This window comes from Notamacropus eugenii, chromosome 1 (genome assembly GCF_028372415.1).
Source record: "Notamacropus eugenii isolate mMacEug1 chromosome 1, mMacEug1.pri_v2, whole genome shotgun sequence".
Classification (NCBI taxonomy): Eukaryota; Metazoa; Chordata; class Mammalia; order Diprotodontia; family Macropodidae; genus Notamacropus; species Notamacropus eugenii.
Genome location: NC_092872.1, coordinates 8,662,310 through 8,881,283, shown reverse-complemented (window position 1 = coordinate 8,881,283; position 218,974 = coordinate 8,662,310). Strand labels below are relative to the sequence as shown.

The following is a 218,974-nucleotide window of genomic DNA, read 5'->3' as shown; positions in this document are numbered from 1 at the left end:
AAGTGCCCTTTGTACTTTGTTTAAGACCTCTCTGTCTCTGTTAATCTGATTCCTTAACTTCAACCATTGTATCAGCTGGTAGAAAGTTCATTGGTCAGGGGTATCCTTATCAACTCCATAAGAACAATCACACAGACATAATTCTGTTTTGGCAGGTTCCCTGCCCTGATAGCATTGCTGTGGAGAAGAGACTCATAAAGAACTATTCTTGTGGTGATCACTTGATGACGTCTGGATATCTGCTTCTGCCTCTGACACTTGCTAACCTCTCAGAGCCTCAGTTTCCTCAGCCGTAAAATGAAAATAACAACTGTTGACAGTTTTGTTGAAAATAACAACTACCTCACCAACCTATTGTGAGGATCAAACAAGGAATGTAAGCTATACAGAGCACGTTGCTAACCCTAAAGCATTATGATAGTGTGAGCTATTTATTTATACATTTATTTTCCGGGAAAACTTTTTATTGTAGGAGTGATGGGACAGCTGGACACAGTTTAGATGATTCCAATTTTGTTGGCAACATCCAAGGCCTCATAGTCTGGAGCAAGCTGGACATAGGCTTTCTTCTCTCCATCAGGCTGGACCAGTGTGTTGATGTTGGCCATGTCGATGTCATGCAGTTTCTTTACCGCCTGCTTGATCTGATGCTCGTTGGCCTTGATGTCCACAATGTAGACCAGGCTGTTGTTGTCTTCAATCTTCTTCACGGCAGACTCAGTGGTCAAGGGAAACTTAAGGATGGTCTAGTGATCAAGCTTGTTTCTCTGAGGGGCACTTTTCCGAGGGTATTTGGGCTGCCTCCAAAGTCTTAGTGTCTTGGGTAGCTGGAAGGTGGGGGATGTTTGGATCTTCTTCTTTTTGTGGCTATAGACACCTTTTAGCACTACCTTCTTGGCCTTCAAGGCCTTGGACTTGGCTTCTCTCTTGGGAGAGACAACGGCTTCCTTTGCCTTCAGTGCCGTCTTGGGGAAAAGGTAGTGTGAGCTATTTATTAATCCCTCATTTTGCAAAGAGAAAATGAACCTGGAAAGAGAAATAAGTTGCCTAAGGCCACAGAACTAGTGACAGAGCTGGATCTTGAATCCAGGTCTTCTACTTCCTTATCCCATGCTTTTTCCAAATCCCATTAAGAGGAGCTAAGACCATTACATTTCCTTTCAGCAGCCTTGTCTAATAGAATTAGCTCCATGCAAAAGCTACCATCTTATAAAATCTCCTTCTTCACGATACGTAGAAACTCTCCCCCCCACATCTCTCCCCTTCTTATCATCTCTCCAAAAGAATAGGAGCCATAGGTACCTTCAGATCCAGGGCCCTCATCTGCGAACCTGTACATCCTGCCTCTTCTCACCTTTTTCCTTTCCCTTGCACCAAGAAATTCACCCAGTAACATCAACCAACAAAATAGAAATCGGTTCAGCTATTCCTTGCATGTCCTTTGTTCACAAAATAAGGAGCTCCCTGAGGCAGGAGACTAGACAAAGACCCGGAGAGAAACATTATCCCTACCTTCTCTTGGCCCTAGCCAGAACTTTGGTAACTTCTGAGCAGGGAGAGGAGGATGGGGGCATATCCGCTATTACCAGAAGCTCAGTCTCAGCCTCAATGCCAACTCTCCCTCCAGTTACAAACCCCACCCCAGAACCAATTATCCACATGTTTTTCTCTGATCCCAAAAGGCATATGGGTGACTGTGTGTCATGGGTCAGCATCAAGTTTCCTGTGATTACAAAGAGGCTCAATGAGTTAGAGGGTATATCAAATGTTTGTGTGCAAAGAGACAGGAAGAATCCTTAGTTCAGGGAAGGGGAAACAACCTATCCCAGCTGAACATATTCCGAGAAATCACAGGCCTGAACTGCACCATGAAGACCTAAGGTTAGAGGGGATAGCCTACAGCCAGATTTGGAATCAGAAGCCCTGGGTTGGAATCTTACATCTATTATCACCATAAAAATGTATTTAGAGCTGATAAAGAAAGGCCTTTAACATCATTGAATCTAGCTGCTTTGTTTGGTTTTCGGAGTTTTGTTTGGCAAGATTGGAACACAGGAAGGCCAGGTACAGTGAGTCTGTTTTCTCTCCGTTTGGCAAGTTCCCCAGGAAACCCCATTATTCAGGAGTCCATGTGCCAGACCAAGGCTGGGCTCCTCTTGAAATGCTGGATGTAGTTATTGCTTTCTGTTCCAGATTGAATCTACCTCACTACTTCCAGGGCTCTAAAAATAATTGTATAACCAAGGGCATAGCTGGCATTCGCATAGTGCCTTAGGTTTTCAAAGTGTTTTACCTGGTATCCCATTTGTTTCTCGTAACAAAGTTAGGGGGTATGTGCTATTATTAGCCCCCCTCCCCCATTTTACAGCTCAGAAAACTGAGGCTAAGAGATGATAAGTGACCTGAACAAGATCACATAACTAGTAAAGATTTGAACTCAGGTTTCCTGAATCTAAGTCCAGGCTTCTATTCACTGTGCCATCTTGCTTCTGTATTAAATCTAGGTATGAGCCCTCTTCAGGGCTGCTCATCCACCTTGGGTATCTACTTGATTCCCCCAACCCTTGCCTGTGGCTCCAGGAAGCTGTAGCATGTGCAGCAGCCACACCCTGGTAAACTATCTTGGCAGACAGGCTGAGCCAGGATGAAAGTAAGTGACAAGCCTCAAACCCGTCAGTGAGTTAGGGGGATGTCTACCCCAAGCATGTGAAGACTTTCCTTGTCTGAATGAGCAGATGAGAATGATTTGCTCCAATAGCCGGGAAGATGGCTGAAGCACTTAGAGCCTGTTCAGACACGGTAGACACAAAGGTCATCGGTTGCATCCTGGGCCAACAGCAGTCATCCTGACTTGTCCTGCCACTGAGCTTCAGTGACTTAGGAAGAGAGAGTGAGGCTGATGACTTTTTTGAACTCTGCCTCCCTTAAATCCTATTCATACACAAGTCTAGACATCACCCATGAAGTCACTGGTTCTCTCAGAAAATGAAGGTCAAACAATAGGTATCCGAAATGAATTGGAACAGAACGGGGGGGCATGAACAGAACACTCGAAAGAGAAAGGCAGTAATCAGCAGAACACAGACAGTGGAAACAGAACAGTCAGTGGTTTTCTGATGGCAGGAAGCAGATAGGGCCTTGCTGCTTAGATACTAGAAAGGTAGCCCATTAATCAGTGCCTTCTCTTAGCTCAGACCTTCAAGGATGGCTCTGAGGGGAGTCATCTCATCCAAACATACCAAACACTGTTTGTCTGTCTGTCCGTCTATCTGTCTATCTCTCTCCATCTCTCCAGATTGTGTTGCCCTATCTTACCCAACCTGGAAGTGCAGCAGCTACTCATGAACTCAGTCCCACTACTGCTACAAGCAAGAGCTTGCAACACTCCTTTTCTCATCTGGACTGTCCAGCCCCTCCTCAGGCAAGCTGGACACTTTTGCTCCACCATATTAAGTCTACTCCCCATCTTAAGGGCTCTACCAGCTGCAGACTGTAGAGTAGCAGCAGTTATAGGCCTGTGCCACCACACCCAGCTTAGAATTCTCCTTTAAATTCCTCTTACTTCTGAAGCACTCTCACAGCCTGAATAGCAAAAGTTTCCGATGCTGTAGCTCTTTAAGGCTTACCTGTGAGGTAGACAGAGCCAAGAAACTGAGGCTCAGGGAGGTGAGGACTCACTTTGGGTTACATAGGCAGTAAATGGCATGATTGGGGTTCCCAGAGACCTCTATTTCCACTCTATTACACTGACTCTTGACTTGGGTGACCCTGCTTAAGTTACTCCCTCTTTCTGGGCCTTAGTGTCCTCCTCTGAGAAATGGGGAATGTTAATACCTACACCACCGACCTCCTAGCATCATGATAAAGCTTAAATGAGGCAACAGGGCAAAGGATTTAGAATCAGGAGTTGCAGGTTCAGATCCTAGCCCTGATACTTATTGGCAATGTGAGCAATTCACTTAATCTCCCTGAGACTCAGTTTTTCCACCTGTAAGATGGGGAAATAGTTCTTTTATTATTTCTTCCTGAGGAGTATTTTGAGGAAAATGCTCTGCAACCCTAAAGGTGATATGGGAAATGTACACTGTGATTGAAGAGTTGGTGGAAGTGAACTGTCAAGTGGTCTAGAAACAGGAGATTTTTTTGTAAGTAGGTCAGAGAGAAGGGAGTACATCTTGACTGATAAAAGAAGGGGAGTTAGAAAATCTTCCCTAGAAGGCCATAAAACTAAGGGTGCTCCACTTTGGCCTGCAAAGCCTGTAGCTGAAGAAGCTCAGCAATGATATTTTGGTCCTCCTCTGAACTGCAGGGTGGGGACTTGGAAAAAATGAACTCTTTTCTTTCCTAACATGTATCTTCAAAAGTAACATTAGAGATACCCTGCATTGGCTGTTGTCACATGAGTCTGAACTTCTGGCATCTTCCTATGAAGTGTTGCGTTGGAGATCCTTTGAGACTCTAGATCATTGGAGTTGGAAGAGACCTTATAACTATAGTCATAACCAGACCATACTAGAATCAACATGGGGTGAGGCACTTCCCCCTCCTAATGACTACCCTCTCTGGGCCTCATCTCAATTGTTTTCAGTTGTGTTCGAGTATTTGTGACTCGTTTTGTGGTTTTTTTGGGCAAAGATACTGGAGTGGTTTGCCATTTCCTTCTCCAGTTCATTTGACAGATGAGGAAAGTGAGGCAAACAGAGTGAAGTGACTTGCTCAGAGTCATACAGCTAGTAAGTGTCTGAAGCCAGATTTGAACTCAGGAAGATGAGTGTTCCTGACTCCAGGCCTGGCATTCTGTCCATTGTGCTGCCTAACTGCCCTGCCTCACCTCTCTCAGGCCTGAACCATTGGAGATCACTCCTCACTAGGACATTCATTCTGTCCTATGTATTCTAAGGTCTCAGACCCTCTGTAGTTTTTACCATAGTATCCCTCTCCTAGGGCTTGCCTTTACCCTAATCCCGATGAGGCTCATTCCAAACTTTATGGCCGCACCCTCTCTGATTGCATCTGTATTTGGACTGTCCTCTTGAACATCATCTTCCTCCTGCTTCCTGACAAATGAATTTGTCGCAGGCACAGGAATTCATAGTCACAGCTCTGATTAGAACATAAAGTGTTGTAGCTAGAACATCAGAGCTGGAAGGATGGTTAAAACATAGAACAAGAGAATGCCAGATCTGGGAGGAACCTCAGAACACTGAAAGCAGAACAACAGAACAGAACTGGGAGGAGCCTTAGAACAGAGCACATAGAACGTCAGAACTGGAGGGGACCTGGACTGGCATTCTATCAGCTACCCCATTTCTCCTGCAAGATGTTGAGGTCTTGATGTGAAATGATTTGTCCAAGGTAACGCAGTGCCTCAGTAGCAAACGCACATTTGGAATCACTCTAACACTTCTTCTCCTGAGACTTTTTAAACAGTCTTTTCAGGGTCAAATCTGTCAACATATAAAGTACATTCATTACGTCCAATGTCCTACAGAAAGAAGAGGGCCTTATCCTTGCCTTTGAATCACTCACCACTGGGCTGGGCTGGGAAGACTAACACGATGAGTGACTGAATGAACGTACTCTGTCGACCTTCAGGCTTTATAAGACAGAATTTTTTTTTACTATTGGAGGAATAAGAGAGGCATAGAAGGTCTGTGCCATAGGAGCTGAAAGGCAGGAAGAGGTCCCTATGGATTTGGTGGGGAGGGAATCAGGGAGGACTTCCTGAAGGAGGTGGCATTTGAAACAGAAAGAAGGGAGAACTATATATGAAAGGAAAATAACAGAAATAGTGGCAGTTGGGGTCTAATGGACAGAACTGAAGGAAGTAAAGTCAAGTCAAGGGTTCAAGACTGCTGTTTAATAGCTGTATAACCTTCTCTGCACCTTCATTTTACTCATATGTAAAACAAGATGTTTGCACTAGATTGACCTTCAAGGTCCCTTTCTGTTCTGACATTTATATGACGTGTTCTAAGGTCCTTCCCAGCTTTCAAGTTCTACATTCTGAGGTCCTTTCCAGAGCATATGTTGTATGTTCTAAGATTCCTTTCAACTCGACAAACTTTTTTTAAATGGCCTATGAGTCTTGCCAGCTCTGCTTTTCTATATCCAAAGATCCCTCCCCATCAGGGTGTTCATTCTATGCCATGCACTCTAAGGTCTCAGACCTTCTACAGTTCTACAATTTGCCACACAATACCTGTCGAGTAAGTGAATATAGCTAAATTGCCAGCCACATGGCAATTTGTGACTTGCATTAGTAGCATCTGGAGCAGGTACTAGCCAGACAGCAGGCACTGGACTGCAGAGGAAGTGACACCCCCCTTCAGGTGTGCCTGCTTCAGGTTCTGTGAAATATTGGAGGCTGAGACTTTCCTGGTCTCTTGTTGACTTCTAAAGTTATTCTCTATCCTCAAGTTATCCTCTTGAGGCCGTGACCTCAAGAAGGGTGGAGACTGAGTCTTAATCATCTGTTTTCCCCGTAGTGTATTTGAACACAGGGTTTCGCAAGCTGGAAGCTTTTCCAATATTTCGGCCCAAGTACTTTGGGCCAGTGAGTGACAGTACAAATGTTAAAATTTCATGAAAAGGGGAGTGATCTTGCCCAGGTTCATTTGGCCCAAGATGCTGCAGACTGGGTAGATCCCATTTACACCCATAGGAAGGAGACTTGAGCTGCTCCTTCAGTGCCTGACTTGTGGTGGGAAAAGACCAGGAAAGAGTTTTATGATTCTCCTTCTGCATTCCAGGGGTAGAGGGAGGGAAAGGAGGTGCCTGAAATAAGGGAACTAAGACTGAGGGAGAAAATTTTTATTACAGGCTTTGGGCAGGATTAACGGGGACAACATCTGAAAGTCAGACCCATGAAGTAGTAGGGAGCTTATAGCCAATGTCATGGGACTCCAGTAATAGATGTCTGTAAATGTACTCTTGGTTGGCTATTTGATTTTTCTGTAGTTAAAAATCATGGCTTATCAGAGCTGGAAGAAATCTCAGAGACACCTAGTACAATCCCTGATGGTCACCCAGTCTCTGCCTCCTTCACTAATGGGGTGTGGTCTCATTAACTCTTAAAGCCCCCATTCTACAACTTAGGCTGTTCTCATTGTTAGAAAGGTTTTCCTTATATCACACCCATATCTACTCCACTACAATTCCTCTCCCTTCCCTCATTATTCCTGGCTCTACCATCTAGGGTCAACCAAAGCAAATCGAATCCATCTTCTATTTGACAACCTTCCTGGAACTGAAAAGTGTCTATTGGCTAGTGTAGCACCAATGTGATATTCACAGCATCTACAGTGGCCACGAGTATCCCAGCACAATTCTCAATTGCAAAATACCATAGACTCTCCATGTGGAAGACAGAACCAAAACATTTATTCAGTCGCCAGAAAGCCAAATCCATCATAGTAACAAAAATCTACACACAATAACAGTGTAGGGCAACACCATCCCCAAGCCTTTCTCCTGCTAGGCTTCCCACAAACCAGCTCCCTTAAGCAAATCACAAGAAGGCTCCCTTAAACAAAACCACGAACGAGCTCCCTCCCTCACACTAGCCAGCTGCCTGCTTGCCTGCATCCTTCCTAGCCCTGACTGCTCTTTTGACCAAGTTTCCTCTTAGCTCCACTCTAACTTCACTGTAGCTCTGCCTCTTCCTGTTCCACCAGTTCAGCAAACTCTTCCCATCACAGGCTTCATGTGACTCAGACTTCCAAGTGACCCAGGCAAGTCACATGGGCCTATTAATGAATGGAAAAGATCTTCCCATTTAAATTACCATTAGAGTTAGGTAGTACAATGGATAGATGGTTGGACCTAGAGTCAGGAAGACCTGAGCTCAAATCTGTTCTCAAATACTTTCTAGCTGTGTGACCCTGGACAAGTCACTTAACCCAGTTTGCCTCAGTTTCCTCATCTGTAAAATAAGCCAGAGAAGGAAATGGCAAAACACTCTAGTATCTTTTGCCAAGAAAGCCCCAAATTGGTTCATGAAGAGTTGAACACAACTGAGAAACAGTGATAACATCAGAAGGGCATCTCCTCAAGGAAGAATTTTTGTTTTTGTTTTTGTCAGTGCCTTGCACACAGCAAATGATTAATAAATATTTGTTGAGTTGAACCTGTGCCTTGAACTAAATTGCTTTTGAAAATTGTACCAGGTAGCAAAGAACTGGAAATTGTGGACATACCTGTCAACTGGGGCATGGCTGAACAAGTTGTGGGATATGAATGTAATAGAATACTAATGTACTATAAGAAATGAAGAACAGGTGAATTTCAGAAAAACCTGGAAAGACATACATGAACTGATGCTGAGTGAAGAGAGTAGAACCAGGAGAACACCGTACACAGTAACGGCAACATTGTGGGATGATTGACTTTGTTAGATTTAACTCTCCTCAACAACACAAAGATCTAAGACAACTCCAAAAGACTGATGATAGGAAATGCTGTCCACATTCCAAGAAAGAACTATGGAGTCTGAATGCGGATTGAAGTACACCATTTTCACTTTTTTGTTTTTTTCTTTCTCATGGTTTTCCCCTTTTGTTCTGATTCTTCTTTCACAACATGACTAATGTGAACATATGTTTAACAGAATGATAGATGTACAACCTATATCAGATTGCATCTGTCTTAGGAAGGCAAAAGAGGGAGAAAAAAATTTAGAACTCATAATCTTGTAAAAGTGAATGTTGAAAACTATCTTTGCATGTAATTGGAAAAAAATATGATTAAGTGAAAAAAAAAACCTATTAACCAGAAAAAAAGAAATAAAATTGTGTCCGGGTTCTGAGCAATGTGGGGAATTTCTGTGTGACAGAAATCAAGTTTCACAGGCAGAAAACTGTTGGGACTGGAAGCTCAATTCCGTGTGGACAGTCTCGGGCAGGTAAAAGTGGGACTTCTAAATCTTAGAGTCTTACGAGGCCCTCCATGAACAGCGGGGGTTCGAGAAGGTCAGACCGAGCTAGCTCGGCTAGCTCGGGTATTTCCGCCTCTCCCCCGGAGATACCTGATGGGTGGAGTCTCCCTGCCCTCGAGGTCGTCCCGGATTGGAGCACACCTAGTTACCTAACAGCACGGTATTGAGATGCAAACTGTGTGGCTGAAGATTAAGTAGGATTGAGGAAGCCTAAAAGCTCTCTTAGCACGTGTGGAGCCAAAGAGAAAAGTAGGGCTCCGCTTCTTTTCTTTCCTCTCTCCCCTCCCCCTCTCTCCCCACTTGTACTTCTACTTCCATTCCCTTAAGCTTAGCCTTCTTAGGAAATCTCCCCCTCTTCGTCCTAAGAAAGAAGACCCCCTGCACTTGTAACCGAAACCCTGTAATAAAGCTCAACCCCTGTTTGACTCTGGAACGTCCTTTCTCTCATACGTGCATCCGGCGTGGCCAGCCGAAGACCTGGACAGGTAAGAAAGACTCGGGTAGCCCAATACAGGCCTCTAGGCTTGGCAGAAAACCTTTCTTTCTTTTCTTTTTTTACAGAATCCTTTTAAAAATTATTTTATTTGTTTTCAGGGTTCTACAATCACTTCCATATTTCTTAGATTTCCCCCCCTCCCCTTTCTTCCCCTCTCCCTCCCCAAGATAGCGTGCCATCTTATTTATGTTCTACACATATATTCCTATTAAATACATTTTCACCTTAGTCATAATGAAGCGAAGAATTAAAATGAATGGGAGAAACCATAAAACGAAACAAAACATAATACATAAATAAATGGTCTGCTTCATTCTGCGATCCAATTCCATAGTTCTTTCTGGGAATGTGCCCAGCATTTTCCATCATAAGTCTGGATGTGGAAGGCATTTTCCTGAAGGACTAAGTCTACCAGAAAAATTCCTCACACACTGTGGTTGTTACTGTGTACAGAGTTCTCCTGGTTCTGCTCCTTTCACTCAGCATCAGTTCATATAATTCTTTCCAGGCCTCTCTGAAGTCTTCCTGTTCATCATTTCTTACAGCACAATAGTATTCCATTACATTCATATACCACAACTTGTTCAATTGATGGGCATCCCCTTGATTTCCAGTTTTTGGCCCCCACAAAGAGTGCTGCTATAAATATTTTTGTACATGTGAGACCCTTTCCCATTTTTATGATCTCTTGGTGATACAGTCCTAGTAGCGATATTGCTGGGTCAAAGGGTATGCACATTTTTGTAGCCCTTTGGGCATAGTTCCAAATTGCTCTCCAGAATGGTTGGATCAGCTCACAGCTCCACCAACAGGCAGAAAACCTTTTGGATCTATGTAGTACTGCCTCATATTTTCCTTGAGATTTAATATCCAATGGGAGACATATATACACACAGAAAGATACACATGTAGGAATACTCCCAAGTATAAATATATATATATGTATGTATACACACCCACACACATATATGCACATGAATCTAGACCCATGAAGAAGCATGTACCTGGACACACATACTTGTAGACAAATACAAGGACACAAATTTTTGGTTGTAACTTGTGGCCTAGAACTGAAGTTTGGGGTTTCTTGTGTTTAGTCTTGGGTGGTATCTCAACAATCATACTCTTTAGCTCATGTCCTACCCAAGGTTTCTCCTGAAAACATCAAAAATTGACTCATTTTGTCCCTACCCAGAGTTTCTCCTGGGGACATCAGAATAGAGCTCTCTATGAGAAAGACAAAAGGGCTTCATCCTCCATGTAAGCACTCAGACTAACAAAGCATTAAATAGGTAAAGGTTTTATTTATACCCCACTCTCCAAAAAAAACCAAACACAAAACTGAGAGAATTTGTACCTTGAACTCATAAACAATCAAGTCATCCTTTCTCTGATGTGCCTCAGCTTTCGCCAGGACCTAGATAGTCCTCCAGACTTTTTATAGTACTGAATCTAGGGAGGGAAGCACTTCTAGAGAGAGTTGACCCCTTTTTCTCCTTCCCAGGGAGCTCTGTATAGTTGAGGTTCACTCCTCCTCCCCAGTAGGGTAAAGAACTTGAAGTTAACAGTATCTATCAGCCTTTTTTCTACATCTTCCAGTGACCTGTACAGTCACCCTAACAAACTACTATCGTATCGCCGTTTTCCACACCCTTCACTCTGCCCCAGAAAATAATATGAGATATATATACTAAGGGAGATAACCTCTTCCAGCTACCCTACCCCAACCCTTACGTTACCAGTGAAGGAAAGGTGTGGGTTAAGGTCCAGATTTCCTTCTCAAATGTCCATTAATTATTGGCAGAAAACAAAATCCAGAACTGAAATAATTTAGAAAGAAGTTTATTGTCCAGCAGAGGGGAGATCTAAAAAAAGGACTGTCCCCTCTAGTGCCTGTAATTTTTACATTGTATAGTGTTCTAGCCAAGGAACAAGGACACCGCAGTTGATTGGCCAACACAGAGGCAGTGTCCAGATAAGACTTGTGGGTTGCTTGAGATTTATGGCAGAATCTGGTTCTCCTGGAAAGTTTCTTTAGGATCAGCATAACTTGGAGTCCTGAGTCACGCATTAAACAAATTTGGTCTCTAAACAGTAGGTCTGACTTCTCAATCACGCAGCATTAGCAGCTCCATAAAGTTTTCCCACACAGGCTAGGCAGGCTTTCCTCCAACAAACTAGAGTCAATGCGTACCTAATGGGCTTCTCTTTGACCTTAAACTCTCCCTGACTGTTTTCCATATCACCACCAGGTGGCACCAGCAAGCAAGGCAGGCTGAGCTGTCACTCATTCCCTAAGCCCAGGACCTTTGTGAGCACACCCAGAACCACTTGCACAGACCAGTGGTTTTCCTCGCCTCGTGTTTCCCTTCCCCTTCTACTCCCATCTCCCTGCTAGAAGGCGTCTGGCATAGTTAGATCTGGGGCCTGGCACCTAGCCATCCCGGTGACTGGGTCCCATTTAGCCCTCAGGGTTTGAGGACCCTCTGAAAGGGTGTATGAACAGAAGGCACACAGAGCTCCTCAGCCCTCCACCCAATCCACCTGCCCTCGGTGAACTGTCTTTGTGTCTTTTCCAAACCTGACCACTAGGGGAAGCTGCTGCATAACTGGTGTTGGTCACTTCCCCAATCACAGCAGAGATGGTGGACATTTCATGGCAGAGGACAGGACTAAACCCCCAAATGGTAGAGTTTAGAGACCACAGCCAATCTCCTACCATCATTCTCCCGCATCTTCACTTACTGGCTCCCCTAAAAGAGATCTCACCAAATGTCCCAACAACATCAAAAATCTAAGAAGTAGGAGAGACCAATGAAAGAGCATTGACTTTGAGCGTTGGAACATAGAACTTCCCAGGATGGTGGGCTTTGGAGCTACAAGGGGCCTCACCAGCGAAGCAGTCTAACCCACTGATTTTACACATGAGGAAACAGAGGCACAGAGAAATGGTGACTAAGTTAAATACAATTCAACACATTTACTAATGTAGGATGACCCCCTTAATAAAATTAGAGTTTTGACCAAAGGAGTAAAAAGGAAAGATATTTTTTCAACTTTCTCAAGAAAGGGTACTCCCACCTGCGCTCAAGATGGTGATGGCTGAGGAGGGTAAGGGTGCGCCCTGCACAGCAGATTTTTTAGACCCTGAGCACAATACCCCCAACCCTAACCCCCTCCCTCTTAGCTCATTGGCTGGGCTTTGAGGGTACAATCTATCCACTGCAAATCTACACCAGCAACAAAGAATAAGTGTGCAAGGGTAGTTTTTAGAAAAAGGGGAGGATAGGAGTGAGCAACTCCTGTTCAAGGATTGTCACATAACATGGAGTAATTGTCTGGGAAAGGAGATAAGGGAATGAGCAAAGGCAAAAAGCAGTTAAGGACTATCTCCTAGCACAAAATGAATTTTAACAAAAACAGGATCTCTGTTGTTTGGTTTCCCAGGGCTGAGTGAGCCAAACAGGCTGGCACAAGGGGCCCCTGAGGGGTCTTCACTAAATATACCTGTTCCACTCATTAAGCATCTACTATGTGGAAGTTCAAAGAGCAACAGCTCTCAAGGGTTGACTCCCTTGTCTCATGTTCTACTGAAGGGGTACAGCATGTACACAGATTAGTAAATACGAAGTGATTTCAAGAGGGAAAAAGCACTAGCATCACAAAGTGGGATTTGGACCAAATTCACCACGCTGTGCTGTTGGAACTGGAGGTGGGAAACCTAGGAGCATTAATAATACCAAGAGTTATTATTATGATATAATAATATATTAATATAAACATTATATATTATATAATATATAAAATATACCGTACATTATATAATAATATACTACATGTAATTAATATGAGTATAAGTAATAATTTCTGATATTATGTTAATATAATGATATTACTAATAATATCAAGAGTTGCAAAGGATATTTAAGTTCATGTCAACCTATACTCATTTTAGAGGGAAACTAAGACTCAGAGGCAGCAAATGACTTGTCCAAGGTGACACAGCCAGATCATCAGATTCCAGATTCAATGCTCTTTCCAGGACACCATTGCCGTTTCTATCCTCTGGGAGGAAGCCTTTCATACAAGATGAATTTTTGTGTTTTCCCAGAGTGTCACTGAGCTGCCTTCACCCATCTTAAATCAGTATCTGATGGTGGTTTGGGGGTTTTTGTTTGTTTGTTTTCAGAATGGCAATAAATAAATAAAATCAGAGTTTATTTCAATTCTTTACAAATGTTCTTTTGAAATTTACTATAAATAAATAGCTTACTATATTTTTAGTAAATAGAAATTGACTATAAATAAATTAAAATGGTTTAATATAAAATAATCTTAATTGGACGTTTTTAAATGGTAATAGTAGCTTTACTTCTTGTCCCCCAGGCTTGGGGACTCTCTGAAGAACAGCCCTGTGTTGCTGTGAGCCCAGACAGCTGTGACTCCTTGATGGGGGGGAGACTTCTAGGACAAAGAAGCAGAGATGAGAAAGGAGAGAGACAAGGGCTTGCTGTTTGCTTGGATTTCCTTGAATTTCCTTCCTATTCACTCTTTCCGATGGTCATTTGTATAGCCAGTGTTTGGCTAGAAAAGAGGTCAAACCAAAGGGTATAGACTTGGTATAACTTCCTTCCCTTAAGATATAGCAGCTGGTGGGACAGGGAAAGCTAGGTGGCTCAGTGGATAGAGTGCCAGGCTGTCAGGAGGACATGAGTTCAAATATGACCTCTGAGACTTACTAGCTGTGTAGCCTTGGCCAAGTCATTTAACCCCAATTACCTCCAAAAAACAAAGCAAAAATTAAAGAGATAGTAGCTTTTTGTTCTGAATCAGTTGTATCCATATAACAGCAATTTGGGGGGGGGGGGGTCAGAAAAATGTAATTCCAGTCTAGTATCCTCTTTCAGAGGAAAACAGAGCAGCTGGCTTCCTTGTCTCTTCTCCAGCCCCATCAAAGCTGGAATCACAATCTCTTTTGGAGTTGAGAGGACCAGAGATGTTACTCCTCAAGTTGCTTGTCTATACATTTAAGTTTTCCTCTGCTCATCATTTCTTATATACAATAGTATTCCATTACATTCATATATACCTTACATGAGAAACAAACTTCTTAAATATAAGTGATGCTGAACAAAAAAAAAAATGCCAAGTGGAAAAGATCTGGCATTTTTACAGTAATCCACTCTTGTTGACAGCAATATTTACTACCCCTCACTTTAAACTGAAGAAACCAAGGCTCAGTACAGGGAAACACCTGAGCCACAGTCACACAGATAATAAATAACTGAGCCAGGGTTTGATCCCAGGTTCTCGGACTTATCCCCAGTGTTAGAATGTAACTTTGTCGAGTGCAGGGACTTTTTTTTGCCTTTATTTGTGTACTCAGTCCTTAGCATAGGGTCAGATCACATAATAAATGCTTAATAAACGTTTATTGACAATTGGCTGTTCTTGATTTGCCCAAGGTAACTGTAGATGATTGTCTCCGTCTCTTAGTATATCTTTGAAACGTTCTAATTCCCATTTCTACAGTGCCTTAGGGTTACAAAGCACTTTACTTCCAACAGCTCTGTAGAGTAGTCATTGAACATGTTAGGAACCATTGTAATGCCATCAGTCATCAACAAGCCCACGTTAAGCCCCGACTATGTGCCAGGCATCATATTAAGTGCTGAGGATACAAAGAAAAGTTGAAAAAGAACTAATGGGAGGTGCTGTTGTCCAGGACCTCACAATCTAACAGGAGGGAGACAATATGCAAACAGCTATGTACAGACAAGCTATATACAGGATAAATAGGAAATAATCAACACAGAGGACACTAGAATGAACTCTCTTAGGGGAAGTTTGATTTTGGGATAAAATGAGGCACTGTGGAGTTATTGAACAGTTCACAAAAGGAGGTTCACTTTGCCCTGACACACAGTTACAGGGCACTCAGCTACTCTGGATGCAGCCCCCTTCTCTTCCATATGGAGACGTGTCTGGTTATTAGGGTAAGATATAATGAAGAGTATGGCAACTTCCCTGATTTTCAGAAATCCAAGTCTAAAAGACCTAAACTGTGTGGTTGGGAATTTAAATACCGTTAGATAACCAGGAAACTGCATTAGGGAAGCCAGGGACAATCAACTCCCAGAAGAAATTCTAGTCCTATCAGAGCAGGTGTTATTTCCACTTCATAGTTAAGGAAACTGAGGTTCAGAGAAGGAAAGCAGCTTATTTGCCTTTGTCACGTAGCTTGTCAGTGAAATGCTGGAGTGATCATTTGCCAACTCAGTAATATTGTCAGATGAAGAATTTGTAGGGGAAACGTTTACAGCAGAAGGTGAGGTTCTCCCAAGTGCTTCTGGGAGCGGCGAGAGGGAAGTGAGAGTTTGCTGGGTTAGTCACATACACATTTCAAATAGGATGCCAGTCCCCAAGAAGCTCACAGTAGCCTTGCTACTGACAATGAGTCTGTCACAGATTCAGCTCTTGAACTCAGGAGAACATAAGAATAATACAAAGAACCCTGGCTTAGGAGTCAGGAGATCTGGGTTTGAGTCCTGCTTCCAACATTTACCAGCTGTGTCCTGAGCAGGAGCACGTCACTTCACCTCTCAGAACTCTGTTTCCTCACCTTGGAACAGTAATATGGGTATTCCTTACCTCCTAAGGCTGTCAGGAGCCCTTCACTTGGATACAGAAGACCCCACTGCTCTGTCTATTAGCTCTAGGATCAAGGGCACATCACTCACCTTCATGCATTTCAGTTTCCTCTTTCATGAAGGGAAACATATTAGACTTATACTTCTAACCTAGAAAGCAAAGACTATATTATTTAAACAACCAACCTAGTCCTAGCACAGTGCTCTGAACAGAAAAGGTTTTTATTCTGAGTTTATCCTATTGAGGTGAATCTCTGTGACTTACTGGAATCAAGAAGGCTTCCTGAGCCAGGTGGACCTAGACTTGTGCACTGGGTGAAGGGATGGAGATGATCCAAAGGGGTGGAGAAGACAATAGGGGGAGAAAAGGACAAGCTTAAGTGAATCAGACTTATGTGAAGGTGTGTAAATGAGATAAGCTTTCTTCAGCACTTCCCAGACTAACTGGGGTGTGTTCCTGCTATAACCCTAAGGCATTTCTTCTACTTAGTCCCTACCTGGTTTATTGTTTTATTTAAGGAAAAGGTGAACACAGACGTGGTAGATAGCTATCCAGCCTTCTACCAGGCGTCGTCCTTGGCTCCATTGCATAAAAATGAAATATTGGCCATCAATTGGTAGGGTTGGGTGCTTAGGCAAACTGGCATATATGAATGTAATGCAATACTGCTGTCATTTAAGAATGATAAATACGAAGAATAAATTTCTCTGTTTAACATGTAAAGCTCTTCAGAATGTGATTTCTTTCTGTTGTTGAAAGAAAATTCTTTCTTATCTTCACCCTAAAGAAATCAGACTAGGTCAGGGAAGATACAGTAAAAGGAATTTATTTCAAACCAAGCACATGAGTTGAGTGGGCATGGCTCTGAACTCATCCTGTTCTTGACTTTTTAAAGATAAATTTGTGTAGAAAAAAAGAGTTAATTCTCATGGATTAAAGTAGAAAAAGGGACAGGTTAACATTATATCAATGTCCAATTTACCATTCAGGTAGGTAACTGATTTCTAAGGGGGATCAAGGCAATTATATTTAGAAGCATTACTGAACTCAAGATAGTTTTTGGTTATCACGAAATTTCTTAATCAATGCAAAGATAGTATTGAAGAATTTATCCACTACCCCACGTAAATCTGAGCGGAGCTGTGATTTTTCATTTCCTTTAGAGATATAAGTAATCAGGGCCTGCAGAGGCAAACATGACCAATCTCTCCTGCTCTCTGTCTGGCATCTGGCACGTAGGACTGCTTCCCTACGAGAGGGTGGTCATGTTTACATCTGTAGCCCTGCCTCCTGTCACGTACTCAGCCTGAGATATGAAAGGGTGTTCACACTTGCCTCTGCAGTCCCCTGTTGCTTAGGTCTCTAAAAGAAATGGAGATCACAAGCACGTTCAGATTTACATGGTGGTAAATTCTTTAATACTTTATGCATTTTAATAACATTTACATGAATCAGTTTTGCTTTATTTTTAGAAAAAAAATACTGCAGCAGTTGTGGAGGATGGATTGTGAAGGGGAAAGAGGAGGCAGGTAGAGCAGTGAAGAATTTAGTGCAATAGTCCAGATGAGTAGGATGGAAATCCTGGGCATGGAGAGAGGAGAAGGAAAGCAAGTGATGTTGTGAAGGCAGAATATTGAATATGTGATGGAAAAGCAAGAGAAGAGATAAGAATGATTCTAGGGTTGTGAATCTGGATGATTGGAAGAATGGTGATAACGTCAACAAAAACAGGAAAGATCAGAAATGGAAAATTGTAAAATCTCAGTAGAATTTTACAGATGAGTTCATATTCCAAACTTGTGCTGTCTCTGGCTCTCCTATCTCTCTACTTGGCAAATAAATATTTGGTAAATAAGGAGCTTTTGAAGGCTCTTTTGGGCCTTTTGTTATGGCAATTGTTATATGAAAATATATAATCAGCTTCTATCTCAAAATCAGCATGTCAGAAATACAACTCATTATCCTTCCCTCCAAGCCCATACCTCTTTTGAGTTTCCCTGTTTCTTCTGGCAGAGAATAAAGTGAAACATCATTATATTTGGCCTGATTGATATAAGGGGCCACATGAGGCACTCATACATCAGGGCAGGAATCTGGAGTTTAAAGGATTAAGTCTTCCAGGTCAAGGTCTCTGGTCTGAACGGAATGACTTCTGGTCACAGGAAATGGTCAGTTAGTATAGATTTAGCTATGAAACTGGAGGGAGTCTGCTCTCCTCACCCTCCTCTCCTAAAGGCAAAAGAAAGAGGCAGAGACAAAATCCTCAGAGACCAAGACTCCTGAGAAATGGGACTTAGAAATGAGACTTTACCCTCTAATCTCACCTAGCTCTCCCCTCCCATCAGATAAAAGGACTGGAGTTAGATTCCCAGACTTATACTCACAACCTCAGTGGCATCAAGACTTCAATCAGCTCAGCTTTCCAGGGGAATTCTAAAGAGCCTCCATTCAAGTTTTAAGATCATGCCTAGAAGAATTATATGATAATTCATAAAACGAAACTGTAACTCAATAGTTACTGCATCTTCTGAGATACCAAACTGTTTGAAGTTGTTCCTCTATGCCAAAATCAAATAATCAAATGCCTTCAGACAATGGAATAAAATTCATTCTTGAAATGAGAATCATACATAGACAATGCCATCAGCAGCAATGGAGAGAAAAATAGGACTAAGTTTGGGAAAAGAAGGAGGATTCCTCTCAGTTAGCTGCTCTAGGCTTCACAGTGCAAGTGGGGAGAGTCCTCAATGGGTCAAGCTCTTCCTTCTATATGGCTGTTCCAGTCCTGTCTGCCTAATGTGGACAGACACTGGCCTCCCTAGGGAGTGACCAATTGCTTTCTACTCTGTAGAACAGCCTGCCCTGCTTCTTACTTTCTGCTAGCTATGGTTCCTCTTTCTCTCTTGACTATACTTCACTGACTTTAAGATGTCACCTTTGTTCCACACAAGCTGTGGCAATGGCAGGTGTCATCCTCTAGTCCTAAACCCAGCCTAGGCTCTCTTGTGAACTCCTCCCTCCAAGAAGCTGTCTTGAGTCCCTGGGTGCTTGCAGGAGAGGCTAGATTATTAGCAAGAAACATTGGTTGAAACAGGAAGCTACAAGGTGGCCTCATTTCCTCATCCCAGATGAACTCCTGCTTGTCTTCCCCCACTGATTTGAGTGTGCCTTTTCTAGATTGGTTTAGAGCTTCTCTGAGTTTTGCCGTTAGTACTTCTGGTCCCTGCTCCTCTCTGTTTATCGTGTGACTTTCCAATTCAGAAATCCTGAGACCTGTTCAGGGATATTCATGTGCCCTCTGACTCTCTTCCTAGAAATTCATTTGGGAGAGGAAACATCCCAGAACTACTCAGGTTCTGTTGGGAACTCAAAAGTTCTTTCTTCAAATGCTCATTCCAGAGCTTTAGTGATTGTTGTACAGACTAATGTAGTAGAAACAGCATTGAATTTGGAGTTAGACCAGTTGAAATTTCATTTCTGCCTCTTACTACCTGTGGGAATTTAGGAGAGTCTCTTTACCACTCTGGGTCTCAGTGTCCTCATCTACAAAATGAGGAGATAGTTTTTAGGCAGGTAGGTAGGCCAGCAGATAAGTTACTGAGCCTAGAGTTAGAAAGGCCTGAGTTCAAATCCATCCTCAGACACTTACTAGCTTTGTGACCCTACACAAGTCACTTAACACTATTTGCCTTAGTTTCCTCATCTGAAAATGAACTGGAGAAGGAAATGGTAAACCATTCCAGTATTTCTGCCAAGAAAACCCCAAATAGGGTCACCAAGAGGCAGACATGACTGAACAACAAAAACAGTTTCTAAGTTCTCCTGCTCAGAGTTCATCAAGTCCAATATTGATCCTGCAGAGTAAAACAGAAGGTAATAATAATTGGCTTACAAAGTACTTTCCCCACAGTAACCCTATAAATAAGTCTAGTGTAAGTTATCCCTGTTGTATCACTATTCCCATTTTATAGATGGGAATACAGAGGCCCAGAAGATAGGAGCGATTTATATAAATACATATATTTATTTAGGACTTGGATGTTTTCCTTACAACTATGCTGGGAGGGAGGTGACAAAGTTTTACCTCTATTTTACAAATGAGGAAACTGAGGTTGAGGGAAATGATGTGACTTGTCTGAGGTCATATAGCTAGTAAAGGGCAGCACTGGGTTTCAAACTCTAGTCCTCTGGTTATTGGTCAAGGAGATCTCTTACTTGTCTTCCCCCCACCCACTCCCACCCCAATGATTGCCTATAAATACTTTGCTGACATTCAGTCATTTTCAGTCCTGTCTGAATCTTCATAATCCTATTTGGAGTTTTCTTGGCAAAGATGCTGAAGTGTTTTGCCATGTCCTTCCCTAGCTCATTTTACAGATGAGAAAACTGATGCAAATGGGATGAAGTGACTTGCACAGGGTCACACTGCTACTAAGTGTTTGAGGCTGGATTGGAACTCCTGAGGTCTTCCTGACTCCTGGCTTCCTGACCCCAGACCCAGTTCTCTATCCGCTGCACCCCTATAAACACTAAGCTCAGCTAATTGCTGCACGTAAGCACAGATTAATCCAGTGGCCCCAATTACGGTAAAGTGAGTTGTTTACGTAATTGATTTTTCCCTAGAACAAACCTTGCTTTCAGCTAGAGTAGGAAACTAATTATCCATCCATCAGCACTTATCAAGGGCTCCTAGCAATTTCTATCTAATTTAGACATCTTCTTCTTTTATGAGGCTGCAATTCATTAGTCTCACAAGATAAACAGCTGCTTTGCAGAAGTCCATTGGCCTGGAGCTGAGCAATACCAAACTGCACGTTTTGTGTCAGAAAAGAGAATAAACCACCATCTGGAGACAAAGATGGACCTGAATAATTCAGAAAAGAAGCTTGGTTAATCACTATCCTCCTCCTGTCCTCAGTTTCTCCCTCCGTAAAACAAAGGCATCGATCAGATGAGCTTATAAGCTTCCTTCTAGCTTTAACAGTCTATGACCTAAGATAGTTTAATTCATTTAAAATGAATTCATGGAGCCATGGCCTTGCAGGGCTGGAAGAAACATCGGAGATCACTGTCCAACTATCTCATTTTATAGGTAGGAAACTGATGCCCAGAGAGAGGAAATGCCTTAGACCAACTAGTTAGTGTAGTAACAGAGGTTCACCCAAACCTTCTCATTTCCATTCAGTGTTCTTTTTTCCCCTTTAAAAAAATAAATTAATAGAGACCTCCTTTGTGGCACAGAAATACAGTCAAGCAAGACAAACCACCTTTCTGACCGTGTTTGACAACATATGCTTCCTTCCGCACCACGGTCTCCTCTCTTGTAAAGAGGGAAGTGTGTTTCACTGACAGTCCTCTGGCCCAGTCACTGCACTGATCAGTTTCAGAAGTCTTTTGGTATTTTAGCGTTTATGTGGTTTTTGTTTAAATTATCCTCTCGGTTCTGCTCCTTTGTTTCTTCCAATGACCTTTCCACTATACCTTACTCCCTGGGACTATAACATCCTGCAAACAAACATAGACAAAGTGTTTGTTAATAGCAATGGCTACCATTTTGATAAGCCTTTAAGACACACTCAGTTCTTTCTTTCAACAGCCATATGAAATAAAAAGGATGTGTCTTTATGCCTATTTGGGAAATAAAATAAGTTCATGTTCCTACAGCTACTAGGTATTGAAGTCCGAATTCAAACCTAGGTCTCCTGGATGATGGGGTCTGCCAGCATCACTCATAGATCACCTGCCAGCCTGCTGCCTGACTCCTTCTCATCTTTGATCTAAGGTAATTCAAGGCTTATGTTTACATATTTTTTTATTAATTAATGCATTTTTGATATCTTTCATTCATCTGACCTCACTCCCCATCAATTTGTCAATTATTATTTATTTAATAAAACTGCAGAAAACTTTCTCAATAGGAGTCATTTCTACATATTAAATCCCTTAATCTCTTAGGATTAAATAAACATTAAAGTTATCAAATATACAATGTATTAATAATTGAAAAATAATTCCTCCAGAAGGGAGGTGGCTCTAGAAATGTTGAAAGAAAAAGTCATGTCCCAAGAGAGGACTGAATTCTGGGGTAGTCAGTTCTTAAAATGAAGGAATAACCTGACTGACATCATTCTGCAGGCATCATATAATCGAATCTAATTCCATTAAGCAAACATATTAAGCATCTACTGTATACAAGGTCTAATGCTGGGAACTATGGTTACAGAGACAGCTATGACACAGACTTGGCCCAAATGACAAGTACCCATATAACTAAGATAAAAGGTACAATATGATCATGTTCGTCCTTTGTTGCCGAAGAAGACCGCGCCATCAGAGAAATGATGACATGACTTGTACTTGACTTTGTGTTGAGTGAGGGAGGGCTGTGCACATCACCAGCCTCACTTCTCCTCCAGAGCCATCGGAATCCAGAGACCTAATATTCCTCAGGATGACTGGAGATGACCCAGGATGCACTGGGAGACATAGAGACAGAGGCTAGAGATCTAGACAAAGGGCTATGAGAGATCTGGGGAGGGAGAAATCTCTGTGAGCCAGTAGTGGGCTTTAGCCGGCACAGCAAGTTTCCCGGGTCACAGAGGAAATAGCACCTGACCAGCTGGGGATGAATAGGGGCATTGAGGACAGTGCATGCAAAACTTGGAGAAAGGGGAGGGAAGGATGACAAGAATGGGGCAGTGAAGGTCTGGAGCGTAGATGAGAGGATCAAATCCTGCCTTTTGGGCGGGATCTCAAGTTAATCTTGTTTGTTTTCTGTTTTGTGTTTTTGTGGACAGGCGGATAGGTGAGGTCATAGGTTTTACCAGCTGACCCTTTCTGAGATTCTATCTCCTGTGAGTAAATTCCAGGCACAGCGAGAGCAAAGTAATACGTAAAATTGATTATTTTGTAAATCATTTTCTACAGCAGGAAAAAGTGCGGCATAAGTTACATATTTCAACTTTGGGTGAATTTTCCATGCATATATCTGAGCTTTTGTTGTGGGGGAGAGTTGTTTTGCAGTTCAAAGGACATTGTGCTAGCTTCAACCCATAATAAGAATAGTAAATTAATATTTATGAAGCATGCCTGGAAGCAGGGGGCTGGTCTTCCTGCTTCTAGCCTTCTATCTGGAGCCAAGCAGAACAGGTCTAATCCAGTCTTCTAGGATACAACAGTTCAGATACCTGAAGACAGGTGAGTAAGGGACAGATTGTGGAGGGTCTTGACTATGAAGATAAAAGTATTTTGACTTTATTCTGTAAGACCATGAAGAACCAATGAAGATATTTTTAAGCAGGAGGTTATGAGCGCAGTAGACTTTTTACAAATCTAATCTTGGTAGCAGAGTAAAAGGTTGGTTGGATGTAGGGGAGACGGACAGGGCATGGGTACTCAATAACTTGGTCAAGTTGCTTAACCTGGCCTCAATTTCCTTATTTGTAAAATGTAGGTACTGGACCATATAGTTTCTAAAGTCTCTTTTACTTCTAACCCTACAGTCAGCCTAGGTAAGTGCAGAGATGGTAGGCCATAGCAACTCAGAAAGACTCTCTTCTGTCAAGAATCCGTCACCCGTCTTGGTAGACAGAACCATGCTCATGTCCACACTTAAAGAAGTTACCAGTCTGTGTTAATATGCTGTAAACTTAGCCAATCTGTGGTCATTCTGAGCAGACTTTTGTCCCTTTTCACCAGATGAGGAAGGAATAGGTAAGTCAAACTGCTTACATCCCTTCAAAGTAAATCGATCAGCTTAGACATCAGAGCAGTTAGATTTAGGAAAGCCGTGCCCCTACTTCAGTCTGTTAAATTCCTTGTATTTGATTGCTTCTGGCAGCCAAAGGGACTAGGGGACAATTGTGGTCTTTCTATCCTCCTTTGTCTTTAAAAGACTTCAGAGTTTTTTTCCAGAGATTGTCATTTTGGGCAACTTTGCAGTCTTCAAGAATCTGCCTATTTTGAACTGAAATGTAAACTGTTATGAAGTTTGTGGATTATTTATAACATCTACCTGTCTGTTTGTTTGCTAAAACCTACAAATACAGACTGAGTAATATCTGGGCCTTTTGGTAATTCATTCAACCCGGTGTGATGCATAAATTCGTTAGGACATTCTGATCTCCCTCAATATGCCTGCAGTCTGACTCGAACTAATCTTATTCTTAGCCCGATGTTGAAGGACTGTCTACGATGTCTACTACTGGGGAGGGGGGGCCACCCCTTCTGGAATCAGACCCTCCTAAACAGAAATGCTCACAAGGATGTTTTGAGAATAGCTCCTTCTCCACAGGTCAGGCATTTAATTGGCAAAATGCCTTCTTGGTTAGAAGGAACTACTAAAGGCAAGTCGTCCTGAGTCATCTTTGGGGAGTCTCCCCTCTGGTATATGGCCACGTAACCCAGGACCTTACTGTTGGGACTCTGGAGGTTGACCCAGGGCTCCCCAACTGCCTTATCCAAAAGCAGAAAACTCCCTGTCGATGCTGATCAGTTGTGGCAATGTTAGATAACTATTGAGACTTACTGATTGTGATATAACTATTAGGACTTACTGATTGAGACCATACTAATTATTATTATTAAAATAAATATTAGTACTATATGTGTGTATGTATGATATATGTGTGTACATACATACATACATACATACATACATATATATAATATATGTATAACTTGAGACTGTGTCATTTCTGAACCAATCCGAACTGAAACCAAATTAAGCTGCAGCAAATAAGGCTGCTTCGCGACACACCTGGGTGTATCAGATCCCCATATTCCTTTGTGTGTGACATCCTACAATGCTATTATTTACTTTCAATTATTAACTTGTCTTTGTTCGATCTTTGATTTTTCATTAGGATGATCCTGTTACCTCATTCACAAAGTGAGATTTGACTAAATGGTCCCTAAGTTTCCTTTCAGCTCTAAATTTATGACCCCATAATGATGATGGTGACATATTGAACAAGTCAGAGGAAAGGAAGTGGTAGATAAGTGTCTGAGGTTTCGAAGAAGATCTCAGTAACCACCCAACTCTACTGAGCTGAGTCCAGAGCATCAGGAAATAGCCTTAGGGATTGCATGAGTTGTCTTGGAGACTGGAAACTGGCCAAGCTGTGGCAGAGGAAGGAGTGTGGTCCAGAAAGCTTGTGTTGTGGTAGAGTAAGTCTGAAAAACTTGGAGGCTAAGGGAACATTTATGTTGAGTGCTTTGAAGTTCAAGATATGGGCCACAGTGTAAGGAATAAATTTAGGAGGAGTGGGCCAATTTGGAACTGGAAGGAATGGCTAGAGAGTGACTGAATACAGAGTACAGCAGTATAAGGAGAAGTTGGTTCAGAAAAAGATTCAACAGGAGAAGGGGTGAGTTGTAGGGAAGCATGGTGCTAGACATGTCCCATTTATACAATGAGCCCTGCCTGATCTGAGAAGGAAGATGCACATATGTCTGGGTTCTAGTACTTCCACTATACAGGTTTCATACCAACTCAGAAGCACAGTGATAAGAAGTGATCAGGTTTAGTCTTATACTATCTATTCAAATTGGGCATTTTCTGAGCACTTCATGAACTATTTTGTGAAGAGGGCACACAAAGGAAGGAAGGAAGGAAGGAAGGAAGGAAGGAAGAGAGAGAGAAATAAGCATTAAGTGCCTACTACTGTGCTAAGCACTTTACAAATGCATTTGATCCTCACAACAACCCCAGCAGACAGGTGCTATTACTATCCCTATTTTCCAGTTGAGGAAACTGAGGCAAACAGAAGTTGTGACTTGCCTAGGGTCACATAGCTAGTAAGTGTCTGAGGCTGATTTTGAACTTTGTTCTTTCTGACTCCAAACCTAATATCCTAATCCCAGAACCACTTTGCTGTCTTAGAAAGAGACCTAGAATGCTGAGTATGAATGACATAAGGCAAGAATGCGATAGGTTGGTAACTACATGGTCTTTAAGAGACGTCAGAAAGGGACTACAGATACCAGCAACCAATCAACAAGCATTTAGCACGTGCTATATATGTGCTTAAACATTATGTGTGTGTGTGTGTGTGTGTGTGTGTGTGTGTGTGTGTGTGTGTGTGTGTGTGTGAAGGGGACATAGGCCTAGCCCTTAAGGAGGTTAAATTCTATAAAAATCACACACGATAAGGCACCTAGTAAATTATTTATTGACTGTTGGCTAGAATGTACCAGGACTGAATCCACAGCTCTGGAACAGTTTCTTTACTATGTAAAGCTCATCATCCTGAGCTCGTTAGCACCATTCTGTTGGTGCCTTCAACCTCTAACAGGCACATCCAGGAGAGTAGAATCTTAAGGTATTGTCAAAGGCAGTTGTTGATGTTGTGCCACAGTCATCATTACCCAGCTCTCTGTTGGTCTTCTTGTCTTGGGCCCTGAGGGATGAGACCCACCCAAGACTGGAATGTGATTCTGGATGTCTACAAGTCATTCAAAGGACACAGGATTCCTAAAAGTGGAGCATGTTGTATATCTGTTGAGTGAATCTGAAGAAAGTATTTTATTCACCCAAGTCCAGGGGAGGAAGGAGATAGGGCACAGGGCAGTGTGATGGAGGGCATGTTGGTGAAGATGAAAGGAGGAACAAAAATAATTTGGTATTTAACAGTGGATTATAGACCACCTGACCAGAAAAAGAAAGTAAATGTGGAATTTAGGAAATAGATCAGAAGCCCGGCAGAAACAGGATTCGATTATCCAGACATCTGCTGAAGCTCTTGCTCTCTTTTTGCCAGAAGTATATTAGTTAATAACTTCCTGATTTGCTTTGACAATAATTTTATCTTTTTAATGGGGAAAGATTCAACAATGGGAAATTCTATCCGTCTGATTCTAACCAATAGGAAAGAAGTGGTTGCTGGGGTGGAAATGATGGAAATCTTGCAGGGGAAATAGTGACTTTTGTTGCAATAGAGAAAATGAAGAAAGGAAGAAAGGAAGAAAGAAAGAAAGGAAGAAAGGAAGGAAGGAAGGAAGGAAGGAAGGAAGGAAGGAAGGAAGGAAGGAAGGAAAGAAGGAAAGAAAGGAAGAAAGAAAGAAGGAAGGAAGGAAAGAAAGGAAGGAAGGAAGAAAGAAAGAAAGAAGGAAAGAAGGAAGGAAGGAAGGAAGAACAGAGCTCAAAAAGAGAGAGGGGAAAAGTAAGTATTGAAAGAAGGACAGACTTGAGATCCCATAGACTAAGATTTCATAGGGCAGGTCATTCTAGAAAGGATGGAAAATTCTAAAGAATGAAATTCTGACGATACAAGAGGAAATGATCCCAGTGAGGAGGCAGGAAAAAAATTGAGTTGTCTAAAGAGATCAGTGCAAATGCTCAGAGAGAGAACTCAACAACCAACTTAGATTTTAAGAAAAGATTTGTACAGAAGATGAAAACAAGAGAGGGTAATAGAAGATGAATTTTAAAAGCATTCTCCTGTAAGAGGAGCACTGAGTTTGCTAAAAAAAAATTTTTGAATTTTCTGAGACTAGTGAGGAAAACCAAGGACAAGAAGAGAGGGTTTCTTTTGGGTATGTTGTGGAAAGAGAAGGTAAAAGAAGGGAAAGGACTGCTGCTGTAGGGGGATGTCACAATGACAATGGAGCAAAGGTCGTCTAATTTATGTTTTGCTTCTGTTTTCTCCACCAAGGAAAGAAAATAATAGGCTGATAGGGAGTCAAGGTATGATGACAATAAGAGAACACCAAATTCCCTTTTACATGTGCCAGTCACCTAACATCCACTGGTCCTAAAAGAACTAGCAGATGTAATTTCTCAACCACCACCATCAGTGGTGAGGAGAAGGAGAGGGGATAAGCATTTACCTGGTGCCCCACTACGTGCCAAGTGTTGAACTAAGAGTTTTTAACAAATATTATCTCATGGGATCCTCACAAACAACCCCGAGAGGTAGGTGCTATTATGATCCTCATTTTACAGTTGAGGAAACTGTAGAACCCTAGGCAAGTCACAACTTCTGTCTGCCTCAGTTTCCTCAACTGGAAAATGGGAATAGTAATAGCACCTCTCTCCTAGGGTTGTAGTGATGATCAAACGAAATACTATTTGTAAAGTGCCTAGCATAGCACCTGCTTGTTTCTCCCTTCCTCCCTCCCTCCCTTCCTCCCTTCTTCCCTTCCTTCCTTCCTTTCTGTGTCCTCTTCACAAAATAGTCCATAAAGTGCTCAGAAAATGCCCAATTTGAACTGTAGAAAGAGGAAGAACTTAAGTGACTTCTCTAGGGTCACACAGCTAAGAAATGTCTGAGGCTGAACCCAGGCCAAGCCCCGCTTAGTTTTTTGTTTGGGCCTTGATTAGCTCCAAGTGAATGTAAAGAAGCAATTATTTCTGTTTTGGTCAGAAACCCCAAGGCTTGTCCCCTCCCAGATTGATTTTTTTTTCTTTTTTCTTTATTGACTAGATAAAGGAAGCCATTCTATGCCTCATTTCTTACCTAGCCTTAATCACTAAATGGGAGTGCCTCAGTCAAACTGAAACCTTTAAAAAGTAAAAGGCCTCCCACTGCATCCAGCACCCTCTCCAGTTGCCCTGATCTGTATCTTGTCCCTGGACCCAGATGGCTCTGGAAGAGAAAGTGAGGCTGGTGACTTTGCACAGCTCTCTCTCACTTAAATTCATCACTTTCATGTCATGGCATCACCTCCCTGATGTCATGGTCCTCTTCCAGAGTGTCTGAGTATCTGAGGCTATATTTGAATGCAAGCCTTCCAGGCCCAGTTCTCTATAGAGCCAACAGCAGCCTGCTGATAGCTGCAAGATCATGGAGATTCCCCAAATGACAAGTGGTTGAAGGACATGAGCAAACAGTTCCCAAAAGAAGAATTCAATATATAACAACCATATGAAAGAATGTTACGAATGACTCATGATGAAAGAAATGAAAAGCAAACCCACCTTAACATTTTAAAATGATATCACCTACCCTGTAGGATTATTGCAAAGATCCAATGAGATATTTGTAAAAAGCACCTAGCACACTGCCTGACGCAGAGGAGGCACTAAAGAAATGCTTATTCCCTTCCCTTCCCTTCCCCCACTGTTACACGTGTACCCCAAGGAGGTCAGCGGCAAAAATGCAGAGTTCACTAAAATACTTAAAAAACTTAGAGTTTTTTTGGGGGTAGCGAAAAACTAGAAACAAAGTAGATAGATGTTCATCCCTTGGGGAATGGCTGAACAAATTATGGTACATGAATGTAATGGAATATTGTGCTATAAAAACCAACAAATACGATGAACCCATAGAAATATGGAAAGAAGTACGTGAACTAATGCATTGTGAAGTAAGCAGAGCAAGGTAAACCACAGACATTATGACTACAACAAAGTGAATGAACAACAATTCAAATGCAATTCTGTGGAATTATGATGAACAAGAAGACTTCCAGAGAAGAGCTTTGAGAAGGCACCGCCCAGAACTCCTTTGCAGTGGTGGGGGTGGGATCCACACATATAGAATATTGCAAATAAAGTCAGATCTTTTCTTTCTACTGATCACTTTTATGGAATTTTTTTCCCTTCCTTTTCCCTATCCTCCTCACTTCCATAAGTCTTACATTTTCTACCCCTCCTTACCCCCTCCCTCCCCAAGACAGCATGCAATCTTTTTTTTAATGTTTATTTATTTATTTTTAGTTTTCAACATTCATTTCCACAAAATTTTGAGTTTCAAATTTTCTCCCCATTTCTCCCCTTCCCCCACCCCAAAACACCATGCTTTCTGATTACTCCTTCCCCCACTCTGCCTTCCCTTCTATCACAACCTTCCCTTCCCCCATCCTCATCTTCTCTCTTCTCTTGCAGGGCAAGATAAACTGCTATACCCCATTACCTGTATTTCTTATTTCCCAGTTGTATGCAAAAACAATTCTCAACATTCTTTCCTAAAATTTTGAGTTCCAACTTCTCTCCCTTCCTCCCTCCCCACCCATCCCCTCTGAGAAGGCAAGCAATTCAGGCTGTATATGTGTAGTTTTGCAAAAGACTTCCATAATAGTCATGTTGTGTAAGACTAACTATATTTCCCTCCATCCTATCCTGTCCCCCATTTATTCCATTCTCTCTTTTGACCTTGTCCCTCCCCAAAAGTGTTTACTTCTAATTACTCCCCTTGCAATAGACCTTTCTTGTCAGCCTTCCAGGCTACCTTAGGCTGGAAATCTCTTTCATTCTGTTGTTTTGTGACTTCTGCTGCTCCAGAATTTGTTTAGAGTCATTTTTTACAGGTATTTTATGGGCTGTGGAGAAGAGCTAGAGTAGGTGTGTCTTTCTACTCTGTCATCTTGGCTCCACCCTGACAGCATGCAATCTTATGTGGGTTCTACACATTCATTCTTATTAAACATATTTTCAAATTAGTCATGTTGCATAGAAGAATTAAGATGAATGGGAGAAATCATGGGAAAAAAAACATAACACAAGAGAAAATATTCTCCTTCATTCTGCAATGCAATTCTATAGTTCTTTCTCTGAATGTGGATGGTATTTTACCTCAAGAGTCCTTTGGGAATGTTTTAGGTCCTTGCATTGCTGTGAAGGGCTAAGTCTACCAGAAAAATTCCTCACACACTGTGGTTGTTGCTGTGTACTAAGTTCTCCTGGTTCTGCTCCTTTCACTCAGCATCAGTTCATATAAGTTCTTCCAGGCCTCTCTGAAGTCTTCCTGTTCACCATTTCTCGTAGCACAATAGTATTCCATTACATTCATATACCATAACTTGTTTAGCCATTCCTCAGTTGATGGGCATCCCCTCACTTTCCAGCTTTTGGCCACCACAAAGAGAGCTGCTATAAATGTCTTTGTACATGTGGGACCCTTTCCCATTTTTAGGATCTGTTTGGGGATACAGTCCTAGAAGTGATAATACTGGGTCAAAGGGGATGCATATTTTTGTAGCCCTTTGGGCATGGTAACAAATTGCTCTCCAGAATGGTTGGATCAGCTCACAGCTCCACCAACAATGTATTAGTGTTCCAACTCTCCCACATTTATCATCTTCCTGTTTTGTCATGTTAGCCAATCTGATAGGTGTGATGTGGTACCTCAGAGGTGTTTTGATTTGCATCTCTCTAATCAATAGTGATTTAGAGCATTTTTTCATATGACTATAGAGAGCTTTAATTTCTTCCTCTGAAAACTGCCTGTTAATATCCTTTGACTGTTTATCAGTTGAGGAAAGACTTGTATTCTTGTACACCCTCCTCTTTTAACAAAACAAAAATTATTTCTCATGGGGATAGCTCTCTGGAAAGAATGAGGAGGATGGGGAAATCTCAACAATGTAAAAATAAAATGCAGTAATAAAAATTCACTTTTTTAAAAAGGAAAAGATCTTAGAGAATGAGAGAGATTCTACGTGACTAGAGAAAGTAAAATCTTGCCCTGATTTTTAAAAAAGGAAAAGAAAACCATAGGCCAGTAAGCTTAACTGATTCCTGGCAAATTCTAGAATTTAGATCGTTAAGTAATACCTTTTGTGACTCAACACAACCATAATCACGAACACAGAGGTATTTATGTTAATTATCCAGAGAAGCAAATTTAATTAGCTGGATGTATTATGCAAAATCAGCCACCGATTGAACTTGTCTTGAGCTACCAGTGTAGGCCACTTCATAATTTTCTGGAACATTATGAGTTTTGAGGAAATAAACCCAAGCACAATTAGTTTGGAAAAATAACTACTCCTTAGAAAAGTAACCTTTGAGAACAAGGAAATAGAGCTACAGGGGTGTGTCGATAGCAACAAAACCTCCAGTTCTATTATTTCTCCTTCTCATTAGCAAGAACAGAATAAGCCTGACAGATTCCACCTTGCAGGAGGCCTCCACTGTCTTAGAGATTTCATGCCAATATAGGGAATTCTGATAAGATTAACTACAGAGAAAACATCTGTTGCAACAAAACTCATCTTTGGCAATTCCTGAGATCCCCAAGGTTAACACATTTTCCCTATTTCCATGTTTGCCTGTGTACCCTAAGCAAATCTATCTATAAGGCTGTAAAAATCCAATCTGAAGGTGCTCTGAGCCCCAGCAGTCTTTCTTAGCACTAATATAATCTCTTTACCTTTAATCTGGCCTCCTAGCTTTTACCCCCAGTCATTGGCCTTTCATCGATGGGTATGCCTATCCCAAAATGAGAGAGCTACTTTTTAATGGGCTGCTTTCCTTTCTCAACCAACCACAACTTCATCTGTCTCTGCTACTTCCTGACTTGGCTCAGAAGGGGCTTTTATGTTCATCCCTTGCTGACTGAGTTCCAATTTAATCTAGAAAATGAAATGGAGTATTGATCAAAACATTAAAACATGAAATATGATCTCTACATATAATAGCCCTCAACAAGAGGAGAAACCATTGTGGACAAGCGGCTAGATATCCCCACAACTGTCACCTACAGGACAGGCCAACCAACCTAGTTGAAGCAGCAAGGCACCCTGGATGACCAACAGGAAACAACGTATCAGGTGACTCAAACCCCCATTGCTCCCTTGACCATCACCTCTTTTCAAATCCCAATGGAATCAGGCTAGGACCTGATCTCAAGAGCTCTAGAAAAATCAGGGCCTTCCAATCCACCAGTTCTAATTCCAAATCAGTATCCCTGAGGGGAGCAATCCCTGTGGAGAAGGGAGCCAGTTTTCTCACCACCATTAATACCAGCTTCTGGCCAATGGCCACCAAAGGGCAGATAAGAGCTCCAGAAATAGCAAGACCCCTCAGACCTCTGGTCGTACTTCTAGACTAGCCCTCACAGGCATCATTTTGGGAAGTAACCCTTGTAGAGGTTTGCCCTGGTTCTTGCTTCTTCAGATATTGTACTATCTGCACCAGAAAAGGCTTTGGCATTGCCAGTGACTCAACATCAGAAGCAGAATTTATCAGTGGAAATGACATTAAAAAAGATACATTGCCATCTGCCTGGCTGCTGCATTCTTTCCATGGAACCTCTGTCTGACACGAAGCTGGAACTTCATCTATTAGAATGTGAACTTCTTGAGAGTAGAAACTGTCTTTGATGGTCTGTTTGTATCCCAAGCACTTAGCACTGTTCTTTGCACATCATAAGCATTCTGGAATGCCTGTTGCACAGGCAACAAACTTCCCTTTAGTCTTAAATCTATTCTTCTCCCACTTCTTCCACCTACGAGTTCTTCCTGAAGCTTGGATTTCCCCTGATGACACAGCCTTTCTGTCCACCCTTTCCAGGACTGCTGCATCTTCACTCAATCTCCTCTGTTCACTGGTCAAGGTGAGGTTTGAAATATTTCTTGCTCCCCATTCTACTTCCAAGTTCTCCCCCTTCTGTTAGTAACTTCTCTTCTTCCATTTTCACATCTCTGACTTTTGGACACATGAAACTGGATGTCCTATAGATATCTTAAACGCCATATGCCCCAAACTGAACTCATTATCTTTCCCCCCAAAACCCTTCCCTCTTCTTGACTTCTATATTACTGTAAAGGAGACCAGTCTCTTATCAAAGCCCCAGGCTACCAATCTAGGTGTCATCTTGGACTCCTTTACTCTCTGGCAGTCCCCGTATCTAATCAATTGTAAAGCTCTGTTTCTACCTTCTGGTAAACGCCCTCTTCTTTACTCTGACATTGCCACCACCCTGGTACACTTTCATTACCTCACACTTGTACTATTGCAGCAGGTTTCTGGTTGGTTTTCCTGCCTCTAGTCTCTCCCCAATCCAACCTATCCTCTACTTGGCAACCACGGTGGTATTTCCAAAGCACCAGCCTATCTGATCATGCTACCTCCCTTCTCCACCCCCCAACTCAATAGACTACTATTAGACTCCAAGTTAAAATATAAACTCCTTTGTTTAAAATCCTTCAGAATTTGACCTTTTCCTACCTTTCCAGTCTTTTTACACCTTCTCCCCCCCAACTCCTACCATGCTCTTCAGTTTAGTACATATGTACATAATACAATTTTGTTTGCATGTTTTCTGCATCATTAGACAGTGAGCTCCCTGAGCATGGGACTCCTTTTCACCTTTCTTTGTATTGCTAAAGTTTAACACAGTGCCAAGCACATGATGGGCACATGCATGTTGACTTGATTCTGCCACTAGTTCATCTTTGTGCTTGCTCCACACCCTCTTATATCATTGTATATGAGATCATAAGTCTAGATCTAGACCTTAAAGGTGGCTTTTTTTAGTCCATTTTATTTTACAGATGAGGAAACTAAAGCCCAGAGAGGTTATCACTTGTCCAAGTCACACAGTGGCAGAGCAAAGACCCAACCCAGATTCTCTCTGACTCCAAATCCAGGGCTCTATGCCACATGACTCTCTGTTTTATACTTTATGGCCCTTGAATTCCCTGAGTGTAAAACGTTGGTCATATAATATTCATCTCTGCAGCCTCTTCAATCTTCACCTTTCCACCTCTGCAGCTTTTGCCCTGGAAGCCCTCCAGACTGGTGACTGACCACCTCATCTGACCCCCTATTTCAAGCAGGTCCCAGCTATGCCTCATTTTACTCCCTCTTCCCTTGTCATCTTTTCAGTAATCCCACCAACCACCTTACAACATGTACCTTTGCCCTCCCTGGTTCTGGAACCATTATCAAATCACTCACATTGTCCCTGGAGAGGGATATGTCAGTCTACTCCCCTGTGGCACTGTTGAGATTTGGGGTGCTAGGGATCCTGAAATACCAACACACCAGGTCCTGCACAAATGAATTCGACTCAAGACTTCTTTAAACCAAAGGAAAAAAAGTTTATTAAAGATTCGCCATATTGGGTTGACTCTTAAGGAGCCTAAGCATTTGTAATGCTTGTATTCACAAGCAGGCCAGATAGAATCCCAGCTACACAGAGTCTGAGCTGGATTGAATCTGAGCGTCTTCATGGAGGTGAGATAGAACTTAAATACGGAAAAAGACTGAGGGAAGAATCCAGGTGTTGCCAAGTAGTGTGGGGCCCCAGGGATGGTCTTGATAGGAGCAGTCAACCTGGAATGTTCAGAGATCTTGATGGGAATGACCAGTATCCTGGGGTGAATACAGATTGAATCTAGGGAGGATCTTGATGGGAGTGGCCAGCAGCCTGGGGATTGAGATTTAGTTAGGATCAAGGGTGGGGAGTATGACAGAGACTTGGGCACAGTGATAATGAAAAGCCCATGGGCCTCTGGAGACTGCAGGATCAAAAGGGAAGATTCAAGGAGAATTCAAGGAGGTTCCCAGAGTCTGAACCCTATCAGCACCACTCACTATTCCTGAAACTTTCCAGGCTAAAGCACCCCTCCTTGACCACTACTCCGGATGGAGTTCAGACTCTGGGAACCTCCCTGAACTCCCCTTGAATCTCCCCACTTAACCTGGCTTTTCATACTCAGATTTGCAGACAGGTTCCCCCAGAATCTTGCCATTTAACCTGGACTTTCATACTCAAATTTGTAGCCAGGTCCTCTTGAATCTTCCAGCTTAAACTGACCTTTCATGCTCAAATTCATTTCATACTCAAATCTGTTGCCCTTGTCCTAGCCTGGTCTTCCATTGTCCGTTACCTTGTCATTGCCTCACCTACATCCCATCCAATCCCTGCACTGTCTGTTTCCCACTGTTCCACCCCCTCCCCCCCACTCTGGATTACATTACTAATTACCCCAATCCCATCAAGATCCTCTTTAGACCCTCTTCCCAGACCACTAGACCACCTCTACATCTTTACTACGGACTTTCTGTATATAAGTTCCATCTCGCCTCCATGAAGGTGTTCATATTCAATCCAGCTCAGACTCTGTCTAGCTGAGATTCTATCTGGCCTGCTTGTGAATACAAGTGTTACAGATGCTGAGGCTCCTTAAGAGCCAACCCAATTTGGTGAATCTTTAATAAACTTTATTTTACTTCGGCTTTAAGAAGGCTTAAGTTGAATTCATTTGAACAGGACCTGGTGTGTCGATATTTCAGGGTCCCCAGCACCCCTAAACCTCAACAGAGACACTGTTTCTTTTTAAATATCCGTATTCCCAGTACTTAGCATAATGTCTGGCACATAGTAGGTGCTTAATAAATGTTTATTTAACTGAATTAAATTGAACCTACTATGATACAAGGATAGATATGAATGAATGAAGCATTAATTAAGCACTTACTGTATTCCAAACATGGTGTTACATACTGGGGATACAAATACTGAAACAGTTTGTTCTCAAGGAACTTTCATTCTAATAGAGGGACACCACACACATCCAGGAGTGTTGAGGTTCAGAGGTGCTGGGGACCCCAAAATACAGACACAGCAGGTCCTGCTTGAATGAATTGGATTCAAGCCTTCTTAAAGTCAAAGAAAGACAAAGTTTATTAAAGATTCACCACACTGAGTTGACTCTTAAGGAGCCTCAGCATTTGTAACACTTGTATTCACAAGCAGGCTAGATAGAATCTCAGCTAGACAGAGTCTGAGCTGGATTGAATCTGAGTGCCTTCATGGAGACAAGATGGAACTTAAATACAGAAAAGACTGTAGGAGGGATCTAGGAGTGGTCTGGTAGTCTAGGGTGATGGGAGGAGGTGTTTAGGGAGGGTCTTGAGGAGAAGTCCAAGGAGGACCTCAGTGGGGCTGGGGTGACTGGTCAAGGGTTGGAAACAGCTGGAGGCAATCAGAAGATATCAGACAATGGAGGGCCTGGGCTGGAAGCAGGTGTCTCCAGGTAGTCTGGGATCCCAGGGATGGTCTTGATAGAAGTGGTCCTGATGGAAGTGGCTGGTAATAGGATCAAAGGGTGTTGAGTGCAACAGAGACCTGGGCACAGAATAATGAAAAGCCCATGAGCTTCTGGAGATTGCCAGATCAAATGGGAAGATTAGATTTGAGTAAGAAAGGTCTGATCAAATGGGAAGACCCAAGGGGAGCTCAAGGAGGCCCCCAGAGTCTGAACCCCATCAAGGCCAACAATTAAGAAGGAATCAGGAGACAGGTCTTGTTACACTCAGAATATGGCATTCTCTACCACCAGTTCATGAGGAATGTGCCATTCACAATTCAGCAAGCAATTTTTATATGTTAAATGAAACAAAAAATAAGAAAGATAAGTCTTCATTTACTAACAGGAAGTAGATAAGAGAATTATCTTTTTAGTACAGCTAGTTTCACTAAATCAAAGAGAAGTATCAGGTCAAAAAATGGAGGAGGGCATTCCAAGGACTCTGGAATTTTCTACCTTCAGCAACTAAGTCTTTTTGTACCAAGAAGATGAGGAAAGAAGACACTGAAACGAGACCAGCTGCAACTAGTCTGACAGTTGGTGAGTCACATACAGCAAAATGACTGATAATAGAACAAGATAGAATTGATTGTGTTCCCCCCCATAAAAAATTCACTTTTAACAGGAACTTCAGCCTTCAGCACAGTGTTTGGCACATGGCAAGGGTTAATATGCTTTTTCATCCAATTAGAATGTAAGCGCCTTGAAAGCCAGGACAATGTCATCTTTTCTGTTTTCATACCCAGCCCTTAGTAGCATTTGACACAGTGTTGTTTAGTCATTTCAGTTGTGTCTGATTCCTCACGACCCATTTGGGGTTTTTTGGCAAAGATATTACAGTGGTTCGCCATTTCCTTCTCCAACTCATTTTACAGATGAGAAAACCAAGAAAAACAGGTTTAAGTGACTTGCCCAGGGTCACACAGCTAGTAAATGTCTGAGGCCAGATTTGAACTCAGGAAGATGAATTTTCTTGATTCCAGGCTCAGCATTCTATCCACTGGGCTACCTAGCTGCCCATGACACTTAATAAATGCTTTATCATTCATGAATTTCATTCAAAAGAAATTGTCTGAGAACCCAGATCTTTTTTTAAAAATGTGTTTATTTTTAGTTTACAACATTCAGTTCCACAAGCTTTTGAGTTTTAAATTTTCTCCCCCTCTCTTCTTTCCCCCTCCCCAAGATGGCATGCAATCTGATATACGTTCTACATATACATTCATATTAAACATATTTTCACATCAGTTATGTTGTGAAGAAGAATTATGACCAATGGAATGAACCACAAGAAAGAAAAAACAAAAGAAAAAAGAGAGAGCAGATAGTATGCTTCGATCTGTATTCAGACTGTAATTCTCTGGATGTGGATGGCATTTTCCATCATGAGCCTCCTGGAGTTGTCTTAGAACTTTGCATTGCTGAGAAGAGCCAAGTCCATCAAAGTTAGTCATAGCACAATGTGGCTGTAACTGTGTACAATTGAGCACCCAAAATCTTAAGAAACAGGTTCAAGGAAGGTCTGAGAATCCAGCCAAATCTGGAAGCTAACCCAGACAGGACTGAGGTGAGAAAAAGGAACTGGGGCCAAGAGCCTTGTAAATTCTGTCTGCCAAATCAATTTCATGGTTAAAATGAAGACTAGAATCTCATTGCCAGAAAAGACCTCTGAAGCCTCTAGTCCTGAGCTAAAATATTCTCTGTAGTTAATCTAAGTGATTATGGAACCTGTTTAAAGCCTTGCAGGATTGGGGAGTGATTTCCAGAGGCTGCCCATTCCACCTTTGGTCAACTCTCATTGTTAGGAAATTTAATTTCATTTGAAGTTCCTCCAACTTTCTCCCACACCCTATGACTGTCCTCTGGGAATAAATCATCCCTTTTCATTAGGACAGTTCTTCAAACACCAGGAGTTGGGGATCATGGAGTTCCTCCCAGTCTTCTGCAGTTTAAACATTCCTCATTCCTTAAACCAGTTTCTAAGTGATGGTCAATTTACGATGGAAAAAATAGGCTAAATAAAGCTCTGGTTTATTTGTATTTTTCATTACCTTATAAGGCTGATTTTGAAGCAAGGACCAAAAGCTGAGTCAGTGAAAAGAGCAGAAAAGTCAGGTGTTCCTCAGTATTTCAAGTCTTAAAAGGCAGTGCAGTACAGTGGGAACAGACCAGATCTGAAGTTTGACCCCGGCAAAGACTCTCAATGCTTCCGGGCCTCAGAGGAAACGCATGAGGAAATGAGGGGTTAGTTAGACTAGATTGAGGTATCAAACAAGAGACACACTGGCAGCTTAAAATGTCACTGGGAAATGTTTAACAAAAGAAGTAAAAATACAATAAGACAAAGATGACATTATGTTTTAAACCTAAGTCAAATTGTGGTCTGCAGGGAAATCCTCTGTACACATTAGTGCTCCTTCCTGCACCCCCTTTCCACTGTCTTTTTAATTCTACTGGACTGGATGATCTCTGAGGTCCCTTCCAGCTGTAGATCGATCATCTTAAAAAGTCTAACAACTTAGAAAATCTAGAGTAGGATGGGACATTAATCTTCCTGAATATTTATTTCAGCAGTTCTAAGATTTGTTTCAACTTTGTAACTTTCCTTTTTTAGTTTATTTTAAACGAAGCTTTAAGCATCAGACTCCTTAAAATATCTGAGAGCCAGAGGAGAGGGAAAGTGGAACTGGCTGTCTGTTTCAGCAGGGGACTTGGATTGAAAACCCTCAGGGGATAGAAGGGGGAGGACAAGTGACCCCAAGGAGCCACTGTGTCCAATCTTGGGACCACGCAGGAACAGGGGAGCCAGTGTGCTTCTGGGAGAGGTTTAAGAATCTGGAGCTGGTTCTCTGAGGGTCCCTGGGTCTCCTGGAGGGAGACTGTCTGTGGAAGGGCAGAGAGGTGTAGAGGAGGGCTTCGTGGGGCTGGAGGAATAAGGATTCTCGTTATTAAGTAGTTTCAGTTGCATCCCACTCTCCGTGACCCCATTTGGGGTTTTCTTAGCAAAGTTACTGGACTGGTTTTGCCATTTTCTTCTCCGACTCATTTTACAGATGGGGAAACTGAGGCCAGTTGTTTGAGGCTGGATTTGAACTCAGGTCCTCCTGACTTCAGGGCGAGCATTCTATACACCTAGCTGCCCTAATAGGGTTTGCCTAGAAGGGGACACAATTATCATGCCCACTTTACGGACCAGGAGAGGGAGCCCTCCTCGCTCGGGTGCACCCAGCCCGAGTCTGGGGGAGGATTTGAACTCACGTCTTCCTGCTTTCCACCCACTGGAGGCAGGACGGCCTCCAGGCGCAGCTGTGAGCTCGGGGGATCTCGGTTCCGGCCTCAGTTTCCCGCCCCGTAGAGCAGGGGTGCCAAGCCCCGCCATTTCCACCTCCCGGCCCGCGCCCCCTCCGCCCGCGGGTGGGTACGAGTGCCCAGGACACGGTGCTCCCGCCCAGCCGCGGGGACCGGGTGTGACGAATGACGTAGCCGGGACAGTGCGAGGCTGCCCAGGTGACCTTGACAGCCGGGCTTGCCCCTTAGAAGTATCTTGTTTCCGGGTCGGGCCGGAGGGGCCGGAGGGAGAATGCCGGCTCGGGGCGGGAGCCAGGCGGCCAGGCGCCGGGTTCACCGCTGCGGAGGGAGGAAGGGCGAGCGGCCTCCACTGCGCCTGCGCAGGGCCGGCAGGCTCACCCTGGGGCTCCCCTTCCACCCCGCCCACATTCTCCAGCCCCGCCCCTCCCGTCCTTCCCTATTGGCTGCTTCAGCCCCACGGGGTGGGGGCGGGGATTCCTGAGGAGGGAGCTCCGACCGGATGCCCCGCCCCCTCAGTTTGAGCCTCCTCCTGAGCGCGTGAGGTCGGGGGCAGCGGCCGGCGAGGGCTAGTGGCGGAGCCGAAGCCGGTGGCGGCTTGTGCGAGGTGGATTTGCTTCGTGTCGTTCTGTGAGTCGGGGTTTGCGGCCGGCTGGGTGGAGGAGAGATACCCCGGGGAAGGGGGCCCGAGCGGGGGAAGGGGCGCTTGACGGCGCGCTGGGGGGAGGGGAGGGCGGTTGGAGGGCCTGCGGGGCCCGGAGCTAAGGGAGGGGGGCCCGGCGCGGCGAGGGGCGCGTGGCTGGAATACCGACGATGTCGGGGCTAGCGAGCACGGACGCGGAGCCGGGGTGAGGGCATGAGGGGAGCGTTCGTGGTGACTGGACGGTCGTGAGGAGGGGGATCCCGGCCACCGGGGCGGAATGAAGTGTGCTTTGGGCCACCTGTCAGGGACTCGGGCTGGGGCAGGGCTCTTTCTGGCCTGGGCAGCCCGGCAGGCCCAGAGCAGGGGGAGGCCTGGGGTTTTTTTTTAGGGGGTACGAGGAACCGTGGGACACTCCCTGAGGATGGCTGGAAATTGAGAGGGCCCCAGAAGCAGGTTGGAAAGCTGGACAAGGTCATCGGAGCTGGGGAAAGGGGAGGGAAGGCCGTGGATAGGCCTGAGGGACCAGGCTGGGGCTGAAGGGGAAATCTCCCCCCCACCGATTTCTCTTCGCCGTCTATCCATTTCGTCCATCTTTTCCTCAGGTTCACGCAGGCACCCGGATCTCGGCTCCCACCCCACCAGGGACTAAACAGTCCTCTGAAGCTGGGAGGGACCCGCATGAGTCAGCACCGGCTCGGGGCTCGGGGTCTCCTGCAGTTACTGTTTGGTTCCTGGGAGGCTTTTTTCTGTGCAGCTCTTAGCTCTGGCCATGATGGTGGCATCTTAGAGGTGGCCAAGGCAGGAATCTGTCATTCAAACCGCAGACTGTTGCAACTAGCTTGCTACATTGTGATCCTAAATGGAATGAAAAGATGGGGGCTGAGAAGCCTCCAAGCTGGCCAGACAGCCCAGGGCTGGGCGGGCCATCTTTTGTTCCCTGAATGGTAGCTCTGGCTGGGCTACGGTTGGGGTTGGGGCCTGTGAAAGATGGCTTGTGGTCCCAGCTATTTCAGCCCCTTTTTCTTTGGTGCTGAGTAACAGCCCTTCTTCCTTCCTCTGAGAGTCAGTTCAGGAATAGGGGATCTCTAAGTTTTTTTCTCCCCAACTGATGGATTAGAAAGCAAAAATGAAAGATCATGAAGTCATCCAGCTTTACATCCGAGTCTTATGTTGTTCAGTCATGTTGGACTCTTCCGTGACCTTATTTGGGGTTTTGCTGGCAGAGACACTGAAGTGGTTTGCCACTTCCTTCTCCATCTCATTTTACACATGAGGAAGTGACTCGGCGAGAGTCACACAGGTAGTAACTGTCTGAGGTATAATTTGAACTCAGGTCCACATGACTCCCGGGCTGGTGCCACTTAGCTGCCCTGGGACGATTTACATCTAGGCAAGAAAAAACTGGGCTCCATTTTCTCTATCCGTGATATCCTTTTTTGGTTCATGGGTGTGTGAGGTAGGGAAGGTGTTGGTATCACTTTATGTGTTCTCACAGATGACATTTTAAAGTAAGTGGCATGTTTTGATAGTTTTTGAAATTATTTTTGTACCTACATCAGGAAATCAATTTTTTTGCCTTGTGATTTTAAAGAATACTGAAGTAGGAGTTTGGAAACTTGAATTCTGGTTCGTATTCTGCTAATTAGCATTGGGCAAATAAATTTATCTTTGGGTCACAGTTTCTGAAATGAGGGATTTGATTTAGGATTGTAGGATTTAGAGCAGGAAGGGAACCTTAGAGATCCTCAAGTCCATAGGCAGCCCACCTGTACAGCTGGAACAAAATTAAAGTAATTGGAAAAATTGAACAAAGTAAACAAAAGTATCATAGAACATAGAAAATGTTAATATGTGGTTTTTCTGTCAAATATGTGGCCACAGGGATCCTTATGTAATTCGATTTCAATTTAAAAGCACTCATTTAGTTCAACTCCTTGCAGATAAGGAAATTGAAACCTAGAGAATTTCATGTTGAGGGTCACACAGATCCGTTCTTTATACCACACTCACCATAGTTAATTCCAAAGATTTTCTCCTGGGCTCTTTGTCATCAATATCCAAGGGTTCAGTTATCTCATACTGATAATTCTCAGATCTATATATTAAATCCTGGTTTCTCTCCTGAACTATAGTCCTTAATCACACTTACCTAGGCATCTCAGACTCAGCATGTCTAAAACAGAACTTAATCATCTTTCCTCAAATCCACTCATTTTCCCCATTGTTGAAAGCACTTCTCTCTAATCACAGTCTTGGTTGAGATCCTTACCTCACTCTTACTCCATGTATCTGGTCCATTGACTCAGTTTCCTCATTTCTATCTTCACATCATCTTTCATTATTCTTTTCCCTCAACTCCTCCTCTCCTGTCTGCCTCCCCCTCCCCTTCCTTCTTTCCAAAGGACCGGTAAATTTGGGTGGCCAAAAGATGTCCAGTTGACTTGCGTTTTACTGGCTCCTTCTCTTCCCTTCCCTTCCCCTGTCCTCTCCTTCTTCAAAAGCTAAAACTTACTGCACTTTGAAGCTGGGACACCAATGGGCCCCTGCCCAAGGGCTCCCTGGGCCCTCCTAGCCTTATAGTCATTATCAATAGTAACTGTTGCTGTTTCCCTCACAGCCTGATGTCTTTTCCTTTTCTTGACCTCATTAAAGGGGCCATGCCCTGGCTACTTCTTAAACAGGCCTGTTCAATCCTAAGTGAGTATCTGCAAAGACCTTGGCCTAAAGGTCCCAAGGTCTCCCAGTGCATCCTGGGTCATCTCCAGTCATCCTGATGAATATCTGGTCACTGGATTCAGATGGCTCTGGAGGAGAAGTGAGGCTGGTGACCTGCACAGCCCTCCCTCACTCAAAACAAAGCCAAGTGCAAGTCATGTCATTATTTCTCTGATGGCGTGGTCTTCTTCGGCAACGAAGGATGAACACAGTCCTTATAGTTACACAGCTACCACCCTGGCTCAGGTTCCTCATCACTTCTGGTAAACAGAAGGCAGAGTAAGACTAAATACAGAAAGTGAGTAATGTTCACTTGTATTGTGGAATTGTGTAACTTTAGGCAAGTTCCATCTTTTGTCAGATCTAACTTTTCTGTGAAGCCAGGAGTTTAGGGTAGATGACAGATGGTCTTAGCTAACTCTAGGCTTCTGTGAATCTGAGGGCAATAAGAGTGCTCCGTAATGGTAGGATCACATTGTGAGGACCTTGAATTTCAAGCTGAGGAAGTTGAATTATATCCTTGAGCAGAGAGAATCCATTAGAACAGGCAAATATAAAAACACTGTTTTTAGGACGTTTGTGTTAGTCTCCTTTCCGAATTCTGCGCTTCCTCCAGGAATTAGCCACTGCCTGATCTTGTCAGTTGACCTGTATGTGACCCTATGTTCTCCTGTTCTGTGCATTTGAATAGGCCATATTTCCCAGAAGCAGCAAGTAGCTCCAGGACCCAGACATTTTCTTTCTTGTCTGGGGATGGAATTCAGTGCAAAGGCTATTTATATTTAGGACCTGGATCATAAGTGAACTCGTTCTCATCCTTGCACAGTTCAGCATCTTATAGCAGCTCATCTGATTGCTTTGTAAAGTAGGATGAGACTAAATGACTAGAAAGATTTAGGGAGTGGGTATCCGTGAGAGCAGGTTGAGGAACGTGAAATACTATTCTGGCAGACCGTGGAAGAGAGAAGGAAAGCTGGAAAGGAGTTAAGAAGTGGTACAGAGGGGCGGGGGCATCTGAGAAAAGGTAGAAATGAGGCAGGGTAGTATAAAGTGCCAATAAGTACTCAGCTGAAAAAATGTAGGGGGTGATTGGATTGCAGAGGAGGTTTCTAAGTTCAGGTTATCATTTTTTCAAAGGCCCTCAATTAAGGAAAAGGGAATGCTTACTGACAGGATTTCACTAACAAAGGTTCGTTCATTTAAAACACATGTTTTAACATTTTTTTTATTTGAGAGTGGAACACATGATCAGAAACTTGTGTGCAATCTGCAATTCTTTTTTTACAATTAGTAATTAATCCAACTGTACTAGCGTGAAGTCTGGAGGTCCTCAGTTATACAGCAGTAGCAGCCAACAGATGGTCAGGCCCTACCTGCCAGTGCATGGATGTGAGCTATTTAGGTCTTAAAATGAACTAAATTTCAGGCAGGGCACATTGGACTTATGTATGTGGCATGCTGAAAACCCACTTTTTTTCATGTTACTCTCTGCCCCCTCCCAGTTTTAGTGTATTTGGCTAATCTTTATTTGGAAATGAACCTTTCCTTAAGTAGATTCTCCAAAAGCCATTTTTTTTAGCAACTAATTAATTTTGTTGTTTTTTTTTGAAAGAAGCAAATTTGTAACATTCATAACAAGCACTCTTTCCTCAGCATGTTTGAATGATAGGTGTAGTTTAGTTTCCAAGTTTTAAGTTCAAGGACTGTGAACTTTTCTCTTTGCCATTGGCCTTTTTTTATGTGTAAGAAAAAAGTGAACATTCTCACTGACGTACTAAAAACTGAACTTCATGTGTTAGGAATTTTAGCCTGACATTAGGCAAATGTGGTTCAAGAAGAGTTAGAAAAAATTAATGAGAGATCAAAATTAGAGACACTTTGGAGTGTGTATCCTTTTGTATTTTAAGGTACTTTTTGAAATGTAAAATCTTCTAAAATCTCTTTTAGGAAGGCTCTTGAACCAGCTACAATGTCAGCAGACAACGATGTTTCCCTCTCCACTTTCGATGAGACTTCTGGATCAAAACTTGCCCGAAAAGCTAAAGAGGCACCATTTGTCCCAATCGGTAAGTCTTCCTGTGACAAAACAATAATTTATCAGTAAAATGGTATCCATTGAAACATCAATTCTATTCAAAGATGCCTTTCTTTTTAGGTATCATGTTGTTTATTTGAAATGCAGTGAAAATAAAAGTTGTACAGATTTGCTGACTAGAATTCTTATGTGCCAGAATTTTGTTGTCTGTTACTCCAGTATACCATGTACCCCAGAAAGCAGCATGATAGAGTGGAAAGTGGAAAGAGCTGTGAACAGTTTCCATCAGGAAAGGAGCCTTGATTTTAGGGTCCCACCTTTGCTGTGTGGCTTAGGCAGGTCACCAAGCTTCACTGGGTGCCACTTTTCTCATCTATCATGTCTCTAAAAGTTCTTTTTAGGTTTTGTGCGGAAATCCAGGAACTTGGGAATCTTTGTAAGGAGACTTTGCTGTTACCAGGGCGATAGCTTGAGGGGACCATGTCTGGCAGTGGCACCGCACATTATAGTTAAGTTGATTGATTTCATTTACCTGGCACCTACTTGTGTGCAGTGCAGGGCACCATGATAGGCCAAGTGCAAAGTTTAGGCAAATCCTTCCCTCATGGAACTCACAGCCTAGTGGCAGTATGAGACACAAAACATATAGATAATGCCCGTCCATTGGTGAAATGTAGTTATTTGTTTATAGATCTTTGTTAAGCATGTGGCTTGCATGTTACCAGTTGACTCTTTGCCTTACAGGAATAGCAGGCTTTGCCGCTATTGTTGCGTATGGATTATACAAACTGAAGAGCAGAGGGGACACTAAAATGTCTGTCCACCTGATCCACATGCGCGTGGGAGCCCAAGGCTTTGTAGTGGGAGCCATGACCGTTGGTAGGTCCTCCATAGCAAACATTCCATTCTCCAGTAAAGTTCCTTACTGATGCATTTCTCTGAAAAAAAACAAAGTGAGGTATATATTTAGTAAGATTCCTGCAGTTATTTGTTAGTATCTTTTGCATCCAAAAGCTAATTGACTTTTAATCAATTGATCATTCAACACAAGTTCCCAAACTTATTTGGCCTACTTCCCCTTTTTAAAAAAAATTTACTCAGCACCTTCTGGAAATCTTAACAAACTAGGACAGAAGTCTCAGACTGAGTGTACAACTGCACCTGAGGCAACTACCACCTCTCTGGTTTATCACCCACTTTGGAAACCACTGTTAAATTTTAATACAATACAGAGTAATTTTTGTTTTACGTTCATGATTATTACTACGTGTAGAATTCTGGATGTCAGTTACCCTGTCTGGGCTTCAGTTTTCTGATTTATAAAATGAAGGGCTTGAACCATGATGCTTAAGGTCTCTTCCAGCTCTAAATCTCATGTTCTTAATAGTCTTTGAAGGGTCTCCAATCTTGGGTTTACAGAGTGATCTTTAAACCAATTAAAATGGTAAGGATTATTTTTCCTGATTGTGATATGTGTACAGTAATCATGACATCTTCAAGTTAAGGAAAATTACGTTGTTAAATTACTGTCCTTTATTCTTTTTCAGTCTCACTGCTTGCTACTGCCCTAGTGTAGGCTTTTATTACTTAACCCTTGAATGGCTGAATTAAGTACTTGGTCTCTTTTAACAGATTTCACTGTTATACTAGGAGCAACAAAGCATTAAACAGGAAGGGGAGAAAAATAAAAGTCGTTTCCCTTAGTGATATTATGCTCTAATGCAAGAGACTGAGCAAATATCTATAAGCATAAATATCAGAAATACCGTTCTCTGTTACCATTCTTTTCTGATGAATCTTCTTTGGGCGAAGAAGTGACTGGCTTCTCAAAGGCTGTGCCAAGGAAGCAAAAGCTTTAGAGTTTTTACACATCTGGAAAGCTTTCCATACTAGCCTGGCCATAGAGCGTGGCCTTTTTCTGAGGGACCAGCCTCTGCGTTTGGGGAAGACAATAAACATGGAGTTGGTTATCAGGTGATAAAAAATCTTTTTGGCTGCAACAGCTGATGAAGCTTTGGAGGTGGAGAAGGCCTGCAATTTACATTGACAGGGTTCATCCATGTAGATGAAATTCCACATTTTTAACCTATTGGAAATACGTTAGCAGCAGTGATAACAGTCACGGAACAAATATCGTTAGCATCATATATGAGTATATGGTAGGAGAGATGGATTAAGAATTAGATGACAGAGGTGCCTTTTGTCACTTGCTTCCTTCACAAAAAGTCCTGGACTTGGAGTCGGGATACTTGGGTTGTGCATCCTAGGATCAGTCACTTCTTTAATCTCAGTTTCCTCATTTATAAAATGATGCTAAGATCTCTTCCAGAGGTGAAGATTGGCAGCTAACAAATCATTTTATCCTTATGATCTAGATGTAGCCTCATGGACTAGTTAGGGAATTATGAACAGAGTGTAATTTATAATTATTAAGATAATAAAGGAAAATGAAAATGGTGCTCAGTGTCCTGATTCCTTGCATAAACTTTTCTTCGTGGTGTTTCCTGTCATGGACAATTTTAAAAGTGTCTTTGTTTATGTCATATAGAAAACCATATTGAAAATCTAATTACTTTGTCTTTTTCTTTAGGTATGTTGTACTCCATGTATCGGGAATACTGGGCAAAACCCAAACATTAGAGGAAAGATGCTGCCTTCGTGCTGATGTTTTAGAGCTAGATACCTCACATTGAGGTTACATGTTTAAAAAAAAATCATTTAGGGATATGTGGTTCTAAAAAGCGGCATGTGTCAGACAACCAATCATGGAATCGTAAAGATTGGCTTTTTCCATGGAAGCTTTCGTTTTCCAGGTGATTCAAGGTGTACTATTGGAATCCAAGAATTAATTAGGGGAGTTAACTTAATACAAAAGGAACAGGTTATACTTGGGTAATAAATTATATTCATATTTCTCAAATCTCAAAAAATGACTGAAAAATTAGAGGGCCAAGACTCATGAATCTCCGATTGCTTTAAGATGGGGCACATTTTGGGATATGATATAGGAAGCTGCTTTAACAATTCAGGAAGCACTTTCTTCCTTATTTTGTAGCATGGTGGACACTTCAGTGTCTAGGGCTGCCTGGCTTTGATGAGGGCCCAAAGAACATCTGTAAGAAAACCATGAAATAAAACATTATAGCAAGAGTCTTATTTATGCTCTCCCTTCACTGTAGACACTTGTTTGTATTTAAGATGAGCCTTGAACAGTTGTTAACCAGGCTACTTAACACAGTAGTATTTATTATAAAGTTAGTAAAAGACAAGAATAACAAATTGTATGGCTTAGTTATATTTTTGCTGCTACCATATTGAACTTGTTTTTTAAATGTCATCTGTTTTATATATATTTGAAGTGCTTATTCAACAGTAAAGAGAGAGAACTTTGAAAATGTGTGCAGTATTGTGTTTTCTCTAAGAGTCATGTCCAACTGAAAAATATTACTGTCCTTTCGATTTGATGGGCAGACTCATGTGAGCATTCTCCTTAAACAAATGTTGACATTTAAGTAACGCTTTGTTAACTTGTGGAATTCTGATGTTGAAGATAAATTTACATTCCATGGTAATAACATGGTACGGATATTATTAAATAAAATGAACACATCACGTGTCTTGTACCTTATTTCAGGTTAATATAACACAAAACAATGTACGCTCCCAGAAAGCAAATATGTTTTGGGGTTTTTTCTGCTTTAAGTCTAGGAATAAGGTAAGCTGAAGCAGCCAAATCAGAGATTCTGATTTTGTAGCTGTTCAGTGTTAGAAATTAGTAATTTAACACATTTATGAGGTGCCAACCACGTGCAAGGCGCATAGGTTAACCCAATGATCCTTGCCCTCCAAGACGGTCTTATTTAGGTGATCATGATAAGCTACAAAGACAGCTTATGGGAATTAAAATAGTTCAGACATATAGTTGCTCTGAAGAAGAAGAGATGAAGTTCTGTAAGAGATCCTCTAAGTTAGGTTCTGATTTTCATTGACTTCAAAGCAAAAGGTAGGTAGGAAAAGTGAAGATGGTGAAAAACCATGGCTCAGAAACTGCACACCTTGAGACCTGAGAAAGTAAGTGCTAGACAGGGCAAGCACCAAATCAAAAGAAAATAGATTGTTAGTAATGTTAGTGATGAAGCTGGTAGGCCTTGTGATGGGGCAGAGACCAGAGTCAATACATGCAACAGAGAAAAGGATGGCATATGACTGGAACAACTTGAATTATTGAAACAAGAAATTAGCCAGAAAAGTGGGAAATGGTCAACAACTGCCATGGAGACCAATTATAGTTTTGTACAGAAATTGAACCACAGTAGATGACAGGTGGTCCTAGATGCTAGATGTGTGACCCTCAGCAAGTCACCCTGTTTGCCCCTATTTGTAAAATGAGCTGGAGAAGGAAATGACAAACTGCTCCAATGTTTTTGCCAAGAAAACCCCCAAAAAGGTCAGTCAGACATGACTGAAAACAGCTGGCCAACAGCTGGAAGGGGGCCATCTAGTTCAACCCTCTTATTTTATAGATAAGGAACTGAGGCTAGAAGTGAAAGGTCTTACCCAACATCACAGCTATTAAATATCAGAGGATTTGAGCCCAGGTTGCCTGGCAAAGGTTCAGCATTAGTAGCTCCATTTGTCATAAGAGCCAGAGTTCTGAAAGCACCTTTGAACTTGTCAAGCAGAAGGATGGATGATGTAAGCCGCTATCACGTCATAAAGTGGAGTATGGAGACAATTTAAAGAAAGCTTGGCAAGAGGTTCAACTAAGCAAAGTTCTCCCAAAGACACGTAAAGAAAAAAAGGATGACAAAAAATTGGTAAAATAGCTCTAAAATTTACCAAAACGTCAAGGATGGTGGGACATTTGGATCTTAACAGTCCCAGGTGTGGCTGAGGGGAGATAAAAATGACACTAAAGATAAGGGAAAAGCATCTAATTGGACCTAGGGTATGTAAACAAGTCAATAAACATTTGTCTTTGTGTTGAGTAAAGCAGCTAGATGGCTCAGTGGCAAGAATGTTGGGTCACAGGAGACCTGAGTTCAAATTTGACTTCAGCTGTGTGATCTTCCCAAGTCATTTAACCACTGTTTGCCTCAATACACTGGAGAAGGAAATGGCAAACCACTCCATGATGCTTGCCAAGAACCCCTGAATGGTATTGGTGTGCTATGGGCCACTGAATCATGAAGAGCTGTATATGAGTGAACAGATATGTCAGGCATTGTGGTACGCCCTGGGGGATCCCAAGAAGGGGAAGAGATAGTCCTTGCCTTCCAGGAGCTCGTCATCTAAGCGTCAACATGCAAATAACTTAGGTGTAAACGATACCAAGGAATGAACGAGAGCACAGCCACAGTCTTCCTCTACGAGGTGGAATTTTAGCTGGTATGCATTCCAGGCATAGGAGATAGCTGTTAAAATGATGGACTTGGGAGATGGGATATCTTGTTCAAGAAATAGCAAGGTGGCCAATCTCACTGCATCAAAGAGGTGGGTTGTTTGTCTCCTCCAGAGCCATCTGGGTCCAGTGACAACTGGAGATGGCCCAGGATGTAGTGAGAGACCTAGACTTTTTTAGTCTTTAACAGGTCTCTAGCCCCAAAAAACCCAAAAAACAATTTAGGAAGGAAAGATCAGGCTTCCTGGCTGAAACAGAATTGCTATTCACTCTGAACCAATCAGGGGCCAAACAATGCCCACTAAGTGGGGCTTGGTCTGGTACCTGTTGTTGACCAATCAATGAAAGCCAGAGTGATTTGAGTTTAAGGCATGGTCCTTAAGGGGGAAAAAAAGGTGAAGTGTAACATTTAAGAAGACTAGAGAGGGGTGGAGGTGGGAGATGCACTAAGTTATGGAGGGTTTTGAATGCCAAATAGAGGGGTTTTTATTTAATTCTGGAGGTCATAAGGAGCCAGTGGAATTTATCCAGTAGGAGTTGACATGGTTAGACCTGTGAATTAAGAGAATTACTTTGGTGGCTAAATGGAGGATGGATGTGGCAAACAGGCTAAGCAGCAAGGTACTACAGGCATGAGGTGATGAGGGTCTGCACCACAGTAGGGGCAGTACCAGAGGAGAGAAGATGTATCTGAGATGTTGTAAAAGTAAAATTAATAAACTGAATGTTTACAACAGGAAATATTGGGGGTGGGGGAGATGTAGGAGTTCCTTGGGTTGGGAATCTGGGTAATTGAGAAGAGGGTGCTGCCCTTGATAGTATAAGGAAGTCTGGAACAAGGGAAGATTTAGGGGGAAAGAGTTCAGTTTGGGATATGTTGAGTTTGAAATGTTTCCTGGACATACAGTTGGAGATATCTAACAAATAGTTGGAGTTAGAGACTATAGTTGGAGCTACAGAGATGATAGTTGAATCCATGAAAACTGATGTGATCAGAAGTTGTAAGGAGTAAGAAGACAATAGGGTCCAGGACAGAGTCCTGTGGAACAAATCCTGCATATGGTGGGAATGATCCAAGACTGAAGCCTGGCAGGGCACAATCAGCAATGTGAAAGGGGGCAAAAGACTTGAGAAGGGTACAGTACAGAGTTCAACTGGTTCATCAACGGGTCAGTAAGGGAAAAAGAGAGTGGTTGGTGCAGGAGTGATGGCATGGGAGAAAATTGAGGTCAAGGGAATGGAGATCATGATGAGGATGAAGAGCAGGGTTTGATGTTGAAAGGCAGAGAACGAGGGAGAAAGCATCTTAGGTGAATGGTGATCAGATGAACATGGAGGTGGCGCATTTGTGTGAGGGATGGCAAGATGAAGAACATGACCATTTTGGGGTGTGGCTAAGGTGGGGGTAGAGTAGGTCCTGGGAAATGAAGAGGCTGATGAATTGGAAGGGTAAGGTGTTTGAAGGAGAGTCAGTATATGTTGAAGTCCACTAGTAGGAGGGCAGTATTTGGAGAGGAAAGATTGTGAACCATGTATCTAACTCATTTGTCAGGCCTAGAGGCCTAAGGGCTACCCGAGTCTTTCCTTACCTGTTGCAGGTCTTCGGCTGGCCAAACCGCATAAATGTATGAGAGAAGAGACTTTCCAGAGTCGAACAAGGGTTAGGCTTTATTCAGGGTCTTGGTTACATGTGCAGGGTGAATTCTTCCTTAGGAGAGAGGAATCATCTTCCCAAGGAGGCAAAGATCTTACAGTAAGAGAATGGAAGTGGAAGTGGGAGGGGGAGAGGGGAGAGGGAAGAGGTGAGAGGGAAGAGGGGCCTTCTGTCCTCTAAGGGCCCCTCAGCGCTAAGAGCGCCTTCAGGCTTTCCTGACCCTACTTAAGCTCTCCCGCCGCATAGTTTGCACCTGAATACCATGCCTGTTCTCAGCCCTTAGACAACAATAGGTGTGCTCAGACCATGGATTAATCTCGAGGGCGGGATGCTCTCCCCAGCAAGTTTCCCACAGGGAAAAGGTGGAAATGCATGAGATAGCCCGGGTCTCACACCTCAATTCCCAGCTGTTCCCTGGGGGGCCTCATGAGAACTCTAAGGTTTAGAAGTCCTCACCTTTACCTGCCCGAGACTGTCCACATGGAACTGAGCTTACACCCCCAACACTCATTGAAGAAGAAAGGGCAGTGTTTGAAAGCTCTGTAGACAACAGTTACCAGAATTTTGATTGGGTAGATGTGGATTGTATGAACCTCAAAGGAGGAGACATTACTGAGTGATGATGGTAGGGGGAGAACTTAGAAGCTGCAGTGGGGAGCAAGAGTATTCCAACTTCCCCACCCTGATCCACAGTGAATTGAAAGGAATGAGTGAAAGTCCAGCCATTGCTGGAAAGGGAGGCTATAGAGGCTGTGCCATGAGAAGGGAGACAGGTCAGGGAGAGCCAGAAGATGGAAGCAGTGGAAAAGGAAAAGATTTAAGATAAAAGCAAAGTGTTGCCTATGGAGAAGACATTCCAAGTACACAGTGGAAAGGGTGGTTATCATTTGTTTGGGGGAGAAGGGGTGATGAATGTGTATTGAGAAGAATGGGAATAAGGAATCAGATAGTGGGGGATGGAAAATGGAGTTTGGATGATGATCTATAGGGATTCAGAATCAGTGGGATGTAGAAGGTATGACCAGATGTGAGCTTGTTAATCCTTAAGTGAAAACTTGAGAGAGTCTTTTCAGAGCGTTGGACAGTTCAGGCAAGGGAGCTAGAACTTAGAGCAGAAGGAGTGTTGATACTCTTTCCCCAGGGCAGAAGACCAGTCTGGAAGCTTGATGGAATGATCCTCTTCCCTACACCTCAGCAATAAGGGACTGGGAAGATAGAATAGTGCTTCTTTCCTCAAAGGCTGGAGAACAGGCAGATTTGCAGGGTATGAAGGTAAGCTTGAATCTCCACAGTCTTATGAGAAGCCAGAGATTAGGCAAGAGACTCGTGAAGGCACCCACCTCCTCTTTCTGCTTTTTCTCTTTCTCTTCTGCCTTCCTCTCCTCTTCCCTCAGGGGGGTATTGATCAGGCAGGGGACCAATTAGGAAGGCACTAAGGTCATTTTCCGTGAAATATAAAGTACCTGGTGTAGGAAAAGAGGACAAAGGGGGTAGAAAAATTTCAGACCTCTCTAATACTAAAAAATGGTGACCAAAACCAACTAGTTACTGACCAATATGCTTATTCTCCCACACATGCAAAAATCTTGATTTTTGAGTCATTTGTACATGAATCAAGGGCATCCTTGATGAGAGTATTCGGTAACAAGGAAACTTTTGCAAGCAATGCTTCGGAGTGGGCCATATCTTTACCATTTTACAATTTATTAAAAGGTATAAGATCCTAATATGTATATGATTATTTTCTAAAAAGCATTTGATTTTTACCCTGCCTACCCATGAACATTTAGTGTTTCTTCAATTATTTAAATCTGATTTTATTTGTATAAAGTTTCTTTTATTGCCAGGTATACTCCCAGGTATTTTATGCTGTCTAGTTATTTTAAATGGGGTACCTTTCACTATCTTTTCTTGGAGAGTTTTGTTTGTGATATATAAGAATGCTGATGATTTATATGGATTTACTCTATATCCTGTTACTCTTGGTAGGACATGTTAAAGCCTTTTCCAACAAGGTATAGCCTATACATATATCAAAATCATTCAAGATTCCTTGAAAGATATAAATACCAGATGAACCATGAAACAGAGAGGTGCATGCTTACTGAGGGTATTCACTGCTGTGATGAGAGAGATTCAAGGCAGAACCCAAGTGGAAGAGGGCTTCCCAGATGGGGAGGTCCTCCAGATGCTCCTGTTTGCTGATAAATGTTGTGCTGGTTCCATCAAACCCTGGAATGTTGCATAGTTTCCTAGAAGAGAGCTGTAACCACTGAAAAGATCTTGGTCTGATCATCTATTGGGGAAATACCAAGTGGATAAAAATATTGCCCGGATTATGAGATGCATTTTAATGAACAGCCTACAGAACTTGTACAATATGTGTATCTGGGACAGACAGTACAGATGGGCTACAAGTTGGACCTGTAGCTGAGTAGGAGTTGGAGAGTGGTCTAGATTGCCTTCAGGAAATTGCAAAGGTCCTTTAGCAATCCCCTGTTTTCCACAGAAACAAAGGCTGATCTTTTTAATACCAGTATTCTACTTGTTTTGCCAAAGGGCAGTTGAGTCATAGAATGCAATAATCTCTAAAGAATTAAAAGTAAGTGTCATAGAGGACAATGGAAAGATATATGGTGGGTGTGACCAGGTTGCAACATATAACAAATGAATAACTTCATGGATTAGTAGTGAAATTTGTCATCAAAGAATTGTATGGTAGGAGGAGAAGATGGGCTGGTCAAGTAGCAAGTATGTAATCCACCTTGCCTCTGCAATGCCAGGAGAAAGTAAGGAAAGCCTCTAGGACATTGACTGGAGTCCCCTGTGGCCAACTTATGGGAAGATAAGGCCAAGATTTTCTTGAGAGGAGTTGGCACTGGGGTCTGTTTTATTGGTGGCAATTTCCAAACTGATGGGTTCACAGATCCATTTGAGTAATTAAAAAAATGTCCATTATCCTTCTTGTAGTTTCAACTTTAAACGCCCTTGGCTTAATTGAATCTCACACCAAGTTTTTTGCAAACTGTTCCCTACACTCCTTTTATGAGGTGACACTACCCACAATTTCTTCATCCTTCGCAGGTACGTGCCTAACAAATTTGTGCCAGCCACTGTGTTAAGTGTTTCACAATTGTTATCTCATTTGATTCCCACAACAACCCTGGGAGGTAGGTGCTACCTCCCCATTTTACAGATGAGGAAATTGAGGTATACGCATCGGTGATACTTTGTTGGAAAAGGCTTTAATATGCTCTCCAAAAGTAACAAGATGTAAAGTAAACAGAAGTTAAGTGACTTGCCCAGGGTAGCACAGCTAGTGTCTGAGGTTGGATTTGAATTTAGGTCTTCCAGTCCCAGCCCTCTATCCACCACGCCATGTAACTGCCTCCAGCCTAAGTCTACCCTCCTATAAATGGTAGTTACCAGGGAAGTCTAAGCACACAAAGCCAAAGGATCTCAGGAATGTTGGTCCTCAAGACCCACTACAGGAAATCTTTAAACATTTTGGCAGGTTCGAGTCTCAGAGAGGGTGGAATGAAAGTTGTTTGCTTGTTTTTAATGCCAGGACTCTATTTCTTCAGGCTATTTTTGGTGGCTTCTCCGAAGTTTGAATTTTCTGAATCTTAGTTTTACTGTAATCTTTTGTTTTATCAGCATTTTCTCTCTTTTGGTTTTGTCTATATTCCCCCTGTCATCACCTTTCATCCCTTTTAACAGAGAGGGAAAGAAAAGCAGTTGAATAAAAACACTCAATGCACCCATTCATTCTAACAATAAATTCCACAACCAAAATCGTCCATCTGTCATCCGAGCAAAGAGTGCCCCAGCCTGGGGTACGGGTTCTCACCCCTTCTCTGGGCGTAGGCCTGCTCATTATAATTATGGTGTTCAGGTTTCTTTTTTGCTTACATGGTTTACATTGTTTTCTGGTTCAGCTTACTTTATCCTGCATGGGTTCGGAACTGCCCACGCTAAATTATCTTTGCTCTGTTCAAACATTGACTAGGGAGTTGACTGACTAACCCTTATTCTCAGTGAAGGGCATTTAATCCACAGGACTCATGGATGTGGGTTGGACGCTGATTAAAAACCAACACTTCTGTAAGTAGGCTTAGGTATTATTTGCACGATATACTTAGTATATAAGATAGGTCCTTATGATCTTAGCTCAAATGTACATCCATCTTCCTTATTACAGTTCCGTGTTCCCTATGACTTAGTCCTTAAATGTTATTCTGTGCAAATATTTGATCACTGGAAGTTTTCATTGAACTTTGAAATGCCATTCTGAGTAATTTATTTCAAAACTTCTACTTTCTGTTGGTGATATTTTAAACAAGATATTTACTCTGCTATCTTGGATAATTTTTACTCTTGGCAGGGGAGTCAGATTTAAGATTATAAAATTGGAAGGGATATCATCATCCAGCCATTTTATTTTACAGGGGAGAAAATTAAGACCTAACGTGTTTGGGAGGACTGATCTTCTGAACTGTCAAAGCATAGAGGGGTAGGAAAGGGGGAGATGGAACATTAAGGATGACTATCAAGTACTTAGGGACTGTAACATGGAAAAGATAAGACGCATTCAGTTTGGCCCCTAGATTAGGAGATGAAGGGCAGGGGGAGCTCGGGGCGCACTGTTTAGTGTCACCAGATCACCTGATTCGGAGTCTATGACTCTTTTCACAGAAGTAACTCTGTCTCTCTTTTTACAGGTCTAGTAAGTGACATGGCCTGATTTTCAGCCCAGGTTTTTTGAAACCAAATCCACTGCCTTTTGTATTATATCACACTGTTTCTCCAAGTTAAGATCCCTACAACAGAAGCGGCAACTGCCAACGGATCAACTTAAATGTTTTAGAAACTTGAATAAAAGGAATCACAGAAGTTCAGAGCTGGAAAGGACCTCAAGCGTACATGACAATCTTGAAAATTTGATTCGGCCCCAGTCAGGAACGTTATTCCCACTTACAACGTACCTACAAGTTATCTAGCTTCTGCTTAAAGACCTCCAAGAAGAGAACCAGCCACTTCTCAAGGCAACCTGTTCCCTTTGGGGACAACTCTTTCGGTTAGGAAGTTGTTTTTTTCTGCTAAAACCCAGCCTAACTTTGTCTCTACAGCTTCTCCCCATTGCTCCTAGTGGAGGGGCCAAGCTGAACACGTCTAATCTCTTTCCTGTCACAGTCCTTTAATACTTGAAGATATTCATCATGTTCCACCCCCATCACATCCCCTATCCCTTTAAGCTTTGACAGTTCAGGAAGATCATAATGATGAGGGCTGGAAAGGGGGTGTGAGACCCCCATGAACACCAGGGTACCAGGGGCAGGTTGTCTGGGGAAGAATTCACAGACTCAAGCATGGTTGAGGTCAAGGTAAAGATTTACTACACTTTTCAGCAGGCAAGAGTTCTTAGGGAACCTGCAACCTTAGAGGGGCACAGGGAAAGTTTATATAGGATATTCTATAGTATCACTTGTGCCAAACATGCTAACTAGGTGTCTTGGGGTAGGATTAGGGAGTGGCTAAGGAGCGGTTAGTTCTTAAAAGAACATGCACTTTTGGTATCTATTGCACAAGTATTTACCCAAAATTCATCAGGAAAGAGCCCAAGGAGGGGTTACCTGGAGGTGTAGTTTTAGAACTGAAACATCACTAAGTCATCCAACCATCAGGGCTGACCAGGAAAAACCAGGCTTCTCTCGTCAAGGTCTTGTTAGACAAGATTAATGTAAGGGAGTATAGGTTGTCCAAGTCTAGGATACATGTGACTGGTCAGTGAGCAGGAAATGTCGTTATGACCCAGTGCACAGCCTGATAGGCCAGTCCACAGCTGGTTCAAACTAAGGAGTTCTAGAGGTGCAGCCGGCTACTACAGCAGGGAAGGGAGATAACGTTATTGCTAGGGCAGGCTGTGTCCTTGGGCTGGGGAGAAACTGCCTGAGATAGTGTTTTGAGGCTAGGAAGAAATGTGATTTTTGAACAGAAATGTGATTTTTAAAGAGAAATGTGATTTTAGAATTGGGGCCCAAGTGCATGCACCCAAGCACCCCATCAATAATGGTGCTTGCTATTCCAAAGCACTTGCAATAACCACTCCCATTTTCCCTTTTGCTGAAGGAAATAGATGCCCAAAGTAGCTTTAGCTTTCGAGCTTAATTCCATAGTACTCCCTTAGACACATTTTTATAGTCCAACCACGCTGTCATTCTCTCTATTTTCCCATTCTATTACATCTCCCATCTCTATCCCATTGAAAAAGTTGTACCCCATTCCTGTACCTTCTCCCTCTGCCTCTTAGAAGCCTTCATTTCCTTTCACGCTTAATCAGAATACTACCTTCTACAAGACCCTTCCTCATCTCCCTCACTGCTGGCGTTTCCCCACTGCCCACCAAATCACCTTGTCTTTATTTTGCCTGTAGGTACATGCATTGTCTCTCCCCCTAGAATATAAGCTCCTTCAGAGCAGGGACTATTTTACTCGTGTCTTTGTGTCCCCAGCAGCTACCACAGATGCATAGTAAACACTGGGTATTTACATATGCTAGTTGGTGGAGTTATTGACTTAGAGTCTGGGTAGCAACTTCTATTTGGAAATGTTTTGTAATCATATCCAAGGGGAGGATTGTAAGAATCTCAAACTCAACATAGCCCAAACTAATCTTAGGTTCTCTCATGGATTTCTGTTCCTCCCAAAATTATTCTGAGAAGTATCTGAAGGACTGACATAGAAGGGTAACAAAGAAAAAAGGTTAAGAACTCCCTAGCCGGAGGCTTCCTTCACAGACTCAAATAGGGTAGTAGTCCTCTATAAGTAGACTGAGCATCCCTGAGGACACAGCCTAAAGTCAGAGGAGGTCTGTGGGCAGCTGCAGGTTTAGTAATGACCTGGTCGAACAGCTGTGGTATCTGTGTAATTCGGCCTAGAGTTAGGGGACATTTCTTTAGCGGGGTGCTGAGTGTCTTTTTTGTTCATCCTGTTTCCCCATAAAGTTGTCCTCAAATTCCCTCTTACACAAGGAAAGGAATTTGTCTTTCATCATGGAGGCACCAGAAACTTCTGATGGTTTTTGAGAAAGGGAATGCCATGGTCTGACTGGTTAAGAGAGGACTTTTTAATACCAATGCCAGGTGATGGGAAAGAGTACGATGTCCATTTCCCAGAGGAGGAAACTGTACTTCAGTCTCCCTCCCAGGGTTGAAAAGCTAGATGGGAGCTGGGATATGAACTACATTCCTTGATTTCAGGTCTAGCACTCATTCTCTTATATCACGCTTATTTATTTTCTTTCTTTCTTTAGTCATGTCTGACTTTGTGACAACTTTTGGGGGGTTTTCTTGACAAGGATATTGGAGTGGTTTGTCATTTCCTTCTGCTCATTTTACAGATGAGGGAACTGAAGCAGATAGGGTTAAGTGACTTGCCCAGGGTCACGCGGCTCACAAGTGTCTGAGGTCAGATTTGAACTCAAGAAGATGGGTCTTCCTGCCTGCAAGCCCAGTGCTCTATGCACTGTACCACTTGGCTGCCCTATCTTTTAGACATAATCAAACGCTAAATTGCTTGGTGCAGCTCATGAAATGCTACAAGACTTCAAAGTAATATTGGAGATTTGCATAAACTGGCGTGATCGGTACTACTTAAAGCCTGAATTACAAATCAATCAATTAATAAGCATTTATTAAGAAATTACTGTGGCAGACAGAGTGCTGAAGGAGTCAGGGGATACAAAGAAAAACAAAATCAGTCAATTTCCTCAAGCAACTTGCAGCCTAAAGGCGGAAACAACGGACACAAATCGGGAGGAAAGCTAGCTTGTGAGGGGAAGGCACTAGAATCTGGGCTGGGGGTGGGGGCACTGGAAAAGACCTCCGGAGGATGATTCCACTTGGAGGATGGTGTGGGAGGCAGGGAGGGCAAAGCCCGGGACCATGGAATTCAGAGACTATGGACCACAGGATTTATAGATGTTACAGGCCTTCCAGACCACCTAGTCCAATTTTCTGATTTTACAAATAAAGGAATCAAGGCCCAGAAAAACGGAACAATGAACACAAAGTCACCCAGCTGGTAACAAACCACAGAACTAAGGCTCACAATTTACTTCTTTGACTCCAAACCTAGTGTTCTTTGTTCTGTTCGTATGCAAATTAAATGGAGAGACTTTTTTTTCCCTGGGCTATTGGTGAATACTAGCTAGCTTCCTGGCCTAATGTCCAGCATCAGACTGTTTCTGCATTCAAATAGAAATAAAATTTCCATTCACAGCTGGACATTTTCAAGTTCCTATGCAGATTGGGCATGGTCCTGATTCCTGCTAGTGGGCAACAGTGCCACCTGGTGGTCAGAGCCAGAGTTCATTAAGTACTGGTGAGACTCCCTATTTCTGTGAATACGTTATGAATTTCAAGGGTTTTCCAGTTTTCTTGTTTTGGAACTGCAAAACATTATTGAGGCAGCTGAGACTGTTTGAGAGATCTGAAGGAAGTCAGGCAAAGCTCTCTCAATGCACTCTGTCCCCTTTTCAGCAGCTTCCTCTCAGCCCATTTTGATTAGCTGTAGGATTTACATCAAAGTAACAGACCACATTTCTACGTTGCTTGAAGGTTTAAACAGTGTTTTCCTCACAACAGCTAAACACTAAACACTGGAGATACAAAGAAAGGCAATAGCAATTGTGCTCACAGTCTAATGCACTGTTCATGCATTCCAACCCTGTTCCTAGACAAGGAGATCATGGACTCTTTTAGCTACTGAAACACACTGAAGAAAAAGCTAGAAATGTATACACAGGCAAAGACAGAAGTAAAAAAAAATTTCTAACCTTGAAATTGAGAAGAAATGGTTATAAATGGTTGTCTATAGCATTTGTGCTTAATCAAAAATAGCTTACTGGCTAATTTTGGAAACTGGAGGCTTCTACTTGATATGGTTTTATTGCTGGAGTCAGAGGACCTGAGTTCAAATTCCAGTTCTGTTATTTGGCAGCTAGGTGACTTCTTCTGGGCCTATTTAAAGGGAATGAATGTGTTTGCTTTGGCAGCAAATATACTAAAGGGAGGGGTGCAATGGATACAGGGCTGGACCTGGAGTCAGGAAAAGCAGAGTTCAAATCCCACCTCAGATACCAATTAGCTGGTAACACTGGGCAAGTCTCACCTTTGACTGAATTCATTTGGACTCAGTCAAAAGGCTGCACTCTAGGACCTAGAGGGCCACATGTGCCTTCAGGGACATGGGTTCCGCCACCCCTGCTCTAGAGGCAATGGATGGACATTACAAAGAGGAAAATTGAGGCTTGAGCTAAGGAAAGAATTCCTAATAATTCTAGGCATCCAAAAGTGAAATGTGTTGCCACAGGAGGTACGGGGTTCCCCCTTCCTTTAGAGTTTCCTATAAAGGCTAGAAGACCATTTTATCAGGTCCGTTGTGGGGAGGGGAGGGCAATTCTTCCTCACACATGAGTTGGACTACACAGCCTCTATGATCCCTTGATGCCCCTCACATGTGAAATCAGCAAAAATGCAAACCCAGCTCTTCTGACTCCAGATCTAGGGCTCCTTCTAACCAGCAAAAAATTCCATTTCTACGGCACGCTCAAGTTTTAAAAATGAGATTCATCACTTTCCTAAATTTGAGCATAGACTCAACTGGATTCTCCTCTTGAGTGCACTCAGAAGCTCATTCAAAGTCCTAGCCAAGTCACACCTGGTCCCCTTCAAGTGTGTACTTTTGGTACCAAGCCTGAACCTGTAGTCAGGTCTGTACCTGAGTGGATTCCTTTGGGACATGAAGCTGATGACCACAGGACAGCTGGTACACTGTCCTCTCTCATTTCCCCCCTCCCCACCGCTATTTTACACCCTTCCCCCCCCCCCCCCCCAAGAAGGAAGCAGCAGTTGGTAGATTTTTTACAAGCCAACTTCATCAAAACCCATCTGTTATCACTGGTCATTCATTTCAGTCATGTCTTACTTTTCGTGATGGCATTTGGAGTTTTCTAGGCAAAGATACTGGAGCAGTTTGTCATTTCCTTCTCCAGTTCATTTTACAGATGAAGAAACTGAGGCCAACAGGGTTAAGTGACTTGCCCAGGGTCGCACAGCTGGGAAGTGTCTGAGGCCTAATTTGAACTCACACCTTCCAGTCTCTAGCCTCCGTGCTCTACCTAGTTACCTATAATAATCCACAGATACCTCAGAATGGCAGTTTTCTGTGAGGGTCCAAAGACATGCTGTCTACCAGCCCATTAGTAACAAGACAGACACAGAAGTCATTCACAATCCTCCAAAACACACAACTGTACAAGGCTTCCGTTTCCCTTGGTGTTCACAAGGGAGCTATCTGGATTTGGCTACTGCTATTGCAAATGTTTAAAATATACAATTGCCATTGCCTATGCTAAAACACAAAACTACCTGTCTAAATACCTACCTATCTTTATGTCTATATGGATATATCTCCATCTAAATAAAGATTTATCCATAAATCTATCATTTCCTCCCCCCATGCCCAAAGGTGACCCTTGTGTTAGACTGATGGGCTTCTCCCGAACCTGAAGGGCCAGTATAATTTTATGGGACCTCTCTCTCCCTTAGTTGGTTCGCTGCCTCCACCCATTTAGACCTGGGGACCATATTTCCTTCCAAGGGAAGTGCCAGTTTCTTACTCATGTTCCTTTTTTTTACGGCTGAGAAAGCTTCAAACATTAATGAATACATTAAAAGGTACAGAAAGGGCTCCCATTGAAGAAAAGAACCCCTTCCTCCCACAGCACCTGTAGACCCCCCTAACTCCAGTGCACCCAGTGCCGGGCTCCAGCAAGGGGAACTGTGCCACTGCCATAATGTCCTGTTTTGCTACTCCAGCCCCTTCTCTTTCTTGGTACCTCTGCTCCTGGGTCTCGCCCCTCTGGGGGCCCGTTCTGGGGCCAAAGGGGATGACCTTCGCTCATCCCACAGACAAGGGGCAGTCAGCTCAGTCCCCATTCGCCCAGAAGTGTTGCCTGTATTAGGGGACTCCCCAGTTACTTACCGTTCCTATTTTGCAGCCTTTACAAAGGCCCAGAAAAATAACAGGTGGGGTCACAGACACCCCCTAGGGGTGTGACCCCGGGCAAGTCCCTTAACCTCTTGTCTGCCTCAGTTTCCTCCTCTGTCAGCACCTTCCTCCTACGGTTGTTGTCAGGGTGAGATGAGGCAATCATGACGAAGGGTTTAAGCGCACACAGTGGGTGCTTAATGAATGCTTATTCCTACCTGTCCTCCACATACACGCACTCTACAGACTAGAAAACTGAGGGCCACAAAGGAGGAAAGTGACTTGCTCAAGGTGTCCCGGCAGGCCCAGGTCTACAGCCCCCGCTGTGCGCTGGGGCAAGGTAGGGAGAACACAGCGGAGGGAACCGGGGCTGGGGCGAAGTCAGATCGGCTTTCCGTAGGAGGGGGCAGAGGCTGGACCTTGAAGCTCCCGGGACCGGAGCACAAGAAGGGAGAAGCCCGGGCCACCGCCCCTCCCACTTCGGCTTCCGTAGGGGCGCGATGACGTCACGCGCGGGGGCAGTTGCCGTGGTGACCGTTGCTCTGGGCAGCGCGTCCCCGGCATCCCTGGGTGAGTGACGCCAGAGGCGCCTTGGTGCTCAGCGAGTCCAAGACAGTGAAACCGGTCCAGCCCCAGCCCGGCCCAGGCTGGGCGCCTTCGCTTGGGTGAGTGCCTAACCGGGTCGAGCCCGCAGACCCGCCCTGAGCTCGGTCCGGCAGACAGACAGACGGACGGACGCGTGGACAGACGGGCCAGGCCCCCCTCTGGCAGCGCAGCAGAGACGTTCCCCCGGGAGTGCCCAGCCTGGAGTCAGGAGACAGCGGTTTGAACCCTGCCCCTGAGCTGCGACTCCTTCCACCGCTCCGGGCCTCAGTCTCCTTAGCTGTAACATGCTTTTTGAACCCCTTCTCCCCCTCCCCAAACACAGACAGATACAGACCGACTCCACCTGCTAGGCAAACAGACCTGTGGACACAGTCCCCGCCCCGACAGACTGACCGGAGGGACTACCGGCTTGGCCAGACCCATTCTGGAAACCTGCCTGACCCTCAGGGACTGTGCTCTCTTACTCCTAGGACACCCAGGCAGGCGGCCAGTTCACACAGGTACCATCCCAGGCATACAGGGCCCGGGGCAACAAAAAAGTGAGCCTCTCACAGACACGCGCGAGCTGCCACTGCCACAGGGACAAATCCTCTTCCCCCTCAGTACCCAAACCCCTTTTCTCCCCTCCGCTCTACATCACCTAGTGCTGTTTACAGCCTAGCTTATTATGTGCATCAAGAGACTCCTCCACCCCACCCCACCCCCATCCCACACACTTCCTAAGAGAACTGCCCAGCACAGACTGAGAGCTGGAAGGGACCTCAAAGGACATTAAGTCACCCTGTACCCGAAAAATAGATTTCTTCTCTACACGTCCTGGACAAAGTCAGCTAGCTGATGCTTTTTTGAAGATCTCCACTGATGGAGAACTTACTGCCCCGGAATTTACAGCAGCGTTTTGGGACAGCTCTCATGGTTAGGAAATTGTTTTTTATAGGAAACAGAACTTTGTCTCCTTTTACTATTCCCCTATTACTGCTAGTTCTTTGCTCTCAGGCTACACAGAGGAAGTCGTATCCCCCTTCTCTATAGGAGCCCTTTGGAAACTCGGAGATAACACTCACGTTCCTCTTAAATTTTCTTTTCCAGGTGACACATGTCCATATTCCTTTACCATCCAAGTCCTGCTCACCTTAATTTCCTTATGTTCCTATAAAATGAGGTGGCTGGACTAGAAAAACTCTAGGATCTTCTCTGTGTTCAAATCCTTCTTTCCATCCTCTGATTCTCTGGACACACTGCAATTTGTTTGTGTATAATTTGCCTAAAACATGAAACCCAGAACTGGGAAATGTCTTACAGATATGGTCTTATGAGCACAGAGTACAGGTGAGACCCTCACTTACCTTGCTCCGGACACTAGGTTTTCATTAATGAAGTCCAAGATCATATTAGCAGGTTTGGCTGCTTAATACGTTGTTGATTCATGTGGACATTCCTGGTCCTATCCCTAGCCCAAACCTCCCACGTTATTATTCTCTTGAACTAGTGTCTAGGTATCTTTCTCCTGTCCTCTACTTGTGAGGTTGATTGTTTGAACCCTAGTGCATTTATTATATTTATCACTATTTCATTTCAGTTATATATCACTATATTTATATTTATCACTCTTAGATTTCAGCAAGATTTCATTTTAGCCTTTTTAGATCCTGTTGTCTAACGCATTAGTGATCCCTCCTTACTTGCAACATCTGAAAATTTTCCATCCATTTCTTCCTCCAAGTCACTGACCAAAGTACTGAACCACACTGGTTGTTTCCAGATCCCTTGGGAGTACCTCTTTCAGTATGATAGGAATCATTTATCATTGCACCTGAGTATTTAGTTCTGAAGTCAACAAACTCTACTATTTTTCCATCTCACTTCTTTCATTCTGGTTACTCCTGCCTCCCCTCTGTGGTCTCTAAAAACAGTGTCTGAAATTTGGACCCATGACATATATCTGATAGCTTGCTTCCATGTAGCCTTCAAGTACTTCTTCCTAGACTGCCCCCTCCCATATATACTAAATGTGGGATACCCCCCAACTGTGTTCAACAAACAGGTATCAGTGGATGAATCAATGAACTCCTTAAAAGCACCCAATATGTGTAGGGCTATGTGTTTGGGTTGGTAACTATGATGTATTGGGAAGGGGCTTTGGATCTGAAGTCAAGAGACCTGGGTTCAAACCTTAGGGCTGCTACATACTAGCTTTGTTTTAATTTGGGCAACTCTCTGAGGCTCAGTCTCCCTATCTGTAAAGTGGGGAATGTTACTTGTACCACCTGCTTCATTGGGATATTATTCTAGACATTCTCTGTAAACTTTAAAATTCTATAGAAATGAGATATTATTATTATCTATAAAATGAGCATACCTATTCTGTTTACCTCTTAGGGTTGTCATGAGGATTAGTGGCTAGCACTCTGTGCAGTACTTTGTAATTGTCAGCCATTTGGCATTATTAATTACACATTCATTAAGCACCTACTATATACAGAGCCCTGTGCTAGACTTTGGGGGATATTATTTAGTTAAGGTACAGCCTTGCTCTAAGAGAGCTTATACTATACCTTGTGTTAAGAGGATTTATTCTGTGGAATTTGGATTCAGTCAAAGGGCCACACTTGAGGATGTAGAGGGCCACCTGTGGCCTCAAGTTTGCAGGTTCCCCATCCCTGGCTTATAAACTAGTAGGGCAGCACCAACACAAATAATTATAGTAAGTTAGTTGTTGTCCTTCATTTTCAAAGAGGATCAAAATGACATCACCATGATAACGTGAAGTTTCATTGTGTCACATTGTGGCTGATCAGACCAATAGGAGCTCGGAATACTCTACCACAGGTTGGGCACAGATAGTCCATATGAATTTTGGGGGTGGATACTCCAAAGTTGTGCATCCTACATTTTCTTTGTGCTGTCTCAATTCTGCTTTGCTCAAAGAGCACAGCACCCTTTCTGATGTGGGCACACCATGCTGAGCAGTCCTGTGCCAGTGTCTCCTATGTTGTACAGTCAAATTCAAAGTTCTTGAAAGAGACCTTGAGACTGTCCTTGTATTGCTTCTTCTGACCACCATGTGATCGCCTGCCCCATGGGAATTCTCCATAAAATAGTCTTTTTGCAAGTGTATATTTTGCATTTGAACAATGTGGCCATCCCATTGGAGTTGCACTCTCTGAAGCATAGTTGGAATACTTGGCAGTTCAGCTCGAGCAGGGACTTCAGTGTCTGGTACCTTATCCTGCCAGGTGATCCTCGAAGCTTCCTGAGACAGTTCAGATGGAAGCGATTCAGTTTCCTGGCATGGTGCTGGTAGACTGTCTATGTTTCACAGGCATACAACAACGAGGTCAACACAACACAGCAGCTCTGTAGACCTTCAGTTTGGTAGTCAGTCTAATACCTCTTCTCTCCCAAACCTTTTTTTTGGAACTAGCTCTGGCAATGTGTGCATCAACCTCATTGTCAATGTGTACATCCCTGAAAAGTACATTACCAAGGTAAGTGAACTTATCCACAGCATTCAAAACTTCTCCATTTGTTGTAACCGATGGTTCCACGTATGGATGGTGTGGTGGTGGCTGATGGAGGAGCACCTGTGTTTTTTTGGTGCTAATTATTAGGCCAAAATGAGCACAGGGAGCAGAGAATTCATCCATACTTTGTGGCATCTCAGCTTCAGAGGCTGCATTGAGTGCACAATCATCTGCAAACAGAAAATCATGCACTAACACTCCCTCCACTTTGGTCTTGGCTTGTAGCCTTTTCAAGGTGAGGAACTTACTATGAGGACAGTAGTTGACCTTGATGCCGTATTCATCCTCATTGAAAGCATTTGTCAACATGATGGCAAACATCATGCTCAAAAGCATGGGAGCTGAGAAGCGTTCCAGGTGGAGGAACCAATGGAGCATTTTTCACAGGCCTTGCTTGGGGGGAGGCATTTTCTCAGAGGAGAATGAATGCAGAGCATGTTTAGAGATCAGAGAACAGTCCAGTTTGATTAGACCATGTAGTACATGGAAGGCAATCATATGAGATAAGGCTGCATCAGGTGGTGTGGGGCCTGCAAATGATACGCTAAGAGGCTTCAGCGTTGGGCTCTTTAGGCAATAGGGAATCACTTATTTTTTTTTTAAAATATATTAGTCAATGAATTAATTTTTAATTTTCAACATTCACCTCCGTAAGATTTTGAGTTTCAAATTTTCTTCCCCTCCCTATCTTCTCCCCTCCCCAAGATGGCATGCAGTCTTATACAGGCTCCATATATATATATATATTCATATTAAACATTTTCATATTAGTCATGTTATAAAGAAGAATTAGAACTAATGGGAAGAACTACGAGAAAGAAGAAACCAGAGAGAGAGAGAGAGAGAGAGAGAGAGAGAGAGAGAGAGAGAGAGAGAGAGAGAGAGAGAGAGAGAGCAAACAGTCTGCTTTGGTCTGCATTCAGAGTCCAAAGTTCTTTATTTGGATGTGGATTCACTTATTTTTTTTTTCTGAGGCGAAAAGTGACATCACTAAGTTTACCCATTTTTAATGGTCCAATCTGTGATTTCACTGGTGCAGGGAACACCTCTGAGGAAACTTCCTCTCCCCATGGAGACCAGTGACTCTTTTGCAATGTACAGTTTAGCTGCCTAAGGCCCTCAAGGGGTAAATCTGATTTGAGGACCCTCTGTGGGCTTTCTCTGTGTCACCATTGATGCCCCTCAACTTTGTGCATGACAAAGACTGTTCTTGCAGAGTTCTGAAGGGTAGATTGGAGAGAGAATGGAATTCAGGAAGGTGAAAAAGGGGGCCTGTATGAGGCGGGTGGTAAGAGGGGACAGATGTGAGATATTTTAGGAGGTGAAATTCACAGGATTCTGTCACTGACTGGATATGAGAACTGAAGGAAGGTGGAGAGTCCAAGATACTCAAAGAGTCACAAATACAGGAGAGAGCGTGAGGGTGAACCATGGGGCTGCAGATAGAAATAATGACAGCAGGAGGAGGATTTTGTGGGGAAAGATTTGTGGGAAACGAAAATTGGTTTGGGACATGCTGAGAAGCAGTTGTCAATCTGGCATTCTCATGTGGAGGATGCAGGTCTGAAACTCAGAAGGAAGAGGTCAGGACTATAAATGTAGGTTTGCGAGTTACTTGCTTGGAGTAAATAGTTGAAGCTTTGAGGGTGAATAAAATTCCCAGAGGAAAGAGTGTAGACAGAGAAAGAGACTAGGGCCAAACCTTTGGGAAAACACTCAACTCAAGGGACTGGAAAAAGAATAAGGAACCAGAAAATGAGACAGAGAAGTGGTTAGAGATACAGGAGTTAGAACCAAGAGAATACTGAGTCTCTAAAACCAAAGGAGAAGAGAATATATAGGAGGAGAGAGAGAGATGATGAGACTAAATAAAAGATATTGCATTTGGCCTTGGTGACCTTAGAGAAAATTCAAGAGAGTGGAGAGAATCAAAATCAAATTACTACGGGATAGTGGTAGTATCTACTATCTATGGGATAAGGCTTAAAGTGCCCTAAACAAGTGACTAGTCACATTGTCCATTAAGCCATCCTCTGTCAAATTTCAGATGTCAAGAGTTCTGCTTTTTGAAAATGATGGTTCACCACCAATTCATGATTTCAATAGGGTATATACATCAGAGAGATGAGAGCCAGGTGAGCAGCAAGGTATTAAGTGCTGGAGTAAGGGTTCATTGTGGCTGGATCCATCAGTGTCATGGAGACATGAGGGTTTGAGCTGGGTCCTGAGGCAGATCTATGTAGCGTTTACATAGACAAGGGACAGTGGTAGGATATTCTAAACAGAAACCAGCAAGAAGGCAAAACCAAAAATGTTGAAATCTGCATTCATAAATCATCTTTGCATCTATAAAACAAGAGAGATAGGCCAGGTGATCTATAAGGTTCATTTCAGTTATAACTCCTATCACTCTAAAGTCCTTCTTCATTGCCTCATTGAGGTATGGCGATCACTCTGGGTCCTTGAAGGTTAGACCAGTGGTTTATCTGCAAATGCTACCAAGTTGATGAGGTTTTTAAATGACCAGTTTGTAAACAGACTCTGTGGTTGTCCTTTGCCAGAGGATGAATCATTTTGGACACAGTAAGCCAAGAAAACTAAGGCTGGGAGAGCCAGCAATGGGCATTGCTAGAGGGAATTCACTCATGCTGATGAACAAATGAATCTTTGAATTAGTGAAATATACATAAACCTTACTGTGTTCACTGTGTTCTGTAGTGGCATTGATTTCCACGCATACTGCAAATGCAGATGCTAATTCTGATCTGGGGAAGAAAGAATATTGTTGCTTTTATAATCTGTACTGGATCAACCACCTTCTATTGACCTTTTCATCTGTCCAGCTCTAATTTTGTTTGTGTGCTCCTTTAATTGTCACTAAATTATGCTTGTTTAAGCACGATAAATCAGCTCAGATGACTCCTAATGTTGCTCACTCATCTGAGTAGCACTTAACCTCACTGTTGGCCAGGATATTGACAAAAGATGATATTGGAGCAACAGTTGTTTATCTTTTCAAGTATATCAAGCACTTAGGAAAAATGTAAATATTTGATGAACTCAGGAAGAGCTAAAAATTGTACCGTAACCAAATAATAAAATTGTGCTTACGGCATACCTCTCTGTAACTGTGCAGACTGATTCTGCAGGGAATAGATAGCTCATAATAAAAGTGGCAAGTTCTGAAGTGCTGTAAGGTTGACAAAGTGCTGTAGAGATATTATATCATTTGATCCTCCCAGCAACCCAGGGGGGTAGGTGCTATCATTATCCCCATTTCAGAGATGAGGACACTGAGGCAAACACAGTTAAGGGACTTTTCCAGGGTCACAAAACTAATGTCTGAGGTCAGATTTGATTCAGGGCACCACCTGCCTATCTCTTGTGAAGTTCAGGGTCCTTGCCCTCAAGGAAACTCCAGTTGAATTGGGGATATGACAGGCATTTTAAAAAATTAAATAATAGTCCAAGATAACAAGTAGAGAGGTGATATTTTTGGAATTTTTTTTGCAATTTTGAAAAAAATAAAAGAAATCATTGGCCAATTTTTTTTTTTTTAAAGAAAGAAGTCAAAGAGAATATATTGATTAGGCGTCACATGAGGGGCACAGGCAGGTGACTAAGAGGAACTCAGAGGAAGGAGAGATTGTTTCCAGTGTATGTAGTAAGATATGGCTCTGTGCAGACCTTAAAAGGCAAAGAAAGATTATGGTACCATAGGATTTAGATCCTGAAGGAACCTCAGAAATCAGCATTTTACATTTGGGAGAACCGAGGCTCAGAGGAGGAAGTGACTGCTAAAGTCCATACTGGTAATAAGGAACACATCTGATACCAAGTTCATTCTTTAAAAAAAAATATTGCTGCCTTTTGTTTTTAGATCCCACCCATATCTAGATATAACTTCTAATTCCACCCTGAAATTCCATCATCCTTTGTAACGGGGGAAAAAACAGTTATATAAAAAGCAATTGATTCGGTGGTTAAGTCTTATAATGTGTGCGACATTCTATCCTGGTACCTCTCTACCTCTCAAGAGTATTTTAGGAGCACAAGGTTAGAGATGGAAGGGACCTCAAACATCATGGGATCATAGATTTAGAGATGGAAAGGACTTCAGAGATAATTTTAAAGATGAGGAAACTGAAGCCTTGTCCTCTGATTTCAAATCTAACCCTCGAAATTCTTTCCACTGAGCCATGATATATGTGAATGTGCGTATTATAACATAAAATGTATATTACATATATACATATTGTGTATGTGCACACAATTATATGTGTGTACCACATCATTATCTGCTGTCCAGAATTGGGAGTGATATTACAATTTCTCAGTCCAGCTTCCTTTATATTCTCTGTCATTGTTCTCCTGGTCCTGCTTTTCTCTCTCTGCCTCTGCTCTTAGGAATTTTACATCATAACATATCTTTGTGATATTTATTATTAGCTAAATTGTTATTAGCTAAAATCTAATCTAAAATTAGCTAAAATTCGCCTTTGTGATCGCTATTTATCGTTATTAGCTAAACCTCTCTATTACACATTCAAGTTTGTAAAAGCACTTTCTTTATAATAACTTTGGGAGAATTATCTTCATTTTATAGTAGAGGAAAATTAGGCCCAGCCAGGTGCAGGCTTCCTCCGCTCCCACGAGGTTGGCAGTCAGTGGTAGAGTCGAAGCGCTCTTTCTTCCTCCGCGCCCAGAGCTCTGGGCTGGGGCTCTGGCGGCGGATGTGCCTGGAGCCCTTTCAGACGCTTGCTGATCGGGAGGTGTTGCCCTTGTCGAAGACTCGATTTCCTTTCTCATTAAGTGGGCACAGTAATACTCACGCTGCCCCCACCTTCACAGGGTTGTTGGGAAGAAAAACCTTTGCAAACTCAAAGGTGAGATGTCCTGGAGCTTGTTTTTATTCCCTCCAGGCTGTAAGCAGCCTTCTGGAGGAGACGTTTTGAGGATCGCACCAGTAAATTGGGGCTTGGCCAGGTATACGTTTGGGCTTCTTCAAAAGTTCAGGGGATGGAGAAACACTTGCAAATAAAGTCACTTAATTAAGGAGAAAGTTGCTCCTATACCTCTAACTTAATTGTAACAAGCATTTACAGAACGCTTTAAAGTTTACAAAGTATTTTGCATACATTGTATCATTTTCTTAAAACAACCGTGGGAGGCAGGTACTTAACTCTTTTTTTTTTTTTTTACAGACAAAGAAAGTGAAGTTTAGAAAGGGTAAGTGACTTGTTCTTTGTCACTTAGCTACTAAGTGTCAGTGCCAGGATTTGAACCTAACTTTAGCAGGACATACGTAATGTAACGCTGCTTCTCGTCCCCGGTTAAACCTAATGAAAATTAAATGTTATCATCTCAGAAAGCCATTCTAATTAGCATTGGGGGAAATACATACACTTATTTTTTGCACTGAATGAAAGAAAAAAGATATGCATATTTAATGAAAGTGAAATCCATTTTCCAGTATTTTGAATACCCTTCTGTTGTTCTGGAGATGGTTTAGCAGAGCTGGAAAAGCCTGGGGGCTGAATTTAGAAATGTCTGCCCCTTGGGAGCTGGGTAACCTTACACAAGGCTCAAGTCCTCACTTGGACTTTGTGTCAGCACCGACATTCTATGATTCTGTAGTTAGGGGAGAATAATAATACATGTTCTAGGAAGAGAGACACTGTATTTATTATGCACATGAGAGTGTGGTTTCACCCACCTCCCCTTTTGCCTGCTTTTAATTCATCTTACATAAATCTTCCTTACACACAGATTTATTCTTCTGTTCAAACATCTTCAATTGTTCCCCATTACCTACTTTGTCACTGTTCATTCATTTCAATCCTATCCAGCTTTTCATGACACCATTTGGGGTTTTCTTGGCAAAGATATTGAAATGGGTTGCCATTTCCTTCTGCAACTCATTCACAGGTGAGGAAAGAGGCAAACAGGGTAAAGTGACTTGCTGAGGGTCACACAGACTGTCTGAGGCAGAATTTGAACTCAGGTCTTCCTGACTCCAAACTTGGAGCTCTATCTACTGTACCACATAGCTGCTCACCTCACCTACTTAATAAAATTTAAATTCCTTTAACTGAAGGCCTTCCACAATCTGGCATGACCTTATCTTTCCAGTCTTATCTCCTACTACTGTCCTCCATGTAGTGAAGTTCCATTCCAACTGAACAACATTCTGTCCTCTGAATATGCCTTGCTTGGGGGCTGTGGCTTACCTAAACTACATTTCAGACCTCTTTCCTTTCTTCTAGAATGGAGCACAATAAGTCAATATTTAATGTTTGGTGAATTGAATTGAACATGGAACGTGAGAAATAGAAGATACTTTAAGAGATTAATTGGGGAGAGTGGGAAGGGCTCGCTCAGCCTGTGCCTCTCCTCCAAATATCAGGATAGCAGGGATTGTGCTGAATTTATTTTTTGCATCTCCCCTAACACCTGGTGCAGTGTTTTGTGTGTGGTAGGTGTCTGTTAATGAATGAATGACACAACAAAATTAGGACAAATCAAATTTCTTTAAGGTTTATAAAGTACTTTCTCAAAGTAAGCCAGTGAGACTAGGTAGCATTATTGTCCCCAACTTACAGGTGAAGAGCTAAGGCTTAGTAAGACTAAGTGACATAAGAGACAGGGTAAGAATTGAAGCCAGATCTTCTGATGTTTAACCCAAAGCTCTTTCTGCTTAAACACACTTCTTGCCTAGTTCATATTAGACACTTAATACATATTTGCTGGTTGATTGTAAATGAATCTCTTCTGATGAGGTGCTATATGATGGATTTTGGGGATCGTTTTGTTGAGGTTTTCAAAAAGTTTTTAATTTATCAGAATAAGAGCTATTTTCTAATTGATAAATGGTCAAAGGATATGAAATGACAGTTTTCAAAAGAAGAAATCCAAGCCATCAACAATCATAGGAATAAACATCCCAAATCACTAATAACTAAAGAAATATACATTAAAGAAACTTTTAGATTCTGTTTCCCAGCCATCAGATTGGCAAACTTGACAGAAAATTACAATTGTTGGAGGTTATATGAGAAAGCAAGCACATTTATAACCTCTTGATGGAGCTGTGAATTAGTCAGCTGTACTCCAAAAGTCAATAAATTGTGCATATCTATTGACTCAGCTATAGATACCCATGCTAAGTTTATGCCCTAAAGAAATCAAAGAAAGGGAAGAGGACCCCTCATCTCAACTGGAAACTAAGGGATGGAAGCCCATCCACTGGGGAATAGTTAATAAATTATGACATGCATAAATAGAATATTATTATGTTATAAGAAATGACAAAAGTGCTTAATAATAGGTTTAATAAGATTTAATGATAATAAGTATAGCTGGCACTTATATAGCTTTTACTTAAGAACTTTTCCATTATTATCTCATTTGGATCTCATAACTACTCTGAGAAGTAGGTGCTATTACAGTCTTTGTTTATAGTTGAGGAAATTGAGACAAACAGAGATTAAGTGACCTGCCCAAGGACACATAGCTAGTAAGCATCTGAGGCTGGATTTGAACTCAGGTTTATTTGAACTCAGGTTTATTGAACTCCAGGCCTAGGACTCTACCCACTGCACCACCTAGCCTATTGTTTCAAGGAAACCTGGAAAGATTTGTATGAAGTGATAGAGAGTGAGGTGAAGAGAACCAGGAGAGCAAGTTATGCAACTACAACAATGACAACTTGAATGCTGACAACTTTGAAAAACTTAGGACACAATGACCAACCATAATTCCAGAGTATCCATGATGAAACATGCCATGCCCAGAGAGATGATGGACTTAGGGTGCCATTTGAGATACGTTTTTGAACATGACCAATTCATGGATTTCTTTTGCTTTGCTGTGTATAAAGGATTTTATCTTCCTTTTCTTTTTCTTTTTTTTTTTCAGTGAGGTAGATAAAAGTGGAATGGAGAGAAATTAGATTTTTTTAAACTAAAAAAATATAAAATAAAATCTTTAAAAATCGATTAAAGAAGTTTTCAGAAAGTATCATCCGAATTCTCTGATGCGCTTACTAATCACCTTTCTGCTTGTGGGTTTTTGCACAGAATGGAATCTGAAGAAGGGATGCATGAGAATTTACGGCTTCAGTTTAAGGCTCTCCAGGAACAGCAGCAGAAGAGGTTACAAAGACAACTGGAGAAGAAAAGGGAAAAACACATGAGCCTCCAAGGAGGTGGAAATGACCCAAAGGCGACATTTGGAATCCAGAATGAGCTCAATTTGCTTCTAGAGGGAGGGCAGCCAGCCACGGATACCTTCAGCCAAAGGTAAATGGGGGCATGCCCAGCAAATCTGCACTAGGAGAAGTATGGAGTGAGGGAAGAAAGGGGGAAGAGGAGAAATGATGGAAGATAATGGTGCCGAAGTCATAATGTTTAGATGGTTTTTTAAGTATGAGAGATTGATTTCAATGTAGTCTTTGCTTTCATTGTTTGTACATTTGATCGAAGGCCTGAGCTCTGTTTACATAATTTTATACAAATGTATTTGCGGAGCATTTAAAGTCAGATTGAAATGAATGCTCGTTATGATTTGGTTTATTCACTTGATTTCCTCTTCAGAAAGAAGAGAGTGTTTTGCATTAAGAAATATGTTTAGCATGATGCTAGTGGGTTTCCCAGGAGCTGACTGGTTTTCATATGATGGTATGCTTCTGAGACGTCTTTAAAGCTCATCCTCTATCATTTTCTCTTTTGCCCTTTGCCCTTTCCTTTTGGCCTCAATCTTCCCAGGATATCACCACACACAATCAGGAATGAACTCTGGCTTCTAAACCGAGTTCAATGGAGGCCCTTTTTGTTTTCTTGGTATGCTGAGATTGAGCTTCTTAACAGCAGAAGGGACACCTAGCTTTGCCATTTTTCCTAAATGCCTCTCAAGGTCTCGTTGCATCCATTCAACACTTGAATGATCAGTGATCCCTTTGGTTGGGGCACTCCCTTCATGTCTTCTAGCTCTTTCAGTGTTGTGTCTAAGAGCAGTCATTTATTACCTGCTGGCCAACCCTGGTGGTGAGCTTCTCTGAGTTTAACGAGACTGACAGACACACAGTCCATTTGGAGCCTTTTCAATTTGGGAGGAACTGTGTGTTGTTTTGAGATGATTTGACAACAAAGGGCCCTTTCCACCTCAGGGGGATTCACTGAAGGAGAATGTTAATGGAGGGAACATTGAATGAAATAATGACTGGTTTGACTTGTAGGTTGCTTGAAGAAGAGATTGAACAGCTCCATGAACAACTCAGGGAAATTGTAGATGAAAATGGAAGATTGTATAAACTGGTGAAAGAAAAGGACTTTGAAATAAAGCACCTCAAGAAGAAAATAGAAGAAGACCGATGGGCTTTCACAGGTAGGGCTGCAGAACTCGGGAAAATCACTTCTCTGGGACTCTGTTTTCTCATCTGTGAGATGAAGAAGTTGTACTACATGGTCTCTCTCCAAGGTCCTTTCTAGCACTAATGGACCCTAACCCCATGAGTCTACAGGGATCTTTAGCAGAGATCTTCTCCATCGCTTTTCTAGACCATGAGACTGACGTTCTACTGCATACCTTTGCTGCAAGAGACAATCATTGAGACAGTTTATCTCTGAAGCAATGATAGTTCAAGTTATAATTTCCCCTGCTCTCCTTATTGCAGGGAAGCATCCCTCCTAGTCTCTCTGTCTCTGTCTGTCTGTCTGTCTCTCTTTCTGTCTCTGTCTCTGTCTGTCTGTCTCTCTCTCTTTCTCTGTCTCTCTCTCTCTCTTTCTGTCTCTGTCTCTGTCTGTCTGTCTGTCTCTCTTTCTCTGTCTCTCTTTCTCACTCTCACACACACACACCAACACACATACTATGTAGTCTCTGGTAAAGAACCCTGGGCAGGGTGTCAGGAACTAGGGTCTTAATCCTGGTTCTACCGCCACCACTGAGCTATGTGGCCCATGGCATACATGATCTATGGACCTGCAGTGTTGACTCATGCGGTCCATTAGTGCTAGAAAGGACCTTCCTCAAGGGAAGCCCAGTTTACCCCAGTGTTTCCTTGACATTGCAGAGCCATCAGGGACAAAGGGTCTTAGGGCTGGAAAGGACTTCAGTCATAATTTAGTCCAACTCCTTCATTTTACAGATGAGAGAACTGAGACCCAGAGAGAGACCAAGTACAAAGTTTTTCAAATGCTGCATAGTAAATCCTTTCAGCTAACTCCCTGAAGGGGAATTAGGACATGTAGTATAGGGGAAAGAATGCTGGATTCTGAGTCTGAAGACCTACTTTTTAGTCTTGGTTTTCTTCCTTTTACTTGCTGTATGACCTTGGAGAAATCCCCTCCCCTCCCTGAAGCCTCAGTTTCCTCATCTGTAGAATGAGAAATCTGTATTAGATGATCTCTAAGCCTGAAATTTGGTGTTTTATATTCCAAAGGACCTTCTAACCCTAATATCCTGGGAAATGTGTGCAGGAGTGGCCCAGCCAGAAAGGCTTCATGGTCCACAGTGTCCTCTCCTCTCTCCCTCTTTATAGGCTTCATTTCTTCCTGGACTTTAGAGCTGTTTCTGCCTACTGTACTTTCACAGCTTCCCCAGCTTCTTAGGACACAATGAACTTCCTCTTTGACTAGACCAGATTGTAGAAATCTCTTCCTCTTAGACCAGTGGAAACAAAGTTAGCCCTCACCCTAGACTAGACCTAGGGTAAGGGGAGAAGTAAGAATAGAGGGTTAGAATTGAAGCCAATAGCAGAGTCTCTATGAGGGGGAAGAGAAGAGAACCCCATTGTTGGGGGGAGAAGGACGGAGGGTTTCTGTGGTCACCCAGGTAGGCTGAAGGAATGGACACTTGTGGTTTACACTTGTCAACCAGGGATTGCAGTATATGGTTTAGAAAGTTTTATTCTCAGGATTTCAGAGTACTGATAGAATGAAACCCTTGTAACATTCATGTAAATGACAGAGGGATCATTGCAGACATTTAGGATTTTAAGGTTAATGCTCCAAGATCCCCAAACAAATCTGGAAATGGAAAATGTATCTCAGTACTGGTCACATGCAAATTTTTAGGCGAGTTGAACCCTTCACAAGTAAGGGGATGATGGCCGGTTGTTGTTCTTCCAGCTTAAAGAGGACCCAAATGACCTCACTACGTTGGGGGGAAGGCACAGCGTGTCCATCTGTGTCTGATCAGACCAGCGCAAGCTCAGAAAGCTCTGGCATAGTTCAGGTACACATAGTGCATAGGAACCTTTGGATTGGAGATGTCTCTAAATTTGGGCAGCCCACATTCTTTTGAAAAGTATGACCAGACTGAGCGAAGGTAGCAGTGAGCTGGCATGTGTAAAGGCAGTCATGATGGCTGATGGAAGAGCTCTTCACTTAGGGCATTTCCTCATACTTGGCAAGTAAGGGAGGCGTTGTGGTGTGCTGTGCTGCTCCTGGAGTCAGGCAACCTAAATTCAAATCCTGCTTCTGAACTTACTAGTTGTGTGCTTATGGGGGAGGTGTGTAACTTTTCAGATCCTCGCTGTCTTTGCCTCATACTACCTCCCTCAGGGTTATTGGGAAGAAAACTTGAAACGTTAAAGTGCCCTGTCATTGAGAGCTATTATTGTTAATTCAGTAAAAAAAGAACCTTTGAAAAGTCTCTCCAAATGTATCATTGCTGTTCAGAAAACTTCTGTCCACTCATGTAGTATTTAGCTGGAAGGAGCCTATGGGCCAGGCCATACAGAAGGCAAGATGAGACCGACATCCATCACTTAGCACCACTCTTGGATCAACCCAGACAGATGCTTCACAGTGACTGATGATTGGAACCACAGGCTGGATATGATGCTGGACAGCACTGAGAGTCTGTCAGCAAGACCGAAGTGACTGAAAACATTTCCCATTCCAATACTGCCCTCTGGAATTCCCTCTCCATAGTGAACAAGCTTCCCATAATCCTGGGTGGCTTTCCTTCATACTCTACCACTTTCAACTCTCCCTTTATCCCTGTCACTCAGCAACTTCCTTGAAGTTCACACAATTAACATTTTCCATTCAATGGAGATCACTGCAGCTATTGTATATTGCCTCAACATGATTCTCCCTTCCTCAAGGAGTCTAGCGACTGGCTTGCCGTCTTCCTCTTCTCCCCACTTGCTCTCTTTATACTAGGAGATTGATATGACATTGATGCTCCCTCAGGTTCCCTGACTTCCCAATTCCTCCGTCTACTTCAATTCCATGTCCTATTCTTTTACTTTATCTCAGCCATAGATTGGAATGATTATATTCTGGATCTCATTATCACTCACAGCTGTTACATTTTTAAAACTAAACACCCCCCCTCCCCCAAATGCTCCGGTATTCTTCTTTCTGACCATATGTATCATTCCCTCTCTTTCAAGGCCTCACTCTCATTAAATCTATTCTTTTCCTGATTCCTCTTAAACTTGACATATCCAAAACAGAACTTATTTTTGTCTTTGTCAAAGGGACCACCATTTTTTAGTCTCCCAAGTTTAAAGCCTTTGCTCATTTTCTGCTTTTGACTCACTCTCTGGTCTGCTCCACCACTGACTGTTTGTTACCCCCCACCCCCCACTCCCAGGGACAATTCTACCCTGAAGCCAACTCAGTGAATGGTGAGCTCCTGCTTGGAACTGACTGACATATATCATGAGAAAACCCTGCCCTATCACTCACTTTCCACTTCTAGCTCACCCTCCACTTTGTTCTACCTCCACCACAGCTGCCAGGTCTTCATATGGGGACCCCTCCTTCTCCCTTTCAGAATGTAAGCTCCTTGAGAGTATAGAACACTTTGTTTTCTTGCTTTTGTATCCCCAATCTTAGCAATGTCTGGTACATAATAAATCCTTTCTTCCTCCCTTCCTCCCTCCCTCCCTCCTTCCTTCCTTCCTTCCATCTACCTACCTATCATCTATCTACCTATTTATCTCTGTCTATCTATTCATCTGTCTACATTTTCCTTGACTCACATGTCCAGTTGCCAAGTCTTGCTGTTTTTTTTTTCCTCTACTACATGTGTGGTATTCATCTTCTCTCTACTCACATAGCTACTACCTTTCATCACTTCTCTCTTGGGTTAATTCAACAGCCTTAATTGTTTTTCCTACTTCAAGTCTCTCTCCACTCCAGTCCACCTTCCACACTGCTGCCTCACTGATTTTCTTTAATTGCAGATGTGACCATGTCTCCCCACTCCCCAGTCTAGTACAATAGATCCCTGTTGTCTCTAGGATAGATTTTTCTTTAAAAAACAACCAACAAACTTTAAAGACCTTCACAATGTGACCAAAATTGTATTTTCAGTCTCATTTTGTATTACTTCCCCTCCCACACTCTGGAATCCAGTCACACTAACATCTCTTTGTTCCTTGTATGGTATACTTTGCACAACTGTGTCCTCCATATTATTATACTATTCCAGGAGACAGAAACTTAAAGCCATGAAAACAAAGCATTTGTGAGACTGCTTAACTGGCATTTCACATTTCACCTCAGGTCTGCACTGTCCACCCACAATTACCTCTACTCTGTCTTCTGGCAAGCCTGGCCAGGGACGGAGCTCTTCCCCCTGATATCAGTCCTCTTTGTTCAAGGGACCTTTGACTTCTGGATCTTTCAGATTCACAAGGTGGCCTCCAGGGCTGGAAATGTCCATCTCAGGGCTGCTGCTCAGTCACCTATAATCAGGCAAAGAAACATAAAGCAGAAGAGGACATTGAGGTTCTGAGATCCAGCCTCTGACTTGCTCTGGTAGGACATACTCTTTAACTACTCTGGGCTTCCAGAGAAAGGCAGCCCCTTCCCTTATTCCACAAGTACAGAGGCTTGAGTGAGTAGTCCTGATCTGCATCTGGGCAGAGAAGAGAGGAACAATGGGCAAGCCACTGAGCTGTGTTTTTTTTTGTCCTGGAATTCCTAGAAGTTCCCAGGGGTGTTCTGGTGCACATTCTCTGAAATGGTTCCAGTGTGCCTGTTCCCATACATGTTTCCATAGCCCACTATACTAAGGAAGCCGCCTTTACTGCTGTGACTGGTAGCGGGGAGAGGGAAGGCCCTGTGTAGGAGGAAGCACTGGACCTGAGCTTTGAAGTAAGGTGAAGAGGGAGGATATGGGGAACAGCCTGGGCAAAGGTGCAGAGATGTTAGATGGAATATCAAGTATAAGGAATAACAAGATCAGTTTGACTGGATTGGATAGTGTGTGGAGGGAATTAGTATCTAATAAGCTTGGACAGGGACAGGTTGGAGTAGTTGTGAATGGCTTTAAATACCAAACAGAGGAGTTGGTATTTGATCCTAAAGGTGATGGGGAGCCATTGAAGTTTATTGAACAGGGAAGTGGCACAGCAGCTGTGAAAGACACCTTCTAGAGGTATATAGAAAAGATACCTCCTCTCTAGAGGAGGCTTGAAACAGAGAGATCATTTAGGAGACAATCGTAGCAGAGAAGCAGGGGGTGACGAGTGCCTGAACTAGGGGAGTGACCTTGTGAATGGAGAGAAGTGACAGATGTAGGAGCTGGTGGGGAGGCATAATAGACAACATTTGGTAAGAATTGAGGATGACTCAGATTATCAACTCAGGTGATAAGAGGTATCTGGACAAAAATAAGGAAATGGGAAGTGGTCAAGGACACATATGGGGACCTTAACCTTAGCAAAGAATGAGACATATTAATGCACCTATAATAACAGAGGGAAATGGTGGAAAGAATATTGCATCTGGATTCAGGAGATCAGATTGGAATCATGGTTCTGATGTCACTCTGGAAGAGCCACTTACCACCCACCAGGGCATCAGTTTCCTCATATGTGAAACAGAGCTTGGGCTAGATGAGGGGGTTCCAATCTTTTTTCAGTCCCTATGCTCCTTGGCTTTCAGTAACTTTCTCCCCCCCTCCTTTTTTTTAAAATACAAAAGCAATTAAATTTTAAAGTTTACCATGAACCTGCACATAGGAAATTTTTGAAAAAAGATTTATTTTCATAAAGAAAACTATATTTGGTATATAGAAATATGTTTGGCTATTATAAAGTTATTAAATATTTATCAGAACAGTCAAACAATTAGTGGGACCCTTAATTCTTTTTCTTATCAATCAATAGCTTTCTTCTTGATATCCTTTGTGAAGGCGATCCCTATATACCATGTTTTGTTTCCTATTTGTTTCTTGCCTTGAATTTGACTGAGAACAGGACTGAGAATCCTTATTCACAGAGATAAGTTTTTATAAACAGAATTAAACCTCCGTAAGCATGTTTAGTAAGAATAGTGTATGCTTCTCTAAGAGCATACCTCAAATTGTGTAGGTTCATAGAAACGAATTCACTAGAAACCAGTTAAGGATTTCTTTTTAACTGGGTTATTGTTATTGATTTTTTCTTCTGGATCTACAGGCAAAGGTTTTCATATCCAAACACTCTTTTGCTTTTGTCAATGGGAATTATTCCTTCAACTATCTTCCAAATTTTTTAGATGCTGCATAATCTGCTTTCCTACCTCTATCCACCTCCTTGTTGCTCTTTCTCCAGTCCCTTGTTTTAAACAATATTACTTTTGGGATATTTCAATAGGATAATATTCCTATTTGCCTCATTTTCCCCATACCTCCTCGACATGCTTCTTGTATCCCTGGTGGTAGCTGTTGGACTAGATCATGTATGAGGTTACTTTCAGCTCTAAATCCTATGAAATCTGTGCTGTGGTTGAGTGAAACCCTCTTCCAGCACCAGGTGGCACTCTCAGTCTGTACAGCAATTGTAAAGGCACCCTGAAAAGAATCTTGCCGAGTCTCAGGAGCTAGCTATGATGGAACTGTCAGAACTGGAAAGATCCTGGGAGATCCCCTAGACCAACACCCATATTATGCAGATAAAGAAGCTGAGGATCACCCGTGACGTGGCATTTGTCTGAGGTTTCACAAGTGAGAGAATCAGAGGACTGGAATCCAGAGTTCCAGTTCAGTTTCCCCACTATGCTAAGTGTCTTTCCAAAGCTGAAACTTTGATTTCTAACATCACAGGTGCTGTGGTATAGTAGGAAGAACCTAGGATTTAAGAGTTCCCATCCTGGCCCTGCTATTACTTAGATAGATAGAGCATTTTTTAAGTTCTTGCTACGTGCCAGACACTGTACTAAGCACCGAGGATACAAATACAAACAAGCTAGAAGGTTCTTACCCCCAAGAAGCTTACATTCTAACACGGGAAGCAATATCTATAGCTAGGAGCTTGGGATGGCTTGGGGAAAATGTTGCAGAGGAGGAGGAGATTACTGGAGAGTGCAGGCATCAGTGAGCGGAGGCAGGCATGGCTGAGGGCCTTCCTAAAATAGGGGTCACAGAACTATTACCAGCTCCTAGAGTTGTGACCTGGAATAACTCCGTTAACATCTCAGGACTTCAATTTTCTCATCTCCAGAATGAAAGGGTCAGACTAGATAGTTTCTGAATCTTCTAGCACTGAATTTTCTGACCTATTACCTTTCTGTTTTAAAGTTTGAGTCTGTGGGATCCCAAAGCAGCCACATTTACATTCAAAGGATGCCACACTCAGGTTTCATTGACATGATAGTCAGTGAGTGGGTGGAAAGGGTAGAAGAAGTCTTATAACCAGAAGGACCTTGGAACCTGTACTTGAGTCTGGGCTCCAAGACTTAGCTGCTCAAGTCACTTCATGAAGATTCAATTTCCTCCCCTATAAAGTGAGGATAATAGTCTTTGCCCTCCTTAATATATCGAGTCCTTAGGGGAAGGATGCTTCTCCTAAGAAATGGCAACTCTTGGATTGCCATGAATTGCCTGACGAGCTCTGACCTCTGCCTATTTTGTGGGGAGAAAAGCTCTGGGGTTTGGTGTCTGAGCGGGCTCAGCTTTAATTGGCCTTGTCCTTGTTCTCTTTCTTTATCCAGGGACAGCTGGTATGGCCGGAGATGTAATCGCGACCAAGATTGTGGAACTGTCTAAGAAGAACCGGGAATTGACGGCTGAGACAGAAAGTGAAAAAACCAGAGTGAAACAACTGAACAACCGAGTCCGAGATCTGGAAAGAGAAGTGAGGTGTTTTGATCATTTCAGTGCCTTGAAATCATTCCGGTGCTGCTGGAGGACTTTCTGGGTCTGAGTTCAAGTTTCCTTTGCGGTTCTTGAGCTTGCTGTAAGCCAGCTGGGGCAGCAGCAGAGCCCTTTCTCTCTCCAGAGAGGACCAGAAGGGAGCCATGAAACAAGGCGAACGGCAGGCCAGTCGTTCTAATTGCTAATTTGCTTCAGAAAATGCAAGTGTGATTTCTTGAGTTGCCATTCACTTTACTCTACCTTTTGGTTTTTCATGTTACCTGCTCATCAGAATCTAACGTGAAACTCTCTTATTATGAGCAAAGGCACATCCAGTGAATTGTCTTCCCTTAGTTCATAAGGAAAATGAGCTGAGCCAAGCAGGGCTCTCGAGTCCATTTGGACTTGGGTTTAATTCTGGGATTCTGGTTTTCTTCAACTGCCTATGATACAAATGTATTAAACACTGACTGTGTGCTGAGTTCTGTGCTCAGTGCTAGGTCAGATTAAAAAAAAAAGCAAACACAATTCCTGGCCTCAAGTAGCTTATAATCTAGTAGAGAGACTAAATAGATAACTACATAATATCAAGTGGAAATTTCATTAGAAAGTCACAAAGTGCTATGTGAAGCCTGAGAACAAAGATTATTAGCAAGGGCTAGAGTGAGTAGGAGAGAATCAGGAAAAGCTTCAAGTTCAACAATGAACTTGTATTGAATACCCACAATTTTCCAGCCACCATGCTAAGTGCTAGGGATACCAAGAGGAAAACAAAACAGGAAAAAGAGGTGACTTTGGAATTGTGTTTTAAAGGATGGGTAGGAATTAAATGGGCAGCTAGGTGGTACAGTGGACAGACCTCTGTGCAGTCATGAACACTTGGGTTCAAATCCAGCCATAGACATTTGCCTCAGTTTCTTCATCTGTAAAATGAGCTAGAGAAAGAAATGTCAAATTGCTCTAGTGTCTTTGCCAAGAAAACCCTAAATGGAATGAAGGAAGAATATTTTAGGGCAGCTAGGTGGTGCAGTGGATAGAGCTCTGTGCCTAGGGTCATAAAGACCTGGGTTCAGATCCAGCCTCAGACCCTTACTAGCTGTGTGACCCTGGGCAAGAAACTTAACCCCTGGTTGCCTTGGTTTCTCATCTATCAAATTAGCTGGAGAAGGAAATGGCAAACCACAGAATTTGAATCCAGCCAGCACAGGATTTGATTGCTTTTATCCTGACCTGCTTTTAAGCAGGTGGGCCATCGAACACCTCATGATCCCTATCTATTTGGCATTCTAGCCCCCCAGGTACCACCTCAGACATCATCCAAATGCAGGGTATCAGCTAGGAGAAGTAGCAGGGAGGTAAACTATGGTCCAGAAAGAGAAAAGGGTGTATCCAGGTGGAAGCAGGCATAGAGTTTTAGAAGTAAAATTCTACCTGGCCCGGTAAAAAGAGCCAAATGTCTGGATGGCTGGAGTTGCAACCCTAAAGGGGAGGTTTATGAGTCTGGGATAACTACTACTGGTAGCAGCAAAGCTCTGAGCGGTGAGCTGAGCAAGCCTCCTCAAAGGACAGTGGTCCAGCAGGCCCCACACACAGATGGACTGCTCTGGGCTGCCACTGGGAGTACAACCTAGAGAAGGAGAGCAGAGCCCTGCGGTTATGGTGCCTTGTAATAATGGAAGCTGACTTTTATGTAATGCTTCATATATGTTATTTCATTTGAACCTCACAACTACCCTGTGAAGTTGACGTTTTATATTACTTTCCCTATTTTATAAAAGAGGAAACTGCAGCCAAGTGTTACCCATGGTCACTGTTTGACCAGTTCTCTCTATAGTAGTTTTAGTTCCTTTCCAAGAGTCAGTCTGGCCCCTGGCATCATCTGATGTCTTGGTGAGGCCATGGACTGCTTCTGCTATGCCCTGTCCTGACCTCAATGCACTACTGAGGCTTGGGATGCCAGACTAGAATTCAGGCCATAGGTTTGTAGAGCCTGGAGGGACCTCTGGGATTATCGAGTCCAACCGACTTGTTCTTGTGGTTCTTCAGTCATTTTTCAGTCGTGTCCGACTTTTCATGACCCATTTGGGGTTTTCTTGGCAGAGATACTGGAGTGGTTTGGCATTTCCTTCTCCAGCTCATTTTACAGATAAGGAACTGAGGTAATGAGGGTTAAGTGACTTGTCCAGGGTCACACAGTTAGGAAGTATCTGAGTCTGAATTTGAATTCATGAAGATTCCAAGCCCAGTGCTCTACCGCTGTATCACCCAGCTGCCCCGTCTCATTTTACGGTGGTGGGAAACTGATGTCCAGAAGAGGAAAAGGCCTTGTGAAACCTCATAAAAGCAGAGCTGGATTTCAGCCCAGGGTTTCTGTCTCTAATTCTGCCACACTATCTCCTGACTCCCAGTCCAGAACTCTTTGCTCTACAGTGTGGAAGCCCCCCCAGGAGCATTACCATCAGCTTGTTTTGTTTGGTGGCTGTTAGGAGACTAGATCTCTGGTGTCTTTGACCAAAGACAGGGATTGTGGTTCAAACAGCTAAGACATGAGGCAAGAACATGCCCTTTGATGGGCCCCGGGAAACACCACTCTGCGACCCTTGTCCTATAAAATCTTCACTGTTGGCAAGAATATTAGTGGGGGAAATAAGAAAGAAACCTTTGCTCTCTTTCGGTGGTCCCACTTCAAGCTGTACTCATAGACCTATCCTGTGGCTAAATGGAGGATTCTTGTCAATCTGATGCTTTTCAGCTGCATTACAATTAACCTCCAAATCACCATGTCCTTGGCCTGGAGGGAGCCTTGGGAGGCTCCTCAGTCTGAGCTGCATCTAAGCCATTTGGGAAAAATCATCATTCTATTCTAAAACAAAAACAAAAACAAAGCCTCCTGGGAAATCCTACAACCTTCCCTGCACACGTGTAGTAAGGAAATTCCATAGGCACACCTAAATTTTAGCTTGAGTGCACTCTATTAAAGTGAGTGCTTTCCTGTCAAATAGCTCTGAACTGATAGGTTTATCTGTCTTGGTTTCAATCTGGGCTTGCCACTTTCAAGGTATGTGACCTTGGGCAAGTCACTTGACCTCTCTATGTATCAAGCTGTGAAATAAGGAAGATGATATCTGTATTACCTACTTCACACGTCCATTGATGAGGTTCAGGCTGCATGCTCAGTGAGGCAAAAAATAAAATAAAATAAAAAATAAAAAAAATAAAAATGATCTAGCAGGCAAAGCAAGTGAATAGGATGTTCACAAAGAGAGGAGATAGCCTCACTGTCCTCTGCCCTGGCCAGACCACACTGAAGGTGTTGTGAGCTGTTCTGGTCATGCATTTTAGAAGGATAGTTGAGAAGGAGCACAGAGGAAGCCAACCAGAATGATGAGAGCTCTGGAACCCTGCTATAGGAGAATCCGCTGAAGAAATGGTAATATTTAGCCCAGAGAAGAGTGCTTGACTACGTCATAACCTACTCAAATGCCTGTGAGATCAGGGTTGGTTTTTTTTAGATCTGATGTCTGGAAAATCTTCCTAGCATTTAGAGCTGTCCAAAAATGGGGTGAGCAGCCTCAAGGGGTGATGAACATTAAAGCTGTAAAAGTAAAAATCACTTGTGGGGTACGCCATATTGAGGACTGGATGATCATGAAAGTCTTTTACAACTCTGAAAAACTGTGAAATGAGGATGTCTCCAGAGTGCTTTCTAAACTTTAAAATGTTATCTAAACCTCAGCTCTCACCATCATTTCCACTTCCATCACTCCGTAGCCTTAGATCTGTGTCCATTTACATGAGTTGGTGGGGCGATGCAGTTCCTGTCTGGCAGCTGACCCTCTGGTGATGAGCTCCATTCGGAGCCGGGCTGATGCTTGGATGACATTCAGTCTATTTCTGGACCTACACTTGAAGTCTTTCCAGCTTGGTCGGAACAGTGAAAGCTTGAGCTTTATTAGCATCTCTCTGGAAAGCCCCGAGTCCCCTCCTCACCCCAAGGACATATCAAGAGGGACTATTAGGGCAAGGCTAAAGAATACATTTTTTATTTTTAATCATTTAGTGTTGCTTGGAGTTTATTCTGAAACAAGTTCCTGGTATGACATACAAAAAAATTTGAGAGACATAGTTTCTGGGAAATTGGTAATTTTATTAATTACTTATAGCAGATAATTAATAAAAGGGGTGAGTAGCACTCTCAAATGCCGAAGACCTAGCATGGTGGCTTCTGATGTTTATATGCCCTTGGAAGAGGCATATAAGAAAGGCAGCAGTCAACTGACTGGTTAACAATTAATGAGAAAAATGAATATTGGAATGGGGGGCTGGGAGACATGACTGATCACCCAGCTCCAACGGGCTGGATGTCACCCACATGACATTTTCTTTCTAAAGTTTTTCTCATTGTGTGGGGCAACAATTCCCCCTGAATAGGAAGGACTAAGTGGGATAAGTGTTGGGGCAAGATCAGAGATCTCCTAGGAAGACTGGACTTTGAAATAGGGAAAAAAACCTCTGGAGCCCCCCAATAATTAGTTATTTAATATAAGAAAGAAATAATTATTTCTCTACCTGGGAGGTGCTACCAGTTTCATAGGCTGTGCTGCTTAGAGTATTGAGATAGGAAGTCATTTTGAACACTTGTATTGAAGGATGTTAGAGCTGGTAGGGACCTTAGAGATCACCTAGTCTGAAGTGCTTATTTTTTGGAGAAGAAAACTGAGGCCTAGATGGACAGCTAACTTGTCTAAACTGGCATAACTGGGAAGTGGTAGAAATGAGGCTGCAGCTGAGAGTGCTCCTCTGCCTGTATCACCATGTGATTTCAGTCCTTCAGGGTACTTGAAAATCAAGGTGTGGAGGAAAGAGGGCTGGCCTCTGAGTTAAAATCTCCAACACTAGCTTTGTGACTTTGGGCCTTGCTTTATCTGGGGGAGTCCCACCTTCCCCAGCTGTAGAGTGTGAAGAACTATTTGGTAATGTGCTTTGCAAACTTTCAAGTGTTATGGAAATAGGAGTTAAGTCTAAGGAGGTTTCCCATTCTGCTTAGTAAGCCCCCTCCAAACCCAGAGGACCTTGCCTCCTTCTTGACTGAGATCTGATGTCATCTAACAGGAGTCCTTTCCACTTCTCAAAACTTCTGTGTCCTCAGCCATCCTCTCCTCTCCTTCACTGTCTGAGGAAGTTGCTTACATTAAGGTGAGGCTAACTGCTGCACCTGTGTCTTTGACCTTTGCCCCTCTCCTCTCCTCCAGGACCTCTTTTCATCAATCATTCTCTCTCTCCCTTACATGTTAAATCTCTTCCTCTCCACTGGTCCCTCTTTCTCCTCTTCCAGAAAACATGCTCAGTTTTCTCATGCTAAAACAGAACAACAAAAACACCTTTCCTCATTCTGCTGCTCTCTTGGATTACTGATCATCTACTTCCTTTCACCAACAGGTTTCCTGAATAAATAGTGTCCCCTTCCACCTTCTTATTCCTCACCACTCTTCATCCCATACAATTTTCCAATGCCATCCCTCCTCTGTGTGGTCACTGCCCTGCAATGGCAAAGTTGGCGAGGGTCAATCCAGCTCTCTTGCTTCGCCACCTCTCCTCACAACAGGGCATCAGTCCTTCAGCTCTCAAACAACTCTCTCCTGAGGACCCTCTTTCTTTAAGCATGTCATTGAAGAAGTCTCCTTCCTCTGGGAAGCTAGTGCCTGAACTCTCAAATTCAGGAACTCTAGATCTCTTGAGGACTCTAGAACTTGCATGGAAAGGCCAGCCTCAGGAACTGCTGTGGTGTTTGACCTAAGCTCAGAAAAGGAGACAGGAAGGCACCCAAATACTGGAGATCCAGGGACTCCCTTCACATACTATCCTAGGCAAGCAGAGGCCATTTGTCACCCACTTCTCATGAAAATTAACTGTTTTCTGCTCCTAGGCAATAGGAGGGAGAAATCATGCCTTCCCATCCCCCTTTGCTGTGCTTGAGTCTGAAAATCCAAAGAAGGGACAGTGCAGAAGAAAGGGGTGAGCCATTCCCAGAGCTTACTTTTATAAACTATGGGGGTAGGAGGACTCCTTGGACAAACATCCATCTCCCCTGGCTCTCAGTCGCCAATCAGTCTAGCTTGGACATAGCTCAGTGACTAGGACCAATTGGAGGAGCTCTCTAAGTCCCCCCAACAAATTTTTCCCTTACCCATCCCTTTAGTTACCAAGTAAATAGGGGAAGTATCCGCTCTATTAACAAAATATCTTTTTTAACTGTTCTCATCCTTCTTGTTTCCACGGCCATCATTCCAGATAAGGCCCTCACTCTCCTTTGCCTAGAATCTTACAGTAACATCTTTATGACTCTCCATTTTCTTCCCACTCCCTAATATACTTCATGTCACAGCTTGAAGCATTTTCCTGAATCATATATCACATCACACCATTCCCCAGCTCAAAAACTGTGCTTGCTTACCAAATAAGAAGTCCAAACTCCATAACTTGGTATTTAAAACCCTCCACATTCTGGCTTCAACTTAACTTTTAAGCTACTTCTTTTCATATATTCCTTGCTTCAGTGAGACCAGACTGTTGTTTACCCCACATGCATTGCTTTAATAAATATGTATCTTTGCTTTTCATTCTCTCCTGGGCTCCATCTGAAATATTCCCTATCATCAGATAGAGACAATTTGCCCACCTATTAAAACCCAGTCAAACAGCACCACTTCCATGGAATGGAAGAAATCTCTCCCTTAACTGGTCTGAAAAATGCTTTCTTTCTCCTCCTATGCCCTTGACATTCTAATTTGTTTTATGTTTATCTATGGGCTTATTTTATCACCCCTACTGGATACCAAACCTTTGAAGGCAGGGACTACGTCTTATTCGCCTTTGTATCTCCCTTGATGACTGCCATAGTTGTTTTGTCCATAGCAGGCACTTAAAAAAGGTTTGTTTGAATGAATGTTGTCCAGTGTGTCTGGCTTCAAGTAGTTTAAACTCCTCTTGGTTTTTCTGACCACTTACCTCTCTTATCACCAGTCTCTCTTCCCATTCCTCTGTCCCCTTTTCTGTTTCCTCCTGCGTCCTAATGTAGGTGCTCTTGCCCAACCTCTCTTTTTGTCGTTTTCTGAAAAATAATAACACAACAATTATAAATATTCTGAAACCATAAAGTCAAAATTTAAATGTTCAATTGTAAACCCCCCTCCTTCCCCTCTCCCCCAGCATCAAAGTGCTTTACTTTAGCTGGGGAATTGCTGAATAGAAGCAAATATTAAGCTGAATCATTTGCTTTTTCAGCTACAGACAGCTTTGACAAAGATCCAGGCACAAGGAGGCCGAGATTCAGTCACCAAGCAGTTCAATCCCAGGACAACAGAAGGAAACGTGGTAAGAATGAGGTTTTAACCTGAAGACTGTGTCTGTTAATTTATATCTTTTCATTGTTGTGTTGTCTGCTCCATTTGGGTGAAACAATTTATCCTTGTATTGGCCTTAAATAACTGCCTATCATCTGAAATCTCTAAGAGAATTTGAGCAGATGTGTAGTCGTAGGTTTATAGATACTGGCATGTTAAGGGTCCTTCGGAACCATCTAATTGACTCCATCCCTGACCAGCTGTATGACCATGTCATAACTTCTTAGAGCTTGTTTCCTCATGTGTAGAACTGGGGTGAGGATACTTGTATTGCCTCACTCAGAGGATTGTTCCAAAAACAAACTCTGCTTCCTGCTCCTTAACGTTTTCCCTAAATATGCATTATCTTTATTCTCATCTCACTCCCTCAGTTTATAGGCAAGGAAACCAGGAGAGTTTAGGTTAGTGCTCAAGGTAACATGGGCCACAAGGCTGTTAAATACCTGAGTTGGGATTTGAAACAAGTTCTCCGATTCTTTCCACTATATTAGAGGCTCCTCATTGTTGAGGAATTGGTAACCATTCATACTTTAATGTGAAAATGTCCCTTGTTCAATTACATCCGATTCTTCATGACCCCATTTGGGGTTTTCTTGGCAAAGATACTGGAGTGGTTGGCTGTTTCCTTCTCCAGTGTGATTAAGGCAAACAGAGGTTAAGTGACTTGTGCAAAGTCTCACAGTTAGTGAGTGTCTAAGGCCCGATTTGAGGTCAGATCTTCCTGACTTCAGGTCTAATGCTCTATCCACTGAGCTGTCTAGCTGCCTCTAGTAGAAGAGGGTGCCCCAGGGTTATTTTGACAGGATATGTTGGAGTTACTATTCTTATTATAGTACATTCAGAGGATACTCCAGAACCTAGGAATTGTAGGCAGGTTCTGGGGATTTGGCCCATGAATGGAAATACAACTTGGAGTTAACACTAGAGGGGCTTCATCTAGGACATACTTGGGTTGCCCATGCATTTCTAGGGTCCCATAGGAGTAATTCTCCACCTGGGACTTTCCTTATTGGGTAACCTAGTTTTTCAGGGATCCACTAGAGCAAAATTAGCATGTTTTTCCTTTTGTTTCAAGCTCTAATTATATCACCCGTTTTCCAAGGTGCTTCCTTTACAAGCCGGATCAGTCTCTCTGAGATAACACTTGGGTGGTTGTATGCTCTGGTACTAATATCTGTTTATTACTCTACCCATTATGAATGTGGGGACTAATAGGAACAGTATGAATTTTGTATCCTTCAAATTCTGACGATAATGGTTAGTCATTTTTCAGTCATGTCCAACTCTTCGTGACCCCACCTGGAATTTTCTTGGCAAAGATACTGGAGTGGTTTGCCATTTCCTTCTCCAGCTCATTTGACAGATGAGGAAATTGAGGTAAATAGGGTTAAGTGACTTGCTCAGGGTCACATAGCTAGTAATTATCTCAGACTGGATTTGAACTCTTGAAGATGAGCCTTCCTGAATCCAGGCCTGGCACTCTATCCATTGTACCATGTAGCTGTCCAATTTGCAATTTGCCTAGAGTGTACCAAGAGAACTATTCATGCTCATTTTTATAAATCAATTTTTATTAATGTCTTTTTTTTAACATTGCCAACATATTCCCTTCTCCTTTCTTTCCAAGAGAGCCACTGCTTAACAAATAATATTTTTAAAGGCAAAGTAAAAAAGAACAAAACGTATCAGCAAAACTGATCAATACATAGGAAAAAATCTGAAAATGTGTGCGATGTATTATACTCATAGACTTCCCATATCTGCAGAAGGCTGGGATAGGAGTGTCTTCTCATATATTGTTTTTTTTGAGTCATGAATGTTCTTTGTAATTTTGCAAATTCCCTTTTTGCATTTGTGTGTGTGTGTGTGTGTATGTGTGTGTGTGTGTGTGTGTATATGTGTGTGTGTGTGTGTTCTTTCAGTTTACAAGACTGGTCATTGTGCATATTGTTTTCTTGGTCCTGCTTACTTCACTTTGCATTAGTTCATATCTTTCCGTGCTTCTCTGTAGTCACCATATTTGTTATTTCTCATAACACGGTAATATACCATTACATTCATGGACTACAGTTTCTTTAACCATTTCCCAGCTGATGGGCATCTACTTGGTTTGCATTTTTTTGCTCTTACAAAAAGTACTGCTATGAATATTTTGGTGTACATGGGAACTTTCTTGTTAGCAGTAGTCTCCTTAGGATATAAGCTTGGTAGTGGAGACTCTGGGTCAAAAAGTGTGGACATTTTAGTCATTTCATTTGCCTGATTCCAAAATGATTATACTGATTCACAGATCCACCAAAAATGTGCGAGTGTACTTGCTTGTCTTCACATAACCCCTCCAGCATGGACTATCCCCACCTTTTGTCGTCTTTGCTAATTTATAGGATCAGGGGAAACCTCAAGTTTGTTCTGATTTGCATTTCTCTTATTATGAGTGATTTGGAGCATTCTTTCATATGGGTTGTTAATAGTTTGAAAATTCTTATTCAGAGAACTGTTTAGATACTTTGACCACTTATCTCTTGGGGAATGACTTTTGGTTTTATATATCTGTTAATTGGTTATATTTTTTGGATACTAAACCCTTAACAGGGAACTTGGGGAATGACTTTTGGTTTTATCTATCTGTTAATTGGTTATGTCTCTTGGATACCAAACCTTGAACATGGAAATCTGACATAAAGTTGCTTTTTTCCATTCAGTTGCTCCCCTTCTTATTCTAGCTACATTAATTATGTTTGTGCAGAAGGTGTCCAGTTAAGGTCCATAGCTGTAGGTATATGGTCAGTTTCTCTTCTAATTTTTTATTGCATAATCTTTAATATGAAGGTCATGTGGCTATTTAGAATGCATTACAAAATATGGTGTAAGGTATTAATCTAAACCTAATTTCTCCCAGGCTGTTTTTCACTTTTACTGGCAGTATTTTTAAAAAATCGTGCCATGAGTCCATATCAGTTTATCTGAGATTCTTATGGACTCTTTTTTCATAGGATAACATTTGCCTGCTGGCCTAGAAATCCTGAGTAATCAACTCCAAATGCTTAATTCCTTTTTGTGAGCTGCACACTCCTTTGAGGCTTTTCTGAATTTATTTAAATTATAAAATAACAAAGTTGTTCCCATGACGCATGAATTTAGACATTCGGCTGGATATTTCCCTTGGGTTGAAAGAGGATCCCAGGAAATATTATAGGTAATCTATACATTGCAAGAATCCAGAGAAATTTTTGCCCTCGGATTAAATTTGGTCTTTGAATGTGGGTCTGAAGTAGAATAGATCCTTTAATGGGAAGGGGAAAGGATGAGAGCCTTAGCCCCTTCTAGGTCCAGCAGGCCTGTGTTATTACACAAGAACTAAGACAAAATGATTTGGTTTCTCACCTAAAGGGGAAGGAGTGACTTCTAGTCAGCTGTGGGTACTTTAATCACTGTGGAGAGCCTCATGTTTTCTGGCAGCTTTCTAAGGATCAGACTTTCTCTTTAAAGGGGAAGTTTGATTTCCCTTTTTCTTTTTCTTCCTGTATTTTGGGTGGGGCAGGCCTTTGTAAACATGGAGACAGGTGATATATTTCATAAAACCGTGTCTGCTTTGCTAAAATTTGGAAGTGAATGTGATTACAGGGCCCACTAATCATGGTGAAAGAATGCTTATTTCTGGATTGTTTGTAAACCGTGCTTCATGGACTTTGCCAAAAAGCATCTATACTGATTTTCTGGGGACAGCAAACTTTTAGCTGGGGGAAAGATGTGTTAAAGAGTTTTCCTCCAACCCTACAACAACGTGTGAAGACATTCCTTAATCAACCTGAAAGGATTATAGAGTCTTTTTTTTAAATTGAATTACTTTATTTGTTTTCAGTGTTCAGCAATCACTTCTATATATCTTAGATTTTTTTCCAGTCCCTCCTCCTCATTCCCCCCTCCATCCTCACTCCCTCCCTGAGACGGTGTACAATCTTATATAGGTTCTGCACGTACATTCCTATTAAATGCATGTTGCATAGAAGAATTAAAATGAATGGGAGAAACCATAAAACAAAATAAAACATAATACAAAAGAAAATGGTCTGTTCCTATTTGGAGTCCAATTCCATAGTTCTTTCAGTGGATGGGGAAGGCATTTTGCCTCAAGAGTCCTTTGGAAATTTTTTGAGTCCATGCATTTCAATGAAGTACTAAGTCTACCAGAAAAATTCCTCCCACACTGTGGTTGTTGCTGTGTACAAAGTTCTACTGGTTCTGCTCCTTTCACTCAGCATCAGGTCATATAAGTCCTTCCAGGCCTCTCTGAAGTCTTCCTGTTCATCATTTCTTATAGCACAATAATATTCCATTACATTCATATACCACAACTTGTTCAGCTATTCCCCAGTTGATGGGCATCCCCTTGATTTCCAGTTCTTGGCCACCACAAAGAGAGCTGCTTAAACATTTTTGTACATGTGGTACCCTTTCCCATTTCTACGATCTCTTTGGAATACAGTCCCAGAAACAATATTGCTGGGTCAAAGGGTATGCACATTTTTGTGACCCTTTGCACATAGTGAGGATTCTAGAGTCTTGGCCTTTGAGCACAGCTGATTCCACATAGTAAATACCTAGTAACTAACTGAAAGAATCAGTCATACCCCTTGGGCCTATACAATAAAAAGGTCAGGGGAATCTAGCTGAGAGCCCAGAAGTGGAGGAGGAGCCTGGCCTCTGAGAAGAAACCACTTCTGGGAGGAGAGGCTTTCTCTGCCCTTACCCCTTCACCTCCATCCAACATGTTGCTACTAGAACAGTAGGAGATACTGAATCTGTTGGGAAGCAGAGATACACACTGCAGATGGACACAATTAGAAAGGGGTCATTTCTGGAGCAAGGAAACCATGTCCAGGAGGGGAAACCCTCACACCAGAGAAGGGTCCTCGCTGTGCACTCGAAAGAGTTAGCCTTGGCAACCAAGAGTTAGAGCTGTGTGAGAACTCTACAAAGGAAAGAGAGAATTTTCAGATATTGAAGTGTTGGAGCTATGGGTTACTTCAGTGCACGTGTGTTCCCTGTGTGTGCCTTACCATCAATGCACTCTTTGTGTCTGTTCTTCCATTAGATGCTATATTAGTGGGGGTACACACCCCAAGATTGCTTTGTGGTTGCTGTTCTTACCATGCCACCTTGGTAAATGCCTTCCTTGAAAGGTAATTGTGTGAATTGGCCCAACACACCAATAGAAGCTTGTGAGCTATAGGGTTAGAAGTGCATGCCCACAGGGCACACTCTAAAATCTAGGACTAGCCACCTTCAGAAGACTCAACCTTTGAGTGCACGTGCCAGTATGAGTGCAACATAGGGGAGAATCCCAGAAAGGATGCGAAATAAGTGTTCTGAAAGAGAGGGTACACAGCATGATGTTCAAAGAATTCGATCGACACTGAGCTTTTCTAGTGGAGTGTGTGTGATATAGTGGGGAGAATATTGGATTGGAAGTGAAGATCTTGCACATGTCGTTGTAGAGTTAAGACAAAGACTTTTGAGATAATCTAGTCCATTCCTGGAAGTTCAGAGATGAGAAAACTGAGGCTAAGAGAAAGGAAATGATCTGTCCCAAATCTCATAACTGACTAGTCAATAGCAGATAGTTTTCAGTGGCCTGACGGTTAGACTCATGGAATATATGTATGGGAGGGAGTGAGGGGGGAGCAGGTAATTGGGGGGGAGATAGAACCAATTGCTTTTTCTTTGCCTTTCTCCCGACTGTCCCTTCCCCCACTGGGGCTCTTTTAGGAGTCAGAAGCTCAGAGAAATGTCCCTGTAGCTCATCTATAACTGTATGTCCAACAAAAAGTTGGTAGAAGTCCAATTCCCACCTGCATGTGAACCAATCTCCCTTTCCTTTGAGGGAGTGAGTAAACAAGGATGTGTCATGTGACATGCCACTTTGGGGAAATGGACGACCTTGTAAGCTCCATGAGAACAAAGAACCACATCTTATCTAAGCTCTGTATCCTACTTGGTGTCTAGTATAGGCAGCTGTTGGTTCTATGGACATAGTGGTGGGCCTAGAGTCAGGAAGCCATGAATTTAGATCCAGCCTCAGATGCTGACTAGCTATGTGACCCTGGACAAGTCACTTACCCATGGTCTACCTCAGTTTCCTCAACTGTAAACTGAAGATAATAACCATGCCTACCTCAGGGTTGTTGTGAGGATCAAATGACATAGCATTTGTATAGTACTTAGTGCAGTGCCTGGCACATAGTAGGCACCTTCCCTTCTCTCTTCCCCAGAACAGGGCTCAGCATATAGCAGTCTTTAAATGAGTATTTGTTGAATAACTTAATAAAGATCCTCAAAGGGTACAAATAGATGCATGTATGTAATATATGTGTGTATATATTACATACACATGTGTACATGTATATATGTATGTATCTATAGCTCTTAGAAGCTCTGAAGATCCTTAACTTTCATTTTCACTGATGAGCTGGGAGCTGAAACAAGGCTGTATCTAGCGCTCAGGGTCCTGGGACAATTATCTTCTAGCCCCGACTCTGATGAGAACACTCCCCTATATCACTTACCAGTAATTAGCACCCCATTTAATGTAACCAATTAAGATGGACATTAATTAGCTTCTTGAGAAGAAATAACAAGTATAAGAAGCATAAACGTCACTCCTTAACACCTAGGGGCGCACTCTCCCCTCTACCACCTCATCCATCCTCAGGGAGAATGGGCTTAAACAGGAAACGTTTGTTTTTTTAAAATTATTTCATTTTTAATTTATAGAATAAAACAAAAGCATTTCTGTAACATAGTGCAATTTTTAAAAAAGATAACTGAAGCAGTTTCTACAAAGCATGCATTTTCCTAAGTTCAATTCTGAAGGCAGCATTGCCCTTGGACAAGCCTTTTCTTCTTAGATGACCCTACACATGGGTGTGCTCTGAGCTGGGGAGCCTGGCCCTTCCCTTACATGACTTTTTGGGCACAAGCTGCTTTCTCAGGGTGGGCTCAGCAGGCAGAGTGAATCCAGTGAGCTCTGGGGATGGGGCTCCCATTAGCCAGGCAGACTGTGTCATGTCCATAACCTCGATTTCTTTGTTCACCTCAGCCTAAGGCTGCCTTATCCTGGAAGGTCAAGTCAAGTCAACAATAATTTGTAGAGTGCTTTGTTGTTGTTATTAGGGAGTCGTGTCTGACTCTTCATGACCCCAAATGGAATTTTCTTGGCAAAGATACTGGAGCAGTTTGTCATTTCCTTCTCCAGCTCATTTTACAAATAAGGAAACTGAGGCAAGCAGCGTTCAGTGACTTGCCCAGGGTCACACAGCTAGTAAGTGTCTGAGGCTAGATTTGAACTCAGGAAGATGAGTCTTCCTCCGTCCAGGCCCATCTGGAGTCTAACCACTCTACCACCTAGCTGCCCCTACTACAATATACTAGAGCCCCTGCTATAATGAAACAGCTCTCATTTCTATAGTGTTTTAAGACTTTCAAGACACTTTCCCCATAATAATTATATGAGGCAGGTGGAGCAAATAAGGTCCCCTTTAAACTCCAACAAAATATCAAACCAGCAAAATAATCTGGAGGATCCAAGAGGTAGTGTGATTTCACATAGGTAGTAAATGCTGGAACCAGGATAGGAAAGTAGCACTTTACTGCTGATGCCAAACCCAGAGCCCTGTCCACTCTACCTTTCTCTGGGCCTAGCAGCCCTGCTGCCACAGGTCATTGCTAAGTGGGAAGAAGCTCGGGGCTGAAGGAGAGAGCCTTAATTACTTGGCTCAGAAGTGTATTTTCCATCGATAAGTATTTGATCAAAGGCTTTGATCAGACCTCTACAGACCAAGGAACACAACGGTCCTTAGGAGAACTGCTAGTATCACATTTAGGATCAGCTGAGTTGGGATCTCAACTTCAGAGGCTTAGAAAACTCAGATAAACATTCGAGAATCGAGAACTCCCTCCTGAGGCCAACCAGTTCCAAACTTACTGAATTTCCACTTGCATTCTCCACTAAGGGCTTTGGGTGATCTTGTTGCACAATTGTCCATTGTATCTTTGCCACGTAGAGATGTCTATTTCATGTCTTATCAGAGAAGTGACTGAACTGGGCGTTTCTCTTATCCAACTGTTCCTTTCTCATTATATAACCGTGTGAACACTAGGGGGAATTTGTCCTTTTTACTTTTCAGTCCCCCTGGCTTGCTCGCTGTTTCTTGATTCGGCTTCTTTGTCCCCCCTTTCCCCTTCCCTTCCTTCTGTGCATTACGTGCTGTTGAGTCAATAGCATGCCAAAATGTTAAGATTAGGAAAATATGGTTTCCCCAGTTGTAGAATGCTAACGTCCCTTCTGGCTTTCAAACCGATAGTCCATAAGTATTGAAATATAGTGACCCCGAGTCATCCCGTAAAGATTAACTGATACTCAGCACCCTCCATTTAAAAAGGTGGGACTATGCATTATACCTTTTAGAAAGATTTCCATCCAAAATGCTGAGCATTTCTTAAAAATGGCACTTAAAGGGGCAAATCCTCAGCTGTCTGGAAAGCTTAACCATCCCTCAAGACCACTGGAGAGATGAATGGAAAGATAACCAGTGGATTAATCTTCCTCATTAATCATATATAAAAGCAGTGACAGAAAAGGGGGGACAAGGCTTAGATTTCGGAGCCTCAGTACTGCCAGAGACCCAATTCCTATCCAGATTTTCCATTCTCTAGGGACTGAGGAGTTGCATTTCGGATTTGGAAGTTACCTCTGCAATGAATCTTTTTAGAGCTTTAAGTCTTATGTTAGAGGAGCAATTTCCTTTTTCTTTTCGTTGTCAATGAAATTGGAAAGGATAATAGGATAAGATAGGATAATAACTCATATGTAGAACAGAAACTCATATTCTCATATTTTTATAGCACTTGGAGCCTTGCAAACCACTTTATTCCCAAAAATGCTGTGAGGGGGAATAATGAGCTTCTAGAACAGGAAGGGACCTTAGAAATCATTAGACAATACAGTGGTTTTCCAAGGTTGTGAAGTTTTTGCAAAGGGTCCATACCCAGTCATGAATTTGTTTTTCAAATCAATAGCTACTAATAGTATAACTCCTATCATTTCAAAGTCTGTTAAAAAATTATTTTAAAAAACAGCCTTTATTCTTGAAAAGGCTGGGAATTACTGCTTGAGTCTCACCTCATTTTACAGGTAAGGAAATACAACGTAGTGGGGAAAATGCTGGGTTTGGAGTAAAAGAATCTGATTGGATACTTGCCACCTGTGGGAATGTGGCCAACTCATTTGATGTTTCTCAGCCTCGGTTTCCTCATCCATAAAAGTGAGAGAAGATTCCTTTCAGCTCTAAATCCAATGACCCAAGTGACAGAAGTAGGACTCAAACCCAGGTCTTTTGAATCTAATAAGACCAGCTCTTTTTACAGTTATGGTACTGCTTTTCCACTAATAATGGAGGGGGAATATATGTCTGCATATATGTGACTATACATATTGTGAATAGGTCTACACATGGGCATCTATAATATGTGTGCATATGTCTACACACTATACCCATGTCTGCACATGTGTGCAGACACATGTCCATATAGTTTTGTCATTTAGTCATATCATTACTTTAGAATTCTTCATGACCCCATTTGGGGTTTTCTTGACAAAGATACTGGAGTAGTTTGCCATTTCCTTCTCCATCTTGTTTTATGATATTGTGCATGCATGAATATATGTATACACATACATGTTAGGACATGCACCATGATATATGTTTCATGGCATCCCAGAAATCAACATATATGGCTCTACATACACATACATATGCACACACATGTATATACATACATACATGTATACACACATATACAGTCATACGTACATACATATACACACATTTCCATACCATAGATGTTAAAAAAGCACTGGACTTGGAATCTCAATACCTGAGCCCCAGTCCTAGCTCTCCTCTTACAAGCTATGCCAAGTTGTTTGAGGTTCTCAAGGCTTTAATTTCATCATCTTTAAAATCAAGGGATTGAATTTGGTCACTTCTAACTAGAAATTCTTTTTTAAAGGGTTATTACTGCTCCCAATGAAAGTGTATTACAATTTTGAGATGTTAAAAAAATTGATAGAGGTGGTGTGGGGTGGTATTGGATTTGGAGCCAGAGGGACCGGGATTTGAGACCCAGCTGTGTCCCATGGGATGAGTCACTTTCAGCTGGCTCATCTATAAAATGGGGTGGTGGGACCAGATGACAAGAGGAAGCTCCCAGCTCTAAACTTTGTGTTGATCCTATTCTGGCAAACTTTTTTCTTTATTAGGACTGTCTGGACTTCTTTCTGTTACCCCTGGGTGCTCAACATGCTGAATTTGAAAACAAGTTCCTTTTCTGTTTCTTTTTTTCTTCTTAAGGCCGAAAATCCAGAGATGAAAACTTTGCAAGACAAACTGGCTTCAGCAAACTTTAAGATAGTAGAATATCGAAACCAGATCCAGACCATCAAACAGGAGCTCAAAGTTGCACAAAAGGTATCTCTGAGCTTCCTCTCGTCATCATAGGCCTCACCTTGGCCTCGAGAAGGGCAAACCAGAGATGGCTCTTTTTTTCCCCCTGTATTTTAGCCAAGTTCAGCTGAATTCCTAGGAGAACAAGATTCAAGGGAGAGAGACCAGAACAATAGGTTGTATTTAGAAGTAGAAAATATTCAGTCACATGAAAATCAGGCAGTTCTTGCTGGGCATGTCTCAAGATGCACTGACCTATTTTCCACAATCTCTATTGACTCATTAAGTTTGATGCCTGAGGTATCGAGTGTCTCTCCCTAGTCCACACCTTCGTGGTCTCTCAGGCTCTGAGCACACGTTCACTGTCCATGCCTCCACCCCAAGTCCCATTGTGTCTTTTACTTAAAACGTGCTAATCATTGTCAAATAAATGTCTGAATTTGTTGTAGCAAACTAACTTTGGCATGGCGAATAGCCCCAGAAATGTGAGATTTGGATACGTCATTGAGCCTGTTTGATTTATTTTGTCGACCTCTTGGTATCTTTTACTTAATAACAGTGACTGTGCAACAATAATTGTGATAAAACCTTCATTTCCACAACACCTTACAAGTACAAAGGACTTTCTTCATAACAACCCTGTGTGCCCCTATTTTTATCTCAGTTTTATAGAAATGAGAAACTGAGGCCCAGAGAAGGGCAGATTTGCCTGAGGTCACATGGCTACTCAGTGGCCAAGTGGGTGCTCTGACTAAATCCAGGTCACTTTCCATTACGCTGAAAGGTTCCTTTCTAAAGAAAGTGTGCAGAGTTGGAATTAGGTCCCAATTGGTTTGTTATTTATTTTCATTTAAATAGTGATTGCAACTAGAATTCTTTAGAGTCTTTCCTCTCTGCTGGAGCCTTTTATATTAGCCAAGATTTCTGAAACAGTCTTCTATTGTGGAAACAAGCTGAAAAAGCTTTGTATACATGGCTCAGTTTCAGTTGACAGGCATTAAAGAGGCCAAGTTTATAAATCGAAGCATACTTTTTCAGATTTGAAACCTCAAGTCAGTTCTGGGCACAGACCTTCACCGATGTTGCTGTTTGATCCCCCTGAAAAGCACCCAACAATTTCACCCTAATGTACCACATTGACATGTTCTGATCCTTCTTCATTTGCCACTGCATGGAGGGGGCCATCCATTTGTCTTTGCCTGATTCTATATTCTGTGACAGAGGGGGTGTGGGGCCAAAGCTTTGCAAACACACCATGTGGAATGTACTTCCTGTAATTATCCAGAATTAGCCAAGGTTGAGGCAAAATGGGAAACAGGTTGAAAGAAACACAAGCGTTTGCCATGGCCAAGTTTATGTTTCATCTGTCATGTATTGGGGAAAATGAGTTGGAGTTGGAAAGAAAACTTTCTTCTGTATCTGGGGTTTAAGGTTATTTCTTCTGAGCCTTGGCAGTTTTGCGGGGGGAATGCCTAGGCATTCTGGGTATCCATCAGGTGGGTGACCATCTCCTCTACTCTCACCCTCTGTTAGCCCTGTCCCTGAATCCGATGGAACAGTGACACAAAAGGGGGTCAGCAGGGGTGTCATGCAGCATTGGACACTAATTCCACTGGCCCCTGATTTGTAGGTTTTAGCAAGTGAAGTTGGGGAGGACGTCAATATTCAGCAGCTGTTCTCCTCCCCTGGGACTTGGCGTGGTCGGGCCCAGCAGATTCTCATTTTACAGAGCAAGGTGAGTAATGGCTCTGTGTTCTCTTGTTCCTAACTTGTAGATAATCTTTTAAAAAGCTTATTAGAATGTTCCTGGTGTATTCCCATTGGGTTGATTGTCCTAGCTAGAATGTTAGAAGTAGAATAACTCCCATTTCCCCAGTGTTGTACCTCACAAAGTGCTCCAGTCCTCACAACAGTCCTGGGAAGTAGGCAGTCACAGTGCCCTCCTGCCATATTCATAACACTTTGAGCTCCCCTTTCACAATGGTTCCGAGAGGTAGGTGACAGAAATATTTTTCAGGTGAGAAAGTGAAGTGGTACCTGGAGTCAGTCACCCAACTAGCAGAGCTGGGGCTCAAATCCTCCAAGTCCAGTGCCCTCCTGGCCCCAGACAGTCAACATCAGAGGCCCTATGAGTTGTGCTGTGGATGATATTCATAAGTTTTTGTTAAGCATTAGATATTCCTATTTGTTTGTGAAATCAAACATTTCTTTCCAAAGAGGCTGCATTGTACAATGGAGAGAATGCTGAAATTGGATTCTGATAACCTGGGTTCAGCTCCTGGATCTTCCAGGTGTGCTCTCAGATGAGTCGCTTCTCTCTGAGCTGTAGTTTCCTTCTCTGTAAAATGAGAAGGCCGGACCAGATGACTTCCAAGGTTCTTGCCAGCTCCAAATACTATTCGATTTAAATCAACAAGTATTTCTGAGGGCCGACTATGTGCCTAGTGGCATTAGGGATGCAGAGACAAAGTGAAGCAGCTGTTGGGACAAACATGTACAAATGTAAGTTAATACATGACCAGTGAAAAGTAATTTTCAGGAGAAAGACAGTTTTCAGCTATGGTCCAATGGTTTGAAAAAAGTGGTTTAGAACATCTTAGGGATGGGGTTGACATGCCTGAGTGTGGTTGACAGGGACCCTCTGTCTTAAGCAGAGCCTAGCACACCAGCTTTCTAAGGGGAGCTTTGGGGTCCCTTGTGTACTGGAGGGCCTCACAGCCTCCACAGGAGTAAAAGCCTTTGTTAATTCGATCCTCAGTTTCTTGGGGAGGCACAATGCTGCCAGGGGTTGGTGGAGTCCTGGGGCCAGATGAGTTGCAGGAGGGTTAGGCATATTTGAGGTACTTCTCAGCACATTAACTCTCCTTTAAGACTCACTCTAGAGTCTATCCTAGGACCTTGGGTCTTAGACCCAAGCTCACTTCCCTCAGTCTTTGAAAAAATGATTACAGCTAATAGCTTCAGGCCAAATTCTTGGTCTCAGGATATCTACAGGGGTCCAAAGACCTCAACTATATATGTATGTATGTACATATATATACACACAAATACATGCACATATATACATGCACACAAATATGTATAGTAACAGTGGGTCTTTCTAAATAATTTGCTCAGATTTCCCGTAGCTGGTTGGTTTTAATTGCCCAGTACAATAAACTCAATCTTTTTATTTTGGGGCATAGCTTGTTTTTCTTTGAGGACAGATCTGTAGGGTCTGTGGAGTATACAATGTCTGAGTTGGAAGGAAGCTTACAATGAGCTAAAAGAGACCTTAGAACACAGATCATAGAATGTTTTAGCCAGGAAGGAGATCTTCTAGCTCATCTGTCCCACATTATGGATGAGGAAACTCACCCTTCAGATAGAAGACTTGCTTGCTTAGAGTCACACGAAATGAGTGTGTTACAGAGAGTTTGGCTTGATCTTCAGTCCTTGGGGTTCTTTCCTTTACCTTCTCATTTGTGAGCAGTTGCACACATGGCAGTCTGGGCTCCAGGACAGACCTCTCTGACCTTGGAGTGGCCCGAGTTGCATGTGGCTCCTCAGAGCTCCTTTGGATTTTATCCATGCTGTGAGTCAAGCTAACATGCCTTTGAAAGACTTAAAATGACATTATAGAGACCTATGAAGTGGCTGTAACCTGAGTAACAGGGAAAAAAACCCTTTTCTTAGTCACATATGAAAAATAAGAGGTGGGATGGGATTTCCCCACTGTCCTTTGTCAGTGATACTGGTGAATTTGGGTTCCCACCTTTCTTGGTCAAGCCTGTTCAATTTGCATATTGGACAGGCACCCTGGTAGCACACTAAGCCATTTCTCTGCTATTGTGTCAGGTTAGTCTGCTCAGGGGTGGGTCTTTCAGCTCAGACCTGTACCTGTGGAACTTTATTTTTATATTCTTCCGTAGATTCGAGAGCTTGAGAATCAATTAGGTTCAATCCGGAACCGTTCCATTAATAATGAGGAGGAGATGCCAAACCACTCAGAAACAAAGAAATTTTCAGCCCAAGAGAAAAACCTATTAAAGATTCGTATTTTGGAGAAAGAAAAAAAGGATGCACTGGAGGTAAAGAGGAGCTTTTGTGGCTGGGATTCCAAGGGTCTAACCTAGATATCTCCAGAGACACTGCAAGCTAGCCCTCAGGATGCTCAAGACATTCCAGGTTTTGTAATATAATAATAGCAATTAAACATTTATTAAAAGCCTACTTATGTACAAAACTTTGTGCTGGGTGTTGTGGGAAACACAAATCTTAGAGAAGACATGGTTCTTGCCCATGTGGAGCTAATACTCTAGTTTAGGCATAAACTATGAATGCAGGTAACTATAATACGCAATAGGGCAGCTGTGTGGTACAGTGGATAGAGTGTTGGACTTGAAGTCAGGAACACTCCATCTTCTTGAGTTCAGTCTAGCCTCAGACAATTACTAGCCATGTGACCCTCAGTTTCCTCATCTGTAAAATGAACTGGAGAAGGAAATGGCAAACCACTCCAGTATCATTGCCAAGAAGATGCAGATGGGGTCACCAAAAGAGTCAGGCACGACAACAACAAGAAGTAACATTATACATAAATCAGATTATTGGGTGGAGGGATTTAGGGTTAGAAGGGCCCTTAGAAATTATTTTACAGAGGAGGAAACTGAGGTCCAGAGTGGGGAAGGCACTTACTTGTACCAGTTCACTCACAGGATAAGTGACGGAGCTGGGATCCAAACCCAAAGTCCAACACAAGCCTGACAGAAACAGTTGTCTTCCTGCTGCAGTAGGTACTCACTTCTCAGGTGTGTGCTTGCACTTGACCAGCAGCTATTTGTCAGACTCAGAGGGCTGGCCTGAGTCCTTTGCCCAAGTACTATTTAGTGGTTAGAAAGTATGTTTTATGTGGCTGAGTTCTAAGGCTACACAGATAACTACTTGAAATCACCAGTCCAAAGAAGGCCACTGCCGATCTTCCCCACATGAGGTGCAAATGTTGATTTAACTGAGGTCTGCCTGAGGTGATCGTTGGCCTAAGACAAGGTATTGGGCACATTCCCCCCAAGGAGAAAAAGGGTTTTGTTCTGTTTTTGGCGTCACGTTAGGTTCTGCCATCTGACGGGTGACCGCGTAGTCATATCTTACTTGCTACGGAAATTCATCCATTTGAAAAACACTCAGCATCTGTGGTTGACTGCTAAGCAAGATTTAGATCCTCCCCCCCACCCCGTCTCTGCCCACGTGAACTCACAATTCATTTGGGGGACAAGATGAACAAGAGGGCATTGTACTCACACATCAGCACAGACATCCATAGCATGCAATATGACATGGTGTGCAGAAGGCTGAGATCAGAACAAGGTTGTTTCCAGGTGAGGTGGGGCCAGGGAACTGCAAGTCTTCTTGAAGAGGTTCCGTTTGAATTGGGCTTTGTCAGCTATGTAGAAACTGACTTGGCACAAAGAGAGGAGAGGCATGTTCCAGGCATAGGAAGTAATGCAAGGCAATATATAGGAGTCCAATAGGAGCTGAAAGAAGAGGAGTCCTTGTCGAAATGGAGTGGTCAAGAGGCCACATGAAGCTGTTAACACCTGGGCTGGACCTCAGAAGTATGGGGAAGATCTGGCTTAAGAGAGGGAGAAAGTTTTTTTAAGCTTTCAGGAAAATGTTATCAAAACCTTGGAGTGGAGACTGACAGTGGTATGTTCAGGAGCCAGGAAGAAAACCAGGCCACAGGGAAGGATGCTGGAAGCAGCCATAGATAAGCTTGATTAGAGGTGAGGTGGGGTTACAGCTGTCCCAGGATGTGAGACTGTAAGACTGTGACAGCTGGCTCAGATAGAGCCCTCCTGGCTTTGGAATGAGAGATTCTGACTTGGGAAAGCTAGCCTGAGCTCATTCCTGTTAACACCAGTGGGTGGTTCCATGGAATGTTCTGGACCCTTTCTGCTTCCTCCTCCCTTCTCCAAGGGGTGAAGCTGAGCTTGTCCTTCTCTGGCCTCACCTGTCTTCTCCCTGCGGGGTGGGTGATGATGTGATCTTTCCTTCAATCACCACCTTCTCTTCCTCACCTCACCTTTTCCAGAAATTTAATCAGCCACACCCAGTTCCAACAATTATCTTGATATTATCCTGGGGCCCAATGTAATGGCCTTCAAATCCCACCTGGTCCCTTTCTTGCCTATTTTGTAGTGTTTGTATAGAACAATTATTGTAACTCAAGATGCCCACTCCCCCCAAGTTAGGAAAATTCTTAAAATTTGGACAGAAGTTTGCTTCTCTGCTCTAATTTAAATTTTACCTGCCTCACCCCCTATCCCCAGCCTTGTGCGACTAATTTTTTTTTTTCAGTTTGGCTTATTAAGTCTTAAGTAGAGCAGAGATACTGTTTTGCTGCTGCTGCTGCTGCATCACTCATATGAAGCTAGCTCCTTCCTCAATCTTCCTTCTGCCTGCTTCATAGGTTGTGTGTTCCTTTTTCAAAAACTCTCAGGTGTGACTTCAAGCCACCTTCTGATCAGAGATTTCTATAGTCCATAATCCTCTCAGGTCCAAGTCTCAGGACTCAGTCCTCAAATAAGGGGGTTGAATTGTATAAAGAGATGGGAAAGTGTATAAATTGCTGAGCTTGGAGTCAGGAAAACTCCTGCCTGAGTTTAGATCTGGCCTCAGACACTACTAGTGTCTGTGTGTCCCTGTATTACCCTGGGTAAGTCACTTCATGCAGTTTACCTTGATTTCCTCATCTGTCATATGAGCTAGAGAAGGAAATGGCAAACTGCTCCAGTATCTCTGCCAAGAAAATCCCAAATGGAGTCACAGAAGTTGGACAGGACTGAAAAACAACTGAACAACAAGGGGATTGGATTAGATTGCCTTCCAACTCTGAAGCCTATGTCCTGTGCCAGATTCTGAATTATGTAGGCAACAGCAGAAGAGGGAGGAGGCCTTTAGATATTTTTGAGTCATAGCTCAACATAAAATTAATGTTTTAGGAAAGATGGCTTGATGTCTTGTATAGGAGTGGATTGGGTGGAGAGAGCATTTAGAAAGCTGTTGAAGTCCAGGCATGAGGTAGTTGGGGCCTGAATGAGTATGAGAGCTACGGGAGTGGAGAGGAAGGAGCAGATGGGATAGACAATTCAACCAACATTAAGTGCCTACTTTGTGTAAGGAGGGCAGCTGTGTTCCATGGCTAGAAGCCTCCAGCCAGTCCCAAATCTGCAGTAGTCTCTCCTCAGGGTCTTCTACCACTTTCCCAAATACAATAAGATCAAACAGTAACTCAAAGAATCTCAGCGCTTAAGAGCTAGAAAGGACCTTAGAGGTCCCCTAGCTCACCCTGAGCCAGCTCATTTCACTTTTGGACAGTTCCCATCATTAGGAATGTCATTATTAATAGTGGTGGCAGCAATATCTCATCTCATCTTAATTGAAAAAGATTCACATAGGGGTAGTCTTGGGACAAATTGCTCTCCTGCTCTGATTGTTTTATGGTTAAAGGTTCTGTTCGTTATTGTACAGATGGAAATAAACGACTTTTTTCTAACTGAATTTTACAGTTTTGGGATGGGTACTAATCTTCTATAGACTCATTGAAAGGCTGGGTGGGACAACTTGAGTAGAACTCCCAATAATGGGGATACTGTGTATGCCATCCTGTTCTAATAATGGTTTTAATTTAGAATAGTATTGTAGAATTAGAGAGCTGTAAGCTGGAAGGGACCTCAGAGACCATCAAACCCAACCCCTTTGTTTTATAGATGAGGAAACTGAGAGATTAAGAAATTTGTCCAAGATCACATGGTTAGTCATCATCAGAGGGGTTAAGGGGCAGGGTTCTTTCCACCATACATACTACCTTCATCAAAGCCCTTTCATCTGCTAGGACTCCATACTTCAAACAATTTGTATTCTACAGGGTTTAAAGACTATGAGTATCAGTATGACAGCGTCTATTAAAAACTGCCTTCTTTCACATGGGCTAAAATGTCCATATCCATGTGAACCTCTTGGTGTGTCCTCGCAGCAGCCATTTTAGCCCTTTATTTTTAATGGATGTCTTATGGTTCACCTGGCTTTGGGTGAACAGTGGAAGGGACCAGGTGGTCATGATACTGAAGAGCTGAGCTCAAGTGGTAGCTTACATATGCTGGAGAACAACTTCTTACAAGCTACCTGAGCATATACAAATGAGAAAGCAGTGGAGTCCAGCCCAGTGGATGATTTGCTTTCTTCCATGTTACTGAAAGATTGTCAAAATGTTCCAGGAATTGACCAGGTCAGTAGTGTTGACCAACTAGAAGGAGAAAGTGAAGATAAAGAGAGAGCCTTTGCTAAACCAGGTCGTAACAAACCTAGAAAAGATACCAAACACCTTCCAGGTTGCTGCTTATAACAGCATCACCTGTTATAAGCATCACCATCAGAATATGACTCACGGTTGAAACGTGTTTATGACCACTGGGGAAGCTAGCTAGGTGGCGCAGTGGATGCTTGGAGTCAGGAAGACCTGAATTCTAATCTGTCCTCAGACACTTACTAGCTTTATGACCCTGGGCAAGTCACTTAACCCTGTTAGCCTGTTTCCTCATCTGTAAAATGAGCCAGAGAAGGAAATGGCAAACTCCTCCAGTATCTTTGCCAAAAAATCCCCAAATGGGGTCATGAAGAGTTGGACACAACTGAAACTCCTGAACACTGATAACAATATGACCATTGACGTATAACCAGAGAAAGTTATGCAAGAACTTCAGACCAGTTTTGACATGTTTGGGAAAAGATGTCAGATTTGGTTGGGGGTCAAGTACATGATTCCCCCTTGTTACTCTTGGCCTGCACACTGCCATTGGAGTTTTGCATGAAGGTTTTCCAGAAGGCACAGAAGCTGAAGGAAGCTCAAAAGGAAAGAACTGCCCCAGAATGAAAGAACAGAGAAGTCAGAGAGTCAGGGAGCTTCAGGCTGATGTCCTGAGCTCCCAGATAAAGTCAACTACCAATTAGGTGACATTTTAAAAAATTATGTTAGTCGCCCTGCCACACAAACCAAAGCCCAACCCACATTTTTCTGGAATTTTTTTTTTTTTACAGATCAGTGTTACATCCAAGTAATTGTGGTTAACAATTTGATCTGTAATAATCCTTCATTTCCAGGACAGTTTATTTGTTGAATTCTTAAGAATATTTTGAGGCCTGCTCTTACAATATATGAATTCATAATCTGTTATTTTGTAAAATAAATAATGACCTTCTGGTGTATAATTCTAGCCAACTGACAATATTCTTCTGTGTATCTGGTAGATTCCATATTTTTGTAGCCTGCTGTGAAATGTTCCTCTTTTTAAGATTGTCCTTCACTTCTGTATATTTACATTGCCAATCAGTTATTCTTTCTTTTTTTCCTGTGATGAAATCTGTCACTATGGAATAAAGTTTTTCTATTCTGCCAGTTTTTTCTGCTGAATATATCATAAATTCTTCTTTCACAATTCTTAATTTCTCTTTTAAGCTATTCAGAAACATCCTGCTGTGTTTCCATGCTTTCTTGAGAATACACATAGTCCTCCACTTCATCACATGTTGTTTCATTTTCCTTTGTCTTGCAATATTTATTCATAGCTGATCTGGAGGCCACATTTCCTTTTGTTATTAACATCTTTCCTGTTAGTTTATCTACTTATGCTTAAGGCCTTTGATTGAATTTTCTTCCTCCTGAGAGCTCTGGTAATTTCAAGTCCTTTTCTTCTTCTTATATTTCCCTATTGTTCACTTTCTGACTCCTTCCTTATGGATGGTGATAGATGGACCTCAAAGCTGTCTTGCCTTCCCCCATACTGGACAATTCATGTTTCAGTGCCCTCAGTCTCTGCCTCACGTGATGTCTGAGGGGACAGCTGACACCAGCGGGATGTTGGGTTCTTTCCCTCAGGATTAATGGAGTGCCATAACCACCCATATACATCTTGCTCCAGGTCCTTCTGTTCCTCAGTTCTCTGGCTGAGTTTTGTTGCATCACAGAGAAAGTTTCTGCCTTTTGGTTTTCTTTGTCATAAGGAGGAGGGGTAGGGTAGAGTTGAGTTCAGCTACAAACCCAAAGGTCAGCTTGCACAGCCCTGGCAGAGTGTGGCAGGTGGTAAGGGAAGGGGTGCTGAGTAAATTACTTAAGGGTTAGGGATTTCTCATCTCTAAGTTCATCAAATTCTTACCTCTTTAGAGTTCTTGGTGTCCATGGAGTCAGCTAAAATTGCTTTTATCTGTTGCTCACATTTCCTATTTTGGTGATATTTGAGAGGTCATGAGGATTGCAGAAAATGCTTAGTCTGCCATCTTGTTGGTCATGTGACCTGAAAGTCTTAACAGCTGTGATGTGTTACATGGTTTCCACCATTTAGTTGTATGATCTGAATCAATTAAGATGTTTAGGCTCTTTAAGGATAACCTTTCTGTAATTCCTGGTGGCAATGATCTGATTCTGGATTGCTATCAGAAACCTCTCCATTTCCATAAACAAATTTGTATGACTCAGCCATGTGTTCTACACTCCTTTGCTGACATGCTGTTGGTTAAATTCATGTGGACTTCACTCAAGGAAGCAGACAGGCAATCAATAAGGATTTAAGTACTTAATTATATGCCTAGCACTGTGCTAAGCATTAGGGATATAAATATAAAAAAAAGAAAGAGTGTCCTTACCCTCATGGGGCTTATATTCTAATGGGGGTAAACAGAACACAAAAGGAAGCTAAAGAGCAGTGGGGTGGAGAAGGCAGGGCATGGTGTCTGAAGCCCAGAAAGAACTAGAGCCAGGAGGGGAATGAAGTTTGACAGGCCTGGGTCTCTCCCCAAAATGGAAGCCCTAAGGGGAACTCACCAAAGGAAGAAAAGGGGGCTGTCATGACAGAGAGAGAACCCAGGGTGAGAAAGCCACAAGGGTGAAGGAATATTACAGGGAGTGGATGCCTTAGGCACTGAGGGAGATTCCAGGGTAAGAGAGCAACTGTGGCACAGAAGCAAAATCCAGAAAGTCAGGAGGGTAATGAATCAGCTCTCCATGGAGATTCTGGGGGTTCAGCAAATATTAATAATGATGTCTATAATTTTGTGAGGAATGAAAGTCAAGCTAATCTTTAGTCTGTGCTTTCCAGACTCCATTTATTTTTCTGAAAATCAGGACATTTCCCCTCATGTTCATTATCTCTTCAGTCTTTCAATGGACATTGGCTGCGACTCAGTAGTCACACCTGCCAGGTGAGCCTTCTTAAGAGGGCCTGATGAACTGAACTCATCAAGGGGACCCAGGTGCTATCTTACTGTCTCTTTGAAATTATCTTGGTTGTCAACTCTGTCAACCATTTTTGTTTTGTCCTTTCCTAGCAGGGAAGATGAGACAGCATATCTAGTCAGAGCTGAACAAGCTCTGTCTCATCTCTTTCAATGCTATCCTCACCATCCCATCTACTCCATGAAGTGGTCTGCTACTTCTTGGTCCTCCTATCTTCCCCAATAAAGCTTAAAAATGAAACAAACCCCCACAAATCCAACCCTTTCTGTCACACTTAGCTCTTTTTGCCATACTCATCTCATTCTGAACTTTAGCACTCCTGACGCTATTATTATAAAACCATGCTTCAATTTTGTGTCCATTCTTCCCTACCTTCCCCCGTTTTTTATCTTCTGTAGATATCTTTGAAAAATCCAAGTTGATGATGAGTTCCATTTCCATCTACATATAGAGGTAGCTTTAGAAAATTATCCCTTTTTTCCCCATCATACTTGGAGGTTTTTTGAGCCTTCAGAATTTAATTCTGGAGTTTCAGTTCTCTGGAGCTGAGTTCCCATATAGAATTTGAATCTATCAGAATCCCATCTATCCTTTCTCTCAATTCCTTTGAAAACTGCTTTCCCTAAATCTTGGGTATATATTATCAGCATATATATTTTATATAATACATATATATATAATTATATATTTCCTCTCCTTTATCCCAAACTCAAAGATGAAATTTTTATTTCCATGTAAGTTTCCCCTCTTTCTTGCTCTGGGACCAGATCATTCTTAAATGGGTGAAAATCAGATCTAAAACAGAAGTTCTCCTCAATTGTTTCTCTGTGTCTTCAATAATAAAATTATCATTATAATCAATTTATCATTAAGGCAATCAAGAAATTGTTAATTACTTTCTGAAGAAACAGTAAGTCAAATTTTTAAGTATAATCTGCATTATTGACTTTTCCCCATCACTTTCTCAAGTGCACAATCAACAGAGTAAATGAAGTCCTGATTTTAGAGCATTTCCTGATTTCCAAAGCATAAATATACAGGCTGAAAATTTAATGATTAGCTTTCAAGAGAGTGAGACCTGGTTCTAGTCCACCCCCATTCATGTCACCTTCCCCATATCTTTTGAACTATCTTTTTTTTTCACCTGTTGAATAAAGATATATCCTTCAAGAGCCATAATCCGGTCATGGGTCTCATCCCACCAAGACTCAGAGATACCCGACCAGGTTCATTTTTTCTCCTTGAATTGGGAGCACTAGGCTTGTTACCCTTATGTTACAATTTGGTAATAGGCATCTGAGGCTATGGGTTTTATGACTGTTTTCTTTATGGTATATGGTTATTGCTTAATAAATATTTGTTGATTAACTTGTATATTTTCTCCTGTGAATTTTTGGGTGTCTCTAAAGCTCTTCCTGTACTGTAGCGAGTCCTTATCATATGGAGTTGGTGGAAACAGTTTTCTTCTCCCCCCTTGCCAATCCTTGATTGGATTTGTTCAGACTATATTTTAAACTGTAATCCAGAAATCTAAATTCTGTTCCTGACCACATACACCTGCCTTTCTGTCCTGAAGCCTCGTCTTTAGTCAGCAGCATTGTTTTTTTGGGGGTTTTTTTGGAGAGGCGAAGGCAAGGCAATTGAGGTTAAGTGACCTTGTGAAGTGAAGTGAATTGAGGTCATGCAGAGCCAGCAGCATTGTTGAAAACACCACTTGCTACTCCTCAGATCTTCAGCTTGTTGCACAAGGCTCCATAGCTTTCTCAAATCCTCTTGGTCCTGTCATTCGTGCCTGAGCAGTTCACCACCAGTGGTGAGTTGGCGTCCAATCTGCCAAGTGTGCTCTAGTATACACCCATAGGCAAGAAAGCATGCCTCTGTCAGAATGCAAAGTCCTTGGGAGCAAAGATTGCCTCACTTTTGTGAGTACCTAGCACAGTCCTTGGCACATAGGAGGCACTTGATCTGTTCAACAAATACCCAAGTACCTCTTAGCAGGAAGTCCCCAACTCTCTCTTCTTCCTGTGACCCTTACTGGATTGTGTCTCACCCAAACGCCCCTGTGCATCCACATAATCATCCCTCAAAGGAGAAGTAGTTTGCTTCCTCCTCAGAGCACTCAGCTCTCTCTTCTTCTGGAATAGCCTGATATCTAAGTGTTTAGTGGTTTTCTTACCTTTCTACTCTGTGGTCGGCCTTCTCTTTTCCTCTCATTGCCTCTTCATATCCCTTTCCTTCTTCATTTTCACATCGGAACTCAACTCCTTTCTCATTTTTTAAAGTAACACCGTTCCTCCTGATAACCTGGAGAACAGAGAGGCATTCTTTCAACCTTCTCTGTTTTTTGTTCTAGGAGAGAGATGGACGAATTCTCTGAGTACCGAGGACAGACACTTGGCTGTGGCAGAAATGCCAGTGTCTCACTCTCCTTGCAGGTCACTGTAAACTTCTTCCAGCTTTCCCTAAATTTCCTGCTGGAAGTGAGCTCCTCAGTTTTGTTGTTCTTGCTGGCAGCTCCACTTTTGCCTCCTAATCTTCCTGGCTAAGCCCTCTGAGGGCTGAGGAGGGGATCTTGATTCTCTGCCTCTGCCTCAAGGCTTGGAGAGTCCTCAGGCTGGGAAGACCTCAAACATTGGCCCATGAGTCTGCCATGTGGCCAACTGATGAATAGCCTAACAGAATAATAGCCCCCACCCTCTGTGGCGCTTTAAGATTTTAAAATCACCTTATTCACCACTCTGTGAGGCAGTTGGCACAGATATCATCTATATTTACAAATGAGAAAACCAGGTCTCAGAGAAAGGAAATTTGTTGCCTGCAGTACCAGAGCTAGTATCTGAGTCTTTCCATTCTGAGTTTCTGGATCCAAATCTATTCCTCTTTCTATGACTTGGGGCTGAGTGAAGAGGAGCTCATCACCAGATATTTGGGGGACACCAAGGAGTGAATTTTTTTCAGTCTCATCAACTCATGAAAAATCATTAATTATTGGGCAGGAAGGGCTGAGATCTGCACTGGTGGAGGGTATCCCCATAGCAGCGAAATTACGTATCCTTGGGCTGCTGAAGTAGGAAATAAATTGTTGTGCTGTTTTGCATTTCTGTAATTAGTTTCCTCAAAAAATCTTTTAGTGCTTTTCAAACTTTAACCCTTAAACTCTAAAGTTAGATATACACACAATACTTTTACTCTCCAGACAGCAAATGGCCAGTGAAGCAAAATGAGTCTGAAGGGATTTGCTTAAAAGTCCTATAGGGGCATTGACATGGAGAGGATTGAAATAACCTGTAGATAGAGATGGCGAAGTAGCAGAATTTCCCCTGGGGCTCAGTTTTCTCAGCAGCAAAATGAAAGGGTTGGACTATATGGTCGGAAAAATCTTTATTTGGCTCTAAATCCTATGACTATAAGCTCCTTGAGGACAGGGTCTTGTGTTAGAACTCCCTTTATATTCCCAGAGCTAAGTAGTTGCTGAATAAATGTTTGCTGAATTACTGAATGAGTTATTTTCTGTAATTATGTCTTATCTCATTTCAGAGACTCACGAGTGAGAGAGATACTCTCCAAAAAGATCATGAAGAACTAAAACGAAAATGTGATGGCATAAGATCCCGGAACAAAGTGCTATCCAATGAAATTAAAACACTTAAGAGCCAAATTGCAACCCTGCTTGAAAAAGGCAAACATGATGATGAGCTCATAGATGCTTTAATGGTACAACCTTCAGCAGCTATGTGGTTGCCTTAGAGACTCATACTCTTCTCAGATTGTATCAAGGGCAAAAGGACCTTGATCCTGGGAGGGAGGCCTCTGCTGCTACCATTCATTTGGCCAGGGGGCCAAAGGAGACTCTTGTAAGAGATTTTGTCTGGGAGACTATTGCTTTGGGCAGGATTTGGACTAGATGCCTCTGAATCCCTTCCAGTTCAGAGCTTTGAAGATATACAGTGAAGATATATAGGGGAATATTTGGAATCTCGGAATCTTCATGTTTCCTAAGAAATAGATACTTTAGAGAGAGAGAGCTTAGTGAGGGCTAGAATAATTGCGAATCATCATGGAAACCTTGAGCTGGCCTGACAAGTTGGATAGAGTTTGAATAAATAGAAGGAAGAGGGGAAGTTATACTAAGCAGAGGAAATAGCTTAAGTGATGGCACAGATAAAGGAGGGAAGGCATAAGAGTCATATGATGGGACAAAGAAAAGTAATAAATGCTGCATGAAGGACCCTCAGGGAGATTTAATCTTCTACCCTGCCCCTGGGAGAAGTGAAGTTAGCTTAGCATAAATCATGAAAGGGAATCTCATGATGGAACTTCACTGTTGGTATGTAGATATGTCCTTCTCTTCTCCAGGAATCTCCCCTAAGTATCAGATGGGTCACCTTGGCTAAGTATGAGATTGCTCCACTCCTTTCAGGGTGTTTAAAACTCCAGCATTAGAACTTTATTCCTTTGGGTCTAAAAGACTCAAAAGACTCTTAAATGCCACCCAAAATGCCTTTTGGGGGACCAGCTTTAACCATTATCAGTTAATGTCTTCGTGGACTTCTAGCCAGTGAAGAGCAAGGTGACTGCTTTTTGGGGTTAGGGGTAGGAACTGAGAGTGAAATAGGCTGTCTCTTCCAAGTTTTTCATGATTCAGAGGGTGGGAAGGGATTCCTGAAGTTGGTGGTAAGAGTCATGTGTACTTATTCCCAGGCAGCTATGGCCCCAAGTCCTGGGTTCTCCAAAGAATACCAAACCCCCTTCTGTAGAGGAAGGGGGCTTAGTGGAGAGGGAACACAGGAAATGGAAGACTACTGAGGAAAAAATTGGGGCCAAGGTTAATGGCCTCCCTTCCATGTGCAATGAAGAATTTTTCCATGAGTGTAAGTCAAGGAGGTCTCTGGAGGCTCTAGAACTCCAAGTTCCATTTAACATTTTTATCAATGACTTAGATGGAGACATAAAAGGCATATTTATCAAATTTGCAGATTACACACAGGTAGGAGGTTCAGCTAATATGCTGGATGCCAGAATTAGAATCTAAAAAGATTTGGACTGTAATATAGACTGAAATTAGGAAGTTGAAGATTGAGATAAATGTTAGGTCCCCCAAATTTGGTGGTGGGATTCAAAAATTCAATACGGGATAGAGATATGACTTGACAATGGTTCATATGAAAAAAGACCTAAGAGGTTTTAGTGGCCTGCAGGTTCAAAACAAGTCAACAGTATAACATGGTGGCCCCAAAGCTCCTGCAGGCTTAGGGTTGCATGAATAGAAGCCCTGCATCCAGAGTTAGGGAGGTGATAATCACATTGTCCTTCACCCTGCTCAGGCCACATCTGGCGTATTGTATGGGTACAACATTTTAGGAAGGACGATTACAATCTGCAGTGTGTCTAGAGGAAGGCAGCCATGATGATGAGAAGCCTAGAAATGCTCAAAAGCCTAGAAAAGCTCAAAGATTATTTAAAGGAAGCCTGGAAAAAATGAGATTTGGGGTTGGGGTGGAGGAATTGTGACTCTTTTTTGGCATTTCCAGGGCTAGTATGTGGAGAAGGATCTAGATTTATTCTGCTTGGCCCCAGAAGATGGGGCTAACAGTGACATGGGGAAGATCTAGAAAAGCCTGTTTTAGCTCAGTGAGTGAAAGAAGTTTCCCCACAATGAGAACTGTCCAAAAGTAGAAGGGGCTTCCTTGAAAGGTCTTGTGTTCCCTGATCCTATAAGTCTTCAGGCAGATGTGAAATGACTGCTTGTCAGGGATGTCTTCCTGCTTCAGGTACTCATTGGCTGAGACCCACCCTGAGATCCTTTCTTGCTCTTAGAATGTGATTCTAGGGAATTTGGAATGATGAGCTCCAATGATTTGTTTTTTAATTCCCTCAGAGCCAGCTAAAGCAGCTGCAAGATATCTTAAGTAAACTCAGCCACCAGGATGAAAAGGCCAAGGAGGCTCAGCAGAGCTTGGGCCAACAGCTGACCATAGAGGCCCAAAGGAACAGCTGTATTATAGCCCAGCTCCAGAAGATGGTGGCTGAACGAGAGGCCAAAGTCCAGGAGCTAGAAGAAGAGATTGGTCGCCTCACTCTTCAGGTATAAGCATGGTGCGAGCATCTGCAAGCCACATCCTTGAGTTTTATGCATGTGATAATTCACCTTGGTGGTTTATTATTTATCATTATTACTGGCAGGAGTAGCCGCTACATAGTGGAAGTGCATGGACCAAGGAGCCAGGAGATTTGAGGTTTATCTTTGTTGTCACTGTACTCTGTGGGTTAAATTCATGGGCTAAATCACCTTTCCAGGGTTCTACTTCCTTAGAGTTTCCCTAGATCGCTTTGTCTAGAGCCTCCATCTCAAATTTTCTCAGAATATAGTTGGTTAAGAGCTCAAAGGAGCATTGGAGTTCATCAAGTATGACCTCATTTTACAGATGAGAGCACTGAGGTCCACAGAGGTGGACTGTCTTGGCCAAGGTCACCCGGGTCCTTTAATCCCAGATGTGGCACTCTCTTATTATGCCATGTCATCTCTTGGTAAACCATGAAGGAAGGACAGTAGAAGGTCATCTTAGAGACTTCCTGGCCAAGGCTCCATCCTTATTAACCAATACATCATCCCAGTCTTGATTGTGAGTTGGGATGCTTCTTATAGAGCATTGTAAATTCTTCTCCCCGGCAATTTCCTTTATCGAGATTTCACTTTTGCTTCGTTGCATTGTTGTGTCAAGTAATTTGCAAACATGCTGCTGTGACCACATTCAGTTATTTATATTATTATGTCATGTGTATTTCCAGCACTTAGCATAGGACTTTGCACATTGTAAGTGCTTAATAAATGTTTTTTGTTTCATTCTAAGCTCTTTGAGATCATGGACCATGCCATTTTTCATTGCTGTACGTTCAGCCCTGATTACAGGACTATGGAGATAGTAGAAAGAAGCTTACTCATGGTCTATTGAATTGAATGATAAAAGTGGCATAGATAATGCATGCTTCCTAAATACCTCCTACAGGGGTGAAGAGGAGCTAGGGAACCTGACTGTCTTCCTACATGATAAGATTGTTTTCCAGGCCATATGGCTGTTCAGGAGGTCAGGCCCCTGTGGATGTGCCACACTGCTGGACTGGGGCCTCACTGTCCTTGGTGATGTTGTGAGATGAGGTTGGCTAGGGTTGGCATGGGGTACTGTGGCCTGTAGTTTTTCATTTTTTGCCTTTGCCCCCACTGAACTTCCTTCTTCACTCTCCCTGTCTCCATCCTATGGCAGAAGAGATTTTGGTGCACACCACTCAATAAGGAATTAATTTTTAAAATATTGACTGAATAGATTTGATATGCTGGTGGCTGGCTCAGACAATATAGGAGATGGAGAGAAAAGAAAAGAAAGGTCTTTGCCTTCAAAGGGCATATAGTTTTTTAAAAAAATAAATTTTTATTAAAGACTTCTGTGTTTTACTTCGCCATAGTTTTCTCCAGCACCTCCCCTTCCTCCCCCTCCCCCTCCCAGAGAGCCATCCCATATAACAAATACTTTCTTAAGACAAAAAAGGAAAGAAAAAAGAAGACAAAATCAGCACCCTGGCAAAGCTTGAAAATATGCGAAGACTTGAGCCGGGGCTCTCCTTTCAGTCCTGCTTGGGTTTTATAATTTTGTTATACTCACTTTGGATTTTTTTGTGTGTTCTTTCCATTTCCATTCTCATAATACTGCATGTATTGTTTTTTTGGCTCTGCTTAGAGTGTACATTTTTTAAGTATATGATCTAATTGGGGAGATGAGATAAATCTTATCAAAAGATCCAGGATTTCATCAGTGTGGGTACATCCTCCTTTCCAGCCTTCCATGGTACCTGCTGAACATCTCCATCTGAATATGTCATGGGCCTCTCAAACTCAACACATGCAAAACAGAATTCATTCATTCCCTCCCCTCCAAACTTTCCCCTTACACAGCCTTTCCTGTTTCTGTTGAGGGTCCCACAATTCTTCTAGTAACTCAGGTATACAACCTCAGAGATATCCTCAGTACTTGACTCTCCCTCCTCTCCCACAGATTATCAATTGACATATATTGCTGCTTCAGTCTCCATAATGCTTTCAGGTCTGTCCCCTTCTCTTCACTCTTGGTCCCCTAACCCACCAATCCATTGGACCCTCCTCTAGTTTCACCTGGACCAATATCATAGCTTTCTTATCGATTGCTTTTAGCCCCCTGAGCCCAGTCCTTCTGGACACAATGCTCAGGGGACACTTCCAAAAACTAAAGCACAAGTCTCATTCAGTGGCTCCCTATGGCCTCTAGGTTGAGGTACAAACCCCTAAAATTTGAAAGCCCTGAACAATTTGGATTCAGCTTCGTTTTTCAGACTAATTTCACACCACTCCCTTCCAGGCACTCTCCATTCCATCCAAATGTGCCCCCTTGCATTCATCTTTCACCATCCTTGCACAGGGTGTCCCTCCTCTCCTCTGGTCAAGGCTCTACTTAAGGGCTACCACCACCAGCAGCCCTTCCTAATCCTCTTGGTTAACGGTGTACACTCTCTCCCCTCAAATTAGTCAGAGTATATACCTTTCTGTTGACACATTCTATCTTCCAATAGAATGCAAGCTGTTTGAAAATTTGTGTCCTCCACACCTAGCAGTCTAGGGCATTACATCTTGTGGCTGCTTAAGAAATGCTTGTTGGACTAAACAGAATTAGACAATTATGAGTCTGTCAGAGGGTCTAGTATCGGAATGGGGAACCTATGGCCTTCTAGGTCCTTAGGTGCAGCCTTTTGACTGAATCCAAGGGGATTTATTCTATGATGTTTAGAGTCAAAGGCTCACACTTGAAGACCTAGAGGGCAACATATGGCCTCAGGGCTGATGGTCCCTCACTCCTGGTCTAGTTCAACTCCCTCAATTTATAGAATGAGGAAGTTGAGAACCAAAAAGCTTCAGGCTATCCTGGTGGTGATTAGCAGCCAGAATTTGAACCCAGGTTCTTGGATACCATCTCCAGTACTCTTCCTATGGGAATGCACTGTCTCTCTGATGCTCTTGTTTTGCAGCTATCCCCTAATGGCTAACCTTTGGTGAGGAGCCTCTGGGTTAGTCAGGCCAGTCTTCAGTTACTGAGCGTTCCTTGTTAGGCCTCTCTTTGGAATGTTTCCCTCTTGGGAGATGAGGCCGTCCTTGAGGTCATGCCCCCACAAAGGCCCAGAGTCACAAATACCTAAACAATAGCTGACAACAGGACATCTTTCCTAGCTTTTTCTTCCCAACTACCCTTAGAAATAGGTAGTGCCAGTATTAGATCCATTTTAGATAAAGCAGCTTTGCCTCTGTGAAGAGACCTGCTGGTCGTGAGCTCATTACATAGGAAACGTCAGAGCTGGCACGAGGAATTTTTAAGAACTAATTTCACTAATCCTCTGGTCATGTTCATCACTAGTTCACATTTGCTGAACGCTAGCTGGTGACAGAGCATCTGGGCCGTGTCAGATCATGCCAGGGGTGTGCTGGTAGGTGTTTAACTACCAGATCTCTGGGAGGAAAAAGTACAGATGACGCTTGAAATTTTAATCTGTATGATTAACATTTTCTCCATCACTCTCTTAAATCTACAAACAACAAAACAATTAAGTTCTAGCTTGTAGCATTTACCAGTTTCTGAGTTATAAACACGCTGACATTTTAACAGTTGGCCCTCTACAGCCAGTAAGAGCTAGCTCTAGTGCACCCCTGGATAAAGCGGGTAGATTCCAGAGGTTTTTCCCCTCAGCAAAGTTAGGAAGCAGCAGATGGAAGAAAATGATTGAGGAGGAGAACCTGGAGCTCAAGTGCGTCCAGCTTAAACTCACCCATTTTATCCTAGCTTATGTCCTATGAGCCGCTGCTGGTGGGGTCAGACTGGGGGGAGGAAGAAACCTGTCAGTTCTAGGATAGGGTATGTCATCCTGGAGTTCCTCATTGAGGCAGGTTTGCCAGGAAGCTGAGCAAGGCAGTAAAGTGTGGCAGGAGGTACGCTGGACTTGGAGTGAAAAGGCTTGGTTTAGTCAGAATGACGTATCCTCAGTCTACCTAGAGCAGATCATGTAGCCTTCCTGGTTTGAGTTTTCTCATCAATATGTGTACTATCTGGTTCATACTGTTGTTGTAAAGGAAGCACTTTGTAAGTGTTCAGAGTTTTGTAGACATGCTCAGAGAGCTCCATGTTCACATGAGTTGGGAAGCCTTTTCCAACAATGTAGACCCTAGCTCATCCATACCTGATCATCTGCCCCTGTTCTTAGATCACCACAAGGAAGTCCTTCCAACCAACCTGCTGGAGGCCTCCTCACCTTCTCCAGACTTTCCGAGGGTATCAGGGGAACCCTTAGCTGTTGTCTTCCCCCAATGTTGACCTTTATCTCACCGTCTTCTCCTTGTATACTCTTTGATAATGTCCCTTATTCCCATTCTTCTTTGGAGTCCCTCATTGGTTATATGGTACAACATGCTTGTACTGACCCTGCTCCTCTTCCTTGTTCTCAGTTTTTCAGAGTATCACTTTCAATTTTTTCAGAGGCATTTGAAGTCTGTACTTAGCTGCTGTATTGTGACACCAGGCAAATGTTAGTTTCAAGATGGGCAATTGCTTTCATGGGAAGCATCAGCAAAGGAGCTCTGAAATTTCTCAGACAGTCCAGCCTATTCCTTCCCTCCTTTTTACCTCTGGGCCCATCTCCTTGTCCAGCTGGGCTGTCTGTCTCAGATATACAGCCCAATGGCACGCTCCGTAGAACGTCTATCCTGAGGCATGTCAACACGTGGGCATCAAACATTCTCCACTTCATCTCACTGCCTGGGCCCTGTAATGCTTGTGCCTTCTCTCTTCTATCTGCCCTATCTTGATTTTGTGTATATGTTATCTTTCCCATTGGACAGTATGCTTGGTGGGGATCATCTTTTGCTTTTTTTTTGTATTTCCAAGTGCTTAGCACATAGTAGGTGCTTAATAAATGTTTGTTGTTGACTAGAGACAGTTTACAAAGCATCTTCTTCATAGCCACACTAAGACAAGCAGTTACCCCAAAATTAAGATGGGGAAACTGAGGCTCAGGAGATCAAATCACTTGTCCAGGGCCTTATAACAAGCATCACTCCCGGGTTCTAAGTGAGGTCACATAATTTCTTAGTTCAATATTCTTTGTATTTTGTTGTTTTTGTTGTTGAGCCACACCTGGGATTCCAAGGGCGTAGAGAGCTCCTAAGGGGGAAGTGAGGGCAGCTAGGTGGCAAAGTGGACAGAGTGCCAGGCCTGGTGTCAGCAAGACCTAAGTTCAAATCCAACCTCAGACACTGTCTAGCTGTGTGACCCTGGGCAAGGCACTGCACCCTCTTTGCCTCAGCTTCTTCATCTATAAAATGAGCTGGAGAAGGAAATGGCAAATCCTCCAAAATCTTTGCCAAGAAAACCCTCAAAGGTGTCATAAAGAGTCCTATACAACTGAAAACACCTTAAAAAAAGTGGAAGTGTCTTTGCACGAAGCAGATTCACTCCTGTTGCCTTTCAGGGAAGGCTTTCAATGAGAAGTGATTTGCCCAGTCACACAACCAGGACATGTCAGAAGCAGGAGGACTCGAACCCAGTTTTTCCTGATTCTGAAGCCAGCTCTCTATCCATTAGACCACACTGTTTCTGTTCTTACTACTATGTTAGGATGATTAGACAATCTTAATGTGGAAAAGGAAAATCAGGCTTTTCAGCGCGAGCAAGCTTTGTGGTTGTTCTTTTATTAATGCTGACTGTGATCTCTACCATTTGTCTTCTGAGCCTCAGTTCTCTTGGCCCCCGAGCAAGAGGAGAAAGGAAGAATTCTAGAGAAGGTTGGGTTGGGGGACCACGGCTGACTGGCTCCAAGCAGCCGCCACCACTCCCTGATGTAGAGGCCTCCTCTGGGGCCATCCTGAAAGGCTGACCACTTGGGCACATCAGCGTACTTATTTAATTTCTAACAGACACATCAAGCTCAGGAGATGGGGTGGCCAGGGGCCAGGACAAGGGGACAGAACGCAAAATCAATATACAGCACTCATCTCTAAAATAGAATCTTCATTTCCAGACCAGGAAAAGGCTGAACTAAAGAGCTAGGCACAGTGCCCTGCAGTTATAAACCCCAGCTGAGTCAGTCTGATAGGGTAATTTTCTGAGGGTCTAAGGATTGAAAGTGAATGTCTCAAAGTAGAAACTGCACATCTGTTTTAGGAGCTTTCTGTGTCTAACACTGTTAGGCCTTCTGATTTACTGGCATGAAGGGAGGCATTATTAGATCTCATTATTATGCAAGAGGCATTTTCATGAAGCCAAACTCACTTTTCTCTGCTGCTGAAAGGAATCTTCTCTATGACTTCTTGATGTGGATGTTGAATTTAGCAAAATAATAACAGGAGTGTCCTATTTGCTTCCACGACCTTTTCTGATTCTTTTTCTTCCATGCATTTTCTTTTTATCTTTTGTCAGCTAATTCATTTCTTTGCTCTGCCTAACTTCTTAAACCATCCTATATTTCTTTGTATTCTTCATATTTGTCATTATGGTGTAATAATGGTCTGTCACTTTGGGGGTCTTGATTTAGAGGTGGTGATGTCAGTGTGTACTGTTGCCTGTATGACCTTTGGGTAGCTCACAAAGGCTCAATTTCCTACTCTAGGAAAAAAAATGAGGTTGTACTGGATAATTTTTAAAAATGATTCTAAATACCACAATTCATTCAGGCATCCTTCTCCAAGTGTTTTCTATATGGGTTGTTTACAGGGTTGAGGTTTTTTTTTTGCCATTACAAATAAAGCCACAGATCAACATTTTTGTATAGAGAGATCTGTTTTTTCCTTCTCCTCCTTTTAATTATATCTTTGTAGAGGGATCACAGGAGCATTCTTTGAGGCTTTTGAAAGAAGGTTCATAAAGAATGCTCCAATTCATTTCTGTGCCTTTGAACGTTCTGGTTCCAAAGCTTTGTCAAACCATGGCTTGTGTTCCATTTTTTTTTTTTTTACTGCAGCATCTTCAGAAAAAAGAGGGAAGTGACGACTCCAGTTTAATGGATGGCAGCTCTCTGTCTTCCAGGTTCATTGAGGAGCCAAACTTTAACCTGCTCAAAGCGCCTGCATCTGCCGGGGATCACGCTGGGAGGGTCGGAGCTTCTCGGTAAGAGGCATGCAACGGAGATATTTGCAATGAATATCAATTATTCAGAAGGATATCGTTTCCTGCCAGCTATCCAAAACCACAAATGCCATTTTAAGATGACTGCGGCATTTCTTACACAATATATGTCTACTTCTTATTACATTATCTCTGCATTTGTAGGAAGGACCCATTGAAACACAGACATTATTACATTAGGAATGTGTCTATTCCGGTTCACTTTAATCAGAGCTGCATGGTTGACGTTTAAGTGCCTCTGCTTCTAAGAATCTGAAGCAGAGAATCTGTGAAATATTATCCATGCAGTTGTTGTGCCTCTCCTCCCTTCTTGGTAAGGTGGCTCTCCGTGGCATGGTGGTGCCTTTGGGTTCCCAAAGATTATGGCAGCCAAGTGCAGCTTTGGCAGGTACTACCTAACCAGAAAGGATTTAGATATGATGCCAGCAGTGGACTGTAAGTCTTTTGTCTTTGTCACCAAAGTGCAGAGAGACTCATTACTTAGAGGGTTGGCCAGAAGGTATTGTGGTTTTTTTTGTCACAAGTCATGAAGTAAGGATTAGAGGGGTTGGTGCAGTGGACACCACTCTACTGGGGAATGACGGATCCTTGAAGTATGGAAGTGATATTGTTGCCTTATGAAGTAATCAGGAGTTCTGAAACAGTGCCTCAAATGAGTATGAAATCCTGATAATCTGCTGCTCATGATCTTGGGGTGATGCTTTGGGTGTGGTTACTGAGAGAGTTCCAGCAATAGCCTCGAAGTTGGTTTGCACCCTATGGAAACAGACTTGTCACTGTGGCTCCCTTGTTGTGTTCATTCCTCCTGAAAGACCCTTCTTATTTCATGCAGAACAGTGAGCAGCCTGGGGCACACTCTGGTGGAATCTTCAATCACTCAGCCCTCCCTCCCCAGCCCTAATGTGTCACCTCGAAGGTAGGTCCTCATTATGGCTACGATTCTTTCCATTAACCTGCTGCTTTGCAGCTTCTCAAGTGCATTCCTACCCATCATGTAGGGATTATGTGCCCCCATTTTGAGGATGAGGAAGTAAGGCCCAGGAAGGCTAATGTAGCAGAAAAGGGATTTTAACAAAGGTCCTCCCTTCCACTTTAAGAGCTGACATTTCAATAGTACTTTAAGGTTTACTTAATAAACCTTTCAACAGTCCTATGGAGTAGGTGATGTTAGTGTTCCTATGCTCATTTTAAAGATGAGTAAAACGGAGACTGAGGAAGCTAAACGAGCTTAGCTAGGATCACAGAGCTAATACATGTGGGAGCCAGTATTTGGACCAATGTCTCCTGACTTCTAGTCCAGGGCTCTTTTCCCTATCCTGTTCTGCCAAAAGGGGAGACTTTCTCTGTACCCACTTCAAGCGCTGAAAGCTTCAAGTTGCCCATCCAACATTGTTCACTCATGGGGGACTTCCATGTCATATTGATGAATGTCTGTTTGATCTTGTCTTTTGTGATAACATTTAATTTTAGCTTTAAACCACCTCCTTGGCTGATTCCACTAGTTTTTAACCATAAATGTTTATGCTTCCCTAAGTGTTCTCCAGCAGAAGTACTGTAAGCAGCGTCATAAGCTGTCTTTTCCATTTGTTGTATTTGTTGCCAAATACATACTTCACACATTTGCTTTCTTCATTGGTTTGAACCCAGAGAGAATGACAGAGTGATGGGATTTAGAGACCATCTAGTCCAATTCCCTCTTTAACAGATGTATGGCAGTAGCATGGGAGAGGTCCTGGGTAAAGTCAAAGTATGAATGAGAAGACTTGTTTATGGTGAGGTTCTCCAAATACTGTTATCCACAGGTGAGATTGTACTAAGTGCTTTTGACAGCTAGAATGCTAGAGGTCACCGCAGAGAAATTCTTAGCCATGAGAAAGAGGTCATTTAACCATCTACAATGGAAAACAAACTGGATGAAACCATATTACCCAAACTACAGGATGTGTGCCCATCAGGTTAGTCCATGATATCTAACTAGGAGAGAGCCTGCAGATAGACCGTGAGGTCAGCCCAGAGTTGAATGGTAGGGATTGGACTGGATTGTATTAGAAAGCTACAAGGGCTTTCAGTGATCCCAAACCACAAACCACAGTCTATCTTTCTAACACCAATCTTCCCTTGGTAATAATGTGTGTCTGTGAATCATGAAACATTGTGATCTCCAAAAAACAAAAATTGCAGATATCCTAAATGACCACGCAAGGTTATGAAAAAGAGTGCAAGTAGGCAGCAACATGTTACCAGTGATGACCCATGTATAAAAGACTTCAGCAAGAGCACGTTAACACCAGAAAAAGGTTTCAGTTCATAGTGTCAATGAGAGACAACAGACAGACAGCCCAAGCTGTATATTTCTGTCTCTGAAATATTAAAAGAACCAGGGGGAAACTGCTAACGTTTTGGGTAAAGCTATGAAGGATTTATATAACAACACAGAAGGGGATTTTATAGGATAGGAAGGCATGGAAGAAGGGGCTGGGATTTCTATGAGGTGAGGAAGTGCCCACTTTGATGAGATAATGGACCTATTCAAGTACCAAAATATGGGCCTTGGTGCCCCCTTTCCTGACTGGCTTCATGCGTGGGCACGGTTGGAGCTAGAGGTCCAAGGCCTGAGAATAATTCAAGTCTGGATTGGAGAGGTCACCTATCAGAGATCCTCCCAAAAGGCATTTCCTTTATATACTCTGGTGAGGTCTACCACAGGATGTGGTGAGTTTTAGTACTGGCTCTGACACTAATTTGCTATGTGACCTTAGACAAATTATCTTGGATCTCAGGTTCCTCATCTGTCAAGTAGCATCAAATAAATCTTGTATCTTGTCCAACACTCTCATTTTATTTTTTCCCAACCCCCTCATTTTAGAGATGAGTAGATAACATGGCACAGAACAAGAATGTTGTGCTAAGACTCAGGTGATATGGGTTCTAGCCCTGGTTTTTCTACTACTTTCTGGTGTGACTTTATGTCCCTTTTCTGGATCTGTTTCATACTAAAAAAATGAAGGTGTTGAACAAAGCTTCCTTTCAGCTCTAAAAGTCCATGTTTGAGGTAAGGAAAAGATAAAGCCAAGCTGAGTCCTATGGAGGAGAAATGACTTGTGTAAGATGGTAAAGGGTGTAAATAAGCAAAACCAGCATGTTTGACAAATGAAGAAGGATTAACTGGAAGCATCTGAGAGGCAGGTTTTGCTGCTTTAGAGCCGTCTGTCTTGGGATAGAGTAAGTTCATCGTAACTGGAGGTCTTCAGACGGAGACCACTTGTTAGGTGTGCGGTGGAGAGCACAAATTGACTGGCTGACCTCAGAGGTCCCTCTGGAATCTCTGACTCCCAGTCCAGTGCCACATACTGAAGAGGCTGGAGTCCCGCATTGCTGTCTCTGTCTATGGTTCTGAGGTTTCGTTAGGGTGGCCTTAAAACAGCTCAGTCTCTCCTTAAGTGACCACCAGTATTTCCCAGTCCCAAGCTGTGATCCTCATACTTTTTATAGGCCTTCAGAGATGGACTCTGCAGAACTGAAAAGGAGTCAAGGGCAGATAATGGAGTTCAAGACCCTCTTACAGTCTGCTGAGGTGGAAAGGGACCGGCTCTCGGAGTTTGTTGCTGTCCTACAGAAAAGGTAGGTTCTGTGAAGAGTTTTTCCTGGTCTTGGCCATGAGGATCCAGCTGTCACCAGCCCCTCCGGCTTCTAGAACAGGGACATTCCTCTTTGTCTTCAGTCTGTTCAGCTAATTGACCTGGTGGCTTCTGTAGCTTTCTGCTCCAGCTGGAATAACATAATGTACTGTAACTCACTGGAGTTATATATAATATAACTCACTGAGAAGTCTCTGTCCTTTGCTCCCTGGAGCTATTTTATAGTTGAGATATGGTTGTAACATACATTCATCTAACATTTGTTAAGTAGCCACTGTGTGCAGAGAATTGTGGTAAGTGCTAGGGGAGGCACAGAATGGGTTAAAAGTAGCATAACTTGGCAGGTCATCTTCCCTACTTAGAGTCAAGAAGATGTGAGTCGCTCCTCATCTCTGAAGTTTACTTGCTGTATAGAGCAAGTCATTTATCCTTTATGGCACTGAAGGTGAAGAAAGAAGCAGCTCCCCGCTGTGTGCCCCCTTCATCCAAGACAGGAGCTAAGTTGAACGCCAAAAAGGCAGGGTTGAAGAGTATATGAAGCCACCCAAAGGGGATGATCTCGACATCCCACATCTTCTTGCTATCCAAGGCCATTTGGCTTTAAAGATAGACAGCCTAAATTCCCTCGGGAAAGGATCCCTATGAGAAGCAAGCTTGAGTATCACTCTGCCGCCATCGGCTTTTCCTTGACCATTACGTTTGCTGTGAAGAAGATTAAGACCACCCTGGCATTAACTGTCGATGTGAAGGCCAACAAACATCAGATCAAGCAGGTGGTAAAGGAACTGTATGACATTAATATAGCTGAAGTCACACTCTGATCTCGCCTGATGGAGAGAAGAAGGCCTGTGTTCAACTTGTCCCAGACTAAAATGCTTCGAATGTTGCCAATAAAATTGGAATTCTCTAAACTACATCCAACTCACCTGCTCCACCTATGATAAAACACTTTCCAGTAAAAAAAAGAAAATAGATATTTCCATTGATTGGAACACATATTCCATTCCTATTTCTGACCATTGAAATCCTTCCATTTGCTTCAAGGTCCAGCTGAGGGGTTACCTCCTTCATAGAGACTTCCCTCCTTTTCCCCCCTGGGAGTGGCCTGCTCTTCCTCACTAAACTTTCTTAGAGCATTTTGACTGACTCTTGAAACTCAATAAACATTTATTAAGTGCTTCCATTTTCAAGGTCTAGCAGGGGTGAGTAAGCTGCAGCCTTGAGGCCACATGTGGCCTTCTAGGTCCTCAAGTGTGGCCCTTTGATTGAATCTAAGCTGTACAGAACACATTCCTCAATAAAAGGATTTGTTCTGTACAACTTAGACTCCATCAAAAGGATACATTCAAGGACCTAGAAGGCCATATGTGGCCTCAAGGCTGCAGCTCTACCCCACCCCATAGGACCCATGCCTTTACCATGTTCTATCTTGTATCGTACTTATTGGTGGCCATCTTATGTCCCTTTTAGCGTATTATATTTCTTGATGATAGGTATTGTGGGACCTACATATCTATAGGTGCTTAAATTAAATGTTTGTTGAATTAAACCCTGTGTTAGGAATTTGAGGGGGTGGAAGGAGGCAGAAAGATTAGAGAAGATCCAGTCCCTTTCTATAAAGAGCATATAATCTAGTTGGAGAGAAAAGACACACTAATAAAGCAATTAGAGAATAAGATAGCATATAATAAAATTCTAAATAGTATTATGGGAGCACTTAAGAAGCAACAAAATAAAAAACCAACAAAATAAAAATGATCGTTGGTTAGTGCAGACACAAGTGCACTATGAGCAGGGAGAGGAGAGATGAGTGTGGGCTTGAGTCACCATGGAAGGTGACAGGGACAAAAATTCTATTCCGTGTGATCATTGCATTTAGCAGTTGGAAGGATGCCTGTCATTGTAGTGACCTTGTGCAAACCTCAAGAGTCTGTCTGAGCAGGACGCTGCTGAAAGTTATACAATGAACTTCTGAAATATTGAAGAAGCCAAGGAAACTGCATGTAACAGAGTCTTGAAGTTTCATGTAAAATCCTCTTTCTGTTCTACTGCTTATATGGAAATATTCATTTTATTTGGAATTAGTTTGGAATAAAAAAATCTAAAATTAGTCAAAATTTAAAAAAATGTCTGCCTCCCATGCACTAAGTGTTTAATGACGAGTGGCAGTTTCTGCCTGGGGTTGAGGAAGCAGGAAATCATTTGGAAGTAGAACAAGGAGGAGGAAAAGATCCTAGCTAGAGTCAGAACACCAGATACAAGTGCTAAAATTTCAGGGAAGATTATGGCAAGGAATCCATACCAGAGTAGGAAGTCAAAATATGTGGAATACAAGAGAGCTGATTGAGCAGATTTGGTAATGCCATCCTAACTGCTCGGAATTTTTCACTGGTTCCCTGTTGCTCCCTATCACATAAAGTTTAAATTCCTCAATCCATCATTCAAAGTCCTTCACAGTCTAGAACCATCCTGTCTTTGCAGCCTTCTCTCCCTTACTCTTCTTTATGTACTCTGCTCTGAAGTCAAACTGGACCGCTCTCTGCATCCTGATCACTCTTAACCTCCCCCTTTCCTATGCCTTTGTTTATACTGCACTGTCCCTGTGCCTGACACATCCTCTTTCTTCCCTTCAACTATTGGGTTTTTACCTATTCTTTAAAACCTAACTTAAAGACCACCTCATTCAGGAAGCTTTCCTTGTTTCCCTCTATTATAAGGATGGTTCCTCTCATACCTAACATTATTTGCATTTCTTGAAAAAAGAAGAGGCTAGTTACAGCTTTTGTTCTTATATCACTGTCATTTCTACATATACCTTACCACCAATACCCCTAACTAAACACTCCCTAGAAACAAAGCAAAATAGTTAAGCAAAAACAACTAATGGATTGATTGTGTCTCACAATGACTGGAAATATCTGGGAAGTTTGTCAGTGAATCTGCCCCATCATACAACCCAAGGACATACATGCAGTAGGCATGACATCCATCACCATCTATTGCTTCTCTAGATTTTGTCTCCTTGTCCTTGTAAGGTGAAGCCATCAGGAGGGTGGTGATAACAAAGACTGGGGTTTATCATACGTCGAAAACGATAGACTGAGAGTATTTGAATTAAATCAGAATGGAGAGAGGAGCCCGTTTGGCATAATCAGAATTATGGAGGGCATAATGAGAACTCTGGCTACTTCCTCTCTTCCACTGTCCCGTAATAAAAGAGTCAGAGGGCTGCTCAGAGAAATTAAAGGGCAGTGAATTTAGAACTAATGAAATGAAGTGCTCCTTGATTCAACGGAAAGTCGACCTGTGGAGATTCACTGCCAGAGGGAGGTTATGAAGTTAAATGCTGTGCTGGGACTTAGGAAAGGAGTGTATAATTTTATGACCATTAATAGCATTTTTAGCTATTCCAGCTACGGCAGTGATAAGGATAATCATAGCAAATGCTTCAGGGAAGGCCTGTGATCTCCTGCCAGGATTAAAAAGGAGCCTTCCTCTGAAAGTGGGATCAGGCAATTGGCTTTAGTGCATTAGAAGCTATTTTCTCTAGAAAATTGGCTGTTGGTAGTCATTGCTGGGCATAGGATGTTGGACGAAACCCATTCTCTGGTAGCTCTTGGGTTTCTTTGTGACTAATTGTATGAAAGTAGCATGAGGTTATAGCAAAGTGAATAAGAGTGGCAAGAGCCAGCCTCCTCCCCTCCCCCCAAGCCCCGAAGCACCTATTACAGCCTTCATCCTGCTCTTGTGCTTCTCTCCATCCTCAGTTCAATGACTTCAATCCCATTCACATTCCTACTGTTTGGACCAGAGACATAGAAAGGAAGCGCACATCTGCACCGGGGCCTTTCTCGACCTTTCCTCCTCCTTAAGATGAGCTCTCGATCTTCAGTGCTACAACCTTAAAAATTATTGTTATTCTCTGTTTTGATATCACCTCTATTTCTCAATACATCCTTAATACCCCTGCCAGGGAGAAATCCCTTAAAACAGATGTTACAACTGGCATTGATGGAGTCCAACATCATGTATGTTGTCTCTGCCAAGGAAGAAATGAGGAATGTTATCCTGTGTCTCCTTGGGGCCAATCTCGGGCATTTAAATTTCCCAGAATTTCTTTTCAGTGGCTTTGTTGCTGCTGCTTTTTCTGTTTTCATTGCTACAGTTATTGTGAATATGATTTTCCTGGTTCTTCTCATTTCGTTTAAGCCTTCCTCATACTTCTCTGTGTTCATTAAGTACTTTTATGTGTCAGGCATAGTGCTAAGGGGAGGAGGAAATACAAATACATGCGAAAAAGACAGGCCCTATCCTCAAGAAGCTAACCTTCTAATGGGGGAAGACACAGAAAAGGGAGAAGGAAATTGGGGGATGTCAGGAAAGGATGCCCTGGTGGGACTGATGCAAGGTGGAGAATGAGTTGAGTTGGGAGTGAAAATGAGCATATATGCATCATTTCTTATAGAGTGATAACACTCCATTCCTCAGAGGGTAAACCGAGACCCAGAGAGGAAGAGGGAATTGCTCAAGGTCACATAGCTATCAAGAAGCAGAAATTTGGTTTGAGTCTAGATCTTCTGACCTCCGATCCTGTTCTGTCTCCACAATATTGCACTGCCTCTGTTTTCTTTTCTCTTTACAATACAGTCACTTCTGGAAAAAAGACATTCCAAATGGTACAACCATTCTGGAAAACAGTAGCCTAAAGTCACTAAGCTGTGCACACCTTTTGCAGTGATACAGCTACTAGGCTTATACCTCAAAGTAATGAAAGACAGAAGGAAAGAACCCATTATATTAAAAAAAAATACTTATAATAGCATTTTTTGTCCTAACAAAGAAACTGGGAACAAAATGAGTGCTCATTAACTGGGAAATGGTTGAATAAATTATGGTTTATGTATGTAATGGAACATTACTGTGATGTAAGAAATTATAAAAAACATAGATTCAGAGAAACCTGGAAAGAAACTGATGCAGAATGGTGTGCATAGAACCAGGAGAACAATTTATGAAATGACTACAGTCTTGTAAAAGATAACTTTGAAAGATGTAGTAACAACACCAGAATGAATGATGAAGAATACTTCTCACCTCTTAGTTCATTTGCTTGCATAATTCCAAGTGTATATCCAAAATTGTTGAACTAATTCATACTTTTGGGAACAGTGCCTGTCTTACCACAGTTCTTCCAACATCAGCTGGCCCTAGGTTTGGGGTTTTTTCCCCCATCTTTATCCATTTGTAGGTTGTGAGGTAAAACCTCAAAGCTTTTAAAATTTGAATTTCTCTTAATGATTTGGGATTATATTTTCAAATGTTTGCTTATAGGTAATAATTCTCCTTTAAAAAGCTGTTTTTTATCCTATGTTTTGACCTAAACTTTGACTGTTTGTTTCTATATTTATATATTGAGGAATTTCTCTTGGTGTTATATAAATGTTTCATTTCTCTGCCAGAGTTTTTTTTAAATTAAATTTTATTTTTATATTCAGTTCCATGTTCTCAGTTCTTCTGTCTACTCCTCTCCTATCCAGTGAGAAATCAAGAAATTCTATACCCATTGCACATAAACAGTCATACAGAATACCAGTTTTATCAGTAATATTAGAAACAAATTTTTTCCTTCTCCTACAATTTCTCTACTTATTCTGTCTTCATTGATTTTACTTGTGCGAAAGCTTCTAAAATTTTATGTAATTGAAATTTTCCATTTTTTATGATCTCCTTTGTCCTGTGATTGGTTGTGGATTCTTGCATTGGCCATAGATATAGCTGTTCTCTTTCATTTCTTCTTGATGTGACCTTTTACAAATTACAGTATGGTATCCACTTTGATCTTAGCCTGGTTTGTGGTATAAGGTGGTCAAGTCGCCTAAACTCTCCCTGCCTTCCTTGCTTTACTTATCTGTAAATTAAAGGATTGGACTAGATGACATCTGCGGTCCCTCCCAACTCTAGATCTATGAGTCTATGTTGATCTCAACCCAATTCATCCAAACTGATTTCCAGTTTTCCCAGCATTTCTGGTCAAAAAGGGAGCCTGGTTTCCAGGAATTTATGTTCTTGGGTTTGTTAAAGCTGGACTGCTGTTTTGCTCAGTTGCTTCTGTTTATTTTTTTTTTTAACTTACAGAGGCTGTTCCACTGATATACTCCTCTATTTTTTAATGAGTACCAAGTTATTGTGATGATTTATCATACTTAAAGGTTTGGTGATGCTTCACCACATTCATTTATGCTTTTTTTGGAGGGGGGGGGTTATCTCCCCTAAGATCTAGACCTCTTGTTCCTCTGAATGAACTTATTGTCTTGTCTACTTCAATAAAATATTACCATGGTCATTTGATTTGTATGCTACAACATTTATAAATTAATTTAGGTAGAATTGTAATTTTTAAATTATTGAGCAAACAGAATAGACTAGGTATACAATACATAGTAGTAAATGACCATAATGATATAATGTATGATAAATGCAAAGATCCAAGCTTTTGGGAAAAGAATTCACTATTTGCCAAAATTTCTGGGAAAATTGTAAAGCAATTTGGCAAAAACTAGATACGGACCAACATCTTGCCCCCTATATCAAGATGTGGTCAAAATGAGTACATGGTTTAGAAATAAAGGGTGATATAATCAAATTAGGGGAATTTGGAATACTCTACCTGTCAGATCTATGGGTAAAAGAAGAATTTATGACCAAACAAGAGATAGATAGAATTGTGGGATATAAAATGGATAAATGTGATTACATTAAATTTAAAAAGTTTTGCACCAACAAAACCAATGCAGCTAATATTAGAAGGAAAGCAGGAAACTGGGGGGGAAATTTCACAGCAAGTTTCTCTATTAAAGGCCTCATTTCTCAAATATACTGAGTCAAATTTATAAGGAGTTATTCCCCAAATGATAAATGGTCAAACAGGCAGTTTTCAGAAGAAGAAACCAAAGCCATATATAATTATATGAAAAAATGCTCTAAATCACCATTGGTTTTGTTGTTGTTGTTTGGTCATTTTCAATCATGTCTGACCCCTTGTGACCCCATTTGGGGTTTTCTTGGTGAAGATACTGCAGTGATTTGCCATTTCCTTCTGGAAACTGACTTTATAGATGAGGAAACTTAGGCAGAGTAAAGTGACTTGTCTAGGGTCACAGAGGTAATAAGTATCTGAGGCCAGATTTGAACTCATGAAGATAAGTCTTCCTGATTCCAGACTCAGCATCTATCCACCATGCCACCTAGCACTATTGATTAGAAAAATGCAAATTAAAACAACTCTGAGGTACCACCTCACACCTATCAGATTGGCTAATATAACATAAAAGGAAAATGACAAATGTTGGAGGGGATGTGGGAAAATTGGAATGCTAATGCACTTTTGATGGAGTTGTGAACTAATTCAACCATTCTGGAAAACAATTTGGAACTATGTCCAAAGGGATGTAAAACTATGCATACCCCTTGATCTAGCAATACCATTCCTAGGTCTGTATCCCAAAGAGATCAAAGAAATGGGAAAAGATCTTACATGTACAAATATATTTACAGCAGCTTTTTTTGTGGTGAAAAAGAATTAGAAATTGAAGGGATGCCCATCATTTGGGGGATGGCTGAACAAGTTGTGGTATATTTTTGTGATGGAATGCTATTGTGCTATAAGAAATGACAAATAGGATGCTTTCAGAAAAACCTGGGGAAGGCTTCTATGAACTGATGCAAAATAAAGTAAGCAGAGCCAGGAGATCATTGTACACAGTAACAGCAGTATTTAACAACAATCAGTTGAGAATGACTTAGCTGTTCCCCACAATACAGTGATACAAAAGAGTTCTGAAGGACTTATGATGAAAAATACTGTCTACCTCCAGAGAAAGATCTGATGGAGTCCGAATGCAGATCTCATCATCTTTTTTTTAGCTTATTTTTCTCAGTTTTGAGGGGTTTTTGGTCTTCTGTTTTACAACATGGCTAATGTGAATTTAAAAAAAAATATTTTGCTTGACTTCATATATAACTTTTTTCTTTTCTTATTTTTGTGACAAAGGTGTACCATACTTCTACCTCAATAATTACCAAGGATTCAGGCCTCCTGATTCAGTTAGTCAATAAGAAGTCTGAAGTAGGTATGAACAAGGCCTGGACACCACTATTGAATCAATCAGTCAACCACAGCTAATAAACTAGGGGGTAGAGGGGCTTGATGAACTTAGAAGGCATGAAAAGCATTTAGAGATAAAATGGAGTTAAAGTGCTACATAGGACACTTATTGAGATTGACTAAAGTGATTTAGTCGCACTCTATGGGACTTGTATAAAAGGCTAATTTTAAAAGCTTATATAGAAGGCTAATTTAGAGCTTGAGTCGTTAAACTAGTCCCCTGAGAAGGAGTCACTGAGAAGGAGGAAAATAGCTTATCTCCTTGAACAGAGGAAGACAATGAACTTCAAAAGTTCTGTTGGGTTTTGGATTTTCTCTTACAAGTACATACAGAGCACAGGAGATCACCTCCTCAAGCTCAGATACCATGTGGCAAAGGGTAAAAAACACAGCTCCTGGAAAAGTCCCTTTGTTAGAAGTCCTTTCCTCCCCCTTTATGGGGCCTTCAGAAAATTCCCCTTAGACATAGTTTAGCTCTCTGCTGGGCTCCTTGTAAAATCCCAAAGCCACCTTTACCAGTATGGCTAGTTGCCTCACCTCCCAATGCAGACACCACTATCAGCTAGTGTAGAGATGCTGCTAGAAATGAAGCCTTTATCAGAGAAACTTAGTATAAAAAATTTTTATATTATTTCATTGTACCTTTTAGCAAAATATAGTTTCCCCTAATTATTTCTTTTCATTAAGTCTGGTTTTGTTTTTGTTTTGCTTTGTCTGAGATCATGGTTACTATCCCTGACTTTTATTTTTTACCTCTGCTGAAGCATAATAGATTCTGCTCCACCCTTTTTAACTTTTAACTTTATTGAGTCCCTTGTGATTATTCTTTCCTGTTTACTTTTTTATGCTTCTCTTGAGTTTAATGTTTGAAATGTCAGATTTTCTGTTCAGCTCTGGTTTTTTCATCAAGAATGCTTGAAAGTCCTCTTATTTTATTAAATATCCATTTCCCCTTCTGGAAGATTATGCTTAGTTTTGCTGGACAGATTATTCTTGTTTGTAATCCCAGCTCCTTTGCCTTCTGGAATATCACGTTCTAAACTTTTCTCTTCTTTAACATGGAAGCTGCTACATCTCCTGTGATCCTAACTGTGACTCTGTGATACTTGAATTATTTCTTTCTGGCTGCTTGTAATATTTTTGCCTTGACCTGGGAGCTCTGGATTTTGGCTAAAATATTCTTGGGAGTTTTCATTTGGGGGTCTCTTTCAGAAATGATCAGTGGATCCTTTCAATTTCTGTTTTACCATCTGGATCTAAGATCTAAAGGCAGTTTTCCTCTATAATTTTTAGAACTATGTCTAGAACCTTTTTTTGATCATAACTTTCAGATAGTTCAATGATTCTTAGATTGTTTTTCCTTGATCTATTTTCCAGGTCAGTTGTTTTTCCAATGAGATGGTTCACATATTCTTCTATTTTTCATTCTTTGGATTTTATTTTATTGTTTTTTGATGTCACATTGAGTTATTAACTTCTACTTGCCCAATTATAAGATTGAAGGAATTATTTTCTTCAGTGAGCTTTTGTATTTATTTTTGCATTTGGACAATTTGCTTTTTATGAGAAGTTCTTTTCTTCAGTGGATTTCTGTGCCTCTCTTACCATTAGACCAATTCTTTTTTTTTTAAGGTTTTATTTTCTTCAGTGTTTTTTGTGCCTCTTTTACCAAGCTGTTAATTCCCATTTCATAATTTTCTTGTATCACTCTCATTTCTTTTCCCTATTTTTCCTCTACAACTCTTATTTCTTTAACTCTTCCAAAAATTCTTGTTGGGCATGGGTCCAATTGACATTTTTCTTTGAGGCTTTAGCTGTAGCTATTTTCATGTTGTTGTCTTCTGTGTTTGTGTCTTCCCTGCCACCAAAGTAGCTTTTTATGGTCAAATTATTTTTTTCTCTCAGTATATTTCTTGACTTTGAACTTTATGTTAAAGGTGAAGTCTGTTCACCTGGGTGTAGAGAAAAGCACTAAGCTTCAGGCTTTCTCATGCTGCTTTTTTCAGAGTTGGTTTGGGAGGTCTGCAAGTTTTTGGTGCTTCCAAGGGGGTATGATCTGTGGACAGGTAAGGTCACTGCATTCCTTGTCTACACTCGAGTCTTTACTCAGGATAAGTCCTTGCTTACTCTTTAGCTGTTTAAGTGTTAGCCCTCTTTTCTGTCCTGAAACTGTGACCAGGGCCCCTGAAATTTTTTTTGTTAAAATTAATTTATTTTAATTTTCAACATTCACTTTCACAAGATTTTGAGTTTCAAATTTTCTCCCCATCCCTCCCCTCTGCCCACCCTGAGACAGACTGCATTCTGATTATCATTTCCCCCAATCTGGCCTGCCTTTTATCATACCCCTCCTTTCTCTTGTCCCCTTTCCCTCTATTTTCTTGTAGGGCAAAATACATTTCTATATCCCATTGCCTGTATGTTTTATTTTCCAGTTGCATGTGAAAACAATTTTTAACATTCATTTTTAAAACTTTGAGTTCCAACTACTTTCCCTTCCTCCCTCCCCACCCATCCCCACTGAGAAGGCTACAGTATTCCTAGGAGTTTTCCTTTTGGGATCTTGTCCCGGGTCTGTCCCCGGGACCTTCGAGTGAGAATCTCCCTTCGGTGGGCACCGCTTCGGACGTCTCCGGACCTACCCCGGGGGACACGGTGGCAGGCAATAATCAGGCAATGTGCAGGAGGTTCATAGCTTTATTGCATGGAGGAGTCCCCCGAGCAGTTCAGGGCGTTGTCTTATATAGGGAGGTTCTTCCGGGCTGCCATCCTAACCCGCCCCGAGGGCGAGGCCTACCACCCGATTGGATCCAGCCCACCCGACCAATCCCGTGGGCTCACAACTCCTCTATGGGAGCCGTGTCTCCCTCGGATTGGTGGGCTGCCACTCCCGGGGAGGCCCCTATCCGCCCAGGCGCCTAGGACCGACCCCCGTCAGGATCTCTTTCAGTAGATGGCTTATTTCAATATCTGTTTTACCTGCTGGCAGTTTTCCTTGATAATTTCTTGAAAGAGGATGTCTAGGCTCTTTTTTTTGATCATGGCTTTCAGGCAGTCCAGTAATTTTTAAATTTTCTCTTCTGGATCTATTTATTTTCCAGGTCAGTTGTTTTTCCAATGGGATATTTCACATTGTCTGCTATTTTTTCATTCCTTTGGCTTCGTTTTATAATTTCTTGATTTTTCATAAAGTCATTAGCTTCCATCTGCTCCATTCTAATCTTTAAGGAGTTATGTTCTTCAGTGAGCTTCTGGACCTTCTTTTCCATCTGGCCAATTCTACTTTTTAGGGCATTCTTCTCCTCATTGGCTTCTTGGATCTCTTTTGCCATTTGGGTTAGTCTATTTTTAAAGTGTTATTTTCTTCAGCATTTTTTGGGGTCTCCTTTAGCAAGCAGGTGACTCGTTTTTCATGATTTTCTTGCGTCACTCCCATTTCTCTTCCCAACTTTTGCTCTACCTTTCTTACTTGATTTCCAAAATCTTTTTTGAGGTCTTTCATCCCTGAGACCAATTCATATTTTCTTGGAGGCTTTGGATGGAGGAGCTTTGACTTTGTTGTCTTCTATTTATATATGTTGGTCTTCCTTGTCACCAAAGTAAGATTCTATAGTCTGATTCTTTTTCTTGTTTTGGCTCATTTATTTACTTGACTTTTGAGCTCTTTGTCAATCTCAGCTTCCTGTGGGGTTGGGGTGTGTGTACTCTCAGCCAATTGATCCCCCCACAATCTGTGGGCCTAGAGCCCCAGAAACAGTGGCTGCCATTGCTGCTGCCCCTGGTGGTGCTGCTGCTGCTGCCATGGGCTCTCCTCAGTGCACTCCTCCACCCCCTCTGTAGGCCTGGGGTTAGGCCCAACCACTCTACTCCCATAAATTTTTTCCACTGAACTTCCAATTTGCCCTCTGTGTTTTGGGGTTGCGATGTCTGGAAAATGCTTGAGATTCAATCCCCTCAAGGCCTGCTCAGTTCCCGTCTGTGCTAGCAAGGCCCAGGCTGCACTGTGCTCTGCTCCTGCACAGAACCGTAGATACTTCCCAGTAACCTTCCAGGAAGTCTCAGGCTGGAGATTTGCTTCACTCTGTCATTCTATGGGTTCTGCAGCTCCAGAATTTGTTTTGTCGTTTTTTACAGGTATTTGGCTGGCTTTGTGGGGAGAGCACCAGCAAGTCCTGGCTGTTACTCCACCATCTTGGCTCCACCCCCAGGCCCCAGCACTCCCCTCTACCCTGGAACTGTGACTACAACATCTCTGGGCTGAGCATTCTGCTCCTGCTTCTGCCCTGCTGATGCCATGCCATGTGTACACTCCATACAGGCATCTATCACAGTGTCACAGACCTCTCCTGTTCAACTCCTAAGAAGCTGGAAAAGTATCTCACCCTGACCTTTTCTGGGCTCTGCCATTCCAAAATTTAATTTGAGGTGTTATTTTAAAACTGTTTGGAGGGGAATGCTGGGAGAGTTCAGCTAGGTTGCTGCCTTTCATCTTCCATCTTGGCTCCATTCTACTTCTTTCCCACCACCTTTTAGTTCTAATAAATCTGGGCAGTTTTCATTTATGATTTCTGGAAGGAAATAGAGTAGCCAGAATTGTTTTCATCCCTGTTTGCAGATATTGTTTTGATTATTAAATGATCTCCACTTGGCCTGTTTTCCAGATCATTTGCTATTGACAGCAGATGCTTTACATTTATTTCTGTTTTTCAGTCTTTTTTATACTAATATTTCTTACCATCTCCTGGAGTCCTTAATTTCTCTTTTGTCTGGTTCTAGTTTTCAGGGAGGCCGTCACTTGGGTAAGGTTAACTACTTTCTGTTCTAAGGTATTTGTTCCCCTTCCAGTTCTTTTCTATAGAGAATTTATTTCATTTTTATGTCTTCATTTCTTTGGGTATTCATGTAGTTAGTGGAAAACCTATTTTTTCCCCGTTGAGTCTCTATTTGAAACTGTTATGGAGTTACTCTCTCATTCTAGGTTAGATTTTGTATATCTTGGCTCTATTTATAAATTTTTAGAGTGGTTTTATAGTCTTGTGTCATTTCTCCAGCCTTAGTTCCTGAATTGGGGCATTGTGACAAGGCCAGACACTGCATCCTGCTGAGTTTGGGGGTTAAGTAGTTGACCCTGCTTGCTCTCAGTGTGGATTCCTGTAGTGACTTTAACTTCTCAGGGTTAGATGCATCTTCAGCACAATGAATCTTTAGGGCCCTCTGTGACATGTTAGGGCACAGTGCATTAACCCCAAAGCCCTTGGGCCTGGGATATTCTAGTCTGAATTCTAACTTGGACTGGTTACTGCCATTACTGGTTGCTTCCAAAGTCTCCCACTGTTGGTTTTTTACCACCCTGGGGTTTTCTCAGGGACTCCTCAACACTTGTTGCCTCACGATAGAGAGCCTTGCATAAAGGTCTCCAGTTATACTGGGAGCTGCCATCTTATTTGCCTGTGTTGGCATTGTCTTTTCTGGGGCCTTCTCATATTACCTGTGGACTTCTGGTTGATTTTATGTGCAGTTGTGGGGTGGAAAAAGTCACTTAGTGTTATATGGGGTTTTTTTTTTAATCACCATATATTCTGGTGATTTTTAGGTTTGTGCTGCAGTAGCTATAAGATAATGATAGTTGGGTTGCCTGCCTTTTTTCTTTATTTCCCCTTCAGTTATGAGCTCTGCTTTTTCATTTTTGATATGAACAATTTGATTTTCTTCCCTTTTTAAAAATCAGGTTAAATCAACTCTATATTATTAGTTTTTTTTTTTCCCAAAAGAACCAACTTGGTCTTTTTGCTTTCTGTTTTCTTACTCTCTTCTTTAATTTTCAGAATTCCTACTTTATTATTTAATTGGGGATTTTTGATTTATTGTAAATATGTGTGTGTATGTATTTTTCCACTTTTAAGTTGGTCTCTTTGGTTTGTTTTCTTTAAGCTAGTGTAATGCTTGTCTCTTCCCTCAAGCTTCTGTCTCTGTTTCTTTTCCTTGTCTTTATCTGTCTTTGTCTTTGTCTCTCTGATTTTATCCTTCCTTAAACTTAATCCTGTCTTTCCCTCCCATGTCATCCATTCTTCTGTTTCAATGGTACTTATTTGTGATGCCCCTTTTCAAGAGAAGTTGTTTTCATTTAATTCTTGCCCCAGCCCACTTTTAAACTTGTTTCCCTTGCCAGGAAACTATAAAATCTGTTCCCATGAATGTAGGAAATGCTTAACAGAGTCAGAGATGGGCAATGGAAATTATTCCATTTAAACACTTAACACTGAGTAGCTTTTACAAAGGAATATTTTCTTCAAAGATAGAAGAAGAGCAAACATATATTCCCTCCTCCTTTCAGCACCTTTTGGGGTATACTCTTCCCTATACCACCTTCATCTCTGGAGGTGTTGGCTCCAAATTTAGGTTAGTTCCTACATAGCATCAGTTCCACGAAGTTTACATCGATATGTCATGGCTGCTCCTTACTGGGCTGGGGTTTCAAAGGTTATTTCCAAATGTCGCTCCTTTCTCTCAGGGCATTTTGATGCTGGGCTTGCTGTAAAGCCTTGATTCTGGAACTACAAGAGACTGATGACTACTCATCATCATCCTTTGGGGCATAGATATTACCATGGCTACCTCTTTACTCTGAAATGACAGTACTCCAAGGAGCCCTCTAGACCTTTCATACACACATATAGTCTTTCTTCCTTCCTTTTACCAGGCTCTCCCAAGAGTCCTGAGACAAACATCAGGCGGTTAAAGCTGATAGGCCCTTATGAATGACTTTTCATTCTGTGTATTAGCTAATGCCACTTACAGAATGTTGACTCATACTTTATCTCTCCAACATACTGTCCTTATATGTCATCATAATTCTTCCAGAAGAATCATCTTAGCAACCTTCACATGGAGAGACACCATCTCAGGTGGTCTCAACATGTACCAGACCCCCATTATAGCAGTCTTATTGATTTCTTCCTTAGGAATTCTAATTTCTGTCCATTTAAAATTTTTCCATTTAGTTTTCTGTTCTCCAAACCATTCTGAAGGGTTTTAGAGTGGTTCCATATTTGTTTAAAAACATTTTTTATAAACAAAAAAATCTATTTTCTCTCTCTCCCACCTTCCTCCTCCATTTAGAAGGAAAAAAAGAAAAACAAAATCTTTATAACAAATATACATAGTTAAGCAAAATATCTACGTTGTCAGTGCTTAAAAAATATTTGTCTCCTTTTTTGTACCCTGAGTGTCACTTCTCTGTTAGGAGGTTGGTAGCAGGCTTCATCACTGGTCCTTTGGAATCATGGTTGGTCATTAAGTTGGTCAGAACCCTTAAGTCTTTCAAAGTTATCTTCAATATTGTCTTTATAATGTTCTGATTCTACTCACTTCACTTTGCATCAGTTCATACAAGTCTTCTCGGGCTTCTCCTCTTTCCCTTGTGTCATTTCATCAAATAGTATTCCAATATATTCATATATTATTATGTATTTAGTCATGTGATATCGATGTGTTCCCCCCAAAATTGATGGGTGCTCTACTTTAATTTCAAGTTCTTTGCCACTACAAAAAGACCTCCTAAAAATATTTTTGCATATATGAATCTCTTTCCCTTGTCTTTGATCTCTCTGGGGCATAGGCCAAGTAGTGGGATTGCTGGCTCCACTCTTGTTGCAGGAAGACTTGTATTTGCCATAATAGTTTCACCTTCCACAGGAGATTTTTAGCTCATTTCCCTTTGTTGTGAAGTTCTTGTTATTGAGATAGTCTTTCCCTTGAACGTTTATCCACCTCTTCTCCTCGGTCAGCTTTTATCTGTCTATCAGGAACACTACTGATTTTTCTATGGTGCTCCTTCCATAGATCCAGGCTCTTCCTACAATCCCTGATGCTTGTATGTCTTCTCATAGATCACCGGGTTTGGACAAGACATACAGTCCTCAAGGAATGAGGACAATCTGCTGGGACATGCTTCAGGGAGATTTAGGAGGTCGTTGTAGTTGGACCTATTCTCAGTTTTCCCCAGTCTCTTATGAACTTCCACCTCTTCTTTGAGAACGACTTTCTCTGTGTCTGAGGCTAAGAAGGGGATGGAGAGAAGTTGCCAAGAATATTGCTAAGGTGAAACTCTGAGATGTCTTTTGTAATTGAGTCTCTTCTCCATCTTTCTCTCATTTCTTCTACTGAAAGGTTACTCACTCCTGAACTTCACTGGAAGTTATGACCCATAGCATTTCTGGTCTCTTCCCTCATCCACAATCTTCTCCTCTTAAGATCCACACTCTTATCCAGTTTCCCCATTTCCTTCTTTTTCAATCTCAGGACAGGTTTGATTCATGCCTAGGGAGCAGGATCTCTTAGGATCTTGCCATAGGATTAACTCCAAAAATTGGTACCTAAAACTAAAGACACCACCAGGCACTTGGGGCTAACCTAGCCATAGCAGCCAGAGGCCATGTGTGTGGTAGGGGAGAGGAAGAAAAGTTTTGGGGTTGGGGAAGTCAGCAACAATGGACTGGTGAGCTAGTTCTCTGTTATTTTCTCATAGTAAGAATGATAAATTAGTCATATGGAAAGTTCTTTCCCTTTTCTGAGTCAGTGCTGTATTTGCTGAGTTTGGGGGCATATTTTTGTTTCTGAGGTGGTAAACAGGGCATAGTAACTTGGGTTACCTCCCATTCTACTATCTGCTCAGGATTCCTGCCTCTCTTTTCATTTAGTTCCCTCCCCCCTTAATTGAGCTAATTAAATACTCTAGATTCAATTTTCATTCCATTATGCCATGTAGAATAATAACAAACTAGCATTTTTAGATGCTCAAAGTACTTCCTTCCAGCAATTCTGTGAGCAAAGCAGTGCAAATATTGTCATCTCCATTTTATAAATAAGAAACTTGAGATTCAAAGGCTCTACTTTGGTGACACTGTTCATAAGTAGCCAAGCTGGGCCTCCAGCCCAACTCCAACTCCTGACCCCAAGGCTGGGGCTCTGTTTTTTACATTACACTGTCTTCATGGCAGGCTAGAAAGTTCAGTTAGACTCAGCTCCTCTTGCCACAGATCCCAGGAGAATGGGAAGATGTGAGGATGGGAAAGACATGACGGACCCTAGGAGCTTGGACCCCTTTGCTTAAGAAAGGCAGAAGACTGCACTGGTTTACTCCTGTCAGACTTATCTTCATGTGATTTCATTTGAAATGGATTTCATCATGAGCTGTATTTCATTGGTATAATTTTCCAGTACTTTGGACGATGCCTAACCAATGTGGCTTCTTCCTCCACTGACGTACACCACCGCCCTGCTTTGCTGTTTTGTTGTCATTGTTTCATGCCAGTCCTCTGGTGAGCTTAAGCAAAGTGCCTGGCACTTAAGTAGTAGGCACTTAACAAAATGTCTAGTGAATGAATGAATGAATGAATGACAAGAAGCCTCCCTGCATTTTGCTAGGCTTGTCCTCACAGGATGGACGCCCAGCTCATCACCACTCTGGGCCTTGAATTTTCACAGGAGCTGCTGGAACTTGTATCCTGCTAGCATCATTTTAAGTAGGTATGGTGTGGTGGAGAGACTCTGCCTTAAACCTTCACTATCTGGCTGGCCACAGGCAGGGATGTTTTCTTTTATGGGCCTCAGTTTCCTCACCTGTAGAATGTGGATAATTACCCTTGCACTCTCCATCTCCCTGAGGTGTTATAAGGAAAATGATTCGTGAATCACAAAACATAGACCAAACTATATGACAAAATGTTGTCATCCTATAGCCCACATTGAGAAGATCATTTTCACTGGCAGGAGGGCCAGTGGCTCCTGACATGTGCTGAGTAGGCAGAGCCCAGAGTCAGATCTCATCGCAGGCGAATTCCTGTTGTCACCCGGATCAGGCAAGGCCCCTCCTTTGGCTCACTTCATTCCCTCAGGCAGGGAATGACAGACAGGTCCCCAGCAAGAAACTTTGCTCTCTTGGAAGGCGCACGTGCCCTTCCTTGCCCTAGTGAGTGCTATCGCCGTCCGGTCTGGAAGTTGGGGACTTCCTGGTCCTTTCCTTGCATTCTTTCAATCAGTTCAACACTAATCAGAGCTGCTGTTTCTCTGGTGCTCTGACACTTATGAAGTGCTTCCTACACCCAAACTCTGGGATGGCAAATAGCGCAAAGGAACAGATGAAGAAACTGAGGTTCATGCTTGTAGACAGATTTGTCTGTGGTCATACCACTGGCCAGAACTTGAACTCAGGACTCAGCTCCCAATCCAGCACTCTTCCTTATACACTACGTGAGACTGGCACACACTCCCTCTGGAAGGAGGGGACAGAAAGGGCTGGATTCTTGGCATGCCTCTACATAAAAAGGTCAACTTCTTCTCCATGAGCCATTGTTGTCAAAAGTGGCTTAAGTCACTGGGGTTTGCTAGGGGATGAATTTGTGCTCTCCTTCTCCTTGGCTGGTTCTGTGTTCACTGTTAGTTCAGAATGCTGATTGAACCTCTCCTCAGTGCAGACACCTACTTTGGGCACTCTGGAGAATAGAAGGGAAGTAGAGGTCTGCTCTTGCTCTCAAGAAGCTTGAGGTATAGTTGAGGAGAGAGGACATATACAGAAAAACACTAGAGATACTTTTGTAAAACTAAATCACAAACCGAGTCATAAAATCTGAGATCCTGGGACTTGTAAAGGGACACTCACAATCCAAAGCAGGAACCTTTTCTACAGCATCTCTATCCAACCTCTATTCAGATACTTCTAGTGATGGTGATCTCATCCCATACATGTCCCATTTCCTATTTGGATAGCTTTGATTCTTAGTTAAGTTTTTCTTCTTATTGAGTTAAAATCTGACTTCAGTAACTTCCTCCTATTATTTATTCCTAGTCCAGGCTTCTGGGGCTGATCAGAGCAAGTGTGATATTAGTATAATTAATAACCTCTCAAACAACTTCCTCACCATCCTGGTTACCTTCGTCTAGACAATTTGCCAATAAATACTTTTGGTGATGGTTGTGATGGGGAGGAATACAGAGTCAGGTCAAATTGCTCAAGAAAAGCTTCCTGGAGGAGGTGAGTTTGGGAGGAATTAAAAGATGTGGATGAGAGGAGGGGGGCATATGTTGGGACAGGGCAAATACATACATGGCAAATAGATTCATTTTCCTGCAGCTGAAGGTCCATGTCAAGGCATCATGAGAAATAAGACTGACAAAAATGGAGGCTTGATGGATAGAGAGACTTTGAAAGTTTGATTCACTTCATCCTCAATACTCCTAAAGAGTTTTGGTTTCATCCATATGGGGTGTTCTCTCCATCTGTCAAGACTGCAACCCCTATACACTGTTCATTCATTAAACAAATTTTTATTAATGTTGTTCAGATTGTTGTTGTGTTTGTCCTTCATTCTTGAAGAGGATCATGACACGTCCAGTCATTGGAAGATGGCACAAATTTTAGATTTTTACGTATTCAATGTCTTTATCAAACTTAGAATTTAGTGGGAGGAAAAAGATACACCCAGAAATAACTATAATATACATCAGAGAAGTACGAAAAGGTGCTCTATGAGGTCCTAGAAGGAAGACCACATCAGCAGGGGGATCAAGGAAGGCTTCTTGGAGGAGAGTCTTTATTTTTATTTAATTAAGTTTGTACTGATGTCTTAAGTGTCTTATCATAGCTATTTGAGGAGAAGTGAGTCTGGTGACCTGCACAGCCTTCCCTCCCTCAAAACAAAGTCAAGTGCAAATCATGTCATCATTTCTTTGATGTCACAGTCTTCTTCTTCAACAACCCACACCTCCCCCAGATGGAGAGTCATCCCATACAACAAACAGTATTTTTTAAAGAGGAAAAAAATCAGTGCAACTGATCAAGACATTGAAAAAGCCCAAAAACATGTGAAATGTGTAACACCTAACTCTCACCTCCATTAAAAGGTGAGCTGAGGGTGTCTTGAGGTTAGTCTTTAAATCATGGTTAAGTCTGGCTTCAAAAGGGGGAGATGGCATTCTAGGCATAGAGGAGAGTGAGCAAAGACACAGAGGTGGGAAAGGGTAGAGTGTAGGATAGTTTCAGGTGTCAGCACGACATATAAATGGAAATACCCCATAGATAATTTGTAAAAACAGGACTAAAACAAGGGTTCTTAACCTGTCTTTGTGTCATAGACCCCTCTAGTGAGGCCTATGGACCCCTTCTTAGAATTATGTTTTTTTTTTAATAATATTCTATTTTTTCCAATTACATGTAAAGATAATTTTTAACATTCATTTTTTGTAGGATCTATTGAGTTCCGAATTTTCTCCCTTCCCTCTCCTCTCTCCCCTCCTTAGAATGGTGAGCAACTTGCTGTAGGTTGTATATGTGCAATCATATAAAACACCTTTCTATATTATTCATGTTATGAAAGGAAAAACAGGACAAAAAACACACAAAAAAGTGAAAACAATATGTTTCGATCTACATTCAGACTCCATGGTTCTTTCTCTGGTGTGGATGGCATTTTCCATCATGCGTCATTTGGAATTGCCTGGAATCCTCGTATTGCTGAGAAGAGCCGAGTCAATCACAATTGATCATCACACAGTGCTCTTACTGTGTACAACAGGACATGTTTTCAAATGAATAAAATAAAATACATAGGTTTACAAGAGAAACCAATTATATTGAAATAAGGATGGAATTTTTTTCTGTACAAGTTCAAACTCAGGAACACAGACTCCAGGTTCAGATCTCCTGAACTAGAGAGGACAAATGATAAATGTGGCGGTCTTCAGCGTGCAGGTAGAGTAGATGAGCAGCCTGGGTATCAAGTACAACTTCCCTTCGTTAATACTACTATCAATTTATAATGAGAAGAAAATTCTCAAGCTGATGCTTCATAGGTACACACTGAGTCACTGGGGCCCAGGACCAGATATTCCAAGCTGATTCCTGTTGTGACCTGATTAGGCCTGGCTACATCCCTGGCTAATTCCTACTACCTGAAGAAAAGCTAGACAAACAGATTCGTGACATGGGATCCCTGTTGTCCCAAAACACAGTACAGTCCCCTTAGAGTTTGAATCCCAGAGAAAGAAACAAGAGGGAGATACACAAGCTCACTCATGAAGAAGTGCTGGCCAGGCCGCCATGATGGCAGAAGTTCTCCAGGTGTTATGGCTCTGCCTCAACCTCCACGTAAATAATTTACCTAGTTGTCTTATGTATTTGTTCTGGTTTTTCCAAAACCAAAATATCTGTTCTCTAGGTTTTCTGGTACCTAACCTGGATCTTCTTTTAGCCACCGACACTAGAAAAAGATGGCAGGATGGCCGGACCAAGGCAAACGGTAGCACAAGTAACTTCAGCCGTCTGTAGTTTACTTTCATTTTTAAATTACCATTTACTTCTTTATTTTGCATTCTTTTAAAAGAAGTTTGGGTTCCCAATTCTTTCCCTCACTCCAGCCCCCCTCCCCTCATCAAGAAAGCAAATAATATGATACCCATTATACATGTGAAGTCGTATAATGTTGCCAAAAAAAACAGCAAGAAAAATAACAAAAGTGAAAAATTATATACTTCAGTCTTCTCTGAGTTCATCGATTTTCTCTCTGGAGATGAGTAGAATTAAATTATCTTTCTCCAAGAGAAAGGATGAGTGTTTGTCTCATAAATTAGTACCAGTGATGTCCAAAATTTTCATTTTGAGTTTTGTTGCCATGCAAAGTGGTATTCATTTATATGGTTGCAGTAAATTGGAGCAGTGTTGATTTACGGCTCTCTTTCTCAGTTTGATCTCTTCCTTATTTGAGAATCAGGACTAGTTTTATCTCATAGAAAGAGTTTGGCAGATTACCTTTTCCGTCTCTGTTTTTGAAAACGAGTTTATATAGCATAGCAATTTTTTATTGTTATTACTTAGTTGTTTCACAGAATGTATTTTAAAATCCATCTGGTCATAAAGATTTTTTTTCTTTCGTAGGAGTTCACTTATGGATTATTCAGTTTTACTTTTAGATAGCTGGCTTTTAAGTTATCCTCTTCACGTTTTGCTAATCACAGTATTTTACATTTTTGTAGATGCTCATCCATATCGTTTAAGTTTTCAGAGTTGTTGGTATCATAATTTCTAATGATTCTCTGTATTCCCCCATTTGTTATGAATTTTGTGTTTTAATTTTTTGCTTTGTTTATTTGACTTCTCTCTTTTAGGAAATTAGCTAATTGTCTATACATTTTCTTCATTTTAAAAAAATCAGCTTTTTATTTTAGTTGTTCAGTTCTTTTCTTAAAAAAATTTGTTTTCTTTAAGTTGGCTTTCTCACTTTTTTAAAAAAATCATTTTTGTATTTATTTTGGGATTATTTGTTTTGAAGTTTAAATTGAATTAATTTTAAAAATTTTGTTTCTATAATTTAGTCTTTGACCCACTTATTATTTAGAATGTTTTTAGGGTACAGTTAAGTATTCATCTTTTGTTTATGTTCCCTTTACTGATGATAATTTTATCATATTGTGATTAGTAAAGGATACACTTAAGTTTTTGTCTTTCTAAATATGTCCATTAGTTCTTTGTGTCTTTTCATGTGATCAGCTTGTTACCTGAGAAATACATATATTCTCCAACATACCTATTCAGAAGTCTCCATAGATCGAACAAATTGAAATTTTCCAACATTTTCTTCATGTCTATAATTTCCTTCTTGTTTGTCTTATTGGAATTATTGAGCTTTGAGACAGGGCATGCAGGATATATACTGGGAAACACAAGTAGTGGAGGAGGTAATGGGGAATAATGTGAGAGAGGGCTATAAAAGCAGGGTGTTACTAGATTGTGAAGAACCTTGAATGACAGGTTAAGGAGACTGGATTTTATTCAGGGAGCAATGGAGAGCCTTTGAGTAGAGAAGTGACAATCTGATTAGAGCAATGCTGCTGGGGGAATTCATCCCTTCTTCCTCCCTTTCCCTAGATATTTTGGGAAGCATTTGTGAGTAATCTGAATAGCCTTAGCAACTGCACCCAGAGTTAATTGTGATAGACTGTGATAACTGGGGAGAGTGAAAGGTTACCCATTCTCAGTCCTATATTTACTGTTTATGGTTATTATAGTCTTAAATGCCACCATCTCTTCCGAACCTCTGGACACTGCTAATGAAGATAGGAGCTGTACCACTCTGGTACTGCAGGAGAGATGGTAAGGAAAAGCAATCTGTCCCAAGGTTAAACAGAGTTTGGAGGCAGAGGAATTTTTGCAGCTGTCTAGGGTGGGTGTAATGAGGACCTGAACTATCTTGGTATAGGTAGGGAGACCGGAGAAAGAAGACGGGAATGTAAGAGAGATTGGTCAAAGAAGTTTTTTTTAGAAATGTTACCTTTTGTAGCTGCGTCACCAACAGTTTGTATCCAAACACCTGCTATGCCTAGAGCCCTGTGCTTGACACTGAGGAACAACCTTGGCCAAGTCTATGACTTGTCCTCTGTGAGTCTTAGGTTCCTCTTCTGTAAAGTGAGGCAGCTTGTCCTGATGGTCTCCAAAGCCCCTTCTGGCTCCAGATCTGAGGATCCTGATGAACGTTGCTTCAGAACTCGAGCATGATTAACCAGCCAATGAGATGCCTGACTGATGAAGCCTCAGAGGATGAGGAGAAGCTGTAGCTTATCTTAAATAAATTTAGGTCACTTTGGTTTGTGTGTCAGGGTTGATGAAGGGAACAGCAAACTTCTGGAGATGGACAAGAAGCTCCAGGAGGAGCGGCACAGATGTGTAGTTTTGGAGCAGCAGCTGGAAAAAACCAAAATGGACACAGGCAGGCCCACAACTTCCCAGAAGTCAGCAGCAAGGACCAAAGCAGGTAAGAAGAGGGAGTCAGTAGCCTAGAAGTCACATGGTCAGAGGCAGGCTATGGGAGGGAACTTATTACTCGCAGTAAGGTTTGTTTCCTACATATGCGTTCCCTAGGAAGAGACATGAATCTCCTAAAAATCAGAGCAATCCCAGGTGGGATGGTTGGCCACAGGAAATCACGAAGTCCCCATCAGAGGTCTTCAAACACAGGCTGAATGGGTGCTTGTTTAGGATGTTTTCAAGGTCATTCCAGTTCAGCTAAGAGCAGGAGGAGATGGTCTCTGAGCTTCCTTCCAATTCTAAGGTTCTAAGAGTTTGTGATAATTTACTTACAAAATGGTAATCTTGAGAAATTAATTCCCTTCCATAAGAAAGGTTTTTTTTTTCTAGTTTTCACAGCTGGAACAACTTGGGTTGTCTCTAGAGATAATAAAAATAACTTGCATTTCTTTCTATAGCACGTTAAGGCATTTCCTCCCAATAGTCCTGAAAGGTAGGTAAAGCAAGTATTGTTAGCCCCATCTGACAGATGAGGTAACAAAAACAAAAGGACTTCTCTAGGGCCATGTCGCAGGTGATTCCTCCTCTTGCCCCTGAGGGTCTCCAGTAGAGGCTATGTGACCACTTCTCAGAGAAGCTGTAGAGGAGACTCCTATTCATACACAGAATTGGACTAGAAGCTCTCTTGAGGTCCCTTCTCCCTGAAGACTTCTGTCACTAACGTAATATCTTTGTTGACAAAGAAAGGGCATTGCAAAGACCCTTTCTTGGCCAACATTTTATTACTAGAGATAATTGGGCAGAGGCCCAAGGATGCAGACAAGATGCGGGGTTCTTCTCTGACCCACCCCAGTTGGTAAAAATAGCACTATGTTGTAGAACTGGAGGACCCACGTTTCAATCCTGGATCTGACCACAACTTGTAGTGTGACCAAACAAGTCATTGGACCCTTTGTCTGGACCACATTTTCCTCATCTGTAAAAGGGGCAGAAAGAATGAATTGGTCTGTAGCTCTGAGAAGCCAAAAGTGGCAGAGAAAGCCGGTATGATTAGGACTCAGGAAAGGTCATTGGGTTTCAGCAGTTAAACTTTGTGGTCACCATGTAAAGAGCAGATTTGACCAAGTGGAGTCTTGGATGCAAGATTCAGAAGAGATTAGGAAGTGAAAGCAATGAGTGTAGACCTCTTTTTTTTTTTAAAGAGATTTTTGTTAGCAAAGGAAAAAAGCATGACAAGCTAAGGAATGAGGGTTAGGTAAAGGTTTTTTTTAAGAGCACAAACATCCGAGATGGAACTAGTTGATGGTAAGGGATTTCCATTCTAGCATGCTTCCTTTCCTGTATGGAATGAATGCTGGCAGTGGGAGTTTAATACTCAGAAACAGTAAAATGTAGGAATGAGGACTACAAGTTTCCTCTTCCCCCTATTAGAGCCCCTTCTCATTTAGTGCTGCCAAGCCAGGAGGCCTGATGAACACTTATGTCATAAACCATGAAATTTAGATCTAAAAGGGACCCCAGAGATAATCTCCTTAAACTCCCTCATTTTATAGATGAGGAAGATGAGGTCCATAGCAGTTCAGAGATTTGGTCAAGATTACATTGGTAATGAATAGCGCAGCTGGGATTCAGATCCAGCTGGCCTGGACTCCCAATCTAATGCCCTTTCCATACCATGTTGCCAACTGAAGTTAACTCAGAACTGGTTTATGGAACTCCTTAAAATCCTGCTCACTCCCCAAGATGTGTTTGAAATTTCACCTAGCTGAAGGTGAAATGGAGAGTGGAATTAGAGGGTACATCACATTTTAAGGTCTGTCAGCATCCATGAAAAGCTATTGCTGGTGATGAAGTAATTAGACCCCCTGTAATTTATTACCACTGAAATATGATAATCTGCTGCTATAAATATGAAAGCTTCACTAACACGGTTAAAAAAAGAATTCACTGCAGAATGTTAACATTTTATTCCCTTGATCAGACTCTTTTATGGCTTATGGACTATAATCCTATAAATGCCTAATACCATGAAACTATTTCGCCTCCCTGGAAAGAACTTCTCATTTTATATTTAATTTAATGAATTAATAAAGCCCTAAAGCAGAGGGTGTTACTCAGGATAAAGTATTGATTTGCTAATAAATCACCAGCAGAGATTTTGTTGTTCTCCTAATAAGTCTTGTAGACCCAGATTAAGATTATAAGACTTAAAGCTGGAAGAGACTTTAGAACCCAGAACTCAGAATAGTGAAACTCGGCAACGACTTTAGAGGCCGTGTAGTGCCAGGGAACCATGGAGAGCTTTCAGGAGGACCGTGAACTTGGGTGGGAAAAAAAATCACATCTTTATTCTTACTAACCCCAAACTCAGGAGTTCTTAACACTCTCTCTCTCTCTTTCTCTCTCTCTCTCTCTTTCTTTCCCTTCCCCCCTCCTGGCAGTCTGGTGAAACCTACTTCTCAGATCCCTTCTCAGAATCATATTTTTAAATACATGGAACAATGGAACACAGTACATAGGATTCTAAAAGACACCAATTATATTTAAATAGGGTCATCAAAATATTAAAAAAATTCCCAGCCCCTTCAGATCAATCCATGGACCTCTTGGGGTTCTGTGGAACCCAACGTTAGAACCCTTGCTCTAACTGAAATTTAGTATTTCCTTCTATTTTAAATTAAAAGCAAACTTTATTTTGTGAAGGGTTCCATAGGTGTCCCTAGACTGCCCAAGGTGTTTGAAACACACTAAAAGAGGTTAAGAAGTCCTGCCCTAGTCTAAGCTCCTCATTTTATAGAGGAGAAAACCTCGAGGTTCAAGAGAAGGCCAAGGATTTCTTGCAGCTACATTGCGGTCCGAATGTGTCAGTGCTCTTCTCACTCAATAACAATGCCTTTCTTCTTTTAATTGCATTCTCCTATCCCAGCCATTGTTGTGTTTGTTCTTCATTTTCAAAGAGGACCATGACATTAGAGAAACGATGACATGACTTGCAGTTGACTTGGATTTGAGTGAGGGAGGGCTGTGCAAGGTCACCAGCCTCACTTTCTCCTCCTGAGCCATATGGATCCAGTGACCTGTTATTCATCAGGATGACTGGAGATGGCCCAAGATGCACTGGGAGACCCTTTTAGGCTAAGGTTTTTTCAGGTACTCACTTAGGGTGAGGTAAGGCTCATTCAGTAAATAGACCTCTTTAAAAAGTAGTCAGGGGGATGGCCCCTTTAATAGAAAAGAAAAAAAATAGATAAATCACGCTATCCCAGCTAATAAGCTACAACAGTCCTCCCTATGTGGGACATGGTTTAGAATTGCTGAAACCTTGGTAGAGAGCGTGACTAGTCCCCCACATTGCTGGATCCGTTTTAACAGCCTTCTTTTGTGTGGACGGGGAGGGAGGTGGCCAACTCTGTGTGATAACAACGCCTGGGTTGCATTTATTGCATTTATTGATTATTACACCCAGCTGGCCTCCATTCAAGGTCTTCTGCAGTGTCTTATTATACCAACAAGGTCTTGAAAGCCATTTCTGACAGGTCCTTCCAAGCAAGAAAAGCTTGGAGATAAAGACCTAGTGATGAAATCTGTTACCTTTTAGGTAGGGCCAGACTACCTAAGGGTAGATAGATTCTTCAGAAGAGGGTTAGTCACTAGTTTAGTAACTTTTTTGACCATGGCAAAACATCCTGTCCACAAGTCAATCAGTCAGCAAGTATTTATTAAGCACTTATTATTATGTGCAAGGAATGAAAGGCAGTGGTCTGCCTTGGTTGAGGGAGTAGCTACTGAGTCATGCAAAAATAGTGCTTTCAAGGCATCTTATAAAGTAAATGCTTCCCCACCTTCGATTGTGATCCTTCCAAGTTCCCAAACTAGAGTTTAGTGCAAGGTTGCTTCAAAGGAGTCGTTGCTACAACCATGTCCATGAGCTGTCAGTCTCATCAGTGGCAGCCTATATACTACCACAAGTTTGGGCAATACTCTACGTATTGGCCACACACACTCACACACACACACACACACACACACACACACACACACACACATCCTGAGGGGCTAGAGCTGAAAGGGAAGGTTCTTCTGCTCCTCAACGCAGTTTTCCATCTGCAGATCTAAGTTTCCTCTCCCATTGCTCTTTCTTGGACTTTTATACACTCTCTTTTTCAACTCACCTTTGGTGTCATGGGAAGAATATTGGATGTGAGTCAAGAGATATGAGTCTGAATCCTGGCTCTAACATTCACTAGCTGTCTTATGCATAACAGTTTCATTTTTCTTAGAGTTCAAATCTGGCCTCAGATACTTACTAGCTGTATGACCCTGGACAAGTCACTTAACCCTGTTTACCTCAGTTTCTTCAGCTGTAAAATGAGCTGGAGAAGAAAATGGCCAAACCCTACAGTATCTTTGCTAAGAAAACCCCAGATGGGGCCACAAAGAGTTTGATGCGGCTGAAATGACGGCAATTGAACAATAATTTAATAACTGTGTGGCCTTAAGCAAGTCTCTTAAAGTGTTTGCCTCAGAGTGATGGTAAAGATGGTAAAGACTAGAAAGGCTGGGGGAGGTTCTAGGTTAGGGAGGACTTTGAATGCCAAATAGGATTATTGTTTTTGGTCCTGGAGGTGGTAGAGAACCACTGGAGTTTACTGAGGATGGGGGTGGAGATAGGGGGGAGTTTATGACATGGTCAGTCACACTAGTGCATTAGGAAAATCATTTTGGTGGCTGAAAGGGGGATGGATGAGAGTGGGGACAGGCTTGAGGCAAAAGAGAATGGGCTGTGTCAGAAGTTCGTGGATCTCCCTCATCACTGGTCTTCATGTGTAGACTGAATGTCCACTTGCCAGGGATGCTATGTCAGAGAGCCATGCTCAGGTAGGGCTTACCTCTGAAGTCCCTTCCAACTTCTGTGATTCTCAGGATGCTCAATTCCTACATATCAAACTCTCTTTTCACTTTTGAATTCCCATCATCATGGTCTCATCTTGTACTTCTGACCTTTCATCATCACTCCCCCCCACCCCCATGATGTCTTTAGTACTTCATTCCACCTGCGTGTTAAGGCTTTATTTCCTGCCTGGACAACAGAGCCACCAAGGTAGGGGCTCAGACTGAGAGAGTATTTCTATTGGGGAAAATCCATTGTGCTGACTTGCATCAAAGCCAGAACTTCAAGTTTCTCTCAAGTTTTCTGTCTTATGGGTGCCAGAATTCTAGCCTGTACTTGTCACCATTTAAACTATTTCTCAACCCCAGCTATTTATTTTTCCAGAGGGCAACAGCTCAATGTGCTCGGTAGTACAAACCTTATTTGACAGATGAGGACACTGAGGTTGAGAGAGGCCCATTAATGTTAATGAGGAATCAGGATCATTGGGTACCTGAGGACCATAGGATGAATGAAAAAGCCTGTATAAAGTGCCTGCTCTGTGCAAAGTACTGTACTAAGCAATGGGGATACAGACAGAAAAGCAAGATGGTGTCTGCCCTCTTGGAGCTCATGTTCTAGTAGAGGAGACATGTACAAAATCAGAAGGAAAGGCTTCATGGTCCTCAATGGACAGTAACAAAGCATATGGTAACACATCTTTTTTAATGCCATTTCCACTAATAAAGTCATGTCCCTTTCTGACACTGAACCATTTGACGATGGAATTTAGTGACATGTATTTTTTTTCCTGGGTCTTCAGTAGTTCTATCCCAGGCAGGTGCAGGCTTCAACACCTGCAGAGAAAGTTGCAGGGTTTAATCTTCACAAGGGTTGCTCCCCTGAATGATGGCTCTGGGAGCTGGGCTAGAAGTAGGGCTACTGGTATGGGGAGAGGAGGAAGTACTGCTATTCCCAGGGCTCTTGGCCTTAGGAGCTCATCAATGGATCCTACATTTAGAACTGGAAGGGACCATAGAGGTCCTTGAGTCCAGTCCCCTCAATTTACAGATACGGGAACAGAGGTCTATGGAAGTTCACTGATTTGCCTACGGTCACATAGGGAGTAAGTGTGGTTCTATGATTTTTGATCCACAAAATGCTTTCTTTACAAAGGCCACACAATAGTTACCGTGCATAGAATATTGTTTCCATTTTACAGAAAAGAAAACTGAATCTCTGAAAGACTAAGTGAGCTCTCCAAGGTCACATAGTGCTAGATTTGGGAGTAGAACCCAGATCTCTTGACTTCAAAACTCCAAGACCAGTTCACTTCTTTGTTACACCAAACAGTCCTTCCAAATCAGTAATCCAGACCTCTCTTAATGAATATCAAGAGAATCAGCCTGAAGGAATCTGTTTCCCCTTGAGTGAATACGTCAGGTTAGAATGGGTCAAAAGGACTGACTTGATGGAACAGTGAAATGGAACCCTTTGAGGGTAGGGAGTGCTTGGGTTTCATCTTTGTGCCCCTACTGCCAAGCCCAGGGATTTGTATGCAGTAGGTACTTAATATTCCTTATCAAATTTGCAAGGGAGGATGAAGGCCAGTCCAGGTCTGGTAATCTATGGAGACACATCTAACCAGCCTCCTGCTCTTTTCAGACTTGCTAAAATGGGAAGCTGACGACAAAGCAACTCTAATTGCTACCCATGCTTGAATGCTAATGTTTTCATCCTGCCCCATGCTGAGCATCCTGGCAGATGACTATGGATAGAATTCTTGCAGATCTAGCAAATGGTGAAGCCCTGAAAACTCCGTCCTGCAATACATATGCAAGGAAAAAAACCAAAATGATCACCCTTCCTTCCGCGTAAATGAAGCCACTCTGGCAGCACAGACATTCTGGCCGGTCTTGAGATTGGAAGGGCCCACACATCTTATCTGGCATTCAGCGTATCTTTAGTCTCTGACATTCTTCAAATGTCCCATCTGTTCTCCTTTTCCCCTTTATTCTTTCTGAAAATGAAAACCTTCCAGACTAATTAAGGAGGACGTGTCCTTTCCATATTGATAGGTAGCAGTGACCCCTGCAGAACTGTAGCCTGTCAGATTGGGAAGGGACGTTAGAATATAGAATGCCAAGGAGGTGGGGGACCATACTGTTCATGCAGTCCCACACTTTAATAATATTAACAGCAATAGGAGACATTTATATTGGATTATTCTATTTACAAAGAAAATGGGACTCAGAGAGATCACATGATTTCCCCAAGTGACAGAGCTGAGACTTGAATCCAACTGGTCTAACTGTTGGTCATGTGGTCATTGGAAAGGGCTTAGCACAGTGTCTAGCACATAGTAGGCACTTAATAAGTGCTTGTTCCCTCTTACATTTGAAATATAAGGAAATTGAAGCCCAACCAGAAAATGTGATTTGGCTAAAGATACCTATGGGCAGGAGAGATTCCACACGCCCAGTCCAGTGTTCTTTCTATAAGATTTTTGCATGCTGAGTGCCAACGTGTGTGTGTGTCTTATTCATGTATATGCGTGTGTACATACATATGCATACATGTTTATATCTAGATATATCTATCTATCTATGAATGTGATTCTCAACAGTGGCCATAGCCACCCTAAGAGGACATGAAAAGGCAGATAAAAGATCTTTGTCTTGAACCCACTCCTTTTCTTCTCCCAAAAAACAATCAGCCTCTAGCCTCCTGTTTCCTGCAAAAAAGTTCTATACTTATCCCCCTCACTTCTCCACCCACTCATTCATGGCTCAGCCCCCTGCAGTCCCACTTCTATCCCTATCTCCTGAAACAACCTTCTCCAATCACCCTGATTGCCAAATGAAGGCAGTGACCCTTTGTTACTCCTCATCTTGCTTAATTTTCTGTACCATCTGACACTGTAGTCACACACACACACACACGCACACACACGCACGCACTCACCATGCTTTCCTGGATATTCTTCCATTGGTTTTCATGATACTGCTTGTCCTAGACCTCCTCCTACCTGTCTGATGACCCTTACCCTGGCTCCTCATCCCTTTATCCCCTAAGTATCATTATCATCTTTATAATAATAGACCTGGTATACACACAGGAGATTTGTATTAGAGGATATACACTCTTGAGGTTGTTGAGGTATCATTTCTCAAGATATTTAAAAAAGGAAAGGATTAAAAAGTCACAGACCTTATTACTCTTTGAAAAGCTACGGAGAGAATATTGACTATTGGCCCACATATCTCCTTTCTACCTCTAGAAAATCATCCTGAGAATAGTCTACACACATCTCAGGGACATCCATGGTAAAGGCAAGAGAGAGGGACAAGGAGGTTTCCACAAGTAATACTTTCTAGGAGACCGTGTGTGCTGACACAGAACATGCTTACAGAATACAAGGTGCCATGGTGTTTATTGCTTTTTTTTTTACTATATATCTGTATCTATCTATCTATCTATCTATCTATCTATCTATCTATCTATCTATCGATATTCACTAGAACAAAATACCACATAAAGATTCTCTTCAAACAAGATTTCTCTCATGCATGTCTTAAAATCATGCAAGGTTACTTGAAAGATAGCTTTGATGAACAATAACACAAATTATTTTAAGGTTTGCATGGCACTTTAAATCTGTTAGATCCTCACAACAGCCTTGTGAAGCAGGTGTTTGTGGAGGACACTGTGCTAATTTCATCAGTCCCAGACCACTGAAGAGCCTGCTCAATGAAGTCCTCAATCCTCTTTAGAAAGTGCAGCCTAACCATCCTCATGAAACCAACTAAGTGGACAAAGAATTCCTCTTGTCTTTCCCAACTCCAAAGTTCATTTGGACCAACAGACAGTCCATAAAGCTGAGTCATCTGGGGCAGACACTGTAGGTGAAAAATTATCCAGGACCAGAACTGAATAGGAGAAGACCAGTGTGGACTACATTTGGGTGATTATGCAGTTACCTTTTAATGACCCTAAGCTTCTCTCTGAAACAAAGACAGCCCACCTTTGCAGCACCAATATTTTTCTAGTGATGCACCATGACTTGGAGTTATGGAATAACACAATCTCTGAAGAATTAAAACTGTAGGTAACCCAGAAAGCAATGGAGAGCTGTTGCAGGGGAGAGGGGCATGTGAGAAGGCTGGAGCATATATGACCAAGGAAGAATGAATTGCACAGAAGAAGTAGAAGAGATCATTAAAGAGATATTTGCCTAGTAATGGAATTGGGTTGGTCAGGTAGGTAGAGTCAGGGACAGCTGATGGACAGCCCATGTTCTCCAAAGTAGAGAGATCTAAGGGAGGCCCCTCATATGTTGGGTGGGCCTCCTTTGGGCACTTCAAGGGGCATGTGGATGAAAGTCACACAAAATGGGGGTTACCATCTGCCCCAATGAGCGGCTATGTACCCTGATGAGATCACAGATACAGCTGACATTTATATAACACTTGAACACTAACACCAGAGCAGGGACAATGTCATTTTTCATTTGCGTATTCCCAGAACTGAGCCCAGGGCCTCACACATAGTAGGCACTTAATGAATGTTTATTTGATTGCACTGAGTTGAGCCGAACTGAAAGGAACTGAATTGAATTGACACAGGCCTGGTGGGTTTAAGGGTGGGAGCTTATCAGGTGACCTAGCTCAGTAGGTTGGGAGGCTAAGAGAGTTTTGGTGGAAAGCTGTCTCATCAGGGGGAGAGGGTGGGGCAGAGACAGATGAGAACACAGACATCTCATTTTGTTTCCTGGCTCTGTCCCTGATCCTTTCCCCCCACATGCCTTTCCAACTTTGGGCACAACTGTATCAGGGAATGTGTGGTTTCTCTGAGCCAAACAGGGACATAGGGGGAGAGCCAGGGCAGCAAGCCCTTGCAATAATCCTCCATCTTGCTCTGAGTTTCATGAAGGGAGAGTCAGAGCCACAGGAAAAGAGTAGTGGTCCTGATACCGCCTCTGCCACTAGTGTGACATGGCAGAAGTCATTTCCCTTCCCCAAATTCAGGGTCCTCACATGCAAAATATCCAAGTTACCTCCCAATTCCTTGCTTTGACATGTCCAAAGGTTCCTCCCAGCTCTAAATCTTATTATTCCTTGATCTATTTCTGTGGGATAGCTGACTTTCCCCGAGTCATCCAGAACTGATTTCCTTTTCTTCTCACCACCTACAATGTTTTGATTCAAAAAATTCAACAACCATTTTATTCAGTTCTGCTACGAAGGTCTCTGCCCTCATGGAAATTCACAGTCTATTAGAGGGATAAGTTACCAATCCAGAAGGCTCTGATGCACAGTAATTCATGATAAATTCATTAAAGAGGGGCAAAGGGCTTGTGATGTCTGAGGAAGGAAAGACCCTTGATTTGAATAGTGTGATTTTCTTGATAGATATTTCCTTCCCTGCTTTATAAACAAAGACATGACTATTTGGATCAGTTAAAGACTTCATGTGTTCAAATAGATAGATACACAGAGAGACAGATAGATACATAATTAGATGGATACATAGACAGACAGACTGATACAGACAGACAGATACATAGACAGACTGGTAGATAATTAATATATATGGATATATGTATTGTACTCCAGATCCTAGACGTAGGAAAAGCCCTGTGTCAAGGGCTTTGAGTATAACCACAATGGCTGACATTTGTGATGTGACAGTGGCCCAGAAGGAAAGCTCCTCTCAGAACTCACAGGGAATCTGAATTCATCAAAGAAGCCAAACAATCCCAAAGAAGAGGACTGGGCTTTTCTCCAACTCTGCACCCTAGAGTGGCACTCTGGCTAGTGTCCATAGTCTCCTTAAAAGAAATTTTACAGGGTCCCATCTAGAAAATATCTTTAATGTACAAAAAATGTAACAGATTTAGGATGGCAATTTATTTCATCTACCACAAAAGAGGTGTTTTTAAAATACAAAAGGCTGATAGTATTAATACATTAACAAGTAATTAAAACATAAATCCATAACCCATCATACCTACTGTGCTCTCCTAGGAGGTAACCTAACTTTGTGGAACTGCTCTGCAGATATTTCACATTCATCTTCAGTCTGCCCCATGCAGGCAACTTAAAAGGTCCAGATTTCCTGGCCAGTGAGGCAGATCTCTTTACTCCTTGAGCTTTATGAAGATCCTGTTAGTGGATCCTATTAAGGTCATTGGCTATTTTTTAGGAGTAGAGTTCCTTTTCTCTGTGACTGTGGGACTCCCTTCTCAGGGGTCTGTTCCCTGCTTCACAAAATGGATGTAGACTTTAATATAGCTTTACATAAGCTAATCCTAAAATTGGAAGAAGGAGGCTTTCCACCCATTCCCTCAGAGCATCCCTCTATTTGCCATAAGAGCCACCATCCCCATTCCACCCCAGCCCCCAGGTCATCGGGCTTTTTGGATGACAAGTGAAGAAACAACTGACTTTTAGCATCAAGAATAAGTAGTCAAAACAAGAAGCTATTGGCTGGTTTGCCTCCTGGTGGAACAAGAGGCATGGAGTGAGGGGGGAGGCAGGGGGTAGCTTCCCCAGCAGCTTCTTGGTGTCCCAGGATTTCTGTCTAGAACCATAGGGTGGTGTCTGCCTACACCCCCATCTATGCCAAATGCAGTTGCCTTCCTGCAGTTCCGCTTGCCTTTGGCATGCTTTGGAGTACTTGTGCAGGTGCCAAAATTCCTAGCTACTGCTCTGAATATAAGTATTATCACCCCTATTTTACAAAGGAGTAAACTGAGGCTTTTGGAGTATAAGTGACTTGCCCAAAGCTATTATTCAGTCTTCTGACATCAAGTCCAGTGTTATTTTCATTATAATGTGCTGCTGAATATGAACTATTATTAGGGAATACAGTAAGTTTTGGCTCTCATTTTTTTTTTTTTGCTCATAACGACTTCTCCCAACAGGAGAGATCGGTAGAGGTTTGTACAAGCGCAGGTACAATAATACACATGGGTTATGTTTTTGTAATTTATTGTAAAAATTGCTCACAGTTCCTCTTAACAAGCAGGTTGATTAGGGAAGACTTCCTGGAGGAAGCGATACTTAAGTAGAGTTTACAAGACTGAGTAAGAATTCAGCAGATGACCCAGAGAGAAAAGGGTGGGCATCAATAAAGATCTCTGAAAACTTAGGCATAAGAATCTGCCTGGGGGGTGGGGGTGTCACTGAATTTACTGTTCATGCGATTACACAGGATTGCCTGCTAACAATGCAAGACATAACCTAAATGTGACTGAGAGGCAGGACCTGTCCCTGAGTCAGCTCTCCGAGGTGCCACTGGAGTCGCAGGTGGAGGAGCTGGCCACCAGGTAATCTGTTCTGTTCACTTTTACTGTATAGTTTGCTTTTTCCTGTAGAAAGTTGTATCTGTGCACCAGGGACCAGTATATTGGGATTTGAACGAACCAAAGAAGACCAGCCGACAGGTGCTATATTTGTAATTCCAGCAGCTGGCACCTGACATGTGGTGATGGTCTGGAGCATGGCAAAGTGTCCAAACACAGAATCCCAGCATGGCAGAGATGGCAGAGGCTTCAAGAGGCCATCTGGGCCAGTCTGTACAAGATATTGTCTACAAGATTTCCCCTAAGTGATCATCTAGCCTTGCTCGAAGGTCTCTAGTGAGGGAGAACGCTTGTTCCCAAGGCAGCCCATTCTACTTTGGACAGATCTATCTCATGGTTAGCAGGATTGTCCTTTCCCATACCTTTGTCTCCCTTTCTGTAACTTCTGCCCCTTGCTCTTTCAGTTCCACTATAGCTCCCTCCCTCTGGGGTCACACAGAACAAATCCAATCCTTTTTCTACACTGCATACCTTCAAATACTCTCTGCCAGCTATCATCTTCCCTCTAAGTCTTCTCTCTTTTCTCTAGAATAAATATCTGCTTTTTCTTTACCTTATCCTTACATATCATGGCTTCAAGTCTCCTCATAGTCCTAGTTATATTCCTTCAGATGTTCTCCAGGTTATTAATATCCTTCCTAAAATGTGGCCCCCAGAGAACAGATGATAATATTCCAGATGCAGTCTGACCAGAGCAACAGGCCTGTCATCTCCATGGATGCTGAGCCTGAGATCCCATCAGCCTTTCTGGTCACCATATCACACTGTTGGCCCATTTTGTTCTTGTGGTCCACTAAAACTTCCAGGTCTTTTTCAGACAAATGGTTCTTTAGCCATAACTTCCCAATGTTGTTGTTTTGGCAAAGCTGATTTTTTCAAACCTACTTTTGCCTCATTTAAATTTCATCTTATTATTTTATCTCATTTGGCCCTGTCCTCTAGCCTAGATTCTGAAGTTCTTGAATCTGGTAGCTAGCCCTCCCAGCTTTGTGTTATCTGCACATTTTATGAGCATGATATCCATGTCTTTATTCAAGTCCCTGATTTAAAAAAAAGAGGGTGGTGATGGTAAAGAGCACAGATCAGGTATTCCACCAGGAAATGAGGTATTCTACCAAAAGGTGTCTTCTGTAGACTTTGTGCCTTTAATGATTACTCTTTGGGTCTGACCATTCACCACCTTACCAGGAAGCTAAGTGGTATAGTAGATAGAGTGCCATCCTCTTCCTGAGTTCAAATCCAGCCTCAGATACTTACTAGCTATGTGACCCTGGGCAAGTCACTTAACCCTGTTAGCCTCAGTTTTCTCAACTGTAAAATGAGTTGGAAAAGGAAATGGCAAAGCAGTTCAGTATCTTTGCTAAGAAAACCCCAAATGGGGTCATGGGGAGAGTCAGCTGCAACTGAAACAACTCAACAACAATAAACAAAAAAATCACCACCTTCTAAAGACGCCTCACTGGAATGTCAGACCCACAAGAAGAATCTGACACACTTTGTCTGATCCTGGTAATCCAGCACTCCGGTCTTCCTCTGATTTGACAGTTGAGTGGCCCCATCCAAAAGGGAAACAAGGTGAGTCTTAAAGATGCCACTCTGGCTCTTTGGGATCACTATTTCCTTTTTAGATGTCCATGAACCATCCCTTTAATAACAGCCTCTAGAAATTTGCCAGCAAGAAAGTTGAGTTCATTGGCCTGTAGTTTGCAGGCTTCACTCTCCTCCTGTTTTTTGAAACTAAGGACAACACCTGTTCTTCTCTCATCCTGATGCCTCTCATCCTTCAGGATTTTTCAAGAATCGCTGACAGCTCAGGGATCAGATCTGACAGTTCTTTGGGTCCCCGAATGTGGCTCCTCTGGAGGCCTCATGACTTGAACTCAGGAGCTACTTGAAGCTCTCCCACCATCCCTCACCTTATCTGGAGTTTTAACTCCTCCTTAGTCATTTCTGTTCTTTTAAAATCCAAAGATCCTTCAGCATGGCATAGAAAAAAGCACAAGAATTGACCACTTCTGCATTCTTGTCCTCATATGTTTATCACTTTCCTATCTATTCTATCCCTTCTTTAACCATCCTCTTCTCAATATGCTTTTTAAAAAATTAGCCTAAACCCTTCTTGTTGTGTAAAGCTGTCCTCACCAAACCTTGTTCTGAATTTTCAGGGGCTTCCACTATAACTCTGTCACAAAATCGAAGTTGGTCAGTGAGTTCCCTCGTACTCATGTAGGTCTTTGGACACCTCTTTTTCCTCCTCCTCCAAACAGTTTCTGAGACTCTCTGGGAGTCTGATATGGCTACCAGAACTTCTCCATGAGTATTTCTGGAGAGATTAGCTCTCACCATAGTCCCTAAATGGCTGCATAAAAGATTTTAATCTCAGCAAACCTACTGTCTCTGAACAAAGCACAACTTGTAGTGTTTGATTGGGTTATGCTGGCCATTTAATTCCGCTCTATGAGTCTTGGAAATCACTAACGTGGGCCATGATGCCCAATAATGAGGGGGCTCCTTCTTTTAGTCTGCAAGCCCCCATAGGACCCAGTTAGCTCAAGCTGTTGTTAATTCTAGGCCTGTGATTTCATTGGTACACGGTGCTCCTAGGGAGGAAAATCTCTACCCAAGCACATCAGCAACCCCACAATTTTAGAGAGTTGCCTGGAGGACCTGAGGGGTTGATGTTGCCTTGGGTCACACAACCAGTGCTAGAAAGAGGATTTGCATTCAGGTGGCCCTGATTCCGAGGTCTAGGTGTGTGTGTGTTCATCCTTTGTTGCCAAAGAAGACCATGCCATCAGAGAAGTAATGACACGACTTGCGCTTGACTTTGTCCCAGGTCAGCATTCTTATCAACTATCTAGGGATGGGAAACCTGCAGCCTCAAGACCACATATGGCCTCAAGTGCAGCCCTTTGATGAATAATATACTAGTATATGTATGATATTATTTATATAATATATACTATTATAATATAATATGCACTAATAATGTACTGAATAATAAATATACTATTCAGGCAGTAAGGTGGTGCCATAGTGCACAAAATGTCTGGTCAGGAAAACTCATCTTCTTGAGTTCAAATCTGGCCTCAGACACTTACTAGCTGTGTGACCCTGGGCAAGTCACTTAGCCCTGTTTGCCTCAGCTTCTTCATCTGTAAAATGAGCTGGAGAAGGAAATGACAAACCATTCCATTCTCCCTGCCCAGAAAATCCTAAATGGGGTCACAGAGAGTCAGATACAATCGAACAACAACAACATACGATTCTATTTCTTCATTTTATCCCTATTTTTGCAGATGAAGAAACTGAGCTTCCTGGGGGAAATGACTTGCCCAGGGTCACACAGCTAGTAAGTGTCTGAAGAAGGATTCTAATTCAAGTCTCTCGTCTCCAGGCTCAGCACTCTGTCCACCCCAGACTGCCTCTTCTTGTCCTTTTATTTTCCCTTTAGTTCTCTTTGGTCCCACCTTCTCTGAACATCAGTTTCCTTCTCTGTCAAGTGGGGATGATGTTATAACTCTTCTTTCACAGAGTGGTTGTCACTGAAGTGCTTTGTAAACCTGGGACTGGTCAAGCTGAGATACTTTGCTCCCATTGGGAGACCTCCTTCATTCAGTCTTGTTTGGTGCATAGTCTCCTAGGTTTACCTTCCCTTACATCCGTTTTTCTGTCAATTTAGATGAATGAGTTTCTTTGCTCTTTACTATGTGATGTTCATTGTGGAACTAGTATCTGATGGGAAGAAAGTCAGGCCTTGGATATAGAGTTGGGATCCTCCTTTCCCCATTAATGAATGTGATCAGGAGTGTAACTTAAACCTGAAAAGCACAGCCCCTAGACTAGCACCATGTAAAGGAGCAGAGAGCTCGGACCCTAGTCTGGTTGTCCTCTCTAAGGAGAGCAGAGCAGCCGGCCTCCATCCCCACCTCCTGCTTCCCCTGATGGCAAAATGAAGTCCCACTTGGAGAAGGAGGGGGAGATTCTAGAGAAGTGTCTATTCCTACCCCTGGAGACCCCCCCACAAGTATCCTAGCTGAGCTTTGACCTCAAAATCCTCTCCCCAACGTACTTTGTTTGAGAAGTGAAGTTTTGCTTTGCATTTGTCTCTCTTTAGACTTTTGATCCAAACTGAAGAAAACAAATCCTTGAAAGTTGCCATGAACAACATCCTGAAGGTGAAGGAGGAAGACTTCAGGCTGTACCATGAGACCATGAGCCAAGTGAAGCAGATCTTCCTACAGGCCCTTCGGCAGCAACAAATGGAAAAGAACTGATCTCCAGCCCTCCAGGCAGGGCCCGAGGGAGGGGTATGGGGAGGCAGAGTAGGACAGGGCAGGCTTCCATCCTCCAGGCAGGCGAGACACCTCCAGTATCTTCCTGCCCTAGAGTCACAGAGCATCTCTTGGAGGGTTGCAAATAGAGGAGGGACAGGAGCCGGGATGGGGACTGGGCCTTGGTCCCCATCTCCATTCTGTCTGATGGTGCCATTACAGATGTCCAAGGTAAAGTCAGTAAAGGCCTAATCCTAACCCAAGTGGTTTTGGAATCCCATCGTAGTATGGGAAGAGCTCAAGAAGCACACATTTCATAAAGCTCTAGGATGCACAAAATTCAAAGTCACCCTCCCCAAGAGACTGTGACAACAGCAGCAAGTTTAGGATGTTGAGATCACAGGATTTAAAATGCAAAATGACCTTGGAGATAATAGAGTCCAATTCTGTGACAGAAGAGAAAATTGAGCTACAGGAAGGGAAAGGGACTTGCCCAAGGTCATAGAACCAGCAAGTTAGAGTTCAATTTGAACCCTGGGAGTCTCCTGACTCACCACACCGTGTCCTGTTCACAAAGTGCCTTTGCTTCTGTCATCTCATTTGAGGCCCATTTAAACTCTGGGAGGGGAGGATGATCCTCCTTGCCCAAGGACACATGACTAATAAGTGTCAGAACTAGAATTCATTTCATTTCGATTAAATTCAACAAGCGTTCATTGTGTGCTTACTGTACTGTATACAGGGCCCTGTGCTAAGACTAAGGATACAAAGATGAAAAACAGTATGGAATCCCTTGCCTTCATGCAGCGTAGCCTAACAGATGGCATCTATCATGCACATAAATATGGTACTAGGAGAAATGGGAGCTAAGGGGCAAAGGAGGAATCCATGCAGAGCACACCAGGAAAATCTGAGATAGCTGCCAAAGGCCGATTGGTGAGAGGGAAGAAGAAGGAGGAAGAGAGGGATTTCAGTAGACAAACATGAGGAGAGAATGCGTTCCAGGTATGGAGACATTGGAGGCAGGAGAAGGCACAATGGCACCAGGAAGCAACTTAGGAGTCCAGTAGTCCAATATGACTAGTGTCGAGTATATGTGGAGCTGTCATATAAAGTAATGCTGGAAAGTTAAGTTGGAACCAGACCATGAAGACCTTGAATGCCGAGCAAAGGGGGTCATAGTTTGCCCAGCAGACAATAGGGAGACACTGAAAGCTTTTGGACTGGGTGGTGATATAGGAAGCACAACGAGAATATTCTGGCAGATATGTGAAAGATTAATTGGATAAGTCTTCTAACTCAGTTTCACCAACTCAGGCTCTTTTTTGTAGCACATTTACTTATTGTTTTGACTAATTCCAAATAGCCTCAAAGCTCCAGATGAAAACCCATGAGGCAGACATTCAGCCCAAGCCCACCCTTGTAAATAGGTTTCATTTCTCAGTGCCTTGGCCCAGCAGGTAAGTCCTTTGGGAAGGTGGTGCAGGGGCAATAGGAGCAGCGTAATGACCCGTCCAGGGGTCAGCAGAACATGAAATCTGCACGATGTTGGTATTTTGTTGTTTGCATTATACCCAAACAACGTCTCAGTTGAGGTTACCATAATGGAAGAACTAATCTTCCTAATGTACTATTCTGACCATCACTCTCCTGCTCAAAACTCTTTGGTGGCTCCCCATTGTCTTCAGGTAATGAAGCTTCTCAGTGGGTTCTTGGAGGCCCTTCCTGATGTGACTCCCAGCTACTTCTCCAGACTCCTTTCATAGTCATTCCCTTCACATACTACATCCCACTCAGACTGGACTGTTAGTTACTCCCTGATCTCTTCCTGTCCTCTCCTGCCTCTATGTCTTCACTTGGGCTGCTCCCTCCTCTCACGCCTAGAAGGCACTTCCTCCTCATGTCTACCTGTTGAAATTTTTCTCTTCCTTAAGGCATCTCAAATGTCACATCCATGATGCCTCCCCGACCTGATTTGGATTCCCACTTCTCCAGTCCCAGCAAGCACCATCACTGCCGAAGCTGGAAACGATCTCTTCTTGAGATTTCCCCAGGGAAATCTGCCTGCCCTGTTCTCTCCTCTGCCATTATCACTTCCTCTTTTATATCCTATTGTTTGCCTATGCGTTGCATTCTTCCGCATCATCAGTAAAATGTAAGCTTCTTGAGGGCAGGGACTGTGTGATTTTTCTCTATACTTGTATCACTTGGTGGGGCTCCATAGAGACCCCTGACCATAATAGGCCTTTAATAGATGTTTATTAAATTAAATTGGACTGTAGGTGAAGGATCTTTAGTTCCCCATTTGTAAGATTTCACATTCTAAGGGTGCTTTGAATATAGCACATGGAACTTCAGAGTGGAAGGGATCCTAGAAACCCTCCCATTTTACAGGTGAAGAAACTCAGACCCCAGGGATGGTAAATGGCAGAGCCAGAATTCACACTGAAATCTGCTGACTCCGTGTTCTCTCCACTCTGGCTGCCATTGTCCAGCGAGTGAAATGCCCAGTGTGGCTATAGTAGAAAAAGCCCTGGGTATAGGGGCAGCAGACCCTGTGGCCCAGCTTTGAAACTAAGAACATGTGTAAACATATCAACAAATCAATCAACGTTAAGTACCTACTATGTACTAGCCACTCTGCCAAGGGCTGGGACTGTAAAAATAAGCAAAAGATAGTCCCTTCCCTCCAGGAAATCACACCCTAATGGATCTAATTTAATATCCTTTCTCTGGCCTCAGTTTCCTTGGTTGTAAAATGAGGGAATTAAAGGACTTGTTCTGTGGAGTTTAGATTCAAAGGGCCACACTTGAGGACCTAGAGGGCCACATGTGGCCTGGAGGCTGCAGGTTCCTCTCCCTTGGACTAGATGATCTGAGGGCCCTTATACATCGTTCTAGGATCTATGATCCTCTGATCCTGAAAGAACCCCTGAGAACCATTGATTCACAAAGTATAGTCTTGGAATATACCTTCCCCTGTATCAGGAGACTGAGACACTGTAGGGTCAGAGTACAAAAATCTTGCACCAGTGGTGGTTTTGGACAACTCCTTGGTGCTTTCCACTGATGAAGAGTGTGGCTGGTCTCCATTGGCAGTACTGCAGCAAGCCAGGATCATAGATTTCAAGCTGGAAGGAAGCATAAATTTCCATCTTTAAAGGACCATCTAGTCTCCCACCCCCTCATTTTATAGAAGAAACATCTGAGGCCCAGAGAAAGAAAGGGACTTGCCAAAAGGAACAGGGAGGGTAAGGAGAGTTCTTACAGATGAAGGGAGCATTTGGTGAGAGCCCATGGATTTGGAGGAAAGGAAGGGGAGAAGCCAGTACAGGCTTCAATACATACCTTCAAGACATCTCCTTTTACATGATACAACTGCGCCTAACCTCCAACTTTATGATGGCACTTTTGGGAAAAGAAATAAGTATAATTCAGTAATTCAATTCATCTGGAAAGAAGAGCATTGGACTTTGAATCAAGAGGACCTGGTTTCCACTAGGACTCTGTCCTTTACTAGCTTGTGACCTTGGGTGAGTCTCCTTTCCTCTTTTGGGGCCTCGGTTCTTCAGGTGTAAAATGGAGCAGAGTTGGGCTGATCGTTAAAGCCTCTTCCCGTTCTAAATCCTGTGCCTTTCTCCCATGTCCTCTGACTCCAAATCCTTTATTCTTTGTACTTTGCTCACTGAGAAAATTCTGGGGAGATCTCCCCCTTTTTACCCCTAGATACCCCTACGTGGCACAATGAAAAGGCTGCTGCACTAAGAAGTCGGAGGACCCAAGTTCAAAATCCCAGCTCTGTCATCTACTCTGTGTGTGACAGTTGAGTTGGACACCTCGCCTCAATGGTCCCCCCTGCCCTCTTGAAAAGGAGGGAGTTGGACCAAATGACTTGTGAGGCTCTTTCCAGTTCTATAATCTTTTATCCTATGGCCCTTTTTCCTAGTGGAAGCCCTTAGGTTGGGAAAGCCAGGTACAGTGGGTACTTTTAACATGACACTAGTGGCTTTGGCAAAAGGTCCTAGGTGAGGACAGATCAGTTTTTGCTTCCTTATTCCTGCTCTACCCAACCTCCCTTCCCATCCCCCTCTAAAGAGCAGGGATCTTTTACAGTAGCCACATAATCTCAAGGTGAAACAGCAGCCAAGCAGGACTCTTCAGAGCTCACTAGGCAGCCCTGCCCTGGTAAGGCCTCTTCAGCAGTGACTTGTCCCTATCATTTCCTGAAGACTGGAACAGGAACAAACAGTGAAAACTAAATTCAGTTTTGGTTTTGGAAGTCCATAAGTAGGGTGGTCCTGGTGACTTGGTTAGAAAGCTTTAGCCAGAAGCTGCAGAGAGGCTGCCCTTCTCATTCATCAGTTCAGTAGTCAACAGGCTGTATATAGAGAGGTTAAGTATGAGAGCTGCCCAAGTGGAATGGTCAGCCTCTAGAAGGATGGGATCCCTATCATTGGAACACTGCCAGCAGACGCTGGATTTGGTGGGTGGGATTCTTGTTTTAGTATAGATTGGGCCAGGTGACTAGAGGTCCTTACAGTTTTGTGATTCTATGAAGATCTTCTTTGCCCTCATTGGACTCATAATGCAAAGAGCACTGAATCTGAAGTCAGAGGAACTAGTTCAAATCCAGGCAAGCCACTTAACCACTCTGGACTTCACTGGTTCCTCTCAAAAATAAGGGAGTTGGACTAGATTGAGTGTTCTTGAACTTTTTTGTGTCATGGACCCCTTCTGGAAGGCTGGGAAAGCCTATAGACCCCTTTTCAGAATAAAATTTTTAAATACACAGAACAAAATATACAGGATTACAGAGGAAACCAATTTATTAAAATAAACTTGTATTTTTTTCCTATCCAAGTTCATGGACCCCTTGAAATCTATCAGTGGACCCCTTGGGGGTTTGATAGAGGTGTGTGGATCCCAGGTTAAGAACTTTTGTACAAGATGGTCTCTAAGATCCCATGAGATGCAAACACAAGATATATTTATAAAATATGACATTATATAATTATAGTAGAGAAATACAGAACATGTGCTATATGAGGTTCAAACAGACTAAAAATGATCAGATGCTTGGCACTGGGAAATTCAGATGCTACCACAGAAAACCTAGATGTGACAGTGCCAGCGTGGTAATTTTCCTTTAGGGAAATGGTAGAACTGGTCCACAACCTCATCAGCAAATCCAAAGGCACACTGATTCTAATTCTGGCAACCTGCACGTGTAATGGGGGAAGATTCAGTGGTGAACTGGCAGGGAGTTTCCCTTGGCACAGCATGTCTATTGTGGGGGATGGGTTGGGAAAGGACTGGCTCTGCCACGATAATGGTCTCAACCAGATTGCTAGGAGGGTGTTTAACCTATTTAGAAGAACAAAACAGGTTGAGGTGTCCTCGTTGACATACTAACACTAGATGAAGCAAATTCCAAATCTTTGCTCCCCTCTTTTCAGCAGATGCCCCAAACATCTCTACTGTGGGCAAGCCTATGTAACACAATTAGAGTCCCTATAAATAATATTGGCTACACACACACACACACACACACACACACACACACACACACACACACACACACACACAGAGAGAGAGTTAATCTGAAGGCCTGTCAATGAGGTCTGACAGAACTAATTTCATTGCCTACTTTTGTGGTGAGGCATACTTATAGCTATGTTATATGAGTAATTACCGGGTATCAGTCCAGGGAAGGTCTCCAATAGATGGACTCGGTTCAAGTTTGGGTACTGATCTGTAATAATCATTTCTTTGTTTTATTGTCTCCACGTTGGAAAAGCAGAATTTGACTTGAGTTACTAAGGATACCCAGCCTTTCAAAGCCCTAAACACATAATGCGTTTATTAGCAGCATGTAAGGAACCAGCACCTACTTCCTGCCTTTCCTTCCTCAGTGCTGCCCTCAGGCTAGCTTCCAAGCCATTCCCATGGTGCATGTATCAACCCCCTGCCTATTTCCCCAGCATCCTTAAGTAACCCCTTGGAATTGTACTCCTCCATTCCCTTTGGGAATTGCTTCTGCAATGGTGAAAGGTGGGTAAAAGATTTTCCCAGGCAAGCTTCCATACCAGCTTCTGCCTTCTCTAGTACTTGTGGAGATATCCCACAGCGATGGGAGCTTCTGACAAGTCTTTCAATAGAGCAGAAGTTATGTTAGTAATTGTTTAGACATTTCTAGCTAAGAATCACAGGTTAGAGTTGGAAGGTACTTAAAGATCATCCAGTCTAAACCAACCCCCCAAAGTCACCCCCATCTCCACACATCACATACACTCATAATGCCAGCCCTGAATCTATCCCTTTGGAAGGTGAGAGGTTGACTAGGAAGCTTGGGAAGAGAGGGCTGGTGACTGTGAAGACAGAGGTCCTCATTGTACCTTCCAGTGAGATCAAAGAGTCGAGTTGGTGCATTGCTTGACTGAGTTTGGAGCAGGAAATCCTCAGCTGCCCGTGACTTAAGACAGTGAACTGGGGTGGGTTGTTAGTCTGAATGCTAATGCTCCCTTAGTGCAGAGTAGGCCAGCATGGTGTGAGCACTGATGAAAAGGTGCTGAGATCGTCTTCTGTCTCTCACAATATATCGGAAGCACGGGGTTCTGGGTTTCTTCTTGCCTAGGCTGTACCAGTTAGCCTTTGACAAGGTAGGGAACCAAGACTTTCACCTTTCACCAATTTCTAAACTTTCACTGAACTCTAAACTCCAACCCTGAGTTTGAAACCTTTCTGGCTTCTGAGTCAGCCTGACTCCCTTGACTCAGAGATTGGCAGTACCCAGTCCTCTATTACCTGCCCTTTTTCTGCCATTGGCATCAAAATTAGGTACTGCATCTACCCTCACTTCTACCTTTTCCTTCTCATCTCTTTCTACTATGTATCATAGATTATGAGGGGAGTTTTCCTGAGGTTTGTTTAGAAGAAAAAAAATACAAATTCAGAAATAACCCATGAAGAAGAGGCCACTAAAAGTGAATATTAAAAAAAAAATTATCCTCCCAGACTGTGTGTTGCCTGAACTTTTAGAAATGGAAATAGCATTTTATGTTTTTTAATTATAATTTTCAACATTTATTTTTATTAAGATTTTGAGTTCTAATTTTTCCCCCTCCCCAAGACAGCAAACAATCTGATATAAGATATGCTTGGGAAATTGGATAAAACATATTTTTGCACTGGTCATGTCGTGAAAGAAGGGACAGACAAAAGGAAAAAACCACACACATACATACACAAACACACACAAACATGCACAAACACACAAACATGCACAAACCCCCAAAAGTGAAGACAGTGCACTTCGATCTGCATTCACACTCCAGAGTTGTCTCTTTCTCTTTCTATTTACTTCACTCAGGATCAGTTCATGTAAGTCTCTCCAGGTTTTTCTGAAATCCACCTGCTCATCACTTCTTATAGTACAACAGCACTCCATTACATTCCTATACCACAACTTGTTCGGCCATTCTCCAATGGGTACCCAAACTTTCTAAGTTATTTCATCAAATCAGACTTTCTCAGAATGAGTTCAGTCCACAGCTCACCTCTTCTAGTCTGGGAACCTCACATCATAGTCTAGATCCCTCATAGTCCCAGAAGAGAACAGCTGCTCCCTCCAGATCCTCCCTTTCAGTTTCAGACTGACTAATCTGGGTATGCCAGATGATTCTCATTGAACCTTTCTACAATTCCAGGTTCCTCCTCGTCATTCTGATCGATTAGGCAGGCCCCTAATTACCAGTGGGCTTTTAGAATTCTACTCCAACGACCAAGTAATCACTCTGTTAACTCCATGTCCCCACCCTCTCCACCAGAAGTAGGGAGCTCTCATCTTAGAAAGCACTTCCAAGAGCAGCCCATCTATCCCAGAAATGCCCAGGTTATCACTAGAATAATATTGAATCCTACCCAATACATACACACAGAGCCCACAATATGGAAAAGTTAGCCATTATCACTTGTCTAGTTTTGAAAAAGTGTGGGGTGTATAAAAAGTGACCATTTCTATTCCACCATGTCTGACTCTTCATGACTCCATGGACCTTACTGTCCATGGGGTTTTCTTGGCAAAGATACTGGAGTGGTTTGCCATTTCCTTCTCAGGGTCACACAGATGGTAAATGTCTGAGGCTGGGTTTAAACTCAGGTCTTCCTGCCTTCAGGTCCAGTACTCTAACCACTGAGCCACTTAGCTACTTCTGTAGTTTCCTTTTGCACTTACAAACAGTGATACCTCCAGATAACAACTTTTTGTAGATTTTTAATGTTAACAAAGAACTTTCCTCACCACAACCTCATGAGTTAGGCAGTGCATTTATTATCAACCCCATCTTACAGATGAGTGACTTGTCTAGTCCAATCATTTTATTTTACAAGAGAAGAAATGGGTACAAGGGGAAGTGAATTGCCCTGTGGCACATAGCAGAGCTGGAATCCAAACCTAGCTCCCAACTCTGTGTTCATTCGGTTCTACTGGCTAGCTCTCCACCAGCTCCATCATCATGGAATCCTAGAGGTATGTGGCACAGGCTAGAGAAGGAAGGGGTGGTTCCTCCTTCCTGCTTTTCTCATCCCAGTGACTGGAGTCTCCTTCCACCTCTTACTCTCATCCCTTTCCTTTCCTCCTCCCCTCTCTTCACTCTCATTGGGTCTTTGGGCTTGGGCTGGAGGTCCATCTCCCTCCTTCTCTGGCTATCATTCTGCTGCTCCAGTGAAGTAGCAGGAAAGGGGATGAGATATCTTACCCAGGGCACCACATGACTGGGGCTGGACCACACCAGTATCAAGACCATGCAACTGAGTATATCTTCTAATACAAAGGAGTAATTGGTCAACAAAACATAATTCCCACACTTTTAGCCTTGGGGCTATAATCCAATCAATCCCTGTCCATTCTAGCTCTTCATCTTTTGCATCTCTCCTCTTCGATCCCAGTACCACCTTCATGGTATAGGTCTTCATTACTACCTAGCTACCTGGACTAATGCAAGCTATAAGACACATCTTCTCAACTCCACTCCTGTGCCCACTGATCTGTCATTCGTACTATTGCCAGAATAGCTTTTTTTCCTCACACATGGTCATTTTCCTCAAAAAGTTTTGGTTGTTCTCTATTGTTGACTAATGAAAACTCAAGCTTTTTCACTTTGCATTCAAGACCTTCCCAATCTAGTGCTACCCAACTTTCACCACTTTGCATCATATTACTCCTCTCTATGCCTTCCACCTGTCAGTCTAACTAGACTTGACTCCTGTCTTCTGAACATGAGCTACATCTCCCACTTCCTTGTTAAAGACTTCCCCTAAACTCAGTCACTATCCAAACTCCAGATCTGCTCGCAGCCTTTAATCCCCTTTTCCTAGACTAGTAGCGGCTCAGGCCTATGTCATTTAGATATAACATCTTTTAGAGAAATTGTTTCCTGGAGATTGGAATTACTCCATTGGGAAGACTTTAGTACCTTATTCTCTACACACTTTCTGAATCAAGATTCATCCCAGGGGGAAATATCATGGGAATTCATACTTGGGTATACCCATAAATGGCTCAAAACAACACATTCACTCCACTTAGAACCAGGCTATTAATCTCTATGTCCTCAATCGATCTAAACACTTTCCATCACAAAAAAAACCTAGGGGCTGACTTCTTCCTTGCTGAATCTACCTCACTGATAAACAGTTTTAGAAGATTTTCCTCCCCTTTTATCACCGAGCTAATTACTAGCAAGTGGAGTCCTCTTAGTCTTGGGCACATGGTAAGCATTTTATCCCTCCATCTCATTTTCTGTCCAGCTGTCTTCCCTCTCCTTCCCTTGGCGAATTTCTATCCAGCCCAAATGCCACCTCCAGGAAGCCCACCTCAACCCCTCTTATAGGTAATGACCTTCCCCTTGGTACCTATCTTATTCTCCACACCTCCTTAATGTACTTCTCATGTTATTTTGGATATTCAAGTTATCTCTTGGCGTCTTACATCTATGCAAGACTGTGAGTCCCATAAGGGCAGGAGCTGCATTTTAAATCTAGATTTCATATCTCTCTCAGTCCTGAGCACAGTACTATACACCCAGTAAACACTTAATAAATGCTTGTTAAATTAATAATGTATAATTTCCAAAAAAATGTTCCTGGAGATGAACTTTTCTAAGGCCAGCAAGAACATAATAAATGACAGTGTAATTTCCATAAAATATTTCTAGAGATGAACTTTTGTTGAGGCCAGCTCACCCACTCCATTATATCCAGGTAGATACACCATAAAAAGCATAAAAGCTGGAGGCATTCACAGCAGCTGACATGACTGGTGTCAGGGCACATCAAGGCACTGACATCATGTAGAATAAATGTTCAGTTTATATTTCCAGATTTACAAATTGGAGCTCAATGATGCAGCAAGTAGGTAATGGAGCCTGGCCTCTACGGAGTTCACAGAGTCCTGCCAAATCTTAATTAACACAATTCCAGGATCTTTGTAAGGAGCTATGGAAGGAGTCGGGGAGAAGAAGAGGAGGGGAATTCATGAAGAACGGAAATACTGTTGGATGAGAGAATGACTCTGCACCCCCAGAATGAGTGCCAGCACCCGGGTTGGGACATGTGACTGCCAGCCAGGCATCCAGAAGAAACTGGGATGGAGACCTTGGAGTTAGAGCTTCCCAGCTCCTCTCCATCAGGCTTCTCTTACAGTCACCATCAATCAATGCTACTGGGAATCTACTGCTTGTAAGGCATTGTGATAGGTGTTACTGGAAGAAAGTCAAAAGAAATTTCATCAAAGGTCCTTTCTCCCCAATTCTACCACTCATCTCCCCTCTCTCTTAGAAGGAGGAGGAGGAGGAGGAGAGAATAGATCCACTATGTCTCCAGAGACCTCGTTATATTTAGGCTTTTCTGAATGCCTCAGTGTCACACCTTGAGCGTCTGGTGTAGCATTGAGCAACTGACGGGCTTTTGAGGTGTTAGGAAATTGTCCCCGTGTTGAATGATCCTGCCTCCTAGCATCCGGCATCTGTATTTGCAGCTTTTCTGTCTCCTCTCTTTCTACCTAGTTGTTAGCTGTCACACAGAATCACGGAACATCAGATCCGGATGAGCCCTGAGGATGTAACTGAGGCAGAATCTCTTCTAAACATGCCTGACACGAGCTCATTTAGTCTCTGCTTGAAGACCTCCAGGTCAGCTTTCGTCGTTAAGAAGTTCTTCCTCACAGTCATGGAAGTCTGACTCCCTGGAATTTCTGTCCATGGGTCCTGGTGCATAGGATCACAGGACCAGAGGATCTCAGAGCTAACCGTCGAGGTCAAGGGCCACTTCCTAAATTTCCAGGAAAGGGCTTTGCTCCGTTCACACAGCGGTAACCAGCAGAGCCCCAGCTCCTCTGAACCTGCTGCTTTTCCCACTGTCTTCTGAAGTCATGCAAAATAAACTTCCTTTCAGATACTCAAATCTAGCAGCCAGCTGTCTCCCCTACTCCTACCCAGGTCTTCCCCAGGGTAACATTCCTAGTACTCCCAACAGACCCCAGGTGCCATGCTCCTTTACCAATACACTCCCTCTCCTCACCTCCCCAGACCTCAGGGTGTAGGGGTGACCTTCACCCCCATACCTGTCCTGAATGGAATCAAGAATGCCAAATACTCTTTTCCCCCAAATTTATTTATTTTCAGTTTTCAACAATCATTTTCCTAAGTTTTAAATTTTCTCCCCCTCCCTCCCTAAGATGGCATGTAGTCTTATATGGGCCCTACAAATACATCCTTATTAAACACATTTTTATAATAGTCTTGCTGCATAGAAGAATTAAAATGAAAGGGAGAAAGCTTGAGAAAAACTAAACCAAACCAAATATACAAGAGAAAACAGCCTGCTTCACTCTGTGTTCTGACCCCATAGCTCCTTCTCGGGATGGGGATGGCGTTTTGCAACATGAGTCCTTTGGAAATGTTTTAGGTCCTTGGAATGCCAAATACTCTTGTCCCCATTTTACAGATATTGAAACTGAGGCCCAGAAAAAGGAAATGACTTGCCCCAGGTCACGGAGCCAGATTCAAACCCAGGTTCTTTGATACTAAATCCAAAGCTTTTCCTATTATTCAATCCTTCTGAGCCACTGAGGCCCAAGTTGGGGCTCCTAACACTTGGCTAACTAATTTGATATAGAACAAAGTCTGGGAAGGGCAATAAGTCTTTTCCCAGCTCCTACAGAGAGCTTAGGCTGATGGGAAGACTCTTAGGAAACATCTAGGCTATTGGAAGAGAAGTAGAAGAAGGCCATAAATAATGAATGTTTCACCTTGAGGAAGGGAGTTGAGGTGAGGGGTCATAGAGCACAAGGAACTCTGGCCTCGGAGACCACAGATCACAGTCCAAGAACAAATACGGCCTTGTTCTGTGACCTAAGACAAGTCATTTCCCATCTGTCTCCTCTAAAATATCAAAAGTAAAGGGTCGTATTGGATGGTCCATAAAGTCTCTTTTAGGACCAGCACTTTATGATTGCACAGTAGAGTTGGTCCTGGAAGGCTTCCTGGAGGAAGTGAGGCTGTCATCCAGAAAGGAGAGGTCATTTCAGGCCGAGGCCCCTGGAAGACCTGGCCCCTTTATCAGGACAGATATTGGGGGTGAGGAGGGAGGAAAGGCAAGAGCCTGGGCACTGGCCAGGGAAATGGATAGATTGAGGGGAAGGTCATGATGTGTCCACCTTGACTCATCAAAGTTTGAGCAGGCCTAGGGAAGGGTCTCCAACTCCAACATGACACAGTAGTGGAATGAGCTCCCAGCCTCGAGTCAGAGGACTAGAGTTTACTTCTTCAGCTTGTTACATTCTACTTGCCGTATGACCTTGGGTAAGTCACCACTCTCTTTTTGGTTCTTTGTGAAATAAAGGGTTTGGGCTCCATGATCTTGGTCCCTTCCAGTTCTGAATTCTATGCTATAATCCCACTAAAGTCTTCTTTTTCAGAACCTGCAGTCTCTTTCCCAACCCATACCCATGTCCCCCACCCCCTGAAAAATCCCTAAGGCTCTGCCCTGGCCTCTCCTGCAGCCTGCCTATGACTGGCAGCTTCCTAACCAACCCCCTCTCTGCAGAGCTGAGCTGGGTGAACACCAGTTCTCTGCAGCCTAGGCGCCACTCACAGTTCTGCTTAGCTTCCTGTCTGGGCTGGGAGGGAGGGGGATACCCAGGGGCCCTACACACCCCTTGCCTAGGGCCCCCAGAGCCCTACTGGACCCACTGCTGGACAGACACACACAATTATCCCTAGTGTCTACGTATGCCCCCTCCCAGGGGCTCAGCCCAGCCCTGCTGAACCCACAGCTGGACAGAGGGACAGAGGAACAGACGGACACCCAGGTGCCAACTCCCCCCCATCCCCTGTGCTCAGCACTGCTTGCTCCCCTCCCCTTCCCCTCACCCCACTTGTGACTCTCCTGGGACGCTCTCTGGGGACCATGCCAAGGGGGCACCAGCAGCTTTCTCAAGGTCAGTGCCAAGCCGATGCATGCCCTTGCCAGACTAGAAGCCCTTCTTACTCTTTGGGTGTCAGGGACCTGCAGGCTGGGAGGGGAACTCAGGAGAAACAAACTAGAAACCCCCAGTACCCATCCCCTTCCCCTATCCCACAATATGCTTTTTATTTGTAATGCAACCAAGTCTGGGGCAGCAGTAGCCCGGTGGAAAGCTGCATGGACAAGGGCAGCTGGGGCAGGGAGTGGGGGAAGGTCAGCAGAGTGTCTTGGGTCCGGTGCCCAGGTCCCCAAGATGGAACATCCGCGTACTGCTTTCTCCAGGCTCATCTCAGTCCCTACAATCATTCTGGGTGAGGGCCAGAACAGGGGGGAGGGAGCATTATCCGTGGTGGCCCCTACACATGGCCATGCATACACTTCCCAAGACCCTTATAGGAATGCCTCGGCTGCCTGGGGCCTTCAGGAAGCTAAAATTGGAAAGAGACGTGTGGGAGGCAGCTGACAAAGCTATTTCTCTCGCCTCACTCCTCAGTTCCAATTTCAGTCACTTACTCCATTAGCACTGTCCCCCAGAGGCCTTAGGACCTCCTATGGTCAGTGGGAAGGCATCTCTGGGAGGGGAGGGGCTGCGGGGCTTGAGAGCTGAAAGAGACCTTAGAGATCACCTAGTTTTTCGGAGGAGGAAACTGAGGCCTGGAGAGGGGGAAGTCTTACCCAAGATCACAGAGCTGCTAAGTGACAAGGTCCAGGGCCCTTTCCATTTTGCAGGGTGTCCCCAAAGAATTGGTTCAGGTTTAAGCTCTTACTGTTTATAGGCTTTACTGCTTTCCCCTGGCAGTGTTGGGAGAGCTGACCCAGGACCCCAGGAGCTGAGAACCCTGGACTATATGACTTGCTGTGTGACTGAGAAAGTCCTTCTGCCTCTCTGGACTCCAATCTCTTTCTCTGTAAAATGGGGTTATAGACATATCTTTAATGGATTTTTCTAAATAAAACATGAAGGAGAAATAGTGTAATGCTGACAGGGAGTGGAGGGAAGTGAAGGTGATGGGAACCTGGTTCTGCAGAAGCAGATCAGACTCACGACTAGCTCCTAAACAGCCACAAAGAGGAGAAAGTGTATGTTTACATCCATTTTACAGATGAGGAAAGACAAAGAAGTGAGTATTCTAAGGTCACACAGTAAGAAAACAGCAGACTTGAGATTCAAACCTGTGTCCCCCCGTCTTAGAATTCAATGCTCTTCTACTAGCAAAGGGTCGGGATTTTGTCATTGTGGCCATAGCAACACTGACCTCATCTTGCAAGGAAGCAACTGCTTGGAAGTGCTGGTGCCTCCAGATCCTGCCCAGGAAGGGCCCAGCTCTGCAGTCTCAGGAACCTTACCTCTGACCTTTCAGTTACTGTCCCAGGAAAGGCCTGTCACAGCGACTCACTTGGAGTCATTGTAGAACTGGGCTCCATCCTCCATGAAGCAGCTGGGTTCCAAGGAGCCCAAGGCAGCTAGGGAGAGAGGGAAGGAGGGAAGGTGATATAGAGGGAGACAAATAGGAGAAAAGGCAGGCAGGGAGGGATAGAAGGACAGACAGGGAAGGCTGGATGGAAGGGAGAGAGGGAGGAAAAAAGGGAAAGATGAAAGGAGACAGACAAATGGAGGGAAGGAAGAGGAGGAAATGGGGAAGAGGGAAAGAGAGAGAGAGACAGAGAGAGACATAAACAGAGAGAGACAGAGAGACAGAGACAGAGAGAAAGAGACAGAGAGAGAGATCAGGCAGAAAAGGCTTAGATGGAGGGAGGGGGAAAGGGAAAGGAAGATATAAACCGAGGAAGGAAGAGAAGTGAGGGAAATGGATAAAGGGGGAGGGGGAGGAGGAAGGAGGAAAGCCAGGACCCTCACAAAGTATCTTATTAGGAAAGGGCAGACTCCTGAAGGTAGTAGTGAGGTGGATAGGGGAGGGAGCTCTCAGGAAGCCATGGTGGGGGGAATATGTGCACAAGTAACCCAGACCATCCAGTAATCCACAATTACCTCCTTGGGCCTTGGATGTAAGGAGACGTAGTCAGTATAGCAGAAGGATGCAATGAAGCCTCAGCATCGTGAGATTCGTGGTCCATGTCCTAGCTCAGCCAATAACTCACTGAATGACCCTCCTGGACAAGTCCCTTCCCCCTTGCTAGGCCTCAATTTCCCTATGTGTAAAATGAGGGAGGTAAGCTAGACTGTCTCCAAGGTTCTGTCACTGTGTCAGAAGTTGGAAGGGACCTCCTAGAGTGTCTAGTCCAACCAAGCTGGAATCTTCTCAACACCCCCAGCAAGGGGTTGGGTAATCCAGCTCTGACTGAGGACCTCCAGGGATGAGGAACTCACCACCTCCAGAAGCAGCCCATTTCAGCTCTAAGTATTTTTCCTTATATAAAGCTGAAATCTGCTTTGAGTGGGGAATCACAGAGGAGAATAGAGGTTCAGTGAAGGGCAGGGGTGGAGACAGGTTAAGTGAGGTGATGGGAGCTAAGTGAGGGAACTCCAAACTCAGTAAGAGAATGTGGCTCATTGCTGGGGATGAAGCCTTAGTGAGGAGATAGGGGCTCAGTGAAGATGGGGCCCAGTGAAATGGGGGCTTGGTGAGGATAGGGGCTCAGTGATGGTAGAGGGGCTGGAGAAGGGGGGTTGGGCTCAGTGAGGGGGATGGGAACTCAGTAAGAAAATGGGTAGCATGGTATAGGGGAAAGAACTCTGGCTTGCCTTGGGATCCCAGCTCTGTCACTTCTGCAATCTTTTATAGGTCTCTTCTCCTATGGGATGCCTCAGTTTCCCCATCTTTAAAATAAAAGGGTTGGACCAGATAATCTAAGGTTCTTTCCAGTTCCCAAACATGATCCTGATCCCCTGGGAGTCCCAACAAGCATAGCTCTTACCCCAATTGCCCCTGAGCCCAGGAGTAAAGTGGGGAACTTCCACATGCCCAAGACAGCATGACCCTTTAATAACTACTTGGAGAAACTGGGATGGAAGGCCCTTGTGGCACAAAGTTCCTTCCTTTTTCGGGGCAGGGAGAGGCACAAAGTCATTTAATATCTTAAAATTCGTTCTCTGATTTATAAAATGAGCATATTACTATGGTAATATCATATTTACATTAATATATATTATAGGATAGTACCATACTGTGTTGTTGTGGAAAGAACACTTGTCTTGGAATCAAAAGACTTAGGTTCAAGTCCTAGTCTGATGACTTATTAACTGTGTGACCTTGGGTAAGTTATCTGCCAGACCTTTCTAAACATCGAGTTCCTCATCTGTAAAAAAGGGAGGCAGGACTAGATGATATCCAAAGGCCTCTTTGGGGTCCTCAGGCCCAGGGTGTAGATGGGGAACGGAAAGGGCCTGGGGAGTCAGACTGCCTAGTGAGGCCCTGAGAAGGAGGGAGGGAGATAAGCTGGCCTCACTCCATCTCCCCTCCCTTTTCAGGAACCTGAGCCCCAGACCGTGGTGGCAGAGCCAGGACAGTAACCGGAGCAGGCTGGCCCAGGGAACCAGGCTCCTGAAAGGGAGGCAGCAGGAGGGGCTAGGCCTCTCTCCCCCTCCGAGCCTGCTCTAGGGCTTCTGGGAGACCCGACCTCGGCAAGGTAAGGACCCTCTCCCCTGTGCCAGGTGGAAACAGAGGGGAAATGCTCCCTGGGCCCTGGGAGGTGGGGGAAGTTCATGGGGAGAGAAGGGGGGAGTAGACTTGAGAGGAATGACTCCCACGGATTATGGATGTTTGGGGGCCCAGGGGTGCAACCCATAACCCCTGACTGGGAATCTAGAGATCTAGGTTCTTGTCCTCACTCATTGTGCCAACTTGAGCCTCTCTGAGGCTCAGTTTCCTTATTTGTAAAATAGGGCCGGTTAGTCCTGCCCTGCCTCCTTCATAGGGTTACTGTAGGAGTCCAATATGAATCCAAGGACATTGCCAATAGGAAGATGGCTTGAAAAAATAGTAAATGAAGAATTCCCATTAATATTCTTTCAGTGAGACTGACTGCATCGAGAAGCTCTTTCTCCCTTTTTAGTCCAGGGGCTCCCAGGAGGGCAGAGCGGGAAGGAAAGGGGCTAAGGTTCCCCTTCTCAATCTGGGGATTCCCTGAGGATAGAGGCCTCCCAGGGCAGAACATCGACTTTCCCCAAGAGAGGCAGATGGACTGAAAAGGGCAGGACTAGGGGTGGGCAGGGCACCAGGGGGAGTGCATTGGTGCTACCTTGCTTGGGTTCTAGACACAAAAGAGCAGCTAACCTGGTCAGGTCCTCTTCTCCAGCTCCTGGGCCCCACTGGTTCCCCTCATCAAATATGGGCATCAAGACTTCGCTGCCCCCTCCTGAGCTGGCTCTCTATGCCCTGGTTCTGGTGGGTGCTCTGGGCTATGCTGGCAGTGGACTCTTCGAGGCATCTCGAGGTAAGCCCTTGTGTTGAAAAAGGGAATTCTTTGCCATCTTTGGACATTTTTGGAGGAGTGCGGAGAGAAGGGAGGTAGAGGGGTGGATGTGGATGGAAAGAGAGAGGTCTTCATTCCTTTGCATTCTGAATCAGAAGCCCTGGTTTCAAATCTCCATTCCAATGCCTTCTAGTGATGTGATCTTGGCCGAATCACTCCTCTTAAGGCCTTGGTTTCTTCATCCATAAAATGGACATGACAAACTTTGTACCACCCATCTCATGGCCTGTTGTGAAGAAAGTGTTTTATAAACCTTAGAGCCCCATGGAAATCAAAGCTAATATTTAGACCAGCATGTTTCTCTTACTGCTTTTGTCATTTAGTATCTGTGTCACCTGGGGCACTAACTTCTAAATCTGTCATCCCCTCTACTCAAGAGAGATGATCAGATGTCTACTCCTTCCCTCTCGGGTAGTGGAAGGAGAAAGCGCATTGCAATGTACTCCATTAGTGTTAGCACTAGTGTTAGTATTAGGAGGAGGGGAAGGGTGAGATAAAATGGGAGATGGATGTGGGAGGCAGTAGAGAGAGAGAGAGAGAGAGAGAGAGAGAGAGAGAGAGAGAGAGAGAGAGAGAGAGAGAGAAGTCCCATCCCAGCCTCAGGGGTGAGGTGTGGCAAGGGTTACTGTCAGAGGAGCGATCACTTCGAGGGCGGACCCTGGACAGTACAAAGAGGGCTGGGAGTGCAGACAGAACCGGACACATCCACAGACATCATAGGTGACACAGGGAAAGAGAGTCAGGCTCAGAGCCAGGAGCATCTGAATTGAAATCCGGTCTCAGACATTTACCAGCTGCGTGATCCTGGCCTTAGCTTCTGTCTGCCTCCGGGTCCTCCCTTGTAAAACAGGGATTAGAGCACCGACTTTCCGGGGTTGTTGTAAGAATCAAATGAGACCATGATTGTAAAGTGTCTCATACGGTGCCTGTCAACTAGTCATGTTCAGTTGTGCCCGACTCTGGGTGACCCCTTCTGAGGTTTTCTTGGCAGAGATACTGGAGGGTTTACCATTTCCTTTTCCATTTCACAGATGAGGAAACTGAGGTCAACAGGGCAGAGTGACTTATCCAGGGTCAAACAGCTATAAGTGTCTGAGGCAGGATTTGAATTCAGGTCTTCCTGGCTCCTGACCTTCCACTCTATCCATTACACTGCCTTAGTTGCCCCCTAGCGTGCAGTAGGTACTATATAGATGTTAACCATCATCATTATATGTACTTACAGACTGACATGTATACACTGAGAAACATACATAAATACCCACCTATGCTCACAGATACTCCTCCATACATAATACACCCAAATGGACAGGCTTCCTTAGGAGGCGGTGAGTTCCTCATCCCCAGAGGCCTCAAAGCAAAGGCCAAGGATCCCATGGCAGGGATGGTATGGATGGTATAGAGGGGTTCCCAATTCAGGGATAGGTTGGATGAGAAAAGTTCTCTGAGGTCCTCAGCCCCTGAAATCCTGTAATATGCACAGATGTAGATAGGGAAGGGCCCAGGCTGTGATTTGATCAGCAGACAGTACCTGTTACTTACAGTCTTAGACTGTGGCTTAGACTGTGGCACTGAGAAGTTCAATGACCTGCCCAGGGTCACACAGTCAGCATGTGTCAGTGGCCCCAGGGGTCCTGACTCTGAGGACTCTATTGCTTCATAGAAACAAGAAAAATAGAATGGCCCATAGAGGCACAGGTGCAGACTTAGAGAAACACACACACATGTCTACACTCTCACACACATATCTTTCACACACACACACACACACACATCTACACTCACACTTATCTACTCACACACATCTACATTCACATGCACACTGGGCATTTCTAGGGACACACTCCCTCCCTCTCTCCCCATGAAAGGTCTCCAACCTTGGCCCTCAGAATAGGCAGTAAAGGCACCCAACCCTAGGAAGCCAGTGATAGTGACAATGACTCCTACATCTCTTCTCAGAAAACATGAACAGGAAGGCCTTCAGGGAGTCGGTGAAGCCTGGCTGGCATTACATCGGACGAAAGATGGTAGGTGCCCCCCCCCCCATCTCTCTTTCCCAGAGGCCAGTGGTATTTTCTATTTCACAGGAAGGGCCAAGACACAGGAGGAAAATATTGCTGAGATGACCAGGCAGAAATTAAGGCCTCCTACCTTATCACCCCATCCCTTGTTCCTTCTTGCTACTAACCCCCAGACCAACAAGCTCTGATACAGTGCCCTTTCCTATGTCATGGCTGCCACCAGCAGGGCCTGGTAGCCTCATGTTATACCCACTCCCTTGCCCAAGCCTGCTGTCCTCTACAAAGACCACACTCCCAACTGAAGTTGACCCACCCTATGTTCTTGCCCTCAAGGTCTCTTCTATCCACTAATCAGATCACCAGGCTAGGATGTCCTCCTCAATCACTTCTTTCAAGAGAATCTGGGTTTTAACAGGAATCATAGAATTTAGGGCCAGAAGAAACTGCAGAAATTCTCTGGTCCAAACTCCTCATTTTCTCAGGTAAGAAACTGAGGCCCAGAGAGGTTCACTGACTCACTCCAGCTCTCACAGCCAGCAAGTGTCAGAGCAGGACAATCCTATGCTGCGTGCTCTGACTTCGAAGTCAGCGGTTCCCCACCTTTACAAGTATGAAGACCATGTTTAACTTCGGACAATCTCTCTGAGGACCTCCTTATCAATTCTTCCCTGGGATGGTGCTTGAACTGTTATTCTGCCGATTAACAAAAAGCAGCTATGAATTTGGGAACATTTTGAAATGAATTGATAGGTTATTCATCACAGTAACATCTATAGGCACATGAAAATTCTACCATGTGAGACATAGTCACCCTCTGGGTCTATCTGCTTACTTATTGCACTCACTCATTTGCATCTTTTGCCAGTGAGTGAAACTTAGTGGACGTGTGGATTGATGATCCCACAACTCCCAGGGGCCCCCATCTGTAACCTGGGAACCACCACTTTAACCCCAGACTTAAATGAGCCACTTAATCTCTAGGCATATATTTCATATTCACTATGTGCCAGACTCTGTGCTAAGAGCTGAAGTACTGATGGTGGAATCCCAAGCATGAGGGGAAATGTTTGGGAGGAGGGCAAGTAAGAAAATGTCCTGGTCCCCACCCATGGGTGACCCTACTTATTTAAGCAACCTTAAACCAATCCTCTTTGCCCCACCAGTGGTGAAATCTACCTCACACAAAAGAAAGCATATGCCCTCCTAGGCAGATTCTGAAAAAGAATACGGATGAGTGAATTCCATATGCTGGGAGCCTCAAGCCCAAGTCCCTTCCAGCCTGAAGTGAGAGTTCTGGGACCTCTCTACTTCCTTTGTTGTTGCTTAGTTGTTTCGGTCGTGTCTGACTCTTCATGATCCCATTTGGGGTTTTCTTGGCAAAGATCCTGGAGTGGTTTGCCATTTCCTTCTCCAGCTCATTTTAAAGATGAGGAAACTGAAGCAAACAGGGTAAAGTGACTTGCCCAGGGTCACAAAGCTAGTAAGTATCTGAAGTTGTATTTAAACTCACAAAAATGAGTCTTTCCAACTCCCAGCTCCATACTCTATCCACTATGCCACCTAGACCTTTATTCAGTCTTCTCTCCCTCCACCAGGACGTAGCGGATTTCGAGTGGGTGATGTGGTTCACCTCCTTCCGAAACATCATCATCTTTGCCCTCTCGGGTCACGTGCTCTTTGCCAAGATCTGCTCTATGATCGCCCCACAGGTGAGTCGGGATCCCTCCAAAAGTAGATCCCTCCTCATCTCTCCCCTTTGCCTGTCCTATATACGTCCCCTTTATGGCTTCACATGCCCCAGGCTCTGGCAGGATATCCTTCCCCAACTTAGAATCATTGAACTATAAAATCTTTGAGGGTAGGAATTATTTTGTTTTCATGCTTGTATCCCCTTAGTGCCTAGTTCACAACAGGCATTTAATGAATGCTTGTGAAACTGAACTGAGCAGAATGTCCGAGCTGGAAGGGACCTTAAAATCACAGAATATCAGAACTGAATGAACCCTTAGAGATCATCTCATCTAAACTCATTTTACAGGTGTGGAAACTCAGGCCCAGGAAGGAGAAATGACTTACCTAAGGTCACACAGGACGTTTTCCTAGATGGGTGGGACTCAGGTCTCCTGACTCCTGACCTAGAGCTAGTCCAGCTTCCATAAGGCACCTCCATGTCCTCACTGCCTCTTCCCCCTGGATCTACTCCTCGGTCTTTCTTTCTCTGCCCACAGTTCCGCTCCTGGATGTATGCAGTGTATGGGGCCCTCGCTGTGCTGGGGACCATGGGCTCCTCCTACATGCTGCTCCTCTTGGCCCATTGCCTGGGTCTCTACATGGTTTCCTTGCTCAAGCAACGGTGGCTGTGCTTTACCATGGGGCTCGCCAGTCTGGCTTCGTTCAAGCTGGAACCCGCCAATTCATGGCAGGTGAGCCTGAGATGAGTGAAGGTCAGGAGGGGAGGGAAGAGGAGGAGAAAAGAGGGGCCGTGGGCAGCCAAAGGAGTCCCAGGTCCTAGAGAGGGAAGGGAATGCAGATGTCCTCTAGTCCAAACCTCTCATTTTACAACGAAGGTAACTGAATCCTGGAAAGGGTAAGTCACCTGCCCAAGGTCACACAGGTAGTAAGCAGCAGAGCTGAGATTTGTACCTTTCCTTCTTCTCGATGCCTCTACAAAAGTTCCCTGTCCTTCCAAGTCCAGCACAACCCCGTTCCTACCTACCCCTGTCCCGCATAAAGCTGGCCCAGCCTACACCATCGCTCCCTCCGGACCTCTTTCATTCAGCCTTAGAACTGGGACTCCACACTCTCCTCTCGTCTTCACACCCTGCCTTGTTTGCAACTCTTGTCTCCCCTAGATTTTGAGCTTCCTGAGGGCAGGGCCTGGGTCTATTCCTACTCGCTCTCTCCTGAGTAGTAAGCTTCCTGAAGGCAGGGACAGATTCTCCCTTCCCTTTATTCTCCCTTAGTGTTGTGGCTCTTAGGTCCAGACATGAAAGGAAAGGACATTTACCGGAGCCCTGAATGAATGCATGAGTGAGCCTGCATAGGCTGGGAGGGAGGAAGTGAGGGCAGTGGGAAATCAGCATTTATGCAGGAGCATCTGCTATGTACTAGAACTGTGCTTAGTAAGTGCTTTCCAGATCTGATCTGTGAGATGATCCATAGGCTGGGGTGTTGATCCATAGGATGGGTGTTGAACTTGGCTCTGAAGGATTTGGAGGATTCGGGGAGGGGAGAGGGAAGATGCCAGGGGCCTCCAGTGAGCGCGGTTACTGTTCTTTCTCATCCAGAGCGGGTTTGTAACGGGCACTTTTGATCTTCAAGATGTGCTGTTTTACGGGGGCAGCGGCTTCACGATTTTCCGATGCATGAGCTTTGCCCTGGAGAACTGTGCTCGACCGGAAGGCAATTACTCCTTCCTGGACCTGCTCAAATACAACTTCTATCTCCCCTTCTTCTTCTTTGGACCCCTCATGACCTTTGACAAGTTCCATGCCCAGGTAAGGGACCTGGGTGGAGGGATCACTATGAGCTCCCTTGGGGGTAGGGCTGCGTTTCCCCCGCCCCCCAACTTAGACCAAGGGTGGGGGTATCCCTAAGGGCAGGACTGTGACTCCAAAGGAGTGAGGCTAGAGCCAGGTAAGCATCTCCTCCTCCCCCCACCCCCAGGTGAGCCAGCTGGAGCCCGTTCGGAGAGAGTGGGAAATGTGGCAGATCCGAACCCAGGCGGGACTCAGCCTCGCCTCCATTGTAGCTGTGGACGTGTTCTTTCATTTCTTCTACATCCTTACCATTCCTAACGACCTCAAGTTCACCAGTCGACTCTCAGATTGGGCTCTAGGTGGGTGAGGACTAGATGTGGGATCTGGCAGGAACCAGGGGACTTTCCCCCACACCTGTGACTCCCCCACCTCCAGGCCCTAGGCAGATTTTTCTCAAACAAAAGTGTCTTAGAAAAAAGCATTTGTGGGTGCTGGGGAACCCTGAGCCTGTGGCAGGCTGCCCGCCTCCAGTGACCTGAGCAGATCTGAGACTGCTCAGGCAGGGACCGTCCTGGAAGAATGGGCAGTATGTCTGCATGTTTGTATGGGTCTGTATAATTGTGTATGTGTGTTTATGCGTACCTGTGCATATATATGTGTTTGTATGTGTCTGTGTTTTTATGGGTCCATATGTGTACATTTATGTGCATATGTTGGCGTCTTTGTATGTGTCTATGAATGTGTTTTATGTGCTTCCGTATATACGTTTGTGTATATCTCTGTGTGCTTATACATTCCTTGTGTATATGTACATGTATATATACACATAGCAAAATGTGTATGTGTGTGTGTGTGTATAAGAGAAAGATGTGCCAGATTGCTGAGGTTCAATCAGAAGTAGGCAAAGCATCCTCTGAAATTCTTTTAGAGAGGGGGAATAATCAATTCCAAAAACTGCCATTAAGTGCCCACTTAGTGCTTTCTTCCTCTTGAAATTACTGGGTATGTATTTTGCATTTATGTATCTGGGTACTTGTATCTTCCTAGTGGACTAGAAGCTCTCTGAGGGCAAGGGCTGGTCCACTTTTGTGAAAGCCTCTGCCCCTTCATTCTGTCCAGGGAGGAGGCCCTGCAGAGTCCCAGACCTAATGGCTCACATAGCCAAAATTCAAACCATCCCCTCACGTCACTTACTCCTTTACATCTTGGGATAACCTCAGCTTCCCAACCATTTCCTCTCCCAGCCTCCACTCCTCCTCCCAGGCCAGGAGAGATGCCATCTCCTTTCCTCTTGCCCAGATAAGATTTTAGCCCTATTTGTCCTCAAACAAAGAGCACTTTTGTGCCACTGTCTCCTCTCTCCCTTGGCCTCAGCAGCATCCTCCCAACAATAACAGCTCTCATTTCTGGGATGCTTTAGAGTTCACGAAGCACTTTGCTCAAAACAACCCTGGGAGGTGGGAAGCACAGGAAACATCATCACCATTTTACAGATGAGGAAACTGAGCTCTAGAGATGAAGATATTTTTTAGCATCATACAGCCAATAGGTATGGGAATGGAATTTAAACTCAGGTTCCCTGACTCAAAGTGCAGAAAAAAACAAAGCAAACAAAAACTGAAGTTCCGAGAAGACATATAATTTTCCCAAGGACACATGAGAGACTCAAGGTTCTTGACTTCTAGCCCAAAAGTCCAGAACAAAGGAGATAATAATCCACCCCACTTCCTTCCTCTTCCCTTGACCAACTTCCTCAGGGTTACTCTGTCCAAATTGGGGGTACTACGTTTTAAGAAAGATACAAGCTAGAACAAGTTCAGAGTGACCATGGTGGTGAGGGGCCCAGAGGCCATATGAAGGATCTCGGAAAGGACTGGGCCTGTTTCTCCAGGAGAAGAAAAAACTTAGAGAGGATGTGGTACTTATATTTAAGGATTTGAAGGGCTGTAATATGGAAGATTTATCCTTCTGGATCCTATTGGGCACTGAGAGAAGAGAGCAGAGCTCCAGGAGATCAGGGGCCAGGTCTCAGCTACATTTGATATCAGTGCCAGCATCCAACAAAGTGATCTGTGCATAGAAGGTATTTGAGTGGAGTGGTACTTAAGTGAAGGTACTTAAATAAAGTTTCCTGGATGAATGAAGAGGGGCAAATTTTAGTTTCATAGCCTTATAAAGAAAAGCTTTGTAACACTCAGAGCTGTCTACAGATGGAATGAGGTGGTAAACCCCTGTGCTTGGAGGGTTTCAGATGGAGATAACGTTGTAATTTTTGGGAGGATGCTAAACCCTTCTGGGACTCATGCTCAGATATGATTTGGACTAGACCATCCCCTCCACCCCCAATTTCCAACCCTTCCATGATGCCGTGGGCCTGACTCCTGCCTTAAGATTCGTCTTCTTGATGGAGTCAGACTCCAAAGCTCTGCAGACAAACAAAGAAACCACTAAGACCATTTCATGAGCTAGGGACCGTTAGTCACTTTAAAATATCCCCTGGCATTTTGGTGGGAAATGTGGGAAGAAGGTGTCAAGCTCTCACAGGATGCTAAGGGTCAAACGATGGGAACTAGGGCAGGACAGTCAGTCATTCAATTCACAGGACTAAAGGATCATTTTTGTTTTGAAAAGTTGCAGAGATTTTCTTAATGGTCCTCTTGGAGAACTGGCCCTTCAGGGTGGAAATGGGAGTGAAGGTCACAAACCAGGGTAAAGAAGGATGGATAGGTCATGAGGTGACAGGAAGGCTCCATTTTCAGGTTCCATAGAGGGTGATTGAGGGGGAGGGTCTGATTGGATGCAGGGTGGTGGATGCATTGACCTCCCAGGCTAGAGAGGGTGACACAGGTCCTTGTTGGCCCCCAGCGGGCCTGGCCTACTCCAATCTGGTGTATGACTGGGTGAAGGCAGCTGTGATGTTTGGCGTCGTGAACACTGTGGCCCGGCTGGATCATCTGGACCCACCCCAGGCTCCTAAGTGCATCACAGCCCTCTACGTCTTTGCAGAAACGTAAGTCTGTTCCCTTTCCACTACCACCACTACCATAGAGTGCTGGAGATATCCCTGTCCCCTCAGGACTCCCTGGCATTCACCTGTCCCCTCTCCCTCCAAGAGCTCCCTAAAATTCCCCTTTCCCTTCAGAATGCCTGGAGACTCTTGTCCCCCTGAAATTCCCCTGCTCATATGAATCTTCAAGGTGGACAAGATCTTAGAGGGCATCTGGTCCAACCTGGACCCAAGCAAGAGCTCTTCTACAGGATTCCCTCTATAGAATCCCCTCTCTAGGGTCTAGCATTTGCTTAAAGACCTCTAGTGGTAACGCACCACAGACTACTTGTATACCAAGATACCACATATCTTTCCACTGCCCTCTGGGTCACTCACAATTCCGATTCTTTAGGGATTATGGTACCCCTTGCTTGGCAACCATATGACATCACTGGAAGAACATTGCTATTTTAGAAGACATTTAATTTTTTCATTTCAAGGATAGCTTGAAATTTTTGGAAGTGCTTTATGCAATTTCCCAAAGGCAATCTACCCCTCTCTCTTCTTCAATTCTATGCCTGTCTGCTGCATCTTGTCTGAGATACCTGCTGCCAAGGAACATGGATGGCCATTCAACTGCCCATCCAAGTCTGAGCATTAGGCATCGCTCATCCACTTGATCTTGGCAGTTGGATGATTAGACTTGACTTTATAGTGTGGATGTGGAAATCACTGAACAGGCTCTGTAGTATTTAAGGACTTGGAGCAATTGGCACAGTCATCTCAAATAGAAGGAGTTGGAGGACTTCGTCATCTATAGATAATCCTTGCATTCTATTTTCACCTGTATTCGTTCTATTTCATCTTTAGAGAATCCTGTGTGGAATATACTCTGTGGTCAAACACCTTTGGCAAGGACTGATTCTTAATAGGGTATTCTAGAATGTTATCAGGAATTGAAACAAATTAGGCTTTTACTGGCCCATAATTAGCAGACTTCACTCTCCTCCCTTTTTTGAAAATCAGGATGACATTTTTCCTTCTCCAATCCATGGTGGCTCTCCTATTTCTCTATGAACTTTCTTTTAAAAATTTTATCTCATCTTCATTGTTACCCTTGATTTTTACATCCCATTCATTTCCAAACATGCCCAGTAAGCCATCCCTTGTGATAAAGATTTTAAAAGAAAGAGAAAAAGAGCAGTTCAGCCCAACCAAACAACATGCCAAATGCTCTGTGATTTTTCAAAGATCGCTGAGAGTAGTTCATCAATCATACCTTCCAGTCCTTTTCTCCATGGAGTGTCCTTTGTCTGGGCCCATAATTAAACTCATCAAGATGACCTAGATGGTTTCCTAACATGTCTTGGGTTTTTTAACTCCCTATTAGTCATCTTTCTCCTGTCCTTTCTAGTCCAAAGAATATTATTCTTGGCAGAGAAAAAAGAAGTAAAATAAGAGTCCAGTAGTTCTAGCATCGCTCTTTTGTTTTTCTTTGCCCGCCAGACGGCCAATAAAGTCTTTTGTGTTATCCATATAATTGGCACTTTAATTCTTTTCTTACGGGCCAATAAGATACTGTACTCATTCCTCATTCCCTGCCCTTGCTTCCATTTTCTGTGCCCATGTTTATTGAAAATATCATATGTACTTACTTAATATATAATATGCCTAACAACCATCAACGCAAAATAACCATAGAAAACAAGGGATAAGATATTACTCCCAAATACTTAGCTTTTAACAAGGCATTAAAAATGAATTAATAAACAAACATACAAAGACAACATTTTTCCCTGGTTGTTCCCTTCCAATCCTGACTAAAGCCCTGCCCTTTTTATCCTATTTCCCTTCCCCTCCCTTACCATCCTTTTTTCATTAAATATACAGTGCTCTCATTCTACTAATCATTCTGCATTATCTCATCTATATTTCTTTGTAAGTACATGTCTTTTTAAATTGAGGTGGTCATTAAGTGCCCTATACATTCAAATAGCTCTCTTGAGAGAACTTCACCTTCTTCTCCGGAATTATTTCTTTAGAATTTGTTCTTGAGAAATGCCCATCCATCCTGAGATAACTTCCCCTGAAGAATTTTAGTCAGTGGGAGTCTATTTATCCTTTCTCTAAATTTTGCTTTCCAAAAAATCTAGCCTACATGTTAATGACTGCTTCCAGGTTTCCAGAACACTTTACATGATCGAATTTAATGCTCACAAAAAATCCTGGGAGAAAAATATTACTGACACTGTGTCCTCTACTTCACAGATCAGAAAGCTGAGACTCAGAGGGGTTAAGTGATTCACCCATAGTCACATAGCAAGTAAATATAAGAAACAGGGTTTGAATTCGATCCTCCTGACTCCAAATCCAGCAGTCTGCCACCACCACATACTGCTTCTTCTAGACCTACCCAATTGTGCCCACATCTCCTCTCCTCCTCATCGATTCTAAGATCGAGGAATTACTTCACCTCAGATGTTCCTCTTCTGTTTTGTTGTGGGTCATACTCCGATCCAGAATGGCCACGTCTCATTACCCCCTCTACCATGGGGAGGATAAAATTAGCATCAAGTCAAATCCCGAAATTTTTAGCTGCTCTGTTTCTGGCTGAAAGAGAACTCCTGCCAATGTGTGAGTGGTGGAAGTCACTTAACGTTGCTCTATCATGCCTCCTATACGAGGCATGATTTAAGGAATATGATCGATTTCTTAAACTTCTCATCTATTTCCATCTTCTATCAACATGGCCCACACCATGCTACCTAAATATTACCTCCCTTTCTCCTTTTCTTTAATCTTCTCCCAAAACATGGGGTCTGCCTCAGGGCTCCCCGAAAATTTCCTGTCTTCCCTACGATGCTCTGAAATACCTCTTTGACCTCAGGTGCCCCTGAAGCACCCCATCATCTCAGGACTCTCTCAGGACCCTTATCCTAGGGATCTCTGACATACCCCTGTTCTCTCAAACCTCCCCGAAATGCTTCTGTCCCTTTGGGCCTTCCAAAGGCACCCCTTTATTCTCAGAGATCACTGAGATATCCCTGCACCCCCTGAGTGTCTTTGAGAAACCCCTTCAGGGGTGAGGAACCTGTGGCCCTGAGACCACAGGTGGCCCTCTAGGTCCTCGAGTGCGGCCCTTAAACTGAATCCAAACTTCACAGAATAAATCCCCTTAACGAAAGGATTTGTTCTATAAAACTTGGACTCAGGCAAAAGACCGCACCCGAAGGCCTACAAGGTCACATATGGTTTATACCCTTAAAGCTCCCTGAGATATCCCTGCCCCTTCAGGGCTTCCTGAGGCACTCTTGTCTCCCCAGAGTTCATTGAACATCGGTCCCTTCAGCACTCCCCGAGACACCTGTCTCCTGAGATTTCTTTATTGCCTGATTTCTTCCTGAGAAACCTCTGTGCTCTAACTCCTCTGAGATACCCCAGTCCCTTCTCTGTCTCTTCAGGGCTCCCCCAGATACCCTTATGCCCTCAGAGCTCACTGAGATACATCTATGTCCCCTTGGGGCCCTCTGAGATCCCCATATCTCCCTGGGGCTCCTTAACACCTACATCCTTCTTCCACCAATATTTCTTCTCTACATCCTAGGCACTTTGACCGTGGGATCAATGACTGGCTGTGCAAGTGAGTGTTTCCCATGCGTAGTGTTGTCCTCTGGGTGGGGGACCCCTGAGCTGAATGGGGAGTCAAATGGAACAGGGTCAGGTTGGGGTGTAGCCAGGGCTGGAGTTAGTTTGTTACGCTTGATTATGTGTATTTGTTACAAGGGATTCTTTTCTTTTTTCTACAATAGTTGAGGGAGAAAAGTTAAGAGGGAAAATCAATTTTCGTTCCTTGAAAAATATATAATTTTTTTTTAAATGTAGGAGATGAAGGAAAGAGGAGAAGGACCATCTGAGTCAGTTAATTTCCAGGGGTGGGACTTCCCTGGGTGGAGCATTCACGAGTAGCACTTCCCCATGTTCTGGAAATTGGCAATGTCTTTGGGACGTCACTGGAAAACTAGGGCGGCAGCTGATAGGGGATCTGTGACCTACCCCACCTGCCCAAATTCTTCTGTCCCAGTGATTCACACTCTCCCTCGACTCTCCCAGTGTCCCTTACAGTTAATCCTCTCTAGGTCCCCTGTGGAGTTAACCCTCTCCTCCCCTCTCCCTGCAGATATGTCTATAACGCGGTTGGTGGGGAGCACCAGTCCGTGGGGCCAGAGCTGGGGGCCACACTGGCCACCTTTGCCATCACCACGTTGTGGCTAGGGCCATGTGATATTGTCTACTTGTGGTCTGCGCTGAACTGTTTTGGTCTCAACTTTGAGCTGTGGGTACAGAAGCTTGCTGAGTGGGGACCAGTGGCCCGAGCAGAGGTGAGCTGGGATGGACAGAGCCAGGCGATGGGGAGGGCCAGGAGAAGAGATAAAGAAGATGTCAGGATGGCAGCAGACACCAAGCAGAGACTGGGGAGCCTGACTCTGGATCCTAAACCCACGTTACCTACATTTTCTGCTGAATAGAGTAGGGACTGGGACCAGAGGAAATAGAAGAAACTCCACAGTTCTCTTGCATTGTCCAACTGGTGTTCAGTGTGATGCCCTGGCAGGAGCTCTGGCTTCTGACCTGTCTTTGATGCTGACCTTCATTATGACCTTGGATGGCAAGTGACTTTCCCCCACTTGGCCTCAGTTTCCTCATTTGTAAGATGAGAAGGTAAGATGGTCTGTCAGATCTAACTCACTAATAATATTCCAGCTCCCATTTCTTTAACCCTTTGAGGTTTAAAAAGTGCTCTAGGCATGTGTTGTAAGTACTATCACCTCCATTTTACAGAAGAGAAAACTGAGGCTCACAGAAGGGAACTGTCTAAAGACACACATCTAGGAAGTGGCCGGCCAGGCTTCCTGCCGCAAGTCCAGTACTAAAGTGAGAGCAGCAGGCGCAGGAAGGAGAAATTATCCCTGTTCCCTATTAATCCCTGGCCCTATTCCCTGGGTAATGAAGAGGGGGCTGTGTTTCTGAGGCCTCTAGAGCCTAAAGTTCTGTTCTCTGACTCCTTCCCTCCTCCTCCTCCTTCCCCTCTTTTTCCACTTTCTCCACCCCTCTCCTTTTCTCTTCCCCTCCCTTCCCCCCCACACCATCTTCCCTCTGGTTTCCTGGGCTGGACAGGCCTCAGTGTCAGAGCAGATGTCCCGGAGAGCTCGGGCTCTCTTTGGGGCTGCAAACTTCTGGTCCATCATCGTGTACAACCTCGTGTCTCTGAACAGCCTGGAGTTCATGGAGTTAGTGATCAGACGCCTAGTGCTCACAGGTTTGTTTGGGGGCATTGGAGACCTGCCGGGAGAAGAGGAGGGGAGGACAAAGACGAGGCTAGGCCAGGCGGGTGTCCCAAGTGGCTAAGCCTGGCCAGTTAGAGGTGGGATGGGAGAAGGAATCTGACGCTAAGACTGCAATTTAACTCAAGTCACTAATCAGCAAGGTGACCTTGTGAAGGTCAGTAATTCTCTATGAGCTTTTGTTTCCTTCCCCATAAAATCAGACACTCTCTACTTCCAGCTCTGACGATCCATACATGTCCTAGGGTCCTTCCTAGCTCTGATAATCTATATTCTATGTCTTCAGGGGTCTCCTAGCTCTGACGTTCATGTCTTAAATGGTCATCCAGCTCTAAATACTACACACACACGCACACACACACATATGCTTTGAGGTTATTAGAAAGGGGAAGGTCAAGCTTTGCATTGTGGGGGCTGGGGAGATCACATTGAGGAAGTAGAGGAAATCTGTGGCCTTAACCAGTGTGTGAGGCTAGGGCAGGGAAAAGGGGATGATCTTACCCAACCCACAGCACTAACACCTCATGTCACTTTCCTAGGATTCCCCCAAAGCACCTTGGTCATCCTGTTTGTAACCTACTGTGGAGTTCAGCTCATTAAAGAAAGAGAGAGACTCCAAGCCCTAGCAGAAGAGAAGGAAGCTGCCAAAGAGAAAACTGCATAGGGAGAAAAAGAAAGAAGAAAAAGAGGAGGAAGAGGAGGAAAAAAGAGGAGGCAGAAGAGAGGAATCTGTACCATTACTACCCCTGGCTACCACCAAGACTTTCCAAGCAGCCTGAGCAACCCCTTTGCTCCTGCCCTCCCCCCAGCACTGCCTTGACTCCCTGGGTTCCAGGTCACAAAGAAGGCAAAGCCTTCAAGACAGAATAAAATTTTTTGCTACAGCAGTTTGTTGGGTTTTCCTTCTCTTCCAAAGGACAGCAGCTGGGCTGGGTTTACTGAATCGCAGAACCTTGGCATTGGAAGGTCAAAGGTCATCTAGCCCCATTCATACCTGAACAAGAGAATCCTCCGCTCGACATCCCCAAGAGTCAGTCAGCAAGTCTTCACTGGAACCTCTCCAGTGCAGGGGAATCCGTGGCTTTCTGAGGTGACTTATTCCTCTTTGGGACTGTTCCACTTGCCAAGAGATTTTTCCTTGTATCAAGTTTAAATACGTCTCTTTCCTATTCTAATCAGAGCAAACCTACACCCCCAGCCCCACTTCAGGACAGAAGTTCCACATATTTAATCTGTCACCAGGCAACAAGAGGAGCCCCTCAGGGGGTGGGGGAATGGTAAGGGATTGCCATACCTGGAATCCAAGGCAAATCCTATATACTGGCAGCTGGCAGCGGGTGCATTTGGCTCTAACTGTAGCAAGGTCTCATTCAGTCAATGGCATTCCGTGATCTCCAGTCAATGTGTGTCTGCCATCCCTCACTTCTTGTCTTCACTGTTCTTGGAACTGTTGTGCAAAGGCCTATACCAGGTCATTCAATTCAATTTCATTCAATTCAGCAAACATTTATTAAATCTCTACTATGTGCCAAGCATGGCAGGCATTGAAAATACAAAGACAAATGTGTGTGGCCTTGAATTAACTGGCCTCCGAAATGGCCATAGTAGGAGCTTCATAAATGCTTGTTGACTGACTCACTGAAATTCTTTAGTCCTCTGATCTGCTGACATCATTATTGTACATTCCTTAAACTGTGGGACATTTTTGATGAGACACATCCATGGCTTAGACCTAGGTCTTTTGACCCTAAGACCTGTGTTCTTTTACCTATACCTCTCTATTTTTTTTTTTAGCATTTATTTTTTACTTTTTTCCCTCAATTACATGTAAACAAAAAATTTTTAATATTCTTTTTATAAATTTTAAGTTCCAAATCCTCTCCCTCCCTTCCTCCCATCCCCCTCTCCTTGAGAAGGCAAGCAATTTGATACATGTGCAGTCGTGCAAAACATTTCCATATTAGCGATGTTGTAAAAGAAAATAAGATTAAAAAATCAAGAATTATAAAGAAAGTATTTAAAAAGTATGCTTCAATCTGCAGTCAAACTCCATCAGTTCTTTTTCTGGAGGTGGATAGCATTTTTCATCATAAGCCCTTCAGAGTTGTCTTGGATCACCTTATTGCTGACAAGACTAGCTAAGTTAATCAGTTGATCGTTATGTTGTCACTGTTACTGTGTATAATGTTCTTGCAGTTCTCATTTCACTTTGCATCAGTTCATGTAAGTCTTCCCAGGTTTTTTGGAAAACATCCTACTCATCATTTTTTATAGCATATAAGTATGGTATGTATATAATCTATATAGTATCCCATCCCAATCATATGCCTCAACTTGTTCAGCCATCCCTATTTGATGACCAATCCCTCTTTGCCACCACTAAAGAACTGCGATAAATATTTTTGTATATGTAAGTCCTTTTCTGATTTTTTAAAAAATCTCTTTGGGATACAGATCTACTAGTGGTATTGCTGGGTCAAAGGGTATGCACAGTTCTATAGCCCTTTGGGCATAGTTCCAAATTGTTCTCCAGAATGGTTGAGTGAGTTCACAATTCCAGGAACAACGCATTAGCCTTCACCTCTCTGTTGTCTATTTATTAAGCACTAAATCATCTGATGTTACTTTGTAACTTGTTAATAGACTCATTTCTTAAAAGGCACTCCCCATTCCTCAAATAATTTTTCTGTTAAGAAGGCTATAATGAGGTAGTGGTATTCAGACATAGCCTGAATTAAAAATCCATGCCTTAGAGCTGAGATCCTGGTTAGAACTATGGACTTTCACTCATTATTTTTTTAAAATTAACTTATTGAAACATCTGAATTAAAATATCTCTAAACATTGTATTTGAAGAAAATATATAGAAAGCAAGGTTTTATAGAATGCTATATCTAAGGTACAATTTGGAATCTTTCAAATCTTTAATATAATAGTTACTTGATTCCTAGTATTTTCCCTTTATGCTTTCAGAGAGATTTACATGCTTAGATCCTTCACTAATTCACTATCTTGTTTCAACCCCCCCCTTGACCTCATACCCAGCTCCTGGAACCTTCCCATTCGCCAAGATTCTTTCTACATTTCTTTAAAAATCATCTCTCTAACCAACCCCACTGCTTATTTCTCCAGTATCACAGATCCTTTGTATGTAGCTGTTCTTGAGTAGAGGTTGGATGGCTGCTTATTAGAGTTTATATAGGGATATATCTATCAGGTTGTGATTTGCTTTAGATAACTCAAAAGCTTCTTAGGATTGTATAGTACTATCAAAAGCTCGTGTGCCTTCTCAGATTCGTTGTTTTTAACCTGTTCTTCCTTCCCTGCATCATCCTTCTCTTTCCTCTCTTTCTCTTTCCTCTCCCTCCCTTTCCTTTCTTTCCCCTTCCTTTCCTTTTTCATCTAAGGTAGAAAATAAACCTATTTGAGGCAAACCGGGTGTCTACGTGCTGAAAGTGTGAAACCCCAAATTTGTGTCTCTTTCCATCAGAAGGGTTTCCTACCAGATGCTTTCTTTCAAGGTCTTTGTCTGTTTGGTTGCTTATTTTATCTCTGTGAGACCCTAATCTCCTCTCTCTTACTTCTCCCTCCTATTAAATATTTGCCTTCCCAGTAATTCCTAAAAGTACTAGAGCTCGTAGAGGTAACCAGGTGGCCCTGTGGATAGAGTGTTGGACTTGGAGTCAAAAAAGGCCTGAGGTCAAATCCAGCCTCAGACACTTTATTTGCTGTAAGTGGCCAAGTAACACCCTCTTTTTGTTTAAATTCCCTCTACTGTAAAATGGAGATAATAACTACCTATTTGTGAAATACTCGGCACATAGTATGAGTTATGTACCTATTTATTTCCTTCTCCCTTCCCTTGCATAGATCGCCAAGCACAGATACAAAATCTATTTCTTCTTTCAGGAGTCATTTAAAATCTACTATTATATTACATGTATAATTATTAATCATATCAATACATATTTTAAAACATAATACACAACTTTGCTTTTGGGTCATTGATGTATGTGTATATGCATATATGTTTGTGTACATAATCATGGCCCAGAACATACATAGAAACACACACATATTCACATATCCATATACATATCACAACCCAGAAGCAAAATTTTGCATTTTCATGGACAAGGTTCACTCAGGATTTTCAGTAATAATTTCTATTGGTTCATGTGCTTACCCAAGATTTCTTTAAGAACATCTATATTTGGCTCATTTTATGTGCAGAATCTGACTTGTGTCTAGGTTTCTACAGAAAAGGTAATGGTAGAAGCCCCTAGGCTCCTGAGAAATCATTTAATATAGGACAGACTTTATTTAACTGGACAAAAAAAAAGTAAGGGATTCATTTGTGGCATTCAGCCTTTTGTCACCCTATGGAGCACAGCACACCAATACTGCCCATGGGCTTTTCTTGGCAAAGATACTGGAGTGGTTGGCCATTTCCTTCTCCGGTAGATTAGGTATCTGAGAACCGTAAAAGTCCTTAGCTTGAAAAAGTCCAGGTCCCCCACTGCATTCTGGGCTATCTCCAGTTGTCCTGCTCCATATCTGACCAATGGACCCAGATAGCTCTGGAGGAGAAAGTGAGGCTGGTGACTTTGCATAGTTCTCCCTCACTTAAATCCAAATCACTTGCAAGTCATGGTATCACCTCCCTGATGTCATAGTGCTCTTCAAGAGCAAAGGATAAACAACAGATTAGGGCAAACAAGGGCTAAATGACTTGCCCAGGGTCACACAGCTAGTAAGTGTCTGAGGCCAGATTTGAGCTCAGGGCTTCCTGACTCCAAGCCCAGAGCTCTATTCACTGAGCCACCAACTGCCCAAAGGATTCATACCCAAGCCCATAAACAACCATGAAAACTCTCATTTCTTCTCTGTTGAGCTTCCTCTACCAACCCCCACCCCCAGGGTCTATAAAGCTCCCTAAATTTATAATAATACAAAGTTGATCCCTTTCTCTTGCAAGATCTCTAAAGCAGAAATGTCAAACACTTCAGTGCAACCAGAACCAGATTAAAACGTATTTGGGAAATATTTAACAACATCAATAAAAATACAGTGGGACATAGATAATGTTAATATGTGATTTTCTAGGTCAATATGCCCAGGCAAAGATCCTTATGTATAGGTTTGTGGCCCTCATTTCTATTAGAGTTTGACACTGCTGTAGAAAACCCTCTCCCTTCCCAGAGCCTGTATAATCCGCCTAACTCACAGTGCAGGTAAGGACAACGGGTAGCTTTTCCGCTTCTCATTGAGGTTGCTTTTCCTCTGCTCTTTGATTGAGCTCTTTACTTGGTCCAGAAGCACTTCCACTGGATTCAAGAAATCTGGTCTAGGAACTCCATTATTTTGTCCTTTCCACCGCACTGCTGCTAGTTTGATCTCATATAGCCCGCTCCTGGCTTGGCCCAGTGCTAGTCCTTACCAGAGGTTATGGGATTTAGAAATGCTTTCACAATAGCATCAGATAGACCAATAATATATAGGTGTTTTATTATGGAGTTTTTAGCTCATAGTAAAACAAAACTCCTAGGAAACAAAATTCCCAGGGCTAGGGACATAGGAAGCAGAGGCAACAAAAGATTTAGGGTAAAGAGTGATGCTGTGTTTCAGTTGCTGAAGTGGAAGATAGAACTGGAGGCGTCTGTTTCCAGTGCAATGCTCTTCATAGGAGGCAGGGAATCAGCACTGGTCCTACACAGATGTTGCCTTTGGTCTTGGTGTACCCAATTTGGCCAGCCTCTTGGTCACTCTCCTAGTCAAGACCTGGGCTGAAATGAAAGTCATACTAGGAAAGCTCATAGAGGCAGCCAAATGATAGGGATTTTGTAGGGAGGGAGCAAGCCCTTAAGAACTCACCTATATTTAGTCGGCTTCCAATTTCTGAAGCCATGGACAGGGAGACCAAATAAGGAATGGACACAGGATGTAGAGGCTTACAGAAAATGGCAGGGTAAGGATGTTGGACAGGAAGAGAAAACATGTTTAATGTGCAGAGTATGAATGACCTGCCACAAATGAGCCCTACAACTCTTAGAGAGCCCCACAATATTAAGGGGTTTTGTATCATTATATTAAAGAACCCTTCCAGCATCTACCTCCCTCCGCTGCTGTCTCTAGAACCATGTGGTTCCCTAGGGAGCAGTTTCCTAGGGAACCTCAGTAGACATTAAGGTGCCTTTAATCTATGATCCTATGGGATCTTATAACTCCCTAGATGCACATTCCAGTGCACAGTTCAGCTTTGGAGGGGAAGAAGGTGGGACAAACAGGAGTTGGAGCCATGCCCTCAGCACACAGATTGTTTGGGGAGAAAAGACTCACCTAGAGGGAACATTCAGAGAATAATACAGAACTGTGTGTTACCTAGGGTTAAGGTGGGTGGACAGACAAGTCTCTTTATCTTGACTTGAGGAGTTTACAAAGGGAAGGGAACAAGTCAAGCTGGGACCATTAGGACTGAGGAGGAACCCTAAAAACCAGTCACCTTCCTTCTCCCATGCCAGCTTCAGGCTCTTCTTTGGAAATGGCTAGACAGATGCACCTGTATTCTCCTAGTATGAATAGTAGACTTCATGTATGGAATTTTTTTCTGTCCTGGCTCAGGACAGGGGCACATAGATTGCTCTGCCTGGACTGTAAATAAGTATATTGAAAATTGATTAAGCTGTGGCCTAGGGATGATAAAATTAGGCTTCAAGGAGGGAATAAGCTTTTAAGGACTCATTAGACTAAGAGTGTCTTGAAGGCAAAGACCATGGAATTCCTCCCACACACACATTTTTGCAACCTTAGCATTTAGCATAGTGCCTGGCCCATAGTAAGAACTTAGAAAATGTTTGTTGACGGGCACAGGATCGGTCCCTAATCTGCCCATCTGTTGGAGTCTCTGCAAGCAATTCCATCCAGGGGGTGATCTTGTGACCTCACCCAGACCTCCCAAAATATAAAGTACGGTGCTGGGGATGCTGTGATGGTACAGCAAGAGCTCTGGATTTGGAGTCAAGATTCCAGGGTTTGAATCTCGCTGCCCCTTTCTGGGCCTCAGTTTCTCCATTGGCAAGAATAGTCATAATGATATACGCACCATCTACCCTGTGAGAATCAAACAAGACAATATTATGTAAAAGCATTTTGTTCATCCTAAAGCAGGGTATAACTAAGCCATCCTTATCATTGCTGTTTTCTACGTTAAGTTCAGTGGTTAGAACAAGGCTTCAATCCCAAGAAGAACCAGTAGATGTCACTCTGTTCCCAGACTGAGCCCTGACCCCATCCACCTCCCCTTAAAAACATGACACAGGTCCCTAGGAGGACTGGACAAGAGACTGTGTGACAAGGGGATGGGTAACAAGCAAGATGAGCTAGGAGGCAAGGTTGACTTCTCTGTCACTGATAATTGGAGGTCTTGGAATCATAATTGGAATATGGCCCTAGACAAGTATACTTTAGTCTAAAGCAACAGGACAGATTTAAAAGGGGGGGAGGGTAACTTGCTTGTGTGAGGAAATTTAGAGACCAGAAGAAGAAATATAGGCCCCTAGGAAGCAGTTGGTGCAGCAGTGGATAGAGCACAAGGTCTAGAGTTCAAATCTAGTCTTGGACATTTACTAAATTGTATGACCCCGTCACTGTCTGCCCCAATTTCTTCATCTGTAAAATGGGGATAACGATAGTACTGATCTCTCAGGATTGTTGTGAAGATCAGATGAGATATTTGTAAAGAGTCTAGAGTGGTGCCTGGCACATAGTAGGCTCTCTATGAATGCCAGCTATTTTTATTAGGATCACATATTTAGAACAGAAAAAGACCTTAGAGTCCAAATCCTTTGTTTTACAGATGAGGAAACTGGCCCAGAGAGGTTGAGTGACACCAAATCACACGGGCAGAAAGTTAGCAGAGCAGGATTTGAGTGCAGGTTCTCTGACTTCACATCCAGTGCTCTTTCCCCTCTCTCTCTGCTTCAAAAGACAGAGGCATTTGGAGGAAGTATGCAAAGAGAGAAATATGAAACAATGCTAAAGTTCACAGCACAAGAGTTCATGAAACAGATCCTAAGCTGGACACTGAGGCATCCTGGAGTTGTGATGGCAGATGCAGAAAAGGGTTTGGTAGATTTTTCTAGCCATCCCTGAGGAGAGAGTAGGCTCAAAGAAGGGATGGGATTCCTGCTGGAGATGCCTGGTGCCATGACAACTGGTGGATGATGGAGCTGCTCAGCTCTTATCCTGCTTCTGTTCTCTCTACCAAGAACAATGGTCTTTGGCCTGGGAAAGACAAAATAAAAGTGGCAAACAGAGAGCTGATGGTGAAGATAAGGAGGCAAATAGTAAGCGAGGTCCTAGCTGCCTCTGATGACTTCAAGTCACCTGGTCCAGATGAAGCTCATCCTAGAAGCTCAAAGGATCGGGGTGGGAGGAGAGCAGAAATGCGAGGATTTGATTGATGATCACTGTCTGACCTTCAGATCATCTAACCATCTTAAAGAATGAGTGAAAATCAAAGGATATAAAGAAGGAAGAGGAGGAGAAAGAAATCAAGGCTAAAGAGAAATGCAAATTAAAACAACTCTGAGGTACCACCTCATACCTACCAGATTGGCTAACAGGACAAAAAATGTAAAATGACAAATGCTGGATGAGATGTGGGAAAACAGGTACACTAATGCGCCGTTGGAGTGGTCAACTGGTCTGACTATTCTGGATAGCAATTTGGAGTTATGCCCAAAGGGCTGTAAAACTGTGCATGCCCTTTGACCCAGCAATACCACTGCTAGGTCTGGAGCCTAAAGAGATTTTTCAAAAGGGGAAAGATCCGTATGTACAAAAATATTTATAGCAGGTTTTTGTTTGTTTGTTTGTTTTTTTGTGATGGGAAAGAATCAGAAGTTGAGAGACTGCCCGTCAAATGGGGAATGGCTGAACAAGTTGTGGTAAATGATGGTTATGGAATACTACTGTGCCATTAGAAGTGATGAGCAGGGTGCTTTACAAAAAAACAAAAACCAACAAAACCTGGGAATATCTAATAGAATTGATGCAAAGTGAAGTGAACGGAACCAGTATATCATTGTACACAATAACAGTAACAGTTTAATGATGGCCACTGTGAAAGATTTAGCGATTCTCAGCAATAAAATGATCTAAGACCATTCCAAAGGACTCATAATGAAAAATGCCATCCACCTCCTGAGAAAGAGCTGGTGACCTCTGAGTGCCGAATGAAGCATGCTTTTACATTTCTCTTTATTTTTCTGCTTTTTTCAGCATGGTTAATAAGCAAATATGTTTTGCATGACTTCACACGTATAATTGTTATCTTATCGTTTGCCTGCTCAATGGGTGGGGAAGGGACCGGAGACAAGGAGATCATTTGGAATTCACAGTTTTAAAAAATGAATGTTAAAAATAACACACTAAAGGAAAAAAGCAAGATCGGGAGAGACTGCAGGGACTGAGACCGCAAATGTCCTGGTTTTCAAAAAAAGGGAAGAGAAGTCTGCAAACTCTGTGTGTGTGTGTATGTGTGTGTATGCATGTATGTCTGTATGTGTGTGTATGTGTGTGTATGTGTATGTGTGTATATGCATGTATGTGTGTATATGCGTGTATGTCTGTATGTGTATGTGTATGCATGTATGTCTGTATGTGTATGTGTGTATATATGCGTGTATGTCTGTACGTGTATGTGTATGCGTGTGTGTGTCTGTGTGTGTGTATGTGTGTCTATGTGTATGTGTATGTGTGTGTATGTCTGTATGTGTGTATGTGTGTGTATGTGTGTATATGTGTGTATGCGTGTATGTCTATGTGTATGTGTATGTGTGTGTATATGTGTGTATGTCTGTATGTGTATGTGTATGCGTGTGTGTATGTCTGTATGCATGTATGTCTGTATGTGTGTATATGCGTGTATGTCTGTATGTGTATGTCTGTATGTGTGTATGTGTGTGTTGGTATGTCTGTGTGTATGTGCATGTGTGTGTGTGTGTGTGTGTGTGTGTGTGTGACTGAAGCTGACTGATACCTGGCCAAATTCCAGACGGTATTAAAGGGAAGGCTAGTGAACACCAAGAAAAGATGATGATCTCAAAGAATCAGCATGATTCCATCAAGGAAAGGTCGTGCTGGGGAACCTGTCTGCAAATTGGGGAAGGAAAGGCCAGGTGGGGAGATTCAAGGGGAGTTCAGGGAGGTTCCCAGAGTCTGAACCCCTTCAAAAGAAGGCTGAGTCGAATTCATTCAGCAGGACCCAGCATGTCGGTATTTTGGGGTCCCAAGCACCTCAGACCTCCACATATGCTTCCCTGACCAGGAAGTACTAATCTCAAGCTCTTCTCCAGCTAAGACTGGGAGGCACCTGGCCCTGGGGCAGGAACACTTGGAGATCTGTTAACCCAAAGCTTTCCATTGCTGGTGTGCACCTGGGGAAGTTCACTGATCCTTTTCCCTCTGTGGAGAGGGCCAAAAGGACCCAGCCCTCTGGATTATTGTCCCTACAATATCAGGCTGAGAAATTGGGAGAAGAAACTAGAACTAGCCAGTTAAGCTGCCTTTCCTTAACAAGATCCCTCCTTCTCCAGAACTTTCAGAGGGGAAGAATCAAATGGAGTAAAAAGAGAATAACCTTGATATGTCCTGAGGACAGAATCCTTTCCTTAAGGGGGCAGCTAGCTGGTGCAGTGGCTAGAGCACCAGCTCAGGAGTCAGGAGGACCTGAGTTCAAATCTCACCTCAGACACTTGACACTCATTAGTCACCCCAGTTGCCTCATCCTGGGTCATCTCCAGTCATCCTGATGAATATCGGGTCACTGGATTCAGATGGCTCTGGACGAGAAGTGAGGCTGGTGACCTGCACAGCCCTCCCTCACTCAAAACAAAGTCAAGTGCAAGTCACGAGAAGTGAGGCTGGTGACCTGCACAGCCCTCCCTCACTCAAAACAAAGTCAAGTGCAAGTCATGTCATCATTTCTCTGATGGAATGGTCTTCTTTGGCAACGAAGGATGAACCACACACATCCTTTCCTTAGCTCAAAACATCCAGCAGAAGCCCAGGCGAAGTTTTCTGCCCACCTACCTTTTCTAGTTTCTCCTTCCTTGAAGACTCCAGGGATCCATCTTCAGCCAATGTTGAACATGAGCTAAGAGTTCTGCTGGACTGTTCTTTGTCATTTCAACCTGAAAATCTCCCTTTGAAAGAGGTCTTGACCTTGACTATGTTAGCCCACACTTGTGGAGACTACAAGCTATTCCTAGTCTCATCTAAGCCATATCAACCAGTACAACCATCTATATCTACCTTGAGTCTAGAGCTGCCAGATTTGGGTGAGAATTCTCCCCTCCCAATCTCCTACCTCATGATCCCTTCCCTCTTTGAGCAACTAGAACCCAAGAGGTGAGTCCGGAATGAACCTTCTATGGCCAAACTCTGGGTCAAGTTCCAGTGGTATTTTCGCAGGAAACCAATCCATTTCTTTACCTTGATGGCTCTCCACCTGACAGATTGGAGCCTGATTTTTCTGCACGCGGGCTTTGTGGGCCAGCCCGCTGTGGCTGAGAATGAGTCTAAGCCAGCCGCCAGTGCCTCTGAGGAGCGGAGCTGCCATACCAAGACCTCCTGCACCTGGAGAGGAGCTTCCGGAAGACCCCTGAATCTCCGAATGCTGTCCGCAGATATGGCCCTTGGCTCAAGAGCCCTCCATCAAAAGATTTACCAGAGCAGGGCAGACTAGGAGACTACTGTGGGACCTGGAGCCCGGCCCTGAAAGGGAGAGTCCTCAGGGAGAAAGAGGAAGAGAGAGCGAAAAAGGTCGGCTCCTACTTGGACAACCCCAGAAGACCCGCCCTCCGAGGATTCCTCCGAGAATTAGCCTTCTTTGACTAAAAGAAGACGACAGTCTTCCGCTGTGCTGAGCGGTAGGGTGGGATGCAAGCCCAGCTGCCCCTTATGATGCCTCTCCATCTCCCGCCCCTCTCCCCCCATTTGGTGCTCTTTGACCTTCTGTCTGTGGGGAATTTGGAGTGTGCAGGTATGGGGGCTGAGGAGGTGTGGATGTAGAGTCTAAAGGGAGTGTATGGGTGTGTGCAAGTCAATCAGGGGCCCCAGGGGCTTGCTGGTCCTCCCCACCATCCAGCAGCAAATACTGTCAAAACAGGCGATCTCCTGGCAAGCCTGGACAAATAAAAGTAAGCCAGTCCAGGAAACTTACAAATCTGATACCAAACTGATGAAGATGAGGTTTTAGGACATAATTAGCCAGTTGTTGGCCTTGTGTCAAGGTGCATTAAAAAATGGACAATTCCCTTTGGACACCAGATCTGTCAGCCTGCAGGACTGAGCCTACCAGTGAAAGTGCTGATCACTGGAATGCAGGTCTATGAAGGAAGTAGTGACCCAAGAGTGAAGACTTCTAGCCCTGCATGAGTCAGTTATTCTAAACCCTACCCCAGCTAATTGGACCCATTTGAGATAGTGTAGCACAGTAGACAATGTGAATTTGGAAAGCTGGGTTAGAATCCTGGTTTTGATATTCATCAGCTGTGTGACCCTGGGCAAATCACTTAAATTCTCTTAGACTCATTTTTCTCATGGACAAAATGAGGGTGATGACAATAATCACATCTACCTCATGGGGATGTTGTGAAGATCAAATGAAATGGGAAACATAAAGTGCTTTGCAGTCCTTCAAATGCTATCGAAATGCTAGCTGTCATCATCATTACATTTACAGGAAAAAAATCACATCCCCAAGTTTTTACCTTTTTTCAATCTTTCTTTGAATCTTTGGTGGGGAGACAAGGTCAGAGGATACTAGATCTGAAGTTGGAAGGGACATGAGAGGCCATCAAGTCCATCATTTTCATTTTACAGATGAGGAAATTGAGGTACAAAAGGTTAAGTGATTTGGTCAGGGTCACACAGTTAAAAAGCAACTAAAGTATGATTTCATCTCAAGTCTTCCTGACTCCAAGTTCAGTATTCTATCCATACATCACCCTGCCTCTTTGGGGTCATAAATGTTATCTTGTTGACCCCTTTCCCAAACCATTCATGGTGAACATCAAGGCTTAAAACTGACTGAGATGGTGAAGAAGGGGGAAAAAATCAGGTGGGGAGAGAGAGAGAAAAGAGGATTATTTGGCAAGATAGCTAGATAATAATAATAACAGTCAATATTTCAATTGGGCTTTGAAGGTTTTCAAAGTACTTTGCATGCATTTCATTTGACCTCAGTTTCCTCATCTGTAAAATACCTAGACCTAACCTCTAACATCCCTTCTAGCACGGTTTCTGTGATCCTCACCACCGCAGAAATAGGCACTATTAGCCCGTTTCACAGTGGAGGCTTAGAAGGGTTAAGCATTGTCAAATAGCCACTCTGTGCCTGAGGCTAGCCTCCAACCCAAGTCCAGCCTGCTGGCCATTACACCTAAGGCCCAACTAAAATCCCACCTTCTACAGGAAGCCTTACCCCACCTTTCTTAATCCTAGTGCTCAGTTTCCCTATTTATCCTGCAAGTTGCTTGCTTTGTAAACCTGGTCTGCATGTGGTCTCCTCCAGTGGATTGTGAGCTCCTTGAGAGGAGGGATTGTCTTTTGCCTCTTTTTGTATCCCCAGCACAGTGTCTGGCACATAGTAGGTGCTTAATAAATGTTGATGACTGACTGATTGTAAAAAAAAGAAAAGGTCATGCCACAAAAACTTCACAATCCAGTGCAGAAAGGCAGAGATAGTCAATGCATCCCTCTCAGATCATAATGAAATAAAAATTATATGTAATAAAAGGCCATGGAAAGATAGACCAAAAATTAATTGGAAACTAAATAATCTAATCCTAAAGAATGAGTGGGTTAAACAACAAATCATAGAAACAATCAACAACTTCATTCAAGAGAATGACAATAACGAGACAACCTATCAAACCTTATGGGATGCTACAAAAGCAGTTCTTAGGGGAAGCTTTATATCTTTGAACCCCTACATGAATAAAATAGAGAAAGAGGAGATGGATGAATTGGGCAGGCAGCTGAAAAAGTTAGAAAAAGAAAAAATTGAAAATCTCTAAGTAAATACCAAATTAGAAATACTGAAAACCAAAGGAGAGATTAATAAAACTGAAATTAAGAAAACAATTGAACTAATAAATAAAACTAAGAGTTGATTTTATGAAAAAACCAATAAAACCTTGATAAAGCTTTGGTCAATTTGATTTAAAAAAAGAAAGAAGAAAACCAAATTACCAATATCAAAAATGGAAAGGGTGAACTCACCTCCAATGAAGAAGAAATTAAGACAATAATTAGAAATTACTTTGCCTAACTGTATGCCCATAAATTCAACAATCTAAATGAGATAGGTGATTATTTTGAAAAGTATAAATTGCCCAGATTAACAGAAGGGGAAGTTGAATACCTAAAGAACCTCATCTCAGAAAAAGAAATTGAACAAGCCATCAATGAAGTCCCTAGGAAAAAATCTCCAGAGCCAGATGGATTTGCAAGTGAATTCTATCAAACATTTAAAGAACAGTTAATTCCAATGCTATATAGGCTACTTGGGAAAACTGGGGAAGGACGGTTTTGATACCTAAACCAGGAAGAACCAAAACAGAGAAAGAAAGTTATAAACCAATTTCTGTAATGAATATAGAGGCAAAAATTTTAAATATGATATTAGCAAAAAGAATACAGCAACTTATCACCAGAATAATACATTATGATCAGGTAGGATTTATACCAGGAATGCAGGGCTGGTTCAATATTAGGAAAACTATTAGCATTATTGATCATATCAACAACAAAACTAACAGAAACCACATGATTATCTCAATAGATTCAGAAAAAGGTTTTAAAACACAACACCCATTCCTACCGAAAACGCTGGAGAGTATAGGAATAAATGAAACTTTCCATAAAATAACAAGCAGTATTTACCTAAAACCTTCAGCAAGCACCATATGTAATGCAGATAAGCTACCTGCATTTTCAGTAAGATCGGGGGTGAAACAAGGATGTCTGTTATCACCACTATTATTCAATATGGTCCTAGAAATGCTAGCTTTAGCAATAAGAGAAGAAAAAGAAATTGAAGGGATAAGAATAGGCAAAGAAGAAACTAAGTTATCACTCTTTGCAGATGATATGATGACACACTTAGAGAATCCCAGAGATTCAAGTAAAAAACTACTTGAAATAATAAACAACTTTGGCAAAGTTGCAGGTTACAAAATAAACCCACACAAATCTGCTGCATTTCTACATATTACTAACAAAGTCCAATAGCAAGAGATAGAAAGAGAAATCCCATTTAAAGCTAGGGTAGACACTATAAAATATTTGGGAGTCTACCTGCCAAAACAAATCCGGGGACTATATGAACACAATTACAAAACACTTTTCACACAAATAAAGTCAGATCTAAGTAAGTGGGAAAACATCAGTTGCTTGTGGGTAGGCTGAGCCAATATAATAAAAATGACAATTCTACCTAAATTAATTCACTTATTCAGTGCCATACCAATCAAACTATCAGATAATTATTTTCTAGAGCTAGAAAAAATAATGTGCATACCCTCTGACCCAGCAATATCGCTTCTAGGACTGTATCCCCAAGAGATCATAAAAATGGAAAAGGGTCCCATATGTACAAAAATATTTGTAGAAGCTTTCTTTGTGGTGACCAAAAACTGGAAATCAAGGAGATGCCCTTCCATTGGGGAATGACTGAATAAATTGTGGTATATGAATGTAATGCAACACTATTGTGCTATAAGAAATGATGAACAGGAAGACTTCAGAAAAGCCTAGAAAGACTTATATGAACCGATGCTGAGTGAAAGGA

General features: G+C 42.9%; 3 protein-coding genes and 2 long non-coding RNA genes across 10 annotated transcripts; 3 read left to right on the top strand and 2 right to left on the bottom strand.

Moving 5' to 3' along the window:
- Window positions 1-23,208: 23,208 nt before the first annotated feature.
- Window positions 23,209-49,153, top strand: HIGD1A (HIG1 hypoxia inducible domain family member 1A). 2 transcript variants are annotated; one of them, XM_072652254.1, is made up of 4 exons: window positions 23,209-23,279; window positions 45,457-45,575; window positions 46,289-46,423; window positions 48,135-49,153. In XM_072652254.1, the coding sequence occupies exons 2-4, from the start codon at window positions 45,479-45,481 to the stop codon at window positions 48,182-48,184; spliced, it is 282 nt and encodes a 93-aa protein (XP_072508355.1). In that variant the 5' UTR covers window positions 23,209-23,279; window positions 45,457-45,478; the 3' UTR covers window positions 48,185-49,153. The 2 variants fall into 2 exon arrangements, with proteins under 2 accessions (XP_072508355.1, XP_072508350.1); XM_072652249.1 differs by lacking the exon at window positions 23,209-23,279 and adding an exon at window positions 40,590-40,781.
- On the bottom strand, window positions 37,933-40,317 carry LOC140533016 (uncharacterized). The gene is made up of 3 exons (XR_011976765.1): window positions 40,104-40,317; window positions 38,897-39,060; window positions 37,933-38,392 (listed from the first exon to the last, which is right to left on the bottom strand). It is a non-coding gene; the product is annotated as an uncharacterized lncRNA (long non-coding RNA).
- On the bottom strand, window positions 46,395-64,133 carry LOC140533010 (uncharacterized). Its single transcript, XR_011976763.1, has 4 exons — window positions 63,870-64,133; window positions 53,940-54,062; window positions 47,311-47,477; window positions 46,395-46,482 (listed from the first exon to the last, which is right to left on the bottom strand). It is a non-coding gene; the product is annotated as an uncharacterized lncRNA (long non-coding RNA).
- A 66-nt stretch (window positions 64,134-64,199) lies between these two features.
- Window positions 64,200-172,040, top strand: CCDC13 (coiled-coil domain containing 13). Of its 5 annotated transcripts, XM_072652184.1 has the most exons (17): window positions 64,200-64,316; window positions 72,986-73,010; window positions 75,860-76,081; window positions 77,017-77,165; window positions 84,716-84,858; window positions 92,142-92,231; window positions 102,670-102,786; window positions 104,393-104,497; window positions 106,674-106,832; window positions 117,566-117,742; window positions 119,907-120,113; window positions 127,055-127,200; window positions 128,051-128,134; window positions 130,711-130,839; window positions 154,669-154,823; window positions 166,902-167,016; window positions 171,170-172,040. In XM_072652184.1, exons 3-17 carry the CDS (start codon window positions 75,861-75,863, stop codon window positions 171,327-171,329), a joined length of 2,157 nt encoding a protein of 718 aa, XP_072508285.1. In that variant the 5' UTR covers window positions 64,200-64,316; window positions 72,986-73,010; window position 75,860; the 3' UTR covers window positions 171,330-172,040. The 5 variants fall into 5 exon arrangements, with proteins under 5 accessions (XP_072508285.1, XP_072508322.1, XP_072508313.1 ...); XM_072652193.1 differs by lacking the exon at window positions 72,986-73,010 and having other exon boundaries at window positions 64,223-64,316; XM_072652221.1 differs by lacking the exons at window positions 154,669-154,823; window positions 171,170-172,040 and having other exon boundaries at window positions 166,902-167,010.
- A 12,394-nt stretch (window positions 172,041-184,434) lies between these two features.
- On the top strand, window positions 184,435-204,002 carry HHATL (hedgehog acyltransferase like). Its single transcript, XM_072652238.1, has 13 exons — window positions 184,435-184,695; window positions 188,281-188,438; window positions 189,108-189,245; window positions 191,244-191,311; window positions 192,901-193,014; window positions 193,534-193,728; window positions 194,593-194,802; window positions 194,972-195,143; window positions 197,650-197,794; window positions 201,378-201,413; window positions 201,951-202,152; window positions 202,949-203,090; window positions 203,655-204,002. Exons 3-13 carry the CDS (start codon window positions 189,140-189,142, stop codon window positions 203,777-203,779), a joined length of 1,515 nt encoding a protein of 504 aa, XP_072508339.1. The 5' UTR covers window positions 184,435-184,695; window positions 188,281-188,438; window positions 189,108-189,139; the 3' UTR covers window positions 203,780-204,002.
- Window positions 204,003-218,974: the final 14,972 nt, after the last annotated feature.

Excerpts from the sequence above, each read along its gene's own strand:
- HIGD1A (XM_072652254.1), top strand. The coding sequence starts at position 45,479 with ATGTCAGCAGACAACGATGTTTCCCTCTCCACTTTCGATGAGACTTCT. Across the intron at positions 45,576-46,288 it reads GGCACCATTTGTCCCAATCG|GAATAGCAGGCTTTGCCGCT; the intron begins GTAAGTCTTCCT and ends TTTGCCTTACAG. Across the intron at positions 46,424-48,134 it reads AGTGGGAGCCATGACCGTTG|GTATGTTGTACTCCATGTAT; the intron begins GTAGGTCCTCCA and ends CTTTTTCTTTAG.
- CCDC13 (XM_072652184.1), top strand. The coding sequence starts at position 75,861 with ATGGAATCTGAAGAAGGGATGCATGAGAATTTACGGCTTCAGTTTAAG. Across the intron at positions 120,114-127,054 it reads TTGGTCGCCTCACTCTTCAG|CATCTTCAGAAAAAAGAGGG; the intron begins GTATAAGCATGG and ends TTTTTACTGCAG. Across the intron at positions 128,135-130,710 it reads CCTAATGTGTCACCTCGAAG|GCCTTCAGAGATGGACTCTG; the intron begins GTAGGTCCTCAT and ends TACTTTTTATAG.
- HHATL (XM_072652238.1), top strand. The coding sequence starts at position 189,140 with ATGGGCATCAAGACTTCGCTGCCCCCTCCTGAGCTGGCTCTCTATGCC. Across the intron at positions 195,144-197,649 it reads ACTCTCAGATTGGGCTCTAG|CGGGCCTGGCCTACTCCAAT; the intron begins GTGGGTGAGGAC and ends GTTGGCCCCCAG. Across the intron at positions 202,153-202,948 it reads GACCAGTGGCCCGAGCAGAG|GCCTCAGTGTCAGAGCAGAT; the intron begins GTGAGCTGGGAT and ends TGGGCTGGACAG.